The following is a 288,358-nucleotide window of genomic DNA, read 5'->3' as shown; positions in this document are numbered from 1 at the left end:
AAGACTGCAGCAAGACTTTCAGTAACGTTAAAGGATGAGACCTAATAATAAGGTTTAATCATCATTTAACATCGAATAAGATGATATCTGATATATCTGTGAAGTACCTGTTCATTCTAGCGACATATAAATAAAAAAAATACAGTATTGTGCAAGATTTAATATGCTGCATTAAAATGTGACTTTTGCACATTCAGCACAGAACGCTAAGCCTCTTCCTCTTTCCTTTGTAACCGTGAGCTCTTGTCTGGTGCAATGCAGAAGTTTGCATTTAGAGACTGAAACGGCTTAAAGATCTGACACATCAGTGCTCGTTAAAACCACAGACATGAGTCCTAGGAAGAATTACTTTCTGTTTGAAAACTGAGGAACAGTGAATGCGCTGCAGCTTCCGTTTGTGGCATGCATTGTCTCAATAACGTGACCCTGCGCTCATAAAGGCTGAGTAGGAACAGCATCTAGTCTGTTCAATACTTCGACCCTCATAGCCACGCTCTCACGGCTTTCAAGGATAACTGAGTGATTGCTTGCCGCATCTCCATTAACTGCCACTCTTGTGTTATTTCTTGAGTCTTACTGCATTTTAATTGAAGTTTAGACATTGACTGATGAGCCTGTGACACTTTGACGCTATGGACATTAATAATGCAGTAAAAGTATATTATAGAAGCCTGTTTTTGTGTTAATAAAAAAAGGGAATTGTGTCTTTTTTTTTCAATTCCTAAAGAAAAAAAATCTGAATTTTGAGATATAGACAAGTTTAGATCTTACATTTCTTACTTTTTTATTCAAAATTTTTGAATTGAATTTTCTCTCTTAAAGCAGTTCAGGCTTTTTTTCTCAGAATTGTTTATATCTTGAATATGTATCACTACCTTTTTCTTTTTCAGTATTCTGAGAATTATTTTTATTTAGAATAATTGATTCTAATATACTGTATGTATGTTAATATGTGTATATATGTGGGTACATATGTGTGTAGTATAAGTATGTTTATATGTATATGTGTGTTTATGTGTGTGTGTGTATATATATACATGTGTGTGTGTATATATCCACACACACACACACACACACAGAGCATTTAATATTAATTACTTTAAATAAGGTAGTGGTTGCTAGGTTATGCAGTTTTAAATGTTTTCGTAGTTGTTAGCTCTCTTCTTTAAGCCAGGCAAAATGAGAAATTTTGGGAAAAGCCTTAATGATTTTGTAATCCCCTTCCAAAACGAGGGTGGGCGGAAAAGGGAGGGGATTCTCCTTTAGTCTCATGCCTGAGTGGAATTTCCTTTATTAACTCGTATGAAGGCAGCAGTAGGGTTTCAAACTTTATTGAATTCTAAGCTGATTGTTCTCACTTCTTTGAGAGGCGAGAACGGACCGGCAGAAAATGGCCTTTCACTTTGGGCGTGACATCAATGTCAGCTGATGCTCAAGCAAGACTCATCCTGATTTTATGCTTGTGATTGCAGAAAGGCATTCTGGCAAAAGAATGAAACCGCTACAGAGTCTTCATTGGACCTTCAGAGATGCTGCCTAGACAAGTAAATACAATGTGCAACAAAGCAAGGCTGAGCTAAAAGGAATCTGTCTGACTCAGAAAGTGGCTTGTAAGGAATGCTGAAAGGAGAAGAGTCTTCAGAAGTCATGCGGTTTTATTGCACGTTGAATATAAAACAGAATATTCTAGATATTAAGTAGTTTTAAATTAACAATGCAATATAAAGAAGTGCAAATCCAAAAAAATGTGTCCTACCGTTCCCATATATTATCAGAGTCCAGTCAAACTTAGCTTTTTTTGCACAAATTAAATGGTTGCTCATACTAATATAACATTAGGTCCAGCGTAATATGATTTATTTGTTTGGTGGAATTTATTTGTTCAGTATCTCCAGTCTTCATTTTTACATTATCCTTAAGAAATAGTTTTAATATGCTGCTCATGAAACATTTTTGTTGAAACCGTGATACTTTTTTCCCCCTCAGAATTCGTGATGAAAGGTTAAAAGTCTCAGATCTTGTCTTTGCTGTCACTTTAGATCAATTCAAAGGTATAGTTCATGCAAAAATGAAAATTCTGTCATCATGTACTCACCCTGAAGTTGTATCAAAACTGAATGGACGTCAAGTAGTTTAGTTACCCACGTTTTTTGAAATATGTTCTTTTGTGTTTAACGGCAAAAAGAAACTTATACAGCCTTGAGATGGTGAGCTATCCTGTTTCATGCATCTTTATTGAATTTCATTACTGGTATTTTGAATGGTAGTATATGTTATGCTGTTATTTTGGAGTTCGTGGTAATTTATTAAGATGCTGTTGTGATTTTTCTAGCAGAGCTGAGAGCGGGTCGCGGTGCTGTCGACTTATTCCACATGGCCAGATCTGCATTCAGCCGTCGCTTTCTCCTCAGGTGATCTGGAGTTGAAGGTTACACTGATATAAAGAGGCAGTTTAGCTCATTACATGCTCCTCTTTTATTACCGTTTCACCCTTGACAGTTATTTCTCTTCCTCAGAAATAGCAGTATTTTTGTGACCCTCATATATGCACAGCACAATATGCGGAATCTTACATTATACCTTGTTTATGACTTCAAAGTCATTGTCTTGTTAAAGAACGAGGAGGTTCAGCGTGATTTCTACAGGGTTTTATTGTTTAATGGCATCTGTTACAGTCTATAGGAGCATCAGCTGACACAAAGTGAAGGTATATTGCATGCACCTATTTGTTGGCAAAGCGGTACGTTGATCTACATTTGCAGCACGATGCTGCCATCATCTGGTCAAGCAGACAACAGTCATGCAGGCTATTATACAGCAAGATGAATTCTTTTCAGTCTGTTCTAGATGTATCCGATGGCTATGGCAAATTGCATAACTCAGACACAGATCTTGCATATATGTGAGTGCAGGGACATCATAATGTCACAGAACAAAACTATAGTTTCTTAATGGTCTATTTGTGACTATGTACTGTAGGCCATCAGTAGCAAGGATTTGTGCGACTAAAAAGATAGTTCACCCACATAAAATAAATATTATATCATTAATTACTCACCCTCATGTTGTGTCATCAAAAATAAAATTAAAAGAAGCAGTCACATGACTATTTCAATGATGTCCTTATTACATTTCAAGATTAACGAATGTCTTCCAAGTTCGGGAACAACAAGAGAGTGAGTAATTAATGACAGCATTTTTTTTTTTTTATTTTGGGGTGAACTATCTCTTTAAGAATTGTATTTAGAATGCTGGTAAATTTTAATATAAAATGTAGCTGTATTTAAATCTTTAAATGTCTTTTAAACGTTTAGGTACAGTAAGCCCTTATGAAGTTTTCCCTCTGTATATGAAATGCTTAGTGTTGAATTTTAAAATGTGTAATAATAATAATATTAATACAATTTTGTAATTAAATACAATTGGTAAAATTATTATTGTTTTATTATTTCTATTGTTTCTTATTATAATCAGTATTTACTACAACTTATGCATGTACTGTATTTTTACTGACCATGTCAGAATAATACTTAATTTTTAAGAAACTGAGACAAGAAAAAAAAAAAAAAAAAAAAAAATATATATATATAATAATAATATAATATATATAATAATATACTATATATATTATTATATTTATATATATATATATATATATATATATATATATATATATATATATATATATATATATATATATATATATATATATATATAAAATTTTGGGTTGGACTAGCAAATTTATACTTTTGATTTTGTCTTTCAAATTCATCCCCTTATGGGCCATAAACATAATAAATGCTGTATTTTGCCCAATTCTGGTAAACAGCACACTTACAAAGGTGAGTTTATTAAGGTGAAATTAAATTTTTTTTGTTGAATACCACATAAAGAGCCGCACTGGGGAAATAAACTCCACATATGCATGCAATAATTAAACATGACATTATTTGTCCACATTTAATAGGCGTTTTGGATACGGACCAGGTTTTTACAGTCTATTTATCACAAGTGTATAATTGAACTCGTCTCACCATACAACGCTCTGTATGTCTGCCCAGATGTCACCATTAGCAGGACCAGCTCATGCCACTGCTAAGAGGCAGATGACCATCTGGTGTGTAATTTATTACGGGTTATGCCAGGACTGTAATATATTGCCCCCTAGAAATATCATTATACGCAAACTCTGAGTACATTAGCAAATGCTGGTAAAACAAGCCATTTAAAAAACAGTCAGGATGAACGAAAGCAGCTAGTCAAGCAGCTCCCTCCAAGTTCAGCAGTTCACCCATACACTTTCTCATAGCTCATATAAATGTTTATCAACTTAAATAAAAAGAGGATTCCAGTTAATATAAGACCGAAGTGACGCAGAGTGCCATCATTGTTTATGTGTTTCAGAGAGTTTGACTGAGGACACATGCGCTCTCCATCTGGCCTGAACGATAAGCTCTTGGACATTGCCTTGAAACGTAGCATTTGTAGCACTAATGCTTTTCTCTACATTATATATTCTTAAACTATTTCTTTAAGTAATTTGAAGCATCATAGATTAGCGTCACCCAACCATATATTAAGAAATATGTGCACTTTGGAGTCCGAATTCTTGTTTCTGTACATGTTGAAAGCTTACGGATCATACTTTAATTTCAAATACAGCTTCAATGTAGTTGTTCCATGCCTTTGTAATGATTCAATGCGCTTTTATTTCTAATGGCATCACAAGATCAATAATTCTGTTTTTCACAAAATTACAACCCTTATCTCCCTTAAAGTACTTAGAAAATACTTTTAATATTTATTAATTGTAAATGTTGCCTGTTTTATTCACTGAAACCCGCTTAAAATCTTTTAACTTTTTGGACATGTGGTAAAATTATAACAGCAATGTATGCAGCAGGTATTTGCGCCTTTAAGAATTTAATTGAAAATACAAGTAAAATTGTCTTATACAAAATGTTAAACAAATTAAATGAACAATAATCTGAAAGATTTCAATTCAACTGGATTTTTTGTCACATTCCTGAAAATGTTGTTTATTAATATTAATCAGTAACTGCAATTTTACATACATTTTATAAAATAACCTGTTAGCTAAGATCCTTCTTCCTTTTAGAGCGCTATTTGCATGCTGTGTTCTTTGAGATAACCATTGCATAATGCCGAAACATCATACTTTATTCAAGCCCTTTAAAACGTTGGGACATGACCCCTTATCTACTTCAGGAACACAATCAAGTCAGCAAGAAGAAAGGCAAAATGGCCGCAGACCCATTTTAACTGACAGCTGCTCTTTTGCAACAAAGGTAATTTTAAATGCAAGCAGGTCCGTTCATTTGATTTCCTCCACATCTCTCAGAGTGCTGAATGTAATTATCGTCCCTCCATCTAGTGTCCCTGGGGAGCCCTTCCCCCTCCAGGCTCAGCTGTGACCGACCCTTCGGCCCTCCCCCACCTGGACATGTGACATTATCCTGTCCCGCCTGTCCCCACCCACCAGCATCTAGACAGCTGTAGGACTTTCATAATCTCCACACAGTGTCTGATCCAGGAGCAGTCACCGCTGACTTCCAATTCAGTGTTTTAATAGAAAGCAAAAACGCAAAACCAACTGGTTCTTATGCAATTGTTGCAATTATGTAATTATTATTAGCAGTATTAGTAGTAGTCGTATTTAATGATTTTAAAATTTAACAATATTAAAAACATAAGTAATAATAATCACCATAATCTAATAGATAATTATATATTTCTAAATATATATATTTGTAATTTATCTTATTCTTATCATTATTATCATCTCAACGGGCTTATGCTTTTGGTAATAAATTATTATTAAGGCAAAATATTAAATAAATAAAGATTTACAAATAAAAATAATTTTAATATTATTTATTATAATTGAATTAATAATGGTAATATTTAAAAATGTTGTTGTATTGAGCACTAAATAAATATTTAATAATAATAATTGTTATTATTGTATTTATTGAATTAACGATAATTCTCAAAAATGTTGTTGTAGTGTATTATTATTAGATAAATAAATAAATATGTACTACTGCTACTACTGCTAGTACTCGTTTAAAAATATTGTTGTAAATTTATATAGGGGTCTGTCTCCCAAATGATGTGCTATTTTATCCCATTGTGGTATATTTAGCAGATTTTAATGTTGAGGTGTTTTAATCTGTGAAAAATAAACAAATAAATGTATACATTTTCAGTAAAAAGTAAAATATTAGAAAATATGCAATGCGTTAAACTAAATGAATTGCGTCCAGAGGTGCACGCCTCGAAAAGGCTTCATTTACATTCACGTTTTAAGGATAGTTCATCAGAATCCATAAAAAACAGCCTCGTTACTGAGGATTTCATTATGAAATCATAGCCACAGGATAGAATCAGTCCACTCAGAATAGAAAGAGACTGCATCATCACAGATGGTGCTCGAGGGCTTTGATTGCACTCAGTCAAGTACCTGCCTGTAAGTGTGAGTGAGGCTTTTGTTTGACCATATGCGCATATATATACGTGTCCTCAGTGGTGTGTTGATTTCAGTTCAGTATGTGTTTGTATTCATGCGTTTTAGACCAACTTGAGTGCAAGGCTTGAACTAGCGGATGGTCACGGACAGCCTAAAGGCTTGGCTTCTGTTTCTGAATGTGTGTTTTATTCTCCAGATGGTAAATAGGATCGGTTCCACTGCTTTGGCTGTAGCTAGTTTAACCTGTGAAATTCTGCATTTGTTTGTTTTACGGCAGAACGCATCACAGCACCTACTTTGCCTGCATCTAATCTGAATACAAAGCCCCGCCTTGTGTAGGAGGCCCAGGCTTCCTGACCTATAGGCAATAGCCTTACAGGCACAAAGCCGCTCCTCCACAAAAATGAACAGAATACAGTCGGCCTACTGGGAAATATTTGTCAAAGTGAATGTTAATGTGGAATTTATATAACAAAAGAATGTTACTATGATTAAGCTTAAATTGAGTAATGAAAATAATAATGGCAATTACTATATGAAATGAAAATGGGCAAATGTTCCCTTAAGGGACTATTTCTATCCAATCTGATCCATATAATTACTCTGTTGATGTAACCTAATGTAGTCAGGTTGATTAAGTAACGAGCCAGATATTTTTTTTTTTTAGACATTTTGAACCTTTATATTTTACAGTGATGTTTAGTGATCTTATTCTAATAAAAAAAAATATATTATTGCTGTTGCTCTTATGAATATTATATTGTTCCTGTTGTTATTATTTAGCCACAGACAATAATAAAATAATGGCTGCAACAATGATTTGTTTATTATCATCATTATTAATATTATGATTATTATATTATATATCATATGTGTATACATATGAAAAATATTACTGTTATGAATAATTTGATATACAATTTTCGATTTTTAAATATGCCGTCTCCAAACTATAATAATAATATTATCCTGTTGATACGAAATGAAACGAAAAAACAATAAAACTATAATTATTGTTATAATATAATTATTGTTGTTGTTGGGGATGGCGTTTAAAAAAATAGTATTAAATATATTATAGAGTTAAATACATTAATAATAATGTAGGCTAAATAATAATTCTATTAAATGACAACAACAATTATTGTTATTGTTAAAACACATTATTATTATAGTTCGGGGACAACGGCATATTTAAATAGACTACACACGAAGCAGATTCGATTCTTTTTAATTCATTCTAACAGCAACTGTTATTATTATGCCTATTTTTTATTTTATTTTTTTTTCAGAAGAACAAAAAATATGCATACGCCATATGTAAAACACGAAATAAAAAAAGCTTTATTTAGTGAGTCTCGGGGGGATACAACGCTCTCCCCTCCTCCGCCATGTGATGACGGACAGACTGTAACACCGGAGCGATGCTTGAAGTCACTCTCATCAGCAACAAAGCGAAGCAACAGCAGCAGCAGCAGCACTGACGTAAACCATCCACCACATCACCGGAACCATACGGACCGGGACCGACACCATAACGTCTCCTCCGAAGGACGCGCAGGATGGAAACGGAGCGCTGAGAGAGACTGGGATCGTGATGATGCTCGGACTCCAATTCACGGCAACGTTTGAAATGCGCGTTAAATGGAGACTCATGACAAGAGATGCTGCAGGGTGCCGCATTGCCTGGCCGCTTGACGATGGTAGGATAGAGCAGCGCTTTTAACCGTGATGCTCGTTCTCAGATGCTTTTGGGGTGGGATTAGTAGTCGATTGAACGCCTCAGATTTGATCGTACGCAAACTAAGACGATTTCATCCTGCTTAAGCCATACATGCACGCACACGTATACAATCGACGAGCACGACCAGATGAATGTATGTGTATTTACGTTGCAGACCAAGCATTAATAAACCCACAATACAGGTGAACTCAGAAGGAGTATATGAGGTGAACTAACAGTGTCGTAGCTTACACTCAGGACCATCTCCAAAGTCAGGTTTTTATTTGCAAGCGCTGCAGTGATAGGGCTCTTTATGATTGGTATTTTCATCACCGGTTACATTGGGAATATATAGTGATATTATACAGAGTACATTGTAGTCAGTTTCGTGCCGGTGCAAGGACAATGACTCATTTACAGGCAGGCCTGTCTCCAGAAACCCTGGAGAAAGCCAAGGTGGAGTTAAAGGAGAACCCCGACACTTTGCATCAGGACATACAGGAGGTGAGGGACATGATCATCACCCGTCCAGACATTGGCTTTCTCAGGACAGACGATGCTTTCATCCTGCGCTTTCTTAGAGCCCGGAAATTTAACCATTTCGAGGCCTTCCGCCTCCTGGCCCAATACTTTGAGTACCGGCAACAGAACCTAGATATGTTCAAGAACCTCAAGGCCACCGATCCGGGGATCAAGCAGGCTCTAAAGGACGGATTTCCTGGGGTTCTGTCCAATTTGGATAGATATGGGAGGAAGATACTGGTTCTGTTTGCCTCAAACTGGGATCAGAGCAGGTAGGGTGCTATTGAATTTTGGCTAATCGTGGGTAATGACTCGCACTGTAAGAGCTGTCTTTTCAGCACAAGTCTTCTGTCATTCACTAGAGCATGATGTCGAGCCATTATGAGGTGGGAAGTGTTACCTTTTACTTAAGCTTCACATCACGGTGTTACACATGTTACTGTTTCTACAGTATATAGGTCAATGACAAATAAGGATAATAGATGTTAAAAAGCTAATTCTTATAAATGTAAAATTAATCCTTCCAAAAGATGGTGTCCAGCAGTTCACAGACCTTTAAGAGACATTTTAACCATTGAGGGTGTCCTCTTCCGAGACTGACCCCTGATGACCTTTGACCCGACTCAGTATTTTACTTGGTGATCTTTTATATATGCCATTGCATTTTTTATTCACAGTGTGACAACATAAATGCATCAAGTACTTGTGGAATATTTGCTGCTGTCTTCCATTTTAAAGAAGTGATTTCAAAATGTATTTTCTAATTTAAAGAAATAAAAAATGACCATGGCAGTTTAAGGGTCCCTGGTCTGTCGTCACATGACAAAATAGCTGCATGGATGTAAATCCATTGACTTGGTTTAGGCAAATATGAGTTATTTATGCATTTGCTAGTGCATTTTGAACAGTTGATTTGGACTAAAAGAGATGTACCCGTATATAGCCTCAGTTGGTAATGTGTAACGGCCTAGGCTTGGCTGAGAGTTCAGATCCAACAAGAGTTAATCTATCATCTGTGTCCTTGAGTAAAACACTTCATCCCAGGTTACTCCAGGGACACTGTCCATGCAATAAATGCACTGTAAGCGTTCCACTAAATGGCACATTGCGAAACAAAATAAATAACATTTCTTAAAGAGCAATCAATCTGTTTATTTCACTAGTGCGTGTATTGAGGTTTGCGTGTATGGACTGTGACATGAATACTGGTATGTGAGATTAAATGTGGAGTAAAGATCCAAATTCAATCATATTGATTCATCCTTGTAACTTAGCGTGAACTTATACCACAAATCCTTCAGTAAACCGACTTCAGTAGATATACAGTGGCCTCAACAATCTTTGAATGCATAAAGAAATGAAAATTTGCTAAAATCTTCCTCACCCCCAGACCATCCTAGATGGATGTAGATAGATTTTTCTTTAATTTTTTTATGTGACAGATTTGTAGAAATATAGTATTAGTACCAGTTTATTATAGTATTAGAATGAGAGTCAAACAGCTGATAAAAACATTACAAAATGTGTTTCTGGCTAAAATATGAGTCCTCTATCTGTAATATTATTTTCTCCAGTGAAAAGTCACCTTGTCTGAATAAGGAGATGAGTATGCACATAGAGAAAGCACTACAAAATCATTCTGAACAAATGCTTTGATTTGAGAAGACAACAGGGATGGACTTTCACTGAAAGAAGCTTTATTATGGACTATGGACATATCCTGGCCTAAAGCAAGATTTTAAAGTTAAAATACCATAATAATGGATTTGTTTCTTACAAAGATGCAACAGTCCAACAAGATGGACTAGAGCGGTTTACTTGTGGATCATCGTCATGTTTTCATTGGCTGTTTGGACTTTCATTCTGACGGCACCCATTCACTGTAGAGCATGTAATGTAGTATTACATTTCTCTGAATCTGTTCTGATAAAGAAACAAACTCACGAATATCTTGTTTGGCCTGATGGTGAGTCATTTTTCAGCACTCACTTTCAATTTTGAAGTGAACTGCTTATTTAAATCATGCTTAAATATATGAATTTCATGACATTCATACGCATTCATCCAAATACTTTTTGGTGTAAATGGCAGTGCATAATTATATGCATTTATTTGTTTAGCCACCGTGCATTGATGTATAAGATTACTTTAGTGATATGTGTATATCTTTAAATGTAATTTGAGAAATCACGGCGCTAACTGCTGGTGTTTAGTCTCACCTCTTGAGAGTACATAGTGCTGGAGTCCATATCAAACAGCCTTTGAATTCATGCCAGTCGCACCATTGCCTCGGATGGCAGGGCTCTTGGCATCCTCTCACAGGAACAATGTGTGATGAACACTAGGGTCAAATCTCGCCCGATTTGCTACATTTATTGCAGCATTATGGGAAATGCTTTAAATACAAATTCTGACTACTTCGAATCAAACTTACCCGGTAACTATATGAAAAAATGTCATACGTCATTAAAAAAATAGCCCGCGTTTAGAGTTTGTTTGCAAATCTTCCTAAATGCTTGTGTTTATCTGCAGGTACACTTTTGTGGATATTCTGCGAGCTATTTTACTTTCTCTGGAGGCAATGATAGAAGACCCCGAGCTACAAGTAAATGGATTTGTCTTGATCATTGACTGGAGTAACTTCACTTTCAAGCAAGCTTCCAAGTTAACTCCAAGCATGCTGAGATTGGCAATTGAGGGCCTGCAGGTAACACTGCTGTCTTTTTTTTAATTCAATGTTTATATCGAAAAATCAACATGGATATCACAATGCGTTTTTGCACCTTCATGCATCTAAAAGCTTGTTCTTGGAAGCAATGGAACATCAAATATGTAATGTTCATAAAGCGTGCTTCGGGCTTGAATAATGAGAACTGCATAGGGAAATCCTGCTTGTGTGAGGCTGAACAGGTGCTTGTAGAGCAATCCCTCTCCTGTCAAACATTTGCCATTCTCTTTGTGAGTAACACGAACGTGAGATGACCCAATGATCTAACACGAGGAAACACAATCTGCATAGAGCAATAAAGTGAAACACATTTTTGACTTTTATTGGTGTCATTTAAATAAATGCTTAAAGTAATAGTCATAATTTACTCGCCCTCGTGCCATTCCAAATCTGTTTTCAAATCTATTTAGACAAATGTCTCAGTGTTTTTTGTTCGTATAATTAAAGTCAGTTCAGTCCAGTTATGTTTAAGACCCCATTGATTTTTATTGTATGGACAAAAATAACTGAAATACGTTTTTGTGATATGCAGATGCGATAAATACGGATTTGAAATGTCATGGAAGTAAATTTGATGACATTTTTAGCAAACTATACCTCATTTAATTTAGTATTTTCTAATTGACATTTGCAGTTTATTGCATTCTCTTAATTTTCTAAGGCCTGGTTTCACAGACAGGGCTTAGCCTAAACCAGGATTAGGCTATAGTTTAATTAGAACATTTATAAACACTATTTTGAAAAAAGCATTACTGGTGTGGATCTTAAGACAAAACAAAGTCACTGACATTTTAAGATCAGTCAGTGTGGGTTTCTTTCAGTCTAAACAGCTCAGATTTACATTTAATCTAGTACTAGGTTTAGGCCTTGTCTGTTAAACCTGCGGATGACGAAACATTACAAAAGTAACATCTATGCACAAGATATTATAGATGCTATAGCAACCGAGACTCAAATCGCGTAAAATGCACAACTTTCAATATTTTAACATCGCTACTAAACATAACCGAGCAGCGATTGTCCATGGCGCTATAAAATGGTCACTGTGCATTTAACAATAGCTAATCTGCACACAGACATCATCCATTTCCAGAAGCAGCCTCTTGAAAGCTCTCATTTAGACATCGCTCCTTTGAGGAGGGCTCGGGTCTGATATGACATGTAGGCAGTGCAGAGTGAGGCCTGTTGACTGAATATTAATGCAGGTCCATGATGAGCCTATTCCACATTCCAGTGCCTCTTCAGACAGATTAGCTGGTGAATAATTGATCGCCGCCATTAGCATCTTGCATCCACAATGTGCTGTTCACATTGAGTGGGACATCGCTTTTGTAGCTTTTTGAAAGGGAAACAATAGCGTAGATTGAGGGAAAACAGCCACAGCTAATTAGTTACAGTTCAAAAGAGTCCTCGGCAGCAAGCTTGTCAGCAGAAGTCAGGATTTACATATGTAAATATTTACAGGAATTCAGATTTTTTACTTTTTACGTGCATAAAAATTGACAAAGAGTAACTTGGGTGCATGCATTTACTGATATACACTACTGTTCAAAAGTTTGGGGTTAGTATGATTATTTATGATAGTTAGATTAGATAATTATTGCTTTTATTCAGCAGGAATGCATTACATTGATCAAAAGTGACAGTGAAAGCATTAAAAATTAATAATTGATGTAAACTGGAATGCATGGAAAAATTTTAAATTATATATATATATATATATATATGTCTGTGTGTGTTATATATGTAATTATGTAATTATATACATTTTAGTTTTTTTATCCTGCATTCCAATTAATATCAATCAAATTGCAGCTGGGTTGTTTAAATTAAATAAAAATAACCCAAAAAAATACAGCTAACTAACACAATAAAAACATGATAATAGATTAAAAACAAAAATCCTGAAAAAAAAGCAAAAAAAAAAGCATGGTTTTACAAAAATATTAAGCTGCGTTGTTTTCATCATTGACAATAATAACAAATATTTCTTGGGCGCCAAATCAGCATATAGAATGATTTCTGAAGGATCATTCAACGGCTGTTGACAATATTTCAGCTTTTTCATTAAATTCTAACTTTAAGTGTACAGAAAAATATATATTTTAAATTGTAATAATATTAAATATATATGTTTTACTACATTTTTGATAAAATAAATACGCCCCAAAAAAACTTTAGTATGTGCTGACAGCATTTCCTAAATGCTTATAGGTCAAAAGATGAGATGTGTGATGCCCCATGGTTGTATTTTGACACTGACAGACCCACAGTATGTACACCGAGTCATTAAATATGACGTTTACAGCCGGAGGGGAAATTGCACAGCTCTCCGACCCAAAAGTGCAGGGTCATGTGAAGCGTTACATCAATCTGATGCCATTGTTCATATGGACATCTGCCTGTCTTAATCACTAACGTAATAAAGCATCAAAACCATTTTTTGATGGCTCAGTGCTTTTTGGTGTTTTAGGTGATTTATCATTGAATCAACACATTATGACAGAGAGTGACAGAAACAGAAAGAATGGAAGAATGTGGACAGAAGGAAGAAGAAGGAATCTATAAACCCCTTATGTTCTCTGCTCGTTTTTATTTAATTTTTTTTTCTGTTGAGTCCATTCGATGGACTAGAATCTGTTGCAACTGATTTTTTTTTGTGTGTGCCAGAAACTATCATGTGTTTTAACAGGGTAGAAAAAAAACAACTAATGGATCCCAGAAATAGATTGCCATTTTGTGCTATTTGAGGTAATATGTGTTTATTGTTCAATTTACAGTAGAGGCATCTATCATATACGTTCTCTAGCAAATGGTGGTTCTGAAAGGAACACTTGATGCACAGAAAATGGCTGTTCTTAGCAAAATCAATAAACAGAAACATACTCCTGAGTCGAATAGAAGTAAGAGAAAGTGGTCTTGGCTTTCCTGGAGCAGTGCTTTGTTGTTCCAGCCTCTGTTGTTTGCTTCTGTGCTTTGGACATGCCTTTTGTCTCTCTTAGTCTTGAGAAATAACCCACGCTTGGCAGCCAATCACAATGGCCCAATCTTCCCCAGCCCACCCCATGCCGAGTTTCCCTGGCAACCTGTCCAACCGCCATGCTATGCACCCTCCAGATGGGCTGTGCTCACAGAGAGAGACGCACTCATGTCACTCAGCTTCCGCAGCCGTATGTGCGTGTTTCTATGTAGGGCACTGAAAGTGCATCTTAGAAAGCACAAGAAGTTCATTGTCCTGACAGACTGACATGCATCACGTTGTCGCATTCTCATAAATCAAGTCATTTTTATTGCACTGCAAGGTTTTTTATTGCTGAGAATGACAGTTGGTGGGGTATGGGCAACAATTATTATTATTTAAAATATTAATATTTACAAATATATAAATATTATTTTAACATTATTTATTTTATTTAATTTGTTGGCATTGGTTGTCTATACTTTTTAACCGCCCTGTAAAGGTTTTTTTATTGACTGACTGACGTCAGTTGTTGGAGCAGCGATTCTATTTTAATAGTAATTTAAATTAGTACATTATTTTATCATTTCTTTTTTACTTTATTTTATTTTATTGTTTTGATTTTTGTTTTATTTGTTTTTAAAGTCCTTTCAGTGGCACACCACCATTACGCCCTTGCCACAAATAACGTCTCTTATAGAATGTCATGTCTCTTAAAGGAACAGTACACAAAATATTACAATTATGTCATCATTTACTCAAACTTTTTTGGCTGAACAACAAAAATAAGCATTTTAGTACTCAAGAACATTTTTGTGGAATAGAAAGTTTCCATGGATTTCAAACGTTCTTAATGGAATTACTGATGTCAATAAACCTTTATTTTTAAGAGTGTACTGCTTTCAAACACCATTCTTTTTTTTCAATCCAAAGAGATTTCATTCAAGTTCATCGTCTTGGTTTGAACAGCTATATGCTCAGGGCATAAGGTCTGTGCAATATTTATAGTGCCCAGCAGTCTTTGTCCCGTAAGCAAACACAGCAAAGCGTGATCCGGGGAGGTGGCCCGTTGTCAGTCCCTAGTTAATCAACATGGCACCTTGCACATGGAAAGAGTTTGCATCTCTCACGTCATTTGGTTTGACTGGCTCATGTGGGTTCTAGATCCACTGCTGCCTCCCAGAAAGCAGAGAGCTTCTACGTGTCTTGCTTATCTGGGAAACGGCACTAGACATATCCGGGCCTGCAGGACTGGAGTTAGACTAATTGTTTTGCTCTCTGCAAAGTGGCACAGTTATGGTCGCGCTCTGTTTATCGCACTATAACGGGGCTGTTCTGATCTGTAGCAGAGCTGTCAGCTAGTGAGTAGAGCTTCGTCTTTGTGTTAGCGGCCTTGCATTGCTAAGCTCAGTGGGCTGGATCTGGCAGAGTGTAGATAAAATGTCTCCTGTAGAGCTCAATTATTGATGTGAGCAATGGTATGTGTCAGAGCGTGAAGCTTCTTATTACTGGTTTGTGCAGTTATAGTTCATTTGTCTTAGATTTGAACACGGGATGCTAACTGTTTGTATGTTAGCCGCAGCTTCGGAAAACAGAGCTCACGGACTGCTCTGTGTATATTGCACTCAAAAGAAGCAAAAGTGAGCTCAAATCTGTCTGTTGTGTAATTTTTGTATATCATAGAGCGCAAAATTGTATTAAAAAATGTCATATTTGAATTTTCAATGGCTAACAATTTTAACTGGTCTGTTAAATAAAATGGTTTAATATATGATTATCTAATATTAAATTAAATGAGTTGCTATAGGGATTTTGATTTGAACACTAGAAAGAAAAACATACTTCAAAGTTACATTTAGTATATTTCATTTAAAGCGAGAACAAGTATTTTTCTTTTTCAACTTCAATTTTCATGTTTTAAGCTTAACCTCATTCTGTTTTGTTAGATTTCTCCTTAGACGTTTCCTAGGATGTTTAGATGTCATTACTGGAAAATACAGATTTTATTTATTTATTTTTATTTGTTTAAGTATAACCGCATCAAAATGAAGTTGTTTTGAATAAATTAATTTAGCATGTTAAATAATATTCTCAAAACTAGCGGTAACCCTTGCAAATATATATTTTTTCAAAATTAAGTGATTGTTGAGCAGAATGGGCCACAATGCGGATCACATCTTATGCTGATAGAATAAAGAGTCTGGCTACAGAATACTATTTGCATTTTACGGTCACAAAACCTTTGTTTATCACCTCCTTAAGACTTCTCGAAATCAGATCTTATAACCAGGAATCCCGTCACTGAAACTAGGACAGCTCACTGACTCTGACTGATATGTACTATTTGGTAAGGAGACCATGATAAAATACTAGCTTTACCTCAGGCTATGTCTTTCAAAAGGACTCCAGCAAATGGATTTTTTTTTTTTTTTCAATTACCTTGCTCGAGTTCAGTCGTGCATCATCAGTGACTCCAGACAAGAAAAAGAGATGGAGGTTTCATGTCAAGCCACTGAAATAAAATGCACAGATGAAATCAGCGGTCCGTCAGCTTATACAGAGACAAAAAACAAGCTTATAAAGCTCTACGCAAAGCAAATCTTTGATAAACTGTAATTTAGCGGCACTGTTTAAAACCGGTAATTATTTAACATTGCAGATTGATGTTTTAAATGGCTCCTGATTTCACGATGAGGCACTTTTAAGAGCAATTATCCTGTGGCTCTACTCCTTTCTAGTCAATCTGACCTGCTGCCAGAATCCATGTTAGCTGCTTGATGGCTTTGAATTCAAGCTAATACAAGCTCACTAAAGCCTTTTTCAACAATCCATTTGAGTGCATCACTTGACCAAAACAGGAGCATTATGCATAAAAGCCAGATCACTCCCTAAGTGTCTTTTATATTTTTATGAGTAGTTCATGTAAAAAACCTTGACATTAACAAAAATTCCGTGTTTTTCATCTGCTTTCCGCTATGCTGTGGTGACCTGCTGTAAAAAGTATTCTTATGCAGGACTGCAGAAACAATCCATAACAAAAACATGCGCGCTTTTAAATTCCACTCCTGCATTTTTTTTCCCAATAATTTTACAGTGACAGCTATGCATATAAAGCTGCACATTTTTGTCAACAGTTACTTTAGCTAATGTTTTTTTAGCTAATGTTAACATTGCCGAGCATGACTTCGTTCATGAATATTAATTATATTATGTTACGTTCTTCCTGATTTTGTGAAGGTAGCTGCCCTAGTTTCCGTGACAGGATTTTTAGATATGAAACCTGTTTTCTAAGATCCTTTAGAGGAGAATAGGAAATGTTTCTCGATCCCAAAATATAAATAGTCTTCCACTGTCTTAGGCATAGACTTTTTGTCTATCAGCATAAAGTGGACACTGGTACCTGAGCACCTCTTAAGAAACCTATTGGTTTTCAATAGTAAAGTCATTGTTTGGGTTATTTACTCACAATTCCTGTTTTTCTATACCTGTATGAATTGATTATACAGCTATTCATTTTTAAAATGTTCATTTTTGATGGAACTGCACTTCTAAGGTTTTTATTCTCTTTCAAAAAGCGAAAATGAACAGATATTAGTTCAATGTTTTGAAAGTTGGAGTTTAGTTGGCCATCCATTTTAACTGGATTGACCTGCATTTGAGCGTTCGCTGCGTATATTATATTAGAGTATATTAGAGCTATGAATGAATTATGCTTTATCAAGTCGCATCTCCTATATAGCGCTATATGCAATTATCCATACAGATTGTTTCAAATCAATTTCACATTAATGAACAGAAAAACAGTGTTAATGTTTAAAAAAAAAAATCAGATTAGAAAGGCACTTGTCTCATTTCTCAGCTCACTTCAGTTCAGTGTTGTTTCGATTCGGTTCAATATCTGCCCGAGTTCATTAATAATGAAACAAGTTCAATTCCGCTATAAGCAGCTCTACGGAGAACAACCACGTCATTATTCAGCTCGTGTCCGTTTTTTGGATGATTTGTTTTGGTTGCTGCCTATGCAGAGATTTTGCTGAGTGGGCCGCCTATGTAGACGTTCGACTGTATGTAGTTCTAATTCAAAGATCGTTGGATTAAGCATTTCAGTCTTTCTGCTTTAAAACGTCATATTTGATTCACTGCTGCTTGCTGTTTCTTTGAAATTCATTGTGAAATTTACTAGTGAAATCCACACCTTTTTAGTCTAGACTTTCAGCTCGCTATGTTGCAGAACTGAACCCCCGGTTTAATCCCGAGAACTCAGGTCTGTTATAACTTTTGCATTCAGTGATGCTTTTTCAGCGTAGCAGGAGCAGACTGTGTGGAATTCTCGAATCCAGCAAATAGAGCATAATGGCTGCTTGCCTTCCCCTGTTACCCCTGTCTCCTCCCGCTGTCACACTACAGGGACACAGATCAATCAGGTTTCACCAGCTCACACCAGAGTTGAGCTATTCATGTTTAATGCAGCTGAGACCTTTATCTCGCTCGGCAGCAGCAGGGTCTCAGAGCGGAGATATCATCATGTGTGTCGACACCACCTGCTGGCAAATGCCTCGTAGCCCCTCCTCTGAAGAGTCGGCCAATCGGCATGCGTTTGCACCGTCACCTGCTTCTGTGTCAGATCGAGAGCCAGATCTAACGCCCACAAGGCTGCGGGTCTGCCACCGGACGGTGGCCCGGGGGCCTCGGTGGCTTCGGCACGCTTGCTTGCAGCTGTCCATCATCGGCTTTACGCCAGTGGTGCCAACAAAACAGTTCTGTGATGATATGAGAGTCAATGAGAAGCAATAAACAAGACCATGATGTGATGACTGGCACTGAATTTAAAAACTGGGCGCCCCAAATCATCATATGTGACCCTGAACAACAAAACCTGTTTTAAGCTGCGCTGGTTCATTTGTAGCAAAAGCCGACAATTGTATGGGTTAAAAATTATACATTTTTATTTATTTAGCAAATGAAATAAATCAAAACTTTATTATTAGTAGTAATATTCATTGCTAAGAACTTCATTCGGACAACTTTAAAGGCGATTTTTTTTGCACCGTCAGAAACCACACATCAGTGGAAAGCTTATTTATTCAGCTATAATATAAAAAAAACAAAACAACAAAAACCTTTATGACTGGTTATGTGGTCCAGAGTCACATATTAGAACGATTTCTGAAGAATCATGTGTCACTGAAGATTGGAGTAATGGCTCGTTTGGCATCATAGGCGGAAATTACATGTTAAAATAAAAAAACAATGTTTCGCAATATTTTTTTACTGGATTTTTATTTAAATAAGTGCAGCCTAATCATCATTGGCTTCTTTCTCACAGCTTCACTAGACACAAGTTTACATTCTGTAACCTGGGACTTGTAAGTCTTTGCCGTCATTACTTACGTCTTGATTTTCGTGAGCTTAGCGAAGGACCGCAAGACGGCATCATTACGAAGCTTCCCGGAACCCTTGCAGTCAGCTTTATGAATATGGATTACTGTTCAGGGCAGATTAGCGAACACAGCAAAGTATTTATCAACTTCAGCAGTGTGATATCAGGAGAAATGGGAATTATGCCTGCTTTTTGGTGTAATCCTCTGTGGAATCATGAACTTGTCTCAAGGTACTACAAATGAGCATGAGCATGAGGGGAGAGATGTAATAATTTTATCATATTTTTTTTCTCATTACAATTTTTGCAATAACAAAATATGCATACACATTTACATAAACTTACACATACGGTACATTTTCAAGTAGTAAATACAGCACAGATTATTGGCGTGTATTTGACAAGAAAATACTATTTCTATTTCTTTACTTCAAAATTTCACATTTCTACTAGTACTTTCTAAGTAAACTTAGCTTATTCCACTATTTTTTTATTCAGTTTATAGTCTGGTTTCATTTCAAGCAAAAATCTTTTTCTCTCTCTCTCTCTCTCTCTCTCTCTCTCTCTCTCTCTCTCTCTCTCTCTCTCTCTCTCTCTATATATATATATATAAATAAAAGAAAATAAACTGTGTACATATATATATATATATATATATATATTATTTAGTTACTATAAACAATTTTTAATAATTTACATTTTTTTTAAGTTTTCTAAAATATTATCTTCATGATATGATATTTTATAAGCATATTATATATAATAATAATATTCCTGTATTTATTTCTTTATTTTCTCTACTACCCACAGGATAGCTTTCCAGCAAGGTTTGGAGGGATTCATTTTGTCAATCAACCTTGGTACATCCACGCTTTGTACACAGTCATCCGGCCTTTCCTCAAGGACAAAACAAGAAAAAGGGTAAAAGAACTTTTACATTTTCAGACTTTGTTTGTCTGTTTTCTTCAATAATTTCATCATTTGTCACTGTTCTGTTTATGCACATGCGATTAACTCCAAAATATACGCGCAGACCACCGAATGCTAAACAGTAAAAGCTGCACCAGTCAGTTACTATGATAAAATAACCAGGCAAATAACAATATTTGATGTGTTGTACACTTAGATTTTCATGCATGGAAACAATCTGAACAGCTTGCATCAGCTGATCTTGCCTGAGATTCTGCCGTCTGAGCTTGGTGGCATGCTGCCTCCTTATGACATGGGCACCTGGGCCAGAACGTTGCTGGACCACGCATATGACGAGGAGACGGACTACTGCCCCGAATCCTACACCTTGTCTGTCAAAGACCTGGAGAAAGACCTGTCCCCCAAAACTATGAAGAGGTCTGTTACTTCATGTTCTAGCATCAGTGCTATCTATTCATCAGTTGTGGAATATTTTAGTATTATTTGTTTTATATATATATATATATATATATATATATATATATATATATATATATATATATATATATATATTCACATTATATTTAGAAATATATTAAAGATTTCATTTTAATTTGAGTTTTTTGTAATTTTCTGAGTTTTTGTCATTTTTTTTGTAATATCTTATTTTTTTTAGTTCACTTAATTCACTTTTTCACTTTATTTTAAGGCTAAATGTTAAGTTCTTTTACGTTTTTTAACTTCCTAAAATATTATATTAATGTATGCATTCAATATTTAATTCTTTATTACATTTTTTATTACTTCAAACAGTTTTTAATCGTTTTAATTTGGTTTTTAGTTAACCTGAACGCCGATGCTCATTTAAAAAAAGCGCGTGAGGTCATCAAACCGGCCATATTACTTACATGTTGTTGTTTATTTCTAATAATCTCACTGAATGACATCATTTGGGGCGGCTTGCCATGGAAACAGCATTTGATTGTTCGCAGTCTTCATTCAAGTAGAATTATCAAGAGGATAACAAAAATAAGCAGCTTTGCTAGAGGCGTAAAAGAAGCTACAGTGTTTGTTAAAGGAGTCACATTTGAGCTGTATGTTTCTTCTTGGTTATGGTGCTTAGCAACCGATTGCCTAGTTTTATGATAAAATGCAGCTATTCTTAATGAAATAAGCATTTTGGGTTTGACCCAGTGTCTTGAGCTCGTTTCAGTGATCAAGACAGGGTCAAGTGTCATGAAATCATCATGAGGGAGTGAAGCTCATCTATACATGGATGCATATAGAGCGTTAATACGGGTTTACCTGTGGCAAACATCTTTCTTTCTTTTTTTGCCTTCTGCAGCTGGGGCTGTACTTGTACAGATATGTTGGCTACCAAATATAGCAGTTTGCAATGGCTTTTTTGGCTCTCACATTTAAAGCAACTGTTTGTAGTGTTTGAATTCTATCAAAGCGTCTGGGGGTTGCAGTATTTGGAAGAAAGTAGGTCTTAGATGTTTTTCTATTGCTAAGATCAAAGTACTGTTCCTTAAACAGCTCTGGCTATTAAACTAAACCTCCCAGTCCGGGCATAACACATCTATGTTCATAAAAAAAATAAGCTTTGGTGGAATCCTCCGCCCTCTATTGTGAATTATTCTCTAGCGCTGTATTATTAATATAGTTTATCATTTTTTAGATCATCTGGTGATGATCTATGTACATATAATGACATTTAGTTCCATGTATGGACACAGTCACAAACAGTTCATATACTGGGGCTTTGGTTTACAATAGTGAGAAATGATCCCATTGTAATAATACACATTACATCTTATCACCTAAATTGATTATGTCCACAGCAAAATTAAGTGAAAATTTTTTTTTATTTATATATATATATATATATATATATATATATATATATATATATATATATATATATATATATTGATATAATGAATATATCAACAGTGTATAGTATTCAATTAGTGGTTTAAATTTCCACTTCCTTATACTCCCTAAAATGTCATTGTGTTAAAATGAGTGCGAGTCTAGGAACATCTGATTTTAAAAAGCTCACACCTCCCACAATCTTCCAAAGGGTAAATTATTCAGAGTAATTAAAACCACACTTGGTCGTTTTGTCTGCTCTAAAAAGGTCACATGGACATCACTTTTTTTCCGCCAACACCGTTTTCTCTTGTGTTTGCATCGGGTTGCACTCAGATAGCTTGAATTCTTGCTGTGACGTTAGTTTAACAGCTTATTTGCGTCATTCTGTGATTTGTTCCGTGTGAAAAAGATGTAGTTCATTATCCTCAAGAGATGTTTTGTGTTATTACCGTTGGTAGGTCGCTGTGATTTTAGAATTTGCTAGACATTTTTGACTGTTTGCTTTGTCTAGGTCTGTCACAGAGACAGGTGGGATGTCTCCAAACACCAGTGATATCTGTCAAGTAGTTTATTTCATGTTTGGTATTTAAGAATAAAAACAACAACAACAAAAACAAAAAAACACTGTTCCTTTGGGGCAAATTAGAGCAGTCATATCTTTTAGAGTGAACACAAATTTAGTTTTTTTGAATAAAGGAAAGCGGTCATAAATACTTATTTCATATTTCCTGCAGTTATTTTTTTGGTAATGACTGGATAACCGTATATTATCTCTAACATATCATAGCCCACTTTTTCCAATCCAGTCAGTTCCCGGTGGAATCACTCTGTCCTACATTATTTCCTTCTGAATATTTAGTGCATCAAATACATCGCATCGCTGAAGCTAAATGCAGTGAAAAAAAATTGATTTCTTTTGTTAAATCTAGCAGTTGCTAGATACGAGACATCTGTTTTTGTTGAATTTTCATGATTACAATCATGCTTCATACATAAATGCGTCAGTCAGAGGAAAGTGCCCCAGATCTGTGCATGATGAACGACAGCACACTGTCCTCAAAGCTTCTTATGCCTCTACGAGAGGGCTACATCAAAAGTAGGCCAACACAGTGCACTAAGATGGCATGTTCCATTACACATCCTTCACTTTAAACGCTTGTGACATGCACAATGCATCATTAATTTGTGCAACTGAACTCGCGGTGCCCCGTTTACGTACCTAAAAGTTTCATTGGGGTTGGAATATCTGAAAGTGAATGTTACTATCTATCGACCTATCTATACATTAATCTAGTTCAGTGTGAAAACAGTCAGACACTGAGAGAAACAGAATATTGAATGAGGGAAATAGAGGGCGTGGCTTGTTTTCTCTATTGCAAATTGATTGGATGTAGTAAAATACGGGAGGAGCACTTTCAGGCTTCCATTAAAAATTACGAAGGCACACTAATGTTTTCGTGGATAGCCTCGCAACGGTTCATCCAGTGGTTCGCCACAAAAATAGCAACGTATGCTAACAGGATAAATGTAGTTCATTTTGATTTCACGCTGACTTTATTGAATTGATTTATATTTTATATTTGGTATGTTTCCCTCAAAACTGAACATTTGTTGAAATTGTACTGATTCTCAGGACACAGAAGATGTAGATGAGTAAAGATTTGGGGAAATTTAGTATTATTATTAAGATGTTTTTAACTTGTTTCCATCTTAAATATGAGTCTTTTATCCATGTTACTTTTTCCAAATGATAAAAGTTGTCTTGTCTGAATTAGGAGAGAATTTTTTTTAAACAAAAACAGTTATGAACAAATATTTTGGTGGATGATACAATGCTAAATGTATCCAAATCTGTTTAAATGATAAAACAAACTCATCTACATTTTGAATGTCTTGAAGGTGAGTGCATTTTCAGCACATTTAGATTCTTAGATGAACCGCTGATGACTTTCTTATTAGATTAGAAAATATATATAATAATTTAAGAATTTTTTTAACCTCACATTGTCACGCCATTACTTTTCTTATTTATTTTGAGGTTTAAATTTAGCGTCTTGGCTTTTCAGTGGATTTCTCATTTCTCGGTCGTGCATCTTGAAATCCGCTGTATTCATATTTTATTTATACCCACAGGTCTCAGTCCGTGGTGGAACCAGGTGTCCTGAAACGACCAGAAAAAGTGAAAAGCGAAGAAGAAAACATGCAGCCGCTGCTTTCCTGGACTAAAGGCTCTTAATTCCCCAGGCAACGAGGAAACGTCAAGCCCCGTACGCTGGGGAGGAGAGCACCTTGTTCCTATAATGCGAGAAAAAAAAAATGTACAAAGAAAGGAAATGTTAAAAAGCTAAAGAACACACGAACAGCCTCCAGGAACACTGCAGAGAGCTGCCAGTTAAAATCATATTTTTGAAGCAAAGAGCTAACGGCGGACGTCCGTATGTAATTGTCAAGTGCCAATTCAAATCTGTAAATACACTTCAGTTCTAGACGTGAGATTGAGGGAGTAATTGTGACATGAACCTGTAAAGACTGCTGTGAATATCCTGTGTGTGCTTCTCGTGATTATTATGTAGAACATGGTACTGTAGGATGGATAATCATGCTTATAAAGATTCACAAGCTTTGGGGTATCCTACATTTATAATCCCCAAATCAGGAGTCGCTCAGGAGTATTTCGAAAGGAACGCATAGAGCTATTGGCGGAGTCAGACAGGCATATGCTACTTCCATTAAAGAAAACACCATCGCCGGTCCAGGTTTCAGTGTTTCACAGCAAATACCCCTTTACGGAGAAAGGATTTTTCTAACGAGCGTTTACTAATATTATTTTACCACAACGTAAGCTGTGTTTTCCGTTTAGTATTCTTATATCCCAGAGGGGTTGAGTCACGTTTAAGTAGGCTTTAGCTGATTCTTCACTGATGGCCTTGTTGTTTACACTTTGTCGTAGAGCCGTGGAATATCGCTTTATTTCGTAACCATTTCCATATTAGGCTTATAAGTTGGTTTCCAAGGCATTTGTATCCATACCAAGGACCAGATAGAGTAAAACAAAGTACCGTCTTTGCAGTCTTTCCAACTTCAGAGTCACTGCTTCTGAAGTTAAAGAAATAGTTCACCCAAAAATGAGAATTTTCTCTTTATTTACTCACCTTGCGTCAAAAAAATGTGTTATTTTAGTATCGCTGAGATACTATTATAGTTTAGTAATATTTTATTAACTAAATGAATCGTTTAAAAACTATATGTGTTGATATATTTAATATATATGTTGCCCATATGTTGACATTTTTCCTTGAAACCTGAAAGGAGAGTTTTGGGAGTTCGGAGCAACACACTCACATGGTGAGTAAGACAGTACGTTCATTTTTGGTTGCTCTATTTCTATTCCTAAGTATTATTTAAAGTTCTTCAGTATTACAAAAACGGAATTAAACTGTAACACTAACACAGCGGTTGACACAGAGCCATTAAAAGGTGTTGTACAGTGACACATGCTAGTGCATGCTTCCACATGCTTATATCGGTCAGCTTATGGTTTAGATCGTGTGAAAATAGTTTACTCTAAATTATTCAGCTGTTTAATGGAATGCTGTGTTGTCATTAGTCTTTGGCAATAGGATTTTTACAGCGGTTTAGTTTCAAGCCCAAATGAGTGAAATTAAAACTCAGAATTTGTCAGTTTTATTTCAGGGATTTTTTTTTTATTTAAGTGCGTGTGTGTGTGTGTGTGTTTGTGTGTGTGTGTGTATGGTACAAGGGCAATATACAGTACATTTAAAATGCATAAAGTACATACAAATCTTCCAGGCTTCACATTTTTGCTGAGAAACACATCCTCGCTGATTTCAAACAAGCGATACTTCCCAGACAAAAGTTAACGTAAAAATACACAATCAAAGCGTCTAACTTGGCTGAACAGTCCGTAGGAATACTTAAGTTATCTACATGATGTAAAATTCAGCGGCCACCGCTTTCCGATTTTTATTTTCTTATTTCATGTAAAATTACAACTCCTCAACTATTACACATGCGCTGTTGAAAACTTGCATATACGCTGAAACGTACAATATGCATTGACGGCATCTAATGTAATTTTTATATGCTATATATGTTTGATACGAGGTCATTGATTATATACAAACAGTAATGTATTAATAATTCCATGCAGTTAACTTGCATGCGGTTAAGTTGTTTATACATAAAGTTACGTTTTAGATGCCGTTAATGCATTAATTATGTACGTTTCGGTATTGTTCTGTAAACATTTTTTAAACAAATCCCTCTTTTCCCATCTGCAGCTTTAAACACAGGCTTAACAAGTCAATCTGTACCAGATTTTCTCCTTGCCACAACAAAATTAGGACTTTTTATATTTTGTGGACAGCTTGTTGTGTTAAGATAGGTGATCTCTGGTTTTTATTTGCTGAAATTAAAGTCAGCCCACTCTCATGACTCACCGGGCTTCAGACATCCAGAGGAGCGAAAAATGTTTCTAAAACCTTGCTTTATCATCCTGAACAGAAACAGGGAGAACAAAAAAGTTGAAAATTGGCCGTTTTGAATTCGAATGTATTTCCTAGAGAGTAATGTGATGACTTTGGGTTGAGAGAATGGCGTTATGTATAGTCATGATTACATTTCCTCTGTCACGTTTGGATACAATGAGCAGGAAGGCCTCAAAACGATGGTGTAAATTGTTACAGTATATATTTAGTAGAGCTGTGTTAATGCCATGATCGGTATTTTATTACACCTTGAATTTATTTGTATTCCTGTATTGTATATGTTTTTGGTCATGCTGCATTATGAACAGCCTTGTTTGTATTTTAGGCAATGGGAATGTTGATCAAATTGTCTTCATTTTTCTAGCCTTGCTTTCTATGGATAATGTACATGTATTGCCATTACAACCAAAGCAACCCTTGGTCAAGGAAACCAACAATTATCCCCAGCTTTTCTAAAGACTACAGGAACAATACATTTGGTATTTCTTTGATTGTTGGCTTATCTTTTCCATATCACTTTGATTGTATAATAGGATGTTAGTGCTGAGAAGCCCATGCAGTATAGAGGTATTATCATGCAGAACAATACATGTGGTTTAAAGGAACATGTTGAATGGAAGTAAATATGTGTATATGTCCTTTCAAAATGCTGAGATAAATTATGTAACTGAAACTAAACTGCGAAAGGAAAAAAAAGCAGCCAATAAATATTGATATACATAGTTTAAACCTACGAATCAATGTTTCTTTGAATTTAATTTTGCATTTTTTTTTTTATTTATTTTAGGTCTATCATTAGAAAGAGAAATTATACTTTTATTCAACAAGGACGCGTTAGAGATGCATAGCTGATTAAAAGTAAAGGCAAAGTTATTTATATATCTTCCTCAAATAATTCTCAACTAATTGTTTCCACAAAAGCATTAATCTACACAACTATTCTGAACGCTGATAATAACAGTTAGGGGTGATATGTAATCATGGGGGAAATATGTATGTACACCTAAAATAATTGTGTAAGTAGAAAAAAAATATACAAATGCTTTTAGAAACAGTTTAGTCCCCCCTCCCCTTCCTCACAATGGTTTGGCCCGCGGCCTGCTTTCCCGGTTCATCTCACCTACGAGTCAGGTATGTGGCTGCGGCTTCATTAGTAGTTGTGGTAGGATATTTGTTTCTCTTTAATGTAGTTGATGCTGATTCCTTAATAAATTAGTCATGGCAAATGCCGATAACCGATGTGATTTTCCATGAATCTGCTACGTTAGCGATTAAAACGTTGCTTATCTAGTTAACGTCGGCTTGTTTACGACAGCTCGTTGTCCCATGCGTTGCTTTATTTGTGGCCATTTGGCGTAACGTTAACATTAACGGTCTTGTGTCACGCAGTCAGGCATTAAGTGAAATCTAGACACTACATTTTTCGGATTTGAGACCCCTTTTGGCCAGAAAAAGGTGCACACCTTTCATTCAGTTGGAAAAAAAAAACATTACAATTTGACTGTATTATTTGTGTTTATTGTCTCCCCCTACTGTTAAATGAAATGTGCGCCCATGTACGTAATGACACTGTCCAACACGGCGAATGGCTTCTCTTTTTTTTACTTTCCATAACAACTGTTCAAGAGCGTGTAACTTTGGTAAACCGATACGAAATTCCGCGAAAATAGAGCATCGCTTTACGGCAGCGACAAATGCAGGTGCACAGTTACGACAACGGTGTAGCCTGTTTACGGCAGTGACATGTCGGGGGCTCCAAAGTCACAAAACAACTTACTACATAATAATACATACTTCATGCTACATGCATGTAAATTATTTTAAAAAGTTGGTTTATATATATATATATATATATATATATATATATATATATATATATATATATATATATATATATATATATATATATCACATGATTAGCCTACTGTTTTACTTTATTAAAAAATATAAAAAGAAATGCAAAGCATTTAAGACTTTGTGTTAAATCTTACTGACCGCAAACATTTGAAGGCTAGCGTAAATATATACTTGTATAACAAATATTTCAGCATTAAATCTCTTCCCAATTAAATCACGACCCAATAGCTTAAATAGGTGACATACCAAACAGCATGATTGGAGTTATTAAAACCACACACATGACATGTAAACAAGGTTTTGGCAGAGGCTCGTACAGTTTTTAAAGCCTTTCTAGCTTATGTCTGCAGCTAATAAGTTTACTGTCGTCGCTAACACTCTGAAGGGACAGTTTGTTTGCTGAGAGCGCACAAAAGCGCTGCCAAAATCTTCCGGTTGTCCTGATCTCATTCTGCGCCGCCCACTCGAGAGCATCTGCTGAGTCTGCCGTGGACACACCCTGAGCCCTCGAGTACAAACGCAGCACAAAACCACTGGCCTCCTGCATTATTTAGCGAGGGTGTCATCGTAACAGCTCACACAATCAGGCCGCGACTCTCCGATGGCCGCGCACGTGTAATACACTGCGGCGGAGGGTCTAATTAAAACGCATTCGTCATATTTAAGAGCGCTGACCATAACGGCGCTTCCTGTTCCGCTCTGCGTGCGTCGCCTCTTTATTTCCACGAACTCGCAAGAAGTCGCTCCTGATGTGCAGACCTATTTATCTCCAGGGCTTTTATTGTCTACCGAGACCGTGGGATGCCAGCGCTAATACGAGATTCACAGTCACACTGTCTTCTCGAGACAGCAGTTTCCATATTGGAGAGTTTGGCCTCGTCTAAACCGGGCTGTTTTAAATGGAGATGAAGCACTGATCCTGCCCTGAGGAACCTTCACCGCTGATGATAGTGGAACACTGCTTGCTTTTATGGAGCGGCAGGGAGTTTGTGAATCATGGACCTTCATGCAATACAACCGTGATGGATGACACAGTAACTGAACCTGATATGTTGCAATGAGAATGTAAATTCTAATATATATATATATATATATATATATATATATATATATATATATATATATATATATATATATATATATATATATATATATATATAGATATATATATATATATATATATATATATATATAGATATATATATATATATATATATATATATATATATATATATATATATATATATATATATATATATATATATATATATATATATATATATATATATATATATATATATATATATATATATATATATATATATATATATATATATATATATATATATATATATATAGATATATATATATATAAAATATGTAAAATTATAATAGTTTTTATTAGTAATGTAAAATTATAATGTATTAGTAGTACATATATGTATGCAACTACATATATAATACACACAACTAATTATATATATGTATATATATATTAGTTGTGTATATATGTAACGTATTGTCTTCAGAATTAATGTAATTATATTATTACCACTGAAATAAATTTATACTTTAATTAATAATTTTATTTAACCAAGACCATTTAATTGACCAAAAGTGACAGTGGAGATTTTTTACATCAAGGTTTCTGAAATAATTAAATATAATTCTGATCTGAAGGATTATGTCACTCTTAATTTCTGCTGAAAATTTAGCTTTGACACCACAGGAAAAAAAATCAGTTAATATTTTAACTAAGTTAGTTTATGTTGCAATAATATTCCACAAAATGTTTTTTTTCTTTATTATTTGAAGGGAGATTTGCAGACGTACATGTGTCTATACTCCATATACTACTAGGGAAAAAAATTCCCCTTTCTGAATTATTTATATAGAGCTGCTCTGAGCCCTTTGCGGTCATGTATTTATCTGGCTGACCCAGATATCTTCACTCATCAGCTGATGTGACCTGCTTGAGCCACACTACTTATCCAGACTGAGGCCCAGAATCCAGAACCTTGGCTTAGATCCTGTATTTTTTTATAGCCAGGCAGCCATGGAGAATTTGGCTTAAAATAGTGGACCCGTTTTATGTGGCTCTCAACAGATGTGGGTTTGAAGAGGGCAGACTAGAGGGAATTACAGCAGCACAGTCAGAATTTATTCACCAGCTTCTCCTGAGCAGATTAGATTCAATTAAAAATATGAATGGCCCTACCAGCGGTGTCCAGACTGCAGCCATGTAATCTCATAAGAAATGGGAGAAAGTTTGCTGTCGTGACGTGTGTTCAAGATGTTTATTAACAGTTGTGTAATGTAGATGCGCTTTAACAAACAGTTTTAAAGAATTTTAAAGAATATAAAACTGGCTATGGTGAAAAAAAGATATTTAGAATAGGCGTACTAGATTTGCTAAGCTGTCTGAATTCTACTACTCTTGCTATTTCTGCAATGCATATAGCATATTAAGTTGAGAATTAATCATATTAATCATAAATACACAGTACAATTTTTAATATGATTATATATATGTAAATACAAATAAATATATATATATATATATATATATATATATATATATATATATATATATATATATAAAAATCATGTCAAATGATAAAAGAAAAATAAAGGTTTATGTAATACATACATTTCTAATAGATAAATTATATAAATGTAAATGTATTCTTTATGTATGTGTGTTCATATACGCATAATAAATATACAAAGTACACACACATAATGTGATTATTCATGTGACAGCATGAAACAGAATTGAACAGAAATATATATATATATATATATATATATATATATATATATATATATATATATATATATATATATATATATATATATATATTTCTGTTCAATTCTGTTTAAATCAAACAAATTAAACTGGCTACAAGACATTTTTGTAAAGAAAAAACACTTGATGTTTCATTCATAACAAAACCTCGAAAGACTAAATTATACACAGAGCTTTTTCTTTATCTTTTATTTATAATTGCTTTCACAGATTTGGCTTTTGGCACATATTATTTATGCAAATAAAATATTCATTTTTCACCCACATGAATAAGTAACTGTCACAGACGAGTTTGCACAAAGCGATTACTTTATTACCAGAATTTTGCCCACTCCAAGATAAAAATCCAACAAGATGTGAATAAAAGAAAAAAAACATCAACACTAGTAAGGATGCCGTTTGGTTCTACTGACAGATCTTATTCAACATTCATAAGAACATGACAGTTTGACATATTTAAAACTGCGAATTAGGTCTTTGTGATGTGATGACAAATTATTGCACAATCAGACATTAAACTGCTAAATCAAACCAATTGTCAACTTTGTGAAAGAAAAAAATATTTTTTTTTTATATAAGCTAAACTTACAACAAGCTCTAACAAGGCTGTTAAAGCTTTAAAAGGGTGACAAGTTCTAGGTCTTTTAGCAGCCTCTATTGAAATTCAGTGTTACAAGCTAATTTAGCACATCGGAAACCAACATTTTCTGTGTTCATAGGGGTAATGCGAATACCGAACACATTCAAAATAAACAAAAACAACTGTAAGAACAATCCACCCTGGTCTCATTAAAATACGTACCTCTGTGCACTTTTTGCGCAACGCTGTTTCACCGCAGTTTCAGAGAGAAATTATGAAACACAGATCCAATATGTGAACCCTGCCACATTTTTATCAGGTTGCTATAGTTACACAATGCTGTGTTTTATTACTTTAAATATCTAAGGACTGTCGCTAAAAGCTAATGCTCTAAATGCGCCCTACACCAACCCCATAGTGTCAACAAATGCAAAACTGACATCGAAAGGCATTTGTTGATGCAATCGAGCCATTTCAACTGCCTTTTGTGCAGATTTGTATATCGTTGTGAAGTCACGCTTCAATAATCAAAATGGTCATTTTGAGTGAAAAGGAATAAAAAGTGTCAGAGTTTCTCTGTCTCTAGTGTTCGTTTCTTTTGGAAACCGCAGTGACGCGCACTTATTGGTGCGTATTTCGTGTCTCGCTAAAAAGCGCACCCGGGTACATTTACGCCACGAGACCAGGTAGCAATAACCTCTATCACCTCTTAGCACAATTTTTAAGCCCTAAACATGAATTTTATACATCTATAGTGCGCAAAAGCCTTCTGAGAATCAACAGTTGAGGTTCCACCTCGTAAACATCGCATTCTCGCTGTAAACTGACAGTGATTTTTTTTTTCTCAAAGTCAGACAAACATTATGTCTGTTTTATGCACGTTTCAGACAGCGCCATTGATATTCGAATTGTTCATTCACGCATATGTTTCAGGAATATCCACAGTACAGCTGACGTCCTCTGCGCTCTTGTGAAGGAAGCCGCATGTTGTAACTTCAAAGTGAGATTATTTCTCTGGCCTACTTCTCTGTTCAAAGTCAAGCAGTTACAGCTAACTGTCTCACTATGTCCTGATTAAAGAGAAACGGCCTTCTGCTGCAGTCACTACAGTATAAACATTATACAGTCTTTCTATAACCATCTGTAGCCCGTATGCACAGCAGCGCTCAAATGCGGCCGGCTGTTCGCTCTCGTTTCTTGTCATTTTGAATTTTTTCCACTGCAGTGGATTATGAGAATACATTCAAGGACCTGCGTTAGGTCATACTGATCCTTAAGGTACTGAAAATAAGGATCAGGGCGTTCTTGAATAAGACAAAGCATTTCTGGTTCAAATCGCCATACCCGTAATATTTGCACTGAACGGTGCAATATGTTACAGGAACAAGAATGGACAGTGACCGTCTTGAAAATCACTGTTGGTCGAAGTAAAGTCAAATATTACACACATACATCTTGTTTATTCTATGATTGTATTTTACAGTAAATAGACAGAGTTTGATGGCTGCCTAGGACAGGGGTCTTCAACAATGGGACTGGAAAGGGTCTGCCAATTATTTTTAATGCCAAGCTTTTTTTTTTTGCTTTTTTTTGTGAAACATTAAAATGCGGTAAACAATATCACCACTCACATTATATTATATATTTGTATTAAATATGCAAATTTAAAATATTGTACAAGAAAATTACTCCGTATATAAATAATGATTATAAATAATTTTTAAGAGCATTATATTACATTGTCTTGCATCATATTTGCTAAATGAAATCTAATTTTGGGGTGTTAATAAACTATTGCCCGTTCCAAATTATATATTTAAAATTATTTTTTTATGATATGATGATTTTCATAGCATGTTGGCTTTCAACAACCATTAGTAGGGGAAATAAGTCTTTAAGTCTTGTAATAAGCTGCAACAAAGACATGATTCCAGTTTGCAGATTTATTCATTTCTCAGTTTTTACATATATGAATTCTATTTCATGCCTAATTTTCATTTTAGGTTTAAAATTATGGCCAGTAACAGGAGAAAATGCAAGCATGACCAAATGTTTTCAACCATTGGTGTTTTACTACACCCAAATAGTGTGATAAATACATTAAATCTGAAAAAAAAAAAATCCTAAGGAAAATCAACTTGGCATCATCAATTCAGTAATATTAAGATTTATTTTATTAATTTTTTTCCCCTTCCAAGACACAGGGCTATGGTGCTATTTTTGTCATATTTAGGCCAGGCCTAAACTGCAGCTAATGTGTGTATCAGCAAAGGGTTTGCTTTGAAAAAGGCTGAAGACCGCTGACCTAGGAAAGCAGAGAAAACTATGGACAAACACTGTATTTACTGTATACGTTACAAAAGTAGCACAACTGCTATTCGAAAAAATTAGATTTCACATATCCATACGCAATTCAATTCACTACCATAAATCTAATAACCTCCAATAAGGGGTTTCAATTAACTAAAGAGATGCTCAAGAAAAGTCTCAGTCAAGTAAAACGCAAGCCTTTCGTCATTTAGAGCCCATAGGCTTTTGTGTGCCTTCATTTCTTAACGTCTCTTTCGATTCTATAAGCATGTAAGCTCTTTTCATTGGTTAAGATAGAAATCGGATTCTGTCCAAATGGCGTCCTCCTGTTTTCTAATGGCCATGCATACAAATGCAGAGAGATCGCAAACCCTGCTAGAACCCAGACACACTAGACATAATCGTATTAGCAGTGAGTCAAAGGAAATGGCCTGGGCCAAAAGATAAGGCCCTAAGTGAGTGTGCGCTGTTAGATTTCTTTCCGTAATGGGATCATATACTCTGACATAGAAAAATAAATATCTGAATATTTAGAGCAACACTTAAATTATTTAACCAGTTTTAAATTTGCTTCACCGTTGAGTATGTACAATAAGAAAAAAAAAGAGAGAGAGAATCTTCCCTGCAAAAAAATGTAAACAGATGATTTAAGATCTCAAATAAATAGAAAAGTAAATCTACCCGGTAACACAACATTTCTTTGGAAGGTGTTTATGCGTTAAATATTTCAAAATGTACATTTATAATTTATATATGCCTTTTCTGTCAAAATTGTGAAACTGGTCGAATTCAGAAATGATTATGAACGAATGGAGAACGTCAGCTGAGAAACCAGGGACCTCCACTCGTTATTTGTTAAGGTTATGGATGGTTTAGGAGGGTGGCTCCTCAGAGCCCAGCAGCACTTGTGTTTTTACAGCAGTTCATTAGCAGTTGCACCTGCCGGGGCCGGACGGGGTCTGTCGTCCAGTTACTGGCCAGCTGCACGGGCTTTCTGCTGCAGTAATGCAGCCCTCTGCTCCATCATGGCTCTCATCATGGTGGGGTTAATAGCTGGACTCATAGCAGGGGACATGGGCCGCAGTGGATATTGGCTGGATTTTGAACTCATTAAAACGCACTGAAAGTACGGTATCTTGCCTGGAATACAAAGAACGAATGACTGCTCAGTTTTGAGGTTTAAGTTAAAATAAAATAAAATATTAAGCCATTTATTGTAATGTAAAATAATTCAAAAATTATTTAAAATAAATTAAAAACTGTAATATTAAAAAAATAATTTTGTATATTTATTATAATTAAAACAATACATTTTTATATAAGAATATATTTTGCACACACATGTATATGCAAAAAAAAAATGCTTAATATAGTGTCTCATTTATATAAAGTATAAATATTTATTCTAATATCAAAAATGTGTTTAGTTTGATTTTGGTCCTGTATTTCTCTAATTAAAAACTAATATTACAAATAAAATATTTATTATTGTGTTAAAGATTGACTAAATAGATCACAAAATTAATATTGCATCAAACGCTGTGCTTTAGGTTTGCCCGGCAACAGGTTACATGCTATGCAAAATTGCATTATAACATGATGTACAGTGTTTATAATTCTGTAACAGGATTTCAGTAACCAGAACTACTATAAAACAACGTTTGGTGTTGACAAGCAAAGCAGAACTAGATAAATATTACCTGGCTTTTTGCCTTCTGTGACGTTTTCCTCCACTTTCAGGTCTTCTGATTGAAATAAAGAGAGAGGAAAAAAAATACTCATTTCGATATATATAAAGTACTGCAGAAGCAAATCTTTAAATAACTAGGTTTAGTATAGAATATCTTTTAATGTGACATTTAGTTATCAGAGTTGTTATGAGGTGACATGACAAAGCTCAGTTCTTTTTGTCCATGCAGCAGACCACAATGTCTGCAAATACCCACTGAGACCGAGACCGAGACTTGAATTTTAAAGCAATGACAGCAACCTTCAAAAGTTACTTTAAATGGATGAAAATCAGGCTTGCGAATAAATTCACTTGAGACCTTGGGGACATTTCATACCCTTCAGCTTACAAGGAGAAACACGTTTTTATATTAAAGAGAATTTCTTGGTGAACTACAGCAGTAAGGAATTGTCATCTGAAGAGTAAGTGTAAGCATTTAAAAAAAAACCTGTCCTGATCAAAGCAAGTTACTGTTGCATGATACATTACATGCAGATAGAAACTAAAGAGGAAATTCAGAGTGAACTGTGCCAGACAACATGGCCATATTAATATATTTTCATAATCATAAATTTGATTTCATAAGTATCATATATGGTTTCATGGCACATTAGGCTTTCATGGTTCATCTGCCACAATATAGGAGAAAATTAAGCTTGTATACAAATACATAAAGAATACATCCATTTTATTCAGAGGCCTACAATTAGGCATAATGTGCAGATATTTTGGTGCTGATATTTATACAGCCAAAAAGTATGAATATTTGAATGCTTTGTTTACGATTTCAAACTTTGTTCATGATTTTAAAACCTTGAAGTTTTTTACTTGCTTATAAAGTATGAGTTAATGCAGCAGATCATTTTTAAGTTGGAATTCGGCCTTGGAATTTTGTGCATCAAAAATTATTTAAAACAATGTTTATTGCAATATTTAGTGAGCTCTTATATACAGTAACTTTACATCTTAAGGAATTGTATCTTCTCTTAAGGATACTACTGAAAAATAAGACGCACACGCTTAGGTTTTGCACTGAATAGTGCCTTGTTAAATTAGACCGCAAGTGCTTTGTGTATAAGACCCGGTTTTCACAGAAAATACTCACTAAAGTGCACAAATTTGTGTTGTTAAAAAAGTAGACAGGCATTACAGTGGAAGCGTGACATTCACACAGGGCCAACCAGCCAGCAGCATTAGTGTATTAATAGCTGCATTTAATTTACAATTTCACTAATGCTGTTTAAAAATAGTTTAATCGCTCCAGTTTAAGTGGGAACCTTGAATAATAACAATGTGCTTCATTTGATTTCCAGTGAATTATTGCGGCTCAGTTATTGAAACGGTGAAGTTAATACATCCGGTGAATAGGGAATTGTACCTCAGAGTCGCCTGGAAGTTTCTGAAGTTCTCCCAGGTTCTACAATATGCAGGTACGCATGATCACTATGAAAGCTTCGCAATGCAGATGTTTCTAACTGCTTAAATGCACGCATCTGATTATTGCTTATGACTTCTGCATGATTAGATACAGCATTACTGTATATCAAGCAAACAGGCTACATTTAAAGTCAAAAAGCAGCTTCACTCCATACTCTTCCACACGTAACGGGTGTCAGAAAGCATCTGAACTTACTTGCTGGTGCTGGTGCCTCAGCTGCTTTCTCTGAAAACAGAAAATTACAGACAGAATTTTGGTTAGCAATGATCAACCTGAGATTGATGGCAGAACGGGGGACTCTGTTCCAGAACCTATAGAGAGACGTCTCGCTGAGATCTTATTAGGCCGAATTCTGTGACTGACGTGAAATGCGGAGCAACACACGGTGCTCTACATGGAAGTGACTAATAAACTGATTCCAACAGAGTTAACACATTGCAAAGCTAACATTGCCATACTTCTAAAAAAAAATAAAAATAAAAAAAATAAAAATAAATATTTTTGTCAGTATTTCTTTGTATTAACGCAATATTCTGGCATCGCTTTGTGTATTTCACCGCGCTACATAGACTGTTCGTTGATAAGTAATAGTCAGCTGTGTAATCCAGATGGGTGAGCAATTCTAATTCATAAATCTTAAATTTAGGCCTAAACATTTTGCATTGCTTTGTAAAATAAGCACAGAATTTTAATAAATATCTACTCAGTATGTAGAGATACCTTTATCTCTAGAAATAAAGGCATACAAATATAGAATAAAATAAAATAAAACAATTGCAAATAATCATAATCACATTCACATACAGATTTTTATATATATATATATATATATATATATATATATATATATATATATATATATAGTGTGCATGCTCAGAAATAAATGTACAAAAGCTGTTGTGTATGTATATGTATGTATGTGTGTGTGTGTGTGTGTATATATATATATATATAATACAGCACACACAAATATATTGTTTAAACAAAAATGATCATTATTAATCATGAATAATCATTTGACAACTAAATTTATTGATTTTTATAAAATCATTACGAAAACAAAATCCAACTCAGATGACACGAGGGTAAATATTTTTTTTTGAATGACTTACCCCTTTGAAATGATGTCTAAATTGCCAGCACACTAGATTTTAAAATAGAGGTATCGACTGCTTCATACCTTTGGTTTCTTCTGCCATTTTCTTCTCATCTGGACCCTGTGTTCCTGGAGGTAAAGGAAAATAGTGCTTGTCATATTTTCTTTCAATCTTTACACAATATGTAAATTTGACACCTTCATAATTGCACCTCAAGTATCCACGCTAAGTCTTTTAATCAAGTTCAAAATCAGAATTATTTCCTTTCTTTAGGTGTCAGGGGCACTTGCTCAGTTATGTGATTACATAGTCATGAAGCAGAACATGAAAGCTGGTGTCATAAAAATAGAGAAATTCTGACATGACTTCATCTGAAGTTATATAACTTGACAGATCCAATTTTCCTCTGCCAACTCAAGTCTAGTGAGATTTTATTATTTATTTTATTTAGCTTGATGCACCTTGCAATCATCCCTGCAGTTATTTGATTGTATTTTTGCAAAAAACGAAGAGAACATGTACCATGTACCAAATTCATATAAAAACTATTTTGTGCTGTGAGTTGTCAAGAATAAAATTCAGAAGCTTTAGATCTAGTTTTAGGCTTGTTAGTGACGGAAATCTCTTTTATTAAAAGATAGAGATATCTATCAGGCTTTTTATATGTACTGTTAAAATAATCATTATATCTTACCCATAGCTTCTTCTTTAATAGCTTGTTTGGCTTTCGGTGTTGATGTGGCCTTTTTCTTCACTAATGATCGAACATAATCAAACATATTAGCTTGGTGCTACATACATTATGATACAGCATGCATATTTTGAAGAACACTACTTAACCTACTTTCAGTCACTCTTTTTGATTAAACTGAACAGGAATTGCTAGCTATTGCAGTATCTGATGTGTTAGCCTTTTGAAGATGTCAATGGACTAAAGAGGTTAAAAGCGTATAAATATTGTATACTGGCTTTCTGTCAAGAAGTCAAATAAGTATTGCATGCAGTAATTATACACAGTCCATTAGCAATCTAAAATGCAACGACCTATCACTCAAGATGGACAAAATCATTATTCAAATGTAGCTGTTGCTTGGAGGATTATCGGAAAATCCAGTACGACAAATGCTCTTGAGCACATTTATGCTTTTATTACTGTTTTTGATCATTTTACCCTCCTTTTTAAAGACGAGATTCAAAAATATAATATATTTTAATAGTGCTGGCAAATAATTGCATCCAAAATAAATGTTTTTTTTACATAATATGTGTGTGTGTACAGTTTATATTTATTATGTATATATGTATATGTATGTATATGTTTGCATATTAAATGTACACACACACACACACACACACACACACACACACATACATATATATATATATATATATATATATATATATATATATATATATATATATATGTATATATATATACTGTATATGTGTGTATTTGTGTATGCATATTATATGTGTGTGTACGGTGTTTATTATGCACACAAAAACTTTTGGATGCGATTAATCACAATTGTCAATTTTTAAACAATATAGAATGTTTTTATTTTATATTTCTTTAATTATATATTACTTTTTTATGGTGTCAGATAAGTTGAGTGTAATAGTGGGTTGTGGCTTACATTTGAGCAATGGTGAAACTTTAATTGCAAACATACTTTAAAGTGTACCTACCCTCTGCTTTGGGCTTCACTTCCTTTACAGCTTTTTCCTCTTACAAAGCAGTGACCCAAAAAACAGTACAGAGTTATTTAATAAACTAGGAACTAATCATAAGTAATATTTATCAATAAACAGGGTTTCATAAGACTGGATTTCACTTGATGTATAGATGCAAATAAACAAAATGATATGTGGAGAAAAGCATGCAAATCATATTCGAGTCACACGAATCTAGAAGCTGTCATAAGCAACTGATTCAAAAGTACAGTGAAGCAGAAATCACTACATTTACCGGCAAGCTTAAAAAAAAACCCCAGCAAGGAAGAACATATTATAGCATTGCCAAGGGGTGCCTATCAGGCATTTAAAACATATATCATCCAGTGTGAAATATTTATAGTTACAGATAGTTATAGATACAGCTGAAGCCCTTTTGTGTGAGTATTAAGGAACTAATGATACAAGGATTAAGACTTCTTCCTTTCGTAACTTTTAAGATTTTGAGTATGATAAGAAATACACTTATAATGCACATTAATATACCTATGCACGATAAATATATGCGCAGTAGGTTACCTTTAGGTGAGGTTGTTGTTACTTTTGCCTTCTTTGCTACTGCTGGCTCTAGTGAGGAAAAAATAACAAATTATTGGTGCTTCATTCGTTTTAAGGATTTAAAATAAAAGCAAATTAAAAACAAACATCTCGTCAGTTCTTGACAATTCTATTCATTCTCTGATTGTTTTTTTTACGAAGCATCCGTATCACTTTATTCCACAGGTAACCTCAGGAGAATTTGTGACGGAATAAACAAAGGTTGTATAATGTGTATATAATCAATTCTACATGATACGCTACAGCAAAACGTACCTTTCTTAGTAGAGGTGGGTTTTGGCTTCTCTTTAGTGGTCGCACGCTCTGTGAAATAGAAAATAATAAGCTACTGCTCATTAATATAAAACTACTGCAAAGTCAGTTCCATAATTACCTGTCCTTTTAGACCTCTTCACAGCTGTTGGCTCTAAATCATAAAAGAATGATTTATTTAGTATGAAAATGGTTCTATTTAAATTAAAATTTAGCCATCGTTTTTCTATTATCCTTACCTTTCTTCGCCACTGGAGCTTTTACTTTGGCTTTAGTTACTGTGGGCTCTTGAACACGCACCGTACAAATGTGCAAAATGAAATATAAATCCGTACAAAATACACATAAACAAACACAGAGTAAAGCATCTTCTCCAATAATTAGTATCGCCTCTCGCATTTCGTATCTCACCCTTTTGCTCAGGAGCTGGTTTGGCTTTTTCTTTAGGCGCAGCCGGTTCTGAAATTAGAGGTCAAAGGTTATTACTAGCTTCGGGTCTGTTAAAATAACTACAAAAATATAATGCGTTATTACTCCTGGCACAAACTCAAGATTATTAGCGTACCTTTGTTCTTAGTGACTCGTTTTGGCTTCGCCTTAGCAGCTTCTGGTTCGTAAGCAAAGCAAACATCAGGTTTCGTTTAAAAAATGGTAAACCGTTGTCATATAATATTAAATATCAAATATATTTAGTGATAAACACCTTTCGGTACAGTGGGTGCTTGGTGAGTTGTTAAAATCGGAACTTCTGATTCTGAGAAAAAAAAAAAACCACACACACACACACAATGAAACCTGTTTTGTTAAAACTTATGTATACATTCTTAATAAAATGTCTTATTTTTTTGCCATAATTTAATTCAAAGCAATAACAAATGTCAATGATCTGAATAAATGCATTAAAATAGTTTACCTGGAATAGCCGATGGTGGTAATGGGCTACTTGTAACTATATGATGCACTGAAGGGTAAAAAGTTGAAGTGAATTTCATGGCATTAAAGGACACCTGAAGTGTGTTTTACAGTATGCAAAGCTCATTGTTGCATTACTCACCATACCAGCCAGGTGGCGCTGGGCAGTACACAGGTGTCGGTCGGCACATAGGAACTGTTCCACCAGGTTGTGAAAAGAAAGAGAGTTACAAGAGAGCGACCGTATATTGCGTGTTATTGCTGCTGTCTTTTTGCATTACGTGAATGCGATGTAATATTAAAAAGCTACGGGTTGCACTCACGCTCCTCTATCGGAGCCGGAGCAGCCGACACCTCCATGTCCTCTGAGGCTCGAGATCCTGTTATTAGGAGAAGGGAAAGCACCGCTGTCAGATAGCTAGATCAAATGGAATTTCAAACTTGCCATCAACAGAAAAATCTGTCATCGTTTACTCATTGATCAAAACCTGCATGATTTCGTTCTTCTTTAGAACACAAAAGACGATGTTAAGCGGGACGTTCAAGAAAAAAAAATTATCCAGGGCCCGTCAAGCTCCAGAAATGACACGAAAGCATTGTAACAGCATATGAGTTGTATATGAAATTATACGTTTTTTTGAATTTATTATGCGAAAAAGAGTGCGTGAACATTCAGCATATTTTCTTTTTTTGGTCCTTTTTGAAGAAAGAGAGTCACGCGGGTTTGTAGCATGACGGCGAATGCACGGTGACAGGATTTTTATTTATGGATGAACTATCCCTTTAAAGAAGTACAGTGTAATCAGATAACGTGGAATTACTTTTCATTTTGGGTATGTTGACAGCCGCTGCCTTTGCTTTCGGAGCTGTGAAGCAGAGAACAAATTTGATTCTGCAATATTCATCGCTATGAATATAAAAATCAAACAAGTATTTCAGGGTGTGATGATATAAAAAGGCATTGTGCTTGTTCTTTTTTTACCTTTCTTTGCTTTCTCTGGTCTTGTTCTCATTGGAGCCTCTTTTTCTGATGAGCAAGTGTTCGCGAGGAAGCGGGAAAAAAGATTTAGCACAACATTCATTCACAAACAAATGCTTATGTATATTCAATATATATATAAAAAAACAACAACTCTGATGCAAAGAGGGCCACAGCACCTTTTCTCTGTTTAAGCAGGGGTTCCCTTCTCTTTGTTTCTGTTTCTAGAGAATAAAAACATATTAAGCAATATATTAAGATCAAAACATGCAAGATTCTCTTCAGATTTGCTCTGCTGAAAATTTTAATTTTTTTCAACTTTGTAGCATTTGCTGGCATGGTGAGAACATTGTGCCAAATGCATCATAAAGGACATTTGTTTGACTTTTTATTAACTGTGGGAATGAACAATAATTTCTTAAAGTCAAGCCGTTACGCGAAATGTCCCATAATGCTGTTGGCTCACAATGATTCAGTTTTATATTAGTCTACTACTTCTAGTTTTGCACAGGCTTGTTGAGCTGTACTGCTAAAGCAAGCAGTTTGCTGCAGAAATCGTCGGTTGCCTTGAGCTAAACCAGCTTTAATCAAACAAAACAATGCATCACATACTCTTGTGCTCAAGGGTGACTCTTTTAGCTGTGAAATGAAAAACATGAACAAAGACATGAATCAGAACAACTGCTTGCTTCGTTGAAACCTGTCTTCAGTAACAGGTCACATCGTGATGACTAAATCACCAAAAGCCTATATATAGAAATAAGAAAATTAAAGCAGATATACTACTAATGTCATAAGTATTCCCAAGAATCACAGTTTTGTTAAAAAAAACAATAAAAAATAAAAACATAGACATACAGATGTGCACCAGGGGGCACTATTGTGTTTGTCAAAAAATGCAGCTATTTTACTGACATAAGATCCTCAATGATGTCCTCTGAAACCGATTATCATTATCATACGTAAACGAAGGTGAGGTTGTTTTAAAATCGCTATAATTACATGTCCAATAACAATACATGATCCTCATCAAAAGCTGCAACAAAAGTCTTTTAATGAATAAACACACCTCTTTTCTGTACTTTATCAGGTTCAGCTGGAAGAGAAACAAACAGAAAATGAACAATGAGTGACAGTTAATGCAGCCTAATTTTTACTAACACTAGATGGAGACTATATTACACAATATTAGAAATCTCTACACAACAATACAAACCATCAAACTTGGCTTTGCTGAGCTCGTTAAAAGTTTTGTCTAGCAATATCAGACATGGTTAGGGAGAGAAAAAAAAAAAAAGCACAGCTTGTTTTTGATATTCTGTTCTGTGAACAAATTAAAATGAATAATATTTAGTAGAAAGCAGAATGATATGAGATTAATGAGTAAGTGTCAGTAAGTAATATCTATGGATTTCTGCATTTGCTGATACAGAAATTACCCATATGGCCCAGTGCATGCTGTATGCACAATTTATAGTCTGTCTGTGTGTGTGCATATGTTGTCTTCATAAATTTATAATGCATTTTTAGGTAGACATCATTTACCAGTTCATGAATGTATTATTACCATGCAGTTTACTGCATATGCAAAATAGCTTTTAGTCAGTCGTTTTTACATGGAAAGCTCATAATATTTGTTAGAATAGAATCACAAAGATACAGGCATGTCTTTGACTAGATCTATGATTTATCCATGAGACATGGCCAGCGTGATTTGCTACAGAATGGCTCTGTTATGCAGAAAACTGAAAATGTGCCCAGGCACTCTTATTATATTTTAAAACAACATGCATGATATTGACCTCGCAAGTCAATACCAAATACCTTTTCCTTCCTTTGGTTTAATGTCCTGGGCTTTTTGAGGCTCTTTTTGTGCTACTGAATGCATACAAGGACAGGTAGAGGGCTCTTTTTGTTTGTCTGGATACAAACAGATGCAAAACAGCGAGCGTCATTACAGACTACAGTGATTCAATTAGATTTTCTGCCCATTTTAGCCATCTCAAAATGAAACGTCGGTTATGTGTTTTTTGCCGACTCAATTGTCAGCAGCACAATCGATTGCAAATAAAAAACTATTAGAATGCACATGAACAAAAAAATGCTGAAGATGTTCAAAAACGACACCGAATAATGAGAGATGAATTAGATTAGCCTCGTTTAAATCAACACAGGACGATAAAGATCGCATCGGCAGCCAAACACGGAGATAAATGTCTTTTACAGCTTAATATATTGATGTCATTATCTTTAAAACCCATAATGTGCTTACAACATCAGAGGCCAACGCCAGATTTTACATCAATAAATCAAAATGTTATTACCAAAATTAATTTTTAAAGTGGTGGTAGTAAATCACAGGATACAAATATGACACCTTCATTATAAGTTTGGATAGCATAAATTTGTCAGAATTAATGTGACAATTTTTGATTAAATGCCACCCCGTCAGAAAAGAGATTGGATTATTGTAACAAGAAGGAAGCCAGCTAAAAATAAAAACAGGTTGACAACCTCGCCAACAAACGGAGATTAACAATAATGACATATCTGAGGATACTGGCGGAGAAGCGGGGAAATGTTTTTAGCGGCTGCAAGAATTCCAAGAAGTCTCTTTGAATAATAATTACATTGAAATTCAAAAAGCCGGTTTTTGATTGTGTTGCTTACACGCTCGCGGGGAATTACAGGGAAGTGTCATTCAAAATGCCTTTAACCTAAAATGCTAATGCCATTTTTGATATCAGTCAACCCTGCAGCCGAGTACACGATCTGTGTTATTAAAACAGCATGCATTCTTTTTCCTTTCCTCTGTTTTCTGGCTGACCTTTGGTGCGGAAGTTTATTAGCTAATAAAACGCATTTACTCTTTTCTGATTAAGATCAGCAGGGCATTGAAAGCTGTAAGATAGAATATTATCATTACGACTTTGATTTGCCATTGAAACTTTCTATATTGAATTTGTGCAGATTTCTGTATGAAATGACTTCAGGATAAATTCACTAAACTGTGTATATAACAGTCACAGTCACAGGTAATTAATGAAATACAAATGTAAACATATATAGAAGTTATATAAGCAACGCCACACACATTATAATGGTGTATAATATTATAATGGTTTACTGACGCTCTTGTCTTTTATTAAAAATACAAAAAAAGTGAAATTTTTCCTCTATAGAGACAATTGCAGCAGTTGCACTTTAATTGTAATATGGTTATTTTTAAAATAAAATATTTAGGAAAAATAATACACTTACACTATAATTAACGTTTTTTTTTTTTTTTTTTTTTTAAATGCTAAACAAAATAACATTTTCTCTATTAGAGGGCTAGCACTATAATTGTGTTCTGACCAATAAAAAAAAATAATAAAATTCTATTCAATTAAATAATAATAATACATTTTTAATTTTAATTATTATTATTATTTTTTCTAAATGTTCCATTTAGAAACAACAGCAGCACTGTAATTATGTACAGACCTTCTTTTTCAGCCTCAGCCACAGGTTTCTCTGCTTCTTTTTCCTTCACTTCCTCGGCTGCCGGTGTTTTAAGAAATAAAGCAAACAAACCAAAAGGTGAGTGTTAGAGCCCAGAAAGAAAATAGAAAGACAAAAGACACCGACATGTACTTGCTTACACACACACACACACACACACAGACACATCCACACAATGCCAACTTTGATGTTTAGATCTTTTTTGTACTTTGTTTGCGCTTTCTGTGCAGACTGTTCAACCCCATGGGTCAAAATGGATCTCTTCAAGTCCCACATTTTTGCTCTCTCTCCCCTAACAACAGGCTTCTTTCTCTCAGCAGGGATTTATTCTGTTGTGTGAAACATATCTAATGATGTTCTTGATAGAGGAATGACAGAGTATCTGCTGCTTGCCTGCAGGCAGGGCCGAGATTCTCATTTTTTTCTGGCCTGCTCTCTGCAGTAAATGGAATGGGGTGATGTTATTGCTGTAATTTTCTGTGGAGCACAACATTTTAAAGAACTAAAGTACAAAGTAGTAAAGTCAAAAACAAGTCAAATCTATTTGAGTTAACCTTGTCAATAAAACAGATCAGCAGGACAAAACCCTGTGATATTTTTTGGGCATAGAACAGGTGGAAAAAGACTATATTCCTGAATATTCCCTGATGAGACACTACGCTATGAACATTTACACAATCACACTTTATTGCTACATATATGCTATATATATATCTCTTATGATATGATGATACATATACACTTCTACATACATTGCTAATAAGACAAACTTATATTAAAAATAAATGTAATAAAATTGAAAAAAGCAAGCAAACACAGTGCAATGTATCTATGTATAATACTAAAATATCTCTGTATACTTTATGGCAATATTGTTGAATGGCTAAAAATACACTGATTTCATTTCACTTCATAAAGGCAGCAGTCAATTTGAGATATGCATGAGCCATATTAAATTCAGCGCGCATAAATGCTCAGACTTTACATACATTTTTAATCTGCTCATCGCACAAACAGCAGGAGATTGCAAATCAATACGTCGCTGCGAAATCACCGTAGGTGAAAAACAGACTCTCGACAAATTGAACGAGAAAAGTAAAGTTGGAGCAGCTAAAACGTGCCTCGGTTTCTAAAGACGATCTTGAATGGACAGTATAATGACCAAATGTATTTGAACCTCTCCGTACGAGCATCGGTTGCCTGGATGTATTCCTGTGGCACCGTGTGTATGTCACTGTGTTCCAGCGCTGTCTCTGCAGGCACAAGCGCACCTCTTTCTGCTGTTCCCAGACAGAAGCAGCAGCAGCAGTCAGTCCTCTGAACTCATCTGAGCTCTGATACTGCTGTGTCATACACTGTCTCAGAGCGGGATTAGATTTCCATCTTGCAATACACACATGGCTTTATCCCCAATCTCCTCTCCAGATTTTAATCTGATACCCAGCAGGATCCTTTTGCCCTCAGGAGGAATTCAGTAAAATTCTAGTTCAACACCATATCGATAAATCAAATAACAAGAATAATTGGAAAGGGAGGAATGGATCTCACTGGAGGAAATCATATTACAGAAATCCTTGTGCTTTTATTTGATGTTCATTTTAACATGGCCTAGGTTTGCCTTTTTTGCATTATTTATGTTTTTGTGGGGTTCTGCCAGATATATAAACAACTGTTTAGATTGTTGAGGGAAATCAAAAATTATTTTAGTGCAATTGTACATAGGACATACACGAATATAATAATATAAATAGTAAAATAATTGTTTTAATCTTTACAAAAAAATACAAACTAATTAAATATTGTATATTGGACTCTATATTTATTAAAATATATAATAAATAATAATATAAATAGTTCATTTCAATAAATAAATTTAACACAACAGTTGCATAGAGGGTCAAAGGTTCAAAGAGGTCAAACCCATTCAATCTTAACTGAACAAACAAGTGGTTCGATATTATCAATACAATCTGAGAGTATGCTATTCAGCTGCACAATTCTCTCTCTTGACTGTTGCTCACTCTTCAGAAAAACTGTGGCGGTACATTTTCAAAGCGTACAACTTTGTAACCAAAAGGTAAATATTAATGTGTACCAAAATGACAACTTTTAAGAGTGCAGCAGAAAATACCGAGCTACTAGACACGCACCATCATCATTCTAATGCTGTGGACTAGATGGAAAAATGAGCCATAAGGAAGTCTTTGGAGATCAAAGTTTGAGGCCTAAGGGTCTACTCGATCCTCTCTCTCTCTCTCTCACACACACACACACACACACACACACACACACACACCCTCTTCTCCCGCATCCACCACCATCAGGCTTGTTGTAGAACACCACTCAATAACCTTGCAGTTCAGTAGTGTTGGAATAATTTTCTCATTTTAATTCTGGTTCATTTTAATGCAAGCAAACTGTTGCTGTGTTTGTTGCTGTACCTTTAGGGACCGGTTCTGGTTCTGGAGCTTTTTCGGCAGTTTCCTCTTCGCCTGCGCTTTCATCCTTATCATCTTTCTCTTCTTGTTTCAGGGTTGTTATGTCTTTGCATAAAAAAAACAAACATATTTATAAGGCTCGGTTAATAGATCATAAGAAGTCTTCGCGATTTTGTTCTAAATGGTTTTCTTCCTTTGACCTGTTATTTTTGAACAAAACGATTTTGGCAGGAGCTAAAATTTTCCCTTTGTTGGTGGCTAGATTGCATTAGCGTTTGACAAAGAGATATAATCAGGTTTAATTTACATGCAGAACTTTTTTCAATTACTGTGTTGAGACTGATCCTTCAGACTTCATTAGCAACATCGGCGGTGAGTTAGGAGCTGGAACAGGTGGTTTAGCCTTGCGCAAAGTGAATTAGCAAGTCAGCTAAATTAAGTTAGCAAGGTAAACTCAAGCTGCCCTATTAGTGAAAAGCAAACGGTTTAAGCAGTATACATAAAACCTACCAGCATTATGTGCTGCTGCTGCTACTAGGACAATGATTATGAGAAATATTTCTACATTTGCTCATTCTAGCCTCAGTAACCTATTTTGCTCTTCCCTCATTTGCAAGTGCAAACCCAGTGTTTTTCTTGATCATCCAGAACTTTGATGACCTTGAATGACCCCTTTGGAGACAAGTGTTTGGTGACAGCTGACTTGAAAGCAGTCTCTCATGGATTCTAACCGTTTCACTGGCAGCTGAGCAGCAATGCACCAGCTGCTGTTCTTTGATCCACCCAGCATGAATTAGACTTCAATCACAAACTCAAATGGACTCCTTTCCTACCAGCACATTTGGATATGTATAGTAGCAAACTTCGACTAAACTATTTTTGTGTGATGGCAATGTCTAAACGATTGAAGTGTTCGGTTAAAATCTCGAAAACCTGCAGGCGGTATACATTCAAGTTTTAATAAAGTCTTCAGAATTAAGTTACAGGCTGATAAAACAGTTAAAGGATTCCATCTTTCAATTCTTATATGGTTTCTTAACAGTTCCTGTTCATTCAGTACTTTTAAGGAACAAACGAACACATGAATAAAATACAATAAATGGCTTAAATGTTTAATAAAATGCAAACAAGCAGAATGCGTTAACAGTATATAATAATTTGATATAATGCTAATAAAAAAACAATAAATTCACCAAAAAGATTTCATGTAATACTCTTGTGAATCAGATTGCATTGGTTGCGTCGTATGTTTTTGATTTACTAGAAAGAATGATTGATTTAACAAAACAACCCAAATAATCTTGGTACCTTTCTCAAGTGAAGAGCCATCATCTTCATCAGCCACCACGCCTGTCTCATCTCCACCTGGTTTGGAACTAACTACAGGTGTTGTTACTATAATATCATCATCATCTTCCTCATCCTCACCCCTTATCTGTTCCTCTCCCTCCTCTTTTCCCTCTTCCTCCTGCTCCTCCTTATCTGCAACATCATCAGCTAGCTCAGGCTCCTCAATAACATCCTCACTTGTTATATCTTTTTCAGAGTCGGCGTCTTTCAGTTCAGCACCAGTCTCATCTTTAAGACTGTCTTCTGTAACCTCACCACGATCATCAGCGAGCTCTTTTGCTACCTTATCATCATGGTCATCATATGGCATATCAGTAGCGGCTAAGCCATCTTGTGAGTCAGCTAAATCAGCTACTGCATCATCAGCTTTAGCAGCACTCTCCTCTATGGTTGTTAATAGCTCTGAATCACCGTCAGCTTTAAGAAGCAAAGGTTCCTCACCAGTTTCTTGGGCTTCAGCATCAGTTACTGTAGCACCAGCATCAGCTATAATACCAAGAGCAATGGCAATATCAGCATCTTCGACCTCATCGTCATCATCTTTCTCCTCACTTTGGTCATCTTTTTGGTCATCATCAGTAATGTCAGCATCACCTACTGCTTCTTTTTTCTCTTTATCATCAGCAGGAATATCTTCTTTTTTCTCTTCATCCTCGGGTGGTTCTTTGTCTACATCAGTTTTGTCCTCTTCCTCCACCTCATCAACCGCTTCAGATTCTTTAGAAGTGACTTGTTCTTCAGGTTCAAGAATAGACGTATCTTCCTTTTCAACAGCAGGAGCAGGAGCAGTTTCCTCTTTGTGTTCCTCTTCCTCTTCAGCTCCCTCTTCCTCCTTACCTTTTTCCACAGCTACTGACGCTTCCTTTTCATCTTCTGCTTCTTCCTCAGCATCAGCATCAGCATCAGCTGCACCTTCTTCTTTCTCCTTTTCTTCAGCCTCCTCTTCTTTTCCCTCCTCGTCCACAGCTTCCTTTGCTGCTGCTGCTTCCTCCTCCTCTTCCTCCTCAGCTTCTGGCTCCTCTTTCTCTTCCTCTGCTAATTCCTCCTCCTCTTCTTGTTCACCCCCCTCTTCTTCTACTTCATCCTCTTCCTCCTCATCCTTGATCTCCTCTTCTTCTTCTTGTTCTAATTCATCCTCTTCCTCCTCCTCTTCCTTGATCTCTCCTCTTCTTCTTCTTCTTCTTCTTCTTCTTCTTCTTCTTCTTCTACTTCATCCTCGTCGTCCTCCTCCATGATCTCATCTTCTTCCTCTTCTTCATCTTCTTCCTCCTCTTCCTCGATCTCTTCTTCATCCTCTTCCTCCTCTTCATCTTCATCATCTTCTTCTTCTTCCTCCTCTTCTTCAGCAAGCCCCTCATCTTCCTCATCCTCCTCCTCCTCCTCCTCCTCCTCCTCATACTCCCCTTCCTCTTCTAACATCTCCTTGGCCCGTATCTCTGCAACTATATCATTAGGTTTTCAGAAATATCAGTGAAGCTGTAAGAATGTATGGGTTTTAAACCAAAGCCTGACAGTATTTAGCAGAAGCAAAATAATATTTGTCTAGACATACAAAACCCAGTGCATAGCATAACATATATTTATATGATGCATTTCATGTGTTTTACTAGTTGAATACTCAGACGACATGCAAACAGTAACATCTTAAAAAAAATAATTTGCAAATGTTAATGGATAAAAGAATACACTGCTCAACCTTTTAGTCAATATCTGTTAAAATTGTCATTAAAACTAATAATCGTTTCGTCCCTATTGTGACATGTGACAGTTCATAATAACTTTAAGCCAACGGAGGTGATAACGTGTTTTTGTAAACCAACCCCATTTTTTGAAAAATTGGAGAAAATAAGCTCTGAGCAAAAATGTTTATTATTCTTCAGAAATGAACACAACTAATTTTTTATACAATCTGAAAATGTAAAAAAAGGCAAATGTGGGTTAATAACAAACTATACCTGACTTGATGTCACCACTATTCAGATTCTGGTAGTTCTTTTAGTCTTTAATTAAAAAACATTTTCTCTGAAAGTTTGAGATGGAATAGTTATGAACAAAATGAAGCTGTAATAGCGGACTGGTAAATGGATGTTTTTTTTTTTTTTTTTTTTTTTTTATTTCTGTGAGGCATAATGTTCCTTACAACCTTTATAGTCCCATTGGTTAACAACTGCCTTTATCAAAAAAAGTAAAAGCTAATCAGGATGATGGAACCAGAAGGGTTAAAATGCTAAATTATTTCTAGGTTTTAGCCCACAAAGAATATATGATACATGGTTATTTTAAAACTATTTCCACACAGGGAGGAAAACAGCAGTCTTAAACCACATCATTGCATCTTTAAGAGGATCTTTGATCATTCTACAATAAAATGCATGGCATACGGGCAGTTCACAGCGTCTAAAATTACTGTGTAACTGCGGGGCATATAGCGTCCTCCTAGAACAATAATTATGGTTTATCATACTCCTCCAGTGACACTGCCTATACTTCTAAGGAGTGCACAGCTAATATCCTGGTCTCTTAGGTGTCCCTATGTCAGCAATTATAGACTGTACCTTTAAAGCAAAACCAGGCCACACTAATTTATAAGGCTTGCAGAGTTCCCTTAAGTGTTAATATGACAAACGACAGCAAATGGGTCGCCCATATAATCAAATACAGACTTGTGTGAGACTATTTTTATTTACAAACATTTGCATTAGCTGAAACTGATAATGGTGTTTAGATGCTTTCTGCATTAGCTTTAGCATTTAGAGATGGCTTAATGATCATTTCATGAAGATGTTAATGGACAAATACATGCAGCTTTACGCAACACTGATTAGCATGGGGAGCATAATTAGGGTATGTGAAAACAAAGGGAAATGATTACAAATGGCGCTGAATGTAAAAACACAATCAATGACAGCATAATGCCCATTCTCCATAAAATACTCTAATGCTTGCCCTCCTAATGCAACTGTAATATAAATGTGTTAATTACAGACTCAAGCAAACTGTTATCTGTTATGCTGATGGTTTATGTATTCTCTAATGAATGCAATCTCATCAAGCGCTCTTCAAGACACAAACCTTTTTTCCTCGGTGGCAAGAATTCTCCTAGAGGAGAGACACACAGAACATAAGAACAACTGATTAAATTCGGTAGTTAATGTGAGGTTTAATGCATGATATAAAAATGCAGTTGTTTATGCGGCACTGTGTCTCTAAGTCAGATATAGATATAGCACAAACTAAAAACCAAGCCCATGTGACGTGGTGATCTTTAATATAGCACAATAAAATAATAGGAATATTTCTTGTTTGTTTTATTTTAAATATTTGCATTTGAAAAAAACACTTTTCTTCTTTCTTATGCCAACAAGACAACCTACTAATATGATTAAACATAATTAATAGTAACATAATTAAAGGAATAAGGAAAATTCTTCAATCATTTACCCAACTTTTTAATTTCAAATCCCATGATTTTTTTTTTTTAAATCACAAAAGTAGGATGTTCATGGAAATAAAGAAAGTTAATGCTCACTACAGGATATAACACTCCAAAAAAACATCAACAAAAAAGCATGTGTGCTTTTCACAGCCTTTTTATTGACATTTTAACTGAACAGTTGCAAATCACCATTGACTTTGCGTGGTATGGAAAAGAAGTGATCTCAGCATTCTGCAAACATCTTTTATGTTCGAGAGAAGAAAAAAATCTGTACGGGGGAATGGAACAACTAAGTTAATTATGGTGAAAAATCTATTTAAGATCATAAAAGACCATTTATCATATACACTGCTTTATGGGGGCACGATTTTATAGCCTGATACATTTTGTGAGGCTTGAATGCGATACTCCAAATCCAGCAAAACTCATGCTTATTCACCTATGGACCTAATGTGAGAAGCATTTTGTGGCGAGATATGCATATGTATATTTATTTAGTTTCAGCTTCTGACTGTTATTATTATTTGTGCCCAAAAGCAATTGACACCCTACAAGTGCTGTCTACTTTAAATGGAGAATAAATGCTCTAGAAATCCATAAAGAAGGACGTACAGCTCACAAGGTCACGGAGTGGAAAAGATCTATTATATGAATATTATATGAATAAAAGATGTGCAGAAAGCTACGGACATTGTCCTACCCTTAAAGATATGACTAGATTATTCATGTTAGTGTTATCTACTGTGCGTGTAAAACTTTTTTAATGTTGGAAAAATCACAAAGTGACGCATTTCTTATTTGTGTAGGATTCACGATCACAGCATAGCACGGAGTTTGATACGAACCTTTTTTCCTCACAAAATGACGCTCGCCTAAATTGGTAGTGGAGGAAGGAATACAGAAGACAGTGTTAGAGTAGAACCTACAAAATAGATCTTTTGAAACATTGATGAGGGGTGAATAAATTATAAATGTGGATCAGAGAGGGGAAAAGTCTTGTCTGCGATTCACAGCACTTTAGTCCTAGCCTCAAGATCTTCTATAAAAGAAAAAAGGGCATGCTAACCCCCCCCCCACACACACACACACACACACACACACACACAAACATTAGTCGCTGTCTTTAACACTTACACATTGAATTAGCATGCCAATAACAGGTTTAAACTGAAATTATTGTGAGACTACCTTTATGCCAGGAAATGCATTTAGAAGTGTACAGTTAAAATGATTAATTAATCAACATATTTTTCTGCTGAGCGATTTGATCTGCCAAGCCTGTGGTCAGTACTCCACTTTTTTTTATGTTTTGTATGATATTTCTGATTTCTAAAACTGATCATGAAATGTTATTTTTTGGATTATTAATCAGCATTACTGTACATACTGTGCAGCTACTATTATAGTAAATCAGGTTGTGCGCCATTCACAACTGATAACTGTGAAACAAATATGAAACCTTTATGGAAATATGTATTGAGTTTATATATTTCATAATATTTAAATTAAAACCGTTATATTTAAACCTTTAGACCAGGGTGTAAGAACAGATATAACACAATAATGTCCCAGAATGTCCCTCTTTTCATTTTGATTTATAAACATTAATATGCAATACATATTCAGGGTAATTCAGTAATTCAATTAGAAAAAACAAATGACAATGATTTGTTTGTATTAATTGTGTAGGAGGTTAAATTTCAGGCAGCTTCAGTTATTTGTATATTGTATAATGTAAATTATATGATAGTTCAAGCTAGTATCATATTGTACATACATTTATATTAAGAGCTGTAGAAGAGGAGGCTGCATATGAAGATCTACAGGGTTAATTTAAATTCAACAGGTAATGCTAGTGGCTGAAAACTCGTTTTTTTTTTTAATTCATTGATAATTTGTTGTCTGAAAACGTGTGACGTCACAATAATCTTATTGTGGTTCCGGTTTTGTAGGTTTAGGATCTTAATTGAGAACCGCTTCTCAAATGAATCGCACATTTTTGAAGCGAATCAATGAATCGTTCAGAGTCAACAACTCGATTCGTGTCTCGCGCACTAAATATTTGACAGCGTTTGTAACGCGCAATGTCAAAGTACGCAGAGAGCCAACTCACTGCAAGAAAACGTGAAAATATATTCAATAGTTTGCAGCTAAGGAGAAGGTCTTTATGAAGTTCATGACCTGCACGTGCTGCGACTCAGTGAACGACTGCTATCCTTTTAAGACTTCTCTGTAAGTCTTTGATGGAACGCCAGCACTGGCAAAGCATTCTGGGATATTATGCAGTTTTTTATATATAAATAAGAGTCATGTGTAAAGTATATCTAGGTGCATTTAGTGCTTGATCAGTTTGTATAGGCCTACCTTTTGCACTATTTTTTGTTTTGCTTAGACGATCTACACAAAAAGCTGTTGTTGGTATATTAGGTAACCATCAATTTAAAAAAGCATTCATTGATAACTAGAGCTATTGAAGCAATGTGGCAGTCAATCCTCATGCGTTTATTTTAAATGAGCATCTCAAGGTGACTTTTATGAGGGATCTTAGCCAAGCGTGTTATTGGTTCAACAATCTTGGCAATGTCTTTCTCTGCTTTGAGCTCTCTTTACGAATGTTTCTGAAAGTGTGAATATTTGTACTGTTCTCCGACAGTCCCATAAACATTTATTTTTGCTGTATTTCAACTAGACGATTCAAAGGCTTGTGTTCTAATGATAAATACACTACTAGCTAAATGCAGTCATGTACATTGTGTAGCTTGGATCTTAAAATGCTTGTATAATGAGTCTTAAGACGCTGTGCATTGATTATAGCTCTGTGGTCACTGGTAATTAACCAGAAAGTAAATTTAATTCAAGTGTATTTAGATTCATTACTTCATAGACTTCTTATTTAATCTTCATAGACTTTATTTATCTTCGGAGATATGGATCTTTAGATTAACGCAAATATGGTTGTATATTTGCCTAAAATAAAAGTGTCAGTTTTAATGGCAGCTCTGTTTGCTGTTTTACTAGTCTACTAGACTGTACTACCCTATGGACACTATTTGGATAGTCTTATAACAGATGTGAAGAATTTTCAGGGTCAAAGGAGTCAATTGAAAATGAACTCCACTAATCTACACTTGATACAAAATCAGGGTAAAAAGCAGAGGAGATAGAGCACCTAATGAACATTGCTTATGACCTTCCTAAGTGCATCTGTGGTTGAAGAGAGGGCCATACGAGCTGCCCTCAATGAGACCACAATGACCCATTAGCTTCCAAAATGAAAGAGGGGAGGTTAAGATATCTCAGGTTGTTTTGCCTCTTAAGTAGGCATATTTATTGTTCTCCCCTTGTGACAAATTTTCTTTATTTTAAGGTCTATTGATTTATTAATTTTATTTATCCAAAATAATGCATAATCTATTCTACGCTAAAAACAAATCTTAATCAGTATTGTTGTCTTGTTGTCCAATAATAAATGCATAGAAAAATCTTAAGAGCAATAACATTAAAATATTTGATTTAATTGAGTGATTTAAAATATTTTTTGATGTGATGATAAATTAAATAAATACTATTGCGGTACATTTTATAGGAAAACACTAAATCAGTCTTTCTAATCTAAAATATTATATTATTTAATGTGCTACTTGGTATTTATATATTATTTGTAAAATTTGCTAGCAATTTTTGAGTGTCATTTTTTTAGTGTTAAGACATATTGATTTTCAATATTGATTTTACTGTTTCATTATTATTAATATAATTATTATTATTATTATTATTATTATTATTATTATTAGTAGTAGTAGTAGTAGTAGTAGTAGTAGTATATCATAACATTTTCTTGAAAATTTAGCTTAAAGAGACAATTTCATGACAACAAAATGGATGTAAGATATATTCTCTAAAAAAAGTGTTGTTACATGATGGTGTGCAATTTTACTCTCATCATTTTGTTTAATTTGATTAAAACAGACGACTGTCTTGATCAATAACATTACTTATATTTATCCTCACCACAGAGCATAACTTTAACCAACCTTATATTATTCTATATATTTTATAAATGAATGTAATTGTTCTGTATATACAGTATACTGTCCTAGTGCTTGTATTCTCTCCGTAAATTTCTAAATGTGTATCCTAAATGAATGAACAAAAATGAAAATATTTTTTGATCAGTATGTGTTTAATTCTTTGTGAATAAAACATTGAATAATTCTATTATCAAAAGAAACCAAGAAGTTTTGACGTGAGAGATTAATGACAGAGATGGGATACTGTTTTGCTTGATTTTTATTGTTATTTTGTAGAATCACACACATGGCACACACAGTCTTAGGGCTGACGGTTCCTGGCAGAAATTCCTCATCCTTTTTCTCAAAACTCTTCGTTGTAGTGTAAAGCTGTAAAATAGTGACCCATCCTTTAATATTTCTTGCTTATGAAACGGTGATCTTATATTATGTCAGAATATAGTTTGCTTGAAATTAAACACTGGCACGAATATAACCCATGATATTCAATCCCTTTGGGAAAGCATTTAAAGCCGGTTTATTCTGCAGAAGGGAAAAACGTGACCATAAAAGCCAGCTCAGATTTCAAATAAGACCTATTAGTACACATGGCTCGTCAGATCAAACCGCTGTGGGTTAGTCTGTGGTTTCTGAGATGCTGTTGATATTACAGTAAACACTTTGCTGTGTAATCGTGCTTCCAATGTTAAATGAAGTCTATAACAAGTTAATATACCTTCCTCCTCCTCCTCCTCTTCCGGGGCTACCAAATTAGTCATAAAAGTCAAGATTGACGTTATCCAGTCGGTAGAGTCGTCCATGGCTTCGTTCACTGCCTTCATGGGATCAGAGCTGATGTGCTGAATACCCCCTAAGAGCATGTTTTAGACAGGGCATCTTAAGTCACATATTTCCATACACTCGGCATGCATCTGAACCAGTGCTTCTCAATTTCAGTCCTTGGGTCCCCCTGTTCTTTTCACATTTTGCATGTCTCCCTTATTTAACACACCTGAATGAGATCATCAGCTCGTTAGGAGAGAGATCCATGAACTGAAGCAATGAGCTGATGATCTCGTTCAGGTGATCTCGTTCAGGTGTGTTAAATAAGGAAGACGTGCAAAATGTGAAGAGCCACGGGGTGTCCCCCTGGACTGGAATTGAGAAGCACTGATCTAAACCAGCCGTTTCAACAGTGAAAACCTCCAACCTGTCACGGTCAAAGATCTTTGTCTTTGTCCGTGTAATATCTAGCTCAAAAACAATTACAAGCAAAATACACTACATGGCCAGAAGTATGTGGAGACCTGAATACTCAAATCATATACATTTCAAAATCATGGATTTTCAATAGGAATCAGAGATCAAAGGTCGTTATTGATCTTTGAAATGGAAATTGTTATAACTGTATTTTCCATACTGTTTGTAGTCTATGGAATATATATATATTAAATGTTTATAATATATATGTGTGTGTGGGTGTGTGTAGGATTAAAATGCTTATTTGTTTTTTTTTATACATCATCCTCTTATACTGAGTAGATAAATAAATGTTTTCCAGATCAAAAATACACATTTTCGATTTTGGAGACAATATCTTGATATTGTCACTCTATCATTTCTTTTCTCTTATGTACATTTTTTATTGTTCTTCACTGAGACTTCAGGGGTTGACTGTGTGTTTAAAGGAATATAAAATTTTGTCATTATCTACTGCCATTCTAAACCTGTATTTGGGTGAACTGTCCTTATAATTGTATGCATTTTCCTTTTTGTAATTACATATTTCATAAAAAGCAGGTGTTCACATACTTTTGGTCACTTGCTGTATGAAGCTCTTCCGTTCAGGTTATGTGTATGTGCTATCAACTTTGAATGGCATCTTCAATAAGACAAACGGATGATTTCGGAGTCAAAAGGACTGAACATCCACGTGAGCCAAAACAGCTAGGTGCGTTTGCATATATTATACAGCTACAAATATAAATGCCAAGTCAGGAAAAGTTGTTTTCATTTAGGGAGACTTTTTAGGGTTTTCCTGCTTTCCACTGCCCATCAATAGGAATGCTCATCATATTTCACACATCATCATGTAGTGCCTGTCTGTCTGCAGTTATCAGCAGGCGAACAGCATGACCCGAGTCAAAGCCATTTTACCAGAAGCCATTATGCAGGGGTGACGTGACAGCATGCACAGACTCCAGACTCCTCAGACCTCCATTATAGCCTCTAAACACCCTCATGTTCACTGCTAGAATAAATTAGTATTTGATTATAAAATATGCTGGCAGCCATCTACTATAATCTATAGTAGTTATAAAATTCTCAAGAATGTGTTAAACCCAGCTTGTAAAATTACATTAGATGGGCAGTAAAGTAAAATAATTTTTAGTTTCAAAATATTAAATTATAACACACCCACACACATATATCACATTTAACATATGTATATGTGTATGTTTATAGAAACATAATGTTATAACATAATATTTTGAAACTAAAATAGCTCAAAATAGAAAATAGAGATATACATTATGTATATATATATATATATATATATATATATATATATATATATATATATATATATATATATATATATATATATATATATATATGTGTGTGTAATATGTGTGTGTATGTATACATATATATACATATATATATATATATATATATATATATATATATATATATACACACACACATATATATATACATATATACATATATACATATATATACATACATAATGTATATGTTTCTATATACTGGGCAATAGAGCTATTTTAGTTTCAAAATATTATGTTATAACATTATGTTTCTGAACAACTTTTTTTTCTCAAATTAAATTAGAAAGAAGTCATTATTTTTTGCTAACAAGGTTATAAAATTATAATTTAATTGAGTTGTATTAATAACGCAAGCATATGTTACACTCACTTGAATATTGAATTATAGTTTATATATATATATATATATATATATATATATATATATATATATATATATATATATATTTTTTTTCAATAATTAAATCTTAAAGCCTGTCTTTCATTTACCAAGCAAACCGATTTTGATTTTCTTTTTTTTTTTTTTTTTGTTCACATGCCAATAACTTTTCTTCACGTTAAATTGGTAAGGAATTAATATTTTAAGGGCAAACAAAAATTGCACATCACATTTATAGATCTACAAAAGCATTTACCTTGACATCGAAAAGGGGTTATTTCTCTTAAGAATGCTGTTTGAAGATGCCATTCAAGATTAAATTTACAGTTCGTTTTTGTCTAGTACCTTACAGTGACCTTGGTTTTGGTAGTCATTTAAATAAATACTTCAGATTTTCTGTCTAAGACCACTCTGTATATTTAAGATGTAAGATATAAGATGGCTTGCCTCTAAGGCTGCCTGCTTCCTTTAATGTTTTCCTGACACGGTGTGGCTGAGGTCCTGTTAGGATGAGAAACAGAAGCAGAGGTGTGGGATAGTAACACACACATACTGTACACACACGCTCTCATTGGGTCATCCTCACCGAGGCAGGATAATCAGGGAAATCACACGCATGGCACAAAATCACAGGAAAGGTGTGAAAAGAGACATATCATATTAATCCATGTCACAGCGGTTACAAAAACACTTCGGCTGAGTGAAAAGGAAACCGCTAATATTAACATTTTATGAAAACAATAAACAGGTAGAGGCAGGATACATATATAGCGTGAATGTGTTATGCAAGAGTCTGTATCATAGTCTCTCTTTTTTAGGGCATTTACTGGTTCATGGCAAATTAAATTGTCACACTCTCTCTTTTCTCACGTTTGCTTCTGGCTGCATTGAAATTCTAGGCTCATAACGTAATTGTGACATCTCCTTTACATAGAAATGCTAATGCAATACTGATGAATTCAGTGACATTTGTTTGATTAACTTTTTAACCTACTTTATGGAAATTCAGTATTGCCCTCTAAGCTCTCACACTCAAAACTGACAACATTTGATATTTTTGGGTGCTTGAGTGTGACGTGTAAACTCACAGGAAAGGAAAATTACCAATGAGATTTCTTGAATATCTCTAGCAAGGAATAAGATTCAAATGGGAGCAAATGGATAATTTTGCTTATGTCTCCATATAATCTTACGTGTGACCCTTCTAGCCGTGTCTCTATGGCTGATCAGATTTGCCAAGATAAAATCTCCAAGACCGTATATAATCCTAATGCATTTATAAGTGTTTATGTATGACAACTCTTATTTTTCCTTCTGACACAACATCACAAAGTTGATAACAGATGATTCCAGTAAATCTGCCGAGCTATAACAGATATCCGAACCATATACATTTTCTTCTGAGCAATGCTGCTGAACCATTTAAAACAATATAAGAGACGCGAAGACATATAGATGAAAGTAAAGTGAAGTAATAAACTTTCATGAGGACAACTTGCAGAGAATTCGGTGCAGATATGTGCTGGTTTCAATCTTATTTATGATATAGTAATTTGTCTGCACTTATCCATGCAGATATCATTTGCTTAATTTGGATATTTTGTCCAAACATCCATTTTAGGTATAAAATAAGCATAAGACTTTTTTGAATGAAAATGAAAATTACCCCATTATTCACCTCCAAACCATCCTATATGTATATAACTTTCTTCTTTCAGATAGACACAGTTTGAGTTTTTTATATTTTTTTATTATTCATCCGGAAGTCAGTTCTTTGAAAAAGTTGAAAAATTAAAAAAATAGAAATATTTTTGTTACAAAAACCCATTTTTACAGTGGATATATACAGTTAATGGAGCTTCAAAATAATGGCCACCATCCACCAGCATTGCCAAGCTCAAAGAGCCTGACCGTGATCATCTGAAAGAAGAAAGTTATATACACCTTAGGTGAGGAAATGTTTGGGTGATTCAGTTAAGCTCTGTTGAATGCAACTACCAATATTTTGTCCTTTGGTTCAGTTTGATCAATGTTCTGAGGAACTCTGATGCAGTTTCTTAGAAAGTGAATATATGTATCACTTATGTTGATCTAAGTCGAACTTAGAATTTCATTTTTGCATACGCCAGTCATGTGACTGCGGCTCCAGGAAAAAAGGGACGCCATACTTCTCCACAGGCACGAGGGGAATGATTCCCCACAGAATCTCAGTCACAGAACACAGTGGCCTTTGAGTCCTGTTTTGAAAGGGAGTGAAGCTTCACTCTTCACTCATACTGCACAGTCCTCTGCACTCTACCCCTCTTTCTTAAAGTAAAGGGAACTAGAGACGTTTGGTACCAGTCATGGACTATATGTTTATACACAGTGTTGATTTTAATGGCTTATTGTACATGTGCCATGATTTCCTGAGGCAGTGTCAAAATCTTTATTGTCATCACAGTATTCTTGCCATTCAATGTAATTGGTGGAAATACACGTACTTCTGTGTGTTTTTTTAAATTGTTTTATAGACTGGTGGCTCTCAGCTGGTGATACTAGCGAAAAGAAGACGGACGCCAGCATGAAATGCTACCTTACATTCTTCATCCTAAAAATACATTGATAAAAGCTACACAAGGTAAAAGAAATGTGAATTATTTTTTGGTTTTTAATGGATATTTCTGTTTGCTTCCGTGGTGTAGACATGCTTTCATGTCCATTGTAAAATTTGTTTTTTGAAGCAAAACCAGTTGAGAGCCACCTTATAGACCACCTGTAGGCAAATGGTAAAGACTCTGTAAATGCAAGGCTGTGTTAAGATGGGCCAAAGCGCCAACTTCCTCCCCATGATTCCGCATCACCATTTCTCCAGGCTTAGCTGTGCATTGAGAGGGAAATTAAAGTATATATTCCTTCTCCTGTAAAGAACGTGAGAAATCTGCAACATAGAATACTTCATTAATATTCTACAGGTAAAATATCATTGTTTTGCTCAATGCATTTAATGGAAAAAAGAATCAAATCATTCTGCATGGCAAAGAGGAGTTGCCGTTCAATACCACACAGTTAATAAACGGAGTCACGCTACAGTGCTTTCAAAGCATAGTTATCCATGTTAGAGTAAAATTAATTGATTGAAGTGAATAATTTGAGGCTTATTGAAAGCGATATCGCAAAGTAGGCACCAACACATGGAGGTTGGATATCATAGGGTGGAAGGGAGCAATTGGCACAAAGCTTATTGATGTCATGCTGGCTCAAATAAAATCATGGTTTAAAGTCTCTCTAACGATATACAGTCCACAGTTTGAATTAAAAAAGTTTAGAATATTTTTGTTCTGAGATTCAGGTTATTGGTAATGTCTTTGCTCCATGCGCATAATTTTTTTTCAAAATGGTGTTCATTCCCTGTGTTATTGTAGTTCTGATGAAATCAGTGCCGCAAGCATTTTGATGATGCCATGCTGTTTTATATCAAACCTATACTATGATATGAGGTCTGATTTTATGACGTTTATGATTAACTTAGCCTACATATATATATTTTTTGTAATGGGTAAGAAGATTCTCTTGAGCTAAAAAATAAATTAATGTTGTATTGCAATGAACAGCAACATTTGAAATTACAAACTAACAAAAATAAATAATATATATATATATATATATATATATATATATATATATATATATATATATATACACACACATTTCTTATTATTATAATTATTAATACAATTACTAATATTACTCCTACTGCTAATAATAATAATCTTTTTTTACATTTCTGGAAATACAACTGCATTATTTTACAATGTTTATGCTTAATTTTGAGACCAAAATAAACCATTATTTTATGCACAGGAATATGAAAGATGAACACTTTTGTACATTCTGGTGACACAACACCTTTTTTAATATGCACTTTTAACCATTGCTCCTTAAAAGCAAAAACCTTATTATAATCAACAAATCTAAATATTTCAACGAGATAAATATACTTGAAGCAAATTGGGTATTTCAAAGAATGTATCTTGACCTATTATTATTATTACTACGCCATTTTCAAATGTTTTCTTGTTTTAATCAGAAATATTTATTGAACTCATGTATGCTCAAAACAAGGTTTAGATGCATTCTTTCAAAACCAGTCTGACTTTATTTTTGCTTATGAAGTAAATTTATTTTGTTTTATAGGTGTTTAACATTCTGATTGAGCTTTCTTTGCGGTGCATAAAGAAATATTAATGGCACAGTTGTAGCTTGGCAGAGAAGTGATTGAAGTAAGTGTGAAACCCAGTCAGATGTCTGAAATCGGAAGCAATCACTATTACCATTAAGCACAGCGCAATCTGCTTTTGAAATGCACTTGCAAAATTCACTTTGCCATTATGATAAAGTCAAAGGTGTAGTGTCACACTGAATGGAATGCATGACAGTCTAGAGGAAGTGATGTTGTGTTCATGACAGACAGATTACATGGTTCAGTAAATTTGCATGTCCGAACGAATGTTTGAGATGAGAGTGACAGTTGCTCCCTGTTTGCATGCAGGAAAACACACACACACACACACACACAAAGAAAACTGGCATTAGCACTGAACTGCAGGCAGAGAGTCTTTACCAGGTGGTAAACAGGGGTCGTCACAGTATAATGTATGGGCTTTTTATTGGATGGCAACAGGATGACACATGGTGATGGAAAGGGTGGAAAAAGGAGGGAAACTTATTAGAAATAAGTAAATGTAAATGTGACTCCTAATGTGGGGCGCTGCAATCATGTAGTGAACTACATGATAATGAATGTCTGTTTCGTTTTTGAAATACTTTCAAAAATGGGTTAATGTGTTTGTGTTCTAGAGCTTGTGATGGAATGAATTGTGAATGAGATGACTCTCAGTGACAGTGATAAATCCATCTAAACAATGACAATTTTTCTTTTACCGTTTTAGAGTTCAAAATTGTCATTATGGAACTACTGACACACGAAGAAATAGATGACTGCAACTTCAAGCAATTCAGTAGCATTTTATCATCTTTCTCGCATCAACAATTGATTCTAATGTATCATCAGGTGGTAATACAAGGTAAAATTGTGTCCTACAAGGACTTTTCTCTGACTTCACATAAATGCAGTGGTGGCTGATAGCAGCCCGGCCAACAGGACACCCTATCTATCCTTGTCACTGTCAATGCTATCAGGAACCAGTCAATATCCCTCTCTCCCTCCCGCTCTTTTTAGAAGCCTCGCAAGTTTCCCCTGCGGCAATGCTGATAAACTTCCAGCAAGAAAACAAGCTCGGGGCTTTATCGCATCGTAAAGACTCGTCCAAGCATCCAATTACACCTCAGTCCTGTTTTACTTAAAGCGAGGGTTAATAAATAATATAAAGCTCTCAAATCAGGTAGCCAATAAAATAATCGACTGCTGCGTTCAACATATAGTCTCTTTAGGAAAACTGTCCCAACGAAGGCACCAAGATAAGAGAGCTGAACCTACCTTCAAGACCCTTACTGTCAAGCAGGTCAAACATAATGACCGCCACGGCCGACCAGGTTATGATGAGAGCCAGCACGAGGATCCAGGCCATGGGGGAGCTGAATGTGGTGTACAGGTCATCGGTTAAGGTGCGTTTGGACGAACGTGTGGGATGTGCGCTCAGGTCATTCTTGGTCTCGACTATGGTAGTCGTGATGGTGGAGGACCGCGCTGTAGGGACAGATGGACATTCAGAAATGTATAAATGCAAACAAGACGGGTACAAAACAGGTTAAACTGTAAGAAACCATTCTAATTTCGTTTCAGTTCTAATTCAGTTTGTAGTCAATGGTGGAGTTAACTATGGTCGTGTTAGAGTTCAGATGGTAAGAGTTTAACTGGTTTGAGTCTGATTGTCTTTAATAGTAGTGACAAAGCAGATTAAAATGTACAAAATATCTATTTTGTGTTTCGAAAAAGAGCAGAAATCATACAAGTTTATAATGAGGGTGAATCACTCGAATCAGATGATTGGCTACTAATAAATCTGATATTTTTTTGCCCCCAGAAATAAGGTATCTGCTGTAATAGTTTACAAATATAGATTATTTTGTCTACGTAGAGCATCTACAGGCAAAACTAAAATTATTTTATCTGCACACTTCAATCAGCAAGGAATTAGTTTTAGAAATAAGCTGAAATAGCTTCAATTTCTACAGTGCTTTACACTAATGTCTTGTACATTTTAACACATGAGATAGAAACGATATCTTGTTTTCTTGTCTTTATTGGAAACAAGGGAATCTGTCTACTCTATGCACATATTATTAAAAGTTATCTAGTTCTGTCACGTTGCTCACTCTCTGTGCAGACAGCACATAAGAGTTATAAAGACAAAGACAGCTAGACAGCAGATGAATGTTTGCTTTTTGTCTTTATCTGTGCATTGCCTGGCAGAGAGATTGAATTGAACTTGTTGTCTGTAGATAGGGCGCACATCTGCAATGGCAATGTTTCATCGTTAAAGCATCTCCAAGGCCACATGAGGAATGCTGGCACTGTGTCATCTGTTGGCCGGAGCCCCTTTAAAAGCCTCTTTTCTAAATTGATATAAATTCTTGCAGCAGCTCAGTCTGAATTGCTGCTCAGAGAGTCCAAACATACAGTACACCACACATAACCTTTATGTACACCGCTACATTTACGAGAACCCTTGATTGATCTTTGCCAATGCTGTTGACTTAAATTATGGTAAATGACTGATTCTTGAACAAGCTGTGATTGTGTTTACAGAAATGAATTTGTGGATGATCTATCGTGGATCTGAGCCAAGATCACGGCAGTGGTTCAGTGGTTGGCCCAGAGATCCAACGATTTTCACTGGCTCCACTTTTGCTTGAACAAAATGACGAGTGTTGTGTTCGGGGGTTTGATACAGTACACACGTTACACGCAGGAAGTGTCAGCTGAGACCACCTGTTGCAACTCTTCACATTTGTCCCTGTTGTCAAACTTAGGATTTCATGTCCCATCCAAATGCTGACTCAAGAAACTTTCTGTAGACACCATATGCTTAGCTGCATCTGGTTTGGAGTAACGGTGCATCTTTTTGTGTTATCATGACTTCGCCGTTGCAGCCGTCTACAAGCTCGAGTATCTGATTGTACAGAAACATAAGATCGCAGATAATGTACATAAAAGGCTTAGAAGAAATCTTTCCATGGCAACACAGCGAACGAATGCCACTTCAACTCGCTTTGCACTGTTACCCAAACAGCGACAGTAAGGTGGCACAAACAATGGCCCTTTTCTCATTGCTTTTTTTAATATGAGACCTTGTCCTCCACAGATATGTGTGTGGATATCCATGGAAACTAATCTCAGGTTAGTAAGTGAGAGCTGTTGAGACAATGAAGTCAGCATAAAAAAAAAAAAAAACGCTATTCCCTAAAGTGTCACTTTAAATATGATTTATTCAGGCTGATCTCAGAGACTTTTCGCAGTTTAATCAGAATATCAAATTTACTTTTAAGTCTTTGCAACATTAAGCCATTTCACGCAAGACTGGGGCTCATTTATGCAGGCCCTTGACGTCAATAATTGGCTTTTTTTTTGTAACTCTATCTCAAGTCACTGATAATGACTATAAAAAGGTTTCAAACTTTTTAAACCCATTCCTTCTTTTGGATTGGAAAATGACAGGGTTTCAACATCTTGGGAAAACCTTTGAGAATTTCTAAATCGAAGAGGTAAATGACTCGGCAATCAATGAAAATGTTCTGAAGAGAAACTGGAACTTTAAGTCATGTGGACCACTTTTGTGGCTCCTGAAAAGCTTCAGTCCCCATTGAAGCTTACTGTAACTTTATTCCAAGCTTTTAAAAGTCGTACTATAACTGTACTATAACTGAAGTTGTTGTTCATTGATTATCTTAACAGCTGCTGCTCTTGAGAGAAGTAGTGATGGTTGATTTGTAAAAGTCAATCTTTTTGGTGAGTGATTTATTCATGAATCAATCTAGTCTAAATCTTAAACCAAAATCACTGATTTTCACTGCAGTAACTTGAGAAGAATGCACTAGTAACATGGAACTCCGTTATGGTCCATTTGTGTTCTTTTTATAGCTTCTGTCACCGCTCATTGTAATTTCTTCTGTGGAAATCAAATGATCAAATAATCATCAGGTTGGGAATGGCTTGAGGGTAAGTAAATTACTTCAAGAATTATTTTGAAATGTAAATTATAAATACATTTTGAGCTATCCCTTCAAATACATTTCCTCTCTAGCTGATTGAACTGTATTTCAGTTGATAACGCTACCTTAAAACCCTTAAAAAGCAGCAACAACATCAAAGGCCTGCTTCTAAGGACTACAGATTCCCATAGAGCCATATGATATGGTGTATTTTTAGCAGCTTTCAACCATAAAATACCCTTGCCAAGCAGATGGTTGCTGTCTAAGAGACAGTCAACTTGACTAAGCGTGTAAGTTAAAGTACAATACTTGACTGTATACTGTTAGTAGCAGAATTTACACTATACACTAACATTTGTTTGACTTTTTGTTAAATGCACTTAGAAATGTAACTAGAAAATGAATTTGACAGTACCTTCCATCTCTCTCATGCACTAACAGGCTGAAAACACAATCTCAAGAGTCAATTCCCAGGTCCAGAATAGTTTTCCGATCGAAAGCAGCACAATGGCTCTCTGTGCCTTTCCTGTTAAAGTCCCAATAAAACTTGCGCTTGTGCCAAGGCCCCCTACAAGGAAGCAAAATAAATGGCACCTGTTGCTTAAAGTGGCATAGGAGAAAAAACTATACACTTCCAGCTGGGACCAAGTACCAGCAGGAAGGGAAAAAAACAAGGCTAGGCTGTCAAAAGAGCAAATCAAGCCCTAGGTTGTCCTTATGTTTGTTACCAGCCCATGATGTGTGTGTGGGTCAGGAAACATGGGAGAGAGGGGAGGACTGGTTTCAAGGTAACCTTATCTGTGACTGGACTGTGTGGTTTATTCTTAGAGTCCCCAGCAGCAACGGCATTATGTTTTGCCTTTTTAGGCCAGGGGTGTTACCCCTGAAGAGGAGCTGGGCTGTCATCGGTTGAGTGTGTGCGGAAGGCAATCGCACACAAAAAAACGCATCTCTGAAATGTGTATTTCAGTCTATTTTAGCACCATTTTCGGCTAATTTACATAACGAAATATTGCATGTCATACTTTAAAAGCATGACATGCTGCATACAGATCTCTTTAATGGAGTTTTTTAGCTAAGATTCGGAAGCAGTAGTGAAGTAAATAAATGCATGTGAGAAACGGAGCCCGTGATAAACTCAGGTTAAGCTGTTTACAGTGGCTTGTTAAATATTCATGCAAATCAAGCAAAACCTTTTTCATAAACCGTGCAAATGGAACATTTAGAAAGTTGACCTTTAAAGAGCAAATTGCATTTTATTCTTTCAGCTGTACCTTCCCTATATTTCAGGGAATAGGGAAAAGCTTGAGATGTCAGAACATGAGTGTGCTTTTAGGATTGTATGAAATTGCTTGACAAGCACAGGTTTCTTTCTTAAGTTAAAAGGTCCTTTTAAAACGGCAAACTAGGATGTGACTTTTTTTTTTTTTTTTTTTTTTTTTTTTCAGAAATGGCCAGTAGGCTTTATTTCTTCTTAGCCTTTTTTTTTCTTTGCAGTTGCTAATGATTTATTGAACAATCCTTTAGACATAACCGCAAGTGCTAGAGTTATTTTATTTTCTTATTTTCACAGAAAAATTTACATCTAACTGTTAAAAGATCATTTCTCAACTTCAAATACAGTAGCACAGTATGCTAAAAATTATTTAGAAAAAAGCTACATTTTGAGAAATGTTAAACACTAAAGCATATTAAAATCTGAAATTATACCGAAGCAAATTTGACAAATCACAATCAGCATAAAAAATAGCATCACTGGCCTCAACCAATGATTTGCGTTTATGGACAAAAAAAAAAAAAAAAGCCAAATATTAGCAAAGCGTTACCACTGAAAATGCCCATTTTTTGTTTTATTCCTTTTATTAGTAGACCCATATTCATGAAGACAAACTTGCATCTTTAGTCCCATCCCTTTGGAGCATAGTGTACAACAGAAGCTTTGCATTTCTCACCCACTCATCTGCATTGCTGTCGTAGTCAGTCAACCCTTTTGCAGGTCAAGATGAAACATGTAGGTCTGATGAAATCGGGTGCAATGAGGAGGAAAAATGACTGACATTGTGATGCGAATCACGGGTGTTTTTTTCCTATGTGCGTGTGTTTGTGTGTGCGTGCGGAGCCCACGCTGGGAGAAGGTTGACGCAGACACATTCTGTCCTGTTTAGTGCGCCGCTATGTCACCTCAGGGTTCAATCCTGGCTCGTCGTCTCTGAACAGCTATCACATAAAAGACACTGCGATGACATCTGTGACCTTCTTATCTCACAATAGCAGGGTTTTATATCAGCTAGATTTACATCTAAATGCTGCATCTCTGAATAGCTTCTCAAGTCCCTGAAATGAGACAAGACTTTGCCAAGGGTCTGAATAAACTATCTGTATCTCTATCTATGGTGCAAAGGCGAGGAAAAAAAAAGCATTATGTTTTGCAGACGGCTCAATCAGCAGTGTTCTGAATGCCATGCTAAAAGTGGAAGCTGGATAACTAGACGTGGCGTTAAATAAGCAAAACAGCCAATTTTAAGATTAGGAACAGATGAAGGTTCAGTTGTTTTTAAGGAAGGGAGCTGAGAATAATTTAATAGTTTTGGATCAGTTTCCTCTGACAGATTGCAGTTTCCTCACCGTTTCATTAACTTTTCTTTTGTTTCACTAAAAAGTACAGAATTTGTTCGGACTACACTTTTTTTTTTTATCCACTAAAAAGAGCTGATCGGATTATGTTTGTTGCCCTCCGAAATGCTTTCAAGAAACCTCAAACCGCTTTTAGAGGCCGTCTGGTGCCGCATTCCAGATGAAACTGGACAAGTGTAAATTAGGGCTCGTAATTTAATGCATTAATTGGGTTAAATAATTAAGGTGAAAAATGATGTGTTAAAATGAGCTATTAACACATTTATCACACTTGCCCTGCCCCAGACCTACGTGGACCATCTGACATTTCACACGGTTGATTAATGATAAACATGATGCAATGTAACTGTGTGATTAAACCTAGAGAACATAGTTAGAATGCCCCTAAAATTTAAGTACAACATTATATATAACAGTTCAGGAAGTAAAAAGTTAATATTGTGTTATTTTAGGCACAGGGTTGTTCGGTCTACACTCTTTAATTTCCTAATGCATGTTTTGATTGAATTGGATGAACCATTTGTAGCGTTGAACCAATGTCTTACACCTTGTCCTGACTACAAGAGAACCAACAACAACGACGCCGCAATGCTACAGAATAAATCAAATATTACACACAAAATTATATTTCAACTCAAATTAGACCCATTTAACTTTGAATAAGGCACACGATCACCTGAGATTATCCGATGTCTTTGTTTGTATGCTGTTGTTCCAGCCATGACATCGCGGTAATATATGCCGTTTGTAAAATAGACATTTTGCGTGTCGCCGTCGAGGCTAGTTACAACAAAAACTGCGAATTAACATGGAAAAGATTTTATTTTGTGTTGCGGCGTCGCTTCACGTGTAGTAAGGACACAGACGTGTTGGATTTGAAGCGTCACTGCATAGACCGGTCGTGTAGTACATTAAAATACCGCAAGAGCAATTCAAGAGCATAAGGAGTCATCTGCTCTCTGTAGCTCCTGCTGTACTTTGATGTCATATACTGATCGATCTGATGGTAACGATCCACTTCAAGTCGAACAAGCCTAATAATTCAATGGACCATTTATAAAGAACCACTTACTTCACTCCTGATTGAATCAGCTTTTTGAACAAATCAAATGAATGAATACAAGACCAGATGACTTAATCAACATTTACCACCACCTACTGGCAGTTTTAGTTCATTATTTAGAGTATCATTTCAATTTCATATATTGAATATAAAATGAATTATTAAAGGCATAGTTCACCCACCTAAACATGACAATTGTGGCATCATTTACTCACCCTCATGGTCCAAAGGTGTATATGCAATACATTTTATCAAACAATATATTTCTTTTGAGTCTGTCTGATGATTTACATAAGTGACTTTTATCTTTTGGGAATAAATTCTCAGCCAAATTAGATTTTAATCGCATACTAGCGCTATAGTGTAAATGCGTTTGGTTGTTGAAAACACATATGTGAATTTTATTTCTTCCAAAATGGCTATATGACATGCAATAGCCAGGAATGACAGCACTAATGCAGCACTCATTGTTTTGGATGAGTAGCTGAGTATTTCTTTAGCAAGCCGAAGCACAAACTACCGTAAATGAAATGGAAAGCAAGATGCAGGCACCCGACACAATCATCTTCAGTAAATCTCTCCTATTGCAGTCTCTGATCTTGAAATTAGCTGATAATTAATAAAACGCAGCCGTTATCTGTTACTTTTGATGATCCCAACTAGGGATGGGTGCTATAACCAAAATCTCGATATAGTTTTTTTTTATATATTAAAATTATACCATAGAATTATACCATAATACCATACCATAATCCTTGTCACCACTGCCAATATTAAATTTAATATAAGCCTAAAAAAATCAAGCTCAACTGAAGATTAATATACAGTGAGAAAATAAGGATGAAAATGAAAGTGGCACGCGTACAGCTCTGTTGCTTGTCTGCTGTGTGTTTCAGCGGCTTAAAATCAGCTGTTTTAAAAGTGCAGGGAAACTATAGCCATTTTAGTTTGTTCCTTTCAATATACATCATCATATCACACAGCCCTCTTAAATGTGTATATTTTTATAGCACAGAAATTGAAGATCTATTTTTTGAATAAATTTTGAAAAATAAATATTTGTGCTGCATGCTTTTGAATAAGTAGTGCAGAAAACATGTCATTTACTTCTGGTATTTTTATGTCAATGGAACCTGTTCTGGATAAGAACTTGTATTCAAGGGGCTGTAAAATGGCTGTAATGACTTAACAAAATCAGTACTCCATGCAGAACTAGAAACTGCTGAGCAATATGATGTAATCACAGCAAATCGCAGGATCTCTGATGTAAATCTGTGTGAAACTAGATGTTGGACCAGTGAGATTTTGTGGACGTGGCTACCTAGAGTGGTAATAGAGGCAAAAAATCTGATTTATATTTTCCAGGTTCATGATTGGGTAAATTTTGGGAACGTGTTAAGGGTGATACAGTATCAGTGATATAAAACGGATAACTAGTCAACAGCCTGCTGCTAACGGTGTTTATTCGAAAAGCACTGTGAAAGATATGCAGATTCGTTTTGTTATTTTTTACGTCATCTCAGTCTTTGGTCTGTGAAATTAAAAATAAAAAATAAAAAAGGAACAACCATAAAAGAGCTGATGAGTCTATAATGATGAAAAATCCGGCAAAGTAGCCAAATTCTTTCCATCCATGAATGGTTTTAAAGAACTAATTTAGAAAAGAAATGGCTTTTTGTGAGCCATACAAATGCAGTTTCTGGAAAGAGAAAGCAATAAACCAGCAGGTTGTGAAACAAAAATGTGATGCATAAACTTGTCTATAAAAACAAAGCATTCACTTTTATAGCATTCCCTGTTTGACAACCAAGTATTTTACAATTGTCAGCCGAGACAACAACGCACTCCAAATCATTTCATTTCATTGAGTAGGTAAAACTAGTATTACTGACCTGGCATGATACAGATTTGGGCCGCTTCATTGGAAAATAATCCTTCAGCACAGGCAGAAACTTAAAGAAGCGTTCGTCTCCTTAATAGACGTCAGGTTTTGTTCCTTCTCACATGGTGAGATCTGTAGCTGTTGGTGAGAGGAAGCAGACCCAGCAGTAAAGGATCGGACAAAACTGCATCTTAATGGGTAATTTAAAAGAACTGCTGATGAAGTCATTAATACTTAAAGACAGTCTGTCTGGAGTGCAATAGCAAGCAGCGCTAAATGACCATAATGGGAGGAGAGGTCAGACCCTGATTCAAATGCTTTTGGAGAACAGGAATTCGAGGGGAGAAAAGAACAAAAATAGGCCTAATGGGCTCTGTCATTGTATTTCACAGGGAGGGGTGTTATGGATGTTATGAGTGCATCAAACCCCTGTTATGCCATGCCAAACCCAATCATAATTTAGTCCTGTCAGCTCTAACCGGCCATCTGGATGCTCGCCGTACTAGACAAGAAAAGAGCCATAAACAAGGAAGAAAATAGGTAACACAGAGCAAACTGAGCCTCTGCTTTAATGGGAGTATTGATGGAATCGTAATATATGAATAAGGATGTCTTTTGGGGGGCTGAGACCTTCTTCTAGAGCTGTTCATAGTCATAAAAGCGGGAAGAGAATTAGCATTATTGAGCCGTGGGTTTCTTTCTAGAGGTTTGAATGGGTTTTTAGCGTAGCGGTTTTCGGTTTAATAAATGAAATGGGTCTGTGGTCAACATTACTTGAAGAGGCTTTAACATTATGTGGTTAAATTATACCTGTCACGCCTCATACGTTAATTGTTAATAAAACTGTGTTTTAAAAACCAGATGCTACATTCACATCGCACATTACGTTATTGTTATTTTTATGAGAAATTAATGATTTCATTCAGATGCATTTAAGGGACAGTTCACCAAAAAATGAAAATTCTGTCATTAATTACTCAGCCTCACGTTGTTCATCTTCTGAACACAAAGTAGGATATTTTTGATGCATCCTCTATTCCATAATTGTTCTCATGAACAATTCATAAGTATTTTATGAGGTGACTATTTCGTATTGATCTGTAAGACCTCACTCGTACGATTTACTGTGATTTGTCTAAAACCTCAATGACGGGTAGGTTTAAGGGCCGGGTTAGATTTAGGTCATTTGTACAAATTCAAATGAATTGGCAACTTGTAAAATACAATTTAGCACAAACGTAATAAATTTGCACGAGTAAGGTCTTAAAATATATATGAAGTGCAGTGAGATTGGGCTGGGAGGTCGGTAAAATACTCCATGTGATATCAAGGTTTCATCCGTAATTTTACAAAGCTACAAGTTTACTGTTTGTGCACAAAGAAAAAAAAAACGACTTCTTGTTGTTTTAGGAGTATGCACTGAACGTGAACAGCGTAAGCTTTTCTGTGTACACTGCGGCTTGTGGAATTTTTTTAATGTTCAGATCAAAGTGCAAACAACGTAGAAAACATATCCATATGTAACATATGCTGTGTACCTTCTACCTATATGCTGTATATTTTATGGTGCTATGGCGATGTGGATGAGACTATTGTTGAATAGTTTGTTTTTTTTTTCTTTCTTTTTTGCACAAAAAGTATTCTTGTAGCTATGGGTAGGTTTGAGAGCTTTATCTCTATTTGTGTTCAGAGGTAACGGAGGTCATTTTCATTTTTGGGTGAACTATCCCTTTAAATTGATCAATAGTGATAGAAACACATTTATGGTGTTGCAGAAAAATCATAAAAAAAATGTTTCGTAAGAGCTATTAAGCAGCACTGTTTTTGTCACTGATAATAAGAAGAAATGATCCTTGAGCACCAAATCAGCATATTGGAATAATCTTTGCCATCACTGTAATAAATTACATTTTGAAATATGTTAAAAAGATGATTGTTTTTGTCACACAGTATTGCTGTTTTTACTCTGTGTTTTCTCTTTTCTTATTTTGCCTGAGTTCTTTGTTGACCCTGAAACAACATTGGGATCAAACCATTTTGTAGTTTTAGTTTTAGGCTTACAATCAGTGTTTGGTGCTTGTACATCAGTATCATTATTAAATGTGATTGTAGGCATTACTCATGGGTAAGGTAAGGTTTAGGTGTTATATGGACTAAACTTTTGGATTAAAATGTTTTTCTAGGCTCAACGAAATGTGTTCTGATCAGTTTACTAAAGCTTACACTAAAATTTGGATGAGGAGATGTTGGATGAACAGTAGCTGCAAAGTAAACAAAATGCAGTAGAGGCCTTTATGATGTGTTTTATATTTAACATTATGAAAAAATTGAAATAGAGTTTTAGGCATTTTAATGAACGAGATGACAAATATGTAAGGCTGGTCTAACAGTGACAAATAGTAGATAAAATATTACAGATCAGACTAGTTTAGCAAAAAGGAACAGCGAATGGCATTAAATTGATAGACGAGATTCATATGGATTACTTCTGGGTTATTGTGATGCTTTTATCCATTTGGACTCCCACTGGCATCCATTCATTACAGATTTCAGTTGCTGAGCAAATGATGTAATGCTGCATTTCTCCAAATCTGTTCCAATAACTAAACAAACTATACGACTACGTTTCGGATGGCCTGAGGTTGAGTAAATTGTCAGCAAATGTATTATTTATTTCATTAATTTATTCATTTTTAGCTGATCTATTCCTTGCATCACCCACATAAGCACCATAGTTCAACGTGCAATTTTAAAACTGAACCCATTTATTCATTTTTTTTTAATAATTCATACTCCGCTTAATTGAAATTATAAATATAGTGTCCCTAATTTTACCCATATCACTTTAATATGTTTAGGAAGACCATTACAGCTTCAGCTACAGCCTTCTTGGTCTAATCATAGAGCAGTTTAAGTAATCAGGTTGTAATGAATGACATTTAATAGGAAAAAGTAACCTTTTATCTTTTCTCTGGGCTTCAATCTAGTAATGCCGGTCTCATCCACAGCACCAATCCATAAAAGCCCATCCTAAAAGCTAGCCGGATATTGATAGTGACTCAGCTGGGATTGCTCCTGCTGGCTAAATTGCAAACGTTCCATCATTGTAAAGTCCACAATATTATTGGAGTTGTATAAAGATTTGGCCATGCGACATGCTCTTTGGCAACATATCCTCCGAAATGAATGCAGCCCAATACCGTTGGATGTGTTCATGTGTAATTAGAGTTGACAGGGCTGCAACATCCCATATTAAAGTGCTGGCATCCCAACGCACCACTGATTCCCACTCAAGGAAAGTACAGTCGGACTCCTGAAGCACAGCTGCTGCGGTCCTTTTTCAGATACTGTACCATCAATTAAAAACCCTGCATTGCAGACGTTCTTCTGGCATTCAAAGCTTTCCGCTAAAAGGCCCCACTAAGAGCATCACAATGAAAGCTCAACCAATCTCTCTCAAGTTCACCGGAAGCTATCGGTGTAGAAGCAGATGTGGAGGCCTTGGGATAAAAAAATACGCTGAAAAACATTAGGCTGTACATGCGCACTTTAAACGTGTAGGATAGTCGCAGAGGTTGTGTTAACGGCATCATTCGCTGGTAATGTGTAACGTCTGGGGTGATAGGTCAACTGTGTTTGTAGGACGAATGCTTAACGAATAGATTTAGATTTACAGCTTGACTGTTAACGTAATAACTCGCTTAAAGATAACAATTATATAAATGAATATTATCGGAATGCATTTTACTGGAAAGTACAATTTTAGAATTCTGACTTTAAAATGAAAATATCTCTTGGTGATTTCTAAATCAAAGCAAATGCATTTAACTCATATCATATGTTCTGAACCTATGTGCAATTTTCTTTTTCTTCAGGAAAGTTGAACATTTGGACAGTAAAACTTTTTTTTTAAAGTAAAAATTACTTTAAAACTGCCATAAAATAGTTGCCAACTGTAATTGTTTACCAGCCCTTTTTAAAGGAGAAAATTGTTTTAATTTTAGGGTGAAGAGTTCAACTTCTCACAGTTATTCAGCTCCTCTTGATTGCTCTGTGGATTGCTTCACATAAACAGCAACTTGCATCACTTGCAAACTTTGATCAAACAATCTGTCGCAGTGCAACAAACAAACTGGGGGCAGGAAATTATCATCAATATCTGATGGCCTTCTGGAATGCAGGTTTTAAATGATTAAAACTGGCAGTGAGCTGCAGAAGCGCTGTGGGTTTCCTAACACAGCAACAGTCATTGTGTGATGTGTTTATCTCATGCCAAGACACTGCGTGCTGAACACAATTCATCCGTGGTGCATGTGTGAAAATAACTTTTAATTCTTCTCCTTGCGTTTCAAACTTTACTGTATAATTGTGTGTAGTGTTTTCAAAAAGGAGCGCGTGGCCCAGGTGGACACGTTATGCTCTGAGGTAAGTATTCAATGGAGAAAAAAAATATAATCAGCTCATTTCAACTGGCATTTAAATGGCCTGACATATAATAGATGGCAGTGTTTAATGCAGATTTGCTGACATGTTATCCTACATCCACAAGGGGGCACTGAAACACCCAGAGGGGCCAATCACTGGCTTATTAAAAAATTAATTGAACAGCCCTTCTGCAGGCTGTTATTGAACACCTCATTATTGGAGCTTATGTAATCAACTCTCAGTGTTACACTTGTTAAGACATACCAACAGGTAGCGTAAAGCAAAGAGTGTTTGTTAACAGTAGCTTTGTGAACTAATTACCTTTAATATGCTGCAATCACTCATGCTTGTAGTTGCAGTGTGTTTAAAACAGAAAGTTATTTTAGGTCATTTACAAACCTACAGAATGTGTGTTCAATGGAAGGAAAAAAAAGGTTGTGAGACAGACTATTTAATTATATATATATATATATATATATATATATATATATATATATATATATATATATATATATATATATATAGTATATTCTATTGAACACTCATTATATATGGGTGTGTGTGTTAATTCATGTAATTTTTTTTAATAAAAATATCTATTACATTTATTTAATGTGCATAATGATTTGTAAATTTCTTTAGCCCTTAGCTGAACCCATTGCAGCTCAAAAACATCTATTTAGCATGGCAACCATCTGCTAATGTGTCACAAGTCTTTTATAAAAACTCCATCTCTGTTAACAAATGATAGTATTGCTATTAAGTCTGCTACAAAGTTATTAGAGTCTTCGAAGTGAGATGGAACAATTGAGCATGTGAGCATATGTTGTTTTGCAGCAGAGTCACCCTATAAACGCATTCGTAGCCACAGCGACTGTCGGATCAGTCTTTTAAATCTGTGAAATAACCATTGTTTTATTTAAATGATACAATGCAGCTTTAACATCCACAGTTCAGCCTGTCAACGAGAGCGTTTTTTAAGGCGCAAAGGTACCTTTGAAAGAATAATGTCCTGATATTTCACTGTTAGGCAGGTGGAAATCCGGTTATAGCATGCTGATGGAATAAGAGCAGATCAAATAAAACATTCAGGAGAACCCAAAGTTCAACCTCACTAAAGCACAAAGCAGGAAAGTGCATCTGTCTGGTGTCCAATTTGAAGTGATAGAAGTCAGGGATCTGCAGTAGCTCATGAATTTTTAAAGGATCAATATCTCCCCATACAGCTGCTACAGATGCGCAGTCGTATTCTTTAATGGTTCGCCTCAGTTTGCCCAATCTAGATTAAGATTTGAGAACGCTATCAGATATAAACAGTGTGACACTTTCAGGCGGATAATTAAAATGTTGTGATGTGAATTAAATCAAATCAAATCATAGATATGAATCGAAGACCACTACGTCTTTAAGAGTTATAATGACTTTTAATGGAACGAAGAATAAAAATGCATGCCAGAAAAATTAAATGCTACAATATTCATATATGGCATGTTAAAAAAGTTTTTTTGTTTTTTTTTGTCATGTGCAGAGGTTAATGGCTCACATTTCCTCCGGATCTACAACAGTTTGCCTGCTTGGACATTGCGGAAACTTTGCCAAATGTGAGGACCGGACATGCTGGCTGGAAAACTCAGATAAGTCATGTTGCATAGAGCATTCACACAAAAATAATGAATAATCTCTAATTCTGTTACTTTACCAGGTACAAGTGAAATGAAATGAAGACTACACTGGACCAAAGGGCAAGAATGACAGAAAAGGAGGGGTCCGCACTTTTGCCTGAAGTCATACCTCCGGAAATCAGAAAGTAAATACATGCTACTGCCACTCAAGATTGCTGGGAAAATTAAAGCATGTCATAAACATTGATAGAGGGACTGATTGTGTGAGTATTTTTTGTGGGTGTGGGCTTGCGTTTGTGTTTAGGCTACGTCTAGTGATTGCATCAATTAACTTTAAGTATAAAGGCTACTAGGCTATACTACACCAGCAAGCGCACATTTATGCTGTAGTATGTAGTATACATTGCATATTATTACAAACCTCTATGGAATAATTGATTCGGACTGGTCAATGGCGATATTGGGATATTTCCTGTTATTTACCGTCCCCTATAAATGCTGTGTATCAATCCGCCCGAGTATAACCGATATGGGAACTACTTTCATGTGTTTCATGAAAACAATATCGATTGTGCTAAAAATGACTTCGAATGACTTTGGTTTTATTTAAAATGACTTTTATTAGTGTCGCAGTTTTCCAGGCTAGTTCATTCATGTGTAGTGGATTTTTTTTTTTTTTTATTTTTTTTTTTAGCGGAAGCTAATATAGGCTAATTCTAAAGTTTTTAAAACAAATATTTTTTTATGTTTTACCTATTTTTTATTTTTTTATTTTTTTTTACTATTATTAGGGTATTGTTGTTGTTGTGTTTGACCATGTAGGCTAATACCTGCAGTCAGTTATTGCGAAATAAATCCCTCTATAAACAGCCAAAACTACACGGTACAAAAGTCTCTACACTTATAGAATCTTACGAAACGAACTGTTATATCGCTAACTAGGACAAGTCTTTTCATTGTAGACTTTGAAACCCGAGGGCGCCGTTTAAATTCAGACCTGGAATTTCCTGAGGGCGAGTGGAGCAATTACAGCCCGTTATATATCTGCATCTTGCCCAGTGACCCCCAACACCACACAGTCATTATTTCCATATCGTGTTGCTCTCACGCCCACTGAGAGAGGGAGCAGAGAGCTCATCCGGCGCATTGAGGGACGTCCAGGTCCTCATCTGCGCTCCGTACAGCATCAGCACCAGCCGCTGCGTGAGAAACAAACCGAGTCGCATCCCCGCGGAGAGCAGCCCCGCGTGCGCTTCATTCAATCTGGAGCGTCAGATGGTGCAAGATGCACCGCTTCTTTGTCCTCCTCTACACACGGGCTGTGCAAGTTAACGCTGGAAGGGACCAGTAGCCTAGTATTTGAGGCACCCGTTTCAGCTGCGCTGAAAGGTTCCTACAGGACGCGCGCTTGGATTATTGTCCTCGTATCACCGTTCCCGTGGATTTCCTGCTGGGCAGCTAAACACGCGCACCGCGGCTTCCAGAGAAATAAAGCGAGTCGCTGATGTTTAAAATGTGTTAATTTGGTTTCTTTTTGTCGCGAGGGAGGAGCGATGAGAGCGTAAACAACACTGGGTGGCTTTGTTTCTGAGACACGGACCCGTGGAAGATCACACTGACATGTCTTTCAGTGCCGGATTGGGAGCTACCGTTATTTCTCCACTAACTTAGGGAAGTGCTGTTCGTATCTCTTTGACTTTGCATATCAGCTCGATTCTACTTTTTAACAAACACATGCAGTTTTCTTCGTATCTTCTTCCTACGTGGTGGAGCGCTTGGGATGCTTTCGTCGGAAGGGCGTATTTGATTCGCGTCTGTCGCCTTTGGAGTGAAGAAAGACCCCTTTAAACTCGTTGCCTCGGCGCTATCTTGTGGAGTTACAGCGACCCACGTGGAAACACGGACTCGAAGGAGGACAAGATGGGCTGTTGCAGTGGTAGATGCACGCTGGCATTTATATGTGGCATGCAATTGGTAAGTGATAACGCTCAAGTCATCTCTAAACCTGCCGTGATGGTGATAGCTCGTGGGTTCGAACCTGCAACCTTCCAGGTGTTGATTTACCAAACTGCATAGCGATCTAATACAAAAACTTCTATATTGGTGAATAGGGACGGCCCGTTTGGATTGGAGCAAGCTTGGGTGAAAGTTCATGGAGGGCTTGAACCTGCAATCTTTTTAGGTTTCTCGCTTAGGTTTATTCTGGATGCCAGTGTCAGTGATTTTATACAGTTGTGGAATTATGTTTGACTCGTGGATGAGAGTAAGTCACTCGTAATGGTGCAGAAACTGTAGAACTCGAACCCAAGTGTCCACCCGACAAGTGGTCAGTGATACGGCACTAAGATGTACGTGGCCGTGAGTAATCTTAGTGGAAATAATATGGGGCTATATGTAGAAACCCTGCCTCGTTATATTACACCGGAGGGATGATGGTGCTCATGAAGGCAGGGCTTGTGTCGTTAGCCTGGGGCCACTATCATTTATGCTTATCTTCCCACTACCACGGGTCCTGACAGCCAATTAGGAGTTTTAAGTTAAAGAAGCAAAGCCAAGTCTCATTGACCTACTGAAGCAGAAAACGATTACTTATTGCTTCTGCTTGGTCTTGAGAGGGTTATAACCGTCAGAATGTTTTCTAATCTAGTCCCATTTGGAAAGCTGATTTCAGTCTGGTGTTTGTACAGAAACGTCGCGCTTTGAGAGAATTCGCAGAGCCGAGTAATTTTACTCTTCCTAGGCTATCTCTGTGACACCTTTTGAATCACTCTTTCAGTTACAGTAATGGATAGTGGCCAGCGACCGTCTCGCCATGCCAACCAGCTGGCATGGTGAATCAGGCGTGCGTGATAGATCACATGACAACTGGCAAGCGCGACTACACTAATCCAAATGGACGTTTGTAGGTTAATGTATCACGCAGGTCATTAACCCGAGGAATCGGCCGTAGTTGGTGATGTCACCACCTGGTGTCTATTAATCAGACCTTACTCAGTGTTCATGACTAGAAGCCGGTCTTTGAGCGGGATGATGTCATAAGCGAGTCATTTGAGCGGGCTGATATCATAAGCTTGCGAGATACTCTTGAGTAGCTGTTGTCTTATAATGCGATTTGGTATAGTTTAGGATTAGGGTGGGTTTTGAGCGGTTTGATGTTAAAACTTTGAGGGGCATTCACGTTTTTTTCTGATCTGAGCCCTCTTTTGTCTTCGCTGTGTCTCTGACCTTTTCCGATCCCCTTTTCCCAATGTTTGCTACTATTCTGAGAGAGAGTTCATTCTGAGCACAACTGAGATGCCCTCAGTTGAATGCTCTTAAGGGTTGGAAAAAACATTGTTGTATTGCAATGTTTTTTATTTGTTCCTTTTGTTCCTCTTGTCAGTAGTGTTCTCGCTCTTCATGAGGACGAGAAGGGTGATTGTATAGAGAAAAAAGGTTTTTATATGTCCAGAATCTAAGGTTGCGATGCCTTTAAGCGTAATTTATCTCCACGTTATGGGTAACAGATTAAAGTAAATGGCAAATGCTGGTCGCTGCCACATTTGGTTTTATCATGGAGGTTGAAGTTAACTTTGGTGGACTTGATGTTGCAAAATGTTGTGTATTGACGTCCTTTCGCAATTAAATCAAATACTTTCTAATGTTCAATTATGTTTATTTGGTGCTTTAAGTAAATATGAAAAGACAGTTGGTTCTGAGGCACAGCGATCTGTCATGACACATTAAAGAGCAAACGATATTTACATTTCTTAAAAAATGATGCGTTTTGATAGCTGTGACCTCGTTTAATGCCAGAACCTGCTGTGTTGTCAGTGTCCTCTTTACAGCATTTTTTTTTTTTTGTGAAAACATGATGAGATTGCCATGGCTTGTTGGACATAGCAACAGTTACTAAGGAGAGCGGGTTTCTGATATACTGATATCAATTTAGCCACTGTAATTGGTAACATTAAAGGTGGCGATAGTAAAGAAAATGACAAAATGAAAGCAATTATATTACTGCTTAAAGTTAATATATTCCACAGTTTTCACAAACAACTGTATGTTTTTACACAGAAACAGGATGTACTGTACAAGGTAGTGTTGGGGAAAATAAAAAAAAGATGCATTTGCCCTTATCCACGCTTTTCTTTTCAAGAAAGAAAGAAAAAAAATTATTTTCTGTGGTTTGCACTGTGGATACTGTATATAGTATTTAAAATTTTAATTAAGAGGGAATTATTTAACTTAGAAATCAAAGTTCTTTCTTTCTTTCTTTCTTTCTTTCTTTCTTTCTTTCTTTCTTTCTTTCTTTCTTTCTTTCTTTCTTTTTTTCTTTCTTTCCGCTTTGCATTGGACTACTGCAAATTGTCTACAGATTAATCTTCTAAGAAACTGATGTATCTTCTGTGTTTATAGTCGTCCATCTTGGCCAGCGATATAGAACACCCATGTTACATCGCGGCATGAGTTGCTGTAAATAAAATGTTTGTTACTCTTTTCTTCTGTTGGAATGGCTGTCGAAAAAAAGGAATCAAATGGAGCAAATGCACCCAGCTCTGCTAAATTACCAAGCAGACCGTTTTTTATTGCCTAAGGCTAAAACACAGATAAAATGTCCGTAGTTAAAGCATTTATAAGAGTTTTCTCTCTGGTGGTTTTTGTGTCTGGCAAGTATAAATGCCTGTGGTCCAACAGTCTGGCCTGGAGGCCCAACGTTCTGACATGGAAGCAAAGAAAAGAATATTGTGTATAGTCAAGGGATGTGTTTATTGAGATTGCTCAAAGATGCATTCATAGAAAAGACATCTGGTAAAATAGTTTGACTCTATTACGGCTGATGAAAAACTTGATATCCGTTGTCAAAGCGGCCCTCTTAGCTTCAGCCTCTGACAACCTCCCTATGGACTGTCTGAGGCATATTGTACGGAAAGATGAATACATCTGGTGAAATCTGCTCGTTCCAATTGGCTGCCCACAAGGGAACTTCTGGGAATCAGGCGTGCACAAGTTTTTTTTATCAATCAGTCGGAAAGATTTGTTTACATGCTACCAGATTGCTGCTGATGTTGCAGGCTTATGGCATTGAAACTCATAAAAAAAAAAGTAGCTTCAACTTGAAATAACTTGTTACCCTGCTGGCTATTTTTTTGTGTTTAGTCAGCTAATATGTTTTAGTTGTCACTTAAATTAACATTAAGTAACTAAAGATTTTGAGTTGGCTACACAAAAATATTTAGGCAGTGGGGTAAGTTATTTAGAGTTAAAATATTTGGTTTTACAATGTAAAGTTATATTGTATTATATCAAGAGTTTTGTTTTAGACATCCTGTATCTTCTGTGATGCCCTGGAAGAAATGCCTCAGATTTCCTTGTTACCTTTCTGTGTTTTTGGGGAAACTGAAGCATCGTTATCTGAATGTGTGGCGCTTTGTTTCAGGCCGGTCTGTTGTTGTGGCTGCATCGATTTCAGATTTATCTGCCCTGCACACCCTTATCAACAACAGTTGGTCATTTTACATGTTGGGCAGAAGGCTGTCTAAGTGGGCAGTTCTTGGCCGTGATAAACTACAATATGCAGTAGATTTAGCGTCGATAGTCTATATATAATCATGTTGTAAAACTATTTCTGTTTTTAAAGGTTTTGTTTCTAAATGATTTACACGATATGCTAAGTAATCAAACTAATTGCAATTATTATCAATGTTTTATAAATAAATACATTTGAGGCAACTATCCCATGAACGAAGATAATTCAAAGATGTTATTGTGGCAGAAGAGTTTAATAGACGTCACAGAAAGCGCCTTTGGAAGTCAGTATATTGTTTGTTTTATTTCCATATCATTGAAGTCTATCACAATCCACAAAAATCTATTAGGCATTCGAGTTTGTCCATCTGTCCTTATTTGTGTTGTGCTGTCTGCTCTCGGTTAGTGTGATTTGGCAAGTTTATTGTAGAATAGCATGATTAAATGTTCAGTTTTGTGCTTTATTTGTTTTTGTAATTAATTGCAGTAGAGTACGACGTTAAATAAGCTACCTAAGTTTGTGTTTACCCAAATAACTTTTGAGTTTGATTGTTAACTCAAATGTTACCTTAGGAGTAAAACTAGAATGTGTAAAAAGATCTGTTAGATTATCATTGGCGAATAACAGATCGGCCAGATACTCAGACACCTGTTGTTCTTGAGGTCACGAAGTGAGTTCATTTCTAAGCTCTCTTGAAATGTTCTACACCTGGTGCAGAGCATTTCTATAATTGCTTTGTTTTCAAACTGGTATGAATGTCTGCTGTCATTTTTCCTCTCGGAACAGCACAAAGACAAAGGTTTAATTGTTGTTTTCCTTCATCGTAATCAGCTGTGTGCAGGAGAAAGACTTGTGCTCTTGAAATTAATTACTCTCCTGAATGCAGGTGATTTGCCAAACATACATTTTTTTGAGGTTAATGCCATGTAATATATTTGATTAAGTTTGCCCGTAAGCATGTAAAAGTGCTGCGACAACTCTTGTTTTTTTTTTTTTTTTCGGATTGGAAGTGAACGGACTCCTGTAAAGCACTCGAACAGACCCTTTGCCAAACAAAACAATCACATTGGCAGAATATTATTCTAAATTTCTGCAATGCCTTTGCGACGTGACCTTGATTTCCCAAAACTGACAGATGGTTTAGGAAGCCGTTTTGCATAATGATTCCAAATATTTACATATCTCATCAAAGCATTGATGCCATAACTCTACCATGTATGAATGAATGTTTTTGTACGCCATGAATTTAAACTTGCTAATTAACTTGAGTTTTTAACACTCTCTTACACCTCTACACCGTTGAAGCTATTTTTCAGGTTGCCTAAATCAGATTTTTGTGCACCATTTTGTTGATTATTTTGCATTCTGTTAGTTCCATGCAATCTCATTGGTTGTTAATACGATACCTTGAATATTAAGCGTTAAATATTTACATTTCCGCGTTTTGCCAACATATTTATCCAAAGAGACTTGCATTCAAGGTGCACATATTATCAGCTCTTACTTTTTCTAGGAACCAAACCCAAAACCATTCACTAACGTTTAAGGCAATTAAAAAAATGTTCTGATTGGCTGTTATCGTGAAAGCAGCTTCATGTCCGTATGTCGCTGGAAACCTTTGGCGTCGTGGTTGGTGCGAATCCACTGATTTGTTATGCAAGTGTGACTGCTGAATCAGATCGCTTTGTTTGCTAATATTTTCATGAATTTGACAATAAAGAATCCCAGATTGACAAGCAGGATGGAGACAGAATAATGTAGTGAAAAACCAAAGCTCTTTGGCTTTGTGACTGCGACTGAAGAGCTGCCTCTCAGGGAAAAGAAGTCCTTGATATTTGGCGAGTGAATTGAATTGGCTTCTCCACGCCACAATCCAAATCTAAAAAGGCAGAAAGATTTAATGGCTTTTCAGATGTTATAAATCATTCCCAGCTTAACAAAACCAATAAACACAAGTGCCTCAAATGTGCGATGGGAATAAGTCTTTGCTGCAGGACATTTTTTAGACGTCTCTCCCTCCGTCTGCATTAAATTAACCTTTCTTTTCCGGCCCCGGATGCCTCTTTCGCAGCCGTGAGATTTCAGAGCACAAAAGGTTACACTGATGATACCTGTGCTGTGCTGCACGCTATTTGCCAGCTTCCCGTTTGATTGAGGCGAGCCGTAAACATTAGCGGGAATGTCTCCTAGCAACAATAGGTATAAATGTTGGAATGTTGCCCGGTAGCTGAACACGGAGGCTCCAGACTCCTCATAGTTGCCCTTTTGACCCGTCAAAGCCCGGAACGGTACAAGAAATGCGTTATGTGTATCATGATGCCTTTTGGCTGGTTTTGTTTTCTGTAGGTATTTGATTGAATTTGCATTTTATGTTCTTGGCACAGCCTTTCCAACCAAGCCGTTCACATAATAAAGTGCGCAAATCACATTAATGGTTATTTCGGGACAGGTTGCTGAGAATACAAATAGATTTAGAAAAAAAAAATTGGCTTTAGATCAGAAAGATCTTTACAAAGATCCTTTTAAGTGGCTTATCTGACAGACTTTAAAGCTGAATTGTGTGAATTTAGTTTATGAATCTAGTTTATATATAATATATAGTTTCAGGGTTACTATAAGTTTTATTTATATATATATATATATATATATATATATATATATATATATATATATATATATATATATAGACAGATGTTAGCCCTATCAAACATTAATTGTGATTAATTGCATAAAATAATACACAGAATGTTATATTTTGTATGCAGTTAATCGCAATTAATCATTTGACAGCACTGATAGATGTTAAACAACAGAAACTAATTAAAATGACAAAAAACAAAATAAAATTATTTGTCTTTTTTTCTGAATATTAACCAAAATAACACCTCAGTCATACTAAACACTGAATACTTTTGTAGAAAAGTGTTTAGCTTATTTAGAATGTATAATAATGAGACAATATTTTATCTAGTCACATTAATTATTTTATGTCAGTTTTACTGTGACTAAATGACATCTAATTTAATTGAAAGCAAACGAATGACATTTAGTTTGATGATGAAATGTAAAATTAAACGAAATATTCACGTGTTATATATTATTTACATATGTTAGCAAAAACATGCAAAAACTGATATAAAAAGTCCCATTCATTGTAATTTTTAAATTTCAAATGTAATTTAATTGTCATCATGATGCACTTTTATTAATCTCCTCTTATTACCATTTTAATTTAATTAATTCAACATTTAATTTTGTTTAAACATTTTTTTTTATTAAAGGTAGAAATTATACATTGCATCTGTAATGTGTGTTTTAATGGCAGTCTTGTGGGTGCTGTTGTATTCAAGCTGTGTAATCAGTTCCATTAATTAGTTTGCTAGACTGACAGCCTACCGGATCTCTGCTTGCTTGTCGTTGCTATTGCCGTTCTTGTTAAAACCGTCAAACTATTCACCACCACACCCAACGGTCCGTGGCCACAGTTTGGATCCAGCCACTTTGCGAAAGTCGTTTTACGGTAACGTTACCTCACTTTGCATCTGGGAATGAAGCCATCATCTTTTGTGGTTTGGCTGTGTTTCAGCAAACTTTGTTAGAACATCATCTCCCTAATTCGGTTGCCTATAGTTTTTGATCTAATAATAAACAGTCCCCTGAGTTATTGTCTGGAAATATGAATACCCATAACGCATTTGTATCACCTGTCTGATAAATCCTCTGCGTTGTTGCCACAGCCGAAGCGTTTTTACTTCTGACTGCAGCGGTAGAGTCTAGAGGATGTGATCCCGTGGGAATACAGACGCTTATGTGCTTCAGCAGAACGAAACGAAGCAGACCAGTAGAATGGCTGTGAATAAAAGCATTTTTGTTGCGTAGCTTTGTATGTGTGTTCAAGCATAGTTGAAGTTTTTATCATCCATTCTATTCTCAGTCACTGTTACTTCTGTATGCAGTATATCATGCACATTCCTGTTTAATATATACGGATTTTATATACTATACATAGCATTTTCATTCAGTCTTTTCCTGCTTCATGCTTACTATGTCAACCGTAAGCTGTTTGTGTAGAGTGCAGATAACATTAAATGACAGTATTTTAATGCATGATATTGTGACATCAACTCTCTTGGTGGTTTGTAGATAAAAAGTGAAATGTGATCAAGCTGGAGTCTGTTTGTTTGATATACATTTTAATATGACGCATGCATTTAGTGTGAATCGTGTCGAGCTGATTTGGTTAAATCTAGCATTACATCACTTGCTCACCAGTAGATCCTCTGCAGTGAATGGGTGCCGTCGGAATGAGAGTCCAAACAGCTGATAAAAACACATCCATCCATCCATTAACGTCATTAAAGCAAAAATGGCATATTTTAATAAGCAAATCCATCATTAAAAGATTTTGGTTTCCTCTAGCTACAACACGCAGTATTGCTTTGTCCAGAAAATTTGTTTTGTCTGGATCAAGTGAGTAATATACACAAATGTTTTCATTTATTAGCAAGTAAAGCTTTAGATTTATTTATTTATTTTGCTTCAAAAGACAGTAACTGGTAGATTAGTGTGTGAATTTCTTGTGGATTATTGATGTTTTTATCAGCAGTTAGGACTCCAATTCTGACGGCACCCATTCACTGCAGAGAATCTATTATCAAGTCATGCAATGCTAAAATTCTCCATCTCTGTTCCATGTAAAGCTGAATTTTTCTCATTATCAATCCAGTTTTCAGTTTCACACGACAAGTTTCTTATTATTCTCAATGTTGAAAACTGTTGTACTGGTAAAGATTTTTTGGTCACACTTATATTAAATGACCTTAAAATAAAATGTATCAAAAAGTGTAGTGCTTTGATGCTGTGGGTATGGTAAGGAATGAGCCAATAGTGTAATTATAAATTGAATTATATATGTACATTAATTACTTGACATAATTACATGCAGATATTTTTTAAAATGGACGTACAACATAAAAACATGTACACAATAAGTGCATTGTACCAAATTAAGTACATAGATGTTAATGCCACTTAATATAAAAAGGATTGATCACAATGCAGCGATAAATAGAAAGTTCAAATGTTCAAAACAGTATTCTCTCAAATAACAATCTCCGCTGTCACTTTTGATCAATTTAACACAGAAATCCAAAATTTGGTATTTAATGTTTTTGTAAATTGATTGTAAGATAATGCATTAACTGTCTTGTTTAAAGCGTGCCATCCTGTAATCCAAAAGGCTGTTTCCAGAGGACATATTGTTACAAGAAAAGCTTTTAGGATGAGTGCTTTTTGATGCCAGCGGAATCATAAATATTTAACCAAGCTGAAATCTAGGTTTAACGTTTCTTTGTTTGCTTTTACCTACAATGTATACATAGGCCTACTTCTATCCGTTTCTTGTTTGCATTAATATACTTTCAGTTTCGTCATTTAAGAGGATAGTTCAATCCTGTCATCATTTTTCACGAACGAAGATAGAAAGCCGTGCTCATATGGAATAACATAATGAATGAATGATGAAATAAATTTTTGGTTGAACTGTCCCTTTAAACTGACTGCATGTAGCTGTAACTGTAATATGAAGATAACATGTAATTCAATCCGAAGATTGCAACAATGCCACCGGCTGCTTTACAATAACGTGTCCAAGCAGAACAGCCACACGCTCCCTTTGATAACTTCTAGCGGTTAACATCTCTCTGCTGGCTGCCTGCAAATGTTACAATAATTTACGATCAATACTTAGTAGTGAGATTGGTCTTTATTTTCCATAAAGTGTTTTATGGGTGCCTGGAATGGCATTTTAGCAGGGTTCACGCCTCAGCATGGCACTTAGCCTGATTACGACTGTGCCTCTGCATATAGGAACATGATAAGAGATTTTCTTACACCGCCATGGCATGCCTGGTCAAGGACGGCTCCGTCGCTGCTGGACCTGACGCGTGATCTGTCATTGTGACATGGCTCAGATGAAGAAGCGCTCTCGCTGATGGGGTGGGCTGTTCCACATCTGTTCTGGTCAGCTGAGAATCTGCAGGTCTGAAGGGTCAAAGCCCATATCTAGCACATACTATACAGCCGTCCTTCTTTATTCCGAACGCTATATGTGAGCAACACCTGCTCTTTTTTTAACCGGGATCTTTTAACCAGTTCGGTTGCATTTGAAGCAAAAAGAATGCTGCGTGAAGTTAAGGAAGTGTAATATAAATGTAAAGAAATTCAAGAACTTTCCTAGAAAAGCATCATCCACCTATACATCCATGTGATTATTTTATAACAGATGGATGGGTTGATGATGTAGTGCTGGGCAAAGATTAATTGTGATTCATTTTATACAAAATAAACGTTTTTGTCTAAATAATATATGCATGTATACTGTGTATATTTATTATGTATATATTTTGTATATATAATGGCACATATTATATATTTACATGTATATATTTATATTCTCCTAATTTATATTCCAAATAAATAAATGTATTTAATATATAAACATAACTTATTTTTCTTAAATATACACATGAACGTGTGAGTATTTATAGATGCATAATAAAAAACAGTGCACACAAAATATACTATGTACGCAAAAACCTTCATTTTGGATGCGATTCATTACTGCTCGGCATTAATAGATGGATATCATATGTTTAGCATTCATAGCATATATTTGCACACATTTGATATTACTTAGACATATATTATGAAATACATTTTTTGTTTTACTTAGAAAATGTAATGTATTATGTAATGTATTATGTATTGCAGTATAGATGATAGACATTCTGAAATGTAACCAATATTAATTAATTTTCGTATTGCTCATTGAATCTAATATTACTTTTAAGACAAAATTACCTGTTTGTCTCATGATAGTGACAAATTCAATCACTTTAGTCCACATTTTAGGTGACATTATTGACTGCCAGAGCCAGGGTAAAATTGCTCTATATGGCTCTGAAATCCAGTGTAATTTCCTTCACTTCTTAAAGGATCTTATAGGGTTCCATCAAGGCTATTAGAGTGAGAGGAGCAGATGCGTGGTGTCCACATGAGGTAGTTTTGATGGAAGCAGGTTATGGAGACTGAATGCATTGTTAGCCAGGGCACACGGTGGCAGATCACATGTTTTAATGGGCCTCAGGCCATTGCCAATGGCTTCATATTACAGTGTGGAAATGTAATTACATTCTTAGAGCACAGGAAGAGAAGCCTTTATGGAATATATTAGCTGTATTAGACACACTTTTTACCAGATAAATTAAAATGAGGTTTTGCTGATCTGCTGTCATTGGGCTTGCTTTGAAAAGTGGAACTGACAAATTGATTGTTATTGCTTTTGACTTCCCTCAACAATTGAAAACGCATCCCTGTGGTCCTCAAGGGAAGCTGGAGTGCTGTGTGGAGTTCAGGCCGTTTTATTATTAACTAACATAAGCTGGAGTTCTTTGGTCAACCAGCTTTAATCAAACAGGCCATGCTGGTCGACTATGGTGTTAATAGCTTAGCTAGTTAGCTGCTCTGAGAGTCACTCCTCATACAGTAGTCTGTTCCTTAATTATTGTTTTCAGCCATCATGACTGCTGCTACGCTTGGTAGGAGGTGTGCTTAGATTTTGAAATGCTATGGCTACACCCCAGGGTGCTGAGCTAGCCTGTATTTTAAAGATATACCATTTAGCACTCATTTAAAACATTAAGGAGTCCATTCAAGTCTAACCTCACAGTAGGGTTGCTTCTGCCGATTGCATACATATGCTTATATTCTTTAATGATTCATAAAAATTAGATTTTTACTCAAGTTCTGTTTCTTTAATTTTCCTTCTGTCAGAAATTCCACATATTAATCTTTCATATCCTTGTTGCAAAAAACGTTTAAACCAGCCTAAGATGTTTTAAGATGGTTTTAGCTTTTTAGACTTGGTTGTCCAGTCTGACCAGCCGAAAGTGTCCAATTTTTTTTTTTAAATAGGTATTAATATTTTCAAATATAAACAAGCACAGAACACAGTGGGACTCTTATTTTGAAGTGCCTTCACTTGAGCTGCTCATTGACTTGGTCGGCATTGCTGGGAACGCCCACAAAAGCGTTATATCTGTTAATGCCGTGGGGGAAAACATACCATTCAAATTAATATGCGGAGACCTTGTTAGGCTCTTGATCTCTACTTTTTGTTATGTTTTTGCTTTATTTTTTGCTTGGTGCAATGCCGAAAAGTTGCTGCGTAGCTTTCCGTACCTCTAAGAAAAAAAAAGAAAAAAAAAAGATCTGAAGATTTATATGCACCATCTGAGCAGGTAGCACACAACATCAGAACTCTGACAGCAGTTATGAATATACAACTTTATATTAATATTTATATGCACTTCATATACTACTTTAATGAGCTGTCCCGCTTGCACAGCAACCCAGTTATAATGGGGCTTAACACTACCTCAATCCCTGATATTTTTGTGATGTAAATGTCATAATCTATTAAAAGCGATCTCTTGCCTAGAGACACAATCGGATAACAAAAAGTGTCGGGAAACGACACCTCTGGCCATTAGTTGGGTGGTATTTGGCCAGTCACAGATACTGTACAGACTGTACTGACCCATTATGACTCAGTTTTTCGGAATATCTTATTCTGTAGAACAACAGAAATTGTTTTATGTAGACTATGCCGGGTTAACGCCATGCTTTTCCAATGAGGGGGAAAGGACTGTTTTCTCCAAGACTGACTCCGCCCACCCAGGTATTACGGCTGTAGAATGCACAAAGCGTAGAAACACATTTATATCTTTAAATCATTCGCTTTAAAAATGTTAGAATCACATTAGGCCATATCACAGTTTCCTGCCTTTATTAACCTTAATTAATTAATTTAACCTCTTAATTAAGACGTTCATCATACCATTTAAGATGTGTAAAGTAAGACTTCTTAAGACCCACGTGGACATATATTTCTCAGACACGTGTTTTCTAGTTCGCGCACATCTATTTTTAGTCATAAGTACAATTGCAATGCTCGTACTGTCAAGCTCTGCCGGGAAGAGTGATTTCACACTAATAGCACTATAACCAAACACACACGCATGCATACTTTTTTCCAGTTTGAAATGTTTGCTTCGACCCATTTTTTTCCTCCTCCTTCATCATTTGGTAGGTCATTTGGGGACGTCTCTTCTCAATACCCAAAACGGCCCATCTCAAACAAACGATGATCGTGAGTCGGCCTGCCTGCGTGTTGGTGGCATTGTTCTGGGTGTCAGTAGTACCCAGTGGAAAAGCGATCGCTGTCTGCAACTCATAAATATAATTTCCTTGAAACCTGTGAGCCGTGCGCCGCTGTGGGGAGGTTCTGATTGCATTGGAGGTGACAGAGCCAGCGTCAGACTGCCTGTTTCAATGGAGTGACCTTGTGGGACTGGGGGAAGTGGTCAGGAATGATGGATTTCCTAGTGCTTATGATGCTTGTCTGTGGCCCCCTGAGAAAGATTCTGTAGAGTGAGGGTTTCAAAGAAACAGCCCTTTTCATTTTATAGTAAAAAAACGGCGGGCGAAAAACGTAAAATGCCATGCTGTGTCATTTTACACTCTGATTTATTGGGATTGAACTTTTTCTCCCGTGATGGAGAGTTAAACTGCCCATGCCACCGATAAAAGGCAACACTGTGTGTTAGAAATGGAATTTGACGCATTTAAATGGGTCATATCATCATTTATTCTTGATATTTTGAGATGCGAGATGAAAACAAAGAAGATTTTTTTAATATTAATATTTTTTAGATATCTAATGTGCTCAACGATGCTGTATTTATTTACAAATAACTGTATTTATTTACAAGTAAAAACTGTAATGTTGCGAACTATTATTACAGTTTTTTCTGTTTTAGTATATTTTAAAATGTATTTGATGACCAAAAATATATTATTATCATCAATATTGATTTTTAAATCTTTATTTTAAAGATTCTTTTGATAAATGGAAATAGCATTTATTAAAAAAAAAAAAATATATATATATATATATATATATATATATATATATATATATATATATATATATATATTTTTTTTTTTTTTTTTTTTTTACTGACATTATAAGTTTTTCTTACTGTATATGTGTTCTCAATGTTTTTGTGATGATTATATTTAACAATTGAAATATGAAATTTTTTTGTTAGTATGAATTTTCTGGTAAATGTGTCTTAAATGTAAGTTTGCACATTTGCATTTTTTTGTATATATAATTCCCTTAATTTTCTGCCAGATGTCACAAGGAGCAACATAAGCCTGTATAATTACTGATACACACACAGGCAGGCATTATAGTGAGCATATGTAGGAGAAAGACAGACTGAGGGAGAAAAAAACAGGTTTATAAAATAAGAAAAAAGTCGCTGTACACACGCTGTGAGATGTGTGCGTTTGTGTGTGTGTGTGTGTGTGTGTGTGTGTGTGTGTGTGTATGTGTGTACATACATATTTATTTATATGAATATATATGTATATGTATATATGTATGTATGTGCGCTCATGTGAATGCACACACCTCAGAAACAAGAGCTAGAAAGGTGTATAATAGGCAGAAATTAATTAACGAGTGGTGGCTGAAGTTGCCGGGTTCAGTCACAGAGCAAGGTGCTGAGCTGGCTAATGAGATGTGGAGGCAGCCCGTATTAAACAGCCAGGCTCTTTTAATAGGAAAGGTCAGGCATGTCAGCTGCCATTATTGTTCTGTGTGTCCTGCTGACGCTGTAGCCAGTCCAGCTAAATTGAGATCTCAACTTGCTAATAGCCCAGAACTTCACTATAGCGGCGTATTAAAACCTGTCTAAAAGTTTCCTAGTGAGTGAAACGTGGTCATTGCCTGCTGTAAACAGTAAAGATATAAAAAGCTGAATCAGAATTTGACAAATTAAAATTATGATTAAGGATACTGTTCAAATCTATTCTGTTTTGGACCGTCTATCGTTCTGTCTGTCTGTTGTTCTATCCATATATCATTCTGTCAATCTTTTTCTGTCATTCTATCTTGTCTATCTATCTGTTGTTCTATCATTCTATCTATTGTTCTATCGTTCTGTCTATCTATTGTTCTATCATTCTGTCTGTCATAGTAACATAATTTTAGTTTTATGAACCTTGCTGGAATAGCTTGTGATTTCCCAGTTCTTTATATTTTTGGTCCTACCTAGTGCTGGATCAGAGATGGCACTTTGATGCTGTAAAGGTTTTTTGGTAATCACACATCACTGTGTATCACTGGAGTGACAGTGATACCGGTGTGTTTTGTGAAGCAGAAGACACGACTCTAGTGGTGAATGCAGGGGTGGATATTCAGAGGGATGCCACATATCAGTGTCCCACTGTCATTCTGTCCCAGTTTGTTGAGGATTAGACGTATACAACCCTGTCAGCAGATACAGCTGTCGCTTACTGAGCTGAAAAATGGACATGCATACATCACTTCCTCGGCCTTTAAGAGTTTTTGAGAGAATAATGAATTTCCCATGATGCTTTGGATGTTTCAGCTCCAAAGCAGCAAAAGAATAACAAATTGTAGCCTTTGTGGAAAACACTCAAAGTTTCCATAGCATGCCATTGTGAGTGATGTTTTGAGATGTCATTGTATTTTAGTCTATTGTTATTATTCAATGTGCCATTTACTTGTAGGAAAATATTGTGCTCTTCTTTACAAGGTGAATTCACTGAATAGCCACGCACACCGTTATTTGCAACTATCTGCATTCCACTTGAGCATGGCACTAGTATTTAAATACTGAAACGTGGCTCATTTTAAGTATATTAGACTAACTGTAGATTACAAAATCATATAAAGTTGATTTATTTTTATTTGTGCAATTTGTAAAAAAGCATCCTAGAGTATGGCATAGAAACCTGTTGGTGGGTTGATGCACTTTTTGGTGAATAGAAGGTTTTTGGCCAAGGAATATCCTAAATACTGAAAGTTTTCAAACAAAGCCTTACACATAAGCTATTTTTGTAATTATCCAAGTCGTTTCTGGCTTGCTTTATGAGAATGTGTACAAAGCTGTGTTCGATTACGCCGTTTAACATGATTCTCTGGCATTTATCTATTATATGAGCTAAAATAATGCAGTTCGTAGGCTATTGTGGAACCTGGAAAAATATTCTGATGAATGTTTTGTTTGTTGACATGAAATGGATATCCCATCCAACCATAAAAATTCTGTCATCATTTACACACCTTCATGTTGATCCAAACCTGTTTAAACGCAAAAGATGATATTTCGATGGTTAAATCCACACATCACTGGACATAGTCGTTCACTGTATGGGCAACGTCCTCTCTACAAAAAAGAAAGCAGCGCAGGTTTGACTAAATGATGACGGAATTGTATTTTTGTGTGTACTATGCCACTAACATCATTTTTCAATTGGATTCTGTCCACAAACCTTAAACAGTTATTGCGTATTGTAGCATCACTCAACATTTTCTTAAGGAGGCACTTGTAGATTATCGATCATCGTTTTTAGGGCTTGACATTAATAGAGTCTTCACTTATGGGAAATATGTGCTGACCCTGGACAGTGTCACATGGGTGTGAGTAATAGTGGAAAATGAGAATGAGGCCCATGCCCTTGTGACCCTCGTTGGAGGGCTTGACAGGAACAGGTCAATATTGTCTTCCTGTTTAATTTATTTAATTGCTTGACCTATGAAATGAAAGGTCACAGCTGCGGCTTGAAGGTTTTATCAGTTCATTGACCATTTGAAGGTGTTTAACGTTGAGACCGCTTTTAGATTTATATGTATAATTTTATACGGGGTGAAATAAAGGGTTGAGTAGTCTTCTATTCTCTTGAGCATTCCTTGCCGGACAAAATCCCATTTGCCTCGTGAATTATCATTAGAGTTTCACTCTGCAATCTGTACACGTCTGCGCTAAGCAGCCCAAAAACAGGTTCACTGGCAATAGCACATCCTCCGGTCTTTCGTGACTGGTAATTAAGTGGTAAAATTTCTGACACATTCATTACTAGACGGCCTACGGACGCCAGCATTTGCTGCATTTTATAGGTCGTGACTGGTGTCAGACTGTCAGAAAACTGTTGATGGAGGAAAATTATCATGCATTTAGAGTACATGATTAAAAGACCACAAGGACTCGTGAATGCAGGTTGCATTTAGAATAGCGACTCACTGGGGGACTGTGCAAGACTTTTTATCAGCAAAGAGTGCTTCCAGACATTTCAGGGGGAAAAAAAAAAGATAGCAATTTTGTCGTAATTTTTCAGTCTTTCCCTAAATGACAGCCTGGAAACCATGTAAAAAAAATATTCTGACATTCACAGCGCACAGCTTACTTTCCAGTCCCCCAACCCGAAACCAAACTGCAAAAACAGATTGATTGGAAATATTTTTATTTGCTGGTTTTTGTTTATTTTTTTAATTATACTTTTATTAAGCAAGGATGTATTAAGTTGATCAAATTTGACAGTGAAGACATGTTATTATTCAATTCAATTTTAAATACTGCTTTTGAACTCAAAGGATAACAATTTCCACAAAAATGTTAAACAGCACAGCTGTTTTAAGATTTATAACAATAATAAATATTCACTGAGCAGAGAATCAGCGTATTAGAATGATTTTTGGTTTGCAATATGGTTGCAGAATGGTTTTGCAATAAACCGCAGGAATGAATCACAAGTATAGTAAAATAGAAAACAATAATAATATTTCACCATATTACTGTTATTCATCAAACAAATGCAGCCTTGGTGACATGTTTCAAAAACATTTAAATGTCTTGAAAGCTAAATCTATGCCTTTTTAAGTGGTGGATTGTGTGTTAAAATCATTTTTTTCCCTCAGAAAATATGTATCTTTAGTGCTAAAATATATATATATATATAGATTCTCTGACCATAGGCACCACGTGTGAAGCAGCTTTGCTACGAGTCTGACATTCATCACTATAAAGCAAAAACGCTGAAAACGGAAACGTTCTGAACTCAGGTCAGTCCTCAGAATCTCACAACAGCCCTAACACTTCCCAGATAGATCACTCAGACCCTGCCAGGTAAACAAGATGCACCATCAGCCTGGAATTAAAGGTGACAGGCTGCAAAAGATATTGGCTGATGTGTAAAAACAGTGGTTATCAGACTTTTCAGGCCAAGTACCGCCTTTGATTGAGTCAGAGCATCCAAGTACCACCTAGTCTGTGTGTGTGTGTGTGTATATGTATAATTATTATATATTAAGTGTACAGTTTGAGGAGCGAAGTGTTAAAGAAAGTGATGATTGGAGAGAGGGAGAGACTGGAAGTGATGCGGGTAGAACAAGAGAGAAATAAGATTGGGGGTCAAACTGAAGTGGCGGAAAGAGGGAATAAGTTGGTGGAGAGGAAATGTGTGTACAAATGAGAGGCCAGGCAAAGGAGATGGAAACTATAGATGAGGGAGATTGAGACAGGCTTGGAGAGTGAGACAATCAGAGAGAAAGAGCAAGGGCTCTGAGCAGCCAGGATAAGCTCAGCACAGCTCAGGAGTTGATAGCACTTGACTGCTTGAGGGTGGCTGGAAATAAGACAAACTGTCCCTTGCTGTCAAGCCTTCAGGACTGATTGATCTGTTATCTCTCTGCACAATTTATCTCTCACTTGCTTTATTACCGTGTGTGTGTGAGAGTGTTTGTGCCAGAGAGAGTTAGCAAGTAAAAGAAGGACTTTGTAAGCTAGACAATCACTGGTTGAGCGCAAAGACTTATGTTAGTTTCTTTGTCATCTGTGTTTATTAAAATGAGTTATGTCTGCATTTCACTGCTGTACGGACCGGTGTTGCTCTGAAAATGTACTTTGCCAAGCTGTATACTTCTCAGGATTGAAAGCAGCTAAACTGCAGTCAAAGCTTGTTTTCAAAAAGGTGACAAGACATAAGCAAAAAAACATATAGATAATATACTGTAAAGTACTTAATAAAAATTCATTCGCATCATTGCACATTCAAATGGGTTTTTGTCATATATTGAAACATATTTTAAAAAGCGATTCCAGGCGCATGATCTTTCAGATATCATTCTAATATGCTTATTTAGCGCTCATAAACATTTCTTTAGTGTTGAAAATGAGCACAGATCTCAAACGAGTTACATCAGAAACAATGTAGCATTTTATATTATATCGGAGAAAGTAGCTTGTCACTAAAAGCATAGAGAACGCTCCTGCTACAATAAATGTAGTTATGTTTGTGGTGTTACAAATTTTACTAGGTCTCTTTCCGACAGAGTCTCCAAACCGTAAAGGATTGTAGCAACCATGATAATAGGAGTGAACAAGTTCTAAGTATTTCTCCCCCACATTTTTAAGTAATCTTTTTTTTTTTTTTTTTTTTTTGCCTGAAGACAAAAATTAGCCAAGCAGGAGCTTCTGCATGCCAGTTGCAAATGCAGTGCACTGAACGAATGAACAAATAAGTTGTTATTCTACTCTGGTTATCACCTGCTCATCTGCCTGTCAGTAAAACAGATACTAAACAAACATCTTGCAATTAATATTCATGAGTCAGTGCAATCATTTTTAAAATGTAAATTATTTGAGCTGAATTGCGGTTCATTTTTTTAAGGGTTGCATTACGTTCAGTTTTTCCCAAATTCCCAAATATTTATTACTGTTAGTAAGTGTTACTATATTGCTATTATTGCTTTGAAAAAATATTCTACTGTATAAAAATAATACATTTTTCACAATTTTGTTAATTTAAACAGCTTTTATTTTGTCAGGTTGTAATGAAGACATTTTTTTCTCTAAAGAAATGGTAAAGTACTCATGAAATGAACTCTCAGAACAGCTCTGGAGATACATTTGTGTTCATGTCCTCTTATAGTGAGAAAGAATGTGCGTCACTCGTATATGAATTATGCAGTTAGCAGACAAAACTGTGCCACTGTTCCATTTATATAGACCATTGTAGACTTCATGTTTAACAGTCTTTTTGTGGTCTTTAATATTCAAAGTACTCCATATCAAGATTAATTGCAAAAGTAACAGCTCTTCTTTTAATTTATTCACGCAAAATTTGCCAAAGTCTGTGGCGTAGTATTATACACTAATTCAATTTTTGTGACTGGATTTTGCTATTCTATCCGTCAATATTCCCGTTAACCTCATGGATGGTTCACACATAATTTTAGCTTTGATTTATGACCTTTTATCGTCATTTCAGAAGGAGCGTGCAGACTAAAGGTTGATGCTCGGCTCTGCTTATTTAATGTCAGATCTTTACGGTAACATCTGGGTCAAAACACCGCCTGTTTGCTGTTCAACACTAATCAGACCGTGTCCTGGACCTCATCAAGGTTAACTGCTCAAGACAGAGCGATTTGTTACGCAAACTGACAGTCAACAGTCTTTGCTCGTCTGCTCTTATGAAAAATCCATACGTCAACAGTAGCCGCTGTGCTGTAAACACAGTGAAACCCAAACGTTGACTCAGCTCAATCATCCATTAAAATAATGAAATGCTCTAATTTAATTCCACCTTTGTGCATCTGCGGATCCATTATTTCAGTTTTTTTTTGTTCGTTGGTAGAGGAAGTCGCAGGCTGCGTATTTAAGACTCGTGCTACGAGGCTCTTCTGAAGTGTGTGTGTGTGGTAGCTCCATAGCAATATCTTAAGTAGTGAGAGACTTAAAGTGCCGGGCTTGTGTAAGATGGATGGAATTGGCTGATAAATTGCATTAGACGAAAAGCATAGAGCGTCTCCTGCCAGATGCACTGGCCGCTGAGAGGGTCACGGCGTACTGGATGCTATGATGGTATACATTCATACAAGACGTTCTGTCATCAGCATCCTCTATCCTTTCTTCTTTATTAAAATATCCCGGCCTCCTCCACTGCTCAACAAGGTCTATTTGAATATTATTTACATATTATTTACTGATTCATATGCTCTAGTAATTCACATCCAATTAGATTGCAATAGCCATCATATTTTATGCTGCATTTTGATGACGTGATGTGAAAACCCCTTTTAGTCGAAGGTGATTTATTATAAGCTGTGTTCAGGATAGAGTATTACAATTTCTGCACTGTTTAGAACATGTACTGTGCACCGTATGCACATTTTCTGATTATGTAGAACACTTGGATGACCTACATGTCAGCAAAATGTGTTGAATACAGTCTACTGTATCCCGCAATGCAATGCAGTCCGTTTGACTAGTCATTTCAAGTGTGATGAATAACCTTTTTTCTAGTACACCATTGACAAATACACACACACACACACACACACACACACATATATATATATATATATATATATATATATATATATACACAAACATATGTTTTTGATGTAAATAACTTATGCTTGCTCAGGCTGCATTTATTTGATAATAAAATGCAGTAAAAAAAAGTAAAATATTAATAATTGAAAGAACTGTTTCATATTTAATCAGTCACGATTAATCACATCCAAAATTTGATTGTGAGATATATATATATATATATATATATATATATATATATATATATATATATATATATATATATATATTATGTATATATAAATGCAAACACATGTTTGTTATTATTATTATTATTATTATTATTATTATTATTATTAAACCACTTTTTTTGGGCATAGACTCATTCTCCAACTCCCACGGAGTTAATAAGTTGAGTTTTACAGTTTTTGAATCCATTCAGCTAATGTTCAGGTCTGGCGATAACACTTTTAGCATAGCTTAGCATAGAAAATTTAATCCAATTAGACCAGTAGCATCACGTTTCAATATTTAAAACTTGACTCTTCTGTAGATATATAGTGTACTAAGACCGACAGAAAATGAAAAGTTGCATATAGGATTAGGACCTATACTCCAATTCAAGCGTAATAATCAAGTAAACCTGCTACCGTACCATGGCCGCAGCAGGCGCAGTGATATCATGCAGCACCTGAAAACAGCCAGACCTTCTTGCTTGCACAGGGAGTGTGTCTTGAAAGCTGGGGACTATTTTCCACAGGTGCTTCATGATACCACTGCGCCTGCTGCGACCATGGTACGATTTCGCCAGACCCAGAGATAAGCTGAATAGATTCCAAAACGATAAAACTCATCTTTTTAACTCTGAGTGAGTTGGAGAATGAGCCTATTTCCAAACAATGTTCCTTTAAGTTATGTTCTTGGGATTGAGGATTCTTTGATAAATAAAAATATCAAAAGAACAGCATTTTAAGAATCAGCGTTTAATTCATTTAATGCATTCTTGCTAAAAACAGCAAAAACTTTTGGACAGTAGTCTAAACAGTGTTTATTATATAACATGATTTATTCTGTTAGCAGTACAATATTATTGCATTTCAGAAAGAGAAATAACATTCATTATATTCAGTAAACTTGCTATTAAATATTCTTTGGTCTTGTTCACGTGGAGGTCACGTGCTCCAAGGTCACGGGTAGACGGTATGCAACAGGGAGGCAATCAGCGCCTCGTGTGCTAGCACTCCTACCCTTTCCAGAACAAGAATGGGACAGCTTGATTTTTATTATCCATCTCCCTTTTCATCAAGCAATTGTGGCTCCAGCCGTCAGAGAGAAATTACTCTGATTATTTTCAGCATATGGGGAAATAAGACCCAATTTCCCACCTCAATCTTCGTGATGATTTGAAGTGTAACCAGTCTGTCACACTGGACAGATAGAAATACGCACCAGGCCCTGATTAAGGTCCACCATCAAGAGTTTTTTTTTTTTTTTCAAATTATATCAATCTTCATTTATCAAAACTGCAGGAGCTAGGTATTTTTTTTCACGTCCTTAGAGGATGAGGTTATTAAGTGCAAATCGTCAAGTTAACGCTTGCAATTTCTGAGATTTAACAATAGCTCTGCTTTGGATTTCAAGGTTGTATAATCACAACAAGTGTTTTCTCTTAATTGACACAGAGAATCAAAGCTTGGCTCTTGGATGTCTCTTTCAGTCTTAAATCTAACAACTCTGCGAGCCAGGTATTGAACGTAACCTTTGATTTGTGTTTACTTTTCTCTAACGTTATTTATTACGGTAATTGCATGCCTTTAAAAAAATGCTGCAGGTTGATTGAATATGTTGTGAACATCAGTGCATTCCTAGTAAAAAAAACAAAAAACATTTAAAATGCATTTATTTAAATCTTAGTTCAAATCTGTGACTTATTGCTCAAGACTTACTGAAAATTATAATTAAACTTTATTTGGAGTGATACTTATGCACAATGCACATTTCCTAATATTAAGCCTAAAATGTGTTTTAAAAGAATAGTTCACCCAAAAATGAATATTACCCCATATTTTACTCTTCTCGAAGCCATTATAGGTTTATATAACTTTCTTTCAGACCAACCCAGTCTGAGTTTTTTTTAAATTTATCCTGGCTCTTTCAAGCTTTTTAAATGTGGGTGGATATTGGAATTTATTCTGTAAATCGAATAAGAGTTTAAATGTTGTTTATATATGTACACCTAAAATATATTCAAAATACATCAAAATTCACAACTAATAAGGTCAAATAGTTGTAAAAGATGTTGTTTTTAATAATGTTTTATGCTCCTCTCTGATTTGAAGATGTGCATGCATCACTATTAGAAAACCGCGAGTCAAACGAAATGTTCCTTTCCATCCCGACTATTTCAGCATGCAAATTAGCATTTGCCTGTGAACCAACAACATCCACGAAATGACTTGAAAAATTGATGACCTCGGTACAAGCATTACGTCTGAAACACCTCATTAGCTGCTTGCCTCTCGCTAGAGTCTAGACTGTATTTGGGTTATGGAATCCAGACTCGGTTGTGGGGGTGTTTTTTTTTTTTTCTCTTTCTCTATAAAAGGCCCAAATAGCTGTAATTATCTGGAAGAGTCATTAGCTTGGTGTTTATCTGGGTAAAAGTGATGCTTTCGTAAATATATCCGCAATTTATGAGTGATATTTGTGCTGTTCTCTGTTTATGCCACAGGCCTGGTTTCCTGTTTCACTCAACAGAGATAGAAATCAAACATGGAAAGTTCAACCCGTTTGCAGCGGCCCTCTTCCTCTTGCAGGGCCGTCACCGTTATTAATGCCCTCCGATGTAAATGACTGATAGTCTGGAGTTGCGCTGCCCCTGAAGTACGCTTCAACGGGGTATCGGCCACTTAATTCTGCTGCTATGCCACGCTTTTAAGAAGGGAGATAAGCCAAGAGCGGCCAATTTCCTTCCGAGATGGGCGCGCTTTATTGATGGAGTGGACCACGCTAATGTTTTTAGCCTTCTGGGTGTCCATCTGTGAGCATTTTTCCAGTGTCATCACCACTCTGTTTAAGTAGCTCCAATGGCTTCTTCGGGCAAAGGGGAGATAATGCAGGCTATTTATCATGCAGGAATTCAATTTTGAGCCCACCATTCTCCTCATAAAAGAGTTACCAATCCATATATCAACCATTTAGTTGTCTGTTTTCATGAGCGGGAAATCATTTGTATGCATTTTATTTATTTATCGCACAGGTCGGTTGGTCGGTGGGGGATGGGGCACTGCGTTCGCCCGCAGGGAGGAGGAGAAAGATAGTCAAGGCGAACAATTAACTAAGATGGCAATGTCAGAGAGAGAAAGAGGAAGGAGAGTGGAATTCTGGACTGTAGTCTTTTGAATTTCTCTGCGTACCTCAATGCGAATTTGTTTGCTTCAAACATAGGTATTCGGACAGAGATTTGAATTGATTCGTAGTCAGAATATACTGATTGTTGATCTGTTTTGATTGTATTATAACTATTAATGTGATTATTATATACTAATATATAATATTTGAAAAATACACAGCAACAATGGTTGGTTTATTTGAAGCTGAAGTGAAACATACAGCATTGTTCCCATACGGGGGTCCGAAACCCAACTTGAGGACCTTTCCTGATAAGTGAAACTGAAATCAAGTATTTTATTAAATTATTTTTTGCTGTGTGTAACACAGCTCTAAGTGAATGAAACCATCCTGCTGTGTTTTAAATCTGAAAGTGCACCGTGTCAAAAGTTATTGTCAACATGAAACATTAGCATATATCCCCCCTACTTGTTGGTCTTTTTGCGTTGGTCTGAATGAAAATGCAATTTCATTCTTTGCCACTAGGTGCCGCTTCTGGGTCAATTAAAATAGCTGTTTCCCTGGTAACGCTGTACATAAAGCAGTGTCATTGCATGCATGTCAACCTGTTGTTGGGGACTCTCAAAACCAAAATACAAACCTTTCATTATTCATAATAGGGGCACTTTAATGGAGACAGTTTTTTTTAGAATGCACCTCTCAACTAGTGATTACTACTAAACGTCAAGCCGACATGCTGAGGAGGCATATTTGTCGTCACCCCTGGATTATTTTTCCCTGGATCTTGTTTTACTTACCGTTTGCGTTCTAATGAGCTCTGTTGTTAATGTACACTCGGCCCTCCACTGGAGGTGACCTCCAGTCGCCTGGGCTTTATGTTACATGATTAACGAGAGCACGATTCAGCCAGATCAGACAAGTATTCAAAAACAGCTTTTGATGAAAACCCTTTTGATGAAGAGACGATTTTAATAGCGTCCGGTGTTTTATGTGGCTCTCGTGAGGGCTTCAGATCTAGGTACACATGTGCACTTTGCCGCTGCTGGAAGCCTCGGACGTACTCTTGTGCATTTAGAGGACTAGCTAGCTGTGCGCAGCTGTGGTCCAGTCAAGGTCATGCATCTGAGATGTGTTTCATGCATGTCTGACAGTAATTAATTGTGTTGGGCGCAGTGCTGGCCTTCTCTTCCTGTCCTCTCTCAGCTGCCGTTTCCTATAGATTTCAACAGAGCTGGCTGATGTTAGAAAGCCACAGATGTGCTAACTTGCCAATATATTTCGTATTACTTGATAGAGCGTCATGCCGAATTGCATCGATCGCTGTTCGTCTTTCCTGTTTTCCCCACTGTAATGGAATGGCAGATGAGATGATTTACATTTTTAAGGTTATTTTTTTTCATGAACGATTACCATCTATTTTCCTGCCAATAAAATACATCACAGCAGAGGAAGTCTTCATCTAATGACAAACCCCCTAATGTTATTTAAATGACACTGATTAAGGGGAAGTGTGCTTGTTCAACTGTGATTTTCAGCTTTGGTGATACGTTCCACACAATCTGGATTATCAGTAATAAGAAAAAAGTAATAGGTGCAGAATTTCCGGTTAAAAGTACTTACAGCTAACTGGTGAGACTATAACTCATATAAAAAGTGCTCACCATGTGCTTTTTTAGTCTTTTCCCTGGACAAGGAAATTAGATTTTGTTTTGTTTTATTGTTTACGTTTGTTTGTTTTTTCTGTAATCTTGCAATTTCGCTAGAAGACTATTGCACACGTTATTAACTGTGACAGATGGAGCGAAAAGCGATCCTTTATTTCCTACAGAGGAATGTCTGTTGATACCGTTTGACCATTTTGGGTACACCAAGAAGCATCATAATTTCTCATATAATTTATCACAACGATTTGTTTGTGTTTTTGGTTTACTAGAAAGATCCTTCTCATATTCTGCAACTCTTTGAGAAATAGACAACACTGTAGTTTCTAAGGATGCACAATAAATATGTACCTAATTAATATTATTTTTTTATTTTACTTATGCTAGTCACTTTTATTTTAATCATTTGTGGAGACATTGAATTGGAACAACTTAGCTCAAGTTATTTTTTTAACAAGAAAATACAGGGTGTTAGCCGTTGGGGTAAGAAAAAAATATAACACAAGACACGTTCTCTGAGTACAAGTCCTATTATCTTACACCATTTGGCTTTTCAAGTAAATTGATCTTGTTTTAAGGATGGTTTAGATATTTTTACTGGAAAACAAGACAAAATACTGATTTGAAATGATTGTGCAGGGAAACCAGAGAATGTTTTCAAGCAGTTGGAGTATCGGTTTTCTGTACTGACATAAACAGCAAGTCCGGCATATCCCGGAGCCTGTCTCATTTTCAAATTGTCCTCACTTGGCTCTCGGTTTAAAGCTCTGCGTGAGAGAATTAAGGACTGAAATCAATTTGAGCACTGCCATTTCCCCCTCAAGTGGCTTATTAGAACATTACGCCACTGCCTGAGATTATTGATTCCAATCAAATCTGTTAGCTTCATTAGCTGATAGTTTCGCCCGTGCAGGCGGATGAAAGATCGGTGGAAATGGCAGCTGATGTTATGATTTAGTTGCTTCAGATCACATTACGTTTTTACATTTAAATGCCAGTGAGGCTTTGTGTATAGAAATAGTAGCATATTTTCTCAGGCGGGGGTTTTTGAGATAGCGAAGCAAAAGCTTTTTAGATGATTAGGGGTTGGATAGAAAGAGAGCGAGCAGGAGCCAGAGACCTGTGCAATGCATTTAATCTCATAAAGTAATGCGCTGTGCTCACATTCAGCAATCAGCTCATCATGGTGGGCTGAAGTAGCTGACACTGTGACACGTGGAGGTAGAAATCACAGTAGAAATTACTCTGTTCTGATCTTTGCGCATTGCTGGCTCAACAGGAGAAAGCATGGATACACGCTATGCTTTCCTCAGGAGTCGCTAGTACTAGTCTTATCTGGTGAATAAATATGAGTCTTTCTTTCTTGACTGTCGGTATCTTTTCCATGTTGTTGATTGTAGATATTATTAGATATAGCCTAATAGTACTGTGCTGGTACAGTGCCACAGTAGGTGCATTTCCATTACAGATTTCATGCATTTTTTGCATTTATATTAAATTAGTAATGAAACATAACTAGTGATGGTAATACTCAAGATGGTTTGCCGACTTACTTGGCCTACATATCTGGTCTGCTTTGCCAGTTTTGGGTATCAGCTGGTCAGTCTAGAAGTCTAGCTAATCAACCAGCTAAACACTAGCTTGGTCAGGCTATAAAACCAGCTAGTTACTGAGCTATAGTCTTGCATAGCAAGAATCTATGGTAGCGTTCACTGGCCATGACCCACGGTTGAGGCTGTTTGACCGACATGTAAAACAAACAATCACTGTTAGTTTCGTTCAACGCCACATTTTGGGTCGTGGAAATGCCGCCACAATAACAGACACATGCGTCTCTATGTTTGACCCTTTAAACACAACAGCTTACTTGATGGAATTTGGCGTCACAGCATTTTGTTTCCAGGAGGAGCGTTAAAGAACGCAACACCTCGTTGTCGCTTTTATAGTTCTCAGCAATGCAATTATTAGTAGAACTTTCAGCAGTCATTACTCTTGATCCTTTAGAATTCATTAAAAAAAGCCAATTACTTATTATTATTGATGTTGAAAACAGTTGAAAACAGTTCAAAATATTTATTTGAAACTATTTAAAAGTCTTTACTGTCACTTTGGATCACTTTAATGCATCCTTACTGAATACAACTTAAAATATCCATCATAGCTGTAGTTATGGCACCATAAGTGTTAAAGATTTAATTATATTGGTAAAGGTCAAGGGCTCTAACGAAGTGATTAGTTAATGTAAGATAATCATCTTAACTGCAACCACAAGGGAAATGGAATATGTTAGCATGCAGAATGACTAGGTGGAATTACACAACAATTAGCATTTGAGCAATGATTGGCAAGTTTAAAATGCTGCACAGCTGTAATTAAAATGCAACCAAAGCCGATACTCTGGAGTCCTGTTTGTCTTTGGCATCACTTTACTCTCGGATAAGTTTTCTATGTATTACTTTACACCACCTTGTACCTCGGCGAAATGAGAAGGATATATGGGTCCTCTTCTCTAACATTACCTGAAGGAAATTACTTTAGAGGTGAGGAAAGGAATACTGTATTTCTTCATCTTATTTTTTTTCTTCGTCTTATCTTTTATTTATTATTTTTTTTATTGAATTTGGAGGGAATTTCAAGTATACTGATAGCCTTGTGTTGTTTGCACAGAATACAGATAGTCAATGCGTTTCCCAAAAACATGGTGTTGTTTGTTAAATGACACTGTTCACTGTTATTGTGCTTCTTTTTTTTTGGTTCTTTTTTGGCGTTTAAGGGACAAAATTGTGGATCGGCTGGCTGCCTTAATGTTCCATCTGATCGATGACAGGGTCAGATGATTGATGAATCAAGCAATCAGCGACTCTCTCCCGTGGACTCGTGGACGATGCAGGCGATCAATTCCTCTCCCAATGGAGTGATATCATTAAGCCTCAGGAAGTTTCGAAAGCAGCCTCTGCAGGATCCTCCGGCCCAGGCCTAGGAATATATTTGACCTAGGAACAGGCTGTTAACTTTTCCAAAGTCAAGACACAATAGTGATACTTTGCCAGGGCCCCAGGGTACAATATTACTTTTTTGCAATTTTCAAACCCAGGGTCCCAGAGCACTTTTGTGGAAAATGCAACCATTTTCAGGGCTTTTTCATAATTAAAGTCGACAGCCACTTTACTAGGTCCCCCCCGTTTTTTCACTTGTCCTTTTTTTTATTCTCTCTTAGAAAAGGTCAGGGAATCGTCGGAAAAGGTGCCCCTAAATCCCAGGTGTACACAGGGATCAGAGATGAGCCACCATAATCTCCTCTCCTTTATGACAACGGACATTTTTCTGCTTTGATATCAGATAGGTGTTGACCTTTGTATGTCCGTCTATGTCACTTGCAGTCAAAGCTAGTGTCAGAGGTTTCTCGTTCTTCTCATGAACTGAAAAAGGAGCGACAAAATCCATGTTCCAAATCAGCATATTAAAATGATTTTTAAGTGATCATGTGACAACGAAGGCAAAGTTATGATGCTATAAATCGCAAGAATATATTACATTTATATTACAAGTTTTTTGTTTGTTTTTTCTAAATAGATGTAATAATAAATAAATGTAGCTTTGGTGAATATGAGACTTCTTAAAAATCTTACAGAGATAAAAAAAAAAATTCAAAGTAGTAGTTATAAAAAGCCAGTGTTACCTGTTGTTCAGTGGTAATTATTTGCAAAGTTACTACCACTTTCTGAATGACAATTGTCTCTGCACCAACATTTCGCAGTTTTCTCTGTATGCCTAAAGTTAAAATGAACTTTAAGCAGATGCACACACTCAAACTAAAAAAACACATTGACAACCCATCCTGCTCTCATGGCTTATCCAAATATTTATTCTCTCTGGATTGAAATGTAGCAAATTGCAGTTCATGTGTGTGATGCATTCATAATGCTAATGGCTTCCAACATCTTCTTTCAACAGATAAACGTCAACACTGGAAGGAAGTCATTGCTTTAAAAACTGTACAAAACGGATCTATAATCCTCACAAAAAAATGCGGAAATGGAGAAGTTTGCCAGATCTTACATCAACTAGATTTGTAAAAATTTGTATAGTTTGGCACATTTGGTTAAAAACTGTTTCCTAACCCTTTGCTCAGTTTATGGCCTGTTTTGTTCTCATGATCAAAGCGATGCGCTGCACAGTAACGTCTTTTTCTTCTGAAATGCTTCCCTAACAGAAGGGACTTGCTACTCGGTTGACACCCAGATGCCACAACAAAAGACATGATACAAAACCAAGACCTCTCGCTCAGCCTGCCATTCATTCATGTGAGAATCTGGAAAAACAGGGTGACTCATCATCCGCATTCCCATCTTGAAATAAGGCTGATGTTAAGCGTTTGAAGAAATAAGATTAGCATTAAACAAGTGGAAGAACTATCTTATGCCGTATCTAGCTGTCTTTACTAATAAAAAAAGACCAGTCTTTAAATAGGGCACGCACATATATAGGTAGAGCTGCATATACGGATAACATGGACTTGTAAGAATTTGATGAGAAATGTTTGAGTTCAGATCTTGGCACGTTTGAGCACATATCAGAAGTCGAGATTGACACATTTATGAGTCTATTTCTCAGTCTCCGTTTGGTCTCTGGTTTTATCTCTTTTCAGTCTAGTAGAAACCGTTGAGATCCTATATAAGAAGTGCTTTATGGGTGTCTGTGTGGAAAGATGGTTTGTCCCCCATCTCTGCTGAATGGAACATGCCATCTCCATCAGCACATGTTCTTCCCCAGAGGGTGCCTGTCACCAGAGAGCATGTGGGCTTGTGGCAACGTGACCTTAGTAATACCCTGGCTGTTGAACATGCCTGCATTTCGCAGGAGATTTACATAAGTATGGCAGAGTCTGATGAATATTCACATCTTTTGCCCCACTGCACTCAATGTCTTGACCCAAATGATCTGCTCTGTGGGTGAATCCAGTAGAACCGAACACATTGCTGTAGTTGTTGTATACAGCTCAAGAGATTGTGATATCTGTTAATTTTCTTGGATATAATAACTGATGTAACAGCTACCCTTTTGGGCTGCATCAATATTTTATTTAGTTTACTGTGTATTTATACACACTACTTTTTAAAAAAATGGCTGTACATTTTTATAATGTTTTTAAAGAAGCCAATTATGCTCATCAAGCCTGCATTCATTTAATTTAAATTTAATTTAATACATTTTTATGTATACTACATACTATATAATTTTTGTCCAAACAGCGTTACGAAATTTCTTAAAACAACTTTTCAACGTTATAAATGTAGATTCTCACTTAAGTTCTCACTTTTTATCAATTAAATGCATCATTGCAAAATAGAAAAGTAAAAATTTTTTTTTAAGAATATAAAATCAGTCAAATCATTTATATATATATATATATATATATATATATATATATATATATATATATATATATATATATATATATATATATATTATGAAACAATATTTTAAATAACAAAAAAACATTAGTATTTCAGAGATTAACTAACCATGTATAATTACTGTTATTATTTGTATTATACTGAATAAGTGTACACTAAAAGGGATTAACTGTTTTTGTCCAAACAATTGTATTTTATCATACTATTATATATATTTTTTAATGGCACTACATTTTAGTTGTGTTTGAACACTATTTATTTTAAGGTAAAGTGTTTCAGGTTTTAAACGATAATTTAAGAAAAGTGAAATTAAATTAAAATCTAATTAAACTGTTTACTGAATAAAAAAAAATCCATTTTATGGAGAAAAAAAAGGTATGACGTGTAAAATACTGTCCCAATAATGAATATAATATCACCGTCACATTGAACAAAAAAAGAAATTAATTTCAACCAGGTTGTTGAAAAAAACCCTAAAGAAAAAGACATTATTCTATAAAAGCATTCAGTTTCTGAGAAATTCTTTTGTGTAAGGTTGTTTGTTTTAGTGGAATCCACTAATATTTGATTAGCGATAATAACCCTCCCATCAAGCAGTAGAAATCTGTTTTGTTATTGTTGACCAACCGAAGTGAGAAATTTGTTATTTATTTAGTGATAAAAACCCTGTGATGTATGGCAGATGAGTCAGTCAGCACTGCTGTGTTGTGTTATTATTAGCTAAATATTTTATCTCCACACCTACTCCACAGCCTGTTAATCAGCAAATGTATTTGCACATAATTCTCAAAACACAGCTTTATTTTGCACGAGCACAATGGAAATGCTTCTACTGGTCCTGTGACTGGGAATCTAATGCCTCAGATGAAGGCAAAAGCACAGACGGTGTGCATGTCTTGTATTTGTATCTAATTTTTACACCATCCCCTGAGCTTGGCCTCACGTATTCAAAATCAATAGTTTATTTTAAGCGATGCCAAATAATTCTTTCTCTGCGTACGGAGAAAACGAGCACAAATACAGCGGCCCCAAAATGTATTTGGACACTTAAGCCACATTTAAAAATGTATGAGTGTTATTGTATTAGGTAACAAAATATCAGATTGGAGTTATCGAGCGTATCAGTTCTCCAGATAGCTTTCATGATGGACTTTTGACTCTGCCAATATGAAACATCTTTGTGCTTTTCAAAAGGCGGATGAAGGCATGAAGTTCAACAGGTTCTGGTGTTTGTTACACGGCGACTCCGTGGTCTCTAAAGCCTTCAAAACAGGTTTCTCTGACCTGTAATACTTCCTTTTAAATTCCATGAGCGGATTCCAACTCTTTGTGGCACCAGAGCTTTTAGGCTTTTAAATAACTGGCACAAATGTGAAGAAACTGTCAGTCACCGAAACTTGGTAATTCTGCTATTTACCAGCGGTTCTCTGACAGAATCGCTTAAATGAGACCTGGCACTTTCCCCAAACACACCCAGCGAGAAGTGAAATAAATAAAGCATCGAGCATTTATGAAGCCTGGAAATAAAGATGACGGTTTAAGGTCAGCCAATTAGAGGACTTCTCCACTGAAGTCAACTTACGGTTCCTTTTTTTTTTCTTTTTCTAAACCTCCTAGCTATAGAGGTCACTGTCTGTGGGACGGTTGAGTCATTTCATGCATTCGTGTCATTTATGTAGCATCGCATGCAGTAGATTTTATGTCAAGGATCTATTTTTAATATTGCTTCAGTGGTCGTGCGGTAGGACCTGAAGGATATATGACATTTGGATTGAATTTCCATGCATCTCTAGAGTTCCTACTGTACCCTGACTAGTTCATATTTTACATATTTATTAGTAAAGCCATTGTGGCAGCTCTCACAGTGGGCCTTCTCCGCATGCCGGCAGCTTTCACCCCGCTCAATTGACATTTGAGTTCACTGCTGGGTCTATTCCCGTATCAGTCTCCATCATCTTTCTGGCCTTCGGGCAACAGCTCTTTCGCCAGCCTCATTTATATGCAAACGAATATTAAAATAGATTATCATCATTAACACCGCTGTATCTTGATGAATTTTATTCAGTTGCTCTCCTCCTCCCACCCCTGGAGCCATCCATACTAAGGAAATTAACGTTCGCCACTTGGTTTCTTGAAAACCTCTGGGTGGGAAACGTGAAGCTCTTCTTCACTGGACTGTATTAATGAGGCTTTCAAATATGGGTGTGAAAAGTCTTTAATATTCAGTTTTTGAAGTAATTCATGGCATGAAGTCAATGGCTGCTTCCATATTTGCATACTGCTCAGACTTCATAGTAAGACATGAATTTGAAATCTGTTTTTTAATGTGTCATATTGCTATTATTGGGAGTGATTCATTCATGTTTATCTCTTTTTTTCTAGCATTTTATGGTGACATATCAGTTTGTCCTCTTAAACTCCACCCATTTTTTTTGTTATTTGCTTCTGTCCATTCAATATCTGATGGATAAAATCTCATTTTCACAAATGTATGTCAGAATACTGAAGGAAATTATTACTTATATAAGTGACCCTGGCCCACAGAACCTAGTTGTAACTAGTCACTGGGGTATATTGAACAACAACAGCCAAAAATACATTGTATGGGTCAAAATTATTGATTTTTCTTTTATGCCAAAAATTTTAAATTAAAAAAAGTATTAAGTGAAGATCATGTTCCATGAAGATAATTTGTAAATTTCCTAATGTAAATATATCAAAACTTCATTTTTGATCAGTAATATGCATTGCCAATTTGGACAACTTTAAAGGTAATTTTCTCAATATTTAGATTTTTTTTTCACCCTCAGATTACAAATGTTTTAAATAGTTGTATCTCTGCCAAGTATAACAAACTATACAGCAATGGAAAGATAAATTATGTATAAATTTAAATAAAAAAAAATATACCCTTATGACTGGTTTTGTGGTCCAATGTCACAAATTGGCTAATATGACCCACAACCCCCCTGAGTTACAGAAGAGGGGGAGATTATGGTGGTTATCTTTTGAATTGATTTTAAAATATTAGATTTCTTTAAATGTGAAAATATTTATTTGTTATTATTACAAAATATGCATGCATTAAGCAATTTTATAGAATAAATTTTTTTCCTCAAAGTACATTTTAGGTGCATACACTTTATTTTTTTACATATATTGGATTTATAGGAATAAAGATTACACGTTTAGTTCAACGTGTGAAATTTACTAAAGTGAAAATTGTTTTTACAATTGCAAATTTGCATGTTCCTATATAGCATTCAGAGAACAGTTCTGAGAAACAGCCTACTCGATGAAAAACAAAATCTAGCGCTGACATTTTTCCGTTGTTTGTCCTGGAGCAAAATCTTCATTTTATGAATTTTAATATTAATGTCCGCCATTTCCTCCACAGTCTCTTTATCTTTGCTCTGTGGGTGTAAAGCACAATTACTTTAGTGGAGTGCTTTTCTTTTGCTGCCGTTCAGACCTTTGTGGGGATTCTGGTCAAAGAGCAAGAGGCCAAGAATATGAAATGGCCCATTGTTGGATGTAGATAATGAACAGCATTTTTCAAGCTTTGCTACACATTCTGACAGCTGCTGCGGAATCCCTCCACTGTATGAACGGCATGCTTAAACACATTATTGTCTCTGTTACAGGCTGGGGCTGACACTAGAACTCATCATCATTGTCTATTACAAAAAAACACGAACTCGTCAAATGTCCAACCTGCGTCATTCATCGTGGATTTCCAAGATTTGTGCGAATGACACATCTGGTGACGAACACATTCAGACAGCTCTATATAAGTAAATAACCTCATGCATTTTCAATAACCTCTTACTGAATGCATGTAAATGTTGGCATTTGTTGCATTGGTTTGGAGGCTCTCTGTGCACTTGATGTGCTTCTATGTTTGCACCATTTCCTTCGATGGCATAATGAAATCCAGGAATTGGAGTTGTCTGTTTATTCCTCCTGAGACAACTAAGTTGACAATCCAAAGCATGATTAAATTTGTGATATTTACATTATATTTTGTTAACCATTAAGATATATGACAGATAGTAAATGCGACCCCTATGCAAACCTTTCCATTTAATATGATGGATGATGAGCTGTTTCTCAAACTCCACCAGATACTTATGCCCATTAAGTCATCATACTTACATACTTTTATCTAGAACCACTGAACTGTGTTGGATTCATCTTGTCTTGTCTTCATGTACACCTCCGCAGGCTGTGCCCTTAGCTAAAGATGAACAAAGGAAGCGCATAATGATGTACATCAACTCAAACTGATGGCTTCCTGTCATTGTAGTCAGGAGTTGAGTAACACAGGTCTTAACTACCATCACCTATTCACTCTTTCACTCTCCAAATGAAGCACTAGCGGTTGGTGATCCTACCTTTCTTCTTGCCTTTTTCCATCATTTTCCTTTTTTACTGCATTTATTGAGAAATAATGTTTTATCTTACTTTTTCTTCCTTCCATCCATCCTTTTGTTCCTTCATACCTTCCTTTATCCAGTTGTTACCCACTTTATTCAGTTATTGTAAAATATTGCCTTTATCCTTTCCATAGATTCCCCTTTTTTAAATTTCATAGATTTGAATTTTTTTCCTCCTATGCATCAAAGAACCCAGGGGAAACACATATTACGCTGGTTTCAACATTGATAATAATAAATAATTTCTTGTTCACCAAATCAGCATATAAGACTATGTAATGATGCTGAAAATTCAGCTTTCCCATCACAGGAATAAATTACATTTTAAAATATATTCAAATAAAAAGCAGTGTGAAATAATGTTTTTTCTTAATTCCTTTCTTTCTAATTTCCTTTCTAATTTCTCCCTCTAACGCAGCTATTAAAAAATGTTTTCTTATCCTTTAGCGTTCCGATTTTAAAGCTGTTATTGTACGATCATTTCATGGTCAGTAATGCATGCTGCGTTTATCAGCTTTGATATGCATACAATCTTAGAAATATTTCATTGATACCGTACGCCCACTTGAATTTTTGCATGAACATGTCCGTTGTACAAAAACACTCAGGGAAAACAGCAGGGGTCCTTGAATGTGTCTCATTGTCAGTACGCATTTAAGATTTCTTCACATTACTATACAAAGGTGGTTTTATATGCTCTTTGATCACTAATAATAATTTATTTACAGTAGTTGACTTTGTTTGAGAATACTCTTTGAGGCGATAAAAAGAAATAGACCTTTGAGAAAAAGCATCGTATTTATTTGCGATCATAAATGTGTCTTTTTCTGTACTTGCGTGCCGTTCGTTCAAGTTATACTTCATCCATATCCACTGTTTATATGTAAATGAGATGCGAGGGAAAAGCAGTTCTCACCACCATTACCGCCTGAAACGAAGACCGCTTGAACATGGTGTTCGTGAAACAGTGTCATGCATTGTCGTGGCTGGCTGGTTGCATAATTTTTGACAGAAGCAGACGCACTTGTGAAAGGACGTCTGGTGCACCGTACAACAATCAAGCACGCGCAGCGTTCGCAAATGCAAATACTTGAATTCCGTACCAACATTAGCAGTTTACACTTACTTTTTATACGTCTCTGCACCTCAAAACCCCCCGTCTGTTTAGTCTGCTCTGACTGAATGTGTCATAGTTTAATTAACCATTCAGTTCTGCTGTTATTTTTGCAGTCTCATCTCTGCAGTGCAACATTAAAATCACTGGCGGCAGCAGCAGATGGAATTGGATTACTGACGGACAATGGAGGCAGGCCAAGATGCGCCTTCCCTCTGCCGTGCTGCATGGGAGCCTTCTTCATTAGCCCGTGCTCATTCTGTAGTTAATGCTCTGTGGCGCTAACACTGGGAAACGCTATAACTCGGCCAGCTTCGTTTGAATGCGCCGTGAAGCTCTCTATTCAACCTGCCCCTGCTGATTGATTAGCTTTTGTCTCTCTGATTAAAGGCTGCTCGTGTCCCTGCGCACCGAAAGAAATATATAAATGGGGGGAAAGGGAGAGAGAAGCGGAGCGGGAAGAGAGGCGAGCGAAAGCACAAGGTTGGGAGAATGAGATTCGGCTTTGTCACAGGGAGAATGAACTTTAATCTCAATCACGGACTGAAAGCGTGCGCTATAGCGGCTAATCGCTAATGGGATGCTTCTGCTGCCAAGTAATAATCATGAAAAAACATTATGTGCACATAAGGAAGGGAAAATATCATTACAGGAATTGGTTATGCTGACCTTTGGATTCGATATTCATTACAGAATCGGTTTAGTGATGCTTTTAGCTTGACACTCTCAGTCCTCATTGTCAATTTACCACAGTTAAGGGGTGCTGTTACCAAAAAGCAAGACAAAAATCCTCTTCGACCATGATATAATGGTAGAGCATATGGTCTCGGGTGGCTTATTGCTTCTATAAAATGATGCCAACTGCAATATGTACAATAAATAATTGTGTGTATTAATATTAATAATCGCACTAAACAATTCTTCTGCCAAGTTATACTGTTCATTATGCTAACTGTAGGCTGTTTACCACTTTAATAGCTTGAAGCAATGTTCTCATAACTCAAACTGACAAAACATGGTGCCAGCAAGGTCAATGGTTTAATTCCCGCACACTGGTATAATGATTAGGCCTGCATGAATGCACTGTAAGTTATAAAAGTGTTTACCAAATTTGTAAATGTAAATTCCAGCAACATGTTGTATTAATTGTAGAGTTGAGCTTGGTCCAATGTGTGCATGTAGGCTACAATCAAGGTCAATATATTTTATAAAAAACTAATTCATTTTATTTTATGCAAAGAGGCATTGATCAAAATACTTTACCTGAAATATATCTATTTTTAGTGTTTGTCAGAAATTATGGATTTGGTTTAAAATATGAAATATGATTTGTGTGCATATGAAAAATCTTCTATTATAAGCGAGCTCGGTCCACATCTACATTTGAAATAAAGAACTTCAGCGCGTAAAAGACTCGACTTGTGCTCTGCTCTCACAAGACCGAATGCATAGATAGGATAGGATACCTTCTCAATCTTATTCATTTACTTAAGACAAAACCAACTGTGATTCTCAGGATATTCTCTGGGGCGGCAGTTTTGACGTAATTTTCTTTGTATTCGTTCAACCGAAGATCAACAACAAACTACGAAAAATAACTTTGGATGTCACTGTGAGCACTCAGCCTTTAAGCCGCCTCTGTAGCATGAAAGTATCAATACATTTTTGTGACGATGCAACACTGACATGATTAGAGAGGTGACAATTCTGTCAACTGTCCTGAATTGCGAGCAAAAGTCTTGGATCAGTGTATTGCAGACGAGATGCGCTGATGTGAAACCGCTTTGAGAGAGTGAAAGAAAGAAGACACCGTACTGAATCACTCAAGCTTTTTTCAAACGACTGATTTAATCTGCTAGATTGTGTGGGTTTATTAACTCATATAACCTACTAGGCCTACATGCTTTATTGAATATGTTTGCAGGAATGTCCCTCATTATAAACTTGAAAGCTGCAGGGATGAGTACAACTACGTACACACATCCCCCACCGAAATTCTGGACATGATTAGATAACTCTGTTACAGAGATTTGTGAAATAAAATTCTTTTTTCCCCCCAAACATTTCTCCCAGAGCTGGAAATTGCTGCTTTAAAATGTCATGGCTTTTCCAAGTTTTTCATGTACAAACCCTAATAAGAAGGAACAATTGTACGCTGGTAATCATTTAAACTGATGAACCAGTGCGATTGCGTGCGTGCTCCGTTAATTACATGCCCGATCCATCACCCCGCTTTGTTCTGGGACCGCAAAATTTACAAACTTAACAAAATTTTGAAACGACTGGAGTTATGGCAGTTAAGAATTCAATTTTGCCATTACAGGAATTATCCTATATTTTAAAATACATTAAATAGAAAACAGTCATTTGAAAAGGATTTCATAATGTTACTGGTTCTTACAGCCATGGTAAAATTTTAAAATTCTTTAAAAGGTTAAAATTCTTAAAGTAATCTTACCAACTTATTCAGTGGCTTTGAAGATTTTTTATTTTATAAATACATACTCGTGCATACCATTCTGAAGTACTGAATGTTCTTTGTTGTCATCGAGTAGTCAGTGCCTTCAAAGTTCTTCTTCTAAGGCCTTTCCACTTCCACTTCCAAATCCCGATCTTTGATTTTTAATGAGAGGATGTTCCTCTCATATTTATAGATCTAATTACTCATGTGCAAAAATGACTTGATAAATCTGTCATTCCGAGCACAGCTGCCCCACAATGCTGTTTACATTACTATTTATATAAACGGGAGGCCCAGGGGCCACATTAATGATGATCTGGCCCCCCACCTCAAACAAGAGCCTGCAGCCTCTTCATAAACCTCCCCCCTTGGACGTGCATGTTAATGCTAGGGCTCTTTTGGGAATTCTGTCAATAAGCGCAGGTGTCCACAAAAGCCTAAGAGAAGAAAACTGTGAATTTGAGTGCCATTAAGATGTGTTTTAAAGCCATTGTCAACACACCATCGTTCACCAAACAACATAATGTGGCATAATTAGCCATATTTGCATTTTGCAACCTCTTCGCAGGTCGGGCAGATTGTATTTTGCAGTGGCATATGGGCTTTCTTCAACACCATGGCACTGTGGTTTATTACTGGATTTCAGGGGAGGCTGTAGTTCTTCACAAGGTTTTAAAAAAAGCAATGGAACCGCTGAGTTGGGTCAATCAATCGTTTGTGCTTGTGTACGACTATGGGTGAGCAGTTCTTTTGAGAATACAATGTAATGCATGCCTCATCTGACAAGAAAAGCTTTTGATAATGAAGGTGTTATGGATTGATAGTGCTATCATGCTCTCCGGCTCATGTTTACGCTGTTTTAAATGGATAATGGAAAACAATGCATTAAATGAGCACTCCTTTCAAAATTATTGTTTTGTTTGACATTGTGAATTAATATCTTTGGCATTTCAAACGTTTTTACAAGGAACACAGAAGGAGAATGTATGTAAGATTTGTACTGGTAGTTTTTTTCACGCTGGATGAAGTGTGTTGAACTTGAAAACCTGATTGGTGAAGCAATCATTCAGACCAGTCAATTTATTAACTCTTAAAAATTATTTGTTCTTAAGTTTGGCATTGCTACTTTTCCCGTGAATTCTCTTGAACATTTAAAGGAAAGCTAGATAAATTTAATTGAACTTAAAAAGCTATTGCGTGAATTAAAATGTAGCACATGTTTTATTGAAGTGGTACTTTTATTATATTTTGGGTCTTTTCACGCATTGTAATTGCACAGAATAGAGCAACCGGTATAATTAGTTTATGTCTCAGAAATCGTTTTGCAATTGAGGGTGAGTGAATAACAGAATTTTTTATTGTGAACTATTCCTTTAAGAAAACAGATGGTAATGCATTTGTCTTTTCATCATTCTTAGAAATATGGAGGACAGTGAAAATAAACAAGAGCTAGAGCAGGGGGAAATCACATGCCATGATTCATAAAATGCACCGAAACCAGAGTTATTTGGCGCAATTGAATGCTGAATGGGAAGGCAGAATATTATTGCGGTAAAAAAAAAGAAAAAAGTATATGCCACTTGGAAAGGGAGCCATTTTTATTCTGACACAAAACTAATCTCATCTGCACCCTGGAGCTGTGACGATTCTTAATCTAGAGACTTGTGAGAAGTGCGCTGGTGTTGCTTGGTGTTGTCAGTATAATATCTTTCATTATGATCGATGGCATAAGTGTTTGGGACAGGCACGCTTACCAGATGTACGCCAGCAGAAGCTCAAAGGAAACACCCAGACAACAGAATACACGTCCCTTGGGGAGATCATGGGCGGAGAGGGTGACAACCTGGTCAACATTGGGCGAAACTGAACAGGATGCATAGATTAATAGACTCCTGAGCTTTTTTCATTCGTGATAGTATTTTAGCAACTATTGCTCAGTTACAAACAACAGTGTCTCCTGGATTGTCATTAAACCTACAGCGCCATGGTGAAGTATGCTTTCATTTGATTGAGATTGAAATTGCAGTTTAAACTGATTGTGATAATATACAATGACAATGAGTTTGGATCAGTCTGAAAAATCTTTCACCGGTTGAATTACTTTGCACTGATTGTGCTTATTGAATTAATTTCTGATTCACTGAATCACTTTATTTTTATTCATCTGTCATAGCAAGAACTGTTTTGTTCAAGGTTTGTAATACTTAGTATTATTACTCCTCATATGATAGTTTAAGTATGACTCACAAGGCCTCCAGTATTTAGGCTGTATTTATTTGTTGCTTGTTTTTCACGCTTTTTTATTAACATAAACTAGGAGTGTTGATATAATAAATTAATTAACCATGATTTATTTAGTGTTTCCAGAATAGTCAAGATTCTAATTCCATATGAATCATTTTTCTGTAAAATTAATAGAATTATTTAGCTTATTCTTAATTAATTATTAGATCCACTGTTTTAAGATACACGTTTTTATAATTTACGTTTTTTGTTGTTGTAGTTTTTTGGGTGTTTTTAAAGAAGTTAATTTGAATAATTGTCCATTTAATCAATGTTATAACGTGACAAAATCTCAATGAATAGCTAATTTCATGTTTTTCTCAGCAAAAGTTATTTTATTAGATCCATTAGGTGGGCTGTAGTCTTGAATAGGGTCTCCCCTGCTGAAAAACCAGCACTGAATAAGAAACACTTAAATACAGCCTCTTGGTGCGACTCTAAGTCATTTGATATTCATGCTGCTATTGAACCCTCTAACGCCTCGATTGATGTTCACTTGAGTAGATGTTTGAAAATGCAACTGCTGAAAACACGAATGTCATTGTGACCTGTATAGCTTTATTTAACAACCTTCATCCTGAATCTTCGCTCCTAACTTATCCCCCATTACATCACAAGGAAAAGCAAGTGATTCAATGGTGTGATTTTTGTTTGGTTTCCTTCCCAGAGAAGACCTTGAGCATCTGAGGTTGTTAAACACAGCTTCTTGTGAATGCAGCTGGAAACACGGGTGCTATTAGCATTAGTTTTATGAGGCTGGCTGCTTAGGTCCTTTGGGGATGAAGCCGTGACCCTGTCTTGGTCTGCTTTTGGAAGTGCCATAGCTTGTGGTATTGACATCAGTGTCATGTCCAATCAGTGGCTGAGATTGGAGCACCCAGAGCTGCGAGGCTGGACTTGCCAGCTTTAATTTCCAAGTCGTCTCTGGTTTTTGCGAAAGGATGGGGGGTTTGACTCCGGAGAACGGCACGTCTCGGTCCTAATTAATCGCCTGTGTGACAGGGGTATTCCTCTGGCTGCATGTAGAATGTGCTTTCACATGTGGCCTTGAGCTTTGTCGTCTCACTGTGCCTTCCAGCTGACATCAGAGTGCTGTCATAACAGCAACCCCTGAAGCTGGCTTAAAAGGAAATCTGTTTACTCCTTTATGCAAATAAATGCTTACATGTCAATGTATTGTCCTCGTCTTTGCTTTGTAAATCAGTGTCTTTTTTTCTCTGTGTTTGGCTTCTAGATCAGCATTCTGGAGAGACAGATATTTGATTTCCTCGGATACCAGTGGGCTCCGATTCTCACAAACTTCATCCATATCATCACAGTGATCCTAGGCCTCTTTGGGACAGTACAGTTCAGACCGCGATATGTGACCGGGGTGAGTTTCCACATATTTTCATATTCAGGTTGTGACACATTGTCTTTCCCCCCTGCAGTTTATGCTGTCATTTTGTTTTATTAATACCACCTGTATCATAAAAGTGTCTCACTTTGAATCCTTGCCAGGCACAAGGCAACATAACAATAAGCAACATATATAAGCAAAATAAGTTTTTCCTAACCTTTTGCTACCCTGATATGTAACAAGACATTTTGACAGTTGTTTGTTTTCAGTTTTGTTGCATTGGCTAGCCTTGCCCACTGTGGAATTTCTCCATATATACATGTACACATCAGATATAATTGTTTTTAGACATTAACCATGGACTAAACTGTTACAATGTTGCATTTCTCCTCAGTTTGATTTGCTACATTTAAAAAGACCAACATTTGTTAATAAATGTCACATCTCTACTTAACCCACCTTCAAAGCATTCGAGGTGTATGTGACTTTCTTCTTTCATACAAATCCAATTGAAACTACATTGAAAAATGCCCTGTCCAAGCTTGGGTGTTTGCTTTATACACTTTAGAAGATGTTAAATAAAGTATGCACATCAATAATTAAATGTGTTGAATGTAACGACAACAGAAGTCAGCAGAAGTGACAAAAAGTGTTCATTGTGTCTGCAATGTGAACATTCATCTTACAAAAATGCATGGATTTGCTATAGGGGGTCCCCTGGAGCCTTGTGTGGGTCATTTTATTAAGGATATGTGCACTTTATTTTGCATCTTCTGAACTGCAAACACTTGTTTATCCCATAGACTGTAAAAAGCCATCATTGTCCCAATAGGGCTCAAAAAGTGGCAAACTTGGGACTTAAAACTTGAGTCAATCGCAAACACATGCCCTTAGCCCTTTTTTATAGCCTAGCCTAACTGGTCCAATTTTTGTCTGCTGATTGCCATATAAGAGGCTTGTGTTAAAATAGGGTAAATACAATCTAAGCGATTGCTGTGCTCATTTTTAACTAAACAAAGAACTAAAGAACAAAATGTGTCAGAAACAAATGATTCAAAGGACAGTTTTATGCATGATCTCTGTTTGTGTTCAGTCCAACAATCAAGTCATGCCTGATATACGATATTAAGAGAAAACAGTTGCCGTTTACCACATTTAGCATGGATAAGATGAAACTGCTTGTTGAGACAACGTTTCTCTATAGTTGAGTACAACAGACATTTAACAACCTGGTCAGTGTAACAGAGAGATATCAATGTACTGACGGACTGGGTCATTGCTTCAAATCTGACTCGGGCCATGTCACCCAGCTGAGATGAAGCAGATTGCCTTTTTAGTGTTATATGTCCCCTTTGGAATAAACAATGCTCGATTTTTCAGTCTAGAAGCAGTGTCCGGGCCAGAGAGAGATGGGAAGGGAGCCTCCTTCAGAGATAAATTGCTCACAATTGAACATTACTCTTGCTTATATCCGTTTTGGGGATGCTGTCAGGCCAGATAAATTTTTATTCTAATTCAACTTGGCACGTTCCAGTGGTTGGCAAAGGGCCAAATGAGGTTCCACTACATGCCCACATCTTCTGTATCTAATGTCCTGACAACATGTCAGATTTCAAGATGGCAAAATTCCGAGCCTCAACGGTCTGGTGCACTCCGTTTGCAAGCATGAGTTCTTGGGGGAAAGGTTAGGCCAGAACAGCCCTTGCTGAAGAAGCTTTCCTAACCTCCTCCTGCTTGATCAACTCGGAATGCATGCTAGAGATATCAAGCAGAATTATGAGACTTAATTGAAGTCAATCACTCTGTCTAGACCCCCTTCTGCTCTAGCATGCGGAGGAGGCTCATTCTCATACAGCAGTGCATGGAAGGCAGAAGATACTTAAACCATGCTGTAGTTGGAAGACAAGAGTGATGTGTTGATCTTTGGCCCTAGCCTGAGGCGCTCACCCTTTTTTTGCGTATAGAACTTCAAATCTGTGAATAAAGAACAGCTATGTTGCGACTGACACCGCTAAAGAGGATCAACCCTCTCATACAAGGTCAACCTTAATAAATGGCTGCGAAGATGCTCAACTTTGCTAGAGATTATACAGTATCAGTTACCACAGCAATCATTTCATGTCCATGCTAGTTTTAGCTTATAAAACTCCTCTTAAACCACCCTGCAAACCCGCTATGGCCATTCTGGAAAACCAGCTAAACCTAGCCAATCGGCTTGTTTGCACTTAGGATTGAGTAGTAGCATTGCTACAACTAGTAAAGCTTATTAGCTACCTTTCTCAAAATCGAGGTGGTAGTGTTATTAGTTTTTAGGTAATTTAACTTTCATTAGTAAAGCTGTTTTATTGATGTTTATTGAGTAGAGTTGCTGGGTTTTTATTTTTTGAATTCTTTAATTTCGTTTTCTGTGGTATTTTCTGTACCATAGTTCAAATTAAGGAATTGACTATTTAAAAGTTCAAATCTGATTGGTGCACGTCCTTAAAATCGAAATGGTACATTTGTAAAGGAAGGTTGTAGTGTCTTTGCACATGCTCATTTTATCAAAGCTAAGTCCATATTGATCTGCCTATTAGAGCCACTTTTGGGAAGCTGCTCAAAATTCATGTCGCCAACTGCTCATTTTCAAGCGCTAAAGGCCGTGTTTTTCCGCTCAAGACCCATCAGGTAATTCAAATTGATTTTGCATTTCCCCTCGCTCAGTATTTCATTTGCACTCACCTGTCTCACTTTGAATTGGATCAAATAAGTGTTATTTTATCTAAAGATCACTACCTGCCTAACAGACCTCGGAGTTCTCACGTGGCGTACCTCTCACATTTTAATCAGTAAAAACATCCTACGAGCTGCGAATGCTCATGAGCGAATACCCTCGTCTTTTGAACAAATTCATTTAATGTAATGTTGGTTTACCGCATTCCCTAATGATCCGAAACAGGATGAGACCGTGTTTATTTAACCAAAATTTGCTTTAATTTTAAAGACACCCCCTGTGTGCCGGCTGCGATTTTGCTGGGGAATCTGTTTCATTGTTTTATAATCACATCCCGCTATTTCGATAAGCGTTAGCTCATGAACCAGGGAGCGAGCCACCCTCACAAACTCCCACACAGGGTTCCTGCTTCCGCTGCGAAATGCGTCGTCTGCCTGCACCGCTTCTTTGGCAGATTCCAGATTTGTGGAGGCTGAATGTTTTAAGGAACACACATCGGAGAATTAATTACAGAGAAAATCTCCCACTTACGCTTTTACGGGCCAATTAATCACACATATGCAAATGTGTATTTGGTTAGTTGGTTGTTAGGGGGTCTGAGGTTAAAATAGGTCTTTCAAATACCCTCTTCCTGTCTCTTTCACAGTATGCAGTCTGGTTGGTGCTGTGGGTCGCCTGGAACGTCTTTATCATCTGTTTCTATTTGGAAGTGGGTGACCTTTCAAAGGTAACATCTGATTTCATACTACTTTTGCAATGTGTAATCTGTAAGTGTTTTCTGTTTATGCCTAAGCTTTTTAAGAGTGGATTTTTAATAAGAATGTTGCAAATCATCAACTTGCATTAGCTGTAAGGTAAGAGTAAAGAGTTGATCGGAGAGTTTTAAGAAATTAGAGCCAGTTTGCCTAGTCATCCAACAGGTAACTAAACAAAAAGTTGCATACAGAAACATGTGAACAATGTGTGTTCTAAAATCTTCTGAAAATATCAAACATGTTTAATATCCTCCTACTGGGTGGAATAAGTCTGTGGCCATCATTCACAATGCTATTTTAAATTGAATGTGTCCCCGAATTTCTGCAACTAGCATCAACTTATCCAAACTGTAATATCCTGTTCACACCAAGTATGATAACTATAAAGATAATGCTAAAAATATAGTTCTAAAACTTGTTCTCAGTATTAAAGAATAGCAACTATACATTAAAGGCGCAGAGAAACAGTATCGTTGAAATTGCTTAAAGAACATTTTTTTCTAGCTGATGAACAAACATTGACAGCCAATTAGAATCCATCCTGCTATAATGAGCTTGAGAATTTAATGTGGCTGTAGCATGTGCGCTTAGAATAAACAGACGATATTGTTTGCTGGTGAAAATGCTAATATCGTTATCTTTATAGTTTTCTTTATAATTACAGTTCTTGGTATAAATTAAAGTGGGGCAAAAGTTGCATAGCATATTCCAGCCTTCAGCAAACTCATAACAATGCTGTAATGACTGCTCAGAACACCCCAGCAAAAGCATACAAAAAAATGACAACCATTTAGAAGACCTTAGCAACTACATATGTAGCAACGCAATAGAAACCTCTCAAAACTCACCAGCCATATTATAGATACACAATAACAACCATTCAGAACAATAGCAATGCAGTGGTAACCACTCAGAACACCTTAGCAACCGCATATGTGGCAACGCAGTGACACCCATTCACAACACCCTGGGAACCCTAAACACAAAGAAACAATAATAACCATTCAAAACACCCCAGCAACCACATGGCAACACTATGACAATCATTCAGAACAACCCAACAACCGCATAGCAACACAATAACAATTATTTAGAACACTCCAACAACTAGATAAAACACAAAATACAACCACTCAGAACACCCCAGCAACTGCATAGCAACGCTATAACAACCACTCAGATCACCCCAACAACCGCATAGCAACACAATAACAATTATTTAGAACACTCCAACAACTAGATAAAACACAAAATACAACCACTCAGAACACCCCAGCAACTGCATAGCAACGCTATAACAACCACTCAGAACACCCCAGCAACCACATAGCAACGCTATAACAACCACTCAGAACACCCCAGCAACTGCATAGCAACACAATAACAACCATTCAGAACACCCCAGCAACCATAAACAAAGAAATGCAATGACAGCCATACAGAACACCCCAGCAACTGCATAGCAACACGATAGCAACCAATCAGAACACCACAACACCCACATAACAATGGATTAACAGCTACTACCTTAGCAACCAGATGTCGCAACACAATGTCAACCACTCAGAACACCCTAGTGAGTGCATAGCATTGTAGTAACAAGTACTGACAATGGCATAGCAGCTCCATAGTGATGTATTGGCATTTAACCACAACTATCTTAGCGGTGATTTTTACACATGAAAACCCCCCCTTTTTCTCCCACATCTTGTTCTTACATATACATATTTTTTCCCGTGCCCTCTGTCTTCCCATCTTTGCTTCTTTGCTTCATTTAAGTTAATAATTCATGAAATAGTCCATTGTCTGCTCACGTGTGTAGAAATAGCAAGCAAATATGTAATTAAAATGTCAAATACTGTACCCAATTAAGTGGCAAACCAGCCATGAAACTTGATTACCAGATCCACAGAGCACTTTATATGTATTACATTTTTATTCCGATTCCACATAAGGAGACAAGACTCCTAATTTCATTCTGATTTCCGTTCAGTGTCTGTCCAGGGCTTTCAGGGTCCACGTGACAGCGGGGCAAAAGTGATCACTGCCTTCAGTATGCAAAGCATATGTGTAGTATGGCATTGTGTATTTGATTGCACCATTGGTTATAAGATTTGTGAAGCTTGCAGGGCGTGTGTGCTGAGGTTCTATAAGGTGGACAGAAGTGATGTAGCGTATAGCTGATGAAAAAACGCAGAGGCAAATGTCTGCGCTCCTTTCCTCGGGCTCAGATCTGTAATGGAGATTGATCCTTTAATCTTTAAATCACCTAGAAATGTCTGGCAGTCAATCTGGTCTTCTGGTTGATACGTCATTAACGTGCAATCTTATCAAGCATCTCAGATGACAGAATGAACATTTCACTTTAGATCTGTTGGTGCTTTGCAAGCTACGGTGTCAAAGATGTCAGACGGATGGCTAGCTCCAGCTATCATTTCTTTCTTATAGCCTCTCACGCCATCAGGTTCTGATGTGTCACACATCGCGGTTTTTATATTAGCAAAGCTATGGCTTACAAGATCAGGATAGCAAAGAGGATTATATTAGGTTGGATTTCTTGTTGTATGCCTCGTTTTCTTTTTCTTTTTTTTCATTTTTTGACTTTTTGATGAGGAGAGTATGAGAGCATCACCTTGCATTATGTGAATGGTATCTGCACCTTGAGTCTTAGTTTAGAAACATTCCCATGGTAAAGGATGTTAACAAGGATTATAAAAAGGAAGGTAAGGAAAAGGGGTAAAAAGGCTTCATTTTAAAACAAAGGTAAGACTGTGAAAGAGATTTATTAAAAAAATTCTGGTGGAATAATTTGTAACATGTTGTTTATTAAATCTAATGACCATATCTCAAGGCGAGCGTCTGTTGTGAGAATGTAATGGAATATAAAATAGATAGAAGCTCTGCTGAAAGTGAATGAACTGAAATATAGAAAACATTGACTCCAACAGCAGATGTTGCAAGGCAAATTCAGAAATTTCCTTAATCTTTCTACTGTTTTGTGAATTTAAACTTCTTGCATCATTTAAAGGGATAGTTAACTAAAAATGTCATTTTTATATATATTTTATGTAATATTATTATTTATGTAATATTTTATTAAATTTAATATATTTTATGTAATTTCAGTATTATTTATATTATAGAATTTACAGATTTTTTTATTTTAGTTCAGGTTTTTTTGGTTTTGCTATTTTGCTATTTTGTAATTTTTGTTGTAGTTTTTTTTATTAACTTTGTTATTTTAAATATTTCTATTTAGCTTTTGTATTTATTTCAGTACAGTATTCTGTTATTATTTAGGACCTATAACTTATTTTCTTTCAGTTAGAAAACTTTTTTCATGTAAAACTAATCCAAACAGCATCGAACCCTCTTGACATCCATCGAACAGACGAATAAAAACTTCTCCAAATGTAATTTTTTTTGATCTTTCGAAGGTAAACCGTTTTCATTTTTGGGTAAACTATGCCTTTAAGACTATTTTAGTGATCAGATTCGTTTCAGTGCTCGCGTTCACAGAACAAGCCTCAAAATGCCACCCATAAAGTGAAGCCCAGTTGATGTGGTGTAGCTTCGGTGCTGTTGGTCCGCGGGATTGGCAGTCCTGATGTGTGCTTCTGAAGCTCGTCGTCAGAGGGGCTGGCAGCCTGTCACAGCTACAGCTTTGTGGGAAAAATTGAGAGCCTCCACAACCCTCTCGAGAGCCTCTCCGTGAGTCTTCATTGCCGTTCAACGCCCTCTTCGTTTTTTAACTGGAGAATTCGCACAGCTTCACATCCCACAAGGGATCTTGTCAGTCGTTGTCAGCTGGAGAAGAAAGTCACTTCGGTCTCCTTGATGTCTTCACGGACTCTTTCGGAATAGAGAGAACTTGAAGAGGCGAGCAAATGGAGTTCATGGATATGCCTTGCAGAATTCGCTCCCTAAGTCATCAGCGTGGCTTTAATTAGTTAGAGAAGTTATAGGATATTATTTAGCATAATTTATTTCCTTGTGACAGTGCGGCTCATGATTTATTAATGTGGGTGTAATGTGTTTAACCAGGGGAGAATCCGCTGAGACCCGCAAAGGCAATTAGATTTAGATCACACAGAAACAAATGAAGATAAATACAAGAGACAATTCCCAGTCTCCCATTTTTTTAGGTCACCCAGGACTCATATAATTCAAGACTCACTCTGTTACTTATATCAGTACGATGTAAAGGTGCAGGAATATACATGTTAGATCTGAGCTGCCTACACTGACAGCGTTTTAAGACATCATGGAGCGTGACATGGAAACTGTTCCAAAAGGTACCTAAACTAATTGTGCTGCCTGAAAATTCTAGGGCAATGCATCTGATTTAAAACAGTGTTTTACCCTATATTGCGTGCTGTGTATTTTTCTGCATGATATAGCCCTGCTTTGACAGGACTTGATTGTAGCTTAGCAACATGCTAATTAGCATGTTTTCGTGATAACTCTAGAATCAGGACTCGGGAATCAGATTAGAATCAGTTGATAATGATCGATGATAATGCGAATCTTCAGTATATATCATTAGTATATATCATCGATATTATGCGTTGTAATTAGGAAATCACGATAACGGATGTTGTTTGCTTCTCAGTCAACTCAGTATCAATTGTGATTTATTGTGGCTCCCTATTTTTATTTATTTAATATTTTTTATGATTTTTATGTTTCGCTTTTTCACTGTTTTTTTTTTATTGTTGAAGGAATACATTTTAAAATACATAATAATTAAGAGACTAATTTTAAAAATAAAGGGCATTAAAAATATCAATATAATATTGCATCAAACCTTTGAAAAATAGTGTGGTTACTATAACTATTTCTATATTTTCTGTATTTTCATCGATGTATGATTTGAGGTAGTTGGCCTAATGTATGTGTGCAAGAAGTTCATGTTTATCCATATATATATATATATATATATATATATATATATATATTATTGTTTTTTTAATTAATCTAAATGTGAATATTCAGGGGGTTATTGTCTGTCACAAACCCCCTCTCTATCTCCAAGCCCACATGTGCATGTTTGGAATGGGATTTGGGAGCCATTACTTGAGGATAGTGGTGCCGAGCAAAAGTGACAGCAGAGATTTTGAGGAGGTGGCCAAAGTAAATAGCACAGCAGCCTCCATCCAGTCCACTAGTTTATAAGCAAACACAGGCAGTCTGGTGAGAGAAGGGAGTTGCCTATTGCACCTCGCTTTGCAATCTCAAAGATGCTCCCATCCCCACTGCCTCATCCCTGAGGTTAGATTGCACACTTTCCTTGCTGCTTTTATATCGAGTTTAGTAAGCTTGGCCGTATATTATTAGCTACCTGCATTCACACTGTCTCTACAAGATTGCCTTTTTGAGAAACATGAAGACTAAGAAAAATAAAGTTAAAAAATAAAGCCTAAAAATAAATGTAAAAATATTAGTGATGTTCTAATCTTAAAACAAGGCAATTTTTTTTTTTCCAAAACCTGAACTTAAATGATATGTTATGGAAATATACATACTATACTATATTTATTTATTTTTTATTTATTTTTTTGTTTTTACTAACCTTACACTATTGTGTTTTTAAGTGATTAATCGGGAATAAATTGCATTAAATAAATAGTTTACATAAATATACATATCTGTATATTTATGTATTAATATACATGCATATATATATTTAAGGAAAATATGTGTGTGTGTGTGTGTGTGTGTATATGCATGCAATTTTAAGCAGCAAAGTGTTTTGAACTTTGATAATAAGAAATGTTTCTTGAGCAGCAAATCAACATAAAATGGTTAAGGTTCATGTTCAGTTTTTCCAGTACAGGAATACGTTTTCATGTTCAGTTTGAAATGTATTAAAAAGAAAACCAGTTGATTGAAATTGTAATAATATTTCTCAATATTATGTTTTTATGTCTAAAGCATGCCTTATTAAGTATAAGAGACTCAAAAAGTTAGAGGAAGTAAAAAAATATATATATATAAAATATTTAAAAAAATTATAAAAAATATTTATATTAGCTTCCAATCAGACTCAGCCATCAGTGTGTGACAGTCCACACTGAACACAAATATTCTCTAAACCTTCCCAGAACAAATTCCGAAAACTTTCAAGATGTTTGCCTGGTAGCATGCATTTTTATTTATTATATTGGTATTTCACAGTTGCTGCGGAGCTGGTGTTATTACTGCTGAAATAACAGCAACTTAATCCATAGAACTATGTTGCCTTGGGTTTATTTCCCCCCTTACGAGGAAGAAGGCTTAAAATGCCCGGCCCTGTCAACACACTCTGAGTCTTCATATTCAGTAAAATGTTGGAAGTCTGAAAAACTGTCAGGGGGTGAAAGTGATAAGGTGATTTATAGTCAATTTCACTGGGAGCTGGTGGGGAAAAGCTGGGGCTGTCAGCTCTAGCTCCTCAAAACAAATGACTTCGAGCCCATGCACTGGCTCAATAAGGCTATCATTCCCCATCAGGACTCATCACTGCCACTTGGTCATGGAAAGAGGAGATGCTTGGGAAGGTTTTTGGGGTGCAGGTGAGTCAGTGCTAGACCTGTGCCGGGCTGCCCGCTCTAATGCGGCTCTTTGGATGACAGTAAAGCTCATAGAGATAATTGTTTGCCTCTCAGAATGCAGCAGTGTGACCGCAACACTCGTTTTCCCTAATAAGATAACCAAATGACATGGGCTTTGGGTTTGACAGTACTGACTTTATTTGTTACTGGATTTTCTTTGTTAAGCGGAAAACAACAAGCTTGGTTGAATGAAGTAGTTTGAGGTGTTTTTCCATGAATATAATTCCGTAATAGCAGTATTTGCATTATTTAGTGGATCAAGATGATAGCTAAGGTTTGAGTTATACAGTAGTCAACAGCTGAAGTGGGTAAAATCATTTTAGTTTCAGGTTTTATAACAACTTTGAAGAAAGGTTTTAATATGTGTATGTGTGTGTGTGTGTGTGTGTGTATATATATATAGAGAGAGAGAGAGTCTCTTATGCTCACGGAGGCTGCATTTATTTGAATAAAAATGCTGAAAAATAATTCATGTTATGAAATGTTATTACCGTTTTAAAAATTTGTTTTATATTTTAAAATATAATTTAGTACTTGTGATGGCAAAGATTGATTTCTAGTAGACAATACTCCAGTCAATCATGTCAAAACTTGATATTTTTGTGAAAAATGTTATTTTCAGGATTAACCACATATAAAAAACGAAATGCTCTACTAAAGCCGTTTGAACCCAGTTGTTTTCTGGCTCAAATTCCAATCTTGTGAATGAATATACAAAAGCACACATTTAAAAAAAATCAGCTCTACATATCATTTTTTTTTAAATACTGCTTTCTTAAAAAATCAGCTCATGTCAGCCTCACGAAACTCATTCATATGATTTGTTTTTGTTAGTCAGTTGAAAATCGGCGTAGTACAAGATGAGTCATCGCTATTTTTAGTTCGTTTTCCCAGAATAGTAAGACAGTAAATTTTAATTGTGCTCATCTACTAAAATGAATTTTTAGATCACACACGGGCTAAAAGCCATAAAGCTTTCGTTTTGATTTCATGCAGTCTTTGAGGACGTGTATTTGGAGCGGTTGTAGGTTAATGTGAAGGAAGAGAGCAGGGTGACAGCCCAATCTTATTTCAGATGAACATGGAGCTCTAAGGGCTTCCAGTGTTATTAAAAATGACAATGAAAGTTCCCCTTTGAGTGTGCCATTAAGATCAGAGTGACACTAATGCACCATTCAGATGTTCTCTACGTGTGCAGGGGGTCTTACCTCTGTGTCTAAGAGGAAGAACTCCATTTTCCACACTGTCAGTTCATTTGTTGAGACTGCATTTAGAGCCGGCCTGGTCTCACACAAGGGGCCACCGTTCGCGCGACACGGTACTCGTCCTAATCAACGTGCTTTTGAGAACCCAACTGTTTTGATTGTTTGCTTCGGTACTCCGAGTTTAGTTCATCATTACGTCCATTCGTTGTATGGCGGTGATCTTGAGGGAAAGGCTGTTCATTAAAGATTCTTTTCTGTGGTTTTGGGAGCTACTGCCATCAATCACGTCTCGGCAGGGGCCTCGGTTTGGGTCCCGTTGCGCTCTTTGTGAAGTAAGCGTGTCATCCTCAATGTCAGTCAGCGCAAAACAAACAAACACTCACAAACTCTGAAAAACCCACAGATCTCCTCAGAGCAGAGACTACGCTCCCATTATTCACCCACACAGACAATCAGATGCTGTGTTTCAGCAGGGTTGAGTCATAAGTGATAATACTCAATGCACTATTGGCAGCTTGGGAATACCTGAACTATGAAATGAGCATTGAAATGGCTACTAACCTGATGCGTATTATCATATTCATAGTTTTGGTGTGTTTTATATGCACGTGCTTTGTAGCGATTTGAAGCTATGGGGGATCTCAACGCTCAGGCCAATGCTGTAATTTATTTCTTTAATCAGTTTTTTTGTTTTGTTTTTTTAGGTGTTGTTTTTTTAGTTACATTTATATGCGCTGGTCCACCCATCAAGCTTGTTTACTAGGTTAACCAGCACAGATCACATTTTCATAATATTTTGCAGGAAAAACATGAGCCTCAATGAAAACAGAACATTCCCAGGGGTATGAATTATCACATCTGATAATAGTTTGTTTATTTATTTATGGCTTATATTGGTTCATATTTTGGTTCACATTTCACAGTCTATCTACGTAACTATTATTCCAGTGTTTGGTGTTTGTAAGATTTTTTAAAATGATTTTTTCCTGTGCGAAAATACAGTAAAAACAGTAATACGCAGTTTTATTGTTTTTATATTTTTGAATATATAATTTCTACTCCTGTCATTACTCCAGTCTTCAGTGTCATATGACTTAATTTCTTATTATTATGATTGTTAAAAACACTGCTGATTTTTTTTTTTTTTTATAAATACAATCAAAAGCACAACAAGATTGAAATAGATCTTTCAGGTCTTTAGGTATTAATTTGTTTAAAATGTATACATATTTATAAAAAAAAAAAAAACCTACAGACCCTAAAGTTCTGATTGGTAGTGTATTTAAAAATAAATAATATGGTTTATAATTTTTTACTTCCGAAGCTTTGAAAAGTAAAGTTGTTGTAAAATTACATATAATACAACTGCAATTTTTTTGTCAACATTTATTTGCTGTATAGTAGCATAGTTAATTACTTTAATTACCGTTTTTTTACATTTTTGTAGCCCTTTTGCATTAAAAGCCATTTTTAATAGTGCAGCATAAACCAGTCTGGAAAGTCTGCCAGCTGTGTTTCATCAGTTGAGGAAAGATTGAGTGATTTGTCAGGGCTTGACCAGTAGATGCTCGAGGAACCACTTGTCATTTCCCAACACGGTTTCGGCCGCTCAGAGTGAGATGTGTCAGCAGCCTGAGCCTAAAAACAGGCTCCAAAGGCTCAGTATGCAATCAAAACCCCAGACCACTCACCCCTCTCATGGGGAACAGGAAGCTGGGTGGTAAAAAACAGGAAGCTGCATAAATCCGAATCCCAGAGGTAGCAGCGTTTGAACAGAGAGACGTTTCTCTGCATGCTGTAATATGATGAAATGTGCGCACAGACAGCAAAAACAGAAAAAATATCACTTTGGCATTGTGTTCTCAGTTTAATCATAGAGGAAGTGCAGGCATGTAGTTCAAACTTGACTGTAGTGTTTTAAAAGATCGTGTTTTGTTGGAAGTGCAGGGGTATTAGGTGATCGCATGTGAAGTGTTCTTTTGAAAGTGAGGAAACAACTGGCTGGCTTTTTTTGCATTAAGATTGAATGATTCTTTCGAACTAGGTATCTCTTTGTTTCACACAAGACTCACTGATCAACATCCTCTTGTGCCTTAATCAGTGTCGAACGACCATCACTCAACCTACGCAGTGAAATGTTAATAGCAAATTAAATACACCCACAAATTTGAACTTTTAAAGAGACGTGTGACTGAATTTGCAATGGGCTGCTTAAACTGTTTTTGTTCTGATACAAGTATTCAGAATGAGGCTTTTAGAGGAATCGTTGACCTCGCGGAGGGATCAAGAAGCGTAATTAAGGCGATCTTATTGAACCTATATTAAATATGTACTGTTTAGGGTGGCTGTATAAATACACACACACATCCACATGCACACTGTAAAAATGACTCTTACTTTAACAGGAAAAAACTGAAAACGCTACAGGTAAAACCTGTTAAATGGTTAAATCCTCTAATGTTAATAGCGAATTAAATACACCCACAAATTTGAACTTTTAAAGAGACGCGTGACTGAATTTGCAATGGGCCGCTTTAAACTGTTTTTGTACTAATGCAAGTATTCAGAATGAGGCTTTTAGAGGAATTGGTGACCTTGTAGAGAGGGATCAAGGATTGTTATTAAGGTGATCTTATTGAATCATATTCAATTTTTTGTATTTTTTTCTTGTCGGTTTGTTAGGGTTGTATGTAAATAAAGAACGCCTATCACATCACTCCACCTGCATTTTATCAGTGTATTACAAAGATACAAAACAGTTTTCAGTACTTCAATAACTTCAGTTATAGTATTTCTTAGTATTTATTATTACTTTAAAATAGCTTGTATTTTTACAATTGGAGATCATTTATAATTTTATTTATTTTTTAATTTTTTTATTTATCGTACATATCTCTTACGTAATGTGTTTTCAGCTAATATTTTATTTTATTTGAGCTTTGTTTCATTTACTGAAAATCTTAACAGAGGTATTGTAAAAGAAGAGACACATGAGATTACTGCCTTCTCTTCTCGGAAGACAAATCTGAGAAGCAACAGACTATTCCATTTAATCCCACTGCTGTCTAAGACGAGCGAACGAGAAATTAAAGGCATCTCATTTGTGATTTGTCTTCCCCGTGTGTACTGTCTTAGCTGTCAAGTGTGTATTAAACAAATGAATAGCAATCAGCCTTCACTGAAGGTGATTTATATGTTTGCGTATGTGAGTGTGTGATCTTTTAGAGGACTGTTTGTGTAAATCTCTCCCCGTCTCTTTCACTGTTCTTCTTCTCTGTGCCCCATTACACACGCAGAGCAATTAGTTCATTGACTGTGAAACACCAGGGCTCGTTCTAAAGGTCAAGCTTAATTCGCAATTGCTTGGAAGAATTGCTTTTTTCCTTTCCAGGCAAAAAACAAAACAAAACTGTAATTAAACTTAAAATCTCAACAATATATTTATTTATATAATTATTTAAGAGTGTTTTTCTCTTTAGAAGTAGTTGTAATAATAATTTTTACTGATTTTCTTTCATGTGGTGCAGAAGGTTTCACCAAAGCGCCTCTGGTTGGGGTATTAAAAGACTCGAGTGGTTTATTGGTTTCTGCGGTGTCCACTGAGAATGTCTTCATTTTCTTGTCATGGAACATTAAAGATATCAGTAGCCTACCTGCTGTGCCTCTCATTTTCTGTGAATCGCTGGAATTTTTCACAGAGCAATTTGTACAGTGCCGAGGAAAGCATTTGACTGAAGGGCCTTTTCTAAATGGTTTAAACAATATTGAAAAGGCAATATGTAGATGTTATATTTTGAAAATTAACCGGAATTAAATGTAAATCAAATAGGACTGAAGAAAAGAAAACTTACTAACGTCATCATTTGGGGGGGAAAAAAAAATAAACCCCTTAGCTACAGTTCCAGAAAATGATTGGGCCTGTACTGGACAAAGAAAGAAAGCAGCCAGCCAAGCGGCAAAAAATAAATTAAACTCCAACAGCTGTTCATATTTTTGCCATAAATCTGTTGCACAGGCTCTGTCAAACACCTCCGAGCTCTGGAGGCTGAACAGACAGGGAAAAGCTAGAGTTTTTCAGATCTGGATATTTTAAACATGATTAAGCTCATGCGTTTACCGGGGTCTTCTAGAACTGTGTAGAAAAGACTATCAATTATTATATATGTAGTATATTATATTGTATTACATTGTCAAAAATTAAATATTACTACTTCTACTACTACTACTACTACTAATAATAATAATAATAATAGTAATAATAATAATAATAATTATTATTATTATTTAAAAATTATTTTATATTTATTAAATTCTATACACTTTTGGGGAAAAAAACACCAAACACGTGAGTGTAATCATGTTTAAAATACCACAATAAATGACTACAGAAAATAATTATGGTGATAAAATATATTGATTTAAGACAAAAAAGGTTTCAAAATCTTACCGGTTTGTTAGTTATCATATAGTGCATTACGGTCTACAAAACAATTGTTGCAGCAGCTGCGTTTGTATGAAAGGAGAGAGGGAGTCATGACATAATGCATTAAATAATTGTACTCATAATACTGAATTGAGTTTTAATATTTCACTACCAAACACAGTTTCCACGAAGAAGAAAATGTTCCCAGCGAAGGACAGCGCCGACTGCAGGCAGTTACCCGGAGGAGCCTGTGTTATTAGTTTTGCCGGTTGTTATCTGGGAATAACAAACGTAGCAACTGACTGATCACAATTGAGTATTACACGAAGCTGTGTAATAGCTAATGTTAACTGGTGATTTTAATAACGCATTAGTGAAGGCTGAAATTTACATTAACTAAGATTAATAAATGCTGTAGAAGTAGCTATTGTTCAATCTTAGTCCATGATTAACCAGTTTTAACTAAAGAACCTTATAATAAAATTTTGTTATTGTTATTATTTTATCTATTTTTGTCTAAAGATACTTGGATCTGTTGGTAATTAGTGTTATAAAACACCATAAATCCAGCTTTTCTCTATTTAAATAAGATCATTTTGATGCACCTATCAGGTTTATCAAAGACTCTGCTGTGAAATAGAGATCTAGCATACTAACAAGCACAGATCAAACATTCAGTTTTTCTGTATGAGTGTCCAGTATTTCACCCGTGAGTTAGGAAAGTGAACTTGTACTCTTGAATTCCAGTTAAACAGGCTTATAGAAACGAAAAGTTTCCTGATAGCACTGAAAACTGAAACTTTGCATGCTGCAGATACAAACGAGCAAACACTCTCAGATCTCAGTCTTTTTGTCGCCTTTGGTGTCTTGTCTTTTTTACTTTTTTTTTTGTAAAAACTTGTCATCTTCTGTACGTCTCAGCACTGAGTCATTTTCTAAGACCCCCTCGTGTTTTTCTTTAGTCAGACGCAGTAAGCCTGAAGCGTATACACTCACTAGGACTGTGCCACATGTTCTGGATCTCACACACTGACTGTGTACATGCACAAGAATATTCAAAATTTTCATTAGAATATAGTCATATTCAATTTATATAAACTGCATGATAATGCACAACAGTGTTACTGATAAATGCATAATAATAAGTAGCAAGAGCAAGCATCTCCGGTATTTCAATGAGACAGCAGCGGGTGCAAAATGTTTCAGTTTATTCTAGATATCTCGATTTCATGTTTTTTATGAATCTTCCAATATAAAGTTCTTTCGAGATGTAAACGATGCAAGTAGACGTGGTCAGTTGTTCATTTGTTTGTTAAGCTCTGGTGTTGTTCTCTCCTGTTCATCTGGCTCGGCTTTGTGTCTCAAGAGATTTCAAGAAAGAATAAAGACTTAATGACATTGAGCCCTCCCCCGTTGAGAAGAGCGTCTCTGAACCCCCCTAGACGGCCCACTCTTAGCATATGTTTATAATTTGGCTCTAATAGGCATGTTAAACTGAAAGGATTCTACATTTATGTGTTCCAGCTGTTCTGGGGACTTGCATTGATGAAGGTCATGGAGAAGTGTTTGCCAAGGTTTATTTAGACCTTATGTTGTGTCAGGAATCATCAGAGGAACATGGAGACAGGTGCAGTGTGGTACATGGACTGTACTACTTTTTATCAGCGTTGAAAATAAATTTGAATAGATTAGTGGTTAGTCAGAATAAATAATGATTTTTCCGTTCAGTGTTATGTATTTAAAGAAAGCTGTGATGTTTATACAGGTTATAATCATTTGATTGCAGTCCAATTCGCAAGCATCCCCCAAAGTTCAAACGAAACCTCCACCACTGCTAGTATCCCATCATGCAAGTGTTTCAGATTCTTTGTTTAGCTGAACTACTCATGAATGGCAACTCAGCTGGAGCTGTCTTAGTCTCACGCTCTTTTTTGGATCTCTTTGTTTTGTTTTCCAGCTCTTTTGATAATGCTCTACGCTCAGTATAATGGCTGTGCTTCTGTCTCCGATGTTCTTTTTTGAGGGGAGCGGCTGCAAAAATGCACTGTATTTTTGTGTTTCGTTCTGGATCTCTTAGTTTAAATGATGCAATTGAATTACAGGCCTGTTTCTTTCTCTCTTTATCCTTTAGCTCTCCTTTTTTAACATTCCCTCCATTTATTATGCGGTTCAAAGGCTGCAGACTTGTACAACTACCTTTTTTCCTCCCTCTATCTACACTCATTTTTCCTTTGGATGATGCCACTGGCCTGGAACAGTGGATATTCAGTCTCTGCTCGGTCCGGAATAGAAACAGGACGCCCTGACTCCCCAGAGGGCACCTTACCAGGTGAGGTCATGGAGATGGCAGCAGTTAAAGATCACCCATCTGGGACCCAGCAGCTGTAGCTTGCTTGACATTTACCGTGAACCCAGTGCATATGTCTTGCTGTCCACTAGTGCCCTTGGTAGAAATCGCACTGGTGAGCAAATCTAGTCATTAGCCAGAGCTCTCCCATATGCTTATGTACCCTTTGTCTGATATAAAGCAAAGACTGGACTACCTAAACTGCTCACCAAAACCTAAAATGGTTTGCTGGTATAAGCTGGTTTAATGTGGTTTACCTAGTCTCCCGACCTGTTTTTAGGCCAGCTAATAAATGACTTCTATAGATAAATTTGTGTTTTGAATACAGACAATGTTGTCAAAATGTTACATAGTTGGCGATTTCACTTGTAAAAACTATATGCCTCAATGCAAAACATAATGTCACCGTTTTCATAAATGCTCAAAACACACATGCTTTCCATTTTTAGTTGAAAACAGTGTTGTGTAAAATAAAATCCCCTAAAATAGACTGTTTTTAATATTACTTTCAGAAATATTTTTAAATATATGATGAATACACTTACACTTTATATCTTATATTTATATTTATATTCTATACTTTATTTTATTTTATTTTTATATTCTACTTTGCACACTTCTTTTTTTATACATATTTTTATATTTTATATTTATATATACATTTAAATTTTTGTTTTCTATTTTGATGTTGGGCGGTTGTAAAGAACATTTCACTGCATGTCGTATTACATGTATGTATGTGTATGTGACAAATAAAATTTGAATTTGAATTTGAATATGAAATATATATGAATATTATAAATTATATATAATATTATGTAACACTTCACAATAAGCCAAAATTACAACTACATTAGTTAACATGAAAAAAGATTGAACTATACTTCTACAGTTTTATTAATAATGTTCATTTCAAAATTTACTAATGCATTATTAAATCCGCAAGCTGTGTTTGTGAACATTAGTTAATGCACTGTGAACTAACAATGAATTATTGTATTTTTTATTACCTAACAACATTAACAAAGAGAAGAATTTTGGGGCCCTGTCCAGCAGTCAATAGTTCAAATCAACAACAAGTACATGTACAGCAACACATTTTTACACATACTACGCCATAAGCATCGCTTTTGAAATCGGGCAATTTTAAAAGATAACATTATTTCATATTAGTATACAGTCTTCATTAATCTTTAATTAAGCTTAAGTTTGTATTGCTCATGTTAAAGCACGGTTTTCCAGTTCAAAAGCGCATAATTAATTTACTTCTCAAACATATAATTTGATATTTCTTTAGTAGGCTACGTTGCAAGTTAAAAGTGTGTTCATTTTGTTCTGAAGATCTTGGATATTGTAATGATAAGCAGCCTACAGCATTTCAAAATAATTAATTAGTTTTGTCTTGTTTTTACAAGTATTTTATTATGACAATGAACAAGCTGCGTTGTCACTTCTTTTTTTTTCCTACCTTCAAAGTGAAAACAACTTACATTAGCCTACTTCTTCATTTGTGGTTGTATAAAAGTAAGACATTATTCAAATATTTAGTATTTGTGTACATTCACGATAATAATAGTACATTCACTGTTTCACAGGGTTTTTTTCCTCATTAATTTTGTTAATTCAGTAATTATTTACCAAACAAATGTTGCGCATATTCTCTTGGATTGAAAATCGGCTAGTGACGGCAGCAAGCTTTTACATTAGTTAGCACATTAACTAATGACACCTTATTGTAAAATGTTACCCTATAGTATAATGCATGACCTTAAGAAATATCCCATGTCCCATGAATTGATCCAGTTGTCCCAGCAACGCAGGTTTTCAACACTGATAATAAAAATGTTTTTTGAGATCCGAGAGCATATCGGCATATGATAATGAATTCAGAAGAATCATGTGACACAAAATGAGGCTGTATATTCAGAAATTGTAAAAAAAAAATAAAAATATATATATATATATATATATATATATCTGGTATATGGTATGGCTCGTGTCAGTAACAACTAGCATTGCCCATTTTAAACCAGTTAAGACATTTTGAAATTTAAGATGATCCAAATCACACTAAGATGTCTTCCAGCAGAGTTAATCCAAGTTTCTGCTGCACATGCTGTCCAACAGAACACCAGTTAACACCAGCTGTGTAAACACTCAATCATGGTGCCTACACCTTCAAGAGGAAAAATCAAATGTTCGGAGTTAAACAACAAACGGCTACAAGTAAACCGATGACTGCAAAATAGACACAACTCAGCTTATAGACTCTCTTTCACTAGTGAGGTACTGCTATTTATGTTTGTTTTGGGGTTAACCGAATCTCAGCAAACAGCACAGACTCCCTTTGTCCCACTCAACACTGCAGTTTGCCTTCTTTCGCATGGCATTTTGTATAAATGAGAAGAGCACCATGGGAAACGGACATGCCACCCATTAGCATAATATCCTCATTGTGTGTGCATGCGGTGGGCCATGTGCCTCATCTGTGCATCTCCTGCGTTCATATCAAGGGTGGAAAATAGCAATAATCCCCAAGGAGTTTAATACCAGCCTTGGCCGTGAGGTGAGAGGAAGAGAGAGAGAGAGAGAGAGAGCGTAATACTAGAGAAAGCTGTGCGTAAATGTATGGAAATGATCCAAGACTCTCTGTTAGACCACCTACACCTCACATTCAACCAAATCTTATTACAGTTTTCGGAGCGAAATTAAGCTGGTGCTCCAAAAAATAAATAACATTGAGTTGCCTGTAATGCTTGATCAAGTAACTGAGAGACACGCCGCTGTCTGTGCCAATTTTCGACTTGCCTGAGAGGCAGTTTAGCAAACCTGGACTGTTCTCCAGGGGGTTCAAGGCCATTATTTTGCAATCATCATTGTTATACAGTCAAATTTGGTTTGAACGTCAAATTGGGACTCCATGTTCCCTGAGGCGGTATCGGCAGGACGTCATATTAGCGCCTTAGCTTTTTTTACTTGCTTAATATGTCCTTGGAGGTGTGATTAACTGTTTTTTTTCCTACTAGCAGTGGCTCAGCAATTGAGCTGATTACAAATGAATTTAAGATGGCCATTAAGGGGTTCATCAAAAATACTGTGCTTTGGTGTATTTTATCAGTCTATTTCCTGTTAAATTAGCTCTCTTAAATCACTTTTGTCTAGCCACATCCACACAGCATTGAGGTTGATAATCTCTGTGTTAATATATTGCTTCACAGGAAGTGGAGAAGTGGACTAAACTATTTTACCAAAATGTATATATATATAAATATATATATAAACACACACACACGCTACTGTTCAAAAGTTTTTTAAAATAAAAATATTTATTAAGTGTGCATTAACAATGACATTGCAGAAGTAAATGCCGTTTTAAAATAAATGTAAAGCAAAATTATTTTTAACTGTAATAATATTTCACAATATTGCAGCATTTTTAAATTAATAAAATCCAAATTTGGTGTGCATAAGATACTGCATAAGAAAATCATTTTGAGTGTATTTTACAAATAAATAATATGTAATGTGCGTTTATAATGTATTATATGAATTAAATATATAATATGTAGTAAAACATAGATGTAATATATAGTCATTAAAAATGTCATTACATAATGATTTATTAAACTGTATATATAATTATTTATTATTATTTATTGTCTTCGAACTATTTTCATTTAGAGGTTTTTCTTAGCAAACATTAAAATATATTTAATTAATTGTAATTTTTCATCATCTTTTGTAATTCATTTTAAAGAAACTTTTAACACTTCCACACTGTAAAGATTTTCTTACTAACATTCTTATCCATCTATATCCATCAAATATTAATGTTTCTTTTTAATAGATGTCCACTTGCCCAGTCATTAATCTGTCCTAATACCATTTTCTTTGTTTCATCATTGTCCAGTTGAGTGTATTAAGAAGCTGCTCTCCTCACCTCTCATCTTAGCTGTGAAGACAAGACAAGTCACGTGATCCTTCCTCATCCAAACGCCCCCGTCACATCCCCTCTGTGACAGCTCGTCTCCTGGGGCTAGGACATGTGCTCCAGTCTTCTCATTCATTATCTTTGCACACTTCCACCAGTCCGCACCAGAATGCCAATTGCACAAAGGAGTGATTGATTACCTTTGTCGTAACAATAGCGTGGACTCAGATGACTTGCGTGCTCACTGTGACGTCGGGTTATGGTTGGTCGGCCTTTGTTCTGAATATGAAATCTGTTGATTTTGTGATCGGCCACATTAGGTGTGAAAGTTAGATGTATTCTTGGCACAGCCGCTCTGTTATGGATTTGATGGAAATCAATGAGTGACTTGGCAGGCTGAAATGTTCATGAGAACCGATGGTGAAATTAACACTTTTTGCCTTAAACTGACTTTGACAGAACAAAAATGTTGCTATCGGGCAGGCAAGTGGATTTCAATCTGTGGAATTAAACCTGTAATTGACGTAACAATCAGACTTTAATTTGCTCCGTGTACGGGATGGATGTCACTTATTCAGAGATTGTTATATAAATGTAGAAATCTACGCTAAATTAAATCTGATAGTGCTGTTCATTTTTTCTACATCTCTATGGTCTTGTCTTGGGGATGAGGTAATGTTTTAAGAAAAAAGGCTGACAATATTAATAATAACCTCAATATGACCGGTTTCCATGAGTACATCAATATGATGAACGTGTGTGTGTAGCTTTGTATACTGTTATATTAGTATAAAAGTTCTATAAAAGTTTATATTCTAATTTTAATAATATAATATTTATTATAAATAATATTGTTTAACGTTGACATTTTTATTTGTTGTTATATTTCTATTTAGCTTTGACTTTGTTTATTTGAGTTTAAAACATTTTAGTCCTCAACTTTAACTTATTTCATTTACTTTTGTTTCTGTTATTTATTTTTTTTTTTACTTTTTAACTGTACCATCTAATCTTTATATATATATATATATATATATATATATATATATATATATATATATATATATATATATATATTAATTTTTATTTATTTATTTATTTTTGGCTTTTTGCTGTTAAACAGTTAAAAAACTTTAACCGAAATTAACAAATACTTTAACAATTCCATTACTCATTGTTAATTAATACAATAACTAATATTGTCTAATGTTATTGTTTCATATTTAATCCTTAAAGGGAAAGGTCACCAAAATCCAATGGCATAATTTTAAATTGAATTAGAGACTAATTTTATAAACTAATTTCTGAATACACTCTAATTTACATCAAGCTGCATGATTCTAGAATGATTCAGGCTGAATTTAAATGGACTGTTTGATTGCCATCATCATACTGATTCAGTTTGCCTAAACCATCATAGGAATTGTAAATGATGTGAGAAGTACAGTAATATCTCACCTCATCTTAAACAATTTAATCCTTCACCAGTACAACAGCATCTAACGACATAAGTTGGTGACCAGCCATACTTGGTTTTTCATCCAGGTACACATGCTGTACTGATCCAGGCTTAATAGCTTCCCATAGCACACTCTGATGGGAAACCTTCACCATGTGAGTGGATTTTGGTCTTGCAATTAAATGCAAATGATCCTGACACTGGAGGCTTTAGATCAGAAGTTTGCATCCTCCTGCAAAGAAATGACCCTCTCCCATCAGAGCGGGCGGCTCAGAGTCCGGCATCGACTGACATAATTTCTCCCTCAGTAAATGCCTTTGTCACTTTAAAGTGAAACTCCTTCCAGCGGTACGGAGTCAGGACTCAGAGGCACTGGGGAAATTAAAAGCAGCAGCAGAAGCCGTTACACCATGCGATTGATGATCCAGGTTCAGGTTCGTGGATCTCTGGCTAAACCTGCTCTCTGTCCCACAGGCTTGGGCTAGATGCACAATATTATTTGTTAGTGAGTCTAATCCTCGTCTAAAATTCACAGAAACCATTCATCATGCCGTTTTAAATGACTGCAAACAAGTGTTGATTTGCTTTGAGGGTTCAAGTATATATATATATATATATATATATATATATATATATATATATATATATATATATATATATATATATATATATATATACTTGTATAAAAAAAATTTATTGAATTTATCCTCCTTCAGAATTTATGTGAATTTATTCAAGCTGAATTTTCACATCATCCTTCAGAAATTATTCTTTTTCTGATGCTAATTTGATGCTCAAGAATCATTTTTAAAATGTATACTATTATTGTTTAGCTGCTTTAAATTTAAACATACTTTTAATTTGAATGCAATGTTTGTGTCTAGTCTACCTTAAAACAACTGAGCATTTTCATTTGCCTTTTAAACCATTTCTTTTTACGGCATCATTTTATTTATCAGCTGAAAGCCTGATGGGGGCCACGAAAGCAAAGGCGCTGTGCTTACCCCCCTCTCACTCTTTGTGCGCAGTTGTGATTCCATTAAAACAGGGTGCACAGCTCGCCTCGCGCCAGTGCTACTCAGGCAGCAAACCAAATTGTTTGCCTTTGTGTCATTTCCGGCCGGTTGGGCTTGTTGGATACGCTCGGCCCCTGTCACTTTGTCTGCGGCGCAAATGGTCCCGGCACACTCCCCTGCCTCCCTATAGAAGCGCACTGACCTCACCGCCTTGGGGTCCAACTCGTCTCTGCAGGGAGCAGCATGGCCCAGACACCCTCTTGTTCTCCATCTCTACGCCAGGCACACCAGAGCCCTTCATTTGTGGCTGCTGGGGCCTATTCATTTGGCCTATCACAGAGAGACAGTTTTAGGGGGGAGATGTATGTGTGTGTGTGTGTGTGTGTGGCATATGGTTAGGGGGTAGCTCTCCATTTCCCATCTTGCACCTGCTCCTCAGAAGGTGATTGGAGGAGGGAGGCACAATACTTCAGGCAGTTCAGATCAGCAAATGAACCAAACCACAAACTCTCTTGCTAACACACACACACACACAACCCTGCAGGCCTCAAGCTAACTCATTTCCCAATTATTTGTAGGTCAGCAGTGTTAGTAGCATGATTGTGTAGCCATTTCACCATTATTCTCAAAAGGTCTCCCATGGCAGCAATTTGGATGTAAGTGGGGTTAGGGGAGGGAACATAATTGTAGCCGCACAAAACCCAGCGGTCTCGGCTATTCCATTTGCCTGTTTTACCAGGTCACGTTAATGCTAACTTGATCAGCATAAGACGATTTCAATGCAAACAGCTGTCGTGTTTAAGGGGTTCATCAACTACAATAAAACACATGGAGATGAATGCAAGCCTTTTGCATTAGCTGCAAATAAAAAGTGCAACAGATGGGATAGCACATAAATGACATTTCCAACTGGTTTTACCATAGATGTGCCAAGGGATTTAATCTATGGACCCTTTCCACGGATTTGAAAAGTGGAAGTTATGTTTATATAATTAACGTTATATAGGGGTGAATAGAAACTACAATAAATGTCAATTACTGTCTTAGAACTGTAGATGGCACAGGCTGATGGCTCGTTTAAGCTAACTAATAATGTTCACAGCGTTAAACTGCTCGGCACAAGTTGTTTGGTTTATGTTGCATACGCTTGCAGCGAGCATGCAATAAGCAATGAGTTCCTCTGAAACCCTCCACCTTCCCCAGAGAGATTGATTGCGGTGGTTAGAAGGGGGAAAGATCAATATATCTATCAATCTATTTTAACTTTTACAGTGGTTAAACGTTTATAGTGGTAAATGGAGACTGCAACAAATGTATTTTTTTTGCCTTTTCATTAGCAACCTATAGTGAAAGAGGAAATCCACAGTAGTGAATAAATATAGAGATGTTGATTACGGTGAATGACTTGAAATTTCACAGATCAACGGTAAATGTGACAAGCCTTTAGAGCGGAATTAGCCTAGCTGGTTTTCTGAAACTGAATTGGCAATATAACACAACGTATAGTGTTATAAACTTACACAAAAAAATTGAAAATGTATAAGCTTTGCTTGGTATAAGATGTTAATAGCTGTGGAAATGTATCGTCGCAGTCTGCGACAAGGATCCATTTCATTTTTTTGATGGAAAGCACAACGTTTCCTTAAGCAATGTGGTGCAGAGTTGGCCGCAAACGTCCTGTCAGGGGAACAGATGTCCTTAGCCTCATCGCCAGGAGTCCCATTTTCCAATTAATGAGCTGTGTCCCTATCCCACTTTCCTACCTAAAGCCCACCTGGACAAACACACATCCACATGCTCTGTATGTTCCATCTTTCATCTTCACCTAGCAGTCTATCCTCTCTGCCTCATTAGAAATAAACACTTTTGCATGCTCCATATAAATCAGCGCCTCTGGTTTATAGACTGTTTCTGCATGCTTAAAGACGATGTGCGCCATTTTTTCCTATGGTAAAATACTTTAACTTATGTTAAAGTGTTTTATAAGGAATATTCTAATCACAACAAGGAACATACTACAATCACAACTACGTAGCCAGACATTCAGACCGATGGCATATTACATTTAACAAAATTTTTTTTTTGGTCTGAAACAAGTTGTTTCGTTTACAGAGCGTAGCTTACACATAGTAACTAGCACATAGATGTGTTATTGTTGCAATGCTGATATTTTATATATATATATATATATATAATATATATATATATATATATATATATATATATATATATATATATATATATATATATATATATAATGCTCATTTTCCTTATCATCTCCGTTATTGCTGATTTAAAAAAAATCACCAGTAATTGGGTTGACTACTGTAGACTGTTCAACTTTGCTCTTAACCTGTAGTTTGTGGATTACTCCTGTACCTCTGGAGATGTACAGTATGTTGAACCCGAGCGACGGTTCACGGCCGTTATTGATCCGTGCACTCTCCTAAGCGGCATTCGTAAATTGGGCCTCAGTCCAAACTGGGAAGGAAAAGCTTTTACCTCAATTGACTACGGACCATTTTGATTAATACAGTTTAACGAATTATGATAACAGGCTTGAGTTGGGCCTTTTTTTATGTAGGTTATTTATTTCTGGCACAAATAACTTCATTACATCGGGAGAATAATTGATGACATTAGTCAAATTAAAATGCTGCCAGAGGTCAATTATTAAAAAAGCAGACTGACTCTCTTCGAGAAGAAAGCGGTGGATGATACTAGCGGACAAAAATAGTTGAATTCACCGTGAACAAAAAGAGCATTTCGACAAGTAATTGGTATAATTACACTAATTGCTTGTCGAATCCCAGCGGGATTCAGGCAATTGAATCTTCAGAACTTTTAGAAAATCTGCTTTGTGATTGAATGAGAAATAAAATATGTTGTTAGGGTGTAGCTATGTGGTTTTAGGGGTTACAAGGCTGTTGCTATTGTCTTCCGGTATACAATTTTTATTAACTTTTCATCAGCATGCTGCATAATTTGAGATGTAGATTTGTGTAGCATAAACAGGCAAAGTTAAAAGCTTAAATGTAATAGTTAAAAGTTTAATAGCATCGGGGTTCTGAACAAAAGCACAACCATTCAGTTATTTTTTTATGCAGTTTTCTTTGATTTTATGTTTACTGAGATTAGTTTTTTTTGGAGACAGCGTTAGATTCTTATTTACAAATGGAAACCTGTTTTTCCCTCTAGATCTGGAGATTACAGTGAGATTACGATATGAACATGTTATGTGATTTGTGTTTGCGCGGCTTTGCGGAAAACAAAACAGCTTTAAGTTTCAATATGTTACATAAAAAATGAAAGCCCGAAAAATTGACTCTTCATCATGAATATCAAACATGAGCACAGCATTGTTTTGTCGTGTCTTTGTTCGCATCCAGAACAAAAGCTTTCAAAATATGAAAAATCCTGTGCAATTTAATCAGTTTCTATACAAAAGACAGATGGAGCGATTTATCTTGCAGCATTGCATTGCTGTGTCTTTACATGATGTGATATATATAAACACACACACATATACATCAGATATTCACGGCTTGTTGAGTCTGTTCTCCTTATGATTCATTGTTACTATCATTTCGCTCCCAAGTGTCTGAAATTTGCATAATATTGCAGTTACCATTTTTATGGTAGGGTGGTAAGAGTATACTTACGTTTATATCTGTGTCCGTGTGTGCTTGTTTGTTGAATATCATGTATTTTTTAAGATTTAGTCCAGCCCTCGCAGGCCTAGTAGCATAACATGCCCTTACACAACATTACGCATTCTCTTAGAAGAATTATGTTTAGCATATTCCAGAACTTTGCTCTGGATTATGTCGGCATGCGATTGTGCTTAGCGATTATTTATTTAAATTGCGCAGAGCGCTCTACAGTATTAGAGCGGCTGCTCGTAATTCCTACGATTGCACAGGTACCTGTAAATCCTTTTGTTCTGCGTCTGCTGGGCATTAGTTTGACCTTAAGCAGCTTCAGATATGGCCTTTGCCGCTGGAATAAATTCAGTCTCCAGGGCTGGCGCTGCATTTCAGAGCAGTTCTCATAGCCTCCTTTAGTGTGACACAGCCGTCTCCATGGGAGATCTAGAGGCACGTAGTCGGTGTGTGAGCCGTGTATCTTACAGAAGGCTAATGATGGGATGGTGTTATTGGTTTTTGATGAGCCTGGCTGTGTGTGTGTGTGTGTGTGTGTGTGTGCAGGAGAGAGATTACTCTGTGTTTCTCCGCTGGCTTGGCCCAGCTGATGAGCTGACACTTCATCTATAGAACAACATGTAAAAGCGTTCTACTTCCCACATGTACCGTTGAGCCCTTTTTTCTACCACGTGTAAAAACAGACTCATTTGCATATACAGTTAACTTTCGCCTGCAGGTTGTGAATTGTTAGGCTTGCTTTGCTAATGATCCATTTTGGCAAGAAAAACAACAAACAAAAAAATAGGGAGAACAGAAGTACAATGATTTGCATAAATAATCATTGTGTACTGGGTGTTTTTTTAAATTACGCATTATCTGTTATCTTAGGTTTTAACGGTACTTTTTTATCTTATTTTAAAAGCTTTTGTGTATAGATTTTAATGATTTGCTCTTGTCTAGACCAGTGTTAATTTGACAGAAAATAGTCTTTTGACTGAAATGCCCTTTAGTTTTACTCATATTTTAGTCATCTGAATTGTTTTAGTTTTAGTCGACTAAATATCATATGGTTTTATCATTATCATATGATCTACAGTAAATTTAGTGAACTGAAAATTGAATAGGTTTAGTTACAGTGTAATGTATTTATTATGCATTTTTGTAAAATGCCCAAACTCATTATGTTTGACATTAAGGTTTCATCATAATAGACACTGATTTCTTTTTAAATTAAATACCAGTGGTTATATAAGCTAATTATGCATTTTTTTTATAACAAATTGTTTACCATATTATTCATTATTTCAAGCCGGCATATATTTATTTACATAAAAAAAAATTAATTAATCTTTTGGACTACTAAGTGCTAAGTGATTGAGTTAAGAGCAGTAACTGATTTTTGAGTTTTGTTGCTTGATTAACATCAGTGATTTGGACAATAGCAACTAAATTGGGCTTCTATCCCTTTAAAACTGAATTCATGGATACAACTGATGCAATGTACTGATAAATGTTCTGCCTACCGTTATGTTCACTTAAGACGAAATAGACTCTGTTTACATGAATGGCTGACAAAACGGACAATTCGACATCGTTCTCTGTTCATTCGCTGTTTAAGAGTACTTGTGCACCATTTAAAATTCGTTATTCGTCAACAAAATTAACAATGGTCTAGACCCAAGCTTGTAATTTTACAATATAAAACTCATTCATATAAAATGCCATGTCCATCACAGCACGTATAGTGATTTATGTACTGTAAATTGCATTTGATAATTCAGAACACCTAAAATAGCTAGAAATTACCTGAAAAACCAAGAAGAGCATTCAAACAGAAGTGATACCGTGAACAGTAGCTTAGCTTGTAACATAAGTAAGATTTTCAGGTGAGAGAGGTCGCGAGCTACTTGTAGAAAGCGGCTGACATTTCTATCCATGATGCCCAGCTGCACCCTGGCAGCGTTTCGAGACAGAGGTTTGCATATGAGTCGGTCGTAGCAGCCGGGTCTCTTGAGACCCGCGAGGAGGGGAAAAACTTCAGAAAGGCAGCAGAGCCCCTCCAGAGAAGAAGCTATATCCATTTGACCCACTTTCCACATCTAAGCGTCTGCTCCAGAACGAGCCGTGCACAGACTCCAGAGTTAGGGGATGAAGGACTTCTTTCTTCAATTGATTTGGTTTTATAGCTTAAACCTCGAATTTAAGATGTAATTTTCTCTTTTGTGACCTACTGAAAGCCCCACCTGCCTACTCTTTCAGCTCTTTGTGGCAAGGGGGGCTCATTGGCTATGAAAGGGCGGTCCGCTTTGACCCTTTGCCCTCTGGCGTCCCCTGGTTGCCACCTTCAGATCAGCAAATGTCCAGAAATCATATTTGAAGTGAAAAGGAAGGACAGATTTCTTTTCACATTTGGATGTCTATCTTTGAAAGGTCAAAAAGTAGTCGTAGCAGCAGATTAGACACATCAGGACAGTGTGATGATTGAGTGGCTAACTGTTTTCTCGATTTCTTCAAATAGACTTTTCTTCACCAATTGCACCCTTCAGAGGTAGCTTAGTGGTTAATGATCTTGGCTGTCAGCTGAAAGGCTAGTGTTTTGATACTGAAAAGGATTAGGCGTGAACAGGATGAGGGATTACTGATGTCACTTCCTGCTGCTGCAGTCGTAGTGCCCTTGAGCAAGTTACTTAGGACTTCTTTAGGAAGCTGGTCTTCGTAATAAGTGGTAATAGATAAAAGCATCAGCTTTTGGCAGTGCTTTCAAGATTACAAAAAAAAAATACAATTAATCATTTGTGCATGCTTTCATTTCTCCCGGACGTCTATTAATACCACTGGCCATTACGGTCAAAGTCAAAAGCACAATAGACTACAATCGTCAGTGCTCTCTGAAGAGGACTGCAAAAGAAAAATAAAAATCACATGCTTTTCATTTGCCCAACATTCTGACCTCAATTAGACTATTCATATCATATAAAGGCTAGCTTTGATGCACCGCTCTGTGTAAGTGACTAGAAGGCTGTTTACGGCTCTCGCTTCAACTCAACTTAAAACAAGCAACTAAAAGCGGGGATGGTTGTAGCACTGCTTGCTTTAACATCTGGAACTTGGTGTTTTTGGTGATATTTATCTTAAATGTTAATATTCTTACATCTGACAAATTAAATCTGTCTGTCTGCCTATCTGTCTATATCTATCTTTTAGTTAGTTTTTCCTCTGAGAGATATATAAATATATATATATATATATATATATATATATATATATATATATATATATATATATATTTTTTTTTTTTTTTTATTATTTATTTTTAAGCAACAGTTTTTTAAAAAAGTGGTTTAGTTTAACAATAACTAATATGCTAATTTGGTAATCAAGAAATATTTTATATCATTAGAAGTGTTGAAATATCAATCTTTTTTAAGATCTTTAATTTCGATTACTTTAATGCAGTTAAAAAAAAAAGAATTATGTACTACCCCAAAGTTTTGCAAGGCAGTGTATATAACAAATGTCAATAACTTTGAGAGATGACAGAATCAGACTTCAGACTTTAGTCTTCAGACTTTCTCCTCAGAAGCCGGTGGTCCTGATTGATAGCCTTTTTATCCCTGTCCATAATTTATAAGCAGTTAAACCGACGGATTTACAACTGACCCCATGTTCCAAGCATCCCTGATCTCCCCTTTATGTGAGTCAGACAATCACACAAGTCGAATGTTTATTTAACCTGCCTCAACACTAAAACGCTTCCGTCTGTACCTTTCTTTCCTCCGCTGTCTGCTCGATTACCCTGCCTCCCATCTGAAACCATTCCCCGGTTTGTCTCTGTAGATCTTTCCACTCATTTTAATGGTCCATTTGTTTTCTGCCCCCTCTAAATGGCCAAAATTACCCGATTGAGGCTTGACACTGCAACAAAAACAAAAGAAGGAAACCCTGACGTTTGCTCACACTTCGCTCTATTTCAGAGAGCTGCCTGTTATTGGTTTAGCACGGAGGCTATGTGACTTTAATGCTTTCCCTTCAAATCCCAGCAGCTGTTTTCCCGCTATTTGAGTCCACAGCAAAGCCTGAGTGCAATCACAACAACTGCATATGGTGCTTGTCTTTAGTGAAGCATGATAATGTCTCAGACGCCTCAACTATGTGCAGACGGCTCATCTATCCATATGGGTTGTTAGGGAAAAGTGCTGCACCAGTTAAAGGGAATGCAGAATTTAATTTTCTCTCGAGACAGACGGCGGTGTCCGTGTGTCTTTTAGGCTTTGTGTGTAACCCATCTAATAACGGCCATTCGATGGCAACAGGCAACCAATCAGGATCATGCACAAAGAAAGATCAACAGCAATTAGTTGGCCAGTGCCATGTATCATCCCTGAAACAACCCACATCTTCAGCTCTTTCTCTTTTGCCCTTGTCTCATTTATAACCCTCATCCCCTATTCTTTTCCGTCTGCCCTCCAAAAAGCAGTTGCAGACTTCAGAGGTTAGAAACCCTCGCACTCCTTCCACTCTCATCTTCCCTTCCACTTCCTCTTCTCTATCATTTCCCATGATTCTCTTCCTATTCGCTGTGTAAATGACATGCAGATAAGAATTTTGCTGTAACTTGGCCTATTTTCCTGCGAGGCTCGGTGGCTTTTGATTTCTTTGGCTTTCATCTTCTCTCCCTTCCTTTTGTTTTGATCATCCATAGTCTACTCTCAATAATGACCTAAAAAGAGGGTTTGTGTCACATACAAGGTGCCTCTGTCCCGTCTGCATTGTCTGTTAAATAACATGTGATTCCCTCTCAATTGAACTCATTTTGACTCTCATTTATGTCAGTGGAGAGCAAATTGTCGTTGCACAAAAACCATGTTTTGTTGCTTTGAACTCTGATGTAATCAGCAATATTTTATCAATATTTTTTTCGATGTCAGTTTTCTTTTACGTACAACTTTTGGAAAACTCATATAAAGCTTTTCAGTGCAAATCTGATGTATTTATTGTCATTTATGCAATGGCAGCTGCCACGTTGTAATTGGAAATACTCATAAATACGCTTATAATGTATCATATTTAGACATCAAAACAACAATTTTGCTATCTCACATTGATGTTGTCAGTATTGAAACGAATGCCTGAACTATTGTTAATTTTCCTGGACAGATGCAGACACAGCGGAGGATATTGAAAACTGTGTCCGTATCGTTTTCATCTGTGAGATGTAAGGAAATGAAAACGTAATTCATTCAGTTGATTTTAATATTTACCAAATATGTTTCCCCTGAGGTTGTTTGTGATGAAACTGCATTTTAAGACGTGTTTGGTGATTGATGGCTGACGGTTGATGTTATAAATGTGCTGATCAGAGTCTCCAGTCGGCATTGAGGTAAACATTAAAGAATCAGGTCAGATGCAGAAGAATAAAAACACTGTAAACAAATGCATTCTTTTGACAATTAAGACACTGAAGTAAAAAACTCATTAAAGTTCATTTTAGCTGTCCATTTTGCTACCTGTCAGGTTTTTTACAAGTTACAATAATAGCTTTTTTCCCAAATATGTCTTTCTCAAAGTACTAAGCTGAAATTGCTCAGTTCTTTCCGGTTTTAAAAATCCTCTATTGTCCCTAGCTGAACTCTATGTAAAGTGTGCGGCTTGATCCATTTTGCGTGTGAATTCAGGTGGAGATGAAGAAGACAGGTGTCCTCCAATCTTTGTGTCTGAGCGTCCCACCTCATCAAACCCTGTCCTCCGCAGGGGTCCCCCTGACAGTGTGGCAGTATCAATGATTTCCTCAGCCTGGGTAACAAATGGGGCAGCCCATGCTCCCCTACGCCTTCTATCTAAAAAGTGAATTACCTCTCTAATATCCAGCCTGCTGAGCCGATCAATACAGCGCCTGAGGAACTGATGAGCGGTGACTGGTTTGGAAGCTTCCTCCACTCCCCTCTCGTTTTCACTGTTTTTCTTTCTTCTTCTGTCTCTATTCTATCTTTCACTATAAAGTACTGGGCCTAAACCAGCTGTCAGACGGTAATACCATGGTACTTGGATATACTGTACAGGCCATAGTACTAAATAATTGTATTGGTATGTCTATTTACAAAGGTACTTCAGAGGTACATTTTTCGTTGCACTCTTAACACAGCGCTAATGTCTGATGTTTTTCGAGTATGATCTACAAGACTGACTCAGTAATTAATACTTTTATTAACGATATGAATGGTCTGTGTGGACAAAAAATATAGTGTTATGCCACGTTCACACTGAGGATGATAATTATGAATATATAGTCCTGCGTAGCCAGACCTTCAGACTGACGGGTCCACGGTAGCTTTCACTGGCCAAGCCTGACCCGCCCCTGAAGCCTTTGAACGACATGTAAAATAACCAATTACAGTTCATTTCAATCAGTGTCACATTTTGGGACTTGAAAATGTTGCTACAATAGCAGGCCAGTGTGTAAAACTCTCCAAAGTTTTTTAAAGATTCTTTGCCACAACTTTAAATATTTCATATACATTGGACAATCCATTATTTAGTTGATCCTCATAAGCGTTTGTCGACAGCTTTCTTCTTTCTTGAGGGAATTTGGTGTCATAGCATCTTTGTTTCCAGACGGAAGTTCTCCCAACGATCCAGAATGTTGTTGGAATCACTTTCAGAATGATTTTTTTTTTTCGGCTGTTGAATGAGAAAATCACCCAATCGGAATCAGTCCTACTAACACAAGCTCAATAGTTTAAGACAAGAATGCGCTTAGAATAAACAGACAATATAATTTGTTAATATCGTTACCTTCATAGTTATCTTTATCGTTCTTGGTGTAAACAGGCTATAAGTCAGTAGGAACCAAACTAGCATGTTCCAAAACATCTTTTGTGTGTTATAAAACAAAGAAAGATATGAGGCTGAGTAAATGACATAATTTTTGGGTGAACTACCCCTTTAAGTGAATCAAAATTGACAGTAAAGACTTGGCTGCATGTACATATATATGTGTTTACATATGTGTGTGTGTGTATATATATATATATATATATATATATATATATATATATATATATATATATATATATATATATATATATATATATATTTGCAGTATGACATATGAGTCTCACATTTTTCCCGACAGTCTTCTACCAATTCTAAATCTTCTCATTTTGTTCATTTTAACTGCTATAACCGAGCCGTACCTTTTGACATTCAGCTGCTCTGCCAGGATTCAGAATCGGTTCTAGCGAAGGCGTCGCACTCTTTCCCTGACATTTCTACGCGTGGCGCGGGCGTTCTTCCCTCCAGTGCTAAATGTGTAGTCATTGCGCGGCAGCATTCATAAATATAAACAATCCTCCATCTGTTAACGCACATTTTGAAATGTCACATCTCGGTCTGTGACAGATGCATCTGCTTTCACTCCAAAACAGTCTTCTCTCTCTGAGGGGCGAGAAAGGAAGCCTGTCGATTAGCAACAGCTCCTTTTGGAGCATCGCAGCAGCATGCGCTATTATTTTAGGAGCTCCAAATGAATTCAGTTCTGTTAAACAGGCTAATTTCATGCTCTTATGGACAGACAAAACTCTTCCGCTGGCATAAAATGTTTGTTGTGCAGCATCTGGAAAATGAACACAGTGGATGTCTGTGATGGGCCCTTGTTTACAAGGGGAGCTGTATTAGAACCTAAGAGCCCTGAATCTTCTCCACTGGGTGTTTCTTGGTGCCAAATGTGACATCGGCGCAGACGTCTGACACTGAGGTGTGTTTCTCGCCTAGCAACAGTGCAGGTAATTTAGGGGCGGTTTTCTCAAAGGACCAAAAGGAAACAAAGTATTGAAAAAGCAAGCAACTTTGTCTCAGTTATGTTTAATTTAACTCTAAACTTCAACTATCAAGTTTCCTCAGTTTTTTTAAATTGGTGACACAATATAGAATAAATTTAAAAAAATTGAATTAATGTTTTATTTAATTTCTTTTTACTGTCTACAGTCTCAGATGTTTCTCCTAAAATCTGTGAGAAATAAAAATAGATGTAAACTGACAAAAACAAAAACTATTCTAAATATATTTATGTTATTATTAAAATATAATATATGTTATGATTATTTATTTCATTCAATTGATCATTAAACTGTGTAACTGTAATTGCAAAATAAAATAATAATAGTGAATTCATTATAATTTATTTAATTAATTAATAAATAAAAGAGTTTGTCTCATGTTTTATTATTTGTTAGGGAAAATAAAAAAGACAAAAAATTACACTTGTTGATAAGATTATAAAGACATAAAATTAATTAAGATAGCATATTCCAGATATTTTGAAATAATTCCATTCAAAATATTTGAATTCAAATTCAAATCTGCAGACTTTGAGTAACGCAGTATGAGATGTTATTTATGTTTTTTAAACTTGAGAGATATTTTTTTTCATAAAGGGAATAGAAGGTGTAGCAGTGCTTTAAAATAACTGACTGCAAAAATATAAACAAAAACAAATGAAATTGAAACCTGAGTTCATGATTATCCTGATTAAAATTATTCACCTTTTGTTTTATTCGTGGCGCAGTGGGTTGTGCACTTTCTCATTATACATAAGAGCTGCTGTGCTCCGGGGAATGCAGGTGAATCAGCTTTCCTGTCTAACACTTACATATTTATATTGACGCTGTTCCAGAACCTTCCCACACAGACAGTGTTTTAAGGTATCATAAGTTTGCTCACAATGTGAAGATTATTCCAAAGAGTAGGCAGCAAATCATGCAGACCTATACAATTTTAGCCAGATTCTATGGCATTTTCTATATATACCTTGCAGATAAGGCATTCCCGTAATACACTGCAACCAACAAGGTACTGGCTATCCATCCACACTAACCTATTAGAGTTCCAGCCACCATTAACACAAATATTGGGTTGGTATTCATGGACCTGAAGCTTCTGTTATATTTTTTGCTGACCTCCCAGTGTGTCAGTCTGCTTAGAGTAAACCTCCTTGTGAAGACAGCCAATTAGAGTGTGTGTGATGATCCGGACCCCTCTGCCGGTCCTGTGGTCCAGTAATTGCTGTGACAATAACAGAGACTCCAGGACTCACCAGAGTGAGGGAGATCTGTATGCCAAGCAAATGCCGTGCTCCACATGTCTTCTGATCTTTTTTATAACAGACACTAGTGCAGAAATCTGCAACCTGTAAGGGCCATACAGCCTACTTCTAGTATGGGGTTTAAATATGATCGATTTTACAGGTGCATCTCAGTAAATAAAAATTTAGTGAAAAAGTTCATTTATTTCAGCAATTCAACTCAAATTGTAAAACTTGTGTATTAAATAAATTAATTGCACACAGATTGAAGTAAGCCTTTGGTTCTTTTAATTGTGAGGTGTTTGGCTAATTGACTATATCAGCAAATTACTTCATAAGAAAACAATGTTTGACAGTGGCCGGCCTTCAGCTCTTGGTTGGTTGCGCATCTTTTTCTTCCATACTTTTTCCTTCCAGTCAACTTTCTGTTAACATGCTTGGATACAGCACTCCTGTGAACAGCCAGCTTCTCTGGCAGTGAATGTTTGTGGCTCACCCTACTTGTGAAGGGTTTCAATGATTGTCTTCTGGACAACTGTCAGATCAGCAGTCTTCCCCATGATTGTGTAGTCTAGTGAACCGATCCGAGAGACCATTTTGAAAGCTCAGGAAACCTTTGCAGGTGTTTTGAGTTGATTAGCAAATTGGCATGTCACCATAATCTAATTTGTTGAGATTGTGAATTGGTGGGTTTTTGTCAAATGTAAGCCAAAAAGAACCGAAGAGTTCAACTATTTCATTGTGCGTGAATTGAATTTAATACACAAGTTTCATAATTTGAGTTGAATTACTGAAGTAAATGCATTTTTCTATGACTTGCTAATTAATTGAGATGCACCTGTATTATTAAATTAAATTAATGTATTAAATAATTTATTTACTTATATTTAATTAATATATTAATTATTTTACTCTGATTCATTTATGAATTAATTTACAAATAACATTAAATAATTTAATGAATTAATTAAATCATAAGTGTATTCATTTATTTGACTAATTGTATTATTTTATTATTATTATTTTTCATTATTATTCAAAGAAATTAAATTAGGTATCAGTAATATCATTATAATTTTATTATTATTATTATTATTATTATTAAATGTATGTATTATTATTATTATTATTATTATATATACATTTATATAATTATCAATAATAATAATAATAAAGATATTACTAATTGTATTATTATTTTAATAATTAAATGCATATATAATAAAAAAGAAATCATGTTGTATAGCAGTGTATAACATTATTATTATTGTAGTAATAATAATAATTATTATAAATAATAGACCCATATAAAATAATAGCAGTATTCATGATGATATAATATTTCTATTAGTAATATTATAAATATGTGTGTGTGTATGTGTGTGTGTGTGTGTATCACTTTTTGTGTGTGTGTGTGTGTGTGTGTATATATATATATATATAGTTGGAGTATTTCAGATTGAAGTTATGGACATTTCAGCAAAGTTTTCCAGAGACTGAAGATTTGTTGCAATGAGACTGTGAAGCTTCATGCTAGTTTTTTTACCACTAGGCAAAAAGAAGCAGCAGGTTCATTAGAATGCTGTTTGCTTCTTTTCCCTCAGTGCTAAAATGTTGCTGGAGTTACGGAGAAGCTTAAGTACCTCTCCAAGGGCTAAAAACAAAATCACATTTGTGTGACATTAAGCCAAGAATATTTAGAAACACTTCTCATGTGATGACATCACTTCATAGCATGCCGACACCGGATGCTAGCTGCGCTTGAGATGTCTCCAAGCCATGCGGCGTCCATAGCGCTTATTGTCATCTTTGTTTGTTTGCAACGCTTCTAAAAAAAGAAAACATCTCAAATTCTCACTTTCTGAAACTTTAGCCACTTCTAATAGGCTTAGCCTGTCTAAATAAATAAATAAAGTCTATCCCTGGTAGTCTTAATCTTCCATTTTGTTCTGCCCCAGTCCAGATATCATGGTGCTAGCCTGAGGGAAATATTGCTGTAGCTCTCGCCTGCAGAAACCCATTTACTGATGGGAAGATGATTGACAGTCATCCCGGGGCTGAGTCTTCCCATCTTGATCCCCTCCAAATGCCCTCTGATTGCTTTCCGACAACAAACAATCCCTGATGATGGAGAATTATCCCAACACGGCCACTGGGTTTTGTAAGCATAAATAAATAGCATGTGTAATAAAACTAGCGTGACTTCAAAACAAAAGCCCCTCTTTTGTGAATATGCTGACACGCATTTATCTATCCGTCTATCGATATACAAATGTTCTTCAAGTTATAGCCGTGTTTTTATTATTTTTAGACTTTATTATTTATTTAAAATTTTTGCATAGAACGTGGCACAAGCTTGATGGATGGTAATTGCTTTAGCAAACACCGCTAATTACCAGCAAATATTATGTCTTTCTATTCATTTCCTCAAGCGCTGACAGTCCTCAATGTTTTAGCAATGGTAGGATGTTGTTCCAGCAGAAACTGTTTTATTAAGAACCGTGGGGAGCATTCAGCGTGTCATAATTTCTCTGTGTGTGGATATGTTCCTTTGTTCATCGAGTCGAGTAAATCAAATCTCTGGTTTCTAGTGGAACAGCGGCGTTTTAGCTGTAGTCAGTCCTGCTCAATATGCCTGTCTTCAATTGCATTTCTCAGCACGACTATACAAATATGCTCAAGCATAGTCATGGGTCAACAAATATAAATCATGATTTGTTCCTTTGATCTGAATATGTTCATGAATTTTTATATATTGAACTTGCATGAGGTCGATGGACCCAGGCGGTATTTTTAGAGCGCTCACTGCTGGAGAAAATATCCCACCTTTGTTTGATTCGCATATACAGTGACTCAGTGTTAATCTTTTCAGTCAAACTACTTAAAATGCTGTTGACAGCTTAAGAATTATTTATTTATATTTTTTTGTTATATTTTATGTTTTTAGAAAATGCTTGAGTCGCATCGTATTTATTTTTATACATTTATATGCGCGCATCTCAAGATTGCAAAGTAAACTGATGCACGTGTGAACATATATAATCATACCTGAAACAGAAAAAACTAATAGATGCCATCTTTCATCTCATTTTGGAAACTGCAGGCTTTCACAAAGATGCACGCATGCATCTCCTCATGAGCGTGGACTCAAAATTAAAGATGAAATATGCAACATAACGTCAGCAGGGGTCAGTCGTACATCATTAAATGAATAACAGACATTTAATTTTGCAGAAATGCATAATACACGGAACAGTTTTAATGCTGTTGGAATCCAGGAATGTTAGTTCCATTCCTTGATTCTGATTGGTCAGCAGCTGTGTTTTAATCACAATACAGCACGGCTTTGACCGCTTCACCCAACGGATCTGTGTCACTGAGCAACACCCTTAGCAACCACCCTTAGCAACATATACAATCAATAATACTATACCAATACTTATATTTTTGGTTGTAATATTTTTTACTGTGTGGTAACTATTTTTCACAATAAGGTACTTGAGGCGGTGCTGTATGGTGAATAAATCATGGCTAACAGCACAGGATACATACCTTATTGCTTGCATATATATAAAATGTGATAATTATATATGTAATTTATTCAGTTGTATTATATATAATATATAATATAATATATTTGATTATTTATAATACATGTAATATTAATATTCAATTATTTTATTATACTATAATTTAATGTTTTTTAATATACCATAATTATAACTACATACTCTAATTATATACTATAAAATATTACTACACAAAAAATGGTACGAAAGCTGTCACTGGGACAGTACCTTTTCAAAAGTTACACTTTTGTACCCATTAGCTTCAAACATGTACACTTTAAGTACCAATATGTACCTTTAAGGTACCAAAATGGACCCTTTAAGTACAAACATGTCACTTATGAAAAGGTACCACCCCAGTGACAGTACCTTTATTTCTGAGAGGGTATACTAATAATTACTATATTTAGTCTATTAATGGACTTTTATTAGAGAGTTCTTTTCAAAACCATAAAACAATTTTTCCTAGCCCCAAATGTTTTTTTATTAATTATTATAAATTTTTAACTGACACTGCGGAGATCATCAAGTGACACGATCCTAAATACAGTATGCTCTTTATAGTGATTGTCTTAGCAGGACATCAGCTACATGCTTTCTGCCATCCACCATCACTCACTGTAAAGCATGCTGGCACGTCGGCCCATAATTCCTGTTGAAATGTGGTCTCATCCATCTCCAGACACTGTCCTGACAACCCCTCACTGTCAGCCCTTCTTTCAGACCGGCCGTGTTTCCTGTCGCGGTGACTCCGGCACGGACTGAAGGAGAGTAATGGAGGAGTGTTTGTCTGCGGGACCCCTGCCGCTTTGCAGATTGAAATGCTGATGCGTTGAGCAGTCGGTCCTGCTATTTGACCGCTGATGGATCGCGTTTATACACTGGGCTGATGTTCATTACACCTGTTAGAGAGACAGGAAGCAACAGAGTGGAAGAGTGACGCAACATGTACATTTTATTTAGCTTGTGTTCTTCTCATTTTGTGATCTGGCTAAACAAAGAGTTTGCAAACTTGTTAATCGTAAGGACTGCACATATGACGATCCTCTTGCAAGGGACCATAAATAGCTACTTTTATATTTAAAACAATATTTTAAAAGAATTAGCTGCTTTTGTAATAAAAACAAATTGCATGAGAAAATTAAATGTCGTATTTAACTGCGCTGAAGCCAAAGCAACATTAATAGAATTGCTTTAAAAATACAGGGGTTGGACGATGAAACTGAAACGCTGGCCAATTTAGTGTTGGAGGTTTCATGGCTGGTGGCCGATCTTCACTGTTTGCACATTCCACCAGTAAGAGCAGAGTGTGAAGATTTAATCATCAGAGTAATAACACAGTTTTGCTTAAAATATTGCAATGCACACAACATTATATGGGACATATCAGAGTTCAAAATGGGACAAATTGTTGGTGCATGTCTTGCTGGCGCATCTGTGACCCAGACAGCAAGCCTGTGATGTATCGAGAGCCACGGTATCCAGGGTAATGTCAGCACACCGCCAAGAAGGACGAACCAAGAACCACCAAGAAGGACGACATCCAACAGGAGTAACTCTGGATGCAAGAGGAAGCTGTCTGAAAGGGATGTTTGGGTGCTAATTCGGATTGTATCCAAAAAACATAAATTCACAGCTGCCCAATTAAACGTGCACCTCAACTCTACTGTTTCCACCAAAACTGTCCGTGGAGAGCTCCACAGGGGCAATATGCATGCCCGGGCTGCTATAGCAAAACCTTTAGCCACTCGCGCCAATGCCAAAAGAGGGTTTTAAAGGTGAATTTGAACATCTCTCGTAGCCTGCTCAGTCACCAGATCGAAATATTATTGAGACACTTTGGGGTGTTTTGGAGGAACGATTCGGGAAACGTTTTTCCTCCACCAGCATCACGTGACCTGGCCACTTTTCTACAAGAAGAATGGCTCAAAATCCCTCTGGCCGCTGTGCAGGACTTGTATCTGTCATTCCCGAGACAAATTGATGCTGTATTGGCCACAAAAGGAGGCCCTACACCATACTAGCAAATTATTGTGGTCTAAAACCAGGTGTTTCAGTTTCATTGTCCAACTCCTGTATATTGAAATTGTGGTAACACTTGTTAACTATTGACTTTTTCTTCTATAAATTCTTAATTTACTGCTTAGTAAGGTTATTTATAGTTAGTAAGGTAGTCGTTAAGTTTAGTTAAATTTAAATGGCTAAAATTCTAGTAATATGCATGCTAATACGAAACTCATAGTAGTAACTATAAAATAAAGTGTTACCGAAATGGTATAAAAAATGTAAATTTGTTAAATAACAATTAATAATTACTTATTCATATTGATTGTTTAAATTTTAAATAAAATTTAAAATAACATTATTTACAATTCTTTTTCCAAAAAAAGAAAATAAATTCCATAACCCCCTTGAATGTCTTATAAATAAATTAATTTTGTTTTGTTTATTTTACATGTGTGTTTTAAATTTTTTATTTAATCTTCATTTAGTCTTTTATTTAATTGCCATTTAACCCTCATTCAGACCATTTTTTAGCAAAACAAATTAATAAAAAAAACATAAATAATTTGTTATAAAAATAAAATAAAATGTGTAGCAATTAATTCTTTCAAAAATTCTGAAATCTGCTTGTGAAAGATGTTTGTGTACTTTGTATGCCTGGATGACACCGCATTCAGTCAAAGCTGTGATTCATTTTTTTTGCATCAAGATAGCTATTTATGTCTGTCATTGGAGCGTGATACATGTGTTTCTGAGGACAAACAAGGCTTTGCCCTGCACTGCTATACAAGGGGTATTGATTTGGTGGAAACAAATCAATCCAACCATTCAGGTTCTTTGTATATGTTTTAATAAGAACCGAGGGTGCACCGAGGCCTCTGTTTGTATTCTGCAAGACGAGAAGTGCTTAGCGTCCTCTGAGGAGGACCGGGGCTTATTCAGGCGGAGTTATTCAGGAGCCTTTCAGACGACCAGTGTCATTCTCATACTGAGATAGACACTGCAGTGTGAGGTTGGGCAAGTTTTCAACAAACGTCTGCCGTTAGTGTGCATTTTGAAATGGATTAAAAGTGCTTTATCACATCACCCACACTGGCTGGGCAAACAGTGAAGCCATTTACGGAGGCGGGCGAGTGATTGATCCTCCAGCGGCCTTTAAGAAAACATAATGGGGACTGTGACTCGGGCCCCTCAGATGATTCACTCTGCCTCAGACAACACTGGAGGCAAGTTTTCGACCAATGCTAAAGAGTTGCTTTTTTTAGTCTGGAAATTTGGTAGCAGTTTCTTTTTTTTAAATATAATCTCAGTTTTGTTGTTGTTTTCTAGAATGGATATCTGCTTTTTAGTATTTTATACATTTATTTTATACATGCCATCAAATGATTAATCCTGATTCATGGCGTCCAAAATACAAGTTTTTCTTTACATAATATAGTTCATACTGTGTTCTGTGTTTATTTATTGTGTATATATTAAAACAAATATATACAGTATTTACATGTAAATTCATTTATATATTTACTTCCCTATATTTGGTAATATATATGTATATATATGTATATATATATATATATATATATATATATATATATATATATATATATATATATATATATATATGAAAATATTTAAAATATAAACATAACATATTTTTATTAAATATATGCATGTATGTGTTTGTAGTTATATACATAATAAATATACACAAATATTATATAATGAAAAACTTTCATTTTGAATGCGATTAATGGTTTGACCTCACTAGATATGTCTGCTTATATACAGCGTATTTAGACAATGAAAAAACAAGCATTATTTTTATTACTCTTCTATATACTCATATTCTTGCATTATACAATATATGTTTAAAAATTTATAAATGTATATTTCTATAATGTTTTTGCAAAAACATACACTTGAGTAACGTGAAGTGTCACTGCAACTGTTTTCTGTTTTAATATTTTATATACATATATATATATATATATATATATATATATATATATATATATATATATATATATATATATATATATATAGTTTTCAGTGTCACACGATACTTTAAAAATCATTTTGATGTGGTATTTTGAGGTTTTTTATTAATATAAAGTTCAGAAGAACAGCTTTTCTACAGCATTTAGCAGCTCTTTTACTTTTTATTTGTATGTATGTTATTTATTTGTTTAGATCAAAAGTCTGTTTAGTGGTAACACCAAACTATAGAGCAAAAATCTATAAAAGATTGATTTTGTCAGTTTGTAGTGATGCACTAGCATATATGACCTAAAGTCTAAAAGATTTGGACTGAAAGTGAGAAAATTCTTATTTTTATTTCTTTAAGCATTTCTTAAGAAACTATACTTCTAAGCTGTTGTTGTTGTTGTTGTTTTTCCTCAGTAGGAAAATGTCTCCTGGGGTGCTTCAGGTTCCTACATGAATAGCACGCTCAGTGCCAAGCTTCAACACTTGTAGGACCTGAAATCTGGCTTTAAAATGCACGATCGCTGCTCTTTAGAGGGATTTCTCCAAGCACTCGACGCGTGCATCACATTTATGCAGTCGTGAATCTGTAGGTGTGAGAGTTAGAGCTCTGTTTCTTTCTTCCTGCTTTGTGTCTAGGCTTGGCGTGTGTTTCTTAAGACTGATGGATTTGTTTGAATATGTTCTCTGCGTACTCAAAGCCCTGGTGAATAATCCTCCGCTTGTGTAACTGGCATTCACTCAAATGACCCAGGATATTGCAAACACTTCAGTCGCCAGCGTGCAGATCATTAAGGCTGAAAAATGGCACACAAAAGTGAATTTGGGATTTGAGAAATGTGATTTCTTCCGCCACTTGATCGCTGAATTAATCTCATGCCACATTTATAAGTATGTGTTGGCTGGTTATTGCTCTGCGAGTCCCTTTGACGTCTCAAAATTAACCACATAAGAGCCACTTAAATAATTGCGCCTCGAAATGTTAAAAAGCTTCAAACTGATTAATAATACAACATAACGCAAGACGTTCGATGGCTGCTAGGCATCCTATTTCCAGTGTCAGACAACGCAGGCGTAAGCATTACACTGATCATGAGCCAGAATATATGATTATTTTAATATAAACAAATTCACGAAATCATAAAGGTTAGAATGCGAGGCGTCTCACTGGAGAGAAATTCCTCGCTCTCTTAGCCATCAATAAATGAGAGTGGACTGGATTTAGCTTGATTAAAATGTTCTGGAGTGCTTGTTATTTGACCCACATTGTTAAATAAGTCAGCGTTCAGAGTATTACGTCTCATAAGCTTGAATGCATAATTGAAATCACCCGATTGCTTGGAAATGGACTAACTTGACCATTTTTGGCATATTTTTTTCTTGCGGTTATACACTATAGAACACAATACTTCACTGGCATGTGGGTAATGTTTAATAAAGCGTCTCTTCTGACTCATTTATCTCTCCTGCAGGACACAGATCTGATTATGACCTTCAACATCTCCATGCATCGCTCCTGGTGGATGGAGAACGGCCCGGGGTGCAGGGTGACCCCCGTGACCCCTCCTCCCTCCTGGGCCCCGGAGGACCACCGCTACATCAGCATCGCCGGATGTCTGCTAGAGTACCAGTATGTGGAGGTTGCCCACAGTTCCTTGCAGATTATCCTGGCTGTGAGTACGGTCTAATCCTTTACAGGCTTTTCTGTCCTTTTGCTATGCTTGCCGTTGCACTTCCTAGTATTAAATATATATAGTCCTTTATTATGCGTCTCTTCTGATTGGTCGGTCGTGAGATTCTGCCGTGAAGTGTTGGGTGTACAATGACAGCTAAACCGCATAATTGACTGTTACCGAGGATGAGAAGCTCTGGTTTAGAGTTGAATTCGGAGCAGCTCGTTTGTTTTTGTCTATTTGCAACCTATCCAGCTGATTACGCCAACTCTGTAAATAACGGTTCAGGAAATGCTTCTGAATATGAGAGGCATTGAGAAGTTTGGCTGGGCTCCAGGGCTGATATTGTTTGAATGCGGGTTGTTAATAGGAGCTCAGCATGATGCCTTCCTCCGAGTCTTTATTCTTTATCTCTTCCATTACCTGCGACACCTGCTTCTACCCCCCCCCTCAACAATCAGCGTCTCTAATGCAATAGTGAAGTGAACCCCCTCCAACGTGGATACAGCAATTCTCTGATTACGAGCCTGTACAAGACTCTCCCTCGGCTTTCATTCTCACACACCGAAATCTAATTTATCGCAGTTTTACCAACGCAACATGAAATCAAAATTGACCCTGTTTACTGCATGATTCATCAGCGCAATTTATTTTGTTTGTTTTCGTAATCGAGCTGTAATATCTTTTGATTTCTAACCAAAAGAATTTTGTTTTCTGTTTATGGAACCAAGGCCGCAGGACCAAGGAAAAGTGGTAGCTAATAATATCAGAGCCAACTTTTCAGCCAAAATCGTACACATCAGATTGAGCCGAATGTTATGTTTCACTTGAAAAGGTATCACGTTATAGATGTTAAATGTGTAGTTGACATGAAATTCCAAGTAGTGATAGCGGTGTTCTGCAGTATGGCGTAGTTTTGCTTTTTTATTCAGTTTTCTTTTTTTTGTTTTTATTTTAATTGATAGACTTAGTATTTGTAGTTTAGCTAAGTAACTGTGGTCAAAAATTGTACAAATCTAGAAAAATGTTGACTATTGACAGCACCTAAATTATATTAGTTTTTTTTTTTAACAGGACATATCATGCAAATCTTTTTGGCTCCCCTGTTTATAAAGTCAGAAAACGTGAAAACGGATGAACCAGTTCGCTTTGGTGAGCCTTTCTCTGGAAGCTTGTGAAAAAAAAAATTTGGCCATTGCGAGTGACTTTTTTTTTTTCATTTTCGCAAATGGTGTACTACTTTTAACATCATAGCAAACGTCCGAGCAAAGCTACAAAGTATGTGTATTTGACAGTTTAAGCCCAATAAGGTGTGAAAGAGAATTTAGTTTATTACTCGCATTCCATGTGATTTTTGCTTTCTGTGCAAAACGCATGATTTCAGCATGATAGTCATGATAATTGAAACCAAATTGATGTTTTTAGCAGACTATCTGAGGAATGAGCTGTAAAGGCACAGTCCTATTCTGGAAAAGGAGGGGCGGGGAGCAGCAGCTAATTTGCATTTAAGATGACATGCACAAAAACGGCGTGTTTCTGCTTCCAGTCAAAATAGGCCCTTTTTTAAAATGATGTAATAAATGATTAGTGGGGATGATTTTGTGGATAATTGAGACTTCTATTATATCTTGTAAGGAGCAGCATAATAGGTCACTTTTAATATGTACACGATATAAGGGAAAATTTTTATATCCAGTAATTGGTCACCTTTTTTCACCTTTTGTCTCTTAATTCTCCATTTCTGACTTCACACATTCAAGTTTAATGGTCCTGTGATGTAACAAATGAATTATTTTAAGTAAAGTAAGTCTATGTATTCCCTCAAGTAGTCTAGAAAAGTCATAGCAATTATTGAAATATAGTATCCATACTTTATATTTTAAACCTGCTATATAAGTAACAACGTACTATCAATTATATCTTTATTTGCAGTGTACGTATTTTAAATTTGAATGATTATTTATCTATGACAATATATTATTATTATTATTATTATTACTACTGCTGCTGCTGCTACTAGTACTACTTCTTCTACTACTACTACTACTACTACTACTACTACTAAGAATAAGCTATTTTTTTAAATAGTTTTACATGACCAATAATAAAATAATGATAATATCAAATAATATCATGACCAATATTATCAACTAAATATTATCAACTTTGCAATTTATGTTTGTCATTTTATTTTTATTTATTTATTTTTATTACATTTTATTTAAGACAACAGTTGTAAACATTGTTTGTATACAGATTTTTGTGCATAATTCCTCAAGTAACATGATTACAGTGTGAGATGAGAGCATTTCTTTGCGAGACCTGTATACTTTATCAGGTGTGATGTCATGGGGTCAGTAACTTTGATGATGACCACCGGTGTCTCATAAAGAGCTGTAACAGAGCACAGACGGCTCCATTCACCCCGGTATTTATAGACCTTCCTCTGTTAGGACTGATGTTCCTGTGGAGATATTATACAGCGAATGGCGGAGGAGAAAGGCAGCTGTGTGTCTGTGCCTACAGAGCGCCTGGTGGGAGCTTTTAGTTGCTTTGTGGTGCCCCCTCTCCATAGAGGAACCCGTATTCCCTATTGATGCTCTGATCTGCTGCAGGAAGCTATGTGCAGTTTGGGGGCGGGGTTACATACCCACATAGATAGATAGATAGATATAAAAAAAATACCTATTTCTTTTTTTTCCTTCCATTTTCTCATAATTACAGAGCTTCTCGTCAGTTCGCTCGAGTATCAGAGAATCCCAAGGCTGCTGAGGTGTTTTATAATGACTTCACACATGCCATGTAATTAGGCGTGTGTTGATGAAACAGATCTGAATGTGACGCTGTGGAAATGACAATATTGAAGCACACCTGCTTCCAGAGGGAGCTTCACCTTCTGAAGGAAATTTGCCTTCAGTTTTTTTTCTTATGATAAAGTAATTTTCAGACTGACCAGTCTGAACAGATCCATTTTGGGAGCATTCTGTGTTTCCAGAATATTTACGAGTAGAACTGTGGTCTGTGGATGTCTTGGTCTCGGATATATGTATTCAAATTTTTTTTTTTATATATTGATAGCTCAAGAAAGTCGCCATTTGCCCTCTATTTAATTTAATTGGAAACTGTACTGTTTCAGTCAATATTAGATTAATATTGACATGCAACAGAAATTATGCATTTTTAATTTAATTATAATATAATTATTCAAGCTTCTATACAAATAAGAAGAAATATAATGTCTTATTTTTCTTTTTCTTCTTCTTCTTATCATTTAAAAATTAGCTACATTTCTTTTAAAATAGTTTGGGATGAATTTAAATTCAATTAAAAATTGTCACACCTTAGGAATTCCCAAAAGCATTTCATATATTACCAGTAAATAATGCACCGCACATTTAAATCAAGGGAATATTTGTGTATTGATATTCTTAAAATAGAAATTGTAAATAAAAATAATAATAATAAATAAATAGCTATGAAAACATTATAGAAATGGGACAGTTGATGAAAATATAGGCATATAGAGCTGCGGAATGAATGTGGAAGAATTTCATAAAATGTGTTCATATCGAAAGCCAGCGAAAGTCACCATTTCTTTTCATTGCTGTAGGAGACGTTACAGAGATCTCATATGTGATTGTTATTTCTCATGGGTCAAAAAGCATGCTTTCATATGCAGAATAAGACTTATCATTAGGGGCTGTCAAATATTATGTAAGAAGCTGTTGAAGTCATTGCATGTTCAATAATGCTTAGACCTCTAAACACAAAAGCTGTTACAGTAGGCCAGTGTCGGCAGAACGCATGGTGCCAGGATCAATATGACAATGATTGAATTAAGCTCTCTCTGAAGCACTGAAAGGGACGAGACATATGTCTGTGTCAGCAGAAATGCTGAGTTGAGTCCCACCGCTGGCTGCTGAGACTGTTCCTACGGAGTGTAAAACAATATCAAGGCCTGAAGTTTATTGCTAGCATTTTGTTCATGTTGTCCCTGCAGAGAGTCACAGTTTGGGTCGTTCCTGAACCCGCCAAGCTGAGACAAGCTAAGTTTATTGTTTCAAGTTTCTTGAATGTACAAGCTTATTGAAGTTTTTTTTTTTTAAATGTTGTCACGGAACACGTTTGTTCAGTAGTGTGCGATATACAGTACAATATGGCCATTAGTAGAGATTTTTTAAATATATTTATCAGTATAGCGTATATAAACTATTTGACAGATAATTGGTCAACAGAGTTAACTATAATATTTATCCAGCATTGGTATAAATCAAATTTTTTCAAGCTGCATTTTATGATGCTCTGATGTCTGACTTCACTTTAAAGTTAATTTTAATTTATAGTGTTTTATTTAGACAAAATTGCATAGAACTTTTAACTTTTAACTATTTATCGTTCAGTGGACATAACTTAAAATAACTTAATATTTTGTGATATTATTAATATGCAATATATTACTCATAAAATACACTTGCCGTTTTTTTAGCTCTGTTATACTCATTAAGGCTTCATTTGTTTGATTCAAATAAATGTGGGTTTTGAATGTATCATTTAATGGCATATATTTCTACTACTGTATTGCATATATTTCACGTCTATATCTTATTTGGTTAGCAGCTGTGTAATTATCCAGATAGTGTACACCCAGCCAATCATCTATTGCATAATAGACTGTTTCAAGGCTATACAAAACAACAGTTTTAGTGATGATGGCTGTATGTGTCAGTGCATTATCCATTACACAATATTTGCTGTTTAAATCTACTTCATTCAGCAAAATTCAAAAGCATTTGTCAAGGCTCAGGCACAGTTCTTCCGGAGCTTTTTCTGCACTGTAGCAACGGCCTTTGTTTATTCAACCAGGTGACCTCAGATGCTCGTTCATAATGTGTTTTCTCTGGAAACGTCTTTGTTTGCACCAACATCTCAGGGAAAAAATTCATAATTGGTCCTCGAAATACTCTCCAACGCTGTTTTGCCTCAGATCGTGTTTTTTTACTTCAGACCCTCCCCAGACACACAGTTGAGTCTGGATGCATAGACAACGTTTTCAATCATCCCCTCAAGCTCCCAGATACATAATGATCGTCTTTGTTCCCCGCACAGAAATCGGGGTGTTGAAAAATTGACTCGTTCATTATTTTCTCCTAAAGCGAATAAGTGCCTCTTTGATCGGTTAACTATGGAGACAACCGCTCTCTCGCTCCCTCTTCCCACTTCTCATTTTATCTAGCTGACAAGAACACAATTGATCAGCAAATTTCGCTTGTCTTCTCTTTCGCTAAAACACTGTCATTTGACAGAACACAAAGTGTCCAAGTAATAATTTCTTATCTCATATTTATTAATGAAAATAACCTGGAGGTTAATTCGATTCAGTAATACGGAGATGGATGTGGCTTGTTGAAAGGGCGTCGATGTGAACTACAGTAATGACAGCTCGATCTTCACACACACAGAGATAATTATGTGGATTACAGAGGAGGCATCTGGGAGGGAGTGCTGTCATTTCACTGCTAGCCAGCCACTTTGCGCTTTTTTTTTTTCTTTTTTTTTTCTGAGCGACACCTGCAGCGGGCTCCGAAACGCGTCTTCGGTCCCATTGTTTTCCCTCGTCGGAGCAACAGTGCGGCACCTTCAGTTAATTAGGTTTCTCTCCCAGCCGAAATGGATGTGGAGCCTTCGACCATTCATTTACAAGCATCTCAGACATTAGTATGGCTGCATGCATCATTACACAGTAAGGGAGCGTCAGTCTGAAAGTAATTAAGTAGAGTTGTATGATAATGAAAGGCCCGTGGTGTGAGCTAATATCGGATTCGTACACCGATCGCTTTGTGATAATCCTTCTGTCTTTGCAGGGCCGATGCACCGAAATCTCGCCTGTTTAGCATGGAATTTCCCAGCAAAAATATTCTTTAACCACTCGCTGTCCGCCTTGACCAGGTGGTGGGTGCACTGGCATACGTATTTAAATGAAGTCATTAAGTCAGCTGTTATTCTTCTGAGTGCAGACACGCCTCCTTATGCAAATGAAGCTTATTATGGAATGCACTTTATTTACAAATCTCAGGGCTGTTTGCTTGGCGCAATTAACACGCTGTTCTCCGCTTGCAGAAACCAGGTGGCATGCTTAATTTTATTTAAATGACGTTTGTGTTTATTTTCTGATGCAAAAGACCAGGCTTATATCGCTTTCTGCATATTAAAGAGCGAATTTGAAGGCGGTCATAGAGGCTTTTGTTTAAAAGTAAGATTTGTGAAAGGATTTGATACTTTTATTTAGTAACAATGTTTTCATTTGAACAGAAGAGATTTAAAATGTACTAGATTTTTTCAAGAAACTTGATCACGGTTTCTAAAACAGTACCGAGCAGCACAACTTTGTTTTCAGCCGTGATATTATTAGGAAATTACCAAATCAGAATATTATAATAATGTGACTGGCATTTTTGGGCATTTTTTGTATTCACAGTATTGCTGTTTTTATTGTATTTTGATCAAATGCAGAGAATTCTTTAAAAACCTTTAAACAAATGTTTTGAAATCAAAATAAATCAACTATCTACAGTCTTAAAGGAACAATAAAAATGTTGTAATCATCATGGTGTTGTTTAGGATTTCATGCAAAGAAATGTAATGGGGCCAATATTGTGTTGGACCCCATTGACTTTCATGAACAATACTATTGAAACATTGTTCAATATCTTATTGCGTGTTCCACAGAAATAAGGAAATCCCACAGATGTGGAACGATACAAAATTATTTACAGTAAAATAGACTGCAAATGCTGTCAACTTAAATATACAGCTGTGTAGAGCATTGTGAAAGAAAAATGTTGTCGAATGTAGGTTAGGACCTGCTTAAATGTATTTTAAAGTGCCCATATTACGCCATCTTTAATACTACTAATATTGTAATATTGTTTTGAGAGTCTCCTACAACAGGTTTACATGCATGCAAGATGAAAAAACGCTTTTGTTATCTTAAAAAATGTGTTTAATATCACCTCATTTTCCAGCATTTCTCAAACGATTCGTCTCTTTAAACCCCTCCCTTCCGTGAGCCTACTCTGCTCTTATTGGTCAGATGGCCCAATCTGTTGTGAGTGACACATACAGCGCATCAGAAATTATAGACCCATTGCCATAATTCTGTATTTTGTATTGTTCAGTTGAAATATGAGAGTATATTATTTATCATACTTACAGTATTGGAAATGGCATAATACGAGCACTTTTAGAAGATGACTGAATCCTTAGCCAATTTGAGCAGATCAGAATCATATGGCAGCACTTGTGTGATGTATTTCCTCATTTGAAGATGCCACAGTGGACATCAAACTTATGTCTGAATAACTCTTCCGCAGACACCAACTTTGGAGGTCCTTTAGAGGAGAGTGTGTTAATTTCCTCAGGTGCTTGGGAAGAAACAGAGTATGCACTTCTATCTGCTGCTGCATACGAGTGCATTGTGGGAAAGAGAGAGAGCAGAAGAGGGGAAGAGAGCATCGATGGTGGGATAACACTTCTCATCTGTGATTAATGCTCTCTCCCTCACCTCCTGCCCTGAGTGCTCGTGAGGTCTGTTGTGTTGCTATCCACCAGCGTCTGCAATGCTGTAGACAAGAGCAAGAGGAGAAGCTTTTGTCCCCATTTGTGTCATATGCAGAAAATAGGACTCTCCTGAAACCAGTCTTTTGTACAGAAGCTTTTTTGTGACACAGAATAAAAAAATAAGAACTGTAATTGCCAATTTTTGTCCTCAGAATGTAGACTTTTTTTCTTGTAAGACAGAATCGTGAGAATTTTGACAAGCTTTTTTTTCTGTCAGGGAATTAAGACTAAAGTTGAAAAACTAATTTAGAATTTTTTTTCAGACTTATGAGTTTCGACCATTCTAATATCAGGACTGTGGAGAAAAAAAGTCTTAATTTTTGAAAAAAACTCAGAAATGCAAGAGCTAAGAATGAAAAAATGTCAAGGTGTTCACTCAAAATTCTACGAAAATTCACAAAACACTCTTTTCTGACTTTCTTCTCACAAGTTCTTATTTCCAAATTCGATTTTCAAAAAAATCTGAGAGAAAAAAAACTGAATTGCGAGATATATACTCACTTCTGAGCGATGAAGTCAACATTGCGGGATGTTGCAATTGTGCAACTGTGAGAGGTTTTTCAATTTGAAAACTCACAATAACGCTTTTGTTGTCAGAGTTGTGAGAAAATGTATAAAACGTTGCCATTACTTCAGTGGAGGACATGAGCTTCCACACTTTTGCCATACACAACGCAAAAATGTACTGAAGTAGCATACATCTTACTAACATTCTCCACACAAGTCCTTTGTGTGGTTTAGCTGAATGTCTGGCTCATATTCATTGTCGAGAGTCCACCTCTGGGGCTCTGGGAACTGTTCCTGGGCAGATTTCTCCTTCACAGTGAGAGAGAAGGAGAGATTGTTGGCAGTCAGTTGGCCAAACCTCTGCTCGCTCGCTTGCTCTCTCTTTCATACAGACACAGATATGAAGGGGAGAGTGGGGCTCTTGTATGCATGGATGCATCAGCAAATGAGCTGTGTCCAGCACACCAGAGCAGCACTGATGTCGCACGGCCCTGGGATCTGCCTGACCATGAGCAGACTGTGTAACCAGAAGGCTTTCCAATAGACAGGCGAGTCTAAAAGACCTGCACCCATTTCAGAGTTGCGCGCCCTACAATGTCCCGTTAAAAAAAAGCAAAGTACTGGCAGCTCGGATGCCAGCAAGTAACTGTTAAATTAACAGTATCTTACTGTTGGGTAAAATTACAGTTGGGTACCGTTTATTAAAAAACAGCAAAGAAGTGGCAGCTTGGTTGCCAGCATGTTACTGTTAAATTAAACAAAATTAATTAATGAAGTAAAATTTACAATTGGCTAATGTTTTTCAAATAAAACAGCATAACACCTATTTTACTTTTCTTTACAGCTAAACTAACAATGTGTAGAGTACACTGCAAATATACTATACTCATGTATACGTAACTGAGTAAAGAGCTGCTAGTAAAAAGCACATTTTCTTCTTGATTTTTTATATTCATATAATTTTTTAGAAATAAAACAACTAAACAACGTTCAAATTTAAGAGGAAAAAGTGTTCATAAACTCAAAATATTCCTCAAATCAGATTCTGATTCAAAGAACATTGGTACAAAATGAAAACAAATTGCAAAACAAAGCCCAGAGCTTATTACATTTCTGACAATAAATGTACATCGCAGCTGTAAACAAATTGTTAACAACTCTTTAACAATTCATTCTAATAGGTCAAGCAAGTAAATGTTTTTCAGTGAATAGAAATTAATGAATACCTGAAAAAACAAGAGACAAGATCAAGAGACTGTGTGTGATTGAGTGAGTGAGTGTGTTTATGTGCTTGTTTTTGTGGTTTACAGGGACAAAAAATTGTTTAATGATATGGTTATGACAGAGGTACTATAATTTGAAGGTGGTTTCGTGAGGACACTGCCTATTTCCCCATAATTCAAAAGATAGGGAAAAAAAAGCCTTGGACTTTTTCTTTACGGAAGCAAACAGTGACTAATCCCATAAAGAAAAAGATAGGTTTGTCAGAACTAAATAGCTGTTTTTATGCCATACAGTAGCTAAATGTTGGCTGTCCAAAGATACAGTAGAAAGAGAGTGAGGCTGTAGGTGTATCTTACATAACTAAATTTCTTTAATGATATGGTTATGACAGAGGTATTATAATTTGAAGGTGGTTTATGAGGATACTGCCTATGTCCCCATAATTCAAAAGGCTTAAACCAAAATAAATAAATAAATAGTGTGTTTTTTGAAAACCTAAAAATGCAGAAAGTTTGCTGTAAGGGGTAAGTTTAGGTGTAGGGTTGTGTAGGGTTTTATGGGTGACTTTCCCTGTCCACTTTGGTATGACTCCTCCAACTATTGTGTCCTTTTTCGAATTTATCCCGATGCACCACCTGAAAAACAAATGCGTTTGTTTAAAATTGGTGTGGAGGGAAAAAAGATCACTCATAGATAAATATAAATATAAAAATAAAAATAAATCTATTCTTGTACCAAGAACACTTCGCTTTGTCAGGAAAGGAAAGCTTTCGTAACAAGCTCAGACACTTAGACCTTTTTGGGCTGAATGATGTGTTTCAGTCTAGACCTCTGGTTTTCAGTCCTGTTCCTCAGGACACACTGCTCTGCACATTTATACCATGTCACCCTCATCTGACACACTCGTTTGTGTTCATGCACTGCAAAGAATGTCGTTTCTTGTCGAAATATCTCAAATTTCTGCTTTCATTGCTTAAAACAATTAAAAATAATATTTTACTTACCCTACTGGCAGGTATTTTTATTTATAAAATAAATGTTTTATTTGATGCTAGATTGCCTGTTTATTATGGCCAAATGTTCCAATAAAACATGGCCTACATTTTCTGTAAATCTTTAAATCTTTTAAAGCTTTAAAAATATATGTATTGTAAAAGGTGACATGCAAATAAATTGTAAAGTGAATTAAATGTATGCGTCCAAGTATCTAACCTTTGAAAAAATTCCAATGTGCATGCGCCTTCAGTCTGATATTGAAGATTGAAATTGTTGTTAATAGAAAAAACAGCTGCAAGCCCAGACAGAAAAGCCAGCTGGATGCCCTCACAAATGATGTTCTCCTCAAGGCTGATCATCCGCTGCTGGATACTGCTTCCTGGTGTTTCACCTGAAACACATTTCAGCATTGACAAAACATTAATTTGACATTGCCAGGTTACAAATCAATGCACAGGAAACTAAACAGTTCTGCACTTGTAACATAAGAGAAACATTTCAACATAGACTGGTATGGACATACCAGTCAAAATGTGATTTTTTTTTTTTTATGCCATACAATAGCTAAATGTTGGCCAGAGATACAGTAGAAAGAGAGTGAGGCTCTAGGTGTATCCTTCAGTCAGAAACCTGATCACTTTCTCATTGGCAAGTCACCTTCCAGTCATCCACCAATGACAACACAGGGGAGCTCATTATTCACAGCTGGATCGGTGTGGATCTGAAATGACCAGAACACAACAGCGACGTTGTGGTTGTCCTTTGGGAGATGCATTATAATCACCCAGATCTATTTTTGTCTATTTATATTTTCTCTCTGTGGTAGGTGTTCTTCCTTTGATCTTATGTGTGATTATTTTTTTAATTGTTTATTTTGTTATTAGTTCAGACATCTATTTCAGGCTTTCTGAGCATCTCCCTAGCTAAGTAAATATTTATATAGATTTTTTTTTTTATTTCCCCCTTGTTCAGACTGCAAATAAAAAGGTTAAAAAATAGTTTTTAATGTTTTAATTGAATTTTTTGTTCATTTCAAATAACTATTTTCTTCAAGAAATCTTTTGTAACATTATAAATGTATTTGCTATCGTAGATAGGTAGATATTTTACATATTCTATCTTGGACTTGTTTAATATAAGCTTTAACAATGCCTTCATTTACAAGCTTCATTATGGTTAATTTGTTGCTTCAGAAACTAGTTCTCCGACAGCAAGTGAGCAAGGGAGCTGCAATGAGAGCTTCAGTACCTCGTACAATTGCTTTTTATTCATCACGCATGCTGTTTTAAATATTAAATGCCATCTCTATTACACAGACTTTACAGTAATGATAGCGAGCAGCTTCAGGCAGCTAAAGCATGTGGACTATGAAAATTTGACGTCATGGTAATCTCTGCTATGTGGGGCGCTGGGCAGATTCTCATCCCCGGTGCTTACCTCCACATCAGCTGTCATAGCTGTGCGGCGTGACATATGCTAACAGAAATCTCAGCTAGTCCCTGTTTGTGTCAAGCCCCAGTCTCTGTTCTCATGCAGAGGATTGTAACAGGCCTCCACGAAGATGACTGGGTCATGCCGGGTTTGTAGGACTTGTTCTGTCTTCTGACAGCTGGTGATTTTTGAGTCACCTCCTTTTCGTTATTATACTTGTCCCAAAACCTGCGCTGCTTCTCGACAGGCAGCCGTAGCCAGAGAGTCCAGCCTAATGAAAGCTTCTATTAGCTGCTATACTGATGAGCTTTTGAGAACATTAGCGGTGACTCTCATAATCAATCAAGCCTTGTTTAATTACAGTGCATGATTTTATTGATGCTAGAGTTATCATTATGCTCTGCAGGTCTTGATTGCCAGTATAGGGTGCTATAACCAAGAACAAATCTCTTTACTGTTTAGGCTATTTAGCGTAATTGATATGGGTTTGCGTACTCCAATACATGACAAATGCTTCACAGACCCTAAATATTTATCAGTCACGCAACTGAATCAGAGCTTCGATTTAAGTTATTGAAATAGCCTATTTCCACTGCTTCACAAAAACGATTCAGTGCTGTTTTTGCGACTTTTTAATTTAGAGACTCTTTTAGATATTTGCTGACACACTCAGCAAAACTAATATAATGGAGGAACATAATGCCCAAATAAATGTTGCTTTATTTTACATTAACAGCAAGATCTTCACAAGTATATTGTGAATATATAGCCTTAATTAGCATGTAGTTGCTTAGTGAGGAGCTTTTATCCTGAGTGCATTAGTGTCAACATTAAATGAACAAGCTTTCTTGATTCAAGATTTCCTCAATTTCTTATACCCCGCTTAAAGCTGTTTGTATCATATTTGCCTTATTAATAGCCCGCTTTTCTGGGTTTTATGTACCTTTTTCATATTAAGCCTGTTGATTGAGCGGCAGAATTTGCATAACCCCCTGTGAGCTAACAATTCTCCCGGTGCGGCGTCTCTCGAGATGCATGGAGGGAGATCCTTGCTCGATTTTCTCAGTGTAGCCGGTTTAATGCTGCTTGCTTTCTGAATTCTCAGGATGACTGATTGGGATCCCAAGCTCACACATTTATTCCAGCAGCCGAACCTAAACTTGTCTCACCTTCCGCTGTTCATTTCTATGCCCATTGTTCTGAGCTATTTGTGGCAATGATAAGAAAATGAAGGAAAGGTTTGTGCCAGGTTCGCGAGGGAATGTGTGCTGCATCGAATGGCAAATGCGGAATCAAACTGGATGCCATCAAAGGCTAAAAGTATTATCCACTTAACTGTGATTTTTCAAATTCTGACATGAATGATTGTTAATTATCGTATATATTTTAACCCTTCTTTCCTGAAATAAAGTCAGAGAGTGAGTACATCTTCAAATGAATTATTTTGTTGCGTGGTGCGTTTTTAACTTAAAAACTCATGGAACACGACGATAGGCGAGAAATGTAAAAAAAAAAAAAATATTTGGAGTCCAACAGTAATTGCCCTGAAATGCATTGTGGGTTTATTTATCTGTGTTTTGAGTGTAGCAGAGGTGCTTTAAAGGGGATGAAAGGTGCTGCTTCAAAGCATCGCAAAAAGAGTTGCGTGTAGCGTTCTGACGGTAAAAGCGTCTCGGAGAAGTTTTGCCTCTAAATTCATCCCCTTCAAAGCACAGCAGCTAAATAATAATAGAGCTTAAAAAAATAGATAAACTCACTAGTTAAACATACAGAGTACTTTTACTTGGGCAATTAGTAAACCACCTTGATGCCTAGTGCGTGGTAGAATGCTTTGTATTTTATTATTATTATTTGTATATTTAGTTCAATATTTTGTAAAATTAAAAATGATGCATTACTCTTATTATTTTAAATCTATTTTAATTTAAATGAATGCAAAATAAATGTATCTATTTACCTATTTAAAATAGGCAATCACTCACGTTATAATAATAAAAAAGCATATTTTATTTGTTTGTTTGGTATAAAATGATTTTTTTTTGTTTTGTTTTTTTTTTCAATATATGAGATTTCTTTTTTCAATATTGAAACGGTTTTAGCTAATCTAACTAGTACGACCAGATCATGTGAGCTAAAAATAAATGCATCCATCTCCCATTAGCCATAATGCATATGAACATCCTTCAGCATTTCTAGTGAAACAACCACAACAACAATAACTTTTCTTACGCTGTCAGTCGATGAACGATTTATGGAGCGCCTAAAGAAGAATAGGTAACTGTTTTGACAAAACATAACACCTGGAGGAGAAGAAAATCAATCGACCTCATTACTTGCCAATCCCTCAAGACCTCTATGGAAACCTATTGCCACAGCCAATTTCAATTCAGGACTTAATTTGGTGGCGAGGATGAGTTGTGCTCAGCAAATCATCAGCTTGGCAGATGCCAGTGCGGCAGGCGATTGCCATCAGCTCTCGTAAATGTCAACACTAGGCCAAACTCCCCAGTGATCTTATTCAAAGTCTATTTTTTTATCCATTTGTTGACCTCTTTCATTCTCTTTCTTGTCTTGCTATTTTCTCCGTCACTCTGGCGGAGTGAGTAACGACGCGGGCCGCGGCTGAGTGACAGGAGGTCTGATATCGCCGGCCTGGCTAACGTGGCCGAGCATCTCATCTGATAAGTCAGAGAAATCGGCGACCGCAGCTGAATGGCGGAGCTCTATTACTCAAACATCACACACGGCACGAGCAGAAAGCTGACAGGAGTCAGCTGAGCAGGGCTGGTTATAGAGAGTATATTCAGATCGATCGTTGAGTGTTACATTGAGCAGCTTATTCAATAAGTTAATACTGAGAAACTTAAGCAGCATATTCTCTGCATCATGTTTGATGAATCAAATCCAATACTTGTTTCTTAGCAATTTTGGGGTGCCGATTTAAAACGGTAGTGAATGTTTTCATTTCATTTAATACTTTATGACAAAATATGATGTGAACGCCTAACATTTTTGTTGTGGTAATGTTGGATATCTTTGTGTTTTTTTTTATTATTATTATTTTAAAATAAATATTAAATATATGTATACTTTGACTTTTACTCTGACTTCAGAAAAAAGTGCAACAAATGCAACAAAGACATTATTCCTATCTTTCTCTAAGCCAGGTTTCAACAATTTTTTCCAGTATTCAAGTATTTTTATTTATTTTTTTACCTAATCCTGATTGTTAAATTAAATTTAAATATTTGCATTAAGGGTTATACATGTATATAATTTGAAATAAAGGTAAACATATATACGCAGAAAAATTTGTATAATTACTTTAATATTTTGTAACATTAAAAACTAATTATTCCTTAATCTTATTATTTTAAATATATTTTAATTTAAATGAATGCTTAAATAAATGCATCTCTTGATCCATTTGAAATAGGCAATCACTTCAATAATAATGAAAAAGACTGCATTTATTTGTTTGTTTGGGACATAATAAGATATATGATTTATTTATTTTTTAATAAACTTGTATCTCCGAAGCCTAGATTAATGATGCTGAATTAAACTATATTAAAACATACATTAATAAAACTATATTAAACTATACATACTCAAACTTTCTATAATGAGCATGCTAATGTGTGTGTGTGTGTATAAAATCTTTAGAAGGTCACCTCATCATATTAATGACTTGTTTGATGAAGAAGTGCCTTTCACATCAGAGTCTGGACCGAGGTCAGTGTTCTACACGTATAATGCAAAATATTAACAGGAAACCAAATAACTGTCTGCCATGCGTTATTGTAAGCAGAGATTTTATGTTGCGCGTATGATGACACAAAAAGATTTTCCCAAAGCCCTGTCAAAACATACATGCAATTTATTTACTGGAATCACTTGCAAGGTTTTTTGTTTTGTTTTTTAACCTCGCTTTAGCCTCACTGTCCAATATCAACCAATCCACCGCCTGCGGGCCTCAGCTTTAAATCCTTTTGTCTGTTCCTCTGTTTGTCAGGATAGAACCTTTCACTTACCCAGTTATACTCTAGCAGCAAAGGAAATATCTCTAGTGTGTTATAAAATTGCCATTACTGATGGAGGGCTTCAGGAGGTCACTGAAGCAATTATCCGAGAGTCGTTGCGGCTTTGCTCCAAGCAATGCCTGACCTCTCGATCTCAGCTGGACACCTGCCCGCCACCCATCTTTTCCTTCTAAAATATGAGTGCTAACACGTCAGGAGGCCACGAGGTCTGCCAAGCGCTATGTCGTGTGTCTTATTCAGTGCGCAAATTCTCCTTACTTCTTCCTTCGGCTGTCTGAACAACTCATAAGGCCGCTGTTATGATTTGTATGTTTTCTGCCAGTCTTTATGGAGGTCACAACTCAGTAGCATCACCCCTGGCGGTGTTTTTGTCACTTTGCAAGAGTGCAAAACCGGAAATGCAGCGAACGTGCACCGGCGCGCTCCAGGCCTTTGGCACTCTTGGCAGCCGGTTTGCAGAGCAGGTATTCAAACATTATTTTGTCAAGATCAATGAGATGTCTGAATTCATTACAGTAAACAAAGAGCAATTATGCTCTTTACTTGGAGAGTCGGCTTTTACAGCAGACAATCAATCCAGGCACAATGGAGCTGGGAGCTCAGGGCCACGATATGAATTAGCATCAAGTGAAGGAAAAGCAGCTTTGCTGAAGCCAGTAAAAATCACAGCAGGGAAGAAGCAGGTTACCTATCTATGAAGGATGTTGCATTATATTATTTTATATTATTTATTTATTGCATTACATAAATACATGAATAGTTTTATCAATGTTTTGTATTGTGCATTGCATCTCAATCGATACAAGAATAAAAACACTGTAACATAATAAAAATTGTTTTACATTTCTGTTTTTGCAAATAAACTTTAGATTCTTTATTTTTTACATAATTTTTTGTTTGTTTGTTTTTTGTTTAAAGCTGTGTTTTATGTTCAATTCCCCAAAATAAAATGAATAGACAGTTATATATAATTTTTTTAATTTTGACAATTCTTTGTTGACCCTATATTTACTAACTTTAAAGCAGTTAAAAAATGCTAAGTTGTACTAATAATTATCAGTAATTAGAATGACAAGTTGGTTTAGTTTTTCTATGCAAAATCCTAATTCCTTTCTCAATTTTTTTTTTTTTTAAGATTCACCCTAAAAGAACACATGGCACTTGTGAATCGTATATGTTATACACAAGGAAAGTTCTATATAGTAAAGAATAAAATGCGCGAAACTACTCTCTACCCTGCTGTTAGATTCCTACCAGTTTCCATCTTGAGGAAGAAACCTTTACTCCAGATGGAATAAAATTGCTTCCTTTCAGATCTCCATTCTTTGTATTAGAGAGTTCATAGGGGACACATAGGTGTGATTTTTTTCATTCGCTCGTTTCTTGCCACGGCAGATTCACCAACATGCTTTCAGGAGCGCTGTAGTCTGCGGAGGTCTATGTTATGTCTCTTCTTCCTCTATGAGCATCGGGTGCTACTGTGACATGGAGAAGCTTATTCCCTCTGGCTAAGTGCCTGCTCAATTGTGAAAGTGGAAAATTGGGTGTGATGTGTTGTTTGGAAATCAAAGCAGTTGTGATGAAAGTGTCTGCTTTACTCTCTTTTTTGTGTTCCTTCTCCACTAACACTGGCAAATTCTGCCAATTGTCAACAAAGTCTTGGCGTGAAGCACTGACTCACGGATTGCTGGCCTTTAGAAAAACATTGGCAGCAACAGATAGAGAGTTAAGTCTGTTATTGATGATTTTTGAAGAGGAAATTACAAAAACATGTGGAAGAGGCTGCAGTCTTGGCTTCTTGGCTTTAGTGTTGCTAAAGAGGGTTTTAGTAATGATAATTTAAAAATTAATTAATAATTAAATAATATATTTGTATATTAATTATGTTTAATAATAATTATGTTTGTTAAATAAATAAATTGTCCAAAAGATCATTTGCTATTGTGTTTAGGCAATTGCAAGGTGGCTGTTAAAGTGTATATATATATATATATATATATATATATATATATATATATATATATATATATATATATATATATATATATATATATATATATATATATATATGAATGTCTGCTTTGTCTAGTTTAGGTTTTATTTTAAAGCTTTTGGAGTTTTATTTTAGGTGTTGATGTCCTTAAGAATATATATTTGTGATATAAGTAACAAAAACCATTTAAATCTTTTCACACACACATACAGTATATATTTAGAAAATATTTACATGTCTATGCATTTATATATCCATAGTCTTATATTTTGATATATATAAACATATTTAATATGTAAGCAACCTATTTTTCTAAAATATATGCATGCATGCGTTTGTATTTATATATAAATAATAAATATATACAGTATACAAACATATATTATGTTCACAAAAAACTTCACGATTGATCGTTTGACAGCACACATTCTACATAAGTAGAAATCAGGAATAAAGTAATGTTGTGTTCTTTCATGCACTATGGTAGTACTGTATGAATACATTTATGCTATAGCATCATTAAATTTATAGTAGCAGCCTAACACAGGATTAGCCAGGTTTATCTTTACCCCAGATACCTCTATGCATGCCTTTTCTTACCAAACCACACTTTATGAGCCCGAGAACTCAAGGCAGTGAATGAAGGAAGTTCTTAGCCGTGATTAAAAAGCTTAAAAGGTTCATTTAGCATTGCTAACAAGACTTCTCTTTGCTAGCTCCGAGCTATAGCGTGGCCTTAGCCGCGCTAATGTACTGCGTCTAATTCAGATTAACAGCCAGGTGGACGAGGCCCAAGGAGGTCAGCACCGAAATTGGTTTCTTCAGAGGACTAAAGACAGCAAGGGGATATTCCATATAGGTCAAAAAGTGACTTTCCGAAAGCACAGGGACTAAATCATTTGTTATGCTTTAACAAATGATCACTGTTTGTGCCTGTGATTGGAAATAGTGTGACATTTATCTTTGATGATCTGAATTGTAAATGAGGCTTTGAATGTTTAATTCTTTTGTTCCTTTTGCACGTTTTGTTCTAAGACTGGTGGTGGCACAGTAAGAAGGTCAAAGATGGCATGTCTGGTACTGCTTTAGCCCACAGCAAATGACCCAATTAAAACACTTACAGTCAAACACTGGAACATTCATCTCTAATAAAATAGCCTGTTCTGTTATGTGGTGCAAAGTACATGGTGCTGGATTATTTGCATCGTTTGAATGAATACTAGTTCAAGTGCATTAACTAATGTTAAAGATGCAGCTTTGAAAGCTGATAATGTGTTACTAACAGTTGAAATGAACACAAATTAACATGTTTCAGTTTACTTTCTCACACAGCATTTAATCTGCTAACATTGCTGGCTAATGCATGCATATAAGTGACCAAGTGGACATAAACAGACGCAAACAGAACTTTCAAAACATTTGGGTCAGACATCTGTGTTTTTCTATCACACTGTTTTAACCGCATGAGGTACTACATTAGCATCCTCTCTTTAGCCTCACTCTGCTGTTCTCCGCTAATGCAACATCTAGTCAGCACATGAATTACTATGAAAGCGTGTACTGTAGTATAGTGTATATGCACGGTTTCATTGTCTTTGTTTCAAATGCACAACTGAAGTGTATTGCTCCATGTAGCGCATAGTTTTGCATGTCAAAACAAACAGCACAAGGGGAAATCTTTTTCGAGTAATTTCATTATTTCAGCAAAATATTGTTCAAATATTACTTGTTAATTCAATTATTTTTGTAGTTAGCAAATTAATTTCAGTTTGTTCATTTGTCACTTCACGTCCAGATGAACTGAAGTTATCAAATAGCAACTATCATGACAGAAATTCAAAAATGTATAAATTGTAAGTTTCTGTACCTGTGCTAATCATTTCTGTTTCCTGTTAAAAACTAATAGGATTTTGTGCATGTACTATCAACACGAAATGAACAAATCCTTCGCTGAGCTGAATTAATTTCTGCAAGACATCAAATATTAAATAAGATTCTTATCAACAACACGTCACTAGCATGATCATCACTAAACTAATCAATTGGTCTAATGGTTAAGGATTTGAGCATACCTTTAACTCTAGGTTTGAGCATCAGAAATGATTTGTTAGTTAACATTATCAGTTAACTAGCCATTCCCTCTTTGTATTCCATTATAAAAGTTTATAGTTTTGTCAGTTTATGCAGACTAGCTCCTAAAAAGTTCGATTTTTCACAATTTTAGCATCTGTGTCCTTGAGCTAGAGCTAATCAAAGGCATTAGCCGTGTTTGTGATGTTCTGTCTGCTTTGAGCCAAGCAACACTCAATCCATTTAAAAACAGGACCGTTTTACTGAAAAAACAGTTTGACTTTACCACGACGACTCATAAAAAACACATCACTTCTCCTCTCACCTCATAAACGACCCTGAAGCCAATATAATCACGTTTCTTTGTGTCAGCTATCCACGTTTTACAAGAACACGGCCACTCTAAACGGTTGTCTATTTAAATCATTTCATAAAGAGTGCATAAACCATTCACCCCTGATTTGTGCTGAGAGTGCTGTTAAAAAAAAACACAACGCAGACTGCTCCCGAATAAGTGTTTGCACTTGGAAGATTGCAGAAGACGTTTGGTGCGTCAAGACATGGGTGGTTGTTGGCATGTTAAGTAGCTCACTAGCGCAGTCTATAAAAGCCAGGAGTGAGCAGCCCACCTGGAGAGAGGCCCAGCGCCCGGGGAGGAAGTCAAGGACATTTGAATTAGTCCAAGCCGCCAAGTGCGAGAGCACAGTTTGAAGCAGGCATCCACATTGGCACAGAAATGGGTTGACTGATGCTGTGTCAACATACCAGATTGATTGAGCCAGGTGATTCTGGCCAGAAAAAGTGAAAGAAAGTAGGTTATCTAAGAAACTGATCTTAGTGAAAGTAAAGAAGCACATGAGGACACCAGTCATCCAAAGGTTTCAGAAGATGATGTAAGATTCTTTACTGGGCCGGTAAGTTTTTGAAAAAAGGCTCTTAAGCTCACCAAGGCTCCAGTTATTTAAGATCAAAAATACAGTAAAAACAGTAACATTGTGAAACGTTATTGCAATTTAATAGTTTATTGTTATTTTAGTGTGAAATGTATTCCATTGATGCCAAAGCTGAATCCTTCAGAGAACCTACACATGATTATTTAATTTAAAAAGATTGCCTTAACTCCCATATGAACTTAAGTGACATCCCATTCAATATGACGTCACCCTGCAGCTATAATAGTTTCAACTCTTCTAGGAAGGCTGTCCACAAAGTTTAGGAATGTGTTTATGGGAATTTTTGACCATTCTTCCATACCTCTCAGTCTCCGCTCTGATTCATCCCAAATACTCTCCATTGGGTGGAGGTCAGGACTCTGTGCAGGCCAGTCAAATTTATCCACACCAGACTTTGTCATCCATGCCTTTATGGACCTTGCTTTGTGCACTGGTGCACAGTCATGTTGGAACTGTTCGGAATTCCGCTGGTAGGTTGTTCCAAACATCTTGGAGAACTAACCACAGATCTCCTGTGGATTTAGGCTTTCTCACAGCCTTCTGTCTCTTCATGGCATCCCAGACACACTCGATTATGTTGAAATTGGGGCTCTGTGGGGGCCATGCCATCACTTCCAGTACTTCTTGTTCTTCTTTACGCTGAAGATAGTTCTTAATGAATGGCTGTATGTTTGGGGTTGTTGTCCTGCTGCAATTTAATTTTGGGGCCAATCATATGCCTCCCTGATGAACAAATATCTGCCTGACCAAATCTCCTACTCCATTTGCAGAAAAGCAGCCCCAAATGTTCAAGGAACCACCATGCTTCACTGACCTGCAGCCACTCATTATTGTACCACTCTCCAGCCCTTAAGACGAACAAACCGCCTTCTGCTACAGCCAAATATTTCACATTTTTCTGCACCGCAGTTCCTATGTTTTCGTGTATACTTGAGTCGCTTGGCCTTGTTCCCAAGTTGGAGGTATGGCTTTTTGGCTGCAACTTTTCCATGAAGACCACTTCTGGCCAGACTTCAGACAGAAGATGGGTGTATCTGGGTCCCACTGGTTTTTGCCAGTTCTGAGCTAATGGCACTGCTGGACATGTTCCGATTTCGAAAGGTAATAAGCTTGATGTGTCTTTTATCCACGGCACTAAGACTCCTTGGTCGACCACTGCGTCTATGATCCTCAACGTTGCCCGTTTCTTTGTGCGTCTTCAAAAGAGCTGGAACAGCACATCTTGAAACCCCATTCTGCATTGAAATGTTTGTCTGGGAGAGACCATGTTGATGCAGTATAACTACCTTGTGTCTTGTTGCTATGTTTAATCTTGCCATGACATGAAACTGTCTTTCACCACCTCACCTTGGTAGCAGAGTTTGGCTGTTCCTCACCCAGTTTTAAGCGTCACCCAGTGGCAAAGAGTGGTCACACCAAATATTTGATTTAGATTTTTCTTTTGTTCATTGACTGCATTTTGTTCATTTATGAAAATAAATGTTAGACTGTTTCAATTTCAACCTACATGTGATATTTATAATCATTAGCACTTGTTTGGTATAATTGGTTTATCATACACCTGACCATAATCCTACAAAATCCCAGAAGTGTACCATATATATATATATATATATATATATATATATATATATATATATATATATATATATATATATATATAATATATATATATATATATATATATGTAATCATGAGTCAGAGAGAAAATTGAAATTGAAGGGTATAAACTCTTGATAAAATTGCAGAGTTGCACTTTTTTAATATGATGGATATCTCTAAAGGGAAAATTGTAGTAGTTTGTAAAACTGTCTGTAATAATTCAAGCTTGAGTGGTTGTATTTGGCTGATCAAACTGTGACCTTCTGCAGAAAGTGACTGATTATCTAGCTGTTTCCAAAGTCAGAATTCACTTCTGTTCCAAATAATGCTGTAAATGTTTGCCATCTGTGTTTCTTCATATGCACTTAAATGAGAAAATGTATTCCGATTTCCATGGATGTACGCACAAGCCCATTTGTCATTCTGTGTCATTCTGTGTCACATGGCCTGTTTCTGTAGTCTTTGTAGCTTAAGTAACATTTGCGATTTTAAGGGTGCTAAACCACATAATTTTTCATTGTGAAGTTGCTCCATGCTTTGAAGATAAACATATTAAACATTAAATCTCATTAATCGAAACTGCGGGTGATGAAAAATGAGCAAGCTTGTACGTGAGGTTCAACTTTAAGATACTCGCATCGAGATCAATTCTTGCTCCCAGACGCATCCTCAATTATTTAGCACCTCCTTAGAAACCCTGCATGTATTATTCACATGTATAGAATCTAAATTTAGTCTTGTCTATTGGGAATGACAGAGCAGAGGAAGAAGGAACACAATACAACAACATGTCTGCGTTTGTGAGTGAGTGTGTGTACCAGACTGAGTTCTTCAGAGGAGCACATCATCCGACTCTTATTCTCATTTCTCATTATTATTATTATTATTCTCATTTCGGCAGGATGTACATTTTGTGTGCTTACGACAGTTGGGCTCACTGCGTTGAATACAGTATCCCACAATGCAGTGAGCTTTCCTTGACCTTCCATTTACATTGTAAAAATTCACCAGACAGTAATAACTGTCTAAATAAAATCTACTGTAAAATGTAATTACCCTTTAGCTGTGTCACTGTTATTATAACATAACTTAATCTAATTCTGTATATGCAATATCTATATTTTATATAATATTAATAATATTAAATAATATGTTTGTAATATATAGCATATATTTTTTCATTATTAGTATATTAATATATAAAACCCATTGTGGCCAATTTATTTTCTGAAAAAAATTATATAATAGTGTGTTTGTGTGCATACATTTTCTATATTTTAAAATTATTTAGTTTTAAAAACTGTTTATATATTTACATAAACATATTAATATAAATGCAAAAAAGTCATTTTTATGTTCTGTAATTTTGAAAAATATTACATGATATGAAGTGTGCATGCATGTGTGTGTTGATTAAATGAAATGTTATATTGCAAACAATAAAAATTACCGCAATATTTATATATATTTTTACTGCAGTTTATAAACATATTACAGTATAAACATGAATCAAAATTGCTAATCTACATTAATATAACTTCATTTAATATATACATTTGTTTAGTCCAAAATTTAAGTATTTACACCAAATATATATAAGATCAAAATGAATTTTTCTGCCTTTTGAAATACATTTTGCGATAGGTTTTGCCATTTTGAATTTAAACTTAAACATTAGTCTAAAATTACTAACATTTTTAAAATACATTTCCTTTAGCCAGGGCTGTTTATGACATCCACTCAGCATAAATTTTAAATATATTCATCCCAAATATTTGTTGTTTGGAGCAAACGGTTAGCAAGCTTTTTTTTTCACCGCTCTTCATCACACAGTTAGCACAGACTGTATTTGCATCTTGTTAATTTGGTTTACATATTTTGCAAACACAATGGGCCGATGATAGCATCAGGTAATCAAAAGAGCAGCATGTATTGTGTGTGTTGAACCCTGATCCGCCTCTTTCCCCACACAAACACACAGATGCTAGCCGCTGGCCGCCTCCATTGTCTGCTCATTCACGCTGGGTGCTGTATCCAAGGAACCGGGAACCAAAATATGGTCTGGCCCAATGTGCTGAGTCGAGGTGACACCACATTGGTCCCTCGTCCTTCACATAGCTGTGTGATATTATGTAAATGACCCTGTCTGGATTGGGATTGCATGTGTGCGAGCGCGGCCCCGTGCTCTCCACCGCCACTGGGAAAGAGGAGGGAGTGGTACATTATTCCGTGTAAATGAGAGCAAGACCTTGAGGTATTCTCGGAATCCTAAATCTGCTTTTCCTCCCATTTACCGCCGTACTGTGATTATCCAGAGGGATTGGACCCGGGAATGCAGTCCTGGACTGTTTGTTCTGTTCGTTTAGTTAAATGAAATGCTCAAATGATAAGAAACGGCGATACATAAACAGTCTTGTAAACACGGCCACATTCTAGAGCATTCCCTGAGGGGACACGAGTTTGTATCTCGTAGAATAGCAAATGGAGCTCAGCCTCTTAATTATAATCTCAAGTCTGGGTGGCCTTTTTAGCAGTATGTCAAAGCACATTTGCTCTCAGCACAACTGTGGCACAGTGTTGGGGAATGTTACTTTTAAAAATAACTTGCTATGCTATTGAGTTACTCGTTTAAGGCGACTGATTGCATTACTTAAGTTATTTTGTGTTACTTCTGTCTAGGTTTGCAAATAAATTTTACGGCGATTACAGTGATTTTTTTAAAGCGTTAATTCATTTAACGTTCAATTCAATTCGAGTTTGAGGGGGCAGAAACGTATTATTATTATTATTATAAATTTGTTTATTCAGATATACATTAAATGAAAAAATGAAAAAAAAAACATTATGGAGCAAAACTGTGTTCAACATTAAAAGTAATAAGAATTTTGGTTGAAATGACTACTGAAAAGTTCAAATTGGTTCAATTATTACAGTGTACAATGATTTCTGACAGATCATGTGACTCAATATTAGCTGAAAATTCAAAGGAATAATTCTTAAAATATATTAAAAATAGAAAACAGTTATTTGATTTGTAATACTATTGTACAGTATAGTACTGTTTAACTGTTTTTTTAATATAATATATATATATATATATATATATATATATATATATATATATATATATATATATATATATGTATGTAAATGACCACTATATGTAATTATCTGTTTAAAAAAAACTCATCTGATTACATTACCCAGGTTTAATTTGTGCCGTGTTTTCCCCAACACTGGTCCTGTAGACCTCATTTTGGCAGTGCAGACGACAAGAGCTCAAGCTGTCCCACTCTATCATTTGTCTTGATTCGATCAGAGACGTCCAATCAGTCCAGTTCTATAAAATCACCGGTGTAACACACAACAACATGGCTCTCTGATGAAGAGGGTTTATAAAAAGCCCAGCTGTGCTGCCGAGCATTTTAAAGAGTCTGCTCCGAGAGCTCCAAGTCTTTTGTTTGTCCATTAAACGTGTTTAAGTACTCAATATTCCGATGCGATCTTTTCATCATCCTTTCACATTCATCCTTCTTAATAACAGTTGAAGTCCCGAGCCCGCCACCGACCGTCTTTTTCTTTAAACACGGATACTGATGAGTGGTTCAGAGCCAGTAAAATCAGAGCTTTGTGCATAGATGTGCTTCTATGATTCAGAAGTGCTGTGTTTTGGAGCAGCAGAGAGGATGAGGCTCCAGCATTTCTGCTTCGCTCTGTCCTCATTGCTCTAAAGACCCATTTCCCGTGGCGGTGTCTCAGTTTGATGTAAAGCTCTCGCCACTACAACACCTGTTTCCTCGGTGAAAATAAGCCTACCTCCCTCTATCGTTGATCTCTTCATTCTCTCCTGTATTTATTTTTTCGATTCTCTCTCATTTGAGCAGAACATACGAGTATGTTTTCTCTGCTGTTAAAAGTATGCTTTTTTATCTCTAATTAACCGAATAAACCACTAATGACTTTCAATTATGGTTTGGTGGCTTATTCTGATATAATGACCACCTGAAATTAGTTGACAAAGATTTATTACATTTCTTGATGTATTTTCTGTTGAAAGAGGAAGCTTGGTTTTTATCAAAGCGAAGTCAGATCATTTTATTAGATGAGGATTTTTCAATCGTTTTATTTCTTGAAAGCGGAAACTGTACATTTTAAATGTGTATGTTATATTATATTTAGGTCAGCAAAGTCAACATTAGCTACAATTTCTTTTGAAAATATCAGTTCACAGTTTTACTATATATATATATATATATATATATATATATATATATATATATATATATATATATATATATATACTTTTTTTTTTTCTAACATCAGGTTGCCAGGAATGACTGTGAAACCTTTTCGGATAATATTTCCTATTCCATTTGCTGCACTACATCTAACCTTAATATCGGCAAATTGATTAGTACAGATGATTATTCTAATCAATGTTGTTTTCTGTTCTCCTTACAGCTGGCTGGGTTCATCTATGCCTGTTATGTTGTGAAGCTCATTTCAGAAGAGGAGGACAGCTGTGAGTATATCATGCCACCCTAAGATATGTTTTAAATTAATGATATGTATATATGTATATGTATGTATGTATATATATATATATATATATATATATATATATGACAGAGAGAGAGAGAAATTCGATATAATTCATTTATATCTTTTTTTTTCTTAAGTTTTTTAAATGCTTGTTGGGAAAATGTTCTGTTTCCTGCAGTAATGAAGCACTAACACAGACATAGCTCTTGGTGGCAGATCTTTAGCCTAGTTTGAATGCCCCAGTAAACATCTGAATTTAGATGTTGCAGGATCTAAAAGATTGCTTTTATTGATCTCAAACGACCAGCCTGTGGCCTAGTGTTTTAAAGCAAGGAGAAAATTGTTCCATTTGTAATGCTCAGACGATCACACTTACCACCACCACGCTGAGACACATGGGTCATTCGCTTTAGTCACCTTTCTGTCCTGACAAAAGATTAGAAAGCATAATAATGAGGATAGAAGATGGCCTGAGTTACAATATTCCCTACCTGGTCTCATGACATATATGTACCTTGGTGCACTTTTTAGCAAGGCACGAAATACGTACCAATAAGTACATATCACTGCAGTTTCCAAAAGAAATGAACACTAGTGGCACTAAAACTCTGACACAGAGTTTTGATTAATAAATATTAATATTCTGGGAGATTTGAAAACTGATGCTTTTGAATGTTAGCATTACATACATCTAGCTTCATATCTATGGGTTTTCATAGACAGTAGGTTTGTTCAGTAGCTCACAGAGTACAGAGACGTGCTTAACAGATGAGGAGCTTCGGCTCGAATCTTGTGTATCTATAGTTCGACAAAACAATTCAAATCTGTGTAGAAATGTGCTGTAAGGCAGTGTACAGAGGTACATATTTTTATGAGACCAGACTGAATATTCCTTATATATTAATGAAACTTTTGTCATTAACTGACTCACTTGTATGCATTGCAAATCAGTATGCCTTATTTCCTTTTGTGGAACACACAAGGAAAACTCAAGGCAATCTTGTGGCTTTACAGGAATGTATTTTTATGCTGCTTTTTTGTTGTTTGACTTTCATTATATTGAAAACTGTGGGCATCATATTGTTCAACATTTCCCCATTTGTGTTCTACGGAAAAAGGAAACTCATGCGGATCATGACAGACTACTCGTTTAATGTGTTTTGCCCTCAGATGCTTGTAACTTTTTTCTTAGGAGAGTCTTTTGAGGAATAGCTACAATAACAAAGGAAATGCAGCCTAACACTGGCATACAAGATCAATACTGTTGTTCTCTTGCAGAGTCAAGCTTTATTTTCCCTGTTCTCATCATTCTCTCATCACCGAGCAACTAAAACAGACAGACAGAGAGATGCATGTAAAAGTGTGTGTTTGTGTGGCTGTTTATTCGTTAGGCATCCCCCCTTCTTTGTCATGCTTTTTCATTGCATTTTATCAGTTCATAATCAGAGCAATCAGAATCATTAAACTTCACTCTGAATGTAATTAAGCATGGCCGTATTCGGAGGGTCAGCGTCTCATTAAACTGAGCGCCTTCACTACATTTTAAGATCACGGAGAGGGAGCCCTCTAGCAGAATACATCCAGTGTAGCGTGATGGTCTATTAATGCAGAATATTTGTGCGTATATGGGTTTTTATGCATGACTTCATTGGGATGTTGATCCAAGCTAGAGTGTGATCCTTATTCTGTGTGCATGTTTATATGTACGTGTGTGTATTACGTTTTTCAATGTGTTTTATGGCCAACGTGTCAGCGGTCGTCTTTTGGACAACTGTCAAGTCAGCAGTCTTCCCCATGAAGACCATTTAAAGGCATTTGCAGGTGTTTTGAGTTAATTAGCTGATTACAGTGTGGCACCGATATTGTCTTCAATATTGAACCTTTTCACAACATTCAGATTTTCTGAGAAACCAAATTTGGGATTTTCATTAGTTTGTCAGTCATCAAAATGAAAATAAATGAACATTTGAAATATATCAGTATGTGTGTAATGAATGAATATAATATACAAGTTTGACTTTTTGAATGAAATTAGTGAAATATATCAACTTTTTGATGATATTCTAATTATATCACCAGCACCTGTATGTGTGTGTGTATATATATATATATATATATATATATATATATATATATATATATATATATATATATATATATATAAATGATCTTCTTATAACCTCCTCACACAGTAAATGATTTTGACAGCTTTTGGTTCCTGAACATTTAATATATTTCCTTCATCTTCCTAGAAATGTGGGGATTGTTACTCGCCAGCCTTTTTCAGAGTACCTTATGAATAAAACCCAATAATTAAGCCACGTGTGCAAAAACTAACTTTCATCCTCTCCCAAAATCCATTTTATTGGCTTTAGATTAGTCAAATCTGCAAAGCTTTGCGCCCCAAAAAACTGCCGCCGCCGCACCGATCGCTTAACTTCCCGGTGTCCAGTGGGGCTTCTGATTGTCTCAATCAGTGATCAGGACAGATTCTAGAACATTTGTATAATTGGAAATCCCTCTCGAAAGTCTCTCTCAATCAGTCCACGGGCAGCCTGAGTCTGAGTGACGGCTACGTTAGTATCCGTTGAGAGATTATCACAGCGGTGTTGATGTACCAAGGGCGGGCCCAGGAAAATTCCACTGAGAAATATTATCTCTGAAGCTCTGAATCCTCCAAGCAGGCGAACGATATTGATGGCTTGATCCCTGAGGCATGTAGGAACACTAATCGGGATGCCATATTGGCCATTACGGCTTTAATTAATATAGTACATGAAGCACCTCTGCAAAGGTAATGAACAGCTCGAACCAATCAACACGGTCCGCGCGTAATTACAGCGGCTATCACAGGTAACGTCCCACGGTCCATTTAAAGAAAGGACGGTATTTAAATGATTCACGAGAAAGCGAGAGAGAGAGAATTAGGAAGCGTCGGTGCGCACAAGTTGCGGGGAAACACTTTTTGCATCTGTAACAAGGAAATTAGGTTAAGGCTTTCCTTTGGGGATATGCAATCAGGCTTTGTGGTTGCAGGGAGGTGGAAACTCATGCTGATAGTCTTTGTGCGCCGCGTGCGGTTTACAAATGCCTTTGTCGAGGAAGAGCTTTTGGAAGGGTGAAGCCAAAACCCATAAAGCTTTGCTATATGGATGCTGTGAGGAAAAAACGTCTATCTCGGTCTAATTCCCTGCAGCGCCGGTGCCATCAAAACGGCTCCTTTCTGGGATGTGTCGCTTAAAACAGAATAAATAGCTATTCGAGTCGTTTTGTTGAGGTCGAGGGACGGTTGTTGGATGGGATTGAATGCTAATGCTGTAGCTCAAGGCGGCCCGTAGACCCTTTAATCTGTCCACTTGCCCACAGTCGATGGTGCTTGTATGTTTTTTGCTGTTGTTGTTGTTGTTTTTTTACTTCATTACTGGATCAGTGATCCCAGCATTTCCCATTATCTTGGCAGGAAGAATTTCTGCAGTGAAACAACTTAAGATATTTGTTTCACTGCAAAGATGAAATGTTTTCAGAGCCATTTAAGAGCACATGTCTGCCCTCAGGCAATCTATTTTAACATTTACCCCCTGCAGACATATTTATGTAAAGGACATTAGCATGGGAATGTTTTGAAGTGCGGCGTAACTCAACGATCAGTGTTTTCTGTTTTAAATGTTTTGTGTGTACGTGTCCTCAAAGTTTGGGGTCAGTAAGATTTTAAATGTAAGACTTATTCGGCAAGTATCCGTTAAATTGATCAGATGTGACAGTTAATGTATTCATAATTTTTCGTAATTTTTTTAAACTTTCTATTTATCAAAGAACAACTGCTTTCAGCAATGCTAATAAGACGAAATTAAACAACAAATCAGCATATTAGAGTGATTTCTGAAGGATCTTGTGACACTGGAGACTGGAGTAATGATGCTGAAAACTCAGCTTTGCCATTACAGAAATAAATTACTTTTTAAATTATATTAAAATGGAAAACTGTTATTTTAAGTTGTAATATAATATTTCACATATTTCTTTAATCATTTAATACAAGCACCCTTAGTTTGCACGAAAGTTAGCATAAAAAACAAATCTTACTGTCCCCAAACTATGTGTAGTCTACATTCATTTTCATAATCATTATATAATCATATTCACTATACTAATAATGTAATGCATTATGAGCAAAGAGTTAAATCAATTAATTAGCAGTATTATTAGGCGATTTTTATATTTATTAAGTGATATTAAATGTTTTTTCTCTTGCTAGTAAATGTCTTACAAAGAAATACCAAGTAACATATTTAAAAAAAAATATTATAAAACATACTCCAGTATTCTTTTGAAAAGAAAAAAAGAGTGCATGGTCCATCCTCAAATGTTAGTTCTAAAGGTATATTTGAACCCATTATGAACTGTTCAATGACAAAACTTTCAGCAATCAATATAATATATGAGTTGATGTGTCACAATATTATTACTATAGTACTAGTACTATTTCTTTTGTTGTCTTTTTAATTTTTAAATCGAATTGTTATTAAATTGTTCAAATATTCTAAAGGCTGCCAATGAATTTAAAGGCTGTAAGTAATATGCAAAATAATGACATGATATGTCACATATCAGTGTATGTTTAGAGGGGAATTCCTGCTGAACGTGAGCGCTCTGAGTTTAAACTGCTGGCACAAGCGTTCAGACTGACCTCTGCGGGTCCCCAGATAACACAGATCAGGACAAAGGTCTAACTCCACAATAAGACCAACATAGATTAGGGGATTTGTAGGTATATGCCCCCTAAATTCTATCATCAGAATGATAATGGTTCCAGTCTTCCGTTCTCCTTCTGTTTGGGATGCACGAGAGAAGCTCTCTGCTAATTCCTCAGCTTATCTCCTGTGTTCGCTGGTCTAGGAAACAGCCTCTGATTGCCAAAGCCTGGATCTTTATCGCACACTTTATTACCTTTGCGTCTTTGTGGAAAGCCCAGATACTCGGGGCTTCCAGGGCCTGAAACAGCTGGTGGGCCCTCACAGAGGGGTCCGGGGCTAATCCTGTCACTTTGCTTTATGTTAGTCTATCTGATAATCCATCGGGCAGCGTGCCACAAACCGGCCTCCACAGATATCAGTCTGAGAGAGGGTCCGGCCGCTGATTAGCCACTGCTTATGATTATTACCCTGACACATGCATGGGATACTTCATCAAAAACTCAAAAGTTTGAATGAGCGACATCATTCAGTACAATAATTCATCTCTTTTTTTCCTCCCATCTTTCTCTCCCTGTCTTATTTCTGTAGTTGACTTTATAGGAGGGTTTGATTCGTACGGTTACCAAGGGCCACAGAAGACGTCACATTTGCAACTACAACCAATGTACATGTAAGTATCACAAACATGAATGGTTTTAAATCAGAGCAAACCTAATTTATAGTAGAAAATGGTTTCTTATACAGTTATAGCCGTGTTTTGTTATATACTAGTGCTTCAGGGTACATTTTCATGGTGCACTGTGTTTTATTCAAGCTGTTTTTTCCCATCAGCTCTCTACAATTGCTCATGAGTGAAAATCTTGGCAAGGCCATTTATGTTTTCTTAGTAAGCTGAATCTAACATGTTTATAAATTATTAAATAATTTTAATAACTTTATTTATTTATCAGATAAATGTATGGACTTTTATTTATTAATTAAATGACTTAAGTTATAACAATTATCTGAGTATTTATAATAATAATAATAATAATTTATATTTGAAATATAATGTTTTATATTTATTTTTATTTAAATTTGTTAATAAAATGATGACTTTGTATGTATAACAATTATCAGAATATTTATATGTAATTATTAGAATTTGTATTTATATAGTAGTTGTAATTATGTATCAGTTACATTTAATAAATTCTATTGTATTTTGTAATTAAATATATTAATGACTTGATATTATGACTTTAAATAACAACCTATAATAATCAGAATATTTTATATATTTATATCATTCTGAAATATATATGTATGTCTTTATTTATTTATTCATGGATATTTTAAGGTGTCCTTGTTACAGTGAAATTATGCATTTAAGTATTAAGTAATATTAATTAACTACATGTACTTACGGTTAGGATTAGGTTTTGGTTTAAGGTTACTTGCATGAAATTATGCATAATTTAAGGTTATCATATTAATAAGTTCATGTAATGTGTAGCAAGGACAGTATTTTAAATAAAACAATGAAATTGTTGTAGTAATGTTCAAATTTATGCTTTTTTATTATTCTTTATTTGTCCAATGTATAAATTGCGCTTTTATTTCTTATCTAAATGAACGAAAGTCATTTAAATTCCAAAGATTTACAGTTATGTAACACAAACAACTGATAGGGAAATGATAAGCTCTTTCTGCAGCTCTGGTGCTGTTGTAAAGCGAGTCATTGTGTTTGTATCTGGGCGTAGAAGACTCTCTGTTGGACATACCGGACACACTGCGGAGCAGTTTTATGAGAGCTGGTCCGTGACAGACCTGGAGCAAAACAAAACCCTGAGGAGTATCTCTAGCGGAACATCTCCAAGAAATATTATCATTGTCAGTCTGGCTGGGATAATAGCTTAGGTCAATATTAGGAGAGGTGATCTGTTTGCTTAGTCTCTGCTGGAAGCTTAAATGTTTATGAGGAAGTAGTTGAATGCTCAGAGGTGCGACTGGGTGATCGCTGGGAGATTTAAGAGGATTTGGCTTATTGACACTGATCTATTGGTGATTGTGTTCTATAGAGTCAGCCTTTATGTCCACAATGCACTCCATTATGCCAGGAGGTGAGATGGCAATGCTATCAAAGCTTAGGCCCGTGATCTATATGGAGACAGCTCTTTGATGGAAGACCAAACTGCTATACAGGAGTCTCTGAAAATCAATCAATGTGCAATAAAATGCAGAATCAGAATCGTCTGATATTCTAATCTGCTGCCCATTCACTGAAAAATGCAGTTATTGCAGATAGATAGCTATAACTATGCCATTCATACCTAAAAGTGTAAATATAGGTGACATTAAAATGTTAAACCAGTCAGCCTAGCAACAACCAATGACGAGAGTGTGTGTCTGTTCGTCCAACCAAAGGAAGATAAGGGAGTTTTGGGGATTTAAGGTGACACTTCATTTTTATTCAGGGTTATTTCAGTTTTTCTTACTTTTTTAAATGTTAACTGAAAAAAAAACCTTTAACTTATTTTATTTCAGCTAGCTGCCAAAGACACATTTTTTCTTTTTCATTTAGCTTGAATCGACGTACTAAACTAACCAAGAATAAAAAAGAAATGAAAAAAAAAAAAGTTATGAAAGTACACGATAAAATTGCCAAAATTGAAATATTAAAACAAAAATAAAAGGCGTATTTAACGTTGAATGTAATCTCAGAACTTCTTATAACTTGTGTAATGTGACCTATATGAATGAATAGTAAGTGGTATGTACGTATATACTTCAGTAAGAAAGTGTTTTTAAAGAAGTTTCTTATTTTCATCAAGGCTATGTCTGTTTGATTAAAAAGAGAGAAAAAAATATTTGGTGAAATATTATTGCATTTAAAATAACAGTATACTTTAAAATTCTTTATTCCTGTGAATTAAACCTGAATTTTCAGCATCATTACTCCAATGTTGAAAACAGTTATTCTTCGATAAATAAAAATTTATAAAGTGTTCATTCAAAATAGTTTTTTTTTGTATTTTGTTACCCTTTTTTAGAAAGGGTCAGTTTTTTTAATACATGAATACTTTTATTCAGCAAGGATGTGTGTGACCTTGTTTTTCTTTGCTGTCGGGGACATAAACCTGAATGTACACTAACTCATGGGGACTTGTGATACCAAGGGGACCTGAATTAAGGTCCCTATGGGGGAATAAGCTTATAAATCATACCAAATTAGTTTTTTGAAAATGTAAAAATGCCTGTAGTTTTCTGTGAGGTAGGTGTAGGTGCAGGCTTGGTGTAGGGCGATAGAAAATACGGTTTGAAAAATAGAAAAACCATTACACTTATGGAGAGTCCCTACAAGGATAGCTGACCAGTGTATGTATTTTTATATACATGTGCATACATGTGCATATATATATATATATATATATATATATATATATATATATATATATATATATATACATGTATACATATATGCATATGCACATAAAAATAGGCAGCTACAGCTGTATTTTACCCTGTGGTATCATTCAAAGTCATTTTTAGCCTGTGGGTCAGATCAACTCAACTGATGTGAAAACATATGGCGGGGGTCCAAATGTGCCTGTCACCAGTCCTGGCACACGCCTGACACCAACGGCAAAATATCAGCAGGAACATTCCCCCCCATCCTCCAGGGAAGGAAGGACACAGCTGAGCTGCCCAGCGCCACAGTCCAGACACACAGAGAAAAAAAAAAAAGCTGACTGGAATCCTGCCAGTGAAATGGGATCAGAAAGGATACCCCATATGGATTCAAATAGCGAGCGACTGTGTTGATTTACCAATAATACAGACAAATAGTCTGTCCCTAGAGAATTCCCACCAATATATCCCGTGTTAAGAAATAATTCAGGGTAACTTAGTATACAGCACATAGTAGTATATTTTAATATTTTTTAATATACCTTTGCAAGTCTCTTTCCAAGGCTGCATTTTTTAACTGTGAAATATTACAATTTAAAATACATTTTTTTATTTTGATTGTATTCCTGTAATGCAAAGCTGTATTTTTAGCATCATTACTCCAGTCTTCGGTATCACACACCTTAAAGGTGCTTAAAAGGTTCTTCACAGCAATGCCATAAAGAACTATTACGACCATTCAGTCAAAGCTTCTCTTTCTCACCTTTTTAAAATCTGAACAACTTTCTTTCATCACAAAAAGGTTCTTCTACGGCATCGTGAAGCACCTTTCATTTTAGGAGTTTGCGATGCTTCAGAAATCATTCCAAAATGCTGATTGGCCGCTCAGGAAACATTTCTTATTACCGTCAGTGTCGAAAGCTGTGTGAGAGTTTTATGGAAACTGAATATGTGTACATATTTCCATTATCTGCCACCAATGCAGACAGCAGAAAGGTGCAATTACATGGGCTTTAGATCAGTGACAAGTAACAATGCTTTATGCAACTCCATCCTCGTCTTGTGGGAACAGATGCTGTAAAATTGGGATTAATGAGGATTACACAGAATCCAGAGAAAGACTACAGAGAGAATGAATTACTCTCTTAAAGAGCCGCCCCCTGTCTGTACCCACGGCTGCTCCCCTGGTCTTATTCAGAGAAAGTGTCTTGTTGAAGATGCACTGAATATTCACTGTCAGCCAGTGTTTTGTATTTATTACATGGCCGGCTGACTAAATCATTCTGTCACGTCATGAGTCTCTTGCCTTTGTAAATGTCAGACTCTCACTTTTCCATAATGCATTGGAGTGCTATGAATGGCGGGTCCATCCATAAGCAGATGGCATATTTTGATATTTCGGGGAGGAGGTTTTTCTCCACGTGTTTCTGTGAAAGCATGCTTGTGCGTGTTGTTTAGTGCGTTTTGAGATTCAGTGTGGAGAAAAATAGAATAATGAAAAGTGGAAAAGGTCACAGCTAATAATTAGTTGGAAGGGCAAGACGATATGAGAAAACTGAAATGAAATGAATAGATCTCACTCAGAAGCCCTTTTACATAATTCAAAAATCCCACACGTGGGCCTAGAGCAGCCTAAAAAGTATTTAGAGACTTAAAAATGTCAAGTCAAGTCTGTCAGTTCTACCACACGTACAGTACATACATGCGGAGAATTGAAATTGCGTTTCTCTTGGACTCTAGGTGAACAGTAAAGTAAAATATAAAATATAAAAATATAAAAGTTACAGATAAATTAAGAAATAATCTATACATAACAAACAACTATACAAGTATGTACAAGCTATACAGATTTTGACAGTGGAGATAAATAAATAAAGGCACTTGGCATATTTGAGTGCTAACCAGTGAAAAACAGTTGAATTGCAAAGTATCACATTAGTCGTTATCTCCAAAAAAAATTGTATTCTAAAGGTTTTCTCAGAATTATCCTTAAATATCTAGTGCATTATCATTTTAAAACAACTTCTTTTTGTGAAATGTTTTGCTTTGATGAAAATTTATCAAGATGTAGCCGATTGAGATAAAGTTTTAGCATTATGTCATTTGCTCACCAAAATGGGTCTTCTGCAGTGAATGGGTGCCGTCAGAATGAGAGTCACATACCCAAAACATCACAATACCCACAAGTAATCATCTCCAGTCTTATCAATTTCCTACCGTAGGAAGTATGTTTGCTAAGAACTTCGTTTGGACAACTTTAAAGGTGATTTTTAGATTTTTTGCACCCTCAGATTTTCAAATAGTTGTATCTCAGCCCAAAATTGTCCTAACCAACCATACATGAAGTATAAGGATTCAGAATATTGACCCTTATGATTGGTTTTGTGGTCGAGGGTCACAAATTTTTATTGATTTTTATTAGTTGTTTTGATGTCTGAGAGCATTATTGTGGATAGAGGACTCTATTTTAACCAGAGTTAACATCTGAATAATTCAGTTGCAAATTGCTTTGGCTTATTAGAAAAACTTAAGTTTTAACTGCAAACTGTCCACTTAAAAGTGCCTCTGGTGTCTCTCAAAAGACTCGGTTGCTTGACACCTCTGCGTGTGCTGTCTTTTCTTAATAGGAATGCCATTTGGTTTGCTACTTTGTTTTTTTTTTTATGTTAAGCGTTCAAATATTTTGAAAGCAAATACTCACTTTGTTTCACCCAGCTGAGCTTAATCAGTCTTAAAAGCATGCGCTGTCATTTATTATTTGTTTACACCGCCAAGATGGGTCTTTAACACTTGTTCTCTTCTCTCACAGGTCAAAGTAAAAGGATAACTGCCTTATCAGCCAATCAAAACAACGAACTGATGTTTGGACTCGTCTTTCTACGTAAATGTCTTAACATGATAGTGTCTTACGAACTGTCGGAGGAACACAGAACCGACACTTTAACCTCAAAGACTCCAAGTGGATTTTCTTTGTCTACGCCCAGCCCTTCCTCCTCCAGAGCGCTGCGTTCAGGCGCGAGAGAGCCCTCGTGTGGATAAACCCTCGGCAGACTCTCAACATTGCGGCCATTAGCAGTGCAAAAAATGGAGGAGCAGATTGAGTGGACCGATCTGCAATAAGAAAGACTTGGAATCGTGCAATGGATATAGTGTCAGTGTCTCCAACTGGCTTTCACGGAAACCATCCCATACTTAAAGAATGTTCATTAACTAGTCAGTATGATATTAGTTATCTAGTCCTACAATCTTTCAAATGGTGACTGGAGTGGGGAGTCATTATTCCAGTTGTGTTTACAAAGGGTCATTCCAAGCATTGGAATCGCCGTCGGTGTTTAATCGCAACCCAAGTAGTTTTTTTCTTCTTTCTCCTGGATGTACTTGTCTTGAAAGTGCCAAGAACAGTTACGAAAAAAAAAACCCAACAAAACAAAACGAATAAAGAAATCGGTAGCTGCTAAGAGATTCATATTTTTTGGAGTGAAACGAAAGTCCTGAAGAGAAAAAAAAAAAAAACGATTTTATCCGTTCGACGTCGCCATGGGATCAACCGTATTTGTTTGCATGAGGTGTCAAAATCTGTTGCGTATTTAATATCTTTCAGCTAGACATAGCCCGAACCTTGGAAGGGGTAACAGTCGCTCCAAAAGGTAACTTGTGAATATTGTTGTTTTTTAAGACGGTGTTGAGTCTTGTTAACAAGATAACGGATAGAAAACCAATTGTAACTTCTTTCTATTTTAAGCCTTTTTTTAACGTGTGCAGGTGTTCACTCTTTTGTAGTAGACTAATAATTTATTATGCCGTGTAAGTGGGCCTTTCTTTTCGATATTCCTGTACATATTGAGGGGGGTAGGGATAGAGACGCAGTGTTTCTAGTGATGTGATGTGTGAGGAGGTGTGTGGAAGAGTCTAATCGGGTTAGAGCGCTTTGTTTCGTGTAGTGACAGGAGTCCCTAAATGATCTGTTCCCCAACTTTGAAGCGAGAGGTCAGAATTGCGCAAAATGCTGAAGCTATTCAGGTCTTTCCCCTTGATTTACGGCTTCTTTTGTAGCCTGCCTCCTGAATGAAGTTTATAAATGCTGCACTTTCAAATGCCGTGCATATCGTAGCCCTTGGATGATGCGTGAAAGCATGAAATGTCTTCATTTTGGTCAAACTACCATGCCAAACGCAGCCGAATAACGCACTTCCCCCTTCCTCGACTGATAATGGATGATGAAATGTGTATTTCTCCACTGTATATTATCTTTTCCCTCAAAACTGATTCTAGTAACTGTGTGGAGTTGACGTATATCTGCGCTTTAGTGTGGAGTTTCCTGAGAGAAAGTGCCTGAAATGACATCCTGTTAACATTCCAATAAATGGCAATCTGCTCTCATCCAGAAAGGCTGTATATAAACAGAGGGTCCGACTGAGCTGTGTTTAATCAAACCCCTTGTGAACTGCACTGGCAAAGCTAAGTGGCTTTGATAATTAATAAAGATATTTTAGCCGCACCACACTCCAGACCTCACTGGAAAATAATTCCCTGCAGTCTTTTGCTGCAATCTTTCTGCATCCGACTCAATACGGAGTGATAAATGTTAGTTTGGGTAATGCAATTAATAAGAATGATGGCTTTAGAAATGGAAAGCTGTATGGGTATGTCTCACAGAACCTTTCAAGAACCTATTTGAGGTTATATTTCATCCCCAAAATCTTCAAATACATATATATCTTTTGAAAAATAATACTTTTGAGGCATTTTTATTGTTATTTTTAGTAATAAGGGTGGCTATTTATTATATAATTTATCTTAAATTATTTATTAAAATACTTTAATGCACAAAAATCACAATCTTATACTCTACTGCTAAATATAATATTAAAATGGGAATATGATAATATGATATAATGAGAATGACTATCAAGAATATTGATCATTTAATTTCTTTTTCTTATATATATAATTAAGGATGAAATAAAGGATCTTAATGAGGTCTTAAAAGGATTAATAAAAAAGAATTGATTTTGATTTTATTATTGGTTCTAAAACTATATATATATATATATATATATATATATATATATATATATATATATATATATATATATATATATATAAAGGCTTATTTTAGGACATTAACAAAAGTGTTGAATATTAATATCTTACATATCTTAAGCCTGGAATACACTACCCGATTATGGCCCTGATCTTACAGTCTGAACAAGTTAAAGCTAGTTGAGGAAAGTCAGAGCCAGTCAACTCCGGTTTTTTAGCTTCAGACATTGATTCCATCCAGTCGGAGGTTATTAAACGTTTAATATTTTCCGCCGATTTTTGAAACACATTTGTTTTCATTTGTCATGCGTCTCCTGGCAACAAGGCGCGTGTTTCTGCGTGAGTGTCTGGTAGTGTATGATCCCCGGTCATGTAGCGTATAATGCACAGCGTATTTTCATTTGTCACTATTTACAGAGTCTGTAACTGTATGATGCCTAGTGTTTTAAAAAATCTGTTCAGAAGTCGTGTAGTGTATTCCAGCCTTTAATCTTAAATATATCATAATGGATCACCTTAAGTATATGGTCCTAATATCGTATCATTGTTTTTTTAATAATTAATTTAATTTACTTAACTTTTGGGGGTGAAATGTGACTTGGACATGTTTTCCAGAGATTTGCCTCTGTAATTGCTCTTGCTTGAAGGTTTTTGATTGCCTCAACTTCTCAAAGATAAGCAGATTACGTCAGCCTGACTGCTGTGCAAGTGAGTTTCAAGACATTTGTAAATACATCCTGAATCAACATGGTGCTTGATTAGACTTTATCATATTAAACAATAAAAAAAAAAAACATGTTCTTGCTCTCAATATATTTGCAAGGCGCAGTCTAAGCTTACGTGAGATTTACCCTGCATTAATACATGTAAAACAACACTTGACGGTATTAATGTCAAATCTGACTATCATACGGTAATTATGAGCTGAAAGAAACCTGAATGAAAACGAATACCTTCAAGTTCAGGAAATCTTGCATGATGCTTCTACCCAGGAGTGTATGTGATGTCACCATGGTAATGCTCTAACCAAAACTGTAAATAAAAAATATGGATTTAGAAATTAGTTGTGGAGTGTTCGACATGGTCCGGGGCGAAATCAGAAACGTAGCTTTCATTTGACGATGCATTGTAAGAGTAGCTGAAACATTCTCGTTAATTAAATGGTAAATTACGATATCCTAAAACAAGTGACACTCACGGTAGATGCTTTGAGCAGCTTCCCGGGTTGTTTTCATTGGGTTCAGTGCTGAGTTTTGAATAGATAGGCCTTTTCTATTTCTGTTACTTTTAAAGAATGACTGTAAATAAAACCAGACTGTGTCAATGACTCTTTATTTTGCTTCTCTGTTACTTCACTTCTTTGCTTTATTATGTCATTTCTAAGTATAGCAGCATGCCGTACGGTACGTAGCGACTATGCCTAGCAACAGACTTATAGCTTTGACGTTGTCGCTGATGACTGTCTTCCGCTTAAAAAGAAAGAAATCGCTGTCAATCACATGCCGTAAGCCGTGCACGGCTGTAGTGATATGCTTCGGCATCACATGTTCCAGCTACACGCTGCCTTTTGTTCCTTCGTCGGCGCTCGAGGCGTTTGTTTGTTTCACAGTCATGTGCTGTGCGATTGCCCATGTGGGAAACAAATGATTAAAGATCACATGCAAACGCACCTAATCAGTCAATACCTGAGCGCTGTTTTTTTAGTATCAAGATATTATTCATTTTTATTGTATATTTTGAATTATACAGGTTCAATTTCTTCATTTTTTTGTTTTTATGTCTATGTTATTATCTTTTATCTCCATTTATGAGTTCATTTTAGTGAAACTAAATAAAAATTAGATATATAGCTTTAGAAACTAGCTTATTCATCAGTTTTGTTTTTTTATATATTTTAGTCTATCGAGGTAAATTAAATGAAATATTATCTAAAATATTTAATTTCAATAATAATAATTGTTATTACTGCAGTTTTATTCCATTAAGTTAAAACATTTCAATTAGAAATGTTGCTTGTTTTAGGTTTATTTACTGTAGTCCATTAGGTTCTGTGCTTTCTTTCATTAGGTTCAGCAGATAATTTTGTTCTTCAAAGATACCCAGTCTAAGACTAAGACTTATAGAGGGGAAAAAAATCAATTGAAAATACTGAGATACTGTATGTGCCCTGCGCTTTGAGCTGCACGTGGAGGTCACGTCATAATCTGTAAAGCCCCACAACGTTTACAGCTACAGATGATGTGTGGAAAACACACCGTGCAAAACGGAAATCAATTTTGCTTCAATATTTTAGAAGGACAAAACTAGCATCCTATCTCCACGTTTCACTCTGTACAAAGACGGTAGGTGTTTTAAGGAGCACAGAGGGGTTGTGCTGTGGACGGAGGTGATATACAGGGATGAAAGACCAGATTTTGCTACAGAACGCTGCCGTACTTTTTGATGGCATAAGCATCCCCTCCCATTACCTTATCGTTTCAGCCCTGTCCATCAAACACTGAGTCTGGGCTCTGTGCCAAACACCCCATAAGTAGTTGAATCATTATTATGATGCATAATATTTTATCTACAGCATTAATGGGAACACTGTATAAAATGGAATGACTTACCACAGGACTGAATCATTTAATTGCTAGCTTCTTAGTGCAAAGTTTTAGAAGTTTTCAGGAGGTTTTGTTTACATAATATATGGATGTGTACTGTGTATTTCTATTATGTACATATACAAGCACACACAGCTTTTATTTAGAAAATATTGACATGTATACATTTCTATTTATATATGAATGTGTTTAAAATATCATTAAAAAACATTACATATTTTTCTTAAATATATATACAAGTGTCTATATATATATATATATATATATATATATATATATATATATATATATATATATATATATATATATATATACACACACACACATATATACATACATATATTATTACATGCATATATACATATACAGTATATACAGTATATACATACACATACATATACATATATATGATACATTAGCTACAGTAAGGTTTGTACCTCTAGTGGTTGTAATAAAATCATGAGTCTTTCATTTATTCTTTGGCTGTACTCATGGACAATTAAATCATGTTTTTACAAACTCTTTTTACCGGGAAGCAACCTAAAGCACAATGGAAACAAGTCACAACACAACAAAATTAGCACAACACATCGAACACAAGCTGGAACATAAAATCACCACAACACAGTTGAAATAAGTCGCGCAACACAACAAAATGCATTGTGTTGGGGAGTGTTACGCACCAGCATAGCAACGTCCCTGGCAACCACCTAGAAACTCTTTGGCACCAGGCTAATGAGATTTTCAGAGGCAAAATCTTATTTAATCTTTGTATCCAACCTCTAGTATCCACTTAAGCATTTAAAATACCAGAAAATATGAATATAGATGTCTCAGAGGCAAGGATGGACTCTATCTACAACTCAAGTGAGCCTCCGTGTAGCACAGGATTTGGTCGCTTTGAACATGTGACGCGTGCTTGAACGCATTCTGTGGCATTGTGACCCCTCTTTGGTTCATCACAGATAATAACAGATGGTCACTCCTTAGAATTTTTAAAATTATCCCCCTAACAGATGGACGTTTAAGCATGACTAATATCTGTGATTTTGATTTATTAATTAATGACGGGTTTGTGTCACGCTGTTATAAATTGCCACACAACAGTGACTATTTGTCAAACACGCTCAGTTTAAAAAGCCACCTTGGGAAGCGGCACACTACTGTCCGTTATCTCAAGAAAAGAATGGCGTTCTTGTGTTTAGATGCGCTTGCATAATATGAAGGAAACGGATGCACTGTTTACAAACGTATTAACAATTTAATTCTTAACATGCTGCACAGGCCTGTTGGTTTTATCGTATTATTGAAATCTTTAGAGATGGCAATTATTTTTAATTTCCTTGTTGTTTGTTGTATAAAGCTTACATTTCTGACCTTACGATGCTTACAGATGCTTTGAATGTGCAAATATCATCAGGGACCCTGGGGCCTCTTTATCCTAAAGGAGATCAACAAGGTGAGGCAGAACGTTGATTCAGCTTCTACAGCGTGCCCGGAGTGACCTATTACTGGCTTCATTTACCTTTTACTCTCCCAAAGAAACATCACACTCAGCATTTGCTTAGGTCGTTATTTTTCTTACATTCTTGGTCTCTGAAGCAAATCTAAAGCTTACAAATTGAGATTCGTTTTTACCTTGCACTCTAACTCCCTCTAGCGTCTAGACACATTAAATTAATCAAAATAAGATTTACAGGGTAGGAAAGGGTACCAAAGATACATATTTGAAACTGGCTGCAAATATTTGTTTACAAATTGTAGCCACTGTAAATAGCATAGGCCTACATAAAATGAATAATTCTCGTGGTAATAAAATCAAGAAGAGTTCTATTCGATTTTTATGAAAATCTAAAATTTTTATTTTTTTTATCTTGTTGTTTCAGTCATGTTCAGTTATGTTAATAACAACAATAATAAAAAGATATAATAAGAACAACAAGCTAGGCCACTACTGTTTGTATAATCTTGGTTATTCTAATCATTTTAATTATTATAACTAGACAGGCAGCGCATTTAATGGGTTATAAACCGTACTAGTAATCAGAGCCTAAACGAAAGTAGAATACCGCCGGGCTGTGAATTTTTAGATCCTACTACGCTGAAGGATTCTATTAATATTCATAAAGAAAGTATTTTCTATTGGAAGGCAACGGCATGACGTCAAAGACGCCTAATATATATTCATAAGTAAACCTTGTGTCATTGGAACGTTTCCGCTCGACGTCAATGTGGCGCAATTAATATTCATGAACAGCGGCTTCGCCGTAGTAGGATTCGTGATTTCGGACCCGGAAGTGGTGTAATAGTTACTCGCTCTATGTTTAGTTTGTGAGTTTGAAAGCGGACTGTGTGTGTTTTCGCGCAAATGGAAAGTTGACCGCTCGGGAATGGAAGATGAGTCTTCCGTGCGTGTGAATGTCACCGCTCAAAATATGCCTGGTTATACCGGACGCGACGGGGAATCTGTCCATGTATCCAGCGGGACGCGGAGCACTGATTTCGGCCGGGATGTCCGCAGCAGCGACGCGAAGGTGCCATCATCATTGTCGTTATCCTCGAAGGATGTTTTGGAATTTCATAAACACAAACACGAACCAGGAGGCAATAGCGAGAGGGAAAACATAAGAGCCGTTGACATTTTAAGGAGGAATTTTGGTTCCACTATCAGAGATCCAGAAGATCCCAAAGACCTGGAGAAAGTGGGATTTGACATCAAACTGAACGACTTGGATCATGAAAACGATGGTGAAAGGATGCAATGTAGCACAAAAAGTCTCCAACAAAACATGGAGAGCAACTCAGGATTGGGAGATCCTGATGGGAGTCATCATATTGATTATAATATTGATTTGAAGAGTGGTGAAGACTTCAGCCAGTCAAAAGAGCATGTTTACTGCACTGTATACTGTATTGCCAATGATAATTATAGGATACCTGTTGAGAAAACAACATCTGATCATGAAGCTACATCTTTATCATCATCATCAGATGTGCTGGTTTTACCTCCCACCGACTTGCCAAATTCAGAATTGGAGCGTGATCACTATCCAGAGCCCTATACAGTCTCCGACCTGATGCTGTCTGGATTAAACGGCTCTTATAACACTGACAACAGTTTATCTGTTGTGTTAACATGTCGTATCTGTCTCGATGACAAACAAACCGTACCGCTACACTGTTGCAAAAATGCAGTTTGTGAAGAATGTCTGAAAAGATACATCATCTCGCAGGTATCCACATCCATGCCATTTCAGCTTTTCTCTCTTTTCAGCATTGAATAAAATCAGGGATGTTTCTTTGTTTGTGTCTGCAACCACCTTTAAAGTGGGCTGATGCAAACTTAATATGCCTCTACATACCGGCAGTGAGTATCACATCCTCCTGAAGCTGTGTAATGTGCTTTTCCGTCTTTATACATTGGTGTAGTGAAGGTAATACTGTGATACTCCATGATTATTATGGTTTATGGTCTTTACAAGGTGCTCTAAGGTGTTTCGACAAGCGTATTTTGTTGGAAGAGCACCTGATATTTGCTTTTCGTAATTGCTTGTCTTCTAACTATAGCATGTTTCTGTTTGTTAATGGAGAAGTTCTCCATTGTGTTCGTGGAAAGCCTGTCCTGTGATGCATTTCCTGTGTCGCTTACTCTGGCCCATGTGGTCATCGGCATAGACTTAAAAAAGGTTAGTTTTAGTCATTTTAGTACTCACTTTCCAGCGGAGCAGAGGCCCTTGTTGTGTAACACTATGCAGTCATGTCTGTGTGATATAAAAAAAGTGTGACTATTTCTGAGTTCCTCAGAAAGATACATAACACACCAGCATGCGTAAAAACGAGTCTTCTCAGGGCTGTGGTTAAACGTATAATTTGTGTATATTTAAACAAATTTGGATTAGGCATGGTGCGGTACTTTAGGTAGACATTTTGCATGATAAAAAGCTCTTGGAAAAGTTAATCCTTTTTAAATGTAAAACAATTTGGCTGTTGAAATTTTGGGGCGGGATGCATCCTGTCATCTAAAAATGAAAATTATCCCATCCCGATTTAACTACAAACCTGACATTCTTTCTTCTAGGCAACACAAATCAACATATTCTGAAGCAAATTTGGACCTCATTCACTAAGAGCTGTATTTGCTTTGAATTCACTTGGATATTCCTGGCATAAACAATTTCAACGAAATTTCAATTAATGCACCGAATTAAATGTGACGTTTTAAAGTTGTGTGTTTTTGAAATGCATACTGCAAAAATCTTCAAAACCTACAATTTAAAAACATAGAAGTGACTAAATGATGGCAGAATTTTCGTGTAAACTTCTTCAAGACATTCATGCAGTAACTTCAAGACGTTCATGCATAAACTAAAAATATTGAGTTTGGTTGAAATGCTGTAATATCAGTTCTTCGAAAGAGCAAAAGGTCTAGAAAAGTTTTTTTTCCTGTCTACCCGGTGGCAGTGAGTCATGTCTCTGGCAAGGGGAGGAAGAACTTGTGCTGTAATTGATTGCTTAATCACTGAGCTCAGCCTCTCTGTGCCCTAATTACATTACATGACTGTTGGCTGGAAGGTCTGTGCGCCGTTTGCAGGCAACATAGAAACAATTTGCCCTTCTGGAGGGATCTTGTGGTCATAATCAAGTAACGTCGGCTTGTCTGTTGCAGCTCTTCTCTCGAATCGGATTTATTGCCCCCATGAATGATCTTGGGGGTCAGGCAGAGGTTGATGTTGTAATGATAGCTGTGTTTTGTGGCTAAAGGTATTGGTTTTGTCTAATTCACGGCCGAGCAGTCACCAGAGTTTGGTGAGCTCCCTTGGCCTGTTAAGCTGCAAGCTTTCTCAGTTATGTTCTGGTTATGATGATGGTGATGCTGCCAAGAACAATAGTTTTTATAGCAGCTTGCAGATATATCGCCACTCCTCCCATTGTTGCAGGACGTGTTTTGCTATTCATGGACGTACTGTAAAAAGCTGATTACCTGTAAAACCTGTCTGTTTGAATCATATCTAATGACAGCTTTACAGCTGTGTACAGCATCATAACAAGGAAGCGTTAAGTAAAAGTATATTGTTTTTGGTTTTGGCTACTTGAATACATGAAAACATCCTTTATGTGAGCATGGCATGTTGGCTTACAAATGCAAACCAGTTTTGGGGTTTTACTTTGGAAATGATTTAATTTAAAGGGACAGTCCACCCAAAAAGACATTTCTGTTATCATTTCCTCACTCTCATTGTCTTTTTTTGAACCCTGTTGAATTTAATTTTGTGGACTATTTTTATGAACTCTTCTTTTAACGTTTGCATTTATGAGTTAAGTTTTCCCTTTTGTTGTATAATTCGAATTCATTTGTCCACTTTTCTAAAGGCGACATTCAGCAATCCTACTTCTTTGCAGTCAATTTTAGGCCTGTGCGGTGCATGATTTCAAAAGCAATTTAGATAATAAGAATATATGAGATCAAATGAATGCCGTGAATATGGTTTGTAAGCAGATGAAAGGAAAGGGCGATCGGTTAATGTGCACTTTTACTGAAGAGAAATGGCAAGAGGTTTGCACTACAAAAGACTAATTTAAATAGCTAATATTTAACTTAACCGAGCCACTGTTTCTCATTTCAGCCTTTTGTGTTGGGTTTGGCAAATGGGGCGGCTGGTCTAAATGTCAGGTGCCTATGGCAAGGGCGTTTGGTTCGTTCTTAGGAGTAATATTTCAGAATGCTGGCTTGCAGTGGGTTCATTAGTGGTTTACTTTTTATACTTGAAAAGTTGAAATGACATCAGCCTCATAATGTCACTATTTTTGAATGCTTTTGAAATGAATGTTGGGAATGTTGCATTGTTGTGTGCCTTTCATCATTGAAATCAAAATGGAAAAAAAGGATCCAGAACTAAACTTTAAATCATAAATTATTAATAAAAGACACCATTCATGTTGTGGGTATAATATGTTTATGGGGAATAAACATATTATACCCATATGAATTGGCCTCTAAACGTGAAATCGTAGCCACCAACGACGTATGGGGTGTTTCAACTAGGCAAATTTTGGAGTTTGAGATCTACAAATTTATATTTTTTGTAGTAAATATTTTTAGCAGCATTGTTTCAAAGCAGATAAATAAAGAGACAGCTCCTCAGAGCTCAGAGACGGCGTTTGGCTTTGTAAACGGTTTCTGAGAGTTCGTCTTTTTAAATTCATTCCCCTGCCACAGCCATCAAAACACTGCTTTTGTAACAATTACATAGCCTTCAACAATAAATTACTGTCAGATCTCAAATGGCTGCTCTAAGTAATATTTCCGTTACTATGCATAAACTGTGACTTCTTCAGTCTGCTATTTTTGAGTGTTGCTTTAAGTATAAAAAGCAAAGCTTGTTTTTAGCATCATGAACGCATCAAGTTAAAAATAGTTCAGTTTTTTTTGTTTTTTTGTTTTTTTTGAAAGTGAGTTCCAAGTTCCTTGCATTCCGTTCTATTTTGCTGTGCACTGTCCAGCTGTTTTTGAACCCAAGCAAGAAATCTGTGTAAATGCCTCCCTAAAAATAACACCGTGCCTGTTGGATCCTAATCACCCTAATTATTCAGACTATTCATTTGTTTATACATCCCAAATTTCCAGAAACATTAGACCATTGGTCTCAAACTCAAATCTCGGGGGGCCACAGCTCCAACTCTAATCAAACACACCTGATCCAGCTAAACAAGCTCTTCAGGATCACTAGAAACCTCCAAGCAGGTGTGATTTGGAGCTAAACTGTGCAGAGCTTTGGCCCTCCAGGAATTGAGTTTGAGACCAATGATCTAATGTTTCTGGAAATTTGCATTAGATTAAAATAGCACTTTCTATATAAACATGTGATGTGCATTCATTTAATATAGTAAATACTTAAATTCAATTCAAAGTATAAAGTTAACCTAGCCTATCTAAAGGGCACTGTGGTGCTGGGTGGTAACAGTCTTAAACTTATTTTCATTTAAAATTTATTTTTATTCTTTTCGGAGGCTGCAACATTTGTTTGTTCTGTTGGTGTTATGAAATTCCAATTGTTAAACTTAAATGTCTGTGAATTCCAACTCCTAAATCGAAAGTGACACGGTTCCTAAATTCTGAACGTTGCCTTGATGCACAGAATAGTCAAGAACTTTAAATCACTGAAAATGGTAACCACTGGCTTTCATAAACCTCTATTATTATAAACACTTACAGGTACAGGTCTGCTTTGGCATTGCAAAAGCAGCATTTCTTTGCTTTGACGTACAATATATGCCTCAGTAGATTTGATACGAGGAATCGGATTGAGTAAAGGTTTGGTAGAAGATTTGTATAGTTGGTTTCACTGACCTTTAGTAGACTCGCAAAATAATTGATCCATTTAAATGTATGAATGTATACAGTTTCTGCTCGACTGAATATTACCTACTACCTAGTGTAATTGAGACGTATGAGACCTTGGATTAAAATATGTGATGCAGCACTGAGATGAAGTGATGCAGGAAATCTGCTGAGAAAATGAAAAATCTTTTGATTACTTTCTATACTAACATGCAATAAACTGTAGGTGTGTGACTAGCTTTCTCAGTGTTTCTCATGCAGTTTGTGTTGCGTATGCAGCATAGTTTTCTTAAGTCATGTAAGGATAGGACTGCTTTTCTAGATTAAGTTAATCCGTACCCGTTTAGTGCTAATATTAGAAGTTAGATGCTAGTATATTTTTATGCACTTTTCCCATAGAAATTTGGCTACTGTCTTATGTGGACTGAGTGTTTACTGTAATAAATCAGACTTATTCTTAGCAAGCATGTGGCCGGCCTCAAAGAGCGAGTTGTTCGCTCTTTCACGTCCATCAAAAAGATATCTCCCCAAGAAGATAGCCCACCTCAAGAGGTGGTGCTGGTCAATCAGAAAACATGTCAAAGTCAATACAGGATGCCAGCGTGTGACATGGCAGGCTGAAAATCAGACTCTCCATCCATACTGAGAGGATTGTTCACGCCTGCGGTGAGTGCTGAGTGCCGTTATTGTGCTAGCTGTACGGTCGGCCCATTAGCAGCAGGCTGACAGGTGTAAAAAGAACCGGTGGGTGGCCCCCGGGGGAGTGCTAGCACTGCTGTCACCAGTTGGTGCCACGTACTCAGGTAAGGGCTCTCATGGGAGTGCCAGATCTCATTAGGATCCCAAAGTAAACTCCAAGCACACCGGGCTCTCAGAATCTCACCTGCTGCGTGCACAAGACGCCACACAATCAGCCACGAGAGCCCTTCTCTCAACATGAGCATTGTTAGTGCTGTTTACCGAAGCCATCCTTCGCATTAGTCAGGTGCATCATTTAAAAATGACTCCAGCAGAGCCCCCAAATTAGTACAAGCCTGTTTAAACTGAAGTTAGGTAAACTAAAGCTGTGCTATGCATTTGACCATCTAGTGCATGAGTTATTTATAGTTATATATAGAGAGAGTCTACTAGACACTCAATAGCCAATGTAAAGAAAGCAGAAACTGTGTATGGAGTCTATATCTCAAAATGATTCTTCTTGTGTGAAAACACAAACACCTTAAATCTGGCACCCAAGATCCACTTTCCTGCAGAGATTAACTCTAACCCTAATCAAAACATACCTAAGCATCCTAATCAGTGTCTTCAAGATCATTAGAAACTCACAGGTAGGTGAGTTTAATCAGGGTTGTAGCTAAACAGGAAAGTGGATCTGGCAAGCCAGATTTGAGGATCCCTGATTCAGTAGGCTAAGCAATATTTGTATAGTAGTGGATTATTTGGTCTGAAAGTCCACAATGTAATGGAAAGAGCTTTATCATTTCTTCCATACATTGTACCGTACATTATTATTGACAAATAAAAAAAGTTATCATTTTTACCATTATCATCATCCAAAGATCGAAATAGGGCGCTCAGAAGATTGTTTATTTAACCACATGTATGAATGCATAATTTACAATAAGATCAGTAGATGCATTTATAAAATTTCTGTTTTTATATTGACTTTAAAAGCTGTATAATCATGCTAGTTTTACGTTTGATTTTCAGTTTTTTCTCAATTTTTGCATGCAATGTATTCAAAAACAGCTCAACAAAGTGCATTGAACAGTGTCTAAATAAGACATAGCTTGTGGCAAAATTCTTAAAAAACAGGTTTAGAGTCTGAATATATATACACACACACACACACACACACACACACACACATAGATTAATGACTAGTCATTTGCTGTACTGTTGTGACTCATCACTAAAAGTAACTCTTGTTTTGTTTTGTGACACTCTTTTTAACCCTAACTCTGATTGGGGTCATGGTTATCGAGCCATTTCCATATTTTAGAGATGGATGCCATGTTAGTGGTATTAACTGTGGGTGGTGATTTTTTTTATCACCGTTTCCTGGTGCTCACATCATGTAGTGACAGACAGAATCCAGTCTGGTCTATTTTAGGCCAGAATGCATTGCTTCCAGATGTCATGGCGAATTTAATTCCATAACTATCCAAGACTTGCCTGATTTTTACAGAAATCTTTTTGGTCAACTCAGATAATGTCTCTTAAATGCTGTTGCTTGGGCATAGAAATAGAAGGGTGGAGAGTAGATTATTTCTCGCAATGGAAAAGCTCAGTAATCCTGCCATCCCAGAGGGGGGGAGCGAAAGAAGATGGGTGGGGAACCAGAAGCAATCCTCTCACAGGGGAGGTGCCGATAGTCCCGCGACTGTAGGGCTACACCAAAGCCCTGTTACGTGAACAATGAGAATGAAATGGATCTCACTGATCCATGAGATCCCTTAACTCCCTCTAGGAGACTGGGAAAGGTCATTCAACACAGATCCATTTATCAACAAATCATACCGCATTCAACCTGTGCAAACTAGCCCCTAGGGCTCGTTCCGACCCGCTGAGCCCTCTTCAATCATGTATTACCGTACTTCAGTGATTGTTTGAGAAGGTGACGTTGGTCGTTGACTTGGAAGTACCTCGGGTACAATGCTGCTTGTACAGTGGCTATTTGAGTTGCTTGTGTACACAGATCATTTGCACTTCCTGCTTGCTTGTAATCACTGATTAAAACCCATGATTTCCAAGAACTCTAAATCACGCTCCACACGTCACAGTTTTCAAGCAGGGGGGATTACATATTTAACTGCACTTAGAGTCATGCAAAGCTTACCACTGCATTAATGCTGCTGTCTTTAACGTCTTTGCCTGCATGTTTTTTTTATATTTTATTTTAAAGGTTCATGTGGGTCGGGCACACTTGGTATGTCCCATCACAGAGTGCAGTGGTTTCTTGGAAGAAGGATTGGTGATTTCGCACCTGTCCAGTGAAGAGTTGGCAAAATACAAGTACTTCTTGGAGCTGAGCAGACTGGACTCCAGCACAAAACCGTGTCCCCAGTGCAGCCTGTTTACCTCCTTGAAGGGTCATAGCCAACAGACAGCCACCAAAAGTGAACATAAGTATAAGGTCTGGATTTTCGCTTGTTGTCCATTCTGTAGTTACAATGTTGAATTATGTGTCTAAACTGAATCAGAATGACGTCGCTTGCCCAAAAGCTTTCTCGAGTAAGCAAAGTGTCTGACTGTCTCTTCAAATATTCCTCACAGATTCAGTGCACAAAGTGCCAGTTTGTCTGGTGTTTTAAATGCCACTCGCCCTGGCACGAAGGCCTGAAGTGTCGAGACTACAGGAAAGGAGACAAGCTGTTGCGTCACTGGGCCAGCGTCATCGAACACGGCCAGAGGAACGCTCAGAAGTGTCCACGCTGCAAGGTAATGAACATGCCTCACAAAAATGCACCGTACATATAATGAGTTATTACTTCATGTACTGTACTCCAGTGCTTACAATACCACATTTGGTGCGGCATTGAAATCATAACCATGAGTATATTAAAGGGTTAGTTCCCCCATAAATGGAAATTGTATCACTGATTACTCTTCCTCAAGTCGTTCCAATCTCGTAAGGCACAACAATTTTTTTTTTTTTTGAAATCTGAGATTTTTATGATCCTGCTTAAATAACAACAGAGCTACCATATTCAAAGATCAGAAATGTGTGAGATCATTAAAAAAGTCGATGTGACATCAGTGGTTCAAAGTAATTTTTTATTTATAAATAATAATATCCTTAAACATAAATAATTGTTACCGACCCCAGATGTTTGATTGGTAGTTCAGGTCATTTGCATATATTCTTTGTAATCTTTACAATAAAAATCAGTTTTTTAATATATAATATCTTTAATCTATCCATATTCATTTAATATGTTAACTAACACCTTTTACGTTAGCTATTGCTTTATTTAATGTCAATAGAACCGTATTATGATGTCTGACTGAAATTGAATTGAATAATTCAGAGAGAGGTGGAAATAACTGCAGTTTTAAATATATGGATCTTTACTAACTTTCAGGGGAAAATAAAATGCAGTGTAAAATATGCCCCATATAAAATTAATAGGAGTTAGTTCATATAAATAGAGTCAGTCATTGTAAAAACTGAATGTTCCCATCTGAGATGGTGAAACAGGATTGTGTTTATTGTATGTTTATCTTTTCCTTTCCTCCTGTCTAACTTTAATTATGGTCTTGGGAAATACAGAATTCCAGTTATAAGACGTCATAAGACTGGGGTTTGGGCAAAGTCGTCCTGAATTAGAGTTCACTCAAGACAGTTTTCTTTCCACTGACACAATTGCAAGTTCTACAAGGCTGTTTTCCATCCAGACATGTGCATTCATGGTGCTTTGGAGGATACATCAGAACACGAGTGTTTGGCATAGTGCACATACCTGAGCCAGATACCTAAGGGCTTAGCAAACATCTTTCCGTTGAGAACCTTCCCTTTGTGAACGAGTTTCTCAACCCATAACACCAGAAGCGCATTATTTGATGGAATAATTGCGGTGTAATCATTGTAAATTATCATTTTGTGAGCTCTAGGCTTTCACTAATTGAACATGTCAGTGGCTGGCCCAGATTCAAGAAAATTTCCCCCACGAGCTCACACGTCTGATTAGAAAGTAAAAAAAAAAAAATGGCTGGATGGTGCGTCATTGTGAATTACTCATTGCCTAATGGTTTCTTCTCCATACCAACAGATCCACATTCAGAGAACTGAGGGCTGTGATCACATGACCTGCACGCAGTGCAACACTAATTTCTGTTATCGTTGCGGCGAGAAGTACAGACATCTGCGCTTCTTTGGGGATCACACCTCCAACCTCAGCGTGTTTGGATGCAAGTACCGCTACCTGCCTGAGAAACCCCATCTGCGCCGGCTGGTCCGAGGCTCTGTTTGTAGTGAGTTTGCATAAGCAACCACATTTGGAAATGATCATTTTTTTAACTGCACATTCTTTAGTTACAACTAGCATTTGAGACAGATTTAAGACTCACAAGCATTACTTTTATTTTACCTTTAAAAGAAAAAAAGTCAAACGGCAGTGTAGTATCTCTCTTTATCTTAAATCATTCATAGATTGTAAGATCACCAGTAAACATCATATATAAATATATATATATATATATATATATATATATATATATATATATATATATATATATATATATATATATATATATATATATTATACTGTTAAATGATTAACCATGATTAATCATATCCAAAAAAAGTTTTTCTTTACATAATATACGTGTGTGTAATGTGTATATTTATTATGTATATATAAATACAAACATGGGAATATAATTATATGAATGTAAATACATGTAAATATTTTCAAGATATACAGTAGTCAACATTTGACTTGATTTGACTAACTTTTGAAAAAAGTTTAGAAATTTGTCCTAAGACCACCATTGTGGGTTTAGGTTTTAGGACATCTTTAATAAATGATTTTGATCCACTTTAATTGTTGACTACTGTATACTGTATGTGTGTGTCTTTATATATACATAACAAATATACACAGTACACACAAATATTATGTAAACAAAAACTTTTATTTTGGATTCGTTTGACAGCTCTAATACAGATATATATGTGTGTGTGTGTGTGTGTGTGTGAGAGACATACAGACACCTGCACACATTTTGTATATAACGTTAAATATATGTATTTTTGTACTTGCACAAATTTTTATGCAGAGGAAATACAATTTCACTGCTAAGTTATTTCACAAAAATGCAAGTAGAGCACCTAAAAGAGGAGTTTACACCATTTCAGGCCATGCTAGTTTAGTTAACTCCCTGATAACGCCAGTTCGTAATAGCACCAGAGATATGACCGACTCTTTGATCTGCTTTTAGTTTGCATATCTGTGTATACTTAACATGAGCCGGTGTTTGTGCGGTGTCCTCAGGCTAGCGCAACGAACTGCGGTATAATACTCAGCCATCCATACATCACAGACACAAGTGTTTGGTCTACAGGTCACAGGGTTCACTTTAACCAACTGATTTACTGAGAAAGACAAATGCACTCCATCCATTTCTCTTCAGCCCAGGAGTAGATAAGAATTCTAAATGTGTTTGTCTTTGTGGGCCTGAATGCTGTTGTGTTGCTGGTTTCACAGTGAGTAAAGTGCTGGTGGCTCCAGTGGTCATTGTCCTCGTGGTGGTTGTTGGAGCTCTGGCTTTGGTTATAGGTAAGGATTATGTTACACTTCCTGAATCTCACAAAGCCTGTCAGGAACATGTCTGGGTTGTATTTTATCCCAAAAGACAAAGAAAACAGATTATGTAATTACCTTTTTAGACATTTCGTAAAACAATTTTTCAGTTCTGTAGTAAAACTATAAATGTGGTTGTGTAATTTAAAAATGTGGAAAGGCAATATGTATATGGGTCGTATTGGGTATCATTTAACTGTTTAGTCCAAGAAAATGCATATTTTTATATCATAAGAATTGTTGCTATTCATCTTGGCAATATTTGTTTTATTGTTATTAATTTATATATATAGTATATTAATTTAATGTGGGGTATTTTCAGTATATAACAGTATTGAGACTTAATCTCTAATATATTAAAGCCTAACTGAAAATCGCATGAAATTGTAATTTTAAAAATACACAAAAATTAATTAGACACATTTGGGGATTAAATATTTAAGAAAAAAAAAACCTTCATAGTCCTAAAAAAATTTAATAAAAAAATATATAATAAATAAATGTAAAAATAATAAGAATACTTTTTTGGTTTTTTGTTTCGTTTTTAGACTGGTTTCCTGAACAAACGACCTTTGTCTTTAATAAAAACAAAAGTCTGTTATTATTGCTGCAACACACTATTCACACAGCAATTTTTGATTTTTGGTTCTGTTGTAAATGTCAGAATAGATTTATTCTTGATATTTTTTCTGTAAAGCACATTATGGGCTACTTTCTTATTTCTTTCCTTGTTTCGGTGTGACTGAGCCGTCCTATGTTGTGACTGATCTCTCTGCAGGCTTGTTTGCTTTGCCTATCTACTACATCTGTAAGAGGAGGAGGAAGCGCTCACAGGGGTCGGGCCGCTGGCTGTGCTGATTCAGCTTGGGTCATCCTGCTCAGGACCTGGACACACAAACACACTAAAAATAGCCCAGGGTGCCAAGTGACCGAACACGGGCCACTTAGATACAACAGTCACGACGTGCAGTTTTCCCTTTCGCTGCATCTTGTGAATATCCTCAATCGCACAGCGACCCTTTCCTCCACATGGCATCTTTGGCATCGTGATCAGAGACTAATTGAGGAGTTTCTGCTTTTGGAAAGGTTTATTTATAACCCCCGAACGAATTCGAATTCACTTTATCAGGAATGGAACTATAGGCTGATGATAATTTCCTGCGGGATGTGTTATGCAGTGGAGCCACACGGCTGGAATGATTCTGTCCTTTCCTTCAATCTATTTATGACGTGCATCAGATGGTATAATCTGTAAGCGTTTAGTGCTTGATGATGGTGAGTTGATGAATTAATGTCTGTCCCTCTTGATCCCCTCTCTATTCCTCCCTGCCCTTCATGCTATGCCAACATCCGCAGGAATTTGCATGATCAACAAACCACGTTTCTGTCTACTGCACTGTGGAAAACAAAGGGCCCAGAATTACAGGGGACCCGCAGCTCCACGCCAAGACATGTAGGTCATCTAGGTCACGCAAAACAGTAATGTGTCATTCAAAAGTGTTCAAGTTCTGTGTTTGCACAAATCTAAAGCTGTAAACCAAACTCAAAATACACTGTGGGGTCTAAAAAGACAACTCTGAGACCAACTTTGAATCTCTCTAATTTAATATTTAAATTATTTCACTACAATTGTTAAGTTAATAATATAAATAGCTAAATATTTAGGATTTCTTAACTTAATGTTTTTTGTTATTCATTTTTGTTGATGTATAATAACATTTATATATATATATATATATATATATATATATATATATATATATATATTTTATATAAAATTTGTGCTATCAAATGATTAAATGTTGCCATTTATCGCATCCAAAATTAGTTTTTGTTTGCATAATATATGTATGTGTGCTGTGTATATTATGTAAATATAAATACACGCATGCATATATTTTAGAAAAATGTTGTTTAAATTTTAAATATATTATTTCTATAAAATATAACTGTAGACATGTAAATACATGTAAATATAAAAAAATACTCTGTGTGTATTTATATATACATTATAAATATACACAGAACACATACATATACTATACAAACAAAAGCTTTTATTTGAATGTGATTAATGACAAATTGACAGCACTACTAATATATATATATATATATATATATATATATATATATATATATATATATATATATATATATATATATTTGTATTTGTGTAAATTTAAAATTATCTGAAAAATTATAAATAATTATATTATCAACATAACAATTAATAGTAAAAACTAATTAAATTAACTGGAAACTTGAATTTAGCCATTTTATAATAGTCTATTTTAGCAGTCCTGAATTGTTTTCAAGTCAACATGAAATCCAAATTCAGCCTTTTTACTTTATTTATATTCAGTATCTTATTGTGAGCGATTCATATGCGCACGTTATATCTAGGGAAAAACTGTTTGTGTGAAACCTGATCATATTATCCAGCGTGGTTTAAGAATGATCCAAAGAACATCTCGCCGTCTGTAGGAGTTCACACGATTTAATATAAGACATGTGTGACCTAGAAATGAAGAATTGGTGAGAATATTCATAATGTTGATTTTGAATCCCAGATTTGACTTTCGAGCCCCACACTGAAGCGTAGTGCATGCCTTACACCTTGAACGAACTGCTGGATGCGTAACATTTTCTACTCGACTGTATATTATTCTTAGATATGTTAATTCAAATCGAAAGTCCATGATGTGGAAACTTTGACATTAATTTCTAGTATGTTTTAGCTTTGCACACCGAGATGTAGCCACTGAGCGGCACACTGTTCAAACTATCAGCCCAGTAGGCATCCCTTTGCTGTATATTGCACAGTGTTATAGATTCATATCCACTGTAATCTATTGCCACATGTTGGGTTTATTTCAATCTCACGCTGTTACAAAAACCGAATACTGTAGCATGTCAACAAGTATATAACCTTGACCATTAGACATAGTACATTAGGGTACATGCAATGAAATTGAAACAAAAGGCAACCCCTACAGCTTCAAGTCCAACGTCTGTCCCGTGTTTTAATTTGAGCTTGCCATTTAACACTCAGACAAAGGCTGGTCTGGTGGAAAGCCAGAGAGAAAAGCGTTGCAGGGAAAGGTCGTAACCATAGAAACGTGGTCTGGCTGGAGTATCGGGAATATGAGTATTAAGGCTTGGAGATACTTGGGAAAATGTCCTATACAAAAGCATCGATGCAGCGCTACACAATTTAACTCTGGTTATACGTGGTTGCCAGATATCATTTCAAAGCCGTTATCCACGGGAGTTTGGAGACAATCAATTGTGAAGATGCACTCAGGCCGGTAGTGAATGCCACTGTTATTCTCAGGGAGAATTTCGTCACATCTGCTACACACTGCTTTATCACTCCAGTGCAGATAAGTGAATTATCTGTGCATATATCGAGGAAGACGCAACGGAAATCAGTCAAAATGTTAGCTTGGGCTGTTTTTGACATGCTAACATTATAAACTGAAAAGCTTTGACTGCCAATGTGGTGGTTTTGTTTTATTTTTTTTGTTGTTGTTTTTTTCCTCCAGAGACGGTGCCTTTTATTAGTGGGATTGAACTTTACTCAAAGGAACTCTATGAACGAGTTTATTTTGTATATTTTGAGAGCACATCTGCTGTGATTGATTTTCAAAGACCGTGATATTTTATTCCCTAAATATGCTGTAGTATGTGTCTGAATCTATACCACAACACCTGTGTTACATTTGTGTTTTCTTTTTTTAAAAAAAAATGCACATTTTTTTATTGTTACGTTTGCTGCTGCACTTTATTTTCAGATTTAAAGAGTCGGTTCAGGCCCGCAGACAGCAAATATATGTCTTTATCATATTTAATGAAAAATTAAAGGAGCTGCCAACATTTGGTCTCACTTGGCTTTTAATTAGCGGTGTTTGAAAAGAAAATGATCACTGTTATAATTGCTCATATTTAGGGTTAGTGATCTGAGGGAAAAAAAGATTCACTGCTGCTTAGGGTCAGTAGTTTAGTTTTAATTTGTAGTTTTTTTTTAAAGAAATGAATACTTTTATTCGGCATGGACACATTCAAGTGATCGAAAGTGTTGAAAACGTAGTCATAGTGTCAAAAGAGTTGTCTGGAATAAACTTTTTATTGTTTGAAAAATCCTTGGATCGTGGGTTCCACAAAAATATTGACTCTTTTCAACATTAATAAGAATAATAATGTTTCTTGATGTTTACCTTTATCAGTACATCAAGAATGATTTCTGAAGGATATAAAATAAAAGTAAATTACATTCAAAAAAATATATTAAAACAGGAAATGGTTATTTTAAATAGCAATAATATATTTTTTTTATTTTTAGTAAAATAAACGCAGCCTTGTTGAGCGTAGGAGAATTCTTTTAAAAACATTACCGTAATACAGTAAAGCCAGAAAAGCAGGTTTGCATGTAACAAATGTGCACTGTAGCTATACAGTAGCTGCCTGACCTACATATGCGTCAAGGAAGTGTGTGGTGACCGTGGTCACTGCTGAATGAAAGCTTATTGCTGTGATTTGCATGTGCAGCGAGATAAAATATGCAAGCCTGACCGCACGTTGGAGTGAAATAACTATTGTCTATCTACGTAGCTGTTGTCCCTCTCATTCTTTGGTCTGGGTGCAGCTGTCAGCTGAACTACCAGCTGTCATTGGCTAAGTTTAGAAACACGTCAACCGAGTGGCAGGCTACTGGCTTTTGCAATTAAATATATGAAAGCGCATTTCGATATAGCCTAGCATCGTGCTGAATAGCACAACCTGATTTTACCAAGTGCGACGTGTTCCTGAATCAACATCTTTGTTAACCCCGGAACAACACTGATTAGTGTTCAGATTTGAAGAGTTTTTGTGAAATTCAGGTTGTGCTTTTCATCAGTCGTTTCCTTTGATTTAAGGGATTACTCAGTGGTTGGGTTTAGGTTTAGGTGTAGGGATACGCTCGGCAAAACATGTACTAGCTCTGCAAAATCAGGACGTGGATGCTGAATTCCTCACGCCACTCCAAACCTGTATGGCTGCGGAAAACAGAATGTTTTCGGGCTATTTCTCAGTGTTTTCGTCAATATACGCCTAACGGACGGGTTCCAATATTGTTTATGTTCAAAAAGAAGGTCACGCAGGTTTTGGAAGGAAACGAGGTGGGGATTTTTAGGCGAAATGGCCTTATCTGCATAGTGACACACGCTGATGTGCAACTTTGAGTATTTAAAAATACAGTTTTTAACCACTACCTGGACGCAGAGGATTCGAACCCTGTGTAGTCAAACAACATCAGCAGAGATTACAACCTGTGGGTCACATGACTCACGGTTTCCTCAGATTTCCTTCTTTGTCCCTCCCTGCTGGTAGTCTCTGATAATGCACATTCCAGTCAGATCAATTTCCTGCCTGTCTAAGCACTTTGTTGGGATTTGCTGGCCGAAGTGAAGAGCTGCTTCCTGAGGTCAGCTGACGGACTGACATCCTGTTGACTCCAGCTCCACCGCTGCCTCTAACAGCAGCTGCAGGCCAAAGAATGACAACAAATATCAATCTCTGTCAGGTTAATGCAATAAAAGCATGGCTCACGACCGTACGTCGTAGTTGTTACTCTTGAGACGTGGTACTGCAGATGTTATTGATGTATTATTGATGCTTCCGCGTTAATTAGCCTATTTAATTTTCGATAAAGTGTATGCTTAATGAATGCTTGTGGGCCTAAACGTTTACGTTTATGAGTCCTGAGAGGTCTGTAAGCAATAACTCGAATGAAAATGGCTCATCAAATATGTGCTGAGGTGACGATGTTTTGGGGAACTTTTCTGGATTCATATTTACAGTGCTTTATTATTTTGTTATAGTTCAATTAGCGTTGTTGTTTATTTAGCCTGTGCAAGTTAAAATAATGTATAATAATAAAAAATTTTGACAAACATTTAATTGAAAAAAAAAATTAGGTCAGGGAGGACATGGCAAAAATAGTTTATATGAAAATAGTTTAAATAAAAAAAAGTCATACAAATCTTCCATTATATCAGTCATACCTCATACTTTTTTCTTTCTTTTTTTTTTGGCAAGTTATTGTCTTTACGTTGATCAGCTAGTAGTTTGTGGTCATATGTGGTCAATTTTGTACAAACCTGACACCTGGTGGTCAAAAGGCGAGTTAAATAATAATAATATGTAATCAATTCAGTAGGCGCAACGCATACATGCAAAAAGCTACTGATAGTCAAATAACCTGATTGCATTCTGATGCAGATCTGCCTTCTACTTCTCAAATGCACGGGTTGGAAGCAGACCAATATTAACCATTCATTTAATTAAACTGTGCCGTTAATGTGTGGGATCATCTATTCTGTTTATACACCCATGCGTGGCGTGCTGTTGACTCGTTACAGTTTTAACCTTCATTATTACGATAATGAAGTTTAATAATTGTCTCAAAGCTCCCGTAATCGCGTCAGCAAACATTAGCTCCTGTTACACATCAGTAAACGCTTCTATGCATCGCTTGCCTCAAGCTGTAGCCTGCTTAAAAACTGAGCGTGCCCTACTCTCTTCGGCTCTGCCATTTTAACAGTTAATGCAGAGCTATAGTTTTATATGAAACGTCTATATTGCATTCTGTTGTTCCGTGTCTCGCCAGGAGATGTCGCTGTTGACCGCAACGATAATTTAGCTGTTCTCAGGTAAAAGTGTGATTCGTGACATCACTGCTGTGGTATACTCACACGTCATTGTAAAACAGGAAGAAACCGTGCAAATTGTTTTTATTAAGAACTTGTTTTTTTGCTTAAAATAACCAATTATTGATTAAAGCTGACTGTTGCTAAAACCCGGAAAGAATTAAGTTATAGCTTGTTAAAACCCGCGTTGCCTCTGGATATTCATTTGGGTTTGAAGATGTCTGTTTATGAGTAAAAAGGATCCGTGACTTACATTTATTACATTGGTTTAACCGTTTTATTATCAAACATGAACTGCGAGTTTGGATTTTGAAATTATTGCTAAAAAAAAACGCAAGTTGCTACCAGTTTGATAAAGGACTACAAAATTACCACAAAAATGAAAGTGCACTTGCTTTAGGAATCGGACGACCGTCAGTCCTTAATCATATAATCTTATAAATTATGCTTTTTTTTGTAGGCGCTTACAACTGTTGTTGTTATTTCGTGAATTGTTAAATTTGAATATGCTAATTACAACCGTTCCCATTGGTCTGTGGCTGAAGCTGCCCCGGTAATGGGCGGGGTTTTGGGAGCAGGCAGTGAGTGTGTGGAGCTGTTGTGCTGGACGGGATATTTCTCTCAACGGAGAGGTGCTGTTAATGTGAAGAGGACCTGCATTTGCACACTTACCGCTGATATGGAGCCCAGACAACAGGGTGAGTTTACTTTCCAAACACTTTCATATCTTACTTTTCTGAATGTGCATCTTTTGTATGTGCATTTAAATGCGTTTGAATACTTCTGCAAATGTGGTTTCACTTTCTTGTGTATCCTCGAATAACTTAACTAAAGAGACACATTGTGTTATACTGGTTTTATTTTTGCGTACCAGAAAAATATATATGATAGATTATAGCAGATAATTAGACAGCTCACAGCCTAATATTAGTACAATATTTGATATAAATATCAACCTCTGCAAAAGTCATGTGATTTTGTAGTGTAGTTAGTTTAGTTTTCATTCTAACGATGTGCACGAGTTTAAGCCAGACTTGTGATCAAGTTTTCCATAGATCTGTTGTCAAAACACGTAAACAAATGAGGGAATTGGATGCAGCTCCTCCCCCTTTCTCTCTCTCTCAAGTTCCTTTAGGTGCAGTAATCTGGGCAACCACGTGACCTCCCCATTTCGTTTCCACGTGACTGTTCAGAACTAAATAATTGAAATCTTGTGACCAGATATGTTCCAGTGGTAGTACCAGTGAATCGGCTGCTCTTTAACTAAACAAAATAGTACAGTTTAGTAGTATAGACATCCTGTTGGCACGGAGTACTGTGTTGCTCCACCAATGTAGCAAGCTCTAATGACAGGGTTGGGCAATGAAAAGTCATATAATTATCATCAGTCAATGTCAGCGTAATAAACACACTTTTTGGTATACAGATCATCAGCACCTGTACCGCCAAGACCAGTGATAACCAACAAGTTAATATTAGAACAGTAAACATACAGAAAACAAAGTTAAAATCACGCCAATGACAAAAAAATCCATATATATAACGATTTTATTTTATTTTATAGAATGTAAATAATTTATTTATCATTATTAATTCATAATGATGTATTTTAGAACTATTTGTTTTATATTTATGTAATTGTTATAATCTGACTATAGAAAATGCAAGTAGGTTTATAGCGATGCAGTTGAGTTTGTAAAAAGTAAATATAAAGTTAGTGTTTGCACTTGTAGTAGGCTTTAGTACATTGTATCATTTGATAGTTTTTATTTTATAATGTTATTAATGTAAAAGAAGTACACAAACCTGGAAGTAATATATTATAATATGTAGTTATAGTTTAATGTTATTAATACATTTGTTGTAATATTTATGAGCGCTAAAGTCAATGCATGTATTTACAGATTTGTGCTTTAATCTTTTGCTTGTTTTGCCGATCACACTTTCCAGAGCTGTACTCTAGCGTACTGACTCCTGAAGCAATATTAGACTGGGGTAAGAGCTTGCTGTGTAATGTAATGAAAGTGAATGTGACAAACCCGACCTCCACAGCCCTGTAGATCACTCCATTTCCACCTCTGAGCTGATGGGTGCTGAGTTGTGTGTAGCTCTTTGACATAGGTGCTTTTAGATGCAAGTAGACAGCCATGTCACTGCTAAACTCTAGAAATGTGACATTATTTGATCGACAGATCCTTTTGTGCTTTAAATGCATGTCATGTTGAAGTTCCCTGAATGAGACGACATGAGTTTGATATGCATGTGTACGTTTTGTTTTTGATTGTTTTTTTTTAGTTCTTTGCTACCGAATGCAGCCTGAATGCATGTCCTTGTGAGATTTTAGTGCCTTTTTATAATTTGTCATCTATATGAATCAGATCATGTAATGTTCTCCTTATTTCAATCTGCTGACCCACAGAGGACAGAGAAACATTCCATGCAGGTAGGTCTCTCAAAAACATCCAATTTCATCTCAAGGATATAACGTAGCAGAGTCTTAAAAGCAAGCCATTACACACTTTGCATGGTCACCATCTGGAATTTCTTGCCAGTCACTAAATACCCGGTCGTGTCTTTATGCAGCAGTCAGACGGAATTAAACCCAGTCGGATAATCACTAAGGAAAAATCTCTCAGATTACACGGGCAAGGCCAGAAATTACGCAATAGTTCACCGAAACCATGCCCTTAAATTGTACTGCTTTAATTCAAGCTCCAAATAGATCGCGCTTGCATTATCGAATTGTCACAGAAAACATTTTATTAATGTTTATTAGACGAGACTTTGTTAGTAGTGCTGTCGAGCTTGTAACACAAGCATTGCTTTTGATAACTAAAACTAGCCTCATTTGTTCAAAATGGAAAAATTTAAGTAGTTAAAATGACAAAAAATACATTTAACCTCAAATTTTTATTTTTATGTCTATATAAAAATAAAAGCTATAAATATGTTAATTAACATAGTAATAGTATATAAATAATACAAATATAGCACTAACGTGTGCAATTGGTTAAATGTTTATTTAGCTAGTTTTGTAGAATGTTTGCTTATTTGCTTTAAGTTATATAATATTGTGTGTGTATGTTTGAGAGTGTGTGTGTGTGCGCATCACTGAGACTAATGTGACAGAAAAGCATGCTATAAAAGTTACTTACAACAAATGTGGAAACTAATAATAGGCCAGAGGTGTATTATTTCATTTTATTTCTATAGCAGGTGCCTGAATGCATTAACACATTATATAGAAATAAAGTTGTGATTTATTTATTTAAATAATTGACAGCACTGCTTTACAGTACATAGAATACAGAGATTAAAATAGTATATAAAATATTTAATTAATTTGTTTTCTTAATCATCAGTGGTCTGGGTTTGAATATCTTAATTTCTATCAGTGGGTGATAAGAAATAGATGTTTTGTTTGTGGATGGATGATATAAATGCCCTCCTCCTCCTCCTCACACTGAAATCGTTCTCTGAGGACAGTGAAGTGATTCTTTGTGAATCTGTTGCGTCGTCGGGAAGGAAAATGAGGACATTGAGAGAGCTAGATGCATAGTCCAGTGAGCTTGAAGAAGCTGAACTGTCGAGTACACTGCCCTGAAGGGACACTTAGTTACTCAGATGACACACCGAACACCATGACACGACTCTGACTCGCTCACCCAGACAGAAGAACATGAGAAAGATCTACTCTGATTGGCCCATTAATGACAAAAATAGACAACAAACCCAGAAAGGGAATGTTTGGAGATATGGAGGAGTTTCTTTCTGTTTATCACTCCTTTATTGCATTTTAGTGATGGGAAGTCATACACATTTTAACGAGTTGGTTCGTTTGAGCAGTTCATTTAAACCGATTTGAACACAAAAGATTGATTCTTTCATGTTTCTAAATTTATTTGATGAAAGCAGACATATTTAGATGACTGACCATTTTAATTAACCAGCTCAACCAGGTCCCTAGCTCTAAAATAATGGTCTACATTCAAGGTCAGTCTAAGCTGTGCTGGCTAATAGCCGAACTGATGGGTTAAACCAGTACGAACCATCTAGAAACCATGTCATTGTTTAAATTAGTTTTAAATCTTACCCTCACTCCTGAAATGCACCACCATAGCATTTTCTTTTCAAGTGTCTCAGCATTTCATCTTGCTGTTGTTGAATGAACCAATTTAATATCACACAGCTCTCTTTTTCCAGTAATAAACCCTCAACAAAGATTTAGCTCGGTATCTGAAGACACAGTAGAAAGGCATTGGAATGGAAAGGGTATTATTTTACATATTTAACATGAAAATGATCCTCTGTACTTCCTCTTATTCGAGACGCAGACCCTTAAATAGATTTAGGGAATCCGATTCATGGGATAATTGGGAGCTTGATGCAAGACATCAAGAAAGTTGCTAGGCAACCTGAACAATGAGACTGTGGAAGTGTGAGATAATTGCTTTTATAAAGTAACTTTTCTTCTGACTTATGTTTAAAGATCCAATTTTTAGATTTAATCTATACCACGAAGTCTGTTCTTGTTATAAGTAAATAAACAGTGTTGACATCAAACTGAAGGCGTAATCCAGCATCTCAGATAATATCAGAATTTTGCATGTGCAATTGTATTTTCGTGTTTGTATGTATGAAAAATTGATTTTGTGGACATGAATATGCCATGTTGATTATTTTAACATTTTAAATGTCAGCCAAACATGCTCATGGTCATGCTCTATGTTGAAAACTTTTTTCCATCGTATTGATATAGTCAAAATTTGTCCAAAGTAATACTGCCACCAAAATAAAACAGTTAAAAACTATGTTATAGTACTATAATAATACTATAAAAATGCATTCACAATTAATAACATATATTAATATTTGTTTAGAACATTACAATTTGTAATTGTTGGGTCAAATAAAATGGAAATTGTGTGTGTGTGTGTGTGTGTGTGTGTGTGTGTGTGTGTGTGTGTGTGTGTGTGCGTTTAAATAAAACATTGATGATGCATGTTTTTATAGTGGAAAATTTACAAGCCTATATAATGTTTTTTTATTGTATTAAAATCTGCTCTTAAAACATATATTTTTAGATTAGTTTATAATTGATTTTTTTATTATTTTAATTGTCTTTTCCCGTGTAAAGCGCTTTGAGATAAATAAAGTTATTATTATTTATTTATTTTATAAACAAAAATAATGAAATCCAAATGGGTTATGTGCAGACAGCAAATATGCATAGTCAAAAGACTAAGATTAAGAAAACTATAAATGCATAACAAACTGCGTAGTCTGATTTTATTATGTTAATGCCCTCAAGCTACCAATGCACCATCCCGCTTTAGCTGTAAACAGACAGATAAGATCTTCAGTACAAGCTGTTGTGTTCGGTGTAAATGATGAATCTGAGATCTCATTGCTTTCCTTCGCTTAGACCGTCCAGCTCTGCTCTTCTACCTGCTGATTGCATTAGCCCCTAAAAGTGTATCACGCGTTTCAGGCCACGGTGCTCTAATCAGTTTCCCATGTAATGACTGACCAGATCTCTGAGACGTGACTCTTGTTTCCATGTGGACCAAAACAACTTTAACATTTACTCACATTACTGGAGCCATATCAAATGCATCAGTATGAGCTTTCATTTTCTGGCTACTGAAGGATTTAGTTTTTCTTTCACTTTAATCATAATTGTTTTTGACCTCCATCGTAACGAAGCATCCGAAGCTCAGTGGCTTTCCGAGTAAATTAATCATGAAAGTAAGAGGGTGTTTTGACATTAGAGTCCAATTCTAAAGGGGTCTGAGTTGTTTTGTGCGTTCCCTTCACGCCCAGTGTATGCTATCATTTCAATATAATTTCACTCTCGGATGAACACTCTAAAATATTGATTTATGTAAGTCATGTCAGGCATTTATTGCAATGAAATGAAACTAAAACATCATGTCGTACCTGGTTGGTGAATGTGTAGTTGAAACTATAGGATTTTGGGGAACTGGGTTGAGGTTTCAGTGATTTGGTAAACGAAACGTATTTCTACTTTCATGTCCTCTGCTTTTTACGTTTAAATTCTCGAATGTGTAAGAGAATACTGTTGTTTCGGCCTCTAGTCTCTGCGTGTCTATCATGAGGTGCTTTAGATTGAAATCAGCCTCAAAACGTGTTGCAAATTTTTTTAACTTTAATATTAAAGAAAACGTGTAAAGCTCTGATATACGTCAGTGCAACTATCAAGGTGTTTTCGGCCTTTTTTGTACAGCCTGTCATTATAACTGCAAATACACCTTCATTCCGAGGTGAGGCAGGATAATTACACAGCTAAGGTGATGGTTAAATGTGTTTAAAGGCTTTTAAGACTGACTGAAGGGTCGTTTCTGTGCAGCGCAAACAGTATGATTTAGTTTTCCTAAAAATAGCTGTGTTATCAGCTATTTTCAGTGTTGATTATACAAGCAAATGTTTCTTGAGCACCAAATCAGCATATTACAATGATTTCTAAATATATAATACATTTTAGGGCAAACTATAGCTTTATTTATAAGATGTACCCTTAACCTGTGTTTTGATGCATGTTTGGGACTCAAAAACATTTGGACTAAATGGACTAAAGGCTTTATCGTTCCTTTAGAAATGGTGGATTGACTTAACAGAAGTTATTTCTGTGAAATCAAATCTGCGCAAGAATGTATGCTCAAAGATTCGTCCGTTTGATTGCGACATGTTAACAATAACAGTCATTGTTCTGTTATTTTTGTACATTTGTTTCCAGGTTTATTGGACAAAGAGCCTCTAAAGGAAGTGGACGAGGATATGGTGTCAGAGGTGGATCTCAACAACACTGTCACAGAAGAGGAGCGAGAGGAAATGGAGAATGAACTGATTAAGGTATTTTCCTTAGAAACTATGTTACGCTACAAAGCTCGAGCAGAAATAGCGAGTGTTATGTAAATCTTGCAGATCTGTCAGAATTTTCCTTCTTTGCATGTTGTGACTCACTTTTGAAAAAGATAAAATGTGCCACTGTTCACTTAAGAAGCTGCGGTATTTCTATCCGTTGTGAGAGTTAAAAGCAACATTTATTATTGTAAAAATATAGTAAGGTGATTTCATATTTAACATTTCATTATTAAAATTGATATTGAAGTCTACTGTAATCTTTTTCCTGAAATGCACTGCGCTGTTTCCACACAAGTGTAATCTCATTCAGAGCATACACCCATGATTTAAAATCATGTGACCAAAGCTTTTCCAGTTTTTTTTGGGCTACTTTATCCTACAGTCCACTGAGACATGTAAGGCCGATGTTAAATGCAGAACAGTTTGTGTAAGAGACAGAAATAGAAGAGTGGATACTTCAAATCAGAACTAAACTATCTCTTTTTAAGCTATCTCTAAGTTTCAGCCCCCAACCTTGACTTTTTTTCTTCTGTCAGTTAGAAGAGGAAATCACTACTTTGAAACAAGTGCTAGCCTCCAAAGAAAAGCGTCACTTGGAGCTGAAGCAGAAACTGGGGATCACTCCCCTGAGTGAACTGAGACAGAACTTCTCCAAGAGCTGGTACGACATGCAGACCAGCACAGCGTAAGTAGCCTTTGCTAAATCTTGTGATTTATGTCATATTTCATTCTGGATTTGATATTAGATGCGTCATGCACCTTTTAAAAAAAGACAACAGTGGCCGTCTTTGCTCATTTGGAGAAAAGACATGACCAAAACAGTGAAATAAAATCACTTTTCAGCAATCTAGTAGTTCTGTGCGTGTGTTAGATGAGTTGGTGGTACAGTTTTTGTTTAATTTGTTTAATATATATATCTGTGTGGTTGAGTTACTAATGTTAAAACAACAAAAAAACTGATAAAATTCAACTTAAATTTTATATATATATATATATATATATAACCTAAATATAAAATTTTTAATTGTAGCAATTAAAATGACTAACTGTAAATAAATAAAAACTAAACGGTAAATAAAATTGAAAAAAGAGACCTAAATAGTTTAGAAAGTGGTTTGGAATGGAAGTAAGTAAATTTTGGGGTTGAGTATCCCTTTTGAAAAGTAATAATAAATAAATAATTATATATATATATATATATATATATATATATATATATATATATATATATATATATATATATATATATATATATAATAAATAAATACTGCAATGGCACTGATTTGACACATGCTTGTCTGTAGCACAAAGGTATGAGCAACAGTGATTTAACAATATATATCCCATGCAGTATTATTGTTTTCTTATCAAAATCTATTACTTTGCATCAAAAAGAACAATATTTACCTCGACCGATTGTTTATTAGCAAGCTTCCTTCTTGAGAATGAATTGCAATCTGGATGAACGTGTTGACACAGCGGTGTTTCCCTCTGTCGATGTGTATTTAGGTTATTGCCATCACAATGTGATCCATATCTGCCTCAGTTCACATTCACTCAGACAAACAATGACTTTCTGAGGCTCATTTGCACGATAATAACGTCATTGCAGCAAGGTTTGCCGCACACACCGAACAGACAAACAAGCTATTATTGTCAATGAAAGACAAGTAAAGACTTATTTTATATCATCTTTACTTTATGACTCGTGACGTCTCATAATAAAGTTGTTGTGCATGTTTACTATCACTACCCTCAGGAATAACAGACACAAACCATTTATAAGCAATGATTATGTGAATTGACTAGCACTCTTTTGTTTACCTCATAAATATTACATTGAACACTTATCAAACTCTCGTTATCGTATCGAGGAAATCGATATCACTCTGGAAATATCGTTATCGATTTATCGCCCAGCCCTAGTTGTTGTCTCTCAAAAGAAAGACTTGACTCTGAATCATTGAAATGATTTGTTTTTAAAACGAATCCCAAGCCGTCACCATGAATCATTAGCATATTGCCCCACACTTCTTGGTCTTTCCATCTTTGTCTGAATGAAAATGCGAATTAATTTTTTGCCACTGGGTGCTGCTTTTGTAGCCGTAAAATAGCGGTAACGCTGTACACAAAGCATAACTGCTCTCACAAACTGCTGCTTTATCAGGCATTACATGAAAATGAGACCAGTCCATAAATAAGGAGCATTTAGTTTGGTAGTCACTGAGCAAGTAAGGTAAAAAAATTCAATAAATGCCTATTATAAGACAATGAAAGAGTTTTTGAGCTTGCATGCACGTCAGCGTGTTGTTTACCAAAACTAAACCTTTAATTAGCCATAACAGGCCATAATTAAGTTCCTTAATTTTTTTCTTATTTTTTAAATAGTTTTTTTCAAATCCCGCAGTGATATTTTTTCATTACCCCAAAATCAAATGGTATTATTTGGTTGTGATTCTTGTTACAGTAACTGTGGTGAACTAAATTAAATCTGTATTGAGGCTTTCTGACTTTGTTTATATCTCATGTTCACCTGGTTATTCGGTTACTACAGTGACATGTTAACTAGCGTCTCCGATGAATAGTCCTTCTCGTGTCACAGTTGCCATGGTGAGGAGGTTGTGGGCTGAGAGGGACAAAGCGATCAGATGGCGTCTGCTGACCGATATGGATGATTCCTGCATTAGCCTAAGTGTCTCTGCACATACTGCCATCAAAGGACTAGATTTCCATCTCTTAGCCTGGTCTCGGGTCAGTCTAGATGTGCTGTTGTACAAAGTGTGTAATTTCACAATGTGATTTCACCTCACGTACTGTAATTGAGCTCTGAAATGTGACTTTCAGCATGATACAACTTAAAGAACCGGTTCACCCAAAACGGAACACTCTGTCATGATTTACTCACCTTTCAAACCTTTAAGACTTTCTATCATAAAAGATGTTTCACGTTATGTTCATGCTGCATTTTCCGTAAAATAAAGAGGTTTGATCAAGTTCCAAAAATCTCAGACTTCAGCATATTCAAGGTTTTTTAAAATCATACTATTGCTTTGTGGGAGAAACACAGCAATGTTGTTCGTAGACTCTTGACTGATCAGAATGTGCCCGGTTTGGATACTGTTATTAAAAAATGTTACTAAATATATAGTTTTGTTCCGAGGAATGTAGAGCTCTTGGGTTCAAAAAGTGACTTCAGTTTAATTGCTGTTTAAAATGTGATGGGACTCTCACCCAATGAATCTAATAACATTTACGAAAAAGCAAAGATGAAGAAATCACTTTTATACAGTTCAAACCTATATTAAACATATACATTTATGTAAATGTCTGATTGTTATTTCTTTACAGTATCAGTAGCATTGTGGCTGTAGTGTTCACTTTGTAGTCTTATTGTATTCTCTGGATTAAAGCAGAATTTCTTCCTGTTTTGTACGAGATCACAGAAAAAACTGAAGTGAAACTCTTCCTGTCTACAATTCAGAAAAGGCACCTTTTATTTTTTTGCCTAAACATGTTCTTAGTTTGTTCTCGTTCTTCAGTCTCCTTTGGGAAGTGGCATATCTAATATTTAAATGTCATGTTTATTGTTATTAAATATTTTAATAATATAAAAATATTATTTTAGTAAATAATATTTACAGCACGGGTTCTCAGATAAACTTTTCTTGATGAACCCTTTGAGATTTTAATATTTAAAGTAATAGTAATAATGGCACATTTTCATTGTTCTCTGAAAGTCGTTATTGATCAGTAAAAAAAAAAAAAAAAAAATTAAATAAAAATAAAATAAAATAAAAATAATTAAGATTTATTTAAAATAATCTCGAAACCCCGTAAATTTAGACAAACCATATATGAGCTAATCTCTGCTATGAAATATGTTTTAAACTGTGTAAATATAAGAGATTTTTATGTTTGTGTATGGATTTTTAGATTTATGAGAAATATTTTTTATCAGCGATACCTATGATAGGAACATCTGATAAAGAGTATCTGTTTTTGTGCTATTCTGCCAGATACAAAAAGACTTCTGAGACACTGAGCACGGCAGGACAGAGGACCTCGGCGGCCTTCAGTAACCTGGGCAATGTCATCACCAGGAAGTTTGGCGATATGAGGTACAATGTCACTTCCTCCTCTGCCTCTTTCTGCTATCCATCATTTCCTGTTCTTTTCTGCCCCCTCAAAAATGCATAGTGCACACTGTGATTGTTGCGCAGTGAAATGGCAGTGGTCTTGAGGCGTTTACTTTGGCCGGTCTGTTTGAGTGGCATGTTTGTGTTACGTAAGCCTCATTTAAGCAGCTTTCAGTGGGCCAGATTGGGGGCAGATCCAGCTGGCATAAAAATAAGAGATTGTGATGGCATGAAGAATTTACCAGCTCCTCTTCACTGGCTCCTGGATGGTTTAGACACTCTTTAACAATAGATGCATTCAGTACAGATGAATAGTAAGAGAGAAGTGTCCACATCTTCAGCAGGGAGATAAAGTATTGACTTGTTTTTTAAAATGTTTGTAGAGTTTTTAACAGTATTGTAGATTATATTCCACTATACCTAATTGTTTACATGTGTGTGTGTGTATATATATATATATATATATATATATATATATATATATATATATATATATATATATATATATATATATATATATATTAAAGGTGTAACAATGCACATGTGTGTCATTATTTGGTCGTTTGGAGTGCACTTATTATGAGATATATTTTCCTCATCTTTAGCTGGGATGTTCCCATGACAATGTACACAGCATGATGTGCATCACCAGCTTTTTCTGTGTCATAAATGTCTTTTGTAAATGTATATATATTCATAAATGTTGCAAATAAACATACATTTTCATGGTTCATGGTTATGGGAACATCCCAGCTGAAGAAAAGGAGAAAAATACATCACTCCCTTTGACAAGTACATTCCAAATGACTAAATAATGACACACATGTGCTCTGTTTACTCCAAAGTCCAATGATTGCTTTGATGATATGTAAAATGACCAAACCATATATATATATATATATATATATATATATATATATATATATATATATATATATATATATTTTTTTTTTTTTTTTTTTGATGATAATGTAATAGAATTTACAGGTGTTATAGTGTTGTAGGACACACATTATGATGTGTGTTTGTTGACTGTAAATGATGATCAAGATCATTGCATGATGCCCAAGTCTAATTTGCCACTCACTCTTGAATTTGCTTTAGCATTAAAGTGTTGCTTTTTACTGTAATATGACATTTCTGTAGATCCAACACCTCATTACTTTATTTTACTTCAGCATGTTTGGCCTTCAGATACTGTATCCTAGGAGGTATGTGTGTTCGGTTGCCAGTGTGTGACACCATCTCTCTGCATGTGCTTGGGAGTTTTCTACCTCACATTTGAAGTGAAATTTCCAAAAAAACAATGTTGAGCCTTGCATGCTTATTCGCTCACAGCTATAGCAGCATATTGCATTATTATGCTATTATTTGCTTTTCAGGAGTCCATCAGTACTTCAAAAAGAGTCAAAATTCACATTTTTGATAAATATTCTTATAACGTCTGCACAGCTTCTCTTTTTGTGTGCTGTGTTCAGCCTGTTGCATCTGGCCTAGTTTGGCAGTTATTGGAAATGGTTAAAGTTCATAAGCACATTTTGCAGTGGTTCTAAGTTCTAGTTTAAGTTCAAATGTGTGTATGCCACTGCATTAGATGCCCATTTTTAAAACTCATTTCACAAGGTTACTTGTGACAGAACAGTTGTTTATGAAGATGTAAGTGTTTGTAGTGTAAACTTGAGAAAAACTAAATTCACACATCTACTAAAAATAGACTTGATACCACTTGTTAGGTCAAAACAGGTCACGTATCATTTGGGTTAATATTTTCCTATTTCCAATTAAGTGTACAAACAACTTTGGGGCCAATGTATTATAATTCTAAAATAATAATTTTTAAAAAATGCTTTAAAAAAATGTAAAAAACATGGTTTGAAATTATTCTGAATTATTGTTATGGTTTTATGTGAGTGACTGCCATTCTTAACTTGGTAACTGCATGAATTGTCCTCAAACATGTTTTGAGGTTCACATAACTACCATTTTGTTGTATGGCCTATAATCTTTCAGCATAAAAAATGATGCATAATGTTCTCTCCCTGTCTCTGATGCACACCAAAGGTCATATTCTCTTGGGTAAGATATTGTGTTTATAGATCTTAGAGATCAGCAATAGCTGCTAGCAATAGCTTTTTAGCATCTGCATGATGCATGAGAACAGTGACGGTGCTGAAACTAAATCTGACTTACTCAGACACAGTGTTTCCATAAATAATCAATATGGGTGTGAAAGGGTGGTCAAGTATCTGAGCAGCTAATATGAATATTTCAATACAATTTCAATAAGTGCCAGTCTTACATTGACACTGAGAAAAACAAAACTGTGCAGAGCCATCAATTCATTAGATAATATGAGATCTGAAATTGTACAATTTCTCAGAGTGTGCTGTAGCATTATAAGCAGGTCTGAACTTTGTTTAGTTTTTTCCAGCAATGCATTTTCAAATCCACGTTGAGCCAAAGTAACAATCGTTGCTCTTTCTCCCACATTGACTACATGCATCTATTTAATAGATAACTGGTTTCAGCATGTGTTGCTTTTCATTGAACTGTTTATGTGTTGACACATAATGCATGGAATATTCTTGTTTTGATATAGTTCATGAGAGAAATAGCAAAAATGGCCTTATTCCACCTACTTTGAATAGCCATTTTTATGCAGTTTAGTTCTCAGTAGTCTTTGAAAACAGGAAGTGCAAAGAGATCACAGTTCTGTACTGTATTGTCCATTGGAAAGTCAGTACCGTTCTGAATTTGGGGTCGGGTCTTGTTTAGAAAGATGTTAGTAAGCTGCAGTGCATCAAAAGTCATAGTAAGAATGATGCTATTTTCACAAAGTATTAAGCAGCGCATCTGTCAGAATGGATAATAATGTAATGTTTTTGAGAACCATATCAGCATATTAGAAATAGAATGATTTCTGTAGGATCATGTGACTCTGGTGTAATGGCTGCTAAAAATTCAGCTTTGCAAAACTAAATTTAATAATGTAGTTTTTTACTAGTTTTGATAAGATGCTGAATTAGTGACCATGAGAGATTTCTTTCAATAATATTACAAATCTTACCAATCCAAATGTTTTGTTGTGTAGGTAACGAAATATACTGCTGCAGGCTACGCTTATATATAACTAGACCTTTTAATTATTAGCAATGTTATGTGTCTTATTTGCAATGTATTTGTTTGTCCATGATAATGACCGAAACCTCTCTCTTGCTTGGCCATGCTTTCATGGGACAGCTATTCTATACGGCATTCAATGAGCATGCCCACAATGAGGTAAATGTGTGTGACAGCTTGCTTTGCATGTTTGTTCTGTTACTGCATTTAAAACGATTTTTTAAAACATCGGAGGATAGACAAAAACAACATAAAAATGCATGTGACATTAGCACATATGCATATATAAAATAGTACACTACAGGCTACAGTGTTATTGTTTCAGATGTATAAACAATTGAAATTGGAAACAAAACTGTAAATAATGGTAATCCTTGCATTTACAATCTTGCATGCCCTTGGGGTTGCTATTGAACGAACCAGTTGAGGTTTACTTGTCTAGATTAGCTAAATAAAGCTAAACTGTTTTATTTTACAGGAACTCGCCTAGTTTCAAGTCTTTTGAGGAGAAAGTCGAAAGCACAGTTTCAAACATTAAGGTAAGCCTGACACATAGTGACCTTATTGGTGGTCAAACATGCAAACTGTAGCTTGGCTTGCCCCCTAGTTCAGTGCTGTTAATGATTGATCAGCTTATCATTAGGAATTTTCAACTTCACTATCCTGAATGTCAACATACTGTCCAATGTCATGAGAGTTTTGTGTTGTGAGCAGTCAAAGGTTGGAGGAACAGGAGGTGCGGGGAGTTTTGAAGAGGTCCTGTCTTCAGCGGCCCAAGCCAGCGCCCAGGACACCCCTACTAATAATGTGACTGAGAACAGTGAGCGCTAAGGGTTTCAATGGTCCACCAGTGGAACTCTGATGACCCCTAGTGGTTTGGAGACCGCAGTGAAATTTGCACAGGGGGCCCTAACACGGTAATACATGCCTTCAGATGCGTGTTTGTGGATTATCTGTGCACGGGAGGAAAAAACAACCAAGTGGAGCCTGTTTATTCTTTAAGTTCTTTTCGAAATATGTATATTTTTCGAGGATATTGTCTATGGTGTAGTCCTGCGTTACTTCGTTACTATCATTATTTATACTAACTCAACTTTGTTTAACTGTAACAAAGCATGATACATATCCAGGACCAAAAAGAATCGCTGCGTATACAATCCCAAGAGAAGTACTTGAAAGAATGTTTAACAAAATAGACATTAGTCTTTGTTTTTCCTGTCATGAATGAGTCAACGCTCACATTCCTGTTAACTAGAGTGCGTAAAAAATGAGGATTTACATTTTACTTGCTTGATCTGATACGTCTGATGTAAACCGTAATGTATCGGATGATAATTGTCACTGACCAAAAATGTATAGCTTTGTATCCTGTTTTTTTCTTTCGTACATACGTGTGAAATTTGTTGCAGCTTTACATGTTTAACACTGACAGTGAAGTCAGGTGTTGTTTTAAGATTTTATAGCCGAAATCTTTCTTCAAATTCATACTCAGTGTTGAGCTGCCGTTCATTAATATTGTTAGTCATTAAACGTTTTTTTTTTTGCAAAGTCACAAAGTCCCGGCTCATCAGTCGTGAAATTAAGGTGATCTGAACCATAATAAGAGACCATAAAATGAACATTAATTTTACTGTTACTTTGTCAGTAAAAGGGTAAAGCATGGCAGAGTATTTGCAAAAAAAAAATTGCTGCTCAAAACCATTTTTGTAGCTTAATGCTTTCCACTATAAGAAAATAGCGTAGAAGTGAAAGGTTGCTGTTATTATTGTTGCAGAATGAGTTCTGTTTACACTTCCATTCCATGCGTTCAATATGATGTAAAATATTTTTATTGAAACATCAATTACTGGAAGGCAGTGAATCAAAACACAAATACATCTGAGCATTACAGCTTTATAAAACGGTCGCATTTCCTTTTGGTTTCAATAAAAAACACATTTTATTTTAATCAAAACTGCAACAGTGGAAACAGATTTTTGTCCTGCAGAGAACCGTGCAATTAAATAAGATTAGAGTAAAACAGTGGACAAAGTAAACACTCTTGTGTACAGATGTGTGGAGGTAGCTTCAAGTGAGATCACGGTGTGGCTAGGGTGTGAGGGTTCGCGTCAGTCATCTTCTCTGTATCATTATCTCCTCTGGCAGCGATGTGTCGAGCTCTCTCCTCATTCAAACTCTTCACCATGCCTAATACCTCGGGGTGATGGAACCTGCCTGTGATCGGAGGAGAAAAAGCATCTTTGTCATAACAGCCAAAATACAAAGCTATTCACCTGAATCATTACTTGTAAGATTTGGAAACTGCATTTTCAAATACGTCAAAGTGTTTGAGACAATCTATCGTTTCGAACAATAAAATAGTTTGCATTGGATTGTTTGATACAATTACAGTGCTTTGATACAATCTGTACTGTTAAAAAAAAAGTGAAAGGAACAGTTCAACAAAAAATTTAATGATTTAAACTTGGTGTTTGCAAGAAACAAATCAAACATTAAGGTGTTTTACCTTTAAATAATCACTTCTGGGCAAAATGTATAGTAATGCTTCTTCCGGTGAAAAAGTACCTTTTTATTTAAAGTCCACTGTTTTATTTAGACCTGGACTTTTAGCTTGAACATATTACTGTCCTAATTGAGAAAGTAATTTTACTTTTTATCAGTTGTTTGGACTTACATTCAGACAGCGCCCAATCACTGCAGAGGATATATAGTTGAACAATGTTCTGAAAATCTATTCTGATTAAGAAATAAACTGATTTATATCATGAAAGTCCTTAAGGTGAGTACATTTTCAGCAAGTGTATTTTTGGGTCAACTGTTTCTTTAAGTAAGAGACACAATTCATTCACACTTCTTGATGTTAGTGAACAGCCACTGCTGAGCACTGTACATACAACTGACTTTTTCCATGGCAACAGTGATCTCTTATTTGAATTAGTTATCTATTTAGATCTTGAGCTGGTAGAAGTTAGATATGTGTATGGGTGTGATTGAGATAGATCAAACCTTCAGTGGAGGTGAAGAACTCCTGCAGTCTTCCAGGTTTCCCTTCTAACTCCTCATACTCATGAGCTTGTATTATCATCTCCAGCTGGTCCAACTCCTTCACCAGTTTGGCTTCTGGACTGGACTGAGTCTCATACTCCTTTGAAAGATGTAATCCAGTTATTCCAAACCAACAAAAAAAAAAAGGAACACAAAACCTAGTCCAGTTGTTTAGTTTTGATCTGCTCACCTCCCACAAGCTGTAAATCTCCTTCCGCAAGCCATCATCTAACAGGCCTGTGATGTGCACCATCGCTTCCTGAAGAGAAAGATTCTCGTTGTTCACCACGTACAGTATTTCACATTCTAAAATGACCTTAAATCCATCATACCTTTTCCCTTCTGTGCTTCTCGGCTTTGCTAACATTGTCTGCTGGAGCAATATCTCCCACGATGCACTCAGCCAAGTCGTGAACTAAAGCCAGCTTCATGCATCTGCGGAGACATTTCAGAATAAATGAATGCTTTTAATTGATCTTTCTTCTAATACTGTAAAGATATTTATACATTTCGTACCATTAACACTGTTGTAGAAAGCTAATTACAAGGGTTTAAGCATTAACCTAAATGGGTCTTTTAAGAAAAAAAAGACTAGTGTATTATGAATGAATCTGAACTGAACAAGAAATAAACATATCTGAACGATGGCTAAAAACTAAATGAAGTAAAGAACTGCACAAATATGAATTAACCGTACAAGTGTGAATGTGAATATCTCAGTGAGGTATGAATGCTTAAATTAATTGATTCCTCTCTAAGCCCCGCCTTTAAATCGCTACTGACCAATCCTACCTTGGCAACTGTTGTCAGACAAACCGGCTATGTTAACATTACATTCAGGAGCTGTGTGTTTGAATGATTTTGAATGAATTGCTATGTTGACACAAAACCTCAAGAGGATATAAGCGTTTTTCCCCAAACGTTACACTGAGGGGCTCGTTCCGAGGATTAAGTTAAAATATCAACGATCGTAAACAGTGGATATATAACAGCATATGTGGGGAAAGTCGTACGAACCTGTCTTTATTGACGGTGAGATCCTGTATGGTTAAGGCCATCATAGACATTCTGTACATATGATCAGACACACTCTCGGGCTGTTTGATATTTCTGTACACCCATCCTGTTCGTGGTACACGCTGTAACACAAGCAAGTGATTATATAACACAAGTCAACGTGGAAAATATTGGCATTGATACGGATTTCACTCACTTTCAGCTGTCCGACTAGTTTCATGAATTGTAACATGTTGTCCATTCCGTTACACCGACCAATAGGACGCCGACGTCAGTGACCCGGATGTAAAGCACAGCGTAAAGTTGCCGGTTGTTGCAATGACACGCAGACACCACTAGGTGGTGAAATAATACAAGCGAGTTGATGGGAGTCTCACTACACAAGTCGAGGAAAAACTGTAAGTAAAGCGCTTTTATTATATTATAAATGCTAAATAATATTAGTAAATAATAAAGTTTAGACTAAATAGGCTAAATCCCATGAAGGCTCCTCAGCCATTATACATTTTAGGGTACTACTATTGCCATTTGAACTTCATTCATTTATTTTTTATTATTCTTTTTTACCATTTTTGTCAAAATAAGCGTCTGTGGGAAACATCAGTAATGTAACTCACAAAACAGTATTTGCTTTTTTTTTTTTAAATGATTAAAATCATGTGCTTCTCGAATTTTAATCATTTTACCATCTTGCGATTGTTCACTCTCAAAATCGTTCTTCCCTCAGCTGTCTCGGCCTTGACATATACTTTGTCTACAATGTTTCCTTAAAGTAAGTAAGTGGGATTGAGAAATGCCCACTTCAGCATGTGAACATTCCTCAGAGCCTACAAAACAAAACCGATTCAAGGTTAATGCAGGAAATGTAAAAATATCTGAAAAAACAATATGATGTAGATAGGTTTAACCACAGTAGTTTTCAGTTTCGTTATACATTGATGAAACGCAAATGCCAGTGTTGTATGAGACATCTGACAGGATATTCACATGCAAATATTTTTTCTTTTTTTTTGGTTGTGTGTTTGTAGTGACAGATATAGCTTTTATTCTGTGATGGTCATCTTCCTCTACCTAAGTCGCCGCTTTTTCTCATGACACCGTTTCCTGGAGGTACGGTCTATTTGTAGAGGGTGTAGACAATACATCCTGCTCGTGGGTGTTCTGGTTATCACTTCTTGAACATCCACCAGGAAGGATGTACTGTGGATATTTTGCACATCGTGGGATACCTGCTTTAATGAAATGGGGTTTTAAATGTTCTGCTCATGCAGTTGAAAACATGAGACGCGTTTAGTAAAAGTTTGTCTTGTGAGTTACATGTGTAAAGATCCAGTTTAATTTTTTTCACACTAAATGACATATGAAATGTTATTTTGAAAAATAAGTTATGGAAGACAGTCATTAATTGACCAGATAAGATAAGATAAGATCTATCTATCTATATCTATCTATCTATCTATCTATCTATCTATCTATCTATCTATCTATCTATCTATCTATCTATCTGTCTGTCTGTCTGTCTGTCTGTCTGTCTGTCTGTCTGTCTGTCTGTCTGTCTATCTTTTACTGTTACAAGATTCTTCAGAAATCCTTCTAATTATTATCTATGCTGATAACAGTTGTGCTACTTAATATTTTTATGGAAATTGTGATACATTCTATTTAGAATTCTTAGAAAATTCATTGATGTTTTTTCAAATAGAAATCTTTTATTAAACGTGTGATTAAAGTAATGTATTCTTGCTAAATAAAATAGTTAATTTCTTTAAAAAAAAAAAAAGAATCTTACTGGCTTAACCTTTGAACACAATACTATAAATTTCATTTAAACATAAATTAAAAAAAAAAACTATTTGTTGTGATTCCTCCTCGAAGTTTGATGCAATTTTCCTTATTTCAGATATAGTCTCTTAATGTAGTGTTTTAGAACACTTTGGGAAAAAAGATTCAAGATAGGACATGTTTCTAAATGCAGCTTCACGGAAGTAATTTGAACCGCTTTATCCCTTTGAGGCAAGAAACTCCGGTGTTGATTTCAAATTCACCTGACGTAGAGATCTTCATTTCAACTTGTGAATGGTTCTAATTGACCCCTGGGCCAGCAGGGAACACTTCTTTTCACACGTAGATGTGACGAGTGTCAGGAAAAAAAAACGAGACCGACGTTGCTTCCGTTGTCAAAACAATGATAGCAGCACTCCTCTCTTTATTTACAGGAAACACAATGTTCCTTCCTCTCTTCTTCTGGCAGCAGAAAATAGACCCACAGCTGACTGCAGAAAGACACCGAGCTGCTGACCGCTCATCTCCCTAATTGTCTCTTCCTCTATATTTAACTGTTCGGTTGTATTACATTTCAAGCGTTCCGCCGACCTTTGATCTCAGTTGACCAGAGAAGGTCTAATATTAGAAACAGAAGCTAAAAATGCTCTGGGAACTCTTTTGGGGGATTTTGCAGCTCTCTGGAAGTTGTGTGAACTGCCTCGGATGTGGATAGTGGGACACGACGACAGTTTCTCGTGAGAATGCGGTGCTGTCCCGTCAGCGGCGCTGGGGGATGTTTAGAGAGGGCACGTGGGGTCTTCAGAGCATCACTCACAGGGGTGTGTTGAGGACGACGGCAGGTCTGCTCCCGGCCCCCCGCCGTCCGCGCTCAGCGCTGTGCTGTCTGTGTCTGTGATTAGATTTTGGCTCGTTCTGTTTACAGAGTGGAGAATCTCCACAACTGAACGTATACTGGCAAGTGAGAGTGACTTGCCAGACATTTGAGATTCAGTAATGAGTAAGAATTGGCCGCTTGACTACATGCACGGGAATATTTTTATTTTAATCCGAAATAAAAGTCACCGTCAGGCCCAATGAGATGTTTTTTTCATTAGAATAATTTAAATCACTCAGCGGTGAATCCTCTGTAGTGAATGGGTGCCGTCAGAATGAGGGTTCAAACTGCTGATAAAACCCTAAAAATAATCCACACTCTAGTCCATCAATTAATATTCTGAAGCAAAATAAAAATGTGTTCATTCCAAATGTTACTAAAATATGATTACTTATTCATAATATTTCTCCAAATATGTTGATATTAAAAACCAATTTAATTATCATACTGGATAGCCCACCCTAATGATTATCAGTGAGGTAAAATTTTTGGGCGAACTTTTCTTTTTAGACAATATTCTGATTTCTAAATATAAAAATAACTCATCTTGACATATGCCTGTATTGATTTACTTTCGAATCCAGAAATGTGACTGTAATGGAATATTATTTAAAACTTATAATGAAAGTAATCCTTTATGCAGATAGGTGTAAAAAGTTATAGGTGACATTCATTTTCGGAGCAATTTTTTTTTTATTTAAAAGAACATTAAAATTTACATAAATATATTTACCAGTGACATGTAACAATTAAATTCAATTACTGAGTAATTATGGCAAAATATTTTAAATATGCAGATTACCACACAGTCATTTTCATTTATTTTAGTTAATTTCTTTAAAGCATCAATTCCTTTGTTCTGCAGTTAAATGAATCAGAAGTGAAAAAAACATCTAAACACTCTTTAAAATCAACTCTTTACAACTGTGATTTTAGAAAAAAAAAATGCACCAAATCACCATATTAGAATGTTTTTCATGTGACACTGAAGACTGGATTAATGATGCTGAAAATATAACTTTGCATCAGGAATAAATTACATTTCATAAATTATATTTTGCTTGATTGCCATGGCGATGGGTAATAGATCTGGAATCCCCCCCCAGCTGCTTATGCTGGGTGTCAGGGAGCCTTTTCACCACAGTCACGCATTGTGTGAGCGGACAGTGCTGGGGCGATGGTGGCTAACAAACAGCACTGGCAGTGATGGCTTGTGGGTGCTTTGTGCGGCGGGGCAGGCAGACAGAGAAGGGCCTTGTCCCGGAGGGCCGTGTGAATGAGGAGAGGTTAGAGCGGGGGCAGGTGTAACACGAGCCCCGGCAACGCCACTGTTCAAAAGAACACTACCTTGAAGTGAGCAACCTCAGCCCGGCCATAAACTGAGTTCAGCGGTGGGGAGGGAAGGGGGGGAGGCCACGCTGTTCCCTCTCAGGGAGCGCATTGGGGGCTCGCAGGCCTTTCTTCCTCAGAGGGAAGAGCCTGAAGAAAGGGACATTGTCATTCATGGCTCCTGAGCTTTGATTTAGAGCCTGTGAGAGGCTGTGGCGGTGACGCACAGTGAGAGGTCTGTGCCTCCGCTCTGCTCACTTCTTGTTAAAGCAGAGGTGAAGCCTTTGGCGGCCATGGAATCGATTATTGACGCGCTTTAAATGCAGCAGCGTTACGTCCTCTTTGACGACAAACATGTTGAAATGCCATCAGTGTGGCTCTGAAATTGAACCCCAGTGATGACATCTAAAAGAGCATGAGTTACAGAAGGTGATATTTAGATAAAGTACTGTAAACCGGTTAATCTATAAATAAATAATTTTAATTAATTACCATATGAATCTATCTATCTGTCTGTCTAGCTGTCCGTCTGTCTGTCTTTCCCTTCTTCTGTCTATCTATCTATCTATCTATCTATCTATCTGATCATCCGTCCATCTATCCATCTTTCTGTCTGTCTGTCTGTCTATCAATCTATCAATCTGTCCGTCATTTTAACACTTATGGCTCACCCAAAAATGTAATTCATTAATCTTCTTTTTGTCTTTTAAATCAAACAAGTTTTCATTTTGATTAACTTCACCTTTAATACTGTCTAGAACTGTCTAGAAGTACTGCAGATAATAACAGATGTGCTAAAAGTCAGCATCACTGCACACTTTATCCAAAATTTTATAATCAAGAAGCAATAGTAACTCAAACTTGAGTTAATTAGTGTAATTAGCGATTGATGTGGAAATGAAAAGTGTCCCAGTGTTGTTACGGTGGCCCACAGCACTATAGTTATCAGCGGACTTGGAACATCTAAACAGGTTTTAGGACGTGAGCATGCAGAATTCATAATTTTCAAAGAACACTGCAAATAATCTCACATCAGCTCTTGTTACCAGATTACTTACTGCTGGCCTAAAGATGTCCCTTCAGTTTCTCATTTCATCTTTTGTAACACTTCTGATAAATTACGTTTTGAAACATTGCCCTGTAATCAAGGGAGTAGAGCTCATTCAGTGGAGGCTCTCAAATGTAACCGTACCTCGGCCCCCAAAGCTGACCCACTTCTCCCGCGTGAGAGATAAAGGGCTGGGGGAGAGAAGCACAGTGCCGCCAGGAGCCCTGTCCTCCTCACCATCGCTCCCACGGCTCACCCAGATCGTCCCGTTCCCAGCGCAACACCAGCACCACGCCGCCCCGCCGTGCCCCACGCTCTGTCACACAGAGTGCCACTGTCTGCCCAGCGACTGCCCCCTTCTATTGCATAACGCAACATCTATGAAGTCTCTTTTTTCTCTTTCTATCCCTCTTTTCTCTCTGGGATGGCATCGGCTATGTATTTTCATAGAAGGAGTCTGGTTAGGAAATGTTTGAAGAGAAAAAGGAAGAGGGTGGGGGTTCGTTCTGGCCGGCGGTTTGGCTGTCACCAGAGCATGCACAAGGAGAAAAGCCTGGGAAAGAGTGTGGCGGAGTGGTTGAAATCTCAGGTCATGATGATTTAGCCAAAGAGCATGTGATGGGTAGGACCTATTGAACGGCGGCCCACGGCCATACCTTTGAATCAGTCTTCTGAAGTGCTGGCCTGCTGTCACGTTTCAACGGTGGTGCTTGTAAAAAAGGAGCGTGGATCAGAGTCCAAACCCCCCGTGCTGGCCGCCTCAAAGGGCATTCAGGAAGGTTTTAGGGGTCTGAGGGCCAACTTTTATCCTTAAGCTGGTCGAGCATTTAGAGCGTTTTACTGTGGACAGAATGTGCAGGACTTTTATAAAGGACCAAAAAGCACAGAAGTAATATTAGCATTTAGGGATCACTGATCAGGAATTATGGCAGCAGGAGTCACAACATGTCCACGATAAGAAGGATTACTGATCACAAGTCATGTGCTTGTTTTTCAAACTGTAAAAACAGACAACCTCGGTTCATATCCATCAATGAGACCAGAAAGAAGTTTGAAAAGAGATCTCAAATTTGTATTAAGGCCTTCAGTTGGAACTTATAGTCCAAAAATTACTTTTTATTTTAATTGATTTCATTTTATTTTAGTTTGGTTTCATTTATTTTAATTTACTTTATATCATTATTTGCTCTTTTACATACATAAATTTACGTGGACAGATGGCCAGACTATCAAAATGCATTTTATTTTATTTATTTTACAGGAAGGGTATTTTATTATATATTTGAATAGATGTGGCTGAAAGTGATAAACGACTGTTAATATAATAAAAAAAAGGTTTTCTATTGTTGTTATTTTATAGAAAAGTTCTTATATTGAAAAACATGTAAAAAACTCATAACTCATAAGTTGTAGAGTTCAGGAAGTTCATTTTGTAACTTCAGACCTATTCTGAAAAACTGTTCCACACACATGCATTTCAGAGAATGTTTGTACTACATCCTGTTCGTATTGCATTCATTGGACCACCGCCAGAGAAGGTTAAAGCAATGGGAAACACCCCCAATCTATCTCTCCTTACCGATGTAGCTGAGAACCACTGTCTGCCACGATGCAAGCGACTGGGTGAGAAGGAAGGGCAGATTATATTTAGGCCCATGAACTCGAGGCAAAGAAAAATAACAGGGCAGTCACTTGATAAATAAGGGGCCGAGAGCCTGAGAATGACGGTAGGGCCTACCAAGCAAAACAATTGTGGAGTGGACACGGAGAGGCCTGTGAAAACAAACAGAGCTGATGAGAACGTCGCTGCCTGTGAGCGGCTCATTAGTGACCAGATGCAGCCTTTCCCCTGCGGCTCGGAGCGCCGCTTCCTCCCTGCGCTGCACACCGGCAACCCCACGGCACTGCTTGCTCGCCCTCGCCGTTTCCGACAGCTCTCCATTTTTCATGAAAGGGCGACGTTTTTTTTTTTTCCTCCCAGCCAGACTTCTCCACCCTGATATGGCAGCACTAAATCACTGGTTTAAGTAATGAGATTTGCATTTTTCACTAGGATGTTTAATAAGGATGTTTCTCTAGCTTTGGCCGCTCTCCCTCATTGGTCTTCCTCATGTTTAGACCTTGATTTATTATGCTAGCTTAAAGATTTTTTTGGTTTTCTTGAAAGCTTTTTTTCTATGTTGTAATGTTTGCAGTTGATTTATTTGACATGAAGTTCTGTCTAATCTCTCAAACATTAAAACTTTTATGAAAACAAAATGTATTTAGATGTCTTAGCTAGAGAATATTTTAAATTTGCACTACTGTTCAAAAGTTTGAGGTCAGTAGTTAGTGCTTTTATTTAGCAAGTGTGCATTACACTGAACTAAAGTGTTCTTTAAATATTCTTTTAAATTGGTAATATACATACATACAAATAACCCAACTGCAGTTTTATTGAGATTAACTAGAATAAACAATTAAAAATATATTCGGAATATATGCATTCCACAAAACAAAGGAAATCATACAGTTTTGAAAAAAATAAGAGTAAGTATACACTTAGGTACAAAAGCTGTCACTGGGACGGTACCTTCTCAATAGGTACAATTTTGTACCTATTAGTTTGTACCTTTACTTCTGAGAGTGTAGACAATAAAAGAACTTACATTTTTGGGTGAGCTATCCCTTTAATTGCCCATTGCATCTTTAAACTGATGTTTGATCTGAAGGCAGAAAAAATAAGACGCTTAAAAAGACCTATAGCCCATGAAAACATTTCTTGTTCTTTACTTAATTTTCCACTTTAAAGACCTGCAGTGAGTTACTGTTAATCAAATGTTAATTAGTGGAGGGCATTATGAACAAACAACATGAAAACAATTAAAAAATCGCAGTCCAAGCCAATCTTATAAACCCATCCAAATCCGAAAGATGTCACACAAAGTGGTATTTTTTTTATTGGTGCATTGCTCAACCAGACACGCCTGTCACTTTAACTTCCCCTGGATTTCCCAAGGGCTTGTTGAACCGAGGACGTGGAAGAGAAGTGTGTGAGTGTGTTGCATGCGTATGCATCGGGCCAATGTGGGAATGGTACTAAAGTGGCAGCGGTTCCAGATCTTGATAGAGACGTGTAAGGGTGGAGAGGGCACTGTTTATCGGTGAGGGGATCTCCCAGCACAACACTGGGAAGTGCTGTGAGCACACTGCAGCACAGACTCATTGTGCTGGCCTGCCTGCTGCAAGAACGCGTTCTCGTGAATCTGAACCCAGTGACTTTTACTTTTATGAAGAAAGTGCAAACATTATATTTTATTGCCATTACTGAGGGTGCTCCATTTGAATTTGCAATCGCAAAAGATGTGTTAAACAGCTCAAAATTCACATGAAAACAAATGCAGTTGAACAATATGCAGCTCTAAAGGTGTTCTGTGTGTTTTTAGCAAGTTTGCACTAATATATATATATATATATATATATATATATATATATATATATATAATATATATACACACACACACACACGTGTCTATAAATGGCTTTTCTCACTTGGGCCTGTAGATAGGGAATACATGTTATTTAATAAAAATAAAACAAACATAGTCAGTGGGGTTAAACAGTTACTGTTCTGAAGATCAAATCCTTTGTTTTTCCATCAAATGTATTCTAATTAGTTTGTTGAATAAAAAATATTTGGACTTCATATTTAAAAGTTACGTGAAGTTAGCATCAGGTAGTTAATTGGCTAATTAGTTTGCCCCAGAGGTGGGGTAAAACACCCCTTTGGTACAATTTTTTGTTTAGTGTCACTTAAACCATTATAATTTTTATGAACACGTTCAAACTTTTATATAAAAAAACTACATAATTCTTTAGGGGGTGCATTTTCCACCACTCTACCCTAATTATAATTCTTAATCTACCTGACTAACTAATACATAAACTTAACTGTAAAATAAAACAAAAAATAGCCAATTTAAATTTTAAGGCAACCAGCTTCAACAGATTTTTGAATATTCTCAACTTGTAAAAACTCAAAAATCTGCTGATGCTGGTTGCCTTAAAATTTTAGGTTGACTCAATTTTTTTTACTGTGTAGTTTACTGAGGCTAAAGTTGTAGTTAATAGTCAGTTTAATAGCAGTTTTATTTTTTATTAATTGTATCTTTTTAAATGTATAATTGTTTTTTATTATTTGCTTAATAAAATATACCAATTTTAATTTTAAATATACCAAAATCTTACATTAATAATTACAAATTTCCCTTTCATTTTCTAAATCTGATTTTACAACATTGTTGCCCAATATAACAGCTGTTTACCTTATTGGTTAGGTTTTTTAAAACGTTTGAAATTATGAAAAAATGTTCATCGAGTGCTCTCATCCAGAACCAGCAGTTTTTACCAATTCCAGAAATGTTGACGTTCTCCAAAAAGAGCTCTCTGGAGATCTCTAGAGCATCTGACCTCATTAAACAAGACAATATCCACAGTCTATAATCTGCTGAAGCTCAATCCCGAGAGAGATCCTCTGGGAGCCAGACAGGGTCTATCATGAAAGCTCGCTGGCCGGACCCTCCTTAGCCCCGTTTTCACCGGCCAAGACATAGTGCCTCCATGTAGCTCATTCACACTGGACATGGGAGAGTTTCAAAGAATAGAAGTCAAGAACAAAGTTGAATGGGAGGAAGTCAATCCAGATAGTGAGAATCCCAGATGGTCAAATCAGCCAAATTGAAGGTAATTCCGACGCACATAATGGCTCCTCATAAGATGGCTGGAGATAGAAGGTGTGCACAGTTGGGAATTGCCTTCTCTGCTATTTTTAACCATGATGTTTTAAAAAACGAAGAGTAGTTCAATTCATAAATCGTGTTTACAAACAGCACCGAAGGAACTTTTGAATGCGAGGAACTATTTGAACATGAGCTCAGAATGGAATGTACTTTATATTTGTTACTTTTTGTATTTACTGAATTAATGAGGCTTGCTGAGTGAACAATGTGTGTCCGTGGGAAAGAGGAGTGCGTGTGCAAGCATGTGCATGTGTGAGTGTGCTTTAATGTAACCGCGAATGTGCTTGTGTGTGTGTGTTAAATACATGTGTGGCGGTCTCTAGAGACGCGCTGTTGTTCCTGCTGCTGCTGAAGGAGTTGTGAACGCGGTGGGAAGGTCACCTGATCGGTGCCCTGGGGGTGACCCCGGTAGGCCGCCACCGCTGCGTGTCCAGGAGGATCGAATGCAAGTGACAGGCGTGGGCTCCCATCACAAAAAGCTCTCTGTGGTTGTAGCGCAGGGGCCGAGGAAGTCAGCGATGCTCCTCTCCCTCCCTGGCCAAAGAGCCATGAGAACAACCCTGAGAGAGGATGGAGGAGAGCGATCTGGAGGAAAGCCATTACTTCCCCCCCAGTCTACACTGTAGCGATGAGACATTCAGTTCATGTCAGCAAACTGATTCTTTTGAGCAGTTGAATGAATCAGCGCAAAGAATCGATTCATTGATTCTTTGAAGCCATCCACATGAGAATATTGAGATTTTTTTTTGCATGAACAAACAATGAGCAATACATTTATTACAGTATTTATTAATATTTGTTAATGTTAGTTAATGAAAATACAGTTATTCATTGTTTATTCATATTAGTTCATAGTGATTTTAATAACGCATTAGTAAATGCTAAAATTAAAATGAACTTAGATTAATAAATGTACAAGTATTGTTCATTCTCAGTTCACGTTTACTAATGTTGTTGATTAATGTTAAATAATGAAACTTACTGCAAAGATCTATTTTCTGTTTTTCATTTATTGTAATTCCACGCTCGGTTTCATAGACAGATCTTAGCCTAAACCAGGATTAGGCCATAGTTCAATTAGAACATTTTTATAATTTTTATAAATATGCCTTAGACAAAAAAAAACAATACTGGTGAGCATCTTAAGACAAAACATAGGCACTGACATGTTTTAAGATCAGTCAGTGCACGTTTCTTTCGGCTGAAACAGCTCAGATTTACATTTTAGTCTAGGACTAGGTTTAAGCATTTTCTGTGGGAGTATGTTTCAGTTTAGTTTGTTGCAGCTATGATTTAACTTCACTTAAACTTACTCTAGTTTGTTAGTTTTTGTTGCTTGTTTAATTCAGTATCAGTTTTTACTATTGCTAAAATAAATATTAAAATTAGATTACATGGAAAATTCTGGAATGTAATATTAAATATTTAAAAAAATCATTTTAAATATGAGTATCTTTTAAAATACATTTCAAAACATTGACATATCCAATCATTATGAATCGCGCACATTTCTGAAAGAAGCAGTGAATACATTTTAAACCTGAATCATTACGAGATGAACATGTCAGAAATAAATTGTTCTAGTTTCACTGCAAATCCTTAACACGGGAGTCTCAAAACAGTGTCATGAATTATAGTATTTGTTAGCATTTTAAATTAGCTTTCATTTTTAGATTTTTCGTTTTCATTATAACTGCAGCTTAAGGTTTCGATTTGTTTGTGTACTTAATTGGTTTCTTTTAAGCATTTATATTGTTTTAATTCATTTTCAATTAATTAATCTATATTTTAGTGTTTGATACTTTAAGTACTTATTTTTTTGTTTATGTGTAGTATTTTTTTATTTTCATTTTTAGGTGAACTTTTCCTTTCAGCTTTATTTCAACAGGTTAAAAGATGTGTAATCATTTTAACAGTACCAACATGGTTTTCAGAGAGCCATTCTACCCGATTCTTCTCTGAACGATTCAGAATATTTGCAAACAAAGATTCGACTCAAACAAACAATTAATTCACGAATCGAATATTATTCTCTCCCTTCCTGTCAGCAGACACACTTAACCCTGCGGGTGCCCTGCCTCTTTTCTCTCTTTCTCTCCATCTCTTGTTATTTCTCTCTAGCCACTCACGGCTCAAGTCCCACTCGTCTCATGTCTCTCCATCCTCTGTTCACCTTTCCCATCTCTCCCACTTACTTACTTTCAATCTTATTTTCGTGCAGTTCAGAGATGAGATGAGAACAAGCTGTGAGGGAGGTCTGCGGAGTGTGTACGTGCTGAGGAGTGTGTTTGGGGGAGGTGGTTGGAGAGATTAAAGAAAGGGAGAGCTTGTGTGAGACACAGAAAGAGAGAGGTTTTGTCCGTGCGGCGGGAAAGCACACAGAGAGCTGTGTGTGTGAGAGAGGAGGACTTCACAGAGATAGTGAGTGTGTGAACATCACAGAGATGGGACATTAGAGTGTTTGACCACTTGTGTGTGTGTGTGTGTGTGTGTGTGTGAATAAAGTGTTAAAGAGTTGCGGGAAGTATCAAAGCAAAATGAGTGAAAAAAAACATTTTATATCCTTCCTTCACAGACAGAGATTAGTGAGCTGCCTTGATGTCTACTGCGTACATAGACAGATGTGTTTAAGGCCTGTTTCACACAGCACACGTAAGCAGTGGATTTTTACTTCAGCAGCATGCTGTAAAATGGGTGTGTTTGTGCATATAATATAAAATATTTCATAAATATTTATAGTATATATTTAGGCACCAAATCAGCATATTGTTGACACTGAGAGTAGTGATGATGAAAATTCAGCTTTTCATGACTATAGATTATTCTATAGCTCTCACCATAGAATAAATTCGATTTTAACATATATTCAAATAGAAAACACTTATTTTAAACAACTTTTCACACTTTCATCACTGACTATTATTATATTATATTCAGTTGAGGACTCCTATGCAATCATTACAGAATCGCTGGGAAATATAAACATGTATTAAGAGCCGGGGGTTGAAGACTTTTGAACAAAATGGAGATTTTTCCTTATTTTGGCTAAATGTCATATTGTTTTTCATTTAGTGCAGCCCTTCAGAGGCTGCAGAGGATAGAGACATGTTCCCAGAAGACCAAACTTACCCCGATCTTCAAAATCAAAACGTTTTTAACCCCAGGCTCTGTAATAGTTGAATACGAGTCTCTCAGTTGTCCTCAGTATGAAAAGGTTGATCTCAAAATCATACAGTCATTGTTGGAAAGGGTTCAAATGTACAAAAATGCTGGAAAGCCGAAGGATTTGTGTCTCGTGACCCATTGCGTCATTTTATAGGCAGTATCTTTATGATTGAGATGTGAGCGCATTAACGGAGCTGGATCATTTTAGCTGTTAAAACCTTGTTTTTTACTCAGACAAAGTATGGCTTCAGAAGGATTTCAAATTTTTTTTATCAATGGGCAACTTTCACATTGAAGAAAGACGTAATAATAAATGAATAAACACAAACAAATCAAGCCAGGGCCCTTACTTCAGCAATTCTCTGACACAGGTGCACAAATTCTTTTCTTTTTTCAAATGCTTAATTTAAAGGGACAGTTCACCCAAAATGAAAATTCTGTCATCACTGAATTATTATCCAAGTTGAAATTCTGGTCATATTTTTTAACGCAATATTAATGCAATAATTAGAAAAGTTAAGGAATGACCACTGGGCACCGAGATGTTGATTGGGTCGGCAGAGTCCGAAAAATCAGGTGGAGAAGAAAAGAAATTACGTCAAGAATTAGGTGAGAAATCTTCAGGAACCATTTAGTCTCCAGCCTTCCTGGAGTCTCCACAAGCGCAATGTTTTCAAATACTTTACTTGGGTACACAATCCTAAAAAATGACCCCCCTTAATAAGAATAACATGCTGAAGTGTTTTGAAATCAATTAAGGCTGATTTTTCATAGGCTTTATGGGCAGAGAGCTTTGTTTGTGACTCTTGAAGGAACAACATCACATCGTCTTGAAGCACTGTTTGAAGAATTTATCTTCCAGAATCCACCAAAGGTCATTTCTTAACTTTGCTAATCCTATTATTGCATTAATATTGTATTCTTCTCATGGGCATTTAATCATTTGTAACTTTTTTTAGTCTGAGTTCAATCTTATTCTTGACAAATTTCATCTGGAAAAATAAAACATGCCTAATAATTTGGAACACCTGAATATGAGGAGTTTTTGACTTTCAACCTGATCTGGTTTGGGATTGGTTAAATGTTCTTGGAAAAAATATATGACCAGAATTATCTTCTTTTAACCCTTTTAAAGAAACACAAACAGGTCTGGAGCAACATGGGGGTGAGGAAAGGATGACAGAATTTCCATTTTGGGTGAACTGTCCCTTTAAATGAGCCTAAGAACTGAAAATCAGTGGGAAAATGTGGTTAATGATCTGCTGGCTTTAGCTTTGTTAGTTTCCTTGTTGTGTAGGCAGAAGTCTTTCCTAAATAAACAGTTAAATTGTTCATGTCTTAAAGCTACAGAGCAAGCAACAAAGAGTATATAGAAATAAACGTATGGCTATCAGAAGCTGATACCTGAATTTAATCTGTTGTGTTTTAGATGCACTGTATCTTATAGCATCCAAGACAAGGGAATGACGAGTTAACAAAGAAATAACAACAAAATATATACTGTGATATTTCTGGCATATACCATATGTTATCTTCCATTTGGCTTTCCAAGTACCTCTGCTGCGATGATTTTCATTAGGCGAAAAAAAAAAAGAAAAAAAAGAATTTGACTAACCTCCCACAACTTTTCCTCTTGGTTTGTAAAATGAATAGCTCTCTTTCATAAGAGCACATACAATTATCCAGAGGAGTTGACAAACTAAACCACAAAGATTTCTCAATGTTTGCATTGTGCGCAATTAAGTGTTTAAAATAATCCGGAGATGAGTCAATCGTTTTCATTTGAAGCATTTGAGCATCATCTTTGTGTTGAATGCCTTGTGGCGATGTGAAACGTGGGTTGAATATGAAGGTAAAGCTGGAGGAAAAAAACTGAACGGGGTTTGTTGTCCTTTGCGTTATTGCTCCATTGCAGGTTACTGTATATAGTGAACGTCTGCACTGATTTTATGGTCTAAACACTGTGTAATGCTGTGTAGTAATCATAGGGAGGATTTTATGCTTCATTACTGTTATGCTGAGGCAAGGGATTTTTACTGTAAGTGAAGTCATTTAATAAAGAAGAAACACAACTGCATAAATACATGTATCATAGTATTATTATTATTATTATTATTATTATTATTATTATTATTATTATTATTATTGAAAACATTCCATTCAATATTCTAAGACAGAAAAATAAATATTGCATTTCCCTCTTAATGCTACTTTATTTTACTGTGCTGTGTTTATTTGTACTGATATAACTGATTATTTAATTTAAATTAATTTAGTTCAATGCATTTTTATTTAGTAATTTATTTTTAATGAATGAATGAGTTATATATATATATATATATATATATATATATACAATTACATAAATTATTTTAATGTATTAATGTATGTAATAATATAACATTATACATAAATTAAAAAAACTAAATGTTTTTTTATTGTATTAATAATTATTTTATTTATTTGTGCAGTGTATAAAGAAAAACAAAATAAAGATTGTCCTCTTATGCAATATTTATAACTTTTTGTATTAATAATTACATTCAAAATCCTTCAAAATATCTGGGCTATCGTATTAGTTTGACAGCTCCCAATGAGGCACACTTTTTTTATTTTCAAGTGCCTCTAAACATTTACCACATTGTTGTAAGAATGCATTACATAAAGTTCAAGCATCCAAACACTCCAAATGCATCGAATAACTAAGATATATCATATCTGCATCAGATGTGCACGAGATTCCAGCTGGTAGTCGTGACTGTGTATAGAAGCAGAATCATTTGTTCGTTGTCTCCCACCCCACTCAAAATCTGCAGCACTTCAGTATTATTTCATCTGGTGAACCTGCAAGGGAAAAGACCCAGCCCTTCTCCGATAAGAGATAAGTGACAAGCAGAAATGTGTCGACAGTAGATTAATCTGGGGTTTTTTTGAAACGCACCGAATGCCCAGCAACCAGACGCGCTGGCCTGCAAGACCAGAGCTCTTAAGACCGATCAGGAAATGACTGCTGTGGTTGTTTAGCTTTCTACTTGTCAAAGGCCTATTATCCCAGCACGAACGTTGAGTCTTATTAGCCCCTCGTATGTTTAAGGACAAGGGGCTACTCCCAGTGGGATGTCTGGTCAGAAAATACAACATGTTAAGTAACTTCAGGAAAATACTCAATCATTCAACACATTCAGCTTGACCGAAAATTACTGATTACTAAGGAGGAAAACACAGAGGACCCGTGCCAATTCACTTGCGCTGAGACATGGGAAAATGGTTCGAGAAGTTGGCCACTGTCTGGATCATCATAGTATGGCACATTCAGTATCCCACAGACCAATGGCAGGATGGTAATTCAATTAAGGCATGAAGGCTGTCTCCCATACAGAGATTCAGTATTGTTCAAAGAGATGAAAGTCGCCAATATCCGCCACTTCTCATGCTTCTTATTTTAGACGTGATGGGAATCAGGGAGATGTGACATTTATGAAGGTCTCCTTTCATATGGGATACTTTCCCAGACCCAGGAACTGTGACTGGCAGATATTCTGCATGTCTATCCATTAACCTTAACGTTCTTCTGCAGACCGTCGATTCAAAGCTTCACAATGCTTATTTTATTTTGATCTCGTGATTTGTTCTTTGAGGAAAATTGCAGGAATTGTTCAGATGAAGGTTTGGGAGTCTTTGAGCAAGACCTTGCATACGTGTCAACCTGTTGTTGGGGACTCTCAAAACCAAAATATGAACTTTGATTCGTTACTCATAGGGGCACTTTAACGTCTTTCAAGTGAAAAAGGCCTTGTGTAGAAACAAACACATCATTAAGGCATCACTTATCACTTCTGGATAAAAAGCACAAGCTCATAATCCAGAATAGCACTTCCAACAGTAAAAAAAAAAAAATCATGTTCTCCTATCACATTAAAATCCACAGAAAGTTTTGTTTATAACTTGAATGTAAATATGCATATTTACACGTTAACCTTTCCGCTGGAAACAGCAATATTATGGACTTCTATTTTAACCATTTTTACGGGCTTATTTATTACAAACAAACATTTCTACTCACAATATATTAACCAATAGACCAGAGTCACGTGTACTACTTGTGGATTATGTTTTAATGTTTTATTCAGCTGTTTGGACTCTCATTCTGACGGCACCCATTCACTGGCGAGCGAGTGACCTAATGCAAAATTTCCCTAAATCTCAATTTCAGCAAAAGAATTTTAAGGATCTTGTGATCTGAATCTGTCAAGGCAACAAAAACCTCATCATAATTTGAAACAAAAACATTTCCCCACTTGAGTTAACATGTGCAGCCAAAAGCGCGCAGCACCGCCTGTGACAGTAGACAGGTTTGACAGCACCGTGCGCGGGTGAGGAGAGGGCTAGCTGCAGGTGGCACCACGCGCTGCCAGAATCAATTTCACTGTCAGTGCGGAGCAGTGTGAGTACAGGAGGATGCCAAATTGGCAGAGCCCGGGTTCTCCGCGAAGGAAGCTCTGGTGTGGGCAAGATCCCGGGTTCAAAGCAGAGGTGGCCTGAAGGCCTCACACCACAGGTACTTACTCCCAACCATCCGCGGAGAGCCTTGTGACCCGCCAAGAGCTGATGTTTTGTCTCTGGTTGGGCAATTGGCGCACAATTACAGGGAAGGGGCGTCATGAAGGCATGTCGCGCTCACCACTCCTGAAGGCTTTTAAGGTGAAGTGTAGGCAGAAGTTAACCATAACTTGTGTTAAAGTTGCACACTCATTTCGTGTGCGGTTTGGAAAAATAAACAATTTCAGACGGCTATAAAGGCAGCTTGTTTTGCTTGAGCACAGTACTGAGAATCCGGGAAGCTGGAAAGTTGTTGATAATTACAGACGTAAGGCACTGAGCAGTCAAGAATGTGTTTTTGTTTCTATAGGATTGATGATTTATTTTAGAATGTTGTAAAACTAGCTGGTAACTTTACACAACTATGTAATAAATCAAAAAACATTTTTGCTTAAAAAAATATTATATTCTAATATATGATATTCTAATATGTATATATGTGTGTGTGTGTGTGTGTGTATGTATATATATTTGTGTGTGTATGTCTGTGTGTGTTCATGTGTTTATTGTATAAAAATACACACAGACACACACACACACAGTATAATACAAATTAATATATATTTTTACTCTTATGTATATATTTTTTTATACATATTTTACATGTATTTTATAAAAAAAAATTACAGACATTTTTATATAAAATCCAATTGTTTTATAAAAAAATCAATTTAAATACGCATTAAAACATTCATATGTATATCTCACATAAAGTAATTTCATCACATTTTATTACAAATGTATTATTGTTAAGAATGATTTTGGTGTGGGTGGTCTTGATAAAAAAATATATATATTAAATTGCTTTACTAAATTGTTGAAGTACTTTGTTTTGTACTCCTTTACATGTCAGCGTTTTATTAAACGTTTTATTAAATTGATGCAAAAACTGAATAATTAGCTCACGACTGTCTTTGTGTTCAAACAAAACATCCAGAGCAACATCATCACTGCAGTCTCGTTCGGGAACTCTGCGTGAAAACAATCCTAACGGATATCTGTTTTTAAATTAGCCTGTTGATGGAGAAGGAGGCGATGAGATCAACACGTAATTATAATCAGCATTAGCTCGCTCGTCTGCTGCCGGCCAGCCTAATTGTGTTGTGTTGGACGTGCTGCCTTGCGCCTTCGAACAAGCACCAACAATCACGTTACCACAGAAACAAAGAGCCTGCAGATGCCATGGGGCTTCCTCAAAGTCCTCGTTCCCACTGTTAAATATTAAACAGGTGGCGGGAGCATATGCTCACCTGCTCCCCAGTCATGTGATCATTAGTTACGAGCAAACCACCAGATCGAGTGACTGCATTGAGGGCTTTGTGGTTAGTGCAGTTTACATTTAGTGCGCCTTGTGGTTAAAAACCCTTTATGTTAATGTTAATGCGCAGGTGGTTTAAACATCCAGGTAATAGAATGCACTTTTTTTTTCTTCGAAATTTGCAGTTCCGGTTCTGTCCATTTCACTAAATAAACAACATATATAATAAAATAACTAGAAACGAACAAAAATGTATTTACCATAACTTAAATATTTTATTTAGTTTGCCAGAACAATAAATATACTAAAATGTAATCTGTATTGTTTTAGAAAGATAAAAAAAAAATCAATTTAGTTAATTACATTAATATACAGTGAAACAGGTAAAAGTAAGCACCTAGAAGCAGATATAAAGACGAATAAAGCTGAAATTACAATTAACCTCATATCAAAAGAAAAACAATTCCTTGAAATACAAATGTAAAAAATTTAACAAATGTATAATAACTCTCAGTAATCTCAGTATCTCAGTATAGTAAATATATTATAATTTTATGTTTACATGCTTTGTTACATTTCATGCTGTTTAGTAAGTGATAGCTTTAGGTTTTAGAAATAGATCGTATCATTGTTGTCCACTGCTTTCAGTTGAAAGTAGCTAAAACTGGTATCGCATGTAAATATGAATATAAATAATGGCAATATGAGAATAAGGTCTGTCCAAGACTTTGCTATATTAGTCTAAAGTCTTGAAAAAAAAAATGTAAAAGAGGATGGGAAGGTGCTAAATATAGCTACAAGATTGCTTAACTGGAAACACTGAATGTTACAATATTATAATATCATTATCATTACACATGCTTTAGCATTTTCATATTTTTTTTCTCCTCTAAGTGCAATTTCTGGCAACCGCAGCTGCCTTTTTTTAATCTAAATTTAGCATGATTTTGTGTGTTGTTCAGAACGCCGCCTGACAAGTCTTTTAGCTCTTAAAATGCTTATTGTTAAACGACTAATAAGTCACCGCTGACCCAGGGCGAGCGATCTCTTTCATGGACGCATAATTACATTCTCAGCCTCCACGCGATTCTCACAGTCGCTTGAGCGGCGAACTCCCAAAGCTTCTTCTCGCGCGTCACTGAGACGCTCTAATTTCCACCGTCACACTCTCGCTCGCTAATTAAACTATAATTTAAGAGATCGCCAATTCGAACAGTTTCTACGCTCCACGCTGATATAAAAATATATTCGCGCGCAAAATGATTTACAGCATTGCGCTTTCGCGTACGGCTTGTTTACGAAGCGCAAGAAAATAAAAAGGCCATTTTCCAAAGCCTTAAAAGAAACCGAGATCAGCTCTCACTGACTTGTTCGGGCTTTTCTCTGAGGCCCCAGTGATTCGCTTTGATTACTGTGGCGGTGGTCCCCGCTGTATCTTTCGGCGATTCTTTGAAACTCTGAACACATACAAAGGCCATTTTATTTAGGATGCTACGTGCATTTGCACCAACACAATCAAAGCAATTTAGAAGTCACAACAGCCACTGTCTATATTCTGATGGAGCTGAACCCTGTGCGACAGAGCCGGACCCGCCGCACAAATAGAAACTGTACCGAGAATTAAACATGAGGATGAATCAGCTGATCCAACCTCAAGGTCTTTCCCACACCCCCTGCGTTCCTCACAGGAATGCGCCAGAGCTAAGACCCTGCATCCTGCACCCCACTGCTTGCATCTCTGGAACGTGTGGGGTTGCAAAGCCACAATGCATGCTCTGACACGCCGGGGTCACGCAAATAAAGGGCCGAGTCGTGTAAGTAGCTGGTCGATTTTGCATAATTGCGCACTGCGCTGACGGGTTTTGGCTCATTGTGCCCAAAAAATGAACCACCCTCTCTCATTCTACAAGTGGGCCTGGGTTTTGTACATGCTTGAAAGACCGCGATGTAGTCCATGAACTCGAATAATCGAGCTTTTCTTCATCAAACGTGACCGAATTACACACCTCTGTCATGCGCTGTCAATAAGATTTAGGTTTATGTGGCCGATTTAAATATGGAAATGGCCAGAAGCTAGCTAAAAGCCCTATTGCAATGGTAATTTGTAATGAATAATTCTGATTTCATTATAATAACAAATCACTGGCTCGTGAAACCATCCCCGCGACGGGACCGCTGTCTGCGTCGCTTTTCCGATATACTGTATAACCAAGTTTGACAGATCATATTTAACATTTTCAGCTGCGCAGACTACACAAATTAACTTTTTTTTCTACAAAAAGCTTTGCCAGTTGATTCCCATAGCATTGATGCTGATTATAAAAATAAAACAAGAAGAAAGGTTTCACGACGATGTTCTTTATTCCATGCAATACCACCAAATAACGGCAAACTCATGATGACTGGTCAAAACAAATACAATATTCCATTATTTCTAATTACCAGAACCTAATTAGAGGTTCATGGCACACTAACGTCTTTGGAAACACTGGTTGCAGCAATACCTATGGGACCTGAGAGCTTGTTTGTCTCTCACCAGTCTCTCGCTTTATAAATAGATCCAAACAATGGATGAAAAAAACCATTGTCTACTCAGTAAACCGCAAAAGTGTCACAAGCCAGAGAGAGAAAATGACAATGGAGAGTGCCAGAGGAAGAGAGGTCTGGCTCTGAAAAGCTTGTATTCAGCATAAAACAGACATTGTGTTGAAAGACATTGATACTGACATTGATACACTGATCTCTTTGGAAAGCTGACCACAATTAATGAGCAAAGTATGGTTCTTGTTAAAACACAATTACGTCTCGGCCTTTTTTCCCGTCAGCAAATGTTGACCAGACAAACACTGAAAGTTTGACCATTAAATTTTTTTGACTGATAAAGTTTGTGTTTTAAAATGAAATGTAAATGAAATGTTCAGTACACACACTCACACACACACACACACACACACACACACACATATATATATATATATATATATATATATATATATATATATATATATATATATATATATATATATATATATTAGTTATTTATTTATTAATTTACAGTTTTTATACAAATGTATTTTATATTACTTTATATTAATACTGAAATATTTAATTTACAATTCACTATTAACGTAATGACCAAAAATCCATTCTGGTCTGGCACAGAGATATTTTTAATTATTTAAAGTATTATTATTATTATTATTATTATTATTACAACAGATAGTAAAGCTGATTATTAAAATTGTAATGTAAAAATTGTAAATTAAATTTTAAAAGCTCCTAAAAGATCGACTTTGAACTTTAAGGTCGATCAGTTTTCTACATATTTCAATGTTTTGCAATGAGCACGTACAATTTGTAATAATTCAATAGCTTCAGGTTTTATTTTGTGCCCTATTTGTGCAAAGTGCCACTTAAATAAACTTACTCAGAACTGACCGAGTTAACTGAATTGTTCCTAATTGCTTTTTAGTGCCCCGAGGGCCTATTCAAGAAGCCAGTGGTCTAACTGACCATTGATGACCAATGAGGGATGAAGCCAAACAACCGGCAACCCTCCATCTGGAAGAGAGCACTTAACATGCAGCACGCAGAACTGCAGGCAGACTCATACGCTGTATGGTTATTTCCATATGATCACGCAGCGCTCTGAGCAGCACTAGACCAGTCACTTGTTTTCTGTCAGACGGACTGTGTGCTTCAAATGCTAAGCGTTGATTTAAGGCCACACACACTCTGCCCTCTGTTGATGCTTCATGAGTCAACAGGGCCCATGAGAAAGAGTGCCTCACAGACTTTATTTAGACCCTTGAAGAATGTCTGCCTCCCTCCCAGTCAATGCCACAAGTCTTTCTCCACATCCAGTATTCCCAAGGTGAACGTAATGTTTTATGGAGTGTTGGAGAGGACAAGAGGGATGCTTTCCAACACCAGCGCATTACAGGAAAGTCTCGAAAACATGAAGTTAAATGGCATTACCCCATCCTGACCGAACGTAAAAGTTAATATTGTGTATCAGCTTTTTTTAACGTTCACAAGCAGGTCCAGATGGGCATCTGTTGCTTCTGTGGTGATTTTGGAAAATTTAACACAGTTCAATTTAAACACTTACAGTGTTTAAGCGGAGCAGAGAATACTATGTTAAAACAAAAATAAATCAATTAACCAAATGCTTAAAGTGAGCACCACTTTATTTTCAGCCATTGCATGTATTTTCAAGTAAAACAGCATGCTTAATGATAATTAATGTAGCACAGGACTTTATTTTACCAACAGAAAATTGAGATCATGAAAAGCAAAAACGAAGTCAGATAGTATTATTTGGTTCATTTTATTCAATAGCCCACATGGTCCTACATGGAAGCCTGTTTTCATCCTGGAATAACTTTTTTCCTCACTATTCTGAGTTTAGATCTTGCAATTCAGACTTTTTTATTCAAAATTCTGGCTGACGTCCTGCAGGCTGCGGGCGCTTGGCGGCAGATGACTTTCTCACAGGCTTTGTGTCATTATATAATATATTTTTATTATTATTTATGTATTTTTATAATTTTTATTATTTATGTATTTATTTATTATCAAAGCTTCTATACCTAAGTGACATTAAAAATTATGTAAAAATTTAAAAAATGTAAACTTATGAGTTTATTTCACAACTGAGCCTTTTTTTATAGAATTGTGAGATATAAACTCAGAATTACTTTCTCACAATTCTGAGTTCATATCTTGCAATTCTGCATTTTTTTTATGAATTATGCGTGAGTTTACATCTTTCGATTCTGTTGTTCTCTCCATAGGCCCATATATTTGCCACTTTTTCTATCTAGCAAATCTTTTTCACTTGCTATTGCAAGTTTAACTGGCAGTTCATATCAATTCTGTTTATCTCAAAGTCCGCAACTGTCGCATTTCCACATTAATTTTTCACTTCAGAACGAAAGGTCTAATTTGTAAGATAAAAAGTTGCTATTAACTTTTTAAATCAAAGGTTCCCTACCAAAGTAATATTAAAAAACTGCTTCAAAGGAAGAGCAAGTAAAATATCCTAGGTCATCATTATAAATAATTATATTTCGATTAGCTCTTTTTTTTCAGTGATCTCTCACCGCTGTAAGAATCAATGTTCAATATAATAGTTTAACATTATTTAGGCTCTAAAGGAGCCGCCGATGACTCATGAGTGACATCACTCATCAATTAGCTCAGGGTGGACGGTGTACGCACGTGCTTCCCGCGGGGCAGTCGGCGGCAGCTGACTTTCTCACAGGCTTCATGTCATTACGGAGCTATGCGTAACACAAACAATTCCTCGCTCCCAGAGTGTTTATCTCGTGGCACAGAGCGCGGTGTGCCCACACATCAAAGTCTGAGGGAACAGACGCTGCTCAGCGGCAGCAGCTGCGCTCGGATCCTGTCCACACCCTTCCTGTTTGCCGCGGTCTACCTTGGGGCTGTTATTTTCCCAACAGAGCTACGATAAACCCCCTTCGCCTCGCTCCCTCCACCGGCTTCAACGCCACCACCGACCGCTCCGGCCTCGGTCGCCACCGCAGCAGCAACAGTCCGAGCGTGTCCTTGTTTCCATAGTTACAAAAGAGCGGGATTTTGTCTGGAGCACACTGTGTCGCAGATATACCGCGAAAAGCTGCGTTTGCGCACTGCTTTCAAACTTTTAAAAATGCAGGGTATTCCTTTTTTTTTTTTTTTTTTTTTTTTTTTTTTTTTTTTTTTTTTTTTTACAGAAATAATGTCATTTTACTTTTTTAAATTGAGATTTATCCATCATGCGAAAGCTGAATGCATAAGCATTCCATTGTTAGCATATATAGGACAATATTTGGCCGACTTAGAATATGAAAATCTGAAGTTGTTATGAAAATGAAGATCAACGCATATTAGATTTTACATAGTCTATATGTGGTATGGAATTTACAAGGTGTCTTTATGCAGCATTATCTTAATACTGGATTGATTTATGCCATAAAAGAAAAAAAAATTGACCCATACAATGTATTGTTGACTGTTGCTATACGGATATTGTTTACCCATGCTGCTTTTGACAGGTTTTGTAGTCCAGGATCATTAAGGCCTATATACATGCATGCATAGTGACTAGGCTGAGTTTATGGCTACCCAGAGAATGCATGAGCTGGTTAAGCATATTTTAATCTCTTATAATATAATTTTTTTTTTGGGATGAAATTAACTGATGCAAAAATTATATAATATATATATATATGTATACATATATATTAAGGAAAAAATCTGTTTAGTGAATATTGTCCTTAGAAGATCTGCGCTCACTGTGCTCAAACCCACAGAGTTCCAGCCCTGGGTCAAGACCCTCATAACGCCGATTTCTCTGGGAGAGAGAGAGGCCGATTGAGTCTCCAGCTGCCATCACACAAAAACATCTTCACAGGCATGCAGCAGCAGCAGTGCCGTGGTGAGCTACATCAAACAGAGCTAGTCAGGCACCCCTTAGACTTTCAACTTCAGAGCCACATCTAGACTATTCTTTTGACCCCTCTGTCTCCAAGACCACCACACAGGGTCAGAGAGCACTGTACGCTGTCCTATAGAGATTTTTAATGTGTGGTTCCAAACAGTATTTCGGTGTTCCATTAAAAGGTGCAGTAAAATTGTTCATTTTTATTAATAATAATAAATAATAATAAATAGTACCTTTTGATAAATGATTAATATTCGAGTAATAATATTTTTGTGTAAATACATTTAAGCTACATGTTAATAAAGTGCGAAACAATCTACCAACATCAATGCACAGACATTTAAGACTGAATCCAAGTAAATCCGTATTTATGTTTTATGATGAGAAAAGCAGATATGTTTATATATAAATGTATTCAGCAATTTACTGAATGCACATTTATTGGAGGCCCCGTGGTCACAATAAAAACGCAGTTGCAGGAATACAATATTTTAGATGTTTTTTGTTTTTTCCAGTTGTTATTATTTCAATTGCACATTCCCGTGTAGTTTATCTTCTAACTTGGCAGACAAGATGGCAAAACAATCAGGATAATGTATTTCTTGGGCACCAGTGAGATCGACTAATGGAACAGGAATACATTTATTATAGACAACCTTGGAATGTAATGGATTTTTGTTTGGCTTAAAGTTTCAGCAACAAATATTATGTGTAATATATTTACAAATATTAAATGAAATATTTCTGTATTATCAGTGAAATGCATTTCTGGTGTTTTGTAATGTAGCATTTTATTTTTATAACAAAAATAACAATTTTGCGAATTTATCGTATTTTAATTTAAATGCAGAAAATCAGAGGTTCCTTGTACAAGTGGTGTGACGTCACACCGACTCTCTCATATCTTGTTTTCTGGTCTATAATTCATACATGAAAGACCTGACCAGCACCTGTCATGCAAAACACCGCAAGCTTTAATTATGTCTGGTACGTGTTTTATAACTTTGATATCCAGCTAGTTTAGCTTCTGAGGGGTTTGGGGGGTTTTAGAGAGAACTGAATGAATGTTTGAGTGTAACAGGACGTGTCGGCTTGTCTGTCAGGATGTGAGTTCTCAGAGGTCTAGAAGCATCTACTATAATCCAAAGTAAACACTCAGACTGAAAGAAAGAGAGAGCCTTACTATATAAGCAGCTCAGACAGTGAGAGCGTGTCAAGGGTTTGCTTCCCCTGCTTGTCTCATTTATCTTATCAGATTCACAAAGAAGTGTTAAGGGTTGCAGGGATTCCCTAAACTTCCTTTAAACATGTCAAGGAATGGTTCACACAGAAAAAAAGTGATTTTACTATGAAGAAAGTCAAAGAATTGTTACTGAAATTATGCTCTGTTTATCACACAAAGATATAGCTTGGATTGCATAATGACTAATGGTGCTTTTATTGTGCTTTTGTCTATTCATAGATTATATATATATATATATATATATATATATATATATATATATATATATATATATATATACAGTATATATTATTCCAGTGCCTTCAGTGACACATGATTCTCCAGAAATCATACTAATATGCTCCAGAAACATTCTTACTAGCCATTGATCATTCCTCAGCATGGTCTTTGCCAGGTGCCTGTCAGCGCCGACTAGTTAGTCTTACTGACCCTCTCTGAAAGCCAGTTCTCTGATCTCTGACCGAACATCAACCTCTGCTGCATCAAATCCACAGTGGCCAGAGTAGCTTGACCTGTAATGCAGCCTGACCACTATATTACAGGAAGAAAGAGAGTGTGACTAAACAATGAAAGCCACAGCTGTTCTGTACAGTAACACCACACTTCCATCCAGGACAGCTCTGGTTTGATGAATGAGGCTGAACCGTCTTTATTCACATTAACATTCATGAGTGAATCCTGCAGATACTCTTTCTATGTGGTTTTTCTATGGCTAGTTTTTACAGATATGACCCTGGACCACAAAAAAGTCATTTTTTTTAAATTGAGATTTAAACATAAATAAGCTTTCCATTGATAAAATTGACAAATATACCTATATCACTTTGTGGTGTAGTGTTATAGATCACTAAAATTATCATGTTGCCTCTTCCAGCAATGATCTATGATTCATAGTTTAAACACAAGAGTTATAATATTCTCAATTAAGTCCCTAAAATTCAGCTCACTGTCTTCCTTTTTATGAGTTTTGTACTTGTAACAGTTGACCTCATCTGCAGCACGTACTGCGTTTACACAAATATTCACCAGCAACTAAAGTGCACGTTAAAAAATAGATTAGCAATAATAAAGTTCTCATAAAGAACCGTGTTTATTCATTAAACAGTATACAGTGCACATATAAGCAAACAATCAGCCCTAACCCACACAGTATTTACATCACAACCCAGTGGCGTGTGGCAGACTGCTGAAGTGAAAAGTCAAGTCTCTTGATTTAAGGATAGTTTAGTTCTCGCATTAATGCATTCTAGTCTTTTTTTTATGTTTTTAAGATAATGTTTGCTCACCGGGGCAGTATTTATCTTATCAAAAATACAGTAAAAATAACATAGTGAAATTGTATTTCAGTTTAAAATATGTATTTTAATATATTTCATAATGTTTATCCCAAAACTTGAGCTCAGCAGCCGTTACTCCAGTCTTTAGTGTCGTATGATTCCTCAGAAATCAATGCTGATTTGGTGTTATCAGTGTCGAAAACAGCTGCTTAATGCTTTTTTTGTGAAAACCAGGATTTTTTTAAGGATTCTATACGGCTGATCACTTTGTCAGCCATCATTTTATACGTAGCCTTATTTCAGACTGTGTATTTACAAAATATAGTGCACATGGAAGCAAACAAAAAGCCTACACAATATTTACACCAGAACCAGCTTAGGCCCTTACATGAAATGCTTTCTCTCATGTCAGTATATGCCAGTACAAGCATTTTGCGCAAACTGATATTGTATATAATTGAAATACAAAAAATATGCAATCCTATCTCTCACTATTTTTAGACAAATCTTTTGTGTGTTCTATTGAAGAAACTAAAGGGTGGGTTTATAATGACAGAAATATTTATTTTCAGCTGAACTTTTCCTTTCAATTTATATTCATGAACAGCCAATTTTATTGAACTTTCATTGACTGTCTGTTCCACCCAAGAGCGTTTTCAGCTTTAAAAGACAGCGTCGAGTCCTTTTTCAGGCAGTGGGAAAGACACCAGCAGAGGATCTGTGAGCTGTCGCGGACACCTCTCGCTCTGCCTTTCTCCCGGTGTGAATGTAGCAAGATTCCTGCAGCTGATCGTGGCTCTTCTGATGACAGGTATTTTCCAGGCTCAGACCCTCAGTCCAGGTTTTCCCCCGCAGGGTGTATGAAGAATTAGCAGACGTGTTGCTGATCTGGGGTCTGCGTATGGTCAGCTGGTGGCCCTCACTCGGCCTGATAAGACGAGCTGAGCCTGCTGTTGTCACATTCTCCTCCAGATTCAACAGTGCTGTCTCGGGTGATAGCAGTAAGACCAGAGGGCTTGGGGTCAAGCATGTGCGCTAGCGTTTTTCAACTGCTCGCACTGATAAATAAGAGTGTCTGGACTTACAAACAATGATGGAGGGCCAGCCAATCGGCCCTAAAATAAACCTCGCACATATTTAGGCTTCTTCAAAATTAGTCTGAAATTTGTGAATCTTGTTTGAAACTCGTTCCCACCAAACTCGTTCCCAACACTTTAAAAATCTGTGACTATATGATCTATCTTCACGTTGGCTGTGGAAGCATATGCCTTCCAAATCATAAAAACAATTTATCTTTTGACATGCAATGTTTGACACTTTTTGATTTAGCTTTTTTGTGCTTTCCCAAGCACAAATTAGCTGCTCTTTTAGAAATCTTTCTTTTAACGGCTCATTTTCAGATACTATCAGATACAAATAAATCTTAGTTGCTCATTTCTATTGCATTGAAATTAAATTGTTGCTACGTAATTGTCCAAACAGCAGAGATGTGTTTTAACTTTTGAAACAAACTTTTATATCTAAATGGGTGATTACACTGTGTTCAGATCATCAAAAATCTGTTTACCTGAGACCATGATTCCTTGATTTTCCTGTTACTAACAAAATAAAGACATACTCAAAGTGCGTTAAATTTCTCTTAACCATGAATAACTTCATTACCACTTATATAAGTCCATCATTCTGTTGCACACCCATTGCCATTTCACAATCATGGGGAGTGGAAGGATGCTTGCTGATAAAGAACCAGAGGGTGCAGCCCAAAACAACAATATGCAGCATTGTTTATCACCAGGCAATGACACCATATCAATGTTGTGGCTCTGTGGGGTCTTACCCTGGTGGAGATTAGCAGAAAACACTTTCCTGGATCTCAACCTTGTGCTTCCTCAGGGCCTGTGATACCCAAACTAAGCATAAGGAGAAAGCCCCGTCTTAAAACTCAGGGGAAGATCGGTTAATGGCTGTGGCTATCGCCTGGAGGCCAGACTTGAGTTTACGGTGTTATTAATTTTTAGGTGTTTTCCACGGCACGAGATAAACTCTGTACACAAGCTGGTGTTTAGAAAAACACAAGATAAATGTTAACAGTGGTAACGTATTTCAAGAGGATTATATATAAATTTTGATATATACAAATATACATATATCTGACGAGCCAGTAAAGATTAGCACAGGTGTCCCAAGAGGACACCCTTCCTTTCTTCTGTTTGTTTTTGGTGTTGAAGAGAAGATTATCTTGCTGGCCTTCACTGACTGGTGCCACGTGTGAAAGCGTATCTCTTTCTCGGACTGCGGTTATATCCTGCCGTCTAGAGTAGTGATTTCACAGTGGTCGGGTCACTTAATGTGTATCTGATGACTTCCTCTTTCTTGTCTGTTAATTACTTTAACACATTTGCCTTTGGAGTCTGCTCCAGGGCAGCTGCTTCCCTCCAAGCAGAGCGAGTCAGAAGCCACTGATATGGGAGCAGAGCCAGACTGCTTATGCAATTGGATTAAAGAGTTAAGAATTTCTGTGTCAAACAGAAACGTCAGTGCATTTCTTAAGTATTGTCTTTTCATAAATTACGGCAGTGAGAGAAATGAGAGTAATGTGTTTAAGGATGAATATTTAAAGGGTTACTCCACCCCAAAATGTTACCCTTAATCACTTACCCCAATGTTTTTCCTAACCTGTGAAAGCTTTGTTCATCTCTGGAACATAGTTGAAGATATTTTGAATGAAAACCAGCATCCTGATATCTAAAATTGTGTTCCAAGGACAAAGAAAGCTTTTATGCTGATTAATGACAAAATTTTCATTTTGGGGTGGATTTTCCCTTCAATCTGGGTTGTGTAATGTTCAGAATTTAAATTAGAATGCCATTTAATTTCAAATGCAAAAATCTGGAATTGAATTTGAATTGAGGTAGCAAAGAAGATGAGGAATTGCAGTTTGAATCTGAATGCAAGTAGAAATAAAATTAGCTGAAATTCATAGAAAAGACTTACATCATTTCACTGTTATTTTCAATTCAGTTTCTTGTGGGGTGTGAACAATTCAATTCAAAATCATGAATTTCAAAAGAAAGCCGATTTTCCAAATGCTTTTGTCAAAAGTACATATTTACAAAGAAACATTTATTTAACCATTACGGATGAGTTTGCTAAACAATTACTACTATTATTTCAATTACAATCTACAATACCTTCTGTGGTATGTTTAAACATTTGAACCAAATGCTTAAAATTTATACAAACTAAAAACATGCAAAATGTTCACTTGTTCATTTAGCTCTATAACTTTGTCTAAACAGCTGACAATGCATCAAAATCAATAGGTTCCAACAGTGGAAGCAAAGCCATTGTGCAAATAACGTAGGTGCCACAGTAAATAAAAGGTAAGCTTAACAATTGGCTAATGATGTTTGAACAATATGAGCTGAATGCAGAAGGGGAAACCCATGGCTTCCTCAAACTCATGTATCCTGACAGGAAGCTCGGGTCATAAGTCAGGAAGTAGAGAAGGGGCACCTGTCTGTGTGTGTTCTCACCCCATATATGCCATTATTGTATTTCAAACCCTCACCATGCACTACAGCAGAGTTTAAAATGTCTTTTAAAGATTGATAAACATGTTTACATGATTGTCCGTTCCCTTGATAACCATGCAAAATGACCGCATTGATATTGTTCTGAAGCTGACATAATTCTGACAGGCGCTTTGTGTCGAGCCAAACGCCACTTGCAGTGCAGATTAGTGTATTTGTGAGCGTAGCATGCGGGTTGATGGGTGCTGAAGCCAAATGCCGGACGCAGTTCGATGGAAAGCTGTGACAGAAATACTGCCCAGAATCTGAGAATGGCAGGAAGGGCCCTATTATTCTGACCCATTCTCTTCAACGTTGGCCCATACGACGCCTGGAGCCTGTCTGCCATGAACTCGCTTCCCAGGATTTCCGACTCACGGCCGGCGCTCCGACTAAAAGCCAAATATTTCACTCCAGAGACGCACAAGGCTTCCTGATATAGGATGCACTTGCTTGTCTCTCTGTGACCTTAAACACTAATAAAGCGCCTATAATATGACTTTGGAGTCAAAAGTCCACAATCCTAGGATATAGTCGGTTTGTGGCTGTTCGCTCTTCCACTGACAGGAAAAATAAACAGATGCCCGTTTGTTTTGGACAGATTGGATAACAATGAGAAAGAAGTAGATTATTTACTCAGGACTTAATTGTTTCAGGTTGGCGCTGAAATGAAACCTCCTCGTGCTTAAACCCAGAAAGTCATCAAAGAAAATTTATCAGGTTAGATATAGTCTTAAAATCTTGGTTGGTCTTTGATCAAGCAAGAAAATTAAAGTTATCAGTAGATAACCAGTTTATTTTTGATTAGCAACACTTTTCATTCATTCCGACTTCATTCACTAATCACAAGAACATCCCTTGAGTAACTGAAATAACGACGGAGCTAGATTATGATCTCAGTAACTTCCTAGATTCTTGTACGTCTTTTGTTGCAGATGTTGTGTAGAAGCTGCTTATAAAAGAGTTTAAACCAGCATAAGGTGGTCAGGCTGGTCTGTTTTGCATGTTTTAGGAAGGTTTTGAGCGCTTGCCAGATGTTCAGACCAGACTTGAAGACCAGAAAACTTCAATCTGGTTTAACACTATATCTGTACAGTAAATCCTGCTTCTCTGGTGACTTTACTGAAGAGCAATGAATGCCCATGTTTTCCTAACCATTTTACTTGCACTGCACTTGAATTTAACAGGACAAATATTTGTTTGCCCTGAATCCAAAGCAGGTCAGTATACTCTCAAGGAAGAGTCCGGGCTGAGGAAGCTGGTGCCCAGGCAACAGTGTCTGTTGCCATGAAGCAGTTAACTTGGTTTTAAAAAGGCAGTTTGCGAGTGACTAAGGGCAGCCTTGTGTTCAGAGAAGGGCTTGAGATTGTGGCTGTTGCTGTTGTTTTCATTGTGTGCTTGGGACTCGGGGAGGGTAAGAACAATAATGCATGTAATGCTGATTTTGGAACGGGTCCACCCAGCTTTTCCCAGGCTGGCCAGCCTTGGGAACCACTGATAGCATGGCACATCAGGGCTGGGCCCCTCTCGCCGGGCCCAGAGGCAGGGCCGCCCGCCTTCTCCAAGCAAGCATGTTTGGGATGAAAGGAATCCTTCCTCCTGCCTGGGAATAGAAGAAACACACACAAACATGGACAAACGCCTGCTCTAAGTTGTGTCCCAGGGTTGGCCCCACTTTGGCCGCATGCTATGAGAAGTCTCAGAGGTGACACTGACGAGCTTGTAGCTCCACGCTGCCCGACAGCAGACTTGGCGGAGGCAATATTCCGGTTTTTGTTTTGTAGTTCTGCCCTGATATCTGACTGATATCACTGGCACTTGTTTTCCATCAGCCAAGGATGAAACACAAAAACAAACAGAATTGGAGTAAAAGCTGCTTTTCACAATACATTACTGGTCAATAGTTTGGAATAATTCTGTTTAATATTCAATTTTAATATTTAATTTTTTTTTTTTGAATTCCTTTTTCCAGTGTTACATGGTCCTTAATTTTTATATGCTTAAAGTTATTATGAATTGTGATATTTTACAATGTTACTGTTTGTTAATATTGCTCAAATAAATGCATCCCCTTGTGCAAAAAATACATATTTCAAAATAAATAATAATAAATAAAAAATTACATTATTCCATTCCTATTGTATTAATATAACATGCAGTTGTCTATGTTTATTTATTTTGTCTTTTTTACTTGTTTTGTATTTGTTTGTGACTCTGTAACATATCCTGCCTCTACAGATGAAAGCATTTTTGTAGAGTTTATTTTGAATTTTCATTCATATTTTTCATATGCAACAAAAATGATCAAAACAAAATCATTACGGCTCCGCGTTTGTCTGCTCTCCTGTTAGTATTTTCAATATACTGTTTTTATTTATCCTAAAAAGAACTTTGAAAATTCTTGAGTGGGCATATCCATCAACAGGGGAAAACGAGGGAAAGTCCGGGTCTGTGAAGCCGGACAGACTGCTTTAATTAGCCCTTATATACTTTAGGTCACACCTGGGAGAGCTGCAGCCTGCCCTGGGCTATGAGTATCTGTTGACAGCTTGATTGGAGCTATCTGTAGTGAGGACTGGATCTGGTACAGGGTGTTAAAGGCAACGGGTGATACAGAGACCCGTCAGTAGTACAGAGGTTTGTGTTTTTATATTAGTCACTATATTAAGTGATAATAACATTTTTGGAAAATTAAACACAAATTATTGTTTTTTTGTTTGTTTGTTTTTCATGAAATGTCAAAGCAATACTTCTGCTTTAAACCAACTGATCTGAGCACTTAATCAGATTTGGAAAAATAGAAAATGTCTAAATTTCTTTGGCCTTGAACTGTGAATCTTTTTTTATAATTTAAAACCTAGAAAAGTTAAACTAACTTTCTTTAAACATCATTTGCCTTAGTATTTTAAGTAAAAGAATGAATTACATCTTTATGTATGTATATATATTTTATATATATATATATTAATTACAGAAAATATATGTTCTGGTATGGGCTGGCCATTCTGTTGATATGACATAAAATCAAAATTTTATTGTGAAATCCAAGGATATTTATACATATAATTAAGTATAATGCTTATATGATAATACTACTAATAGTCATTTAGATTTTTTTAATGTCTACTGTTTATATAAATATTTGATTGTAAGTTATATTCATTTATAATTAATAAATAATTTTATTATACAAATGTATACCTTCTTGCATTTATTTTGGATCCTGTTGGTTGTTGTCAAAAATGTCTTGGTTATGCACAGCTTATTATTTTTAAATTCAGTTACATTTGTTTAATTTTAAGTGTATATGATAATTCTTTGAGTAAATGAATGAATGCATTTGTGCTGTAATGCTGCAGTAACGATATACGCGAAAGGTCATATAAACTGCCCTTTTCCACAATGCCAGCTTGATAATTCTAAGGTTTTCTATCATGTTAGTTAAATTAGGCATACAACAAACAAACAATGTGAAGAATAGGGTTACGAGCTGTGGCAGCAGTGGTGGGGGTGACGCTTGGCTCGCGGTAACCTCCCAGTGGCAGCGGCCCTGCCGGCCCTCCCTGTGTTCCTGGCCGTCTCTCACATGGTGATTGGGTTTCAGCGCAGGGCTCAGAGCTGTGGGAACGAGTCATCACACTGGCGGCCTGCCTGGGAGACTGTGCTACGCTCCACCAGGGGGAAGGCACATGACAAGGG

General features: G+C 36.1%; 5 protein-coding genes across 11 annotated transcripts; 3 read left to right on the top strand and 2 right to left on the bottom strand.

Annotated features, from left to right (window-relative positions):
• The first annotated feature begins 7,881 nt into the window (after positions 1-7,881).
• clvs2 (clavesin 2) lies at positions 7,882-27,834 on the top strand. The gene is made up of 5 exons (XM_043220366.1): positions 7,882-9,007; positions 11,268-11,442; positions 20,613-20,723; positions 20,929-21,149; positions 24,723-27,834. Exons 1-5 carry the CDS (start codon positions 8,619-8,621, stop codon positions 24,823-24,825), a joined length of 999 nt encoding a protein of 332 aa, XP_043076301.1. The 5' UTR covers positions 7,882-8,618; the 3' UTR covers positions 24,826-27,834.
• Positions 27,835-31,937: 4,103 nt separating this feature from the next.
• Positions 31,938-69,978, bottom strand: trdn (triadin). The gene is given in 32 exon segments (XM_043219422.1): positions 31,938-35,793; positions 36,354-36,398; positions 38,016-38,045; positions 39,001-39,045; positions 39,612-39,671; positions 40,607-40,645; positions 41,171-41,218; positions 41,465-41,512; positions 41,583-41,615; positions 41,701-41,748; positions 41,873-41,920; positions 42,027-42,068; positions 42,165-42,215; positions 42,375-42,422; positions 42,516-42,569; positions 42,697-42,753; positions 43,195-43,239; positions 43,356-43,400; positions 43,532-43,576; positions 43,965-43,991; positions 44,422-44,448; positions 45,177-45,272; positions 46,839-46,895; positions 49,298-49,399; positions 50,603-51,808; positions 51,811-52,086; positions 53,717-53,743; positions 54,926-54,952; positions 58,827-58,961; positions 61,490-61,543; positions 66,522-66,731; positions 69,612-69,978. Coding segments are annotated over 32 exon segments (3,261 nt in total). The 5' UTR covers positions 69,628-69,978; the 3' UTR covers positions 31,938-35,623.
• Positions 69,979-81,847: 11,869 nt separating this feature from the next.
• Positions 81,848-213,468, top strand: nkain2 (sodium/potassium transporting ATPase interacting 2). 2 transcript variants are annotated; one of them, XM_043220489.1, is made up of 7 exons: positions 81,848-82,796; positions 125,538-125,675; positions 129,002-129,082; positions 171,836-172,036; positions 198,934-198,994; positions 204,297-204,378; positions 209,908-213,468. In XM_043220489.1, the coding sequence occupies exons 1-7, from the start codon at positions 82,743-82,745 to the stop codon at positions 209,915-209,917; spliced, it is 627 nt and encodes a 208-aa protein (XP_043076424.1). In that variant the 5' UTR covers positions 81,848-82,742; the 3' UTR covers positions 209,918-213,468. The 2 variants fall into 2 exon arrangements, with proteins under 2 accessions (XP_043076424.1, XP_043076425.1); XM_043220490.1 differs by lacking the exon at positions 209,908-213,468 and adding an exon at positions 204,540-204,695 and having other exon boundaries at positions 82,673-82,796.
• Positions 213,469-217,034: 3,566 nt separating this feature from the next.
• On the top strand, positions 217,035-250,912 carry tpd52l1 (tpd52 like 1). Of its 6 annotated transcripts, none has more exons than XM_043219207.1 (11): positions 217,035-217,977; positions 224,989-225,219; positions 225,360-225,524; positions 226,856-227,057; positions 241,835-241,950; positions 242,499-242,647; positions 245,979-246,080; positions 248,160-248,174; positions 249,339-249,377; positions 249,697-249,757; positions 249,933-250,887. In XM_043219207.1, exons 1-11 carry the CDS (start codon positions 217,135-217,137, stop codon positions 250,047-250,049), a joined length of 2,040 nt encoding a protein of 679 aa, XP_043075142.1. In that variant the 5' UTR covers positions 217,035-217,134; the 3' UTR covers positions 250,050-250,887. The 6 variants fall into 6 exon arrangements, with proteins under 6 accessions (XP_043075142.1, XP_043075144.1, XP_043075145.1 ...); XM_043219210.1 differs by lacking the exon at positions 217,035-217,977 and adding an exon at positions 218,000-218,111; XM_043219209.1 differs by lacking the exons at positions 248,160-248,174; positions 249,339-249,377 and having other exon boundaries at positions 249,933-250,912.
• A 119-nt stretch (positions 250,913-251,031) lies between these two features.
• hddc2 (HD domain containing 2) lies at positions 251,032-253,572 on the bottom strand. Its single transcript, XM_043219214.1, has 6 exons — positions 253,477-253,572; positions 253,281-253,402; positions 252,596-252,698; positions 252,454-252,522; positions 252,225-252,363; positions 251,032-251,432 (listed from the first exon to the last, which is right to left on the bottom strand). The coding sequence occupies exons 1-6, from the start codon at positions 253,519-253,521 to the stop codon at positions 251,296-251,298; spliced, it is 615 nt and encodes a 204-aa protein (XP_043075149.1). The 5' UTR covers positions 253,522-253,572; the 3' UTR covers positions 251,032-251,295.
• Positions 253,573-288,358: the final 34,786 nt, after the last annotated feature.

Source organism: Puntigrus tetrazona, chromosome 20, assembly GCF_018831695.1.
Source record: "Puntigrus tetrazona isolate hp1 chromosome 20, ASM1883169v1, whole genome shotgun sequence".
Taxonomy (NCBI): domain Eukaryota; kingdom Metazoa; phylum Chordata; class Actinopteri; order Cypriniformes; family Cyprinidae; genus Puntigrus; species Puntigrus tetrazona.
The sequence above is the reverse complement of the archived record's forward strand: the minus strand, read 5'-3'. Positions and strand labels throughout refer to the sequence as shown.

What these genes read in the sequence shown, in the direction of transcription:
- clvs2 (XM_043220366.1), top strand. Translation starts at nt 8,619, where the DNA reads ATGACTCATTTACAGGCAGGCCTGTCTCCAGAAACCCTGGAGAAAGCC. An exon ending in TGGCAATTGAGGGCCTGCAG is followed by an intron (nt 11,443 to 20,612) that starts GTAACACTGCTG and finishes TACTACCCACAG; the next exon opens with GATAGCTTTCCAGCAAGGTT. An exon ending in TCCCCCAAAACTATGAAGAG is followed by an intron (nt 21,150 to 24,722) that starts GTCTGTTACTTC and finishes TTATACCCACAG; the next exon opens with GTCTCAGTCCGTGGTGGAAC.
- nkain2 (XM_043220490.1), top strand. Translation starts at nt 82,743, where the DNA reads ATGGGCTGTTGCAGTGGTAGATGCACGCTGGCATTTATATGTGGCATG. An exon ending in GACCGCGATATGTGACCGGG is followed by an intron (nt 125,676 to 129,001) that starts GTGAGTTTCCAC and finishes TCTCTTTCACAG; the next exon opens with TATGCAGTCTGGTTGGTGCT. An exon ending in AAGTGGGTGACCTTTCAAAG is followed by an intron (nt 129,083 to 171,835) that starts GTAACATCTGAT and finishes TCTCTCCTGCAG; the next exon opens with GACACAGATCTGATTATGAC.
- tpd52l1 (XM_043219207.1), top strand. Translation starts at nt 217,135, where the DNA reads ATGGAAGATGAGTCTTCCGTGCGTGTGAATGTCACCGCTCAAAATATG. An exon ending in TGGAGAATGAACTGATTAAG is followed by an intron (nt 241,951 to 242,498) that starts GTATTTTCCTTA and finishes TTCTTCTGTCAG; the next exon opens with TTAGAAGAGGAAATCACTAC. An exon ending in ATGAGCATGCCCACAATGAG is followed by an intron (nt 249,378 to 249,696) that starts GTAAATGTGTGT and finishes TTTATTTTACAG; the next exon opens with GAACTCGCCTAGTTTCAAGT.
- hddc2 (XM_043219214.1), bottom strand. Translation starts at nt 253,521, where the DNA reads ATGGACAACATGTTACAATTCATGAAACTAGTCGGACAGCTGAAA. An exon ending in AACTAGTCGGACAGCTGAAA is followed by an intron (nt 253,403 to 253,476) that starts GTGAGTGAAATC and finishes CTTGTGTTACAG; the next exon opens with CGTGTACCACGAACAGGATG. An exon ending in GTTCTTCACCTCCACTGAAG is followed by an intron (nt 251,433 to 252,224) that starts GTTTGATCTATC and finishes CTCCGATCACAG; the next exon opens with GCAGGTTCCATCACCCCGAG.